Here is a 288,358-nt window from a genome sequence, read left to right as displayed (position 1 = left end):
GCCAGTTTAAGATAATGGGTTTTAGGGAAGTTGGAAGTTGAAGATTATTGCTGGGATTAGGGTGTTCCTGCTGCTTGTTCCCGTTGAGTTCTCGTGAGATTGAAATGGGATTTGGAGAGAGCCTCGTGGAGTAGGTGGTTTGTGCGGGAGACAGCAGAACGTGTTTGCCCCTGGACCTGTGTGGAGGCGGTGTGAGAGCTGGAATAAAGAATTGCTGTTTGAACCTACAAAGCTGTGAGTGCCTCGTGATTCTGGTGCCAAGCCGAGACATTGGCCTTGGCATTTTGGTGGCCCGTACGGGGAACGTCTGAATTTGGAGGTGAGTAAAATAGCTCGCCCCTGAGGGAAGGCGAGAGAATGGGTGACCATTTCAAAAAACAATGTGTTCTTGTTTTGATTTATTTCGTTTTTGTTTCAAGCTGCCTATCCCTAGAAATTTCTCAGGCAAACTGGGAAAAATGGTTGGCTCAAGGTTTGAAGTTTGTTAGCCCCGAGAAAGAGAAAATTGATACAGTGAATTTTTATTCAGTTTTTGTTTCATTCAGTTGTGGTTTTGTTTTGTGTTATCTTATTGGGTTGCGTTATCTTTATAGAAGATTAGAAATTATTAAAAAAGAAGCCGAAAAAGTGTTAAGTAAATTGTTAGAGATTCAGACCATGGAGGAAGACATTTTAGGTCAAGCAAAAGAGAAGGTCTCTCGAGCTAGTCAGAGAAAGGGAGAAAATTTAAAGGAAAAGGGGTTATTAGGAAAAAGGCCACAACCAGAGGCTGTCACTAACTCCGTTTTACCAGAGGGTGTAATTCAACCAACAGCCCCACCGATGGAGACAGCTGAGTGGCCCTCAAACCCCGTAGTTGATAGATGGGATCCTGAGACAGGACCTCAAAGATTAGCATGCCCTGTATTTGAACAGGCAGGAGGGCGGCGAATTCACCGTATTTTAGAATTTAACACAGTGAAGCAGTTAAAGGAGGCTGTAACAACCTATGGTCCTCAAGCCCCCTTCACGGTAAGCATGGTGGAGTCCATTACTAACTTGGACATGACGCCAGCAGATTGGGCTAGCATGTGTAAATCTGTGCTAAATGGAGGACAATATTTGTTATGGAAGGTTGCCAATGAGGAATTTTGCATGGAGACAGCTAGGCGAAATGCAGCAGCCGGTTACCCTCAAAGAAATCTTGAAATGTTATTAGGAAGGGGACCTTATGAGGGTCAGCGGCAACAAATGGAATATGATCCTGCTGTATATGTACAGATTGCTGCAGACGCAGTTAGGGCATGGAAGACTTTACAAGGACATGGAGATTTACAAGGTCAGCTATCTAAGGTAATACAGAGACCTAATGAACCTTACGCTGACTTTGTAGATAGGCTTATTCAAACGGCTGCCAAAATTTTTGGTGACACAGAACAAGCAATGCCATTAATAAAACAACTGGCTTATGACCAAGCAAATCGTTGCTGCAGAGAGGTTATTAGACCATGGAGACATGAAGATTTAAACACATATATTAAATTATGTAGAGATGTTAATGAACAAGGGCAAGTCTTGGCAGCTGCAGTACAACAGGCTTTAGATGCCAGGCTAGAAACATGCTATAATTGTGAACAAACAGGACATTTTAAAAGGAGTTGCCCCATAAGAGGAGGGTTTAACAAAACTAGAAATCAAAGGAATAGAATACCGGGTATTTGCCCACGATGCCGTAGAGGGAGACACTGGGCTAATGAATGCCGTTCTCAAACCACCATAGAAGGTACTCCCTTATCAAAAAACGGACAAGGATCAGGTATTTACCCACGATATCGTGGAGAAAGGCACCAGGCTTCATTGCCAAAAAACGGACTGGGGGGCCCAATGCTCCGGGGCCCACAACCACAAATATACGGGGCAGTGGAGGAACCCAGAAACCCCATCAGGGTGGTGCCCAGGACACATTGTCCATTAAATCCCTCATCAGACAAACCCGAGGGAGCGCAGGGTTGGACATCTGCGCCTCTGCCAGAGCAGTATTAACTCCAGAGATGGGAGTTCAAATCATTCCCACAGGAGTAAAAGGACCTCTTCCCCAAGGAACAGTAGGCTTATTGTTGGGACGTAGTTCATCTACATTAAAAGGACTTATGATAAGTCCTGGGGTAATTGATCCCGATTATGTAGGTGAAATAAAAATTATAGCTAGTTCTCCAGGAGGTATATCAGTAATTTCACCTGGAGATAGAATAGCACAGTTGTTAATACTACCCAGCCTACATAATAAGTTCTCTAGTCTTAATGTAGAAAGAGGTTCCAAGGGATTAGGCTCCACAGGTGTAGATTGGGCTATGTTGTCTTTAAATTTAGATTCTCGCCCAATGTTAAAACTAAATATTCAGGGTCGTGACTTTAATGGACTGCTGGACACAGGTGCTGACCTTAGCATCATATCTCTTCAAGAATGGCCAAAACATTGGCCATTACAACAAGCCACTCAAACGCTTCGAGGCCTAGGAGTGGCGACTAATCCCCATAGAAGTGCTATGGTATTAGATTGGAAGGATCCTGAAGGATGTGAAGGAACTATACAGCCATATGTTTTGGATCACCTTCCTATTAATTTATGGGGACGAGATGTCCTAGATCAACTAGGTTTGATGTTAACAAATAACATCAATCCTAATGTGCCCACTACTAGGGCTAGACAAGGTATCAGGAAAGAAAAAAGATTAGGAAAACAAGAACAAGGTATAGCAGCGCCAATTCAAATAGATCAAGGAACAGACAGACATGGGTTGGATTTTCAGAAAGGGCCACTGAGACAATCAAAATTACTTGGAAATCAGAAAGACCAGTGTGGGTTCCTCAGTGGCCCCTGACTAAAGAAAAGATACAAGTAGCCCATGATCTGGTCAAACAACAATTAGCGGAAGGACATTTACAACCTTCCGTATCTCCCCATAATACTCCCATTTTTGTTATCAAAAAGAAATCGGGTAAATGGAGATTATTACAAGATTTAAGAGCAATTAATAATGAAATGGTCATTATGGGACCTGCTCAATCAGGGATTCCTCAGTTGTCTGCTTTACCAAAAACGTGGCATGTTTTAGCTATAGACATTAAAGATTGCTTTTTTTCGATTCCAATTCATCCGGAGGATAGTCCACGTTTTGCATTTACTATCCCTGCATTAAATCATGAAGGTCCTGATGAAAGATATGAATGGAAAGTACTCCCTCAAGGAATGGCTAACAGTCCAACTATGTGTCAAATATATGTTAATAAAGCAATCCAGCCACTTAGAAATCAAAATCCTGAACTAAAAATATTTCACTATATGGATGATGTATTATTGGCACATAAAGATAAAAACACATTGCTGGAATGTTATGCCACACTTACAAACTTATTAAAAAATTATAATCTAGAGATAGGAATAGACAAAGTACAATTAAATTTTCCAATTAATTATTTAGGAGTTCTATTATCCTCAACCATGGTCCGTCCACCTAAAATTCAAATACGAGTAGATCAACTCAAATCACTTAATGACTTTCAAAAGTTGTTGGGAGATATAAATTGGATAAGGCCTTATCTAGGCATACCAACAGGAGAGTTGGGACCTTTATTTGATATTCTAAAAGGTCCATCAGATCCAAATTCACCCCGAATGTTAACTCCTAAAGCTAGAAAGGCATTAAAAATTATTGAGACATATATGGAAAATATGCATTTAGATAGAATTGATATAAGTTTGCCTTTATTATTTATTGTACTACCAACAAGAAATATTCCTACAGGAGTATTTTGGCAGGAAGGTCCATTATTGTGGATACATTTATCTTATTCTCCTAACACTATTCTTACTAGGTATCCTGAGGCTGTAGGACAATTAATACTCAAAGGTATAAGAGCAGCAAAGACAGTGTTTGGAATTTCTCCCAATAAAATTATTACTCCATATACTATGGAGCAAATTGATGAGTTAGCTAATGAATTAAATACTTGGGCAATAATCATGTGTAAATCGAATGTTTCATTTGATAATCATTTACCATCTAATCCTTTGTTGTCTTTTTGGTCTAAGCATCCTGTAGTTTTTCCTAAAATGACAAGAAAAACACCTATCATGAATGCTCCAAATATATTCACTGATGGGTCTAATAATGGTACAGCTGCAGTAGTTACCCCTGATCAAACTTTTACATTTTTAGTTCCCAAACAGTCAGCTCAAAAGGTAGAGCTTAATGCAGTTCTACAAGCTTTTGTGATGTTCAAAGATTCTGTATTTAATTTATTCTCTGATAGCCAGTATGTAGTTAATGCTATAACATCCCTTGAAGATGCTGGTAGGATTTCCCCTTCCTCTACTGTTTTCTCTTTGTTTTCCACTATACAAAGTCTAATCTGGGATAGAAAAGATCCATTCTTCATAGGACATATCAGGGCACATACAGGATTGCCTGGAGCCCTTAGTTTGGGCAATGATTTAGCAGATAAAACTACACATGATATACATATTTTTTCTACTGTAGAAGAAGCTACAAATTTTCATAAAAGGTTTCATGTTAACGCTAATACTTTACAAAAGCGTTTTAAAATAACTAAGGAACAAGCCAGGCATATAATAAAACAATGTCAAAATTGTGTGACCTTTTTACCACAAGTTAATCTTGGAGTCAATCCTAGAGGACTGATACCTAACCATATTTGGCAGATGGACGTCACACACTTGCCAGAATTTGGAAAATTAAAATATTTACATGTTACAGTTGATACTTCTTCCGGATTTTTGATGGGCTCCCTTCATGCCGGAGAAAAAACTAAAGATGTTATAGCTCATTGCTTACAAAATTTTGCCACTGTGGGTGTTCCTAAACAGTTAAAAACTGATAACGGTCCTGGTTATACGTCTAAATCTTTTAAACAATTTTGCTCATCATTTGGTATTACTCATATAACAGGAATCCCATACAATCCACAGGGACAAGGCATAGTTGAAAGAGCTCATCAAACTATTAAAACGTACCTATTAAAGCAAAAAGAGGGAATTGGAAAGGGGTATATATCCCCCAAAGATAAACTTAAAATAACTCTTTTTACTCTAAACTTTCTAAATTTGGATTCATCAGGACTTAGTGCTGCAGAAAGACATATGTATCCGAAAAATGTACATAAGCCTAAGGTACTTTGGAAAGATATTCTAACAGGACAATGGAAAGGTCCCGACCCAGTTATTGTCTGGAGTCGGGGTTCCGTTTGTGTGTTCCCACAGGGAGAACAGCAGCCGATTTGGATTCCAGAGAGGTTAACCAAAACAATTTCTACAGAAAAAGAAGATGATTTGACTGAAATCCATAACAGCTGAAATCCAGAGCTCCAGCTTGGCTATTCTTACATCTGCGACAGTGATTAACCATGGTGCTTTTTTTCAATATCTATTTTATTATTGTATTTTTCCCACATCGTAAAGTTCTATTTTATTTTTTGAGCTCATACAAACCTAGGTTAATGTTTTTCTGATCAGTTTTGTTTTTTGACTGTGTTTTATTTTTTGACTGTGGAGTTTTTAAACATTGCAATGGAGATTTTACCTAGGTAAAGCTACAAGGCCGTTATTATTGTCTTGTATGTTGTATGTTATGTGTGCCCTGTTTTGTGTTGCATGTCAGTATGTGTGTATGTCCATATTTTTATATGAGGAGCGCTCATGAAAAAATGGATCCGAATTTTTTTTTTTTATTCACGTGATTTAAGTGGTTTAATTTAAATTAGTTAAACAGCTGTTAATGATTGCTTTCAAAGGTGATTAACAGATCTGTTTGCTTACTATTGTTTTTAAAGGTGATTAACAGATCTGTTTGTTTACTTTCACTTTTCCTTTTCATCATATTTAATAATTCTGTTCAGGATAATGTCTCTTTAACATCATTGCCAGAATTCCCATCTCCATCCCAGTGCCGGTGAAGACAAAGAAAACCAAACTACAGCTTCTATGATAGCTACCACAGTAAACTGTATAAACTGATGCATCAATGAATATAACTCAACAAGTAATGCTCAATCAAGGACTTGATTTACTTTGGGAGGAAATGGACATATTGATAGACTCCTCCGATTTGAACTGCCTGCAGAACTTGCCTGAACTATATATCAGTTGCATGCATTGTGAACTATCGTCTGGTGCAGCGAATTGTGGTACTGCTGGCATATTTTTGCTGATGGTGTCACCAGTGATGCAATTTCCTTGCCAGCGCACCCCATGTTAATTGTGGTAATGCTGACATCTTTGCTGATGGTGTCACCAGTGATGCAATTTTTCCAAAGGAGCCGTCAATTGGCTTGGTGTCGTGGCATTTCTGTATCTTCCTCCCTTCTACTAGTGATGGTCTAAAATTTGGGGGCCAACAGAGGTGAGGCAAGAACCTCACCCCCCCACTAGCACCAAGGTTAAATTTGGGGGCCAACAGAGGTGAGGCAAGAACCTCACCCCCCCACTGGTGTTTAGGCCTATCCACAAGCATGGCTGAATGCTGGACCGGTAGTCAGCGACGGGTTGATCTGATTGCAGTGGATTCAACCTAAGACAGGGGACTGACGCCTAGAGGTCAGTTCATCCGATGACGGGTAAGAACCATATGTTGAATTGGACAACCTACCAGGCACGGTCCTAAGCCGCATTGCTTGTTGTTTAATTAATCAGAAGGGGGGAGATGCTGAGGGCCATTACCAAGTAGGAATGACGCATCGAAATTTCCTTGCCAAGCGTACCCCATGCTGCTTAGAGGACATTTATGGGACATTGCATGCATGCTTTAATGAGGTGACCTTGCTCAAGGACCTAGGCAGATCCGGGTTTAGAGCTGATCAGGTTTGAGGAAGTAACCGGCTCCTTGAGTTTAAGGCGTTGCCAGTTTAAGATAATGGGTTTTAGGGAAGTTGGAAGTTGAAGATTATTGCTGGGATTAGGGTGTTCCTGCTGCTTGTTCCCGTTGAGTTCTCGTGAGATTGAAATGGGATTTGGAGAGAGCCTCGTGGAGTAGGTGGTTTGTGCGGGAGACAGCAGAACGTGTTTGCCCCTGGACCTGTGTGGAGGCGGTGTGAGAGCTGGAATAAAGAATTGCTGTTTGAACCTACAAAGCTGTGAGTGCCTCGTGATTCTGGTGCCAAGCCGAGACATTGGCCTTGGCAATCCCCAAAGGCCCATGTGTTGAAGTCTTGTCCCTAGTCCAAGGGGCTCCTGGAAGGCTGCAGAGTCATTAGGAGATGGGGCCCAGTTGAAAGAAGTTAGGTCATTGGGGACATGTTCCTGAAGGGGATGTTAGGACCCTGGCCCGTTTCTGTCTGTCTTTTTGCTTCCTGGCCACCATGAGGTGGACAGGCCTCTTCTACCATGCGTTCCTGCCACGATGTGCTGTGGCTCCACAGGTCGAGGGACAGAGGACTGAAACCTCTGAAACCACGAGCCCAGATAAACCTCGCTCCACAGGGAGGAAAGTGACTAACAGAGAAGCCACCCGGAGACGGAGACTGCACCCTGGTAGGAGATGAGAGCTGAGGAAGAGTAGCATGAGAAGGTCCCCAGGAGACAACTGTGAGGGGCAGAGTAAGAAAAGGACAGGAGAGGGGAACCTGAAGGTGAACAGAGGAAGGGGGACAGTCACAAGACCACTGTGTCACAGAAGCCAAGGAAAGGAAGAAAGAGGTGGTGGTGAGAAGTGTCAAATGCTGAAGAGAGGCCGGTCGGTAGGACGGAAACCAAAACTTTCTTTTGAATTTAGCAACGAGTTGGGTTTCAGTGAAAATCTAGATTTCAGTAAGCAGATTAGTGACCCAAATATAAGACAGCGGAAAGAATTCCTTTAAGACAGGGGTCTGCGGCATAGCAGGAGGGAAATGTAGCATTCAATGGAGTTTTCTTAAAATAAAACAACAAGAAAAGGTAGGAGATAGTTAACTAAGTTTTAATGATAAAGGGAAGTCAACCAGTTAAGAGGAAGAAGCGGAAGACCAAGGAGAGGGTTTTAGTTGAGAGATCAAGACACTGTAGAAGGCAGAAGGCATTTACCTTAGGCAGGAAGAGAACAAGAGAGGAAGGAGAGGAGGTGCTTGGGATGCATTGAAGTCTGGGCTTCTGCAGTGGGTGCTTGAGCCAGCTCCTACTAAGCCCCTTGTTACATTTTAGGGACTTTAGGAACTGGTTCATATCACCTTAATAGCTGGAATTTGGCCACAGTGGGAATTTTTACACCACAGCTATCAACAAACACATGTCAGGACTTCCCTACATTCTGACCCCAGAGAGTCAATTATTAGGCACTTACACCGACGGTCAGCGTAGGAAAGTGAAGGTGTTCCTATCTGAATAGCATTATTTTTTCTGTCAGGCAGGTTGGTGATACGCTGGTGTCAAAAGTCTGAGGTAGCGAAGAGGTTGAATTCTGTAAAACACTATGGACAAAGAGAGAGAAGCCACCAGGGGAAATGCCAAATGACTGCCATGCTATTTTGAGGGACCCGTCAAAGCTGGGGAACCTTCATGAGGCTACAGTGGAACCAGTGAATGCAGCTGTAGAATTTCTCCTGCAAGCTCAGCAGCCTGGGGATCTCAGCAGAGAGGAACCAGCGCCAGTCTTTTGCCTGGTAGAATGAAGCAAGGGCAACAAGGCTATTGGCAAGGGTAGCTGCAGCAATGAAGCTAAACTGCAGATGAAGAGAGGCAACAGGGGAAGATGGAGGGCCCACTGTTTCTTGGCATCACGTGCTGGGAGTCTCTTTGCTCTCCAGGTTTTATTTTTGCATTTTCGTCTTCCCATTCAGCAACAAATCCTTTTAGAATGTGGCATCCAGATCCAAGCCTCTGTCTCACACAATGTTCCAGCTTGATCTCACCATCAAAGGCCTTAGCCTTGACCTTCCTTAGTTTAGAAGACAGGCTTTAAAGATTGGAATGGCCAGTGTTGTCAGAAGAACTTAGAATCATTACTAACCACACAAGATAAGTGAGCTGTGGCAAAGACAGGCAGATTTTTAAATTAGTAGAATCGATCTGAAATTTGAAAATCAGTTCTGCGCTAGCCAACGGATCCATGTCACCAGTGAAGAATCATGGGTGTCCTGGAATATACACATCACTCTCCATCATCAATAGCAAATATAATTGCCACAAGAATATGATTTTGCAAATTATTAGAAATATGTAAAAACTGACACGGGGGAACTTCAGAGAGCTGATATAGAGACTCAAAGTAACCCTTAAATTAGTTCATTTTCTCAGACAAGTTAAACCACTGAGAGGAAATCATTCCTAGATTATACAGAATTCATTTATGAGGTTTGATGAGAAGCTGACCTAGTGTTGGGACGGTTGATGGGGGCAGACTTACGAAGACCAATATCTCTGCTATTAAAAGATGGGGCTCCGGGGCATAGGAACTATTACTTTAATTTCAAATGACAATGAGCTGTTGCAGCTGGTACTTATTTGTATTTCCCAAAACATCCTAGTGAGTATACCTGTCAGAAGTTTGTGTAGGCGGTGTTCCACATTCCCCATGTCACTCTCCCATCAGATTGTGTGAATTGAGTACAAGGCCAGTTTTTAAATTTCTTAATACATATCCATAACGGGAGTTTACTTTCTAAATGGAAAAAGTCATTCCACCGAGATAACCGGATTGATGGCACTCTTGCACTTGCAGTTCATCTGATTGTCCAACAAATATGAGTCACATTCACCTACTGCCCTGTGACTAGCTAATGTTGTGAGATTGACTGTCTAGACTCCGTGATACTGTGGATTTAAATCTTGCCCTCTTATGACGCACTTGAAAGTAAATGATGTGCAATTTGCACACCAGGGAGGGTGTGTTTCCTCATCCTAATAGTGATCTCATTGCATTTCCCACCGAAGAGCTGACCCTGCCCTCAAAATAGAAAACAAAGCTATTTCTTTAGTTTTAATTTTTTTCAGGGCTGGGGATCAAATCCAGGGCCAGAAGCATGCTGGCTACATCACCTACCCCACTCTCCTTTTTTTTTTTTTTTTTTTTTGTTAACCTTGAAGTATTTGGACATGAGGAAAGAGAAAAGGAAGTGTGCAGATAATTTTTTCTCTGTGTCACTTTTCACATTGACCAGCAAGGGGAGTCAGAGGAACAAGTACAGCTCTTGGCACGGAGACTCCTGAGCGCACCTCTTGTGACTGATGATTAATCATGATGTGTACTGCGCTGAACTTCCTGTGTAACATGGCTTGTATTTTACTGTGGTGCTCCATTCTAGCTTTCTTTTCCTTTAATACTTTGCTGATCAAATATTAGTTGTGAACTTCAAAGTAAAATGCCAGTTGGAATGGTGAGACATGGGAGTGAAGTGAGATTTCTATGGCCAGGTGGCTTGAAGACCTAATTGTGGCCACAAGTAGCCCCATCCCCCTTAATGCAGATAAGACAGCATTCAACTGACTTCAATAAAAAGGGATTTAAATGGAAGGGAGGTGGCCTTGAGGAGAGCTGGCCAGGAGAGCCAGGACTGAAGAGGCCATTGTTCTGAGTTCTGTCTCAGCTTAGGGAGATTGACAAGGCACCTGCCGCTTTCCAGAGCTGAAGGGTCAGATTAGCCCGGAAAACATCCAGGGCTGGGACACTCCTGAGCCTCTGGCTCCCAGCCATTCAGATGCTGGAGATTCAAAGGTTTAGAGAGAAGTTGTGGGGAGAGCCCTTTGGAGGGATCTGAGGAGACCTTCCCACCCAGTAAGCAACCCAGGACAGCCCTCTCCTCTTTAAATCACCCTTCATGCCTCTCAGCTCCAACCAGGTCTTTCTGTGCTCTGCTGTGGGCTCCTCTTCTGTGGCTGTGCCACAGTAACAGTTAATCACTAACCACCTTCACAGATAATGGTTCACTTCGTTTGCTTAGTTTGGGACCAGGATCAATGATTATGTCCCTGTTTAATGCCTTAATCCTGTTCTCACAATCCCCATCCTGACTACTGAACATGAATCAGTAACCACCTGTTTTCTCTCTGTGGGGGTCGAATTTTAATTTCAATATTTTAAAAAATATCTTGGGCTGGAGATGTAGCTCCGTGTGGGGTCCTTGTTTGACTCCCAGCACTACACACACAAAAATCAATCAATAGATTAAAAAAAAAATCTTTAATCAACCATGTGTCCTGTGCTTTGTCTTTGCATGTTGTGGAGAGGAGAGAATCTGAAGTGTTGATTATATTTCTGGCTCTGTTACTTACTAGTTGAATGATCTTAAATAGCTCATCTAATTTTTTAGTTTTTCTATATTCTTGTCTACAGAAATGGGAAAGGTAGACTAACTGAATGGACAAGATTCCAGACTTGAGAGTCAAGCAAACCAGGGTTTTAATGCTGGTTATTTCTTGTATAGTTGGATGGCTTTAAGCAAATGACAATTGGTATTGTTTAAATGTGATAAAGTACGTGAAACATTTAGCATAATATTTAGAAAAAAAGAAGCAATCAACAATTGATAGTTTCATGCGATACATGATAATGATCATAATTATTAAAGTTCTTGGGAGCCTTTTTTAAAAAAACTCTAAAACCCAAAGACTTAAAGCTGAAGTGTTGAGATCAATTGCTATGAATAAGCCTACTCATTTAATTCCACTTCTTAAGGAAATTTGTTAAGAAATAGACTGAAATTACAGAGAATTTTGCAAAGTGTTTAGATTTTAGTATCATATTCAGCAAACAATGTGATTATAGGCATTTAATAAACACAGACATGGACTAATTTCCTTTGTTTATTCATGGTGTAACATCTACTAGGAAATCTGTTTGGTTTTTTTTTTTTTTTTTTTTTTTGGTACCAGGAATTGAACCCAGGGGTGATCCTCCAGCCTCAGGCTCCTGAGCTGCTGAAATCTTTAAAGGTTAAAATTCATAAAGATTTAGGGTTGGTTCTTTTCAATTTAAAACTCATTTAGAATTTTCTTTAAATTCACAGATTTTGAAAATGTTCTCTATAAGTTTAGGCTTAATGTAAATTATTCTTAGGCAATACAAACGATTAGAAATGAGTTGTGTTCACTAGCTCTTCAACTAGGATACAAACAGATTTTTAAGAATCACTGAATACATATAGGGTTGAGTGCCCATTACAACCCAGGCCTTGCTGTGGGTGCTGGGATGTAGGAGTGAATGAAGCAGACCCGTGTATTAGTCTGCTTTCCGTTACCTAAACAAAATACCCAAGATAAACTCAAAGAGAGGAAAGGTTTGTTTTGACACACAGTTTTAGAGCTTTCAGTTTGTGATTGGTTGGCCCCATTGTCTCTGGGCCAGTGGTTGGACAGGACACGGTGGCAGCCATATATGGCAAAACCATTCACCTCGTGGCTGCCACAAGAAAGAGAGAAAAGAGGAAAGGAGAGGGTCCCTCTGTTCTCTTCAATGGCACACCAGAAGACCTCCCGCTAGGCCCCTCCTCTAAGTTCTCACCACATCCCAGTAGCGCTAAGCTCCAACTGAGCCTTTGACACACGGGCCTTCAGGGGACATTCGGGATCCAGACTTCAGCAGACCAAACCTCTGCTCTCCGATCGGGGAAAGAGGGTTACTTTCTCCCCAGATGTGAACTCTCTGTTTGAGAGTCTGTTCTCTATTGTGAGAATACACCAGGACTAATGAAGAAAGGATGCTACGAGTTAGTAGTGGTAGAGTACACCCGTGATCTCAGCCACTCAGGAGACTAAGACAGGACGATTTCAAGTTTGAGATCAGCCTGGGCATCTTAGGGTAACCCAGTCTCAAAATAAAATTGAAAAGGGGTGGGATTAGGGACATAGTTCAATGGTAGAGCATTGCCCAGCATGTATGAGGCCCTGGGTTCAGTCCCTACTAGCACCACCACCATCACAACAACAGAAAAGAAGAGGAAGAAAGAAGAGAAGAAAGAAAGAAGAAAGAAAAAAGAAATAAAGAAAGGAAAGATGCTGTGGCTATCTGGTAATTTCCACCAGAGATGAGAAATGGGAGAGCTTGGCACTGTAGTATATTTACCATCCTCACTACAGAGCAGTGCTATCCCTCAGACAACCAGTAGCCACAGTATTGAACACTTGAACTGCGGCTAGTCTAAATTGAGCTGTGCTTGCCAGATTTCAAGACTTAGGAAGAAAACAAGGCTGTAAATTATCTCTGTAATAATTTTTATATTGATGACAGTTTAAAAAGAATAAAATTGGAATAATATAATGAATATACATACAGGGCACTCAATATATACTTGTTCAGTATTTTATTTCTGGCTCTGGTACTTACTAGTTGTATGATCTTAAATAACTCTTTTAATTGTTGAATTTTACTGTGTTCTCATCTATGAAAAAGATATATATGTTCTCATCTATGAAAAAAAAAATATATATATATATTATGCTTATTCAGTTATACATATTGTCCAGTTACTTTCTTTTTACATGGGCTACTAGAAATTTTAATATTTTACATGTGGCTCCCATTGCATTGCTACCAGTCAGCACTGGTGAAGTGTCTTTGTCCTGGAGTGTTTCCAAACTGCTCAACCACCTAGGCCAGAGCCCACATCCATGAAAAAGCCCAAATCTGCAATTCTTCTCTGACCATTTCTTTTTAGGAACCACCTGCTCTCCCAGTCTCCCTGCTGGAAGTGTTCATTCAGACACCTTTCTTGGAGACATTCCCAAGTACTGTTCCATCTAAAACTTTCCCTTCCCAGAACTTTCCTCTTCAGCAGGATGCTTAGTTCCTAAGATGTTGATAGATTCCGAAAGTTTAGGATATCATCTACTATAAATGCATTTACCTTTAATTAAAAAAAAACTGAGGATCAAACCCAGGGCTTCGCCCATGCCAGGCAGGTGCTCTACCACTGAGCCACATCCCCAGCCCCTGCATTTAACCTTGAATAAACCACTCTAGCTGAGAGAAATCAAGCTCAAGCAGTGGCCATTTTGTGCCTGATCACACAGCTGAAATCCTTTTGTTAGTGGCACAGAATCAAATAGACTTGTCTCCATACCTTAGTAACTGTCCCCTGAGATCCTTGTAGGTCCTCTCTCTCTGACATTGACATTCCACGGTTCACACAGGTGTCCTCGGTTTACCTTCCAGCCATCTCATTGGCACAGTTGGCCTTTCTGTGGGAGATTTTTTAAACGATGCTGGGAGACAATTGAAGTCTGTGGAGGATGGTAGAAGAAGAGTCCCAGATGTTCCGTGGGGAAGAGGAGAATAGTGAGAAAGGAGAGTGAGTAGAAATGCCCTAAGGGTCTGTGCTGTGGGGTAAAAGAGCATGAGGGACAGCAGAGCTGGGCTAGAACACAAGGTGGGGAAAACACTGCATCTCAGGGGTGACGTTTATAGGAAATACCAAAGATATGCATTCCAATAAGGAATGTCAAGAAGGGCCAGGCCTGGTGGCTCCCACCTCTGATTCCAGAGCCTTGGAGTCTGAGGCAGGAAGATCATGAGTTTAAAACCAGCCTCAGCAACTTAGTGAGGCCCTGAGCAACTGAGAGAGACCCTATCTCTAAAATATGAAGAGGGCTGGCCTGTAGCTCAGTGGTTAAGTGCCCCTGGGTTCATTCCCCAGTATCCCCCCACCCAGAAAATACGCCAAGAACAAGTAAACTATTTGAAAACACAGGAGATACTACAAACCAAGAAAACCAAAAGGGAGGGCTGGGGATATAGCTCCGTTGGTAGAATTGTTTGCCTCACATGCACAAGGCCCTGGGTTCAATCCCCAGCACCACCAAAAGAAAAAAGAAAGAAAGAAAGAAAAGAAAAACCCAAAGTGAAAAGTATATGAACTTGTTGAAATGAGCGAATGTAGGAAGGAAAAGAGGGAGCCAAAGTCTAAGTTAAACTGATCAACGTACACTAGATGTGAAGAGCTAAATGCACCCATTAAAAAATAAAAATGACCAGATTTGGTTTAAAAGTAAGATTCAGTAGTGTGAATCCAACTGTATGGTAACTGACGTGCTTCAAGTACCACAGAAAATCCATGCAAAGAAAAGGAAAGCAGGGATGGTACTAGAAACACCAGACTGAAGAAATGAAGACTGAAAGCACCCAGCTAGATAAAGAACATTATGCAAGGGTATAAAGTTATGTAAATAAGTTTGCAAAATGTACATTTACTTACAAAATAAAAAGAACAGCCAGGCGCAATGACACGTGCGTGTAATCCCAGTGGCTCAAGAGGCTAAAGCAGGAGAATTGTGAGTTCAAAGCCAACCTCAGCAAAAAGCGAGGTGCTAAGCAACTCAGTGAACCTTGTCTCTAAATAAAATACAAAATAGGGCTGGGGATGTGGCTCAGTGGTCTAGTGCCTCTAAGTTCAGTCCCAGGTACAAATAAATAAATAAGTAGAATAAAGTTTCAAACTGATTTTCCCCACACACCTACTTCTTTTCCTGTTTCTTATCCTATACCTATTCACGAATGAATGAATGAATGAATGAGTGAGTTTTGGTTCTTTTCATAGGAACATATTTGTCTGTCTGATTTCAAGGTAAGAAGTCATTTGAATCATGTTTTATTTTTATGTAACAATTTTGAGGTAAAATTTACCTACTGTACAATCCAGATTGTACTTATTTGAAGTGTACAATTCATGCACAGAGTTGTGCAACATTCACTTTAGCATATTTTAATCATTGCCCCTCAAAATCTCCTGTAAATTTTATCTTTCACCCTCACAATCTCCCTAAGACATAAGCAATCACTGATCTACTTTCTGTCTCGATAAATTTGCCCACTCTGTCCATTTCATATATAGAATCATACAACATGCCATCTTTTCTTTCTTCTTTGACATAGCAAAATATTTTAACATTCATCTCTATTATAGTAAATCTCAGTACTTTATTACTTTTTCTGGCCAGTTAACATTGCATTGTATTAAGATTCCAGTTTGTTATCCATTCCTCAGTTGATGGACACATGGATTTCCTCTACTTTTTTTGCTATTATGAATAATGCTGCTATGAACATTCATGCACCAGGTCTTTTGTGGACATGTTTTCATTTCTCTGGGATGTGCACATAAAAAATGAAGCAATCGCTGGATCAAGTGATAACTTGTATGTTCAACTCTTTTAGGAACTTCCAGTTGTTTCCCACAGTAGCTGACCATCTTACATTCCCACTAACGGTGTATGTGGGTTGATTTTTGTTTCTACATCTTATAAACAGTTGCTATTTTTCTTATTTATTTTTAGTCTATCTACTGTGGTGGGTGTAGAGTAGTATCTCACTTTTTTCTCTTTTTTTAACTTTATTTCATTTATTTATTTTTTATATGATTCTGAGAATTGAACCCAGTGCCTCACACATACAAGGCAAGTGCTTTACCACTGAACCACAACTCCAGCCCCTATCTCACGGTTTTGATTTGCATTTCTCATGACCAAGTGAAGTTGATCCCGGATCTGTAACCAGAATTCAGTTTGCCCTCGTGCAAATATCAAGGTTTATATCAACCACAACTTCTTAGAGTTTCTTCAGCTTTTCAAATTTAGCAAGATATTATTTTCAAAGAACAAGGCCCCAGTTGAGATCAGTATCTTTTTTAAAAAAATGTTTTATTTACATGGGTGGTAATTATCAAGAAAGCATTATTTTTATAGGCACTACCCTTCTGAATTAGCACATTGCTTTAAAATAAAACACAGAACTCACTTTGTCCACCTAAGCACTTGTGTCCTTGAAAACTATTAAAATCACTTACACATTCTTTGCAGCATTATACACACACCCTCATGTGTGAAGGTCACTCAGCTAGCAGCATTAACTCCACTGATCCTTTATTAAAGTGGATACACATTTTAAACAGGAAACTCTCATTTCTTTTGACTAGTATATTATGTCTCTTAATAAAAATATGAATGAATGTATTTCCCCCATCCATTAATTGAGATTTTTTAAACTTTTTTTGACAGAAGAATCACTGCCCAGGGTTTAGGCTTCAAAGTCTCTCTTGCTAAGCTTTGTGGTAATATTTTCATTGTGTGAGGATGGTGACTTGATTGATATTAGGCTTGTGGTTAATGTGCCTTTTAGTTTTGTGGACAGCAACAGTTGTCTTTGCCACTCAGTTTCATTTCTGCTAATAGGATAGATTTTTAAAAACCAATATTGAAGATGACTCCAAGGTTGTAATTCTTGGGAGTCTGAGCTTGTCCAATCTGAAACACCCACATTAGGCTAGAAGATCGTCTTCCAGAACATCATCTGTTGACCTCTAATTACAGGTTCATAAAAGAGTATTTGGCTGGGGGACAATGGGCTTTTAACTGAGGCAATCTTCACAATGAAGGACGCTGACGGCAAAATCATTGATGGGGATAAATCATTTAGAAAAGGATCCTATTTTTTCTCAATTTTCTGGGAGATTTGGCAGTAGAGTATCTGAATAATTGTCCTTCAGTGGCTGCCTGCCCTTTCCCTTCCCCCTCCTTCTTCCTCCTCCTTTTCTTCTTCTTCTCCTCCTCCCGCCCTTTTCTTTCCCTCCCCACCCCTCTCTCTTTTTTTTTCTTTTTCTTGGGGGGGCAGTTCTAGTGATTGGACCCAGGGGTGCTCTGCCCCTGAGCTACATCTCAGCTCTTTTTTAGTTTTTATTTTGAGACAGTGTCTCACTAAGTTGCCTTGTACTTGGAATCCTCCTGCCTCAGCCTCTGGAGTTCCTGGGATTACATGCATGTATCACCACGCCTATGATATATCTCTTTGAGAAAAAGAGATTATTTCTCTGAGGTAGTGCTGGGGTTCGGAAACACCACTACTCAGTGCACACCCACACCGGCAGGTAACAGGAGATGAAGGGCAGACGGCATCCTCCACTAGGTAACTAGGACTGAGATTTGGCCAACAAAATGGAAGGAAAAGAAGGAGCCTCCCCAGCCTAGAAGTTGTTTTTCATTCAGGTAGCACTTGGTTCTTGAACCCTGTTTATTAGTTGGGTTTTTGTTTGTTTTCAAATCTCTCAGGTATTGTTTGTAAGCCTTGGTCCACGGGTAGAATCTAAGGCGATTTTAGATGAAAACATTAAATTTTAATTTTCACCCACCTCTAAATAAAATTTAGCATTTCCTTCAATAATGAATGTAGGCAAGGAACCAGAGTAGTATTAGATGTACCTGCAGGTTTTCACCAAAAAAAAAAAATAATAATAATAGGTCTTTTCATATCCCATTACTGTTTTGTAGATATCTTAGAAATATCACTTAAGCAATTTTAAATGTATGGTAGTCATTAGGACCCAGATCATATCATTTAATATGTTAACAAGGAAGTGCATATATTACTATATATCAAAAATTATTATACACTTATTATATATAATATTGTATACATATTATGTATGTACATATATATGCTTATTTTATTCACTAAAAATATTACTCTTGGGGGCTGTGGGTGTAGCTCAGTGGTAGAACACTTGCCTAGCATGTGCGAAGTCCTGAGTTCAATCCTCAGTATTGACAAAACAAAAATAAGCAAAAAATATTAAGCTTACTGGTAGAGCCCATACTTCACCTACTTTAGAACCTCGGTTCCATCCCCCAGCATCAGAGAAACCTAAAAATTAAAACACAAAAAATATTATTCTTAGAATAAATAATGAGATCTATGGTGCAAAAAAAAAAAAAAAAAAATGAAGATCCAGGCAACTATAGGCTTAGGAGGACTAGAATTTGAAATGTTTTGGACAGGGAGCTCCTGGTTGAGGTCACAAGTGCCCTGCTCCCTTTACTTCCTGTACTTGAAGGGGACTGTGCCACTTTCAGTATCCACAGGGTGGCAGATCCTGGTTAGCTCCGGTCCAAAGCTGATCTTGACAGGTGAATTCCTCCCCCCAACCTGTAGCTAGCTTGAAGGCTTTAAAGAAAACGCAGCTTCTCCGAATCTGCCCAAACTAGGTGAGAACTAAAAGAGTGGCCCTTTGCCAGCCTGGTTCATCTGGAAGTCAGATTTTCCATCTTCAATCCAGACACTGGGTGTGGGACTAGCTCCAGAATATACTGAATGCCTCCCCAGCTTCCCTCTACCACTGTTACCACCTGTGTTCCTTAATTTGCCCCTAAGTGCTCTGGGAAAAATTATAAAAATAGTAGCCACCTCAAAATATAAATCAGAAGTGTAAAAAATAAACTAATGCTGAAGGCAAGAGTTTTACAGGCAACTTCATTTCTGTGGTTAGACCACAGCAATGGAAAGACAAAACTGATCACTTACTCAAGGAAAAGTCAACCGTGGAACCCAGCGTTCAGCTAAATCACCTTTCAATTATAGTTGTCTATGGCACACACAAAGTGATCTGGCAGGTAAAAGGTTCAACTTGCTGTGCATTAATTACTGCCAGGTCCATCTGGTATTTCTAGTTTTTTTTATGTTTGTAGAACAAAAGTTGAAAAGGAAAAAAGATTTCCTTGTTTTTGCTCACTTTAAACAGAAATGCTGTGTGTGACAAAGAGTTTGCTTACAAGCAGGAACTGCCTTTCTGATTAATGACTTATCTGAATTTTTACCCAGGAGATAATGGGTAAAGGAGGATTTTCAAAAGAGGAGCACTGGGTTCCAGCCCTGATATTTCTCTGGCTTAATCCAATTATGGTCTGTCTCTCACTGTGCTCTGATTTCTTCAACCTATTTGACAGATATTGTGGGAAGAAATGAAAAGAGGTGGGTGATAGAAAATAAAAGTGTGAAGTTATTTCAGTTTACCAGAAAGTTCCATTGACGTATTATTGCAAAAATATATTTTTTAGGGGCTGGGGTTGTGGCTCAGTGGTAGAGTGCTTGCCTAGCATGTGCGAGGCCCTGGGTTCAATCCTCAGCACGACATAAAGATAAACAAATAAAAAGCCTGGCTGTCCTTTAACACAAAATATATATATATATATATATTAATTTATACTACTAATAGTTTGCCTTGCAAATAGTAAGTCAATATTTGTTGATTTGCATTTGCTTGGCAGTATTGCTGCTTACGTTGAAAGCATTTTATTAGGAAATATTAACTAATCAATGAACTGCTATTAATTAATTTTTTAAATGTTCTTTGGTAGATTGTCATATAAAGAGATCGTAGTAGGCTGTTGCCAATGAGGAGAACATTAGACTGTGCATTCCTCTGAAGGGGGATGTAGTTGTCCCTCCACGTCTGTGAGTTTCACATCCCTAGATTTAACCAACAGTCAATTGAAAATATTTTGAAAAAAAATTGCATCGGTACTAAACATGTACAGACTTTTTTGTCCCTTATCATTCTTCCCTAAATAAACAGCAATAACAACTATTTACATAGAATTTGTCTTCTATTAAGCATTATAAGTAATCAAAAGGTGATTTAAAGTATTGTCTGTGGATGGGTGCACCTAAGTTATATGCAAATACTATGCCATTTTATATAAGAGGCTTGAGTGTTATTGGATTTTGGTACAAATTCCGCATAGGTACTGAGGGACAACTGTGTAAGAGAATCTGTTTACTTCAATATATCCGAAAGCTAGAATAATATCTGGCACATGGAAAACCCTAAATAAACATGGAATTATATAAGAGATAAGCCCAATTAGTAAATCTTCAAAGTAATGGTGTATTAATTATGTAAGATTGTACACAAATTGTCCATTTGTGGAGAAGATTAAAGCAAATCTTTGTTTTAAGTCCTTTAATTCCAGGTTGGGTCAACAAATATGGTAATTATTGTAAAATGTAAGCTACTGTTCTCTTGTCCTCTTCCCCTTTAATTTAATATTTGCAGAATTTACATTATTAATGGCATAAAGTGATGTGGCAGAGGAAAGGAAACATTACTAATAGAAGGAGGACTGTATTGTACTTTGGTGTCAGAGTGAAGGCCTCTGGAGAGGTGATCTGTACTAAACATGCACAGATTTCTGTGCCCCTTATCCTTCTTCCCTGAATAAACAGCATAACAACTATTTACATAGAATTTGTCTTCTATTAAGCATTACAAGTAATTTAAAAAATGATTTAAAGTACTATCTGTGGATGGTAAAGCAGCCCCTGCCCATGATCTTAAATGCCCCTTCCCCACAGATTATTAAATTATCTTCTTGTGGCTTTCATTATTTTCATTTCTTTCAAATTGGACAAAACTCATTTTTTTTTTGCACTACTAAGATTCGAACCCAAGTCCTTGTGCCTGCTAAGCAAGCAGCTCGACCACTGAGCTTCATTCCAGTCCTTTTTATTTTTTATTTTGAGACAAGATCTCACTAAGTTGCCCAATCTGGCCTCAAAATTTTGATCCTCCTGCCTCAGCCTCAAATAGTAGCTGGGACAAAGGTCAATGCCACCATGCACAGCTTGATTCTTCCATATTCTTAAAGGAAGTATCTTCATTCCTCTAGGCCCTGCTTTCATCCTTTAGGATTGGTGTTGCATACTAACACTGAGACTCAGTTCTACCTTACCACCTATTTTTATCTGGCCCATGTGTTAAGGATATTTTTTATATTTATAATAGTGGAAAAAAGTCAAAAAGCAGAATAATATTTCATGGACAGAAAAGGTTATACAAAATTCAAATATAAGAATCCATAAATAAGGTTTTTTTGGATCACAGCCAGGCTCACTTATTTGTTTTCCATAGCTGCTTTCCTAGCACAATGGTAGCATTGAGTGCTGTGACAGAGACCATGTGGCCCTTGGTGTCTTAAAAATGAACTAACCGGCCCTTCACAGAAAAAGTACGCTGAGTCCTCCTTCAGGTTGTTTAATGGATGGAAGAACGTTCTTAACTACATGAAATTGAAATATATGTAAGTGTTTAAATAAATGGAAACAATTTCAGATTATTTCCCATAGACTATTACATTTAAAGACTATCAGGCATAGTCATTAAAGTGAATTTGGGGGCTGGGGATGTGGCTCAAGCGGTAGCGCGCTAGCCTGGCATGTGTGCGGCCCGGTTTCGATCCTCAGCACCACATACCAACAAAGATGTTGTGTCTGCCAAGAACTAAAAAATAAATATTAAAAAAAAATTCTCTCTCTCTCATTCTCTCTTTAAAAAAATAAAATAAAATAAAATAAAGTGAATTTGGTATAACAAAAGAATATTCTGAATCAAAAGTTAAAGTCTTACATCAAAAATGTCCTGGCTTCTTCCTTCAAGCACTATTTCATGTTTTAAAATTGATATTCTAATATTCTGGTCTCAATGAGAATTTCAACCACAAAAAAAAAAAAAAAGAAAGAAAGAAAAAAGAAAGATGGGTCAAAATCAGTTCTGCCTGATAGGGAGTCAGAATGGAATTCTTGAGTTGATTAGACCTAGGTTTCAATTTTGGTTCTACCACTTATTACCCAGGAAATGCAGAACTTGACTTCTTTGACCCTCAGTTTTTCTCCTCTGTGAAATGGCAGAAAACATAATTAAGTCTAAGGCCAAGTCAGTATATCAGGGCACCCCAGGCATTAATTTGATGTCTTTATTTATTTATTTTTATAAAAGACAAGTTCTTGTTGACCTTGAACTCATGATCCTCTGGCTTCAGTTCCAAGTGGCTGGATGTTTAAATGAATGTTTGAAATATTTCTTGCAAAAACTTTTTTGAATTGTCTTTCTCTTTATGGTTTTTCCCATCATTTAAACTGTCAGTCTCCATCATGCCAAGGATTAAGTTAACTTATATGGGTTTATTTATTTTTATTTATTTAGATAGTTAGTTATAGATGGACACAATATCTTTATTTTATTTTTATTATTATTATATTTTTTTAATGCAGTGCTGAGGATCGAACCCAGTGCCTCACACATGCTAAGCAAGTGCTCTACCACTGAGCTACAGCCCCAGCCCTGGGCATATTTATTAAGCCCAATTCAAAATATATTTTAAATATCTTTTTCTTTTTTCTGCTTTACATGTCTGCAAAACATCTCCCATCTTGTTCTTGTCACTGTGTGCTTACCAATATGGGTGTGTATGCATGATTTTCTGAAATGCACTATTTAATAGTGGACATATTAGGCTTTTATAATTTAGTTGGTAGAGGACAAATTGGTCTTCCTCAGTAAAGAACACCATGGCCAGGCTTTGTTTGACTCCAGATTTGAATGTCCTCTGGCTGTCTTAGGCCTCAGGAATGGTATCCTGTGGTACTTGAATTTACAAGTGTTCCAGATTCCTGAAAAAAAAACATTGCATTCGTCAGTTTTCGATTATTACAATTAAATAATTGAAGCAGAGTAACTTTATAAAGGAAAGAGGCTTATTTAGCTCACAATTCTGGGGGTTCAAGGGCAGGGTGAAGGCCTCCTGGCAGACGGCATCCCAATGGCAGGAAGGCAACAAGACATCCAGACAGTGACAAGAGCAAAGGGAGGGATGAGGCTGGATCTTTCATAACAACCTCTCGCAAGAACTAACTACACCACTTCCTTCTTGGCTATGCCCTTGATGGACGAGCCAACTCCCACCAGGCCCACCTCTACCCACCCCCAGTACTGAGATTGAACCCAGGGGTACTCTACCACCGAGCTCCAACCCCAGCCCCTTTTTGTAGTTTTTAAGACAGGGTTTGTGTAAGTTGCCCAGGATGGCCCACAAGGCCCCACCAGATCTCCACCAGATCTCCACGTTGCTACGCCAGGAACCAAGCTTCCCACACATGAGCTCTTGGGGGACAAACCATATCTTCAAGGTGGGCACAGATGCCTCACTGGCAAGAATTGCCTTTGATTTGCATCCGAGGTCTTTGTACGGTCTGATAGGATTTGGGGCCAACTTACATTTTTTTCCTGTTGATTAAGGAGTTGAGTGTGGAAACCGGAGTTAATCAAACTTGAGTTAATCGTTTATTACAACGATCTTGTAGAATGGCCTCCTTGAGCTGAATCATGGTTTAATCCTGTGAGGATTAAATAAGATAATATGTACTCACAGAAGGTACTCTCGAACCACACGTGGCATAAAGTGGGCACTGAAAGAAAGGTGACTGATAGAGTCATTGTCATCCTGTTACAGATATCTCCTTAGATATAGAAGATATTTCAAAATACTAGGGAGATGTGAAAGGTAATCTGTAGAACAATCTGTCCAGCAGAACCTTCTGCAATGATAGACATGCTTTACACCTGTGGTAGCCACTAGTCACATGATATGGGGTATGAATTTGTGTGTGTGTGTGTGTGTGTGTGTGTGTGTGTGTGTGTGTGTGTGTGTGTTGAACCCAGTGCTTCACACATGTGAGGCAGGCACTTTACCACTGAGTTACAGGCCGCAGCCCAGGTATTAAACTCAAATTATTTAAACTCAAATTTTAACTAATTAAAATTTACATGTGTGGCTGAGTTAACGTACTCTATATACATACATATATACATATATACACACACACATTTTAAAATAATTTTTAGAGCAGTTTAGGTTCACAGCCACAGTGAGGGAAAGATACAGAGCTCCCAGTTCCACTCCCTCCCCTGTAGTACTCGCTGACTACCACAGTTACCAATGTCCACACAAGCGTGGCACATTTGTTAGTAATGATGGACCTACAATGACAAGTTGTTATCACCCAGCACCCATAGTTTATGTTAGGGTTCACTCATGGTGTTGTTCACTGTTGGCTGGGCAAATGTGCCTGATATACTCACTGTCCTGCAGAGTATTCCTACTGCCCTGGGCTCCACCTGCTCATCTCCCCACCCCCTCCAGCTCTGGCCACTCTTGACGTTTCATGTCTCCACACCTTGGCCTTCTCCAGCAGCCCACACAGCTGGAATCCTACACAGGTGGGTGTTTCATGGCCCCGTTCACTTCCCACTGTACCCTTCAGACTCCTCCGTGCCCTTCCCTGGAGCAGGCCTGTGTTTCACAAGACGTTTCATGTGCTGGGTCACCATGGTGTGGGGAAATGAATCAGAATCATAACACTTAGGGAAGATGTTACAAAACGTCACTTCATAACTCATTAATATCACATTAATACTCATCCCCAAATATATTGATATCGTTTAAAATAAGACGGAGTGAAATTTCAGTCTTAGTGAAATACGAGCTTCCTTCCAGAATAGAAATAAGTCCCCACGGTGGGTTCAGTGGTGAGTTGATTTTTATGGGCCACATTTGATGGACAAATTAACTAATTCAACAGACTTGTGGAGCCTCTAGGTAGGAGGTATACAAGAATGAACTGGACCGACCCAGGGAAGGACAGATGGGAAGTGGGAAGGCCTTGGACTAGAGAGAACTGAAAGAGGCCCATTATGGCTGGAAGAGAGAGAGAGAGAGAAAGGAAGAGAGAGAAGCACAAAGGGAAAGAAGGTGGGCCAGGACTCAGCCCAGCAGGACCTTTCAGGCCAAGAGCAAGCAGAAGCCATCCAAGTGTTTCAGCTTGAAGATCGGGAATGGATGATGACAAGACCAAACCCAGCATTTAAAAAAAAAATCCAATGACTAGAAACAAATAGACAGAAACCTGTCCAGGGAGATTCATTAAAATCAACCTGGAAAATACGAGGGCAACTGAGTCAGACACCACGTCTGCCGAGAACAGATTTCACACTCCGAAGCAGAGCCCCAGGAAGCGTTCCAACACAACAGCCACAAGAAATCTATTCCCAGAGCCAGATCCTACCATTTTCCTGCTCAAAGCCCTCCAGTGGTCTCCCCCCCCCCAAGCCTGGCTTGGGTGCACAAGTCTGGGTCCTACGATCTCTCCTGCCCCGTCTCCCACAGTTTCACCCCACATGCTACTTCAACCCCACTAGCCTCCTCGCTAGTCCTTAAACGTGCCCAGCTCTCCTTGGGGTGAAGTCTTTTCGCTTGCTCTTCCCTCTGCTTGGAATCCTCTTCCTACCAGATATTCCCATGGCTCCTTCTCTCATCTCCTTCAAATCTCGGTTAAATGCCATTATCAGTGCTCAGCATCTTATCGACCTCAGCAACCTGCGGAAGACCCTACCACCAGCCCTGCTATGGTTTGGGTATGGTTTCAGTTTGCCCCTCACAATTTTGGGCGTTGAAAACTGGCCTTCAGTGTGGCAATGCTGGACAGTGGTAGGATCTTTAAAAGGTGGGGCCTAGTGGAAGTTGGTTTGGTCACTGGGGGTGCTGCCCCGGGAGGGAGTTAGTGTAGTTCTTTTGAGACCCCCCGAGCCAGTTCTCATATGAGTGAGCTAATATAAAAGGGAGAGGCTGATCCTTCAGTCCCTCTCTGGTTTCCCGTCTTGCCATGTTACTTCTCACTTGTGTACATCCCCCACTACTGTGATGCCATCTACCATGAGATCGTCCCGGAGAGTGGAGTCTATACACCAGTACCATGCCTTTGAACCTTCAGAGCTGTGAACAAAATGAACCTCTTTTCTTTATTAAGTACCCAGCTTTGGGTATTTCATTATGGTAGTGGAAGCAGACTAGCAGTGGAAGCTGGTTACTCCCTTTCCCTCTTGCCCTGCTTTCCTGTTCTACACAGCACTTATCACCGGCAGGCACACCATCTATTTATTTGCTTGCTAGATGTTTGTCTCTCCCTCCTAGATTGTAAGCTCCCTGAGAGCAGGGACTTTGACTTGTTCCCTGCTATATCCTCAGCACCTGTAGGTGTTCAATAATTATTTGTTGAATTACTGAATGAATCTCAAACTTCTTCTCCAGTTCGCCTCCTGTAGTTTGGCAAACCAAGACTAGCACTTCATGTTCTGCTACTTGGGGCAAACGCTTCCTGGCTCCTTGCCTTGGGGCAAGTTCCAAGAATTGTAGCCAATCTCTCCCATCTTCTACTTCTCTCCCCACCTCAAGTATCTGCAAGGAGTTGTGCCAACTCTTCACCCAGGACTCACTCTCCAGTGCCAGCTCCCCTCTCCTCGATCCTGTGCTTTACCAGAGAATGAGAAATCAGGCCAGGACAGCTGGGAGCCACGGGGGTGAGATGGAGAGGAACATTTGGTGGCTGCCGCCCAACTGCAGAGCTTGGGAACCTCTCCAAGGTTGCGTACACGGCAGCTGCTGCCAGACTGTAAAATTGTCCCCCTGTACACCACATGAAGTTCACTGCCACCATCCACTGCATTGGCCACCCATCCTGCCGATAAGAACCCACTGCATTGGTTGAAGCACCACCTGTCAAACTCCCCTAGCCTACTATTTATTGTTTTGTTAATTTTAGAGGAAGGAACTGAAAGTTGGGATACTTAGTCTTTCTCCATAGTTCTAGTATTTTCCTTTCCTTTCTTTAGTACTATTTATTTTCTTTTTGTAAGCATAGCATACAGAAAATAAGAATGGATTAGGATACAGAGGCTGGCTGAACCCCAGCTTTGTCAGTTTGTATGTGCCCCAGCCACTGGAAAGTTACTAACCTCTGCTGGCTTCAGTTTCCCACGAGTGCATAGGAACTACAAGTCTGCTCACCTAGCAGGGACCACGAGACAACCACAGGTGCATACTTTGTGAACTCCACTGTACTGTTCCTATGTAGAGATTGCTATGAATAGAACCATAATGGTTGGTTCTCTCAAATGCCCTATGAAATGAAAATGTGATTTCCCTTTACCTAGTAATAAAAGGAAAATTCAACAGGAGTGAGGAAAGAAACTTCTATGCATTTGGAACTTGGCATTCCTATGGAAACCTCCAGCCCACTTTGTGTAGCCTGTAGAAGAGAGATTCAGTTATTGGGTGTGTTTTTATGGCATGGAAAATTGACTACCTTTGGTAATTTAAATTAACAACAACAACAACAACAAAAATGGGTTCACCCAGTTGTGGTGACTAGTTTACATACTTAAAAAAAAACATGGTTGCTTTATGTGTGTGAATGCTCATATTTATAGGAGCTCATTTGAAGTAGGTGTGCATCCAGAAATATGTTTTAAAAATATACTCTGAGGGCTGGGGATGTAGGTCAGTGTCACAGCACTTGCCTAGTGTGCATGAGGCCCTGAGTTTGATCCCCAGCACTGGAAAAAAATACACACACACACACACACACACACACACACACGGGAGGCAGAGGCAGGTGGATTGCAAATTTGTGGACAGCCTCAGCAATTTAGTGAAACCTTGTCTCAAAAAATACAGAAAAGGGTAGGGAGAAACGTGGCTGGGGATGTAGCTAGGTAATAAAGTGCCTGTGGCTCTGGTCCCTAATACAATAATAATAATAATAATAATTTTTAAAGGGGTAGGGCCCAATGATGGAGCACTGCCTAGCATATGTGAAGTCCTGGGTTCCATCCCCAGTACCACCAAAAATAATAAGAATTATTATATATGTACTCCACATGATTTTACCTAAGCAAATAGTTTAATTTAGATTGACATGCTAAGTACAATGTTATGAAAGAAGATGTCATCATCTCTGCTGAAGACTATGAGCAAGACTGGACCTAGCATTCACTTGTCATTTGCAAGCATGACATTACCATGTCTACCCAGACAAAGTGTAAGAATGGTCTTCTGTTTCCAAGGAAAAGAATAGGTGGGCAGGGGTGAAATTTGGAATCAAAAAACCCTACAGCAAGTCAAATGAAACGATCTATGTGTATCCTCCACCCATTAAAAGGACTTGAGACTTATCAAAGAAAAAAATCTACACTTGCCTTGGGTGGTTGATTCCAAGAATCAGTCCGACCAGCCTGCTGTGCTGGGTGGCACCATTATGAGGTCCTCCATATGCACTGCGATGTTCAATTTCCAAATGGTTATCATCCGGTTTGGAATGGAGCCATGATCATGGCACCTTCATTCACAAACTTCATGACTCAGTGGTTCCTTCTGAAGCCACGGGGAAGAGGGTGGAATACTGCCTCCATGGCTTGAGGCCTCGGTGACAGGGTGCCTTGATCAAAAGAACTGGTGAAGCTAATTGAGCTGAAACTAGATTGCTAAAACGGGAACTTGAGTTTCTCTCTGGGTCTTGGGTGCCTGTGCTGCCTGTGACCACAGAGCGAGAAACTAACATGGCACTTCCCGCTGAGAGCAGCACATTTGCAAGTATTCCTGAAACACTAACAAGGTATGGATTTCTCCGGTTTTGCCGGATAATGTTTGCTCTGGTCGGGAGGGGACAGTGTGTATCTGGTGGTTCTACCTGGGTCACCAGAGGTCATCATTCCATCCTCACAGTCCCTGAAAACACCCCCTTTCAAACCTGCACCCTGATTCCCCTGGTCCCTCTTGTATTTGGCAGCCTGAGACCCTGTTGTCTTTCACAGATGTTTTAATCATGCAGCACACGAAACCTATGAAATGGAATAGCCACATTATATGAATTGCAATAATCAGCTCTTGACAGATTTCTGAAAAATATTTGTCAATAACTTCCTTCAATGTCCTGAGACGTTTTACAAAGAATCGTTGTCAGTGTTTCAGAGGGAAAGAAAAATGAGATCGTTATCTATACTATTTCTTTATTCTAGTGTTGCATGTGCTTGGAAGCCAAACAGATTTCTAACACGGTTGGAAATGTTAGCCACAATGTACTGAATATATAGTAAAGGCTAAGATTAAATTTCCCTTGGTTTACTTAGATAAGCTGGGCTTGGGGGTTTGTTTGGTTCTAAGAATCCAATACATTGCCCTTTAATAAATCTTTTCTTTTTCCTTCAATTTGTGCCCTTTCTCTCTCTCTCTCTCTCTCTCTCTCTCTCTCTCTCTCTCTCTCTCTCTCTCTGTGTGTGTGTGTGTGTGTGTGTGTGTATGTGTGTGTGTGTATTTTCATATCCAGAGAGTTGGGCAGTATTCCAATTTGTTTAATAGATCGTTTAATAGATTGTCTTGTCTGGAAAAGTTCTTTAAAAAAATTACCAGAAAAAGAAATCAACCATCAAATTATATAGCTTTCTCTATACCTTGGGAAAATACAAATGAAATAATCCAAACAATCCCTCTCATACCTACATTCAAAATTCAAGAATTTGTTCTCAAATTGAACCAACAGGTGGGGTTACCCAATGAAGATGAATTTGCTTAAATCAGCCCTGAACAGCAGCATTACTTTGTTTGAAATTCAAATGGACAAGGATGTTTTCTGTTTGATGAAAATAATTTCTGCTCTTACGTTGCATACAAAGGTGGGAAGTTCACAGGTCCTTCCCAAGGCCACCTGTGTATAGCTGGAAATGCTCGGATTCAGCCCAACGTGTTGAGAAGCACAGGTTTAGCTGTGTGTGGTGGCGCACACCTACAACTCCAGGGACTCAGGAGACTGAGGCAGGAGGATTGCAAGTTCAAGGTCACTCTCAGCAATTTAGCAAGGCCCTAAGCAAATTAGATAAACTCTGTCTCAAAATAAAAAATTTAAAAAGGGCTGGGGATGTAGTTCAGTGGCAGAATGCCTCTTGGTTCAAACCCCAACACACACACCCCAAAATAAAAGAGGGGCTGGGGATGTGGCTCAGTGGTAGAGCGCTTGCCTAGCACCTGTGAGGCATTGGGTTCGATCCTCAGCAGCACATAAAAACAAATAAATAAAATAAAGGTCTATTGACAACTAAAAAAATATTTTTAAAAATAATAATAAAAAATAAAAGAAGAAGCAACATAGATTTGGGGACATCTCTTGGACCCAGACTGTAGTTGGAAGAGAACTCTATACACCTGTCTCCCTCCTGATATCAGCAGAGTAGTTGAAGCTCTAGATTTTTTTCCTCTCTTTTTGGGAGGGTGGGTACTGGGGATTGAACTCAGGGGCACTCAACCACTGAGCCACATCCCCAGCCCTATTTCGTATTTTATTTAGAGACAGGGGCTTGCTTATGGCCTCTCTTTTGCTGAGGCTGGCGTTGAACACTCCATCCTCCCACCTCAGCCTCCTGAGCCGCTGGGATTAGAGGTGAATTTCAACACCATGGCGGGGTTGAAATTCTGCCTACAACAAGAAATTCATGTTTCCTCAGCTCAGCATAAAGAATCACTGCAACTGTGTGTCCGGAGGAATTCCAAGTCCCTTTTTACATACATGGCAATTATAGGGGGAGAATTTTATGTGTGGTCAAGGTGCTGTGGCTACACTGTCACACACAGATCACTACAGTTCATTATTTAAGTGATGAGAATAAGATGATGTAAGACTCATGATGATAGACATACAGATCTGGGAGGGGTCCTGTAGGTGAGTCTCCATCTCAATCCTGACACATACATTAGATGTCTTTCAAAGACGGTACTTGTCTATCCCTACCAACTTTGAGAAAAGTATAAACCAAAAACAGGACACCATTTTTCAAAGAAAGGTAGGCTTTTCCCCTCCAGGCCCCACCCCAGGGCCCTCTTTGGGAAAACAAGGAGTCAGGGACTTCATTCAACCTTTCTAGCATCCTTCTCATGGTGGAAAATTACCCAAAGAAAATTTAGTCTCGTCTCAGTTCTATAGACCAAGGGACAGAGACCCAGAAAGTTTCAAGGAAGTACGCGTAGGTGTCTGATACTTCTGTCTCCCTGGCATAACACTGTGTCCCCATGCCTGTCCCCAGGAAATCACCCTGGGTACAAAGGCACGATTTTACATGCAGCATTGTAGCCATTCCAGGCTCGCCTCTGCAATGCTATCTATCCCTGGGCTAATGTGGTGTTCGTCTCTTTCTCCTGTGTTTGCGCAAAGAGCATACAGACCTGGTGGATGTCCCCAGGGACTGCGGGATGTCTCTGCACTGTGAGGGAGTTGGAGCCAGGAGAGGAGTAGGCCCGGGCAGTGGTTGTCAAGGGCTTTCACCAGCATCCCCAGTAAGAAACGTGCTTCACCTCAACTCCCGAAACATGGCGTGGAGGCATATGTATGTATGTACAGTGGAAAAAAAATCCAAAGAAAAACACTGGCCATGAGCGATTCTGCTGTTTCTTAAAAAAAAAAAAAAAAAAAAAAAATGTCTTTTAAAGTTACTCCTTTCCTCCCATGCCCCCCTTCCATTGCCAAAGGGGAGGGAGAGGTAGGGAGGGGGTAAGGGGGTAGGAATGATGGTGGAAGGAGTTAGACATCATTACCCTAAGCACATGTATAAGACACGAATGGTGTGAAAATACTTTGTGTACAACCAGTGACTTGAAAAATTGTGCTCTATATGTATAATATGAAATGAATCGCATTCTGCCATTATGTATAACAAATTAGAATAAAATTTTTAAAAATAAATAGAATAAGAAATTAAGGAAATCATTAAAAATGATTTTTAGTGACCCATTGAATTGATTTAATGGCTTTTTTTTTTTTAATAGAACATGATTCTGTGGCTTTCTTCATAGGGTGAGGGGTGTGGTGCCTGCTTGCTCCTCTTGCTCTTCCTGCCCTAAATATAGCCGACCCCAACATGGTGTGCACGCCTGTGGTCCCAGCTACTCGGGAGGTTGAGACAAGAAGATGGCAAGGCGGAGGCCAGCCCGGGCAACAAAATAAAAATAAAAAGGGTGGAGATGTAGCTCCGCGGCAGAGCACCACAATCCCCAAATGCCGCAAAAAGAAGACCCTGTTTCCAAAATTTTAAAAAGGGCTAAGAATGCAGCTCTGTAGTTCAGTGGTAGAAGGCCCCTGGGTTCATTTCCAATAGTGAAAAGAAAAAAAAAAAAAAAAGAAGAAGAACAGAGAGAGAAAAGCTTTAAAAGGCTTAACCCAAATACAGCCAAACATATTTGCTTCTTAAAACCCTATAAAACAGAGCCGTCTTGGTTGGTAGGGAGCAGTGGGCAGGACGGGGTGTTTCCCAGGAAAGCAGAGGCTCTTTAAAGAACAGTCTTGCGTCTTCTCTTTCAAACCACTGAAGTGTCCTGTGGGTTCCTTGCCATTTACCTTCCCAAACAGGAACGATCAATAAATAGTTGCTGACCAACCTGTTCTATGGTATGACCCAGGGCAAGTCGCTTCAACTCTTTGATCCTCAGTCCCTTGATCAAAAAAAAAAAAAAGATTCTACCTCATCAGGATGTTGTGAAAGATAAAAATGATATATACCCTCTCTACTTTAAAGTAAATGTTAAGTGGGATCATATTTTTACCTATTACATGGTGAACCATGACACAGTAGGATTAAATGTGCGAATGACAAAGTGAACCAAAGCTCTGGGCCGCGTCCCAGTGCTTCTGCGACTCTCTGATGTTTATTAAATCAACAAGCACATCAACACATTCCAAAAACGGATTGTTAAATCTGTTAGTATCTACATAAAGTTGTATGTTGCAACCGAGCAAACCACCTTAAAAATGTATTGACTTAAATTCATCCAGATATCCCCGCCATACTGGAGGCTGAGGCAGGAGGATTGCATGTTCAAGGCCAGCCCAAACAACTTAGCCAGACCCTGTCTCAAAATAAGATTTAAAAAGGGCTGGGGATGTGGCTCAGTGATGGAGCTGCCTGGGTTCAATCCCCAGTACTCAAAAAAAAAAAAAAAAACATGCAAACAGAAATTAGATCAGTTGTCACTGGAGGCTAGGAGGGAGGGTACGAGGAGTCACCCATTAATCACTCTAATGGGTAGAGTTTCAGTGTGGGGTGATGGAAAGTTCTGAGAGGAATGGTGGCGAGGGCTGACACAGGGTGAAGGTGCTGACCACCACTATACGGTACACTCAGAAATGGTTACAAAAAGGGCTGGGAGGGTAGCTCAGTGGTAGAGCACCTAGTTAGCGTGGGTGGGGCCCTGGGTTCAGCCCCCATCATGGAAAAGAAAAGGTTAAAATGGTAAGTTCATGTGATGTGGATTGCACCGCAATAAAAAAAAAAGGAAGATTTCATGACCTAAAACTACGACCCTTTTTGAGTCAGGATGTGAGGGGGGATCAGCTCCTCTGCCCTGGGCTGTCTCCTGGGACCGACTGTTCAACAGGGAATGGAGCATCCAAGATGGCCTCCTTTACCCCAGTTCCTGACTCTGAGCTGAAGCGCTTCTGTTCTCCTCCGGGGGGCCTCCCGGCTTCCAGGATTCTCTCCAGTGCTTCTCCCTGTGGGTGGGCAGCCTAGACTTCTTCACAAGGCAGCTGGTTCTCAGAAAGCAAAAACCCCAGACCTTCCACAGCCTGGGCTTGAAGTCCCCGGCCGGAAGTTGCTTCCCCACTTACTGGTTCAAGCAAGTCATTGTGCCAAGATTCAGAGGAGGAGGGAATGACTCAAAGGAGAGAACTCTGAGGAGTAGAGTTCCTTTAGGACCATTTCGTAGCTCTCTACGTGATGTATCTCCTTGTCTTGAATTCTGTTCTAATAAACCATCTACAGATTAGCAGTGTGCCTATGAAGATGGACTTTTAAGACTTCAAATGTTGGTTTTGCCACTTGATGGCTGTGTGACCTTTGGCGAGGTTATTCACCCTCTCTGTTTCAGTTTTCTCAGCTATAGGAGAAGCTGGTGATGGTATTTAAGTCATTGTGTTGCTGGATTGAATGAGGGACTGTGGAATTTTAAAACCTTAGGAACAGTGCTTGGCACCAAGTGAGAACTACACAAGCATTTGCTGTTATTGTTGTTGTTATAATAAACATGGAAATCAGTGTGGTAGGGAAGGGGATATTTAGATATAAATAAGAGAAGAAAGCCTGGAGGCACTTGCTTGGGTCCACGGGACCTCCCTGCTTCACAGACTTCTCACTTACATCTAAATCCTTGGCTGACATTTAAGCTTCTTTCCTTTTGTTCTGCCCACAGGAGACTCTGAGAACAGCTGATCAACATCTCTCCCTAATAATCCCCTGGACACCTGAAGACAGCGGCAAGCCTTTAGGGATCTGCTGGGGCTAATCTGCTCAAGGTAATCGAGTCGATGCGTTTAAACGCAGGGCAATCTGTGCCTGGGCAGAGTGGCCAGGTAGAAATAGGCGCCTCCCACCTCCCTCCACCTCCTGAGGAAGCTGGATCTCCTTTTCCCTGGATGCCTTTAGAGAGCCAGCCTCCCTTTTCCTGGACGTAAACCTGGCCCCACCTTAGACCTACTGAGTCAGAAACTCACTAGAGAAGTCCAAAAATACGTGTTGTAACAAGCTTTTCAGATGAATCTGATCCAAACTTCTGAGGAAGAACCCCGTGCAAGCCAGGGCTGGGAGATGCTGTGGTCCCTGGCACTCTGCTGGCTCAAAGAAGGGTTAGTTCCAGGAGCCAGCCGTGAGCTCATCAGTGGCCTGATTGCATAACCCACTCCTCGGCTTCCTGGACAGCCTGCCATGGCTGCCCTTCTCCCGTATTTTGGAGTGAAATGTGCCCTGTGGGGTTTAGGGTACCGGAGGCAGATCCCTGGATTCAGGTCGTGGCTTGCTCCTCTCCAGTTACATGACCTCTCAGTTTCTTCATTTTCACCTTAATTATAAAAATGGTTTGATAATAGTACCAGGTCATAGGGTTTATTCTTTTTTTTTTTTTTTTTTTTTTAGGTGCTGGGATCAAACCCAGGGCCTTGCACATATTAGATAAGCTCTCTACCACTGAGCTACATGCCCAGCAAGGGTTTATTGAAACATTTTAAAAGTTTTATATGAATACCCATGCGACTTTTTTATGAATGCACACCTTTTCTGTCTCAAATCTTCATCCTCAGGGGACTCAGGGACACAACAACTTTTATAAGAGGAGGTGGGGAGTAGTGGGACAAAAGGCAGGGAATGGACACAGGTAAGTGTACTTAGGCTGTGCTCTCCAAAAATGTGTTCCAACTCACTTCCTTGGCTCAGGGGGCAGCTTCTCAGTTTCCATTTAAATTTGGGGGAAACTTTGGGGCAGAAAAGCAGTTGCCAAGAAGTTGATTTTAATTTTAAAGGGGCTCTGTTTCGGTAGGGACCCCCGTGAGAACTTGGCTAAGAGCTGGGTTGCCCTGTGAGATGAGACTGCCCAAGGATTACCAGACACCAGCTTCTATGGGTTTGGAAGCTAAGCAGAGGTTAGAGTTAAAGAAGCATCAAGGGATGTCCGAGTTGTAGCTCCACCTATGCGGACAGCCACATCAGCACTAATAACCCCCCCTGCTCCAGCTGGGACACCAGAAAGACCACATTGTAAAAGTAAGGAACACACATTCTAGAGCAATATTTCTTGTGCTGCTGTCCCTGGACCAGCATCAGCAATGTCACCTGTACATTTGTTAGACATGTTGTTGGAAACAAAAATTCAAATTCAGAAACTCACAGAAATATGCATTTTAATAAGCTTTTCAGATGATTCAGATACAAACTAAAGTATAACCACTGCCTTAGAGAGAAAGGCCTGCACCAAACCTGTGGCAAACAAAACCTAAACATCTTGACCAGATCCACAGAAGAAACAGGAGTTTGAAGGTTGAGCACACAAAGTGAGAGGGACTCAGAAAAATATTTTGGGTTTTGCAAAGATCCATCCTAGCAAAGTAAATAAATAAAATTAGCTTACACATACACCAACTCAAAATGATCACATAGTAAGTGAAATGCCTACTAGAACAGAAGTGAAAACTCTTCAGAGGATGATAACAGGATCCAGAATTTCTAGTATATGTAAAGTTACTAGACAGGCAGGAAAACAAGAAGTCTATAGAGATCAGATGTTGAATTTAGTAGACAAAGACATTAGAGCATCATTTATAGAGATACTCAAAGAACAAAAGGAAAATATGTAAATATATTTAAAGTAAAGGGAAAAATTATCTAACTGAGTAAATAGACAGGGAATTTCAGCAGGGAAATGGCAATTATGGAAAAGAAGTGGCCTGGTGTAGTGGTACATTCATGTGACTCCAGCTTCTTGGAAGGCTGAGGCAGAAGGATCACAAGTTCAAGGCCAACCTAGGCAACTTAGCAAAATGTGTCTCAAAATAAAATTGTAAAAAGGGGTGGGGATGTAGCTCAGTGGTAGAGTGTTGGCCCAACCTGCATGAGGCTGCCCTGGGCTCAGTTTCCAATGCTGTAAAAAAAAAAAAAAAAAAAAAAAAAAAATTAAGAAGAAGAAGAAGAGGAGAAGGAGGAGCAGATTGGAAGAAGGAAGAAGCGAATATCAGTGAACCTAAAGATCATCCGATAGAAATTATTCAATTTGAAGAACAGAGAAAAAAATATTTAAAAAAGAAATTTAAAAAAAAAGGAGGAGAGCCTCAGAGGCCTGTACAGAATCTCAGACACCTATGCAGCAACTGAAGTCCCAGAAGGAGATGACAGTGAGAAAGGAGCAGAAAAAATAATGGCCTCAAATTTTCCCAAAGTTGATGAAAAACGTCAACTTTACAAATCCAAGAAGCTTGGCAAACTCCAAGCAATATAAATACAAGGGAATATCTCAACCTCTCCTGGTCAATTTGACCAAAAAAAAAAAAAAAAAAAATATATATATATATATATATATAAAGAAAAGGAAAACTTGAAAACAAGAGCAAAAAGCCCCAAAATGATGAATGAAGCAACAAGAAGACGTCTAAATTGTCAGAAACAAGAGAGAAAGAAGGCAATGGAATGACAGCTTCAAAGTGCCCCAGGAGAGGGTTCCAACCAAACCATCCACCTCTCCACTCCTCAGCTCGCTCACATCCCCTGTTCTCTGGTTGCCAAACCAGAAAACGGAGAATTCCCTAAATTCCCGTTTGTCCTCTATTCTTGTGCCACCATTCCGCAGATCCTTTCAATTCTCCTTTCAAATGTCACAAAAACAGCTGAGCACAGTGGCGCACGCCTGCCATCCCAGCGCTCAGGAAGCTGAGGCAGGAGGATCACAAGTTCCAGGCCAGCCTCAGCAACTTAGCCAGACCCAGTCTCAAAATAAAAAGAACAGGGCCTCTAGCCCAGTGTAACGCAGCCCTGGCTCAGTCCCCAGTAACAACAACAACAACAACAAATCACTGAAATCGTCCCCCTGGTGCGTCCCCAGTTCCATTGCATTAAGCTGGGCTCTTGCTAACTGTAGTTGGAGGCTCCATTCTAGAAGTCAGATTAGCTGGGTTTGAATTTGGACTTTACTGCTTATTAGATAAAACTGTGGGCACATTCTTTAACTTCTCTGGGTCTTATTTTCCCAGTTTCTCAAATGGAAATAATGATAACCTGTGGAGATTTTTTTTTTTCTCTCCACATTTTTTGTTGCTGCATTGCAGTTTCTGTGGAGAATTTAAAAATCTCACAGAAATATTGTCTTCACCTATAACAGTCCCAGGTAGGCAGGGTTATGCTACAGTGACAGGCATCCTTCCAATCTCAGTGACAAAACAGCAACTCACACCCCATGCACTTTGGAAGATGGTGGGACCTCTGCTATCTATGATTCTCACTCCGGGATCCAGGCTACACAAGCAGCCTCTACCTGGAATATTTCTGGTTGCCATGGCAGAGGGGAAACAGGAATCAGATGCATTGCATTCTAGCTTTTAGTTCTTAAAAAGACTCTTAGCTCTTAAAGCTTCTACCATTCTATTAACCAAATCCGCTGACAAGCCTTCTTCGTCCGACTTCAAAATGAAGTCAGAAGTGGACATTTGTATCCCAGGCTCAGAACCAGGATGGTCAGAAATTCTAGCTGGTATCTATCTATGTCTGGCTCTTTTTTGGGCACATGGAAGGATTGCATTTCCTTGCTCCTTGGAGTTGGTGACGACTGTGTGTGACACTTGGGCAGTAGCTTTGAGAGCCCATATACAACACAATGACTCAAATCCCTTTCCAGTGTTAAAAGGATGCCGATTCTCACTGCGGCAAGGCCTGCATTGAGACGAACCCACATTATGTTGGGTTCTATGTGATCATGAGGAGGAGTCCTCCTGGGAAGCCCAGGTGGGCTTAGAACATTTGGCCTGAACCAGGAATTATTTTGGCTATTCCATCACTGACTTTGGGGGGTTGTTCCTTCTCACAGTATAACTGACTCTGTACTAATACATTATAATGCATAGGATTATTGGAAAGATTAAATGAGACAATATATTCCAAGTGCTTGACACATGGTGAAATATTTTTTTAGTGATTATCATTGTCAATCAAGCCATAGAGTAGCGTTCCAATACCTCTCACTCCACCTTACCCGATTTCGCTGCCACCAAAGTGAGCTTCCTAAAATGCTCACGGGATCATTATATTTCTGCCTACTTTCTGTTGCTACAACCAAGTACCTTTTCAGCTCACAGTTTTAGAGGCTAAGTTCATGACTGGGTGGCCCCATCTGTTTGGCCTCTGATGAGGGCCAAATCACAATGGCAGGAGTGTGCCAAAGAGATTTCCTGGTGAGACAGGAAACCAGAGGGATTCAGGAACCAGGCTCACTCTTTTTACAAAAGGGAACTAACTGGGCTCCTGCAGAGAATTACCTTAATCCCCCCTGAGGGCAGGGCCTCGGGACCTCATTCCCTCTCACTGGGCTCCACCTCTTAAAGGCTCTGTCATTTCCTGACACTGCTATACTGGGGGCCGTGCTTCTAGCCCAGGAGCCTTCGGGGGACACACTCCAACCATCTCTAAGCCGTAGCAGTTTCCCTATTTAAAATCCTTCAGTTTCACCTGGCTCTGATGAAGCTTAACTCTTGCACCACCTGGACCCCACCTGCCTTCCCAGCCTCAACTCCTAGTACCACCCCAAAGGTCCTCAGGGTCCAGTCACGTCCAGCCACTGTCATTGCCTGCTCTTTCTCACATCCATACCAAGGCTGTCCCTTCTGCCCGCAGTGCCCTTCCTTCTCTTGCCCACCAGGCAAACTGCTTATCATCCTGCAGCCCGGCTCAAAGATGCCCTGCTCCAGCCAGGTGCAGGGGCCCATGCCTGCAGTCCCGGAAACTCAGGAGGCTGAGGCAGGAGCATCTCAAGTTTGAGGTCAGCCTCAGCAACTCAGTGAGACCCTATCTCAAAATAACAAATAAGAAGGGTGGGGGGCTGGGCCAGCTGGCGCACACCTGTCATCCCAGCAGCTCGCGAGGCTGAGGCAGGAATATCTTGAGTTCAAAGCTAGCTTCAGGGCTGGGGATGTGGCTCAAGCGGTAGCGCGCTCGCCTGACATACGTGAGGCCCGGGTTCGATCCTCAGCACCACATACAAACAAAGATGTTGTGTCCACCGAGAACTAAAAAATAAATAAATAAATAAATAAAAAGCTAGCTTCAGCCATTTAGTGAAGCTCTAAGCTACTCAGACAGACTGTGTCTCTAAATAAAATATTAAAAAGGGCTGGGGATGTTGCTCAGTGGTTAAGTACCTTTGGGTTCAATCCCTGGTACAATCAATCAATCAATCAATAGAAGGATGGGGACTTAGCTCCATGGTAGAGTTCTACAAGCCCCAGTACAGCAAAAAGAAGAAAAGAAAAAAAAATTATCTTCTCTATGAACCTACACACCAAAACATTCAGTAGGAGTCAATACTGTCCCCTAGTTTGTGCTAATTATTTATTTCCCTGCCTATTTTCATTAGACTAAAGCCCTCATTGACAAAGACTGTCTACTTCTTTGTATCCTCAGTGCTTAGCATAAGCCAAATATTAGCATGAGCCAAATATATACTTAATGCATTTAGTGAAAGAATGGATAAACTAATATTTATTGAAACATCAATATAGTCAAAGTTTCTAATTTTTCTTCCTAGATACATAGAACCTAAAAATAGAAAAAAAATTTTTTTCATAATAAAAGCAGTGTACACTAAGGTAATTTTTATAGTTCAATAGTTTTTAATCTGAAAATTCTGGTACTAATCTCAGTTGTCATATAATAATAGCATTATACACTAAATAGAATAATTGCTTCTTTATAGCCTCAACCCCAGCCCTTATAATTACTTCTTAATATGCTATTTCTTTACATTTGACTACCTGAGATACTTTATATGACCATATATTTAATGTAACAAAAAGACAAAAACCACTGGGGGTGGGGCATGCCTATAATCCCAGAGGCTTGGGAAGCTGAGGCAAGAGCATCACAAGTTCAAAGCCAGTGTCAACCACTTAATGAAGCCCTAAGCAATTTAGTGAGACCCTGTCGTCTCAAAATGATAAACAAAAAGGGCTGGGATGGGCTGGGGCTGTAGCTCAGTGGTAGAGCGCTTGCCTTGCATGCAGTGAGACACTGGGTTCGATCCTCAGCACCACATAAAAATAAAATAAATAAGTAAACATGGGCTGGGGTGTGGCTCAGTGGTAAAGCACCCCTGGATTCAATCCCCACCACTCAAAAAAAGAAAAACAAACAAATTCCTCCATAGTTTTTCTACAATCGTGATTTTAATAGCCTTGAACTTCTTAAGCCACCTTGGTTTTTCTGGAGGGTGGCTGCCCTTTCTGTGGCCTATCTTATGATCCCTTTCATCGACTGCTCTCTTGGGTGTCATCTTCTGTCTTGCTAGGAGTGAGCTCTGCTTCCCCCAACAGACCCACAACCATGATAGGTGCCGCCTGAGATTTTCCAACAGAAGACTCCTTTCTTGTGTCCGTGACTGGACTGCTGCGGACCACAGGAATGTCGAAGGCCCTTATGTTGCCCACTGCTACCCAGTCAGTGTGACTCTGCAAGGCTGAGGCAGTCCAATAGCATGATTCTAAATAAGAGAATTCCAAAACCCTAATACACATTCCCTAAGATCTGTAAGGGGCACATGGGCCAGGGTGCAGGTGAGGAGGCCCATGCAATGATTAATGAGAAAAGGAATCTTGAAACCAGGTATCAATGGCCCTGCAAACACCAGGTACAGTCACATCCAGGGAACCAAAGTGACTTGGAGAAAGTCCACCAAGGACACTGTCCAGGTTGTCTTCACAGATGAGAGAGAGAGAGAGAGAGAGAGAGAGAGAGAGAGAGAGAGAGAGAGAGAGAGAGAGAGAGAGAACACAATGGCTCATTAAGAGGTAAATAAAGTTCATTACTGTGATATACGCTGTAATCCCAGTGACTTGGGAGGCTGAGGCTGGAGGATCACAAGTTTGAGGCCAGAAATTTAATGAAACCTCGTCTCAAACTAAATAAAAGAAACTGGGGATGTAGCTCAATGGTAGAGCACCCCTATATCAATATCAGTATGGATACACACACACACACACACACAAAACACACACACACACACACACTACCTGTGACACCATCCATATGGGCTAGTCCTTGGGTCTGGGAGTAGTGAGTGATTACAGTTAGCAGAAGAGAGAAAAGGGAAGGGTAGAAACTCTGTGCGGAAGGTAAAGCCACCTCCAAAAATGCTTCTCTCTTCCCAGACATCTAGGACAGAGGGCTTTGGGGTTTTTTTGTTTTTGTTTTTTTTTTTTCTTCCTTCCAAAGACAAAAATGGTCTCAGCAAACAGTGATTTCAAAAAGAATGCTTTAAATTCCAGATAAGAAAGAGTTTGAGCAACAGCACAACCATGTCCACATTGGTTAGAAAACATGTGATATGACAGTTGCTCTACATTTTAAGTTTCAATAGTTTGTGGAATTACTAAGGAGACTTGCCCAGCGCTTAGCATATTGTGTCTGTGAGAAGACACAGCGACAGCTGAAAATTAGCTTGGAGGACAGGCTGTTTTTCACTCACGGGGGTCAGCTTGCATCCATGTAGCCACCTCCTTTAGACACCTAGTATCTTCAGCAGAATCGGACTCCCTAGAGCCCGAGAGAACTGCAATTGAAAACTTGAATGGACACTGAACGGATTTCTATTTTTTCTTTTATGAAGAAACTAACTGGCTAAATAGGAAAGAGAGACAACCGAAATGCAGTGTCCATGATTGTTTCTTAGACTGGACCTGAAACAGTGACCACATAGGCTGTTTACTGTTAGCAATGAAATGTACTCTAAAAGAAAAAAAAAAAGAAAGAAAGAAAAAGAAATATACTTAAATGGGAGTCACATCTTATCACTCAACAAATTTAAATTTAACAAGGTATCCCCCATGATCAGTCAAGACTGATACTTGGCAGTTGTTGGTCTTCCATTTTCTAAACCTGCTCAGGTATTACAGCAAGTTGCTGATTAATCTTTGCTCTTTCAGATAAAAATGAATGAAAAAAAAAAAAAAACGATGACTGTGTGGAATTATCTCCTGGTATTAATTTGGGGTTTCGGATATTAGGATGTGTCCTCCTTCTGTGTTGGTCACTGTTTCATCTGTTAGTTCTGTGGTAGCTTGAAAAGAGAGACAATCTTACTCTAGTCAATTTACATATTGAGGGTGGGAGTGTAGCTCAGTGACAGAGCACGAGCTTAGCATGTGTGTGGCCCTGGGCTCCATCTGCACCACCAAGATTTTTCAAAAAGCACATTTTGCCCCAACTGTGTGTCTTTGCATTTTTAAAGTTAAAACTTAAATAACTTTTTCCAATTTTAGAAAGAGACGAAAAGCCATCTTTGTATTGAGTAACATTGCCTGAGAGCAGAGGTCTTTTTCCAATGGCAAAGAATTCCCCAGTTGTTTTAGAGAATGTTTGCAACACCCAAAACTGAACCAAGGGACTAGCTTGGTAATTCAGGAGCTCTCTGTCACAGAAAACTAGGCCACATTGATATATTATTTTTACAAAGCCGGGCGTGGTGGTGCATACCTATAATTTCAACCACTCAGGAGGCTAAGGCAGGAGGACTCCAAGTTTGAGGCCACCCATGGCAACTTAACAAGACCCTGATTTTCAAAAAAAAACTAAAAGGGATGGGGCTGTAACTCAGAGATACATTGAATGCTGGGTTCAATTCCCAATACCCATCCTCCAAAAAAAAAAAAAAAAAAAAAGCTTAGAAATTAAGGAAGTCCATCTTCAAACTATATTTGAATAGCATTGTGTCTTAGGAGGAGGCCAAGGTTAGGTGTGTCAGCAAATTGGTGAGACCAAGGATTAACAGCCATGCAGGGTGGTTCCTATGATTGGTTAGTAATGCTCCTGAGCTCAGAATGCTTGTTTCTCTGACTCATTTGGGTCAAGCAGAGAGCAGCATATGGGGTGAGGTGAGGGTGGAAGTAATGACATATAACTATTAATACCATATCCTAAATTACTATACTATTGATTTTATATACTTTTTCCTTTTTTTTTTTTTTTTGAGGTGCTGAGGATTGAACACATTTGCTAGATAAGTGCTGTCTCACAGAGCTACGTCACCAACCCTTTCATTTTTTATTTTGAGACTGGATCTCACTAATTTGCTGAAGCTAGCCTCCAACTTTTGATCCTCCCATCTTAGCCTCCCAACTTGCTATGATTACAAATGTGTACCACTTTTTTTTTTTGGGGGGGTGGTGGGGAGGACCAGGGATTGAGCTCAGGGAAACTCGACCACTGAGCCACATCCCCAACCCTATTTTGTATTTTATTTAGAGACAGGGTCTCATTGAGTTGCTTAGTGCCTAGCTTTTGCTGAAGCTGGCTTTGAACTCATGATCCTCCTACCTCACCCTCCCGAGCTTCTGGGATTACAGGTGTGTGCCACCAGGCCCAGCTTACATACTTTTAATCATGATAGTTTATCTTAAAATTTTACATAGTCCTATAGCACGAACTGAGGGTTTTTAAAAAATATTTATTTCTTTTAGTTGTACACAATGCCTTTATTTTTATTTATTTATTTTGATGTGGTGCTGAGGATCAAACTCAGGGCCTCGCATGCGCCAGGCAAGCGCTCTACCGCTGAGCCACAACCCCAGCCCAGGATCTGAGGTTTTTATATTGGTTAAACAGATGCACTGGTTAAAATGGACCTCGTGTTTTATGAAGGTCCTTCTATGGATAGACCAATGTTTACAAGGAGCACAGGGCAGGCCTGTAAATAGGTTGGTGATGATTCTCGGTACTTACAATCATTTGAAACTACAAACTCAAGTGAGATGATAGCATCGACGTCTGCTTATCCAACGAACGATGACTTGCAGTTTTTACCCTGTCAGAGCTGCCACTCTTTCCTCAAAGTATCCACCTTGTGGGCTGGGGTTGCAGCTCAGTGGCAGAGCGTCTGCCTATCACGGGTGGGGCCCTGGGTTTGATCCTCAGCACCACATCAAAATAAATAAATAAAATGAAGGTATTAAAAAAATGAATATTAAAAAAAAAAGTATCCACTTTGTTAACAGCCAGAGAAGGAGTTGGTCCAATAACAAACAGCAGCTAATTTGAGCAGTACACCCTGTGTTCACAAGGAAGCCCGAGGACACAGTAAGCTTCCAGAACATGCCGGCTCTCAAGATGGCACTGAGCTGGAGTAGAGTCTCTTTCAAGTTCGTCGCACAGCCCCAGGATGGCTAACCCAGCTGTCTCCTCGAAGCTCACTCAGGACGGTGGGGTCAAATTCAGTCTGTAAAATAGTCACCAGTGTGCCTGGGAGCATCTGCCCTTGCCAAGGCCTCCACTGAGCCACGCAGTTGGTCTGGGCAGATTGCCAGGTGCCAGGGACTTCCTACCTTAAATGAATATTGATGTATCTTTTAGGTTTTATGTCCATTAACTCGAAAAGAGGCCCCCTCCCATTGTCAGAAAGTTTTCAATCTACGGGTCCCATCTTTTCCTTTTCCTTATTGTCATCAACACACTTTTCCTTCATTTGGGCTCTTAGTATTTATTAAGAAAAAATACGTAGTGGGGAAAAAAGTTTTGAACAGGCTAATAACTGAGAATGAGTTTGTAAATTGTTGGTTAACATGATCTATAGACATTTAAAAACTAATAGTTCTACATGAGACTCTTCAATCTTTAGGCAAGGCTGTAGACTATGTTATTTAATGTTGTTTTGGTTGCAAACAACAGAAACAAAATCTGGTCAGGATGGATTTAAAAATCTTGGGCTAGGGACATAACTCGGTGGCAGAGTGTGTCCTTAGCATCTATCTACAAGGCCTTTGGTTCCCTACCACCAAAAGAGAGAGTGGGAGAGAGAGAACAAAGAAAAGTTTCCAAACAAATCTGAACACCACATCTTGAGAAATCAGGGTCACGGTCTCTGTTAGTTCACGGCTCTGCTCAAGGGCATGGCCATCGTCGTGTTCCTGGACTCTCAGTTCAACCAGCCAGATGATTGCTTGAACTAAGAAACTGATGACTAAGCTTGGGTAAATTATCCCTCCCACATCAGCTCAGGCCCGGGAGGCAGGACAGGGTACAGATGTGACTGCCAAGAATCACCCCTAAGTATGCCGTTGGGATCAACAGCCAACATTTCACTTTCTTAGAATTTTCCTTAGGTCTTGAACAAGTCCCTTTGGTAGTCTCTGGGTAAAGACTCAACACTTTGTATTTCTGAAGGAAGGGCTCTCTGAAATTGGCATTCCCAAAGTTTAGGATTCTCTCTATCGTCTCTGTCATGACACTTGTCTCTCATTACCTACTCTGATAGGCAGTGAAAATTTAAGACAGAATAGTTATTTTCCTTTATTGTTTTCTCCTCCTTCTGAGAGATGAAAATACCAGGGAGACAGGGTAATTTATCAAATGCTCTTCTTTGAGCAAAAGTAGATAGATATCCAGCACACATCGGATATGTGAACATGCCTGTCCAGCCCGTGTTCAAGCTTGAATTTCTATTTAGGAGGGACTTCATGGGGACAATTTGATTGAAAGGAAACAGTAAGAGGTTCATTTTGAACCAGCGTGTTTATAGAAAGCCTACCCCCTAATTCAGCAGTGCCATGGCTACTGAAGGTGCCCTGCCTGGATGCTCTTGACCCGTTCCAGTGCCCACTGCCTTCTGCTGAGAGTGTTGTCTGCTAATGACTGCTGTCTGCTACTCCTTTTATCGGGAACTGCCCTTGATTAAATAGGAGGCACCTCACTCCAACAGCATCACCCCACAAGGGGATGATTTTCATGCTAATAAACTGGCTCAAATCCTCTACTCTTCCTGACATTCACACTTAGTTGGCTAGGGCTGTCATAACAAGGTATCACAGTCTGGGTAAACAGAAATTTATCTTCTCACTCTTCTATAGGCTGGAAGTATAAGATGAAAGTGTTGGTAGGATTGGTTTCTGGCAGCCTCTCTCCTTGGCAGATGGTCATCTTCTTGTCATATCATCACATGTTCTTTTCTGTATGTTGGAACCTCCCTGATGTTTCTTCCTTTTCTTATAAGGACACCAGTCCTATTGGATTAGGGCCCCACCCTTATGACTTCATTTAACCTCCATTACCTCTTTAAAGACTCTATGTCTGAATATGGTCACGAAGGGTATTGGGGCTTCAACATATGAATTTGGGGGGTGGTGACAAAAAATGCAACCTGTAAAACATGCTACATCTATTTTTCCTATTAGCATTTATGAACCACTATTAGCCAAATGTTCAAGAATCTTTCCTGGTGGCTTCCCTTGAAAACTATAGCTAGGATTAAACAATGTTGATAATTCAGAGTTGAATCTTAGCTTAAACACTGATTCAGGAATGTCACAATTCCCAGGAACATTCAATTAGTATTAAAGTTCTAACTGGCCGAAGTCTATGGTTAGCCTATCGAGGCTGCTGTATGGAAACTTTTATATCTGTGGAGTCATCTTAGAGAGTATGTTGAAGACCAAATGGAGATAGTTCTTTTTTTTTTTTTTGCCATCCAAATTAGGGGAAAGCAAGCAAATACTACGTGCATGACTGGCTTCAGCCAAAATGTGACATGATGTCTTTCCTTACGAGTCAGACACTATCACATGGAAAGAAATGAAAGATGTAGGGAAAGTTACATGCTATTGAATGAAGACTGGAATCTGAATCAAATCTTATCTGAAAAAGAGAAGAAAGGAAAAAAATTCAGACTTAAGAGTTTTATCAAACTGCAAACCAAGTTAGATTAAGATTTAAAATAAATATACAAACTCTCATCTCAAAAGCAGATTTTCTAAAAAACTGATAAGCCTTTACCATCCAAAGGCTGAACAACAAACAGACCTAACAGCTATATTACATATACATCTGTACATAATTCCAATATGTAAGATCTATAATTGAAACCTTGATACTTTTTAAAAAGTGGATTTTTATCTGGTTTTTAGCAGTTTCTCTCCCTTCTAATTATGTATCAGAATAAGGAGAATTGATCCTATTTTGACGCATAAAATCACTTTTATAGAAATGAATGCTGTTAATTATCACACAAATAATAAATATGAATAAGATATGAAATACTGTAAAGTATACTACCAGGAATGACTAGTATTAAAATTAGCCCAGAGAATAAAACCTCTTTTATTAGCTAAATGTACTGGCAGCCACCAGTGCCTCCTTGGCAGGGTACATGGTGCTTCTTAGCAAGGAACAATGAGTACCAGGGGTGCCATACTATTGAACGCAGATAGGTGTTCACTGACTCTAGCGTTCGCCTGGTTGATTCTGCTGACTGGCGATGCTTACGCAATTTGGTATTTTAGCCACTTTGGCTTCTGAATACAAAGAACTCTGTTGTACCTGTGGAGAGCTACCTTCAGAATAAAAGGACCAAAATCCTTGTTTTAAAAAAAAAAAAAAAAGACAGCAAATTGGGGCTGGGGCTTTTGCTCAGTGGTAGAGCACTTGCCTAGCATATGTGAGGCATTAGGTTCAATTCCCAGTGCCACATATAAATAAATGAATAAAATAAAGGTCCATCGATGTCTTAAAAAAGTATTTAAAAAAAACCCAGCAAGTTGTGTCAGACTCAGTAATCCCAATGAATCAGGAGGCTGAGGAAGAAGAATTGCAAAATTGAGACGAGCGTAGGCAACTTGGTGAGAAACCCTGTCTCAAAATAAAAATTTAAAAAGGCAGCTGGGGATGTGGCTCCGTGGTAGAGCCCCTGGGTTCAACCTCCAGCACCACAACAAAACAACAGCAAAACCCCAGCCAGTGCTCCACGTATAATGTCCTAATACCATAGGTGTCTTAGGGGACGTGTGCTAGGCAAGCTGGAGCAGAAGGTCCATTGTCCGCATGTGAAGATCATTACAGTCTTAGCTGGACCTCGTCCTTGTCTTGGCATTCTTGCATTGACAATTAGCCTAATTGACACAGACTGGAACCAAAGCCAGATTTAATTAGCCTTTGCTCTAAAGGATCCTGATTTCCAGAGATCCATTTATTTGCACTTCCATTACTGTCAATGACCATATTGATACCAGAAGGTCAAAGACAGACTTACAGTTCATGGCAAAAAAATTTTAAATAACAATAAAACTTTCAACAACTATTTTGGTGAAGGGGTGAGAAAAAAGATACTCATATATTATTAAAGGGAATGTAAGTTAGAACAACCTCCACGAAAGGCAATTTAGTATTAGATGTCAACACTGTGTATACAATTTGACCCAGCAATTCCACTTCTAGAAACGTATCCTGCAGATAACCTCCCAGATGTGTAAAGTAGTATGTCTACAAGGATATTAATTAGAGTATACTAAATCAATAAATGTTATTCACCACATCAATAGACTTAAAGATAAGAACCATATGATCATCTCGATAGATACAGAAAAAACGTTCGACAAAGTACAGCATCCCTTTATGTTCAAAACACTAGAAAAACTAGGGATAATAGGAACTTACCTCAACATGGTAAAAGCTATCTATGCTAAGTGGCAGGCTAGCATCATTCTAAATGGAGAAAAACTGAAGGCATTACCTCTAAAATCTGGAACAAGACAGGGATGCCCTCTATCACCACTTCTATTCAATGTAGTTCTCGAAACACTGGCCAGAGAAATTAGACAGACAAAAGAAATTAAAGGCATAAAAATAGGAAAAGAAGAACTTAAATTATCACTATTTGGGGATGATATGATAATATATCTAATAGACCCAAAAGGGTCTACAAAGAAACTGCTAGAGTTAATAAATGAATTCAGCAAAGTGACAGGATATAAAATCAACACACATAAATCAAAGGCATTCCTGTATACCAGCAACAAAACTTTTGAAATGGAAATGAGGAAAAACACTCCATTCACAATATCCTCAAAAAAAATAAAATACTTGGGAATCAACCTAACAAAAGAGGTGAAAGACTTATACAATGAAAACTACAGAACCCTAAAGAGAGAGATAGAAGAAGATCTTAGAAGATGGAAAAATGTACCCTGTTCATGGATAGGCAGAACTAACATTATCAAAATGGCGATATTACCGAAAGTTCTCTACAGGTTCAATGCAATGCCAATCAAAATCCCAATGGCATTTCTTATAGAAATAGATAAAGCAATCATGAAATTCATATGGAAAAACAAAAGACCCAGAATAGCAAAAGCAATTCTAAGCAGGAAGTGTGAATCTGGAGGTATAGCGATACCAGAGTTCAAACTATATTACAGAGCAATAGTGACAAAAACAGCATGGTACTGGTACCAAAACAGGCGGGTGGACCAATGGTACAGAATAGAGGACACAGAGACCAATCCACAAAATTACAACTATCTTATATTCGATAAAGGGGCTAAAAGCATGCAATGGAGGAAGGATAGCATCTTCAACAAATGGTGCTGGGAAAACTGGAAATCCATATGCAACAGAATGAAGCTGAACCCCTTTCTCTCGCCATGCACAAAAGTTAACTCAAAATGGATCAAAGAGCTTGATATCAAATCAGAGACTCTGTGCCTGATGGAAGAAAAAGTTGGCTCCAATCTACATATTGTGGGGTCAGGCTCCAAATTCCTTAATAGGACGCCCATAGCCCAAGAGTTAATAACAAGAATAAACAAATGGGACTTACTTAAACTAAAAAGTTTTTTCTCAGCAAGAGAAACAATAAGAGAGGTAAATAGGGAGCCTACATCCTGGGGACAAATCTTTACTCCTCACACTTCAGATAGAGCCCTAATTTCCAGAATATACAAAGAACTCACAAAATTTAAACAATTAGAAAACAAATAACCCAATCAACAAATGGGCCAAGGACCTGAACAGACACTTCTCAGAGGAGGATATACAATCAATCAATAAATGCATGAAAAAATGCTCACCATCTCTAGCAGTCAGAGAAATGCAGATCAAAACCACCCTAAGATACCATCTCACTCCAGTGAGATTGGCAGCCATTATGAAGTCAAACAACAATAAGTGCTGGCGAGGATGTGGGGAAAAGGGTACACTTGTACATTGCTGGTGGGACTGCAAATTGGTGCGGCCAATATGGAAAGCAGTATGGAGATTCCTGGGAAAGCTAGGAATGGAACCACCATTTGACCCAGCTATTGCCCTTCTCGGACTATTCCCTGAAGACCTTAAAAGAGCGTACTATAGGGATACTGCCACATCAATGATCATAGCAGCACAATTCACAATAGCTAGACTGTGGAACCAACCTAGATGCCCTTCAATAGATGAATGGATAAAAAAAAAAATGTGGCCTTTATACACAATGGAGTATTACGCAGCACTAAAAAATGACAAAATCATGGAATTTGCAGGGAAATGGGTGGCATTAGAGCAGATTATGCTAAGTGAAGCTAGCCAATCCTTAAAAAGCAAATGCCAAGGGGCTGGAGATGTGGCTCAAGCGGTAGCTCGCTTGCCTGCCATGCGTGCGGCCCGGGTTCAATCCTCAGCACCACATACCAACAAAGATGTTGTGTTTGCTGAGAACTAAAAAATAAATATTAAAAATTCTCTCTCTCTCTCTCTCTCTCTCTCTCTCTCTCTCCTCTCTCACTCTCTCTTTTAAAAAAAACAAAAACAAATGCCAAATGTCTTCTTTGATTTAAGGAGAGCAACTAAGAACTGAGTAGGGAGGAAGAGCATGAGGAAAAGATTAACATTAAAGAGAGACGAGTGGTGGGAGGGAAAGGGAGAGAGAAGGGAAATTGCATGGAAACAGAAGGAAACCCTCAACGTTATACGAAATCAATATAAGAGGTTGTGAGAGGAATGGGATAATAAACAAGGAGGGAAATGAATTACAGTAGATGAGGTAGAGAGGGAAGATGGGAGGGGAGGGGAGGGGGGATAGTAGGGGATAGGAAAGGCAGCAGAATACAACAGTTACTAATATGGCATTATGTAAAAATGTGAATGTGTAACTGACGTGATTCTGCAATTTGTATTTGGGGTAAAAATGGGAGTTCATAACTCACTTGAATCAAAAGTATGAAAGATGATATGTCATGAGCTTTGTAATGTTTTGAACAACCAATAAAAAAAAAATTGTAGTACACTAGTACCCCTCAGCAATGGATGATACAGTTTAAGACTCCATAGGATGACTAAAGAAACAAACAAACAAAAATACACTTATTCTTTTTTCCCATAAATATATAGAAAAATTTAATATTTTTTTTAAATCTTCACTAAGCACTTACCATGCACTGTGGCTTGCAGTTAGAGGTACAACAGCAAAACTAGCTGTATTTTTCCTTCTTTATGATTTCACACATAGAAGATTCAGTCCTGCCATAGATCTTAGCAACTCAATGTATGATTTATTTTCTTTCCATAAGTCAAAAACTTTCCTTATTAAAGGAAGCATTTTATAACTTCTTTTTTGTATATCCCAATTGTGAGCATCACTACTCTTGTACTTTTGGAACATTATTAAACAGTACATTACTAAGTAGAATAAGGGTTCTTTGAACACAAGCAGTACAATACTGAAGCCATCTGATAACTGAGACAACTACTAAGTGACTAATGGGTGGGTAGCATACGCAGCATGGATGCGCTGGATAAAGAGATGATTGGCATCCTAAATGGAATGTAGCAGAGAAGTGTAAGATTTCATTGTGCTACTCAGAATGGGATGCAATTCAAAACTTAGGAGGGCTAGAGATGTAACTCAGTGTTAAAGCACTTGCATAGCACATGCAAGTCCTGAGTTTCATCCCCAGCATGACAAAAACAAACAAGCAAAACTTATGATTTATTTCTGAAATGTTTCATTTATAATTCTGGATCATAGTGGCTACAGATATCTGAAGCCATGGAAAATGAAACTGCCGGTAAGGGAAGGCTTTTGTATCATTTATATTAGAAAAGCCTGAAAATTAATTATCTATCAACAGAGAACTGGTTAAATAAATATGGTACACACATATCATGAAGTGCTCTGTAGCCATTAAACAGAATAAGATAGCTCTCTAGATACTAACATGAAAAGATCTATAAGACACATTGCTAAGTGAAGAAAAACAGGGTGCAGAATTGAATAGGATGTTACTATTTGTGATACTATATCTTTGAAAATGGTCTATACAAGCTGGGCATGGTGATACATGCTGGGAATCTCAGCAACTTGTGAGGCTGAGACAGGAGGATCCCAAGTTCAAAGCCAGCCTGGGCAACTTAACAACCTATTTTAAAATAAAAAATGAAAAGGGCTTGGAATATAGCTCGGTATTAGAGCACCCCTGGTTTTGATTTCCAGTATCACAGGTTTATATGCATAATAACAAATAAATTTTCATGCTGTATTATATGTGTAGACTATTTAAGAAAGAGTATAAGAGACTAATATCAATGATACCTTCTGGACCCTCAGTGAATGGAGAAACAAACACTTAACTTTCGTTGTTTATCCTTTCCTATCCTTTTGAATTTTGTGGGATATATGAGTTTTACTAATTCAAATAAATAAAATTTAATCTTTAAAAATTCATGCTCCAGGCCTGGTGGTCCACGCCTGTAATCTCAGTGGCTCAGGAGGTTGAGGCAGGAGGACCACCAGTTTAAAGCCAGCCTCAGCAATTTTAGCAAGGCCCTCGGTAACTTAGTGAGACCCTGTCTCAAAATAGAAAATAAAAAGGTCTGAGGATGTGGCCCAGTACTAAAGTGCCTCTGGGTTCAATCTCCAGTTAAAAAAAAAAAAAAAAATTAAGAATCCATGCCCCTGTCCTTCAAGAGAGTAGATGAGGCCAGGAAAGAGAAGCCTTCAATGACTCACTTCGGCTACTCCTCTGTTCCTGAAGAAGACGGTGATGGGAGAATTTTTTTGCTCAACACTTATATGGTACTTTTCTTCACGAGGCCCCATTGTGAGCACTACATAAATATTTATGCAATCCTAAAAGCAAACCTATGAAGTAGGTTCTTACAGATGAGGAAACTGGGGTACAGAGAGATTAAATAACTTACCCAAGGTCACAGATAGAAAATGGCAGAGACAGGACTTGAACCCTAGTAGTACAGCTCCAAGGCTCATGCCCTTCATGGAAGCTATGTTGCTCTTCATGAATATGCAAACTACAACCTCATTTTTTTCCTTTTTTTTTTTTTTAATATCAGGGATTGAACCCAGAGGTATTTAACCAATGAGCCACATTCCCAACCCTTTTTATTTTTTTATTTTGAGTCAGTTTTGCTAAGCTGCTTAGGGTCTCAATAAATTGCTGAGGCTGGCCTTGAACTTGCAATCCTCCTGCCTCAGCCTCCTAAGTCTCTGGGATTATAGGTGTGTGCCATCATGCCTGGCCTCAATCATTTTTAATTTGGTCGACAAAAATAAATTAATTCAGAGTCCCTCCCTTTTATTCTTCCTGGGCCTTCAATAATATGCAGTGGCCGTCCATTCCCATTTTAAGCTGATAGGATCTAGGTAGATTCCGGGGTTCAGGTGGCACCCACACTGTAAAAGCTTGGGCTCTGAAGTTCTGTGTAGAACTCTACCAGTGGACACAGGAAGAAGAGAAGGCAGTTTTGCCAAAACAACTGGTGAAGGAGACACAAGTAATGTACTCAGGAAACGGAAGAACCCAATAGAACCTCCAAATCAAGTCATCAGATTAATGTTCCAATAAAAACAGTGCTTATATAAATGAAATGCTATTTTAACATCCATACCATACGAAAAATATGTAATAGGTATTTACTATTAGATAATTCCAACTCTGGTCTTGTGCTTGATGCTCAGATAAACACATTGGGGGTCCTCTGTTTAGTAGTCGTTGGATTAATTGTCAACTATTTTACATGTATACATTATCTATCTCTGATTTTCTAGAAACTTCTGTGAGGAAGATATTTGTGGTAGGCAAAAGTTCTAAAATGATCCCCAAAGATGCCCCACTCTAATCCCTGAAATTTGTGTGTTAAGATTTCACTCTGGTCGGGTGTGGTAACGCAGGCCTGTAATCCTAGCAGTTTGGGAGGCTGAGACAGGAGGGTTGTGATTTCAAAACCGGCCTCAGCAACAGTGAGGTGCTAAGCAACTCAGTGAGACCCTGTCTCTAAATAAAATGCAAATCTGGGGATGTGGCTTGGTGGTCAAGGGCTCTTGGGTTCAATCCTGAGAGGATGACCTTAGGCCTTAGCCTGAGCAACTCCATTTTAAAACTCCACGTGGAAACTTGCAGTCTCACCTGGCGTGCCCGTGGAGCCCTCCAGTATGATCTCAGGCAGAGCCCTGACATAAACATGTCACTTCTCCCCACCCTGACAAACTCAGAGTGAAGTCTCTTGCCTTCCCATAAGGGGGGAAGGCAAGAAAATCAGGGTGGGGACCTCCAGACCAGATACTCTACCCTCAGGGCAAATGACATCACTGAGAAATCAGGTGGCAGCTGACAGGATTGACAGGGTGGTCAGAGGCCCCCCAAAATCTAGTATGAATGATGGAGCCAATGAACAGACATCCAGCCAGCTGACAATGGTGACCTCATGCTGGAGAGCCTGATGAGGACCTGGACTGACAGCCCAACTCTTCTCATCCTTTGCCTGATTCTCTGCATCTTCCTCATGGCTCTCAAATCTACAGCCACATCTTGACCCTGGTGAGAGCTGCAACTTCTCCCTAGGACCCTCTCCTCAACCGGCCGTCAGCTCCACCTCAGGAGAAGCTGAGTCCTTGACCTGGTCACCGCACTCTGAGTGAGTGTGCATCGGCTGGACTGAGAGCCTAAGGCTTGAGGCTTTAGATCTGGCACTTGAGCTTAGCAGGCAGAGAGAATGTCTGTCAGGAGCCTGTCCTGATTAAGAGTGTTCGCAGTGCTTTGAATTAATCTAGAATTGTTTGCTGTGGATTGATTTTGTCTATTGCAGTGCCTAGCATTAAGGATTGCCATTTTCTTAATTAAGAACCTATAGAGTGAAATTGTATTGAGTCATTTGAGTGAATAAAGCATTGAAAGGGCAGAAGCGCATGGACATTTTTTATTTCTCCCCCTCGACTGCATAAGTCGAACCTTTGCCCATCGCAACAAATCCCCAGTACCAAAAAAAAAAAAAAAAAAAGAAAAGAAAAAAAAATAGATTTCACTCCGATGCTGATATTATGTTACGTGGCACATTTGGCCTTAAGAAAGGGAGATTTTTCTGGGTACACTGGATCTAATTACATGAACCCTTAAATGCAGAGTGTTGGCTGAGACATTTAAAGGGTGAGGAGGACTGAACTGTAGTTGCTGGGTTTGAAGATGGAGGGGGCCCCTGGACAGAAATGTGAGCACCCTTAAACAGCTGAGAGGCCAGCAAAGGTGACAGGGACCGAAGTCCTACAAGGACCATAATTCTGCCACGAGCAAGAATAAGCTTAGGCCGGCACAGAGACGCATGCATGTAATGCCAGGCATTCAGGAGACTGAGGTAGGAGGATGGAAAGTTCAAGGTCAGTCTGGGCAACTTAGTGAGACCCTGTCTCAAAAGAGAGAAGGAAACAGGGCTGGGGATGTAGCTCCGTGGAACAGCCCTTGCTGAGCGTGGGGCCCTGGATTCAATCCTCATCACCACAAACAAAAGAAAAACAAACTTAGAAGAAGAGCTCTTGCTGCAGCTTATGAGAGCTTTGAGAACATAGCTGGCCAACCTCGACTTCAGTCCTGTGAGACTGAGCAGGTCCCATTAATCCCCCTGGGACGCATTAATCCCACCTGCTGAAGAGTGAGGCCATCTGTAGGTGTGGTCCCCATCCTCTAGACGTGTGCTCAACTGTCACACACAGCATTGGAAAACTAATACTGCATCAAGACTTCCCTTCTGCAGAGGAGGAGACTGAGGCCCCAGGAGCTTAGGACAACTGGTTGAATCGATCTCAAGAACCAGGCCAGGGTGGGATTTGATGTCACAGACAGGCCGCCCACATTGCTATTAAGTAATGTGATAACTAATGAAGAGCCCCGGGATGGAAAAAAAAAAATTAAAGCTCTCTCTGATTGAGGAAAGGATGACTCAGGTTCCTCCTTATTTTTAGAAAGCAACATGAAACTATTGGCTGAACAATAGCCTGGTATCTGCAGGATCCTGATCTGCGGGGCGCGGCCTGAGTCTGCTCGGTAGAGCTGAATTAGTGAATTAGCCGCCTCCTTTCTTCCCTGCCAGCACCAAGGGACTGATTCCCAGCAAGTGAAGCCGAATGGATTTAGACAGATTAACATTCTAGCAGCAAGAAGCAAATCCTATGGCGCTTGTAACAGACTGAAGTGCACACAAACCCACCCAGTAAAACCCCTCTCTCTGAGACCTGGCTTTGTAAATATTAGGCTTGATATTTACAGTTTAAGAGGAGTTGTGGAGAGCAGTTACCACCAGGATCTGGGCCCTGCTCCTTAAGAGACCTTCACTTCCTCTTTCCGGCTAGTCCCCTCCCCCCCTCCCCTTCCCAATCCCCGCCCCCACTTCACTGCAGGGCCTCTGAGCTCGCCCTTGGACAGGCCAGGCCTTATCCTGCCTCAGGGCCATTTGGTCCCAGTTGCCCCTGGCATCTAACATCTTTTCACTAGTCCCTGCCCTTAATTCACTCAGATTTCTGCTCCAGAGGTTTCTGACGAGAGTATCTTTGTGATGATCTTATTTTGCTCCTGGGGATTGAACCCAGAGTCTGGCGCATGCTGGGCCACCTCCAACCCCCCACCAGGACATCTCATGGCAAGCAGCAGGGTTCTCGCCTGTCACTATCACCTTGGCCTGCCTTATTTTTCTTCCTAGCACTTTGACAACCTGATATACCTTACACATTAAAATATATATATATATAGGGTTATAGCTCAATGATAGAGCATGTGTGTGTTTAGCATGTACAATGCCCCGAGTCAATCCTCCACACTAAAAAAAGGAAAAGGAAAAATGTGTAATTATGGATGTCATTATTGTTGTAAAGTTGTTGCCCCTCTCCTATATTGTATTATAAGCTCTAGGAAGACAGAAAGGCTTTGTCTGTCTGTGTGTGTGTGTATCACCATGTTGCATGCTGACCTGGACTAGGCTTGAGCCATCCTCCTGCCTCAGCCTCCTGAGTAGCTGGGCTCCAGGCACAGACCCTCATGCCTGCTTCCATCTGTCTTATTTATCACTGCGATCTCCAGTTTCCAGAACAATTCACGGCACTTAGTAGGATCTCAAACTTTCACTGAATGAATGATTGAGTCAGGAACAAAAAATGTTCCATCTGTTGAAGTAATTTGTCCCTCCTGAGCTATCCCAGTACCTCATATTTCCCCCCTCTCTTTTTTCTGGTAGCATTTGCTAACCCGTCTAGAATGGAAAAGAAACTTGCTTGTCTGGGTGTACAAAATGCAGATTGAAAAGATTAACCCCTGGAGACAGAGCGGGATAGGAATGAAGTCCCGCCTTGTCTTTCAACAGCTGTGCGACCTTGGAGAAGTCATTTATTTCTCCTGGCTCCAGAATGTTTATCTCTTAAAGAGGGATAATGATAAAGTGGAAGGTCTGGAGCAGATGGATAGGATCTGGAGATTTCTTGCTGCACTGAGATTCTTTAAAATTAGAATCCAGTTGGTAGGGAAGCAGGGAGTTGGTTTTAGTCTTATGTTTAAAGTAAACTGAGTGTGTAACTTTTGGGCAAGACCTTTAACCCCTCTAGGCCTCTAGATAAACCAGAATTTATTTGAGATCAGGTCTCAGTGCTCTGCAGGAGTCAGGTGGGAGCCAGGTTGTCCAGATGTCCTGATGTTTGTGAGCCCTTAACCTCTGCCTCTATAGGGCCTAGGTTGACTTGCTTTTTGGTAGGGGGGAGCTCAAGACTAAAAATTTGGTTCCATAAATATTTTCTGAGCACTAGGTATATGCTAGTGCTGGGGATGCCACAGTGAATGACGCAGACAAGGTCCCTGCCCTTCTGCATTCTAGTGACAGGAAAGAGACAATGAACAGGTAAATGGAAAATAAATCAAGGCTGGTGTGATATTTTGAATAATGAGAAATAGGTATTTGTCCTTCTTGCTCAGTTCCTTCCAAGAGCTCCTAAAATGCTTGTAAGTTCTTAGGTGGGTGTTTTTTGTTGTTGTTGTTGTTGTTTTTTTCCCTAACAATTCCCTTGTCGGCCGTGGTGGTGTACACCTGTAGTTCCAGAGAGGTTGAGACAGGAGGATTGCAATTCAAGGCCAGCCTCAGGAACTGAGCAAGGCCCCAAGCAACACAGCAAGACCCTGACTCGAGGTTAAAAAATAAAAAGGGCTAGGATGTAGCTCAGTGGTAGAGCGCCCCTTAATTAAAAAAAAAAAAAAAAATCCCCTTTCAACAACACCTAAGTTAGGTAATGAGGTGACTTTTGGATAGGCTAAGTGGTTTCCAGGCAAACTAACCATGTGATTAGAGACTAGGAACTTGAAGCCCTACTGCCCAACCTCTGGGGAAGAGACAGGACTAGAGACTGAACTTACTAATGGTCAGTGATTGATCAATTGTGCCTACATAATGGAACCTCCATAAAAGATCTAGATAATGGAATTCACAGACCTTCCGGTAGGTGATGGAGCACGGAGATGCTAGAGAGCATAGAAGTGCTATGCCCGTGATCCACCCCTCCCCCCATGCATTTCTTCCACTTGGCTATTCAGGAGTTACATCCTTGATGACAAACTGGTCATCGTAAGTAAGGAGCTTTCCTGAGTTTTATGAGTCATTCTAGTAAATTATGAAACTTCAGGAGGGGTCGTGAGAACTCCTGATTTGTAGCCCACTGGTCAGAAGTCTGGGAGGCCTGGATTGCCATTGTCATCTGAAGTTGGGCCAGTCTTAAGAGACTGGGCCTTTGACCTATCAGATCTGTGCTAACTCTAGACAATTAGTGCCAGAATTGAGCGAGATTGTAGGCCACCTGGCTGGTGTCTGCAGAGAGTTGGAGAATTGTTGGGTGGGGAAAGCCTCAGCATTTGGTGTTGGAAGTGTTCTTCCAAGTGGGATCACAGGAAAACATTCTTTTTTTTCCTCTTAACTAGTGATAACGGCTAGAAAGGAAACAGAAGAATGCTCTAGCAGGGAACAGCAGATGGGAACCATCAAGTTGACTTGCATTGGAAAAGATCTTCCTGGAGGATTTAAGCTGATTCTTGAAGGATGAGAAAAATCCAGCCACAAGAAGCATATTCCAGGCCAAGACAAGGGCGAGCACAGCCATGAAGACCTCAGGGTGGGAAGGGTCAAGATGTTCCAGCACTGAACCAAGGCCACTGTGCAAGGGTGTGGTGGCTGAGGAGAGGCATGAGAGGAAGGCCTCTGAGGCCACAGTCAGGGCGAATGATCATCCCAGCGGGCCCGGAAATGAGGGTTTCCTGGGATAGGAGACTTTACCTACTAAAGTCAAGAAGGTTCTGGGCAAAACAGGATGAGTTGGTCACCATAGCCATGGAAAGGGGCAGTGCTTTACTCAGGGTTAAAAGCAGGGACCGATATGTGGTGATTTCTGTTTCTGGAGGACACGACTGGCCTCTGTGCATTGAATGCATGAGAGAGGAGCAAGATGGAAGAGGGGAGGCCAGCTGGCCAGTTGCTAGAGTCCTCCATGCCAGAGTCGGTGGTAGATTAAAACAAACTAAGACAGAGGGATGTGAATGCACACGAAACGCATTTTGAAGATAGAGTGGTCTAGACCTTGGAATATAGGTAGGGAGGGTAAAGGAGTTAAAGATGACATCTGGCCTTCTGGTTTTATTAACAAGGTGTGGTCAGCTCTCAGTATCTGCAGGTCCCCCATCTATAGACAACCAATCATGGATTGAAAATACTAAAAAAAAAAAAAGAAAAAAAAATTGTGTCCTTAATGAACATGAACAGACTTTTTTCCTTGTCATTATTCCCTAAACAATATAGCATAACAGCCATTTATATGCCATTTATATTTTACTAGGTTTTACAAATAATCTAGAGATGATATAAAGAATTTGGGGGATATGCTAAGGTTAAATGCAAGACACTACCATTTTTTATCTACCAGGGACTTAAGCATCCTCAGACTGGTATCCCCAGGGACCTGAAACCAAGCTCCTATAGATATTGAGGCACAACTGGGATTGGTTTTGCCAGCAGAGAGAAAGCAGAGGTGGACCCAGGGTGCAAGTGTAGGTGGGCAAGGATGGAGGTACCCAGGGTTCCCTGGGGTGCGGGGGGGGGGGGGGGGGAGGGGCGCAGTGATGATAAGACAGAGTGAGAGCACTCTGATTCTTAATGTTTGGAGTATTTTGTAAGCAGTAGCTCATTAGTTCTCATAATAGTTCTTCTGAGCTGATAATTACCCAAATCCCATTTTGCATGTTCTGGAGAAGAACAAGTGTCAGTTAGTTGCCTAAAGCTATAATAAATTATAGAACCAACAGCAGCACCAATTAATTACTGGTAGTCGGGCTGGGGATGTGGCTCAAGCGGTAGCGCGCTTGCCTGCCATGCGTGTGGCCCAGGTTCGATCCTCAGCACCACATACCAACAAAGATGTTGTGTCCGCCGAGAACTAAAAAATAAAAAAATTTCTCTCTCTCTCTCTCTCTTTAAAAAAAAAAAAAAAATTACTGGTAGTCCTAAATTTTGCCAGTCTTTAAAGCTAGTCATGTTTTGGTTAGGATGAGTAAATTGAGTGACATTTGGGAGAATAAGACGTAGACCTTGAGGTCAATATACATGGGGTTGTGTTTTGACCTTGCTTCTTATTTCACACATATCAGGATATCCCTGAGGGGCTGGGTTTGTGGCTCAGTGGTAGAGCACCTACCTAGCATGCGTGAGGCACTGGGTTTGATTCTTAGTACCACATATAAATAAATAAGAGGTCTATCAACAAGTAAAAATATATTAAAAAAAGAAAGAACCAAAAATTTTTAAAAAAGAATATCCGTGAGCCTCAGTTTCTTTATCTATAAAATAATTCTGTGTTAGTAAAATATTAAACATGTTTTTACTTTCTGCTGTAGTCTTTTTCTAGAAAAAAATTTTACCTAGAAAACTATCATCCTATTAGAGGGAACTTCCCTGATCACCTTATAAAAAACCAACAGCAACCACCTCCCCAAAGCCACTTGCTACCCCATTTCAGCCTCCTTTGATTTCTCTATACTACTCTTTATCATCTGACCTATTATATATCTATTTCCATAAGACCCAATATTGTATCTGCTTTATTCCCAGCTGTACTTCCATGTCCAGACCAGTGCCTGGCACAAGTGAGAGTTTAACGGTTGTTGAATAAAGGAACAAATTAAATGCAATCAGGCATGTAAAAGACTTTTCACAGTATATGAACTTGGTAGCAACTCAATAATAGTTACAGTTTCTTTATCAGAATAGGAATTGGGAGACTGGGATGTAGCTCAATTGGTAGAGTGCTTGCCTCGCATGTACATAGGACTTAGGTTCAATCCCCAGCACCAAGAAAAAAAAAAAAAAAAGAAGAAGAAGAGGAATTGGGAAACATACTCAATTTTTAAGCCTTGCCTACGAAACTGTTTTAGCAATGCTTCTTCACATATATATATTAAAAACAAATCTTTGGGGATGTGGTAACACAGGCCTGTAATCACAATGACTAAGGAGGATTGTGAGTTTAAGGTCAGCCTCAGCAATTTATACTTAGTGGGACCCTTTCTCAAGATTAGAAAGGGTGGTAGAGTTCAATCCCCAGTATGACAAAAAAATTAAAAATTCTGACATGTCAAAAGGTTGTTCCTTCATTCTCAGGTTACTAGCAATGTTTTCTGTGGTTATTCTGGAAAAAAAATAGATTTATATAACTTTGAGTCTACAGTTACTAAAAATAAAAGGTTAGGGCTGGGGTTGTGGCTTAGCAGTAGAACGCTTGCCTAGCACGTGCGAGGCCCTGGGTTCCATCCTCAGTACCACATAAAAATAAATAAAATAAAGGTATTGTGTTCAACTACAATTTAAAAAATAAATATTAAAAAAAAAAGGTTATGAACAAACAAAAAGAACTCTCTGGCTGGGCGCAGTGGCACGCACCTTTAATCCCAGCAATTCAGGAGGCTGAGGCAGGAGGATCCTGAGTTCAAAGCCAGCCTCAGCAACAGTGAGGTGCTAAGCAACTCAGTGAGACCCTGATTGATTAACAAACTACCTTTTAAAGATAAAAACCTATCAGGTGAAGTTTTATATGATCTAACTAAAGGGTCCCACTAAGTATAAATTACTGAGGCTGACCTTAAACTCACAATTCTAACCCTATCACTAGTTGGAAGGTTTGCTCTCAAAAAAAAAAGCAAGTGATTTTTAAAAAGTAAATAAAAAGATTTCAAAATAAAATAGCAAAATAATAATGGCAAGAAAATAAGTACATGAAACTATGTGTGGCAAAGGTTTTTATAACACTTTGAGTCAAGTTTTTTATTAAACCCATTGGGAATGTCCTAGGAGAAGAGAATTCAAGACAATGGGAACTAACCACATTTTTAAGAGAAAATAATCAGATAAAATTATCAAGTCAAAACTAATTCATTTGAGCTGGGCAATGTGGTACACGCCTGTAATCCCAGTGCTCGGGAGTCTGAGGCAAGAGGAGTTCAAAGCCAGCCTCCTCAACAGCAAGGCGCTAAGCAACTCAGTGAGACCCTGTCTCTAAATAAAATACAAAATAGGGCTGGAGATGTGGCTCAGTGGTTGAGTGCCCCTGAGTTCAATCCCCAGTCCCCCCGACCCAAGAAAGAATTCTGAGTACCTGTATGTATGTATGTACGTATGTATGTATGTATGTATATATATAGGGTTACTAGGGGTTGAACCCAGGGGCACTACATTCCTAGTTTTTTAGATTTTTCTTTTTGAAACAGGGCCTTGCTAAATTGCTGAGGCAAAATTTAGATTGCTAAATTGAGATCCTCCTGCCTTAGCCTCCCAAGTTGATGAAAATACAGGCATGCACCACCGCACCCAGCTCTGTGTCTGAGTTTAAAGTTTTGGTTCTTCACTACCTACAAGAATGTACTTTGAATTCTGGGTCCAAGCTGCACAGGGATTGTCTGATGATTGGCTATTGGCCTGTGTTACAAGACACCTGCTTCATGTCCTAGAGCTGGGTCATATATTTACAGTACAAGGAAAAAATAAACAGAAAAAAAAATAATAGTTCCACTCTTATGAATTAGGTATGGTTTAGGGAGCACCAGACTCTGTCAATGTATAGTCTTTAGGCACGAACTCTTTAGGCCCTAAATATCTATGTCCACTGGTGGCCAGTGAGCAGTTCAAATCCACCCTTTGGTGCCTTGCATCTGTAGACAGGGCACTGAGACTTTAGCTGGGTTGGCTTACTGGCTTTGCCCCAGAAACCTGGAGAGAAAAGATTCCTTTTCCAACCCAGTTCTCTATGTTAGGAGTGGGTTTCCTCCTTTTCTAAACAAAAGCAGAGGTAAGCGGATGCTATATAATCAGCAAATTTGCAAAGCAAGGATTCCAGCTCCCTCTGACATTGTCAGAACTGACCATGCAAACCATCAGGCTCCTGAAACCACTGGTGAATCAATTCAACAAGAAAAACTGAAAATATGCTAACTGCCATGGCTAGGCCAGAGCCGGTGGAGGAAAGCTCCACTTCTATTCATAAAGTCTGATTCATTTAGAAAAAGAAAGTCACATGCTATCAGATTGGGATTTGTGCTCACTGCACTGGGGAGAGGTACAGAGCCTCCGTACTCTCAGGGGTGACTAAGCCATTATTTCACTCTGAACACAAAGAACTCTTGCTTAGCACACCCCTCACTGTAATTAGCTCTTGCAAACAGGGGATGAAGAATCGAACTCGAGAGGTCCTTGGCTATGGGCCAAGCATTCAGAATTATTCATTTTATTTTGGTTAAGGAAACAGGAGAAGAGAGCTGTGGCCATGAGTCTTATTCATGGGCCCCTCATTTAAGGGCAATGGGATGATAATCATGCATTCTTCAGCTGGAGAGCAATAGATTTCTTCCAAGAGACCCACCGGGATAGCACATGCCACTTTTGTTTGTTTGTTTGGTACTGGAGATTGAACCCAGGGGCCCTCAACCACTGAGCCACATCTCAAGCTCTTTTTTTTTTTTTTTTTTTTTTGTATTTTATTTGGAGACAGGGTCTTGCTGAGTTGCCTAGGGCCTCACTAAATTGCTGAGGCTGGCTTTGAACTTGTGATGCTCCTGCCTCAGCCCACCGAAACATGCAGCCACCATGCTGGTTGATTTCAAGCTTTGCACCTGACATCGCTGAATGAGGAACTGGGAAGAGATGTGAAGGGCACACCATCTACTCCATTCCCACCATTCAAATGCAATCAACACATCTCAAAAACACAGACGACTGTAACAAAATAAATAGGAGACCATAACTTTTTAAGTATGTATGACCCTATTTATGACTGTAAGTATGTATGACTGAGCCACATCACTAGCCCTATTCTGTATTTAATTTAGTGACAGGGTCTCACAGAGTTGCCAAGCACATCGTCATTGCTGAGGCTGGCTTTGAACTCTCAAAGTTATTTAAGTTTATTTTTAATTTACTTAATTGGAAATTGATGTTACTTAATTCTAATAAAGGTTATATTTCTTAACTGGCCTACCGGCTGACAACAATCAGCTCCCGGGAGCCTATGAGAGTCAGTGCAGGGAGCTCCGGCACACAGCTGGCTTGAACCCTGTGGCAGGGGCCACTGTGTGGTTTGGGTCACAGAAGAACGTGGCAGGTCTCTTCTCCTCCAGGATTCTCTTCTCTCATTCTGTGAAAGTAGTCATTCTAGCAGGCCTTGCCTTTCTTGTCTTTTTGTTTCTTTAGAACTCTAATTACACATAACAATTTATTGGTACCTGTTGGGGATGGGGAGAAGAAGGGTCAAGTTAGTATTACATTTATGCTTAAAAGAATGATAATAATTGAAACAATAATTGCCATGCGGATAACTATAATCTATAATCATTTTGAAGTATATCCACAATTGCCTCCTACAAATCTCTTGTGTATGTTTTTTTTTTTGGCGGGGAGGTACTGGGGATTGAACTCAGGAGCACTCAACCACTGAGCCACATCACTAGTCCTATTTTGTACTTAATTTAGTGTCAGGGTATCACTGGGTTGCTAAGCACCTCGTCATTGCAGAGGCTGGCTTTGAACTCACAATTTTCCCCGTCTCAGCCTCCGAGCTGCTATGATTACAAGCCTGCGCCCCTGTGCCGGACCTCTCTTATGTTTTGTAATTCTTTGGCAATTGTTTGGGGGATCATCTGTTCCATTGAGGAATGAATATACTCAATCTTTCTTCTCTTTTCAAAATTACATATTTTGCATTATAACTTTTTAAAAATTTTTCAGTTATAGGCAGACACATATCATCATTTTATTTTTATGTGGCACTGAGGATCAAACCCAGTGCCTCACGCATGCTAGCGAGCGCTCTACCTCTGAGCCACAAGCCCAGCCCGCATCACAACCTTTTTATATCAGTCACTTGCCTCTTGATTGTGGAAATCCTGCTGTCATCTTGATTTTTATTGTTTATCATTTTCTTAAAGAATGCAGGTGGTGCCACCTTATCCAAGGCATCTTCTGTAGCACATGAGTAATTCCATTGATAAAAAGAAGAGTGTGGTAGATAGAGCTTCCCATTTGAATTAGTGTCTTTCTATCAGTTCTAAGGACATAAGTCGGGGCTGGGGATGTGGCTCAAGCGGTAGCGCGCCCGCCTGGCATGCGTGTGACCTGGGTTCTATCCTCAGCACCACATACAAAAAAAGATGTTGTGTCCGCTGAAAACTAAAAAATAAATATTAAAAAAATTCTCTCTCTCAAAAAAAAACAAAACAAAACAACAAACCCACAAATCTAAGGACTTTTGCTGCTGCTTCCTGGTAGGAGCCTCCAGTCAAGGCCAGCTCTGTTAGGACCGATGGGCCATTAGCAATGCAGCTATCGGTGATCCTCACAATGAGAGGCCAGTGGAGAAAAAGATCCCTCTGGATGCTGGTTGTAACCTTAGACCATGGCCTGGCCTCAGGTGGCCTTGACTTTCTTTATCCATTAGCAAACTAGAGAATATTACTCCATTCCTGGTTATAGAGTATATAGGTTCTCTCATCCAACTCTCTGATTTTACAAAAAAAAAAAAAAAAAAGAATCTCTGATTTTATTTAAAAAAAAAGAAAGTAAATCTGAGAGGAGTCAGTAATAGTAATAAATGACATTATTCAAACTCTTACTATATGCCATCTCCTGTACCGGGTGCCTTATACAGTATATCTCATTTGAACCTCACAAAAGTAAAGCCAAGCATGGTGGCACACACCTGTAATCCCAGCCCCTCAGGAGACTGAGGTAGGAGGATCACAAGTTCAAGGCCAGCCTGGGAAAATTAGCAAGACCCTCTCTTAAAATAAAAATTTAAAAAGGACTGGGGATGCATCTCAGTAGCAGAGCACCCAGGGTTCACTTCCCAGTAACACACACACACACACAATCATAAGAGTAGGTGCTATTATTAATATTCTCATTTGCAGGGGCTGGGAATGTGGCTCAAGCGGTAGCGTGCTCGCCTGGCATACGTGCGGCCCGGGTTCGATCCTCAGCACCACATACAGACAAAGATGTTGTGTCCGCCAAATACTAAAAAAAAAAAATAAAATATTAAAAATTCTCTCTCCTTCTCTCTAAAAAAAAAATATTCTCATTTGCAGATGAGGAAAGTGAGACAGTGAGTAAGCAGTATTTTCTGACTCTACTTCTGGAAAGAGGTAACAGCAAATGGAAATGCAGGCTGTTTGCTTACATGGCTCATGCTCACAACTACTACCATCAGGTAAAGAGCGTGTAAGTAAGGTGAGGGGTATCAAATCTACATCTTAGAGGTCCTCTGATGGTATGAAGATTGAGAGAAATGAATGCATTTGGGGACTGATCCATTGTTCTTATTTTATATGTGGAAATATAAAATTTCTGAGGAGGTGAGCCACTTGGTCAAATGCATGAAATAATCAAGAATGAACATGGAGTCAGGCATGGTGGGGCACACATGTAATCGTAGCAACTCAGCTGAAGCAGGAGGATCCCAAGTTCAAGGCCAGCCTGGGCAACTTAGCGAGACCCTGTCTCAAAATGAAAAATAAAAGGACTGGGATGTGGCTCAGTGGTAAAGCACCTCTGGTTTCAATCCCCAGTACCAAAATAATAATAATAATAATAATAATAATAATAATAATAATAATAATAATAGACAAATAAGTAAATTCTAAAAGCACATAATCAGAAACAACAAAAAAGACCATTAAAAAGGATGCTTATTAAATAAACTTTGGCAAATCCATAAATGAGATACAAACATGTTCGGAAGAGTGAGACAGATTCATAAGCTCATACAGAAACAAATTATATCTTTAGGTTATGTTGTAATTTAAAAAGGCAGGGGTAGAAAAGCATGATGGTATTCTCCACTTATGTCAAAAGAGAAAAGGGCACACACCTGCTCACACACGGTTGCCTCTAGGAGCCTAGGAAACTGGAGAGGAAGCAAGAAGGTATTTTTACAGTATAGCATTTTATACTGTTTGGACTTTCACCAGTTGCATGTACTAACCATTCTAATTTTTTTTTTTTTTTGGTACTAGAGATTGAACCCAGAGGTACTTAACCAGTGAGCTACATCCCCAACCCTTTTTATTTTTCATTTTGAGACAGGGTTTCGCCAAGTTGCTTAGGGTCTTGCTTATTTGCTGAGGCTGGCCTTGAATTTATAATCCTCCTGTCTTAGCCTCTCAAGCCACTGGAATTATACGCATGTGCCACCGCAATATAGCTTTTTTAAAAAGTCACCTTTGTTTACATTATTTCTTTCATATTCACTATAAAGTAACCACGTACTGTAGGTAGGGCAGATTATTCTTCCCAATTAAGCATGAAGAAGTAAGAGCCTCTAGAAAAGTGAGTGGCTCAGGGTTACTCAGCAAGTGGCCAAGGTCAGGTAGAAACAGCCTGTGGCTAAGGGTGGGTGAGGCTGGCCTCCAGATTATCTCACTCTCAGTCCTGACTGTGACAGACCCTCTGATGATTAACCATTGATTAATAAACAAGGCGAGAGTAATCTAAATCAGTCCCAGAAGGGTTGTAAGGACAAATTCCGGAACCGGGTGGCCTGGGTGTGAATCTGGTTAAATTACTTAACCTCTCTTTGTCTCAGATTGCACAGATATAAAACGAGCAGGAATAGCAATAATATAAGAATAGAATCTCATGTTATAATTTTGAGGATTAAATGTGTTTCTACTGGTAAAGAGCACTGAGTGTCCCTGGCACAGAATATGTTATAGAAGCTTTTTGTTAAATCAGTAAAAATCCCCGAGTGCTGTAGCCTGGGCCACAAAGCGTGAACCTGACTCAACGCAACAATAAGATTTTTTTGTTTGTTTGTTTTTTTAATTTAGAAAAAAGAATATTCCAGTGCCTTTGGGCACCTGGGCATCATCTTTACCAAAAAGCAGCTCTTCTTCTTGACTTTGTGATTCCATCATTCAAGGTGCAGCAAAGAGGACAGCTTTGTCATTTTTATATACCCCATACCCTGCGCAAGGCCTTGTATACTGTAGGTGCATAATAAATAAAAGTTTGCTAATTTGACTTGAGATATTTGGACTCCAGGCCCAAACATGCTGGTTGAAGTCTTGGAAAGTACGGTCCCAGTGTCCCTTCCATGAGCAGCAAGGCTTTGAAAACTTTTTTTTTTTTTTTTTTAACAAGGTACTGAACCCACAGCCTCAATCATGCTAGGTAAGGATCCTACCATTGAGTCACAACCCCAGCCCTTTTAATTTAATTTTAATTTTTAGTTAAACATGACAATAGAATGTATTTTGGCAGAATATACATACATAAAGTATAACTTATTCTATTAAGTTTCCACTCTGTGGTCCTACATGATGTGGAGTTATGCTGGTCCTGGATACAAACACAAGGCTAGGAAAGTTAAGACCAATTATTTCTACTGTCTTTCTATTTCCCTCCTCCCTCCCTTCCCTTCATTCCCCTTTATCTAGTCCAATCTATTTCTATTGTTCTCCTCCTCAATCTCCCTTGTTTAGTTTAGCATCCACAAATCAGAGCATTCAGTCTTTGGGATTGGCTTATTTCACTTAGCATGATGTCCTCTAGTTCCATCCATTTACTGGAAAATGCCATAATTTCATTCTTCTTTATGGCTGAGTAATATTCTCTTGTGTACATATACTACATTTTCTTTATCCATTCATCCTTTGAAACACACCTAGGTTGTTTCCATAGCGTGGCTATTGTGAGTTGAGCTGCTATAAACATTGATGTGGCTGTGTCACTGTATGCTGATTTTAAGTCCTTTGGGTATAAATTGAGGAGCGGGATAACTGGGTCCAATGGTGGTTCCATGTCAAGTTTTCTGAGGAATCTCCAAACTGTTTTCCATAGTGTTGCACCAATTTGTAGTCCCTTTTTATTTTTTGAGTCAGGTGCTTGTTAAGTTGCCGAGGCTAGCTTCGAGCCTGTGATCCTCCTGCCTCTCAAGTAGCTAGATTTACAGGTGTGTACCATCATGCCTGGCTTTTTTTTTTTTTTTTGGTAGTAAAATATACATAAGAAAATCTATAATCCTAGTTACTTTTAAGTATTAAGTTGAATGACATAAAAGTATATTCACAGAGTTGTACAACCGTCATCACTATCCATTTTATTATTTTAATAAATCGATATTTACTAAATTCTTGAACACTTAATGGTCATAAATATTAAATGTATCAAATTTTTATACTGGAAATGTTCTTTGCATTTTTTAGCTGTTTATATAAGATAGCCAGAATTGAGCTGGGTGTAGTGGTGAACACCTGTAATCCCAGAGGCTCAGGAAGCAGAGACAGGAGGATTGGAAGTTCAAGGCCAGACTCAGCAATATAGCAAGGCCCTAAGCTTGCTTAGTGAGACTGTGTCTCAACATTAAAAAAAAAAAAAAAAAAAAAAGTAAAAAGGGCTGAAGATGTGGCTTGGTAGTTAAACATCCCTGGGTTAAATCCTCAGTAACAAAAAAAAAGATACCCACAATTGTTACATTTATTGTTTAGGTAATACAAACAGATGGCAAACCTATTAACAGTCTGTGAGGATTACAGAGAAAAGGAAATCTTGCCATCCTAAGTACTTGGTCTTGCTATTTCTCTTCTGCAGAGACAACTTGTAATCATTTCTATACATTGTTCTATGGGGTAAGAACATGAACACTAGTGTTAGCTGGCCTGTGTTCAGATCACTGATGATCTGCATGACGTGGAACAACTTAGCCTCTCTGTATTTCTGGAAGATAGAAGTTCTGAAGAGTTGAGCCACTTGGTCATATAAGTGGAGAGATCAAGAATGAGTAAGACAGGGATAATAATAATACTGACCTCCTAGGGTTGTCTTAAGGATCCATGAGTCGGTAGGTATGAAGTGGTTACCTTGTGCACCTAGTAAGTACTACCTACAGCCTACGAGTACTCGTACTCTGGGGTTGTTATTCTCTCAGATATCTTGGTGTTTGCAAATGTGATATGCAAGTTCACATATTAAAGTAAAAATGAGTTTGGGGGCACTGAGGGAGGAGGGATGGGTTGAGGCAGCATCCTCTGCTACAAGTTCGACTAGATGAGCTCTAAGTTCTCTTTCATTTTTTTTTCCTGCGGTGCTGGAGATCAACCCAGGCAAGTGCCTCATTGAGCCACGCCCCCAGTCTTCCCTTTCACTTTTTTTTTTTTTTTCCAAACAGGTTTGAAATTTATCAGGATTTCTAACCCTCCCCACCCCCCAGTCCCCCTCCCCGGCCCCACTTCCGTGCTGGAGATGGAACCCAGGGCCTTATCCATGCTGGGCAAACCCTCTTCCACTGAGCTATGTCCCCAGCCCAGTGCCAGAGGTTTTAAAAAAAATTTTAAGGGAACTTGAGAAATTGGAGTAATTGGCCTGGGGGTTTAGGTCAGAGGATAGATCATGGGCTTAGCTTGTCCTGGGTTCCTTCCCCAGCGCACCTTTATAAAAGATAGGCAGACACACACACACACACACACACACACACACACACACACACACACACACAGAGATAGAGAGGGGGAGAACTCCTCACAGAGGCATTGATACCTCAGTGGGACAAAAAGAGTTCTGGGTTGACTTTGCACCTGCTCGAATCTGGTTCTCACTTCCTCTTTTTAAAAAACTGTGCCTGGTCCCTTTGTACTAAGATTCAATTTCAAGTTAGCATGGTTCCATTGGAAAAGGCCAAAAGGATTCTTTGTTGACTTTGATGGTTCATAGGGACACTTTGTCACCTATTGTTTTCTGACCATATAACCCCAAATCACTGCACTGATAGATGATGGAGTCTTTTGCTTGGTTTTTTTTTTTTTTTTTTTTGTGTGTGTGTGTGTGTGAAGGAAAATTTGCCAGCTGACAATCCCTGGTTATTTTCTGATAGGCTTGGCCAGATGGTACTTTCAGTAATAAAATTGCTCAAAGATGTTTCTGTGGGTCTTTTATGTTCTCCGCACTGTTTCGCAGCTATCCACATTTCTGCTCTTACAAACTTTTTTCTAAGCCCAGAAACTTAGACATTCAGTGATAAAAATTGTAAGGGAAGTTCCCAGCACCTCAAAAGCCTACAATCATCAACTAGAATCTGTTTGACATTCAAATAGAATTCTATTTTATATTTATATAAATTTAAATTTATATATTTAAATTACGTATTTCCTGTTTGGATACTCACTTTGCTTATGAGCTTTTAAAAATCACAATTGTTGTTGTTATTCCCTCATCATTATTGTTTTGTTGTTGTTGTTCTTTTTAGATATATATGACAGTAGAGCGTATTTTGATATATTATACATACACGGAGTATAACTTATTCTAATTAGGATCCCATTTTTGCAGTTTCATTATTGTTTTATTCGTAATGAATACCATACAGGACACTTGTATATTGCCACCTCTCTCTCTCTGCCCTCTCTCCCTCCCTCCTCCCCACTCCTTTGTAAGCCAAGCACACTGCTAAACCCCAGTTTTAAAATATTACCTTATTTAAAACTACAAAACAATATAAAATATATATCTGATCTATACTGTTATCCTTGGAGGAAGTATGGGAGGGTTAAATGTCAAAGAAGGTTGCCAAATAGGATTTCAGTTGAAGCTCTGCCTGTCCTAGCTGTTCCTTAGACTTGGAGAACTCCATGTTCTTATCTGTAAAATAGGGATAGTAATACCTAACTCACACAGTTGTGAGTGAATCTTGAGCTATGATACAAAGAGCCTAGCTCAGTGGCCAGCAGGTAAGGCACCCAATAAATAGTGGGTATTACTATCACAGTTACAATTATTCTCCTTCTCCATGGGAGGCTAAAAGAGATGAAGAGCTGACTGTGATGGTGCACACCTGTAATCCCAGCTGCTCGGGAGGTTGAGGCAGGAGGATTACGAGTTCAAAGCCAGCTTCAGCAAAAGCGAGTGCTAAGCAACTCAGTGAGATTTTTGTCTCTAAATAAAATACAAAAAAGGGCTGGGGATGTGGCTCAGAGGTTGAGTGCCCCTAAATTCAATCCCCAGTACCTCCTCCCCACCAAAAAAAAAAAAAAAAAGAAGAGTTTTTGCTGGGGCTTATTTATGTCCTAGTGATAAAGCGCTGATTCAAATGTAGGAGCTCTGGATCAGATGTAGGTCTTCTGGATTTAAAACCTGCCTGTGTTCTTTCCATTGCCACCCAAAAGAACTCTTGTAAGATACTAAAAGCACCTAGTTTTGTGGCTGGCCTGGAACTTGGAATCCTCTTGCCTCAGCCTCCCAAGTCACTGGGATTACAGGCGTGCACTACCATGCCCAGCTAGATATATATTTTTAAAATTAATTAGCACTCAAATTAGGGGATTTTAAATGCAGAACAATATACGTAATGCTTAAATTGTCTTCTGAGTCATCCTCTTGGAGCTAAAGAGCTTAAAATGTCATTTGGTTGCCTCTCTCTTTGACAACCCGGAAGACTCCCTGACACTTAGGAACTGGGAATTCTTGTCTAGCACAGTTCCCTCATGAGACTCAGCACAGAGGGCAGAAGGTGACGTGAAGTCAAGAGGGCCTTTCACACTAGCCCAGGGAGTCCAGCAGAGGAGTCAGACCCAGAAGCGGCACCTGCATCTTCTAGTTCATGGTTCTTCTTGTTGTCCCCCCCCCCCAACCAGATCCCTCCTCTACCTTTTCCCTAAATCTAAGGTACATGATCTTCATGTCTGTGGAATGGATGTGAGGATCATTTTCAATACCCATGGGTGACACTTGAGACACCACAGTCATAACACTATCAAGGCTTCTTTGGGGATCACAGCTTTCAACATGGGAGTCTCCTCCCCATTGCTTTGTTCTGGTCTTAAGAGTACTAACAAGAGCCTTTCTCGTGACATACCTAAGCCTTCCTGCTTTGGGCCAATTGAAAGTAGGGCAGTACTTCCCAATCCTGAGGCCTTTCAGTGTGTCTCTGGTCCTAAGCAAGATTAAGAAGTGGGAAGTGGGAACATTTAAATCCCTTGCTAGCAGGTTTCCTCCTTTCCACCCCCTTACCGCTCCCCTCTCTCTCGCTCCCTCCTCCCCACTCCTTTGTAAGCCAAGCATGCTGCTAAACCCCAATTTGGAGATTTCCCAAAAGTTAGGTCTCTGGATATCCCACAAGATCTTTTTTCACTTCTTTCTCCCACAATCCTAGTGATTATGTCCCGAAGCACCCAAGGGTGGTGAATTTACAAATGCAGAGAAGGAAAATGTATGCAACCCCAGTCAACCCCAGTCAACCCCAGTTTTGAGTCTTGAGTTTTGGCTCTGAGAGCTCTACCTAAATCAGTGATGGCTATCTTGGGTTTTGAACTGTGCTTGAAATATTTCCCAAGTCTTCCTGTCATTTAGAGCTCGATTTCTTTGTTCACTAGCTGGGAGACCTGGGGCTAGTCATTTAACCTCTTTGAGCTATTTTCACGTTTGTGGAATACCTGTAATAGCTTGAAGGGCTGCTATGAGAAATAAGTGCTACCAATCTGCAACCTGGAAGCCCTCACAAAATGCTAATGCCCCTCCCTTCCCTACCTAATTAGTGCCTCTATTTGCCCCTTCTTTTCTTCCTCTTCAGACCCTCCTTGGCTCTTTCCTCACTTCTGCTACCAGTATCCCTCAACGCAGGGCCAGTTTTCCTTTGCCAACTCCCTATTCTTAATTCTCCAGGCTGTTTGTTTCATTTCCATTTCCACCCAGCAGGGAAGACCAGCTTTCCACCTCGTGGCTCTGGACGCTGTGTTTCTGTTTGTTTGTCTGAAGTCTAACATTGCAAGGGATCAGCCTGTGCCATTGATTCCTGCTTGTCCCGGATCTTCAAAGGGCACCAGGTCTTCCTTGGCACTGAATTTTTTTTTTTTTTTTTTTAAACACTGCAGGCAAAGTGCAGAAAGTCAGCTGAAACCAGTTCTTCCCGAAGACCAGCTGCCTGCTCAACCCACAGCTCTGGATTCCTCTTGACTTTCTATCTCCTTTGGGGTGATTCATTTAGCCCTCGGTTTACTACCAGAGCTGGTTTTCCGTGTCACCCTGGGATAAAAACTAGGAAGATAGCAGCTCTCTTAAGGTATTTGTGGGATGCCTGGAGCTTATCTGCAGTCATTTTCAGGGGCCATTTAGCTGGATCTGCACCAGCCCTTGGGGCTCACTCCTTTCACACACTCAGAATTAACTCCACCATCCCTAAAGGCCTGGACAAGTTGACAAGGAGCCTCTGCTTGCACTAAGATCACAGTCCCTGATCCCTATGGGTGGGGCCAGGAGAGCTTTCCCAACCACTTCTCAAAGCTCAAGAAGAAATTCCCCTGGCCCAGAGCTGTGGGTCAGGAACATGGCTTCCGGCTTCTTGCTGTGTGTGTGCTAGGATGTTAGCCAGGAAGCACAGCAGAGAGGTCATTTATTCATTCACCAAATATTTACCGGGCACCTACTCTGTATCAGATACACGGTTATGACTTTGGCTTACCTAGTCACAGTGGGCAAAGTCAAACACTCTCACACATGACCACAGTGCCACGTGACTGGCATCCCGAGTGAGGTCTGGGTTAAGATTGGAGGCTCTCAGAGGATGGAGGTCCTCACGCTGTGGATGGTGGAACATGATGATGGGACCTGGCATCACAAATGGGGTAATGTCTGCAGTGCTCTCAAGATGAGGGACTCAGTCACTGGAGACAAAGGGCATAGGGGTCATGTTGGGGACACAGAAGAGACTTGTTTGGCTTGGATCCCTCCAGAAGTAGGCCCAGAGACAGGACTTGAATGCAGCAGTTTAGTTTGGGCTATGATCTTAGGAAACAGCAGTCAGAGAATGGGGAATACAACTGGGAATGGAAGGGGCGCATGTTAACCAGGTGATTGCCACTGCTGGTGGTTGGAGGTCCAACCCACCAGTCGGGTCTGGGAGTCAGTGTAGACCATGTTTCTGAGTCATCCCAGCAGGAGGCAAAGAAATGTTGGGGTGTTGCCTTCAGGGACACCCTTGTCTAGGCTGCCCCCTTAGCCAAAAAAGCAAGAGCCATAGGAAGGGAGTGGTAGATAATGCTAGAAGCTTTTAGCCTGGAAGGGTAAACACAGTCAGAAGTCAGCGGAGCCCTGCAGCAACTGCTACAGAGGACCAGAGGCACAGAGATGCAAAGAGTACCATAAATTATGAACTATTCATTGAAATGGCAAGAGGTAAACTTAAAAGGAAAGTGGGAGTCAAATTGTTTACTTTGCTAAGGAGTTGGATCTTTATTTGATAGGGGATGGAAGTCACTGAGAGGTTTGGGCAGCAGAGTGCCATGATCAAATGAGCCAAGTATCACCTACACACATAGATTATGACCTGAGAAGGCAAAGTGACACATCAACATCAGCTCTGCCGGCACACAGATGGGCCAATCAGCAGCACTTACAAGAAGGAACAAGAATTAGAACTTCTGTACTACCAGGAAGAGAAGTGTCCATATACCATTATAATAATTCTCTGTGCATGCGTGTGTTTACCTAACCAGACCATCGGTTGACAGATTGTAACTTCATTCACCATCCTGAGCCCAGCATCTAGTGAAGATCTAGCACGGGCAGGGACTCAGTATCCAAGTGATGGGTGACTTGGCTGGGTATACTCAGCTGTCCCCAGAGCTACTGACTGTGCTTATAGCAGGAGTACGTGGATGCAAATGGGCATCTGGTGCTCTTATGTGGTGCAGGCATTTTGGAAGTAGATTGAAAAGGGTAGGGCTAACAGAATGCTCTGAAGCCCTTTGGAACTCCTTCCTAGTAAGCCCGGAGCTGGTCACAGAAGGTTCTTCCTTCCCCTTGTGCAGCTCCAGCAAGACCTCAGTGGAACTTTGCCTAACCCTCGGTTCCATGGAAGATATTTTGCCGAAGTCCTGATGTCATCAGAGGAGCCTGGACTTTCCCTCTGGCCTTGGCCAACTACGTGGCCTTGCCCCCTCTTTTCTGCCTAGCCAGTTGCTCCTGGTTGCCAACCAGAGAAAGAGTCCATCATTGTCATTCAACAAAAGGATGATTTTCTGAAGTGGACGTGTGACCTTTTCAGAAAATCCCCATGGAAAGGGGAAATATCCTGATGGTAAACAAGAGGAAAATAGAAGCAACCCAGTCACCAGAATCATTTCTGGAATGGGGCTCCACACCCACCCAGTGGATCTGACACAGATCTCAAGGTGAGGAGGGTTAGTTAACAGGATTCCCCTATCACAGAGCCCATAAAGGCCTCCCAGAGGTCATTCGATCCATCCCCCTGTAGGAACCACCAGCCTGAATTCACTAAAGAGATACACATCAACAATTTTAGGAAAGTAAATTCTTTATCTTTTCCCATTAGGGATCAAAAAATGTTTACAGGTAAGATGTTCTTTCTAGAAATAATAGAATACTTGCCCTAAAAACTCATTTCAAAGCTGAGGAAACTGAGGCAGAGTCAGTACTAAAACATGCCCCTCGACATGTGTTTCTCCGTCATTCATCCAGCATTCCTCAGCTGCCCACCCCATGGGCCTCCGCTTGGTGCTGGGGAAACAACGGACACTTTCTGTACCCTCAGGAGGCGCTCATAATCCAGCTAAGCAAAAATATTGGCATTTAATTGACAATAAACAAGTGTCCCCAATGCCTCAATAAAGGCACATTCAAATGCATCTTGAAGCCTGACCCATCATCCCCCAAAGATGCTAATACTTAGATTGCGAATGCGTCTACATTCTACCCAATCCTACGTCCACCAAGAAATATATTCGTGTGAGCAGACACTTCATGACAATTGTATAAACCCCTGAATTTTATTGTAAAAACAGAAAACACATGCTACCATCTCTAGTTTGCAGTGTCAGGCTATTATTTGTCCAAAGCATTCAGAAGAACCAGACTGAGGTCCATTTCCCTTTATGCTGCTACAACCTTGGAAATGTGGTCATAGTTCTGGCAATACATAGAATCAGTGGCTTTTTTTTTTTTTTTTTAGTAAGAATGAGGAAAAAGAAAATCTTACCATTTGTGCAGGTTGTTTGTTAAAAATCACAATGCATATTTAATACTTCTCAGCGGAGAGGTCATATGCGTCATTGGCACATGGATGGTTGTCTTTGCCAAAGTAATTGGTTGAGGTTTTTTTGAGCAATACTTTGTCAGTCATGCCCTGAAAGAAAGATGCTGGTATGCTATACTGGTTCTTACCATTCCAAAAAGAAGAAGTGCAATACACACACACACACACACACACACACACACACACACACACACACCAGGAAAGAAAATAAGAAGGAAAAAGAAAAATTAAGAAAGAGATCCTACTAGAAAGAGAGCTATCTGAATAGTAAGATCCAAGGGGGGAAGTGCTCCAGGGACAGACAGTAAGTGTGTATGAATTTCACTGATGCCTCTTTGCTGACTCTTGTTCAAGAATAGGACTTCTCCTTCTCCTCTTCCTCCCCCTCCTCCTCCTCCTCCTCCTCCTCCTCTCCTCTCCTCCTCCTCCTCCTCCTCCTCCTCCTCCTCCTTCTTCTCCTTTTTTTATTTTTGGTACTAGGGACTGAACCCAGGGGTGCTTTACCACTGAGCCACATCCCCAATCCTTTTTTTATATTTTATTCAGAGACTGGGTCTTGCTGAGTTGCTTAGGGCCTCTCTGAGTTGCTGAGGCTGGCTTTGAACTTATGATCCTTCTGCCTTAGCCTCTTGAGCCACTGGGAATACAGGCATGTGCCACCACACCTGGCAAGAATGGGACTTCTATAGCCGGATGCAGTGGCACATGCCTATGATTCTAGCAACTAGGAAGGCTGAGGCAAGAGGATTGCAAGTTCCACACAACTTAGCAAGACTCTGTCTCAAAATAAACAGGACAGGGAATGTAGCATAGTGGTTGAACACCCCTGGGTTCAACCCCCAGTACCAAAAGAAGGAGAAGGAGAAGGAGGAAGAGAAGAAGAAGAAAGAAGAAGAAGGAGGGGTGGAGAGAGAAAAAGAAGAGGAGGAGGAGAGAATTGAACTCCTGTGGCAAAATAAACCTTTCCTCTTTAAAAAAAAAAAAAAAGAATGAGACTTGAAGGTGTGATTCACTGATGCATTGCCATAAAAGTGCCACTTAGATTGTGAAGCTGAGTCTCCTCTGCTCCCTCCCAGTCAGTAATGACCTAGTGTCAAATGCCTGTGCAGTAGCTGGATGCTGTGGAGAACCTGTTTTGAACAACACACGAGATGTTCCACTCTCCCACCTGCAAATCTCCACTTCTCTAAGAATCCCTAATTGATTGATGGCCACATGAATCAGCGTGCAGTGAATTGCCCTTTCTTTTTCTCTTACTGCCACCCACCCCATTCTTTTTTAAATTCAATGGTGACCAAATTATTTCAGTTCTCTTTCTTCAATACAAAAGGCAGGGTTCACCTGCAACCAGGAGAAACTACTATAGCTGTTTGAAGGAGCCAGGGATTCACATATGCAATTATGTGCCTACACAACTGGACCATGAGGTATGACATGCACAGTGACACTGAAGAATTGACCTACCAGGGGTGCTGGTAGATCTGTCTCAATCTGGAAAGCACAGAATCACAAAGCCACCACTAGAAGTATTTCATTCAAGGACATGCCATTTTCATTGCAATGGAAGAATCAGGAAGTCACCATTGTCATCTATGTAACAGAACTTTGCTCTGGCAGAGAGGTCCACACTAGCAAAAAAAAAAAAAAAAAAAAAAAAAAAAGAGATGTTCTGGGATCTGTCTCTTGATATCCAAAATGTAGAGCTAGCACATTGGGATTTTTCCCACAGGAGCAGTCTGTTCATGACTGTGCTTGCTAGAAGAAAGAGCAGAAGCAGTCAGAAAACTGGCCTCTTCCTTTATCTTCCAAATCTTGCACAAATGGATCTGTTTGTCAGAACTCATATGTTTAGAACTTTAACTGCAAGGGAGTCTGGGAAATGTAGTTTTTAGCTTTCCAGCCTCTCAGTTCAGGAAAGCACATTGGAAGGAGAGTGGAATGAGATCAGCTTCGGCAGCTACCACATGCAACATCTCTTGAACAATTGCTGTCCCATGTCATCTCCTACCTGTACCATTGCAATTTCCTCCCTGCTCCCAAGTTCTCCCCTCTTCAATGTATTCTTTGTGTTGTGCTTGAGTTTTCATTCTAAAATACACCCTTGATCATGTCACTTCATGCTCAAAATCTTGTCATCAATCAGGACCATTCTCCTTTCAAAGCTCTTAGTCATCTGGTCCTCACCCACATTACCAGCTGCAAATCCTGCCACTCCATCACATCCCAAGCTTCACTCCAGCAGATGCTAAGTACTTTCTAACTCCCCCTTCACCCCTATCTTCTTGTTCATTTGGTTCCCCTGGCTAGAATGCCCTGCTCCTCTGCCCCCCCCCCGCCCTCTACTCCCCACTCTCTTTGGTGGTACTGGGGATTGAACTCAGGGGCACTTTACCCACTAAGATATATCCCCCAATCCTTTTTATTGTTTTTATTTTGAGAGAAGATGTTGCTAAATTGTCCAGGTTGGCATTAACCTTATGATCCTCCTGCCTCAGCCTCTTGAGTGACTGGGATTAGAGGTGTGAGCCAATGTGCCCAGCTTCTTTTCTCATTTTTAATTCCCTGTCCAAACGTTACCACCTCTAGAAAGTTTGCCTCTTTCTCCCCCAGTCAGAATGAATGGATTCTTCCTGGCGTTTTGTATCCATCTTTATTTCCCCTCTCACTTTGTATAACATACAGTTATAGATGTGTCTGTCTTTCCACTGTAAAGGAGGAGATCTTGTTTCTTTTTGTGTGTCCCTAGGGCTTGATTCCAGGTAGATAAGAAATATATTTGAAAAAATGGATGAATGAATGAATGTCCGGGGTAGCAGGGCAAATTAGTAGTGCTTGAAGCCATGAGACCCGCCAGGTTTTAGGGGGAACCAGCAGGGAAGTAGGGACAGGAATTCTGTCCTGGCAAAGGGAGAAGAGCCATGAAGAAGGTTAAAAACAAAGACCTACCAGACTGGCTTTTTCCCTCAGCTGCTTGACCTGTGAACGTCCTTCTCATCTCAAAAAGCAAACTCTCCTTTGATCCTCCAGCTATTGCCCTATCACTGCTCACTTCACACGTCCTGTTGTTGAAGAAGGATGTCTACACTTGCCACCTCACTCCCTCACCACCTGCTCACTACTCAGCCATATCAGCCCACAGAAATCACCTTGGTCCAGGGCACAGTTATCTCCTACCTGTGGATCAAAACGGCAGTCTTCCATCCTTCTCATTCCTCACCTTTCCCCTCATCAGACTGTGTGAACATGCCTTCCTTCTTCAATCTGATTCTTTCCTGGACTAACATTTCATTTTCTTTTCTGAGACACGGTCTTACTACCTTGCTTGGGCTGGCCTCCAACTCCTGGGCTCAAGCCATCCTCCTGCCTCAGCCTCCTGAGGAGCTGGGACTACAGATGTGGGCCCCTGCGCCCAGCATTAACACTTCGTTTTTAGCCTCCTTCGTGGGCTCCTCTCCCTTTGCCAGGATGGAATTCCTGTTCCCATTTCACTTCTGGTTCCCCTAAAACCTGGAGGATCTCAAGGCTTCAAGCCCTACTCATTTGCTGCTAAGACCTGAAACCTGCACAAATAGGTGGGCTGTTCTGGACACCAGGTGTTCCTGATGAGCTGACTCCTGGGCCTGTCTGTGGGGGTGTCCCACAGGGACCTCAGGCACCATTCTGTGGCCTCCTACCTAGCCTCTCTGCTGCAGCTCTGACCCCTTGCAATGCGTACTAACACCACTCCTGCCTACAGGGACTTTGTAAAACCAGCACCAGACTCCTGCTTCAGCCTCCCAAACAGCTGAGGGTAGGCATGTACCATCATAGCCAGCTTCCCTGCCGTCTTTATTTTTTGTACTTACCTTCAAACATGCTTTATATTTTACTTATTTGTTTTTTTTTTTTTTTTTTGTCCGTCTCCCCTGACCAGAAGTAAGCTCACAAGGACAGGATTTGTACCTGTTTGGTTCACTGCTATTTTCCCAAGGTCCTGAACAGTGATTGGCACCTAGTAGGTGTTCATTAAGTACTTCTGGAATGAATGATCATCTTGGCTTCCAATCTTCTGTCTCCTCACTCATCCCATAATCTGATTGGTCACTAAGTCCCCAGACACTTCCTCCCTAAATGCGTCTTGAATGTTCTCCATCTACTTTTCCAAGACCTGGACTCTCACAAATAAACAGACATGCCAATTTGATTTCCACACTTCTCATTTAAAACTCCTCTAGATGCCCAGCTATGAGAGAATGTCATGAACTGGCCCTGTCAATCTCTCATTTGCATCTCACCCCATTGCCCTAACACCCAGTTAACTATCTCTGTTGCTTCTTGGTGATTTTTGCCCACCTGAGATGTACATTTCCTCTTCTTTACCTGGCTAACTCTAGGCAACCTTCAGATCCTTCAGCTCTGACATCATCTCCCCAGATGGGCCTTTATATCTCCCCCAGCATACTAGGATCACACATTGTGTGGCCACTGGATGGCACTTACCTGTCTCCATAAAATATTGAGTTCCTTGAGGATAGAAACCTTACATCTTTTATTTTCTGTCTTTATCATGATGCACTGAATCTGACCCATAGTAGATCCCTGATAAATATTTTTTTAATAAAATCAAGGAGCCAGGCACAGTAGCTCACACCTGTAATCACAGAGTCTCAGGAGACTGAGGCAGGAAGATTGCAAGTTTGAGACCAGTCTCAACAATTTAGGGAGACCCTGTCTCAAAATAAAAAAATCAAAAGAACTGAGGATGTAGCTCAGCGGTAAAGCAACCCTGGTTTCAATCCCCAGTACCAAAAAAAAAAAAAAAAAAAAAGATGAAAGACTGGCAGTAAATAAATAGATAAAAAGTAGGCCTGCTCTGTTCCCAGCACCGTGCTTAGAATAAGACATGAACTCTTCCTAATGCAGTGAGTAATGAGGAGGAGTCTAAAAACACTAGTGGCCAAGTTATCCGCTCATAGTCCCATATCTTCTAAGTGGCAGAGACAGGGTTCAGTCAGGCATCTGGTTTCAAACTGTGTTCTCCACCGCTGTGCTGACACTGCTAATGGATGGATGGACAGAGAGACAGATGGATGGCAAGTAAATGGTGGATACATGGATATTAAGCAGAGAAACTATAAAAGCAAAGGTAAGAAGGTTCACATTATAATTCATGTGGCTTTTATGTCAGTAAGTTCGACCACACCTGTAATTAATGTCTTCCTGCAAAATACTCATCTCCCACAGTACATTTCAAATGGAAACCTTTAACTATGTTTTTGAAAGCACACTTTTATTCATTTACAAATGTGACCTTAATCCTCAGACTTTAACTGAACTGGACCCTACTTCCCTTGATACACGCCTCTAAATATTGAGATCATAACACTGAAATCCACATCCACTGAATCATTCAAAAGATACGTGCCAGACACTGTTCTTGACACCGGTGATGTCACTAGTAGAAGAAATACATATGTGTATATAATAGAATTATAGATCTTTTGTGAGGCCCTGGAATGTCATGGTTAGGATCACAGGCTCTGGAACCAGATGGTCTGCATTAAACCCCAGTTCTGCCACTTGGAGGTTATGGGACTTCAGCATTGTCACTTGCCTGCTCTGGGCATTGGTCTCTTCCTCTATAAAACAAGCCTGACAGTCTGCATCTTATGGTGGTGTTGTAAGGATTACACAGTTAATCCATGTAAAGTGTGTGACACAGCGTCTGGCAAATACTCTAATAAGCACTTAATAAATATTAGCAATTTTATGTTTGTACTCTTTTCTGATAAATTATTGCTAAATGATTGAACTTCTTATGTGAGGCTGTTTTCCATTATAAAATAAAAAGAAATCTGGAGATCAGGTGGGGAGTGAGTCTTAAAGGGATACAAAGGAATTAATAGCATTTTGTTGCCATAACAAAACCATTTCTTGGTCCTGACTGAGCCTTTAAAGGCCTATAATTTACATGCATGCTCCCTCCCTCTCAGCAGGGCAGGCTTTGGGAGAACTATTTGTGCAAGCAGAACGAAGGTCAAGGGACTCCTTGTATTGAAGGCCTTTCTCAAAATGAAGGATTTGGCTTCTGAGATTAATGTCCGGAGGGAACCCCTGCTATACTTAATTCCCTTTTCTGTGAACTCAGTACATTTTTAAAATTCAGTTAGGGGCCCTCCTATGGTGTGTCATGGAAACTGCCAACCCAGACTCTCTTCTAATAGACTTCTGAATGGCCTTCCTGGTCCTATGGGTGGATGACTGCATTCGAGGGTTAGCGGTGGGTTTAATCCTTTGGATTAGCGTGTCCTGGAATAACGTTTCTTGAATTTGCACAGATTGGATCCAGTGGAGATTTAATATAAAAATTGAAAATGAAAAGATTTCTTAGGAAAGCTGTCTGTGGGTGTGGTCACCCTATGGGAACCGGGAGGCTGTAGAAACCGAGGGGCTGAGAGGGCTCTCTGGTCAATTTGCATGTTCTGGATAAAATAGGACTTTGGTTTTTTTTGAATAATTTCTGTTGGGAAAAATATCACCAGCCTCAACAGGAAGCTTGGGCTCAGGTAGGTGATTTTTATCCCATCCAGTAATAATTGCTTTGTTTCAGGTCAAATTAGGAGAATTGAGAGAAATAGGTAGAAAGTAAAATCATTGAGAAGATACTGTGATTATCTTACCCTGTAAGACGATAACTGAAAGGTCAGCTCTCATTAGAAATAAATAATAAACCAGGACCTTGGGGCACGCCTTTAATCCCAGCAACCCAGGAGCCTGAGGCAGGAGGGTCCCAAGTCCAAGGACAGCCTGGGCAACTTAGCCAGACTCTGTCTCAAAAAAAAAAAAAAAAAAAGGCCTGGGGATGAGGCTCAGTGGCCAGGTACTGTTCTGAGCGATTTGCATATAACTGCTGCACTGTATATTTAAGCCTCATATAGACCCTAGTCTATAATCTTTAAGAAAAATAACTAATATGTATTGAAAACTTAGTGGGGATAAAGAGCATGCACCAGCCCCTGGGTTTAATTTCCAGCAACTTGAAAGAAAAGAAAAAAGAAAGAAAATTCGTAGATAAAAAATTAGCGTGTTGCCAGGCACCTTTGCGCACATCTGTAATCCCAGCCATTCTGGGGGCTGAAGCAAAAGGATGGCAAATTCAAGGCCAGCCTGGGCAATTTAGTGAGACCCTTTCATATGTGCTATCTCATTTAATCCTCCTGATAGTTAGGATAGTCAGCAGCAGCAGCCTGAGGTCTAGAGTTAGGCAACTTGCCCATGACCCCACATCCGCCAGGGTGCCAACTTTGATCTCACTGACTTACAGCCCCCCACCCCCCCTCTTTATTTTGCTGCGCTTCTGTTTGTCACAGAGCTGGAAGCCTACTTCACAGGGTCAGCACGCCTCACTTCTCACAGGGCACACATCTTTGATGGGGTTTGCATGCCTCCAAAATGAGAAGTGTCCAAAACCTCCAGCCAGAATCTCTTGGCCCTTCCCCAACAACACAACTAGAAGCTAAATAAATCTTTTGAAGTTCCCTTGATCCTGCTCCCTCACTGAGTATAGGAAGAGTAGCCATAATTCCAATAGCATGCAATCGTCAGAAACAAACAAACAAAAAATCTGTTTCTGCTACTTACTAGAAACTTCAAGCAACTGCTGCCAACCTCAGTTTCCTAATCTGAGCAGTGGGGTGATTTAAAATGAATTGTGCCTTCCCCATTTTTAACATAGTTGTGATGATTGGAGGTGGTAATTAATGTATCATTCTAAATGTTATATACTTGAGTAGCTATTATTATCCTGTGGCTCTTGACAAAGGTCTGAGCCTTGCCTCCTTTGATAAGGGTATCTTGGCATGGTGTTATTTGAATTAAGAGAAAGACAATTCCTTGTAAGCCTTAGAGTAGGTTTTTTAATTTTTTTTTCCAGGTGCAAAAGGAAATGCCATTTCCCAAGTATTTTCTCCTTGCCAGGAATTGCAGTGAGAATTTGCCTCTTGTTTAACTCCCTGAAATCCAGAGAGGTAGATGTTATTACTTAACAAATGAAGGAACTGAAGCTCAGACCGGTTCAGCAGTCTGTCCAGTATCTCACCACTAAGAGATTCAGACTCTAAGGGAAACCAGGCTCCATGTTCTTTGCGCTCACTCCAGAACATTGCTTCATAAGCAGAAGGGAAAGAAGGAAGCAGAAAGCAAAGGGCAGGGGGTTGGAACACTAAAGGGATGCAGGAGAAGAGAGTCTGCCTAAGAATGAACAACAGCATTGCAGGGCTGGGTGTGTGGGTCAGTGGGGGAGCACTTACCTAGCTAGCCATCCCCAGCACCCCCACATGCTAGTAATAATGAAAAATAGGCAATTAGGTCACTCACAAAAACAAAATAATGAAAGCTTACAGTTCTTTTGCCATAGCCTGTCACTTAAAAAACCTATTTTAGCCAGGCGTAGTTCCAGCCATTTGCAAGGCTGAAGCAGGAAGATAACTTGGTTTCACAAGTTCTAGACCAGCTTGGGTGACAAAGGGAAAAAACAAACAAAAACAAACAAACAAACAAAAAAACACAACAGACTCAGAACCATTAGGAGGACTTGCTTCCTGGAACCTGGACCTTGTCCAGGGCCATCTTCCTTGACCGCAGCCCCAGTTCACCTGGTCACACTGACCTCTGCACTTTCACCCTCACTCTAGGCAAGTGCTGTGCCACTGAGCTACACGACTCCTGCTTTTCAACACTCATTCTATTTTTCCCAATCATTGTTCTCTAGGCTCTCTGACCCAGTGCTTCCTATTGAAAATCCTGTTCAGATGTGGAAACATCTGTGCTCCCAAGAATGTTTCCCCTTGAATCCTCTATCTCAGAGGGTCCCTGACATTGAGAATCTTTGAAGATTCTCTGGGAAAGAAAAGAAAAATTTAGGCTAATGTGGAGTTGGTTTTCCAAGTTATTTATTTATTTATTTATTTTTTTGATGGCAATACTGGGGATTAAATTGGGGGCACCCTACCACTGAGCTGCATCCCCAGCCGTTTTTATTTTTGAGACAGGGTCTCACTAACTTGGTGAGACTGGCCTCAAGCTTTGTGTTCTTCCTTCCTCAGGATCCTGCATTGCTGGGGTTACAGGTGTGCATCACCATGCCTGGCTTCCAAGTTGTCTTAAGGTTGTGGAGCCCTTGTTCATGCTTGGCAGAGTCAACACTTAGGTATGGTGCAAGAACTTAGGAGTGTTCCCACTGCCTGCTATTCTCGGTGCACACTGGTTTGTATTGACAAGAGATGAATCTAAAACTCAGAAAATATTGAATTGTTCTGGGTTAAATTTTGCAGGAAGATAAAAAAAAGGTTAAAGGATGTCAAATGTTGCAGAATTCTTTTCCTAGAAGGAATCACTTTTCCCAGAGGTGGAAAAGGCTGCTTTTAGATTTAACCAGACATAGGAACTAAGCCTGGCTTCATTACTCAGGGAAAACTTGAGCTAATTACTAAATCTCTGTGATCTCAGTGTCTTCATCTGCAAAATGAGAATAACAGAATCCCTCTGTAAGGAGTTGATGAGGTATGATAGGATGGGTCAAAGTGGTACAAAGGGCCTCGTTAATGTACAGGGATTATGATTTCTTTGTTTAAACGTCAAGTGGAGGTTAAAGATGGAGACATGACCACATTTTAGTTTTAAATAATCACATTTTTAATATATATGAAAAGTTCTAAAATTACTTACCTCTAATTCACACTGGTTTAAGAACCCCCCCCTAGTTAAACAGCAGGTCTAAGCAAGTGCCTAAATCCAAATTAGAATTAAGCACACCCAGAGACCAATTGCTTGATCTTGAATTCCCTTTCTATTACTGAACTTCATGGAATTTGTAACATACATGTCGCTTGTCACTCTTATAACTTTAAAGTGAGATGAAAATCAGTTGTACACCCCTTTACAAATACTTTATTTTCCATTGTATTCGAGACTGTTGGTAATGAATCTAAACTGCAAAAAATCCCGTCGTTAGAATCTTCTAGAAACCGAGGGGGAGGGGCTTTTGAATAACTTGCTCTTGGCCTCCCACCTAACTAGTGGCAGTGCTGAGTCTGGGGTCCATTCTAACTTGGACTGCACTCTCCTTTGCTGGGGGGAAAAAAACCAAACATATAATAATGATAATAATGGCAACTATCACCACGTGCCAGGTACCCTTACCCTTCCAAGCTCTATATATGTTTACCCATTTAGCCAGCAAAAAGTATTTTTGGAGCATTTCTCCACTAAAGTAGCCCAAGGAGAGACAACATCCCTCCCGCCCCACTCCGTTGAATGACTTTGCAACCCGAAATCACAACTCGGGTTTTAGGTTCCTGGTGGTGCCCGCTTCCTCTTCTAGTTTGTTTAGTCACAGAATTCGATTCCTGTTGGCGGACTCAGCGCCTCCAAACAGGCTTAGCGCTCTTTTGAAATGCGGGAGGCTCCTTCACTCTTGTATAAACAGGTAACGTGGGGGGTGGGGCGCGGGTTGCAGGCGCTGGGTGGGTGCGTTTGGTGGGAGTGGGGAAGGGGTTGCCCTTGGAGCCAACTCGGCCAAGATCAGGCAAGGTTCAGGCAGGCCCTGGGCTGCAGTTTCTAAATGCACTGTTTTTGTTCCCTTTCTAGAAACCAGCTGTAACACCAGGTCAGAGCGCATTAAAATGAGCCACTTTGAACGAGCGGCGCCCAGGCCCCAGGCCCTGCTGTGAAGGCCCCGGCCGAGGTCAGGACTCGGTCCGCGTGACGTGCCTTCCTACGCGGGTCCGAGCCAGGCTGTGCCGCAGGTGAGGACGCGGGCGGAGGGCCCCGGTGCCTCAGGCCCGCCTCGGGGCTCGCCGCGAGCCTACCTGCTCCTACGACCTCTTTCCCAGTGAGAGGCCGGGGGAGGGTGGGACTGCCCGGCCTGCGATCAGCAGCGGGATTCTGCGCCCTGTCCTCCAACTTAGTTCTTGGCTGGGTTTCTCTGAGCCACCCAGAGGGGGCCGGACGCCTGAGCCGCACTCCTGTCCCCAGGTGGAGCAGGTGCTACTTTCTGGGGCCCTTTCTGCCGGTTTGCGATGCATGGGGCTGTTTGAGCGAGGGGAGGAGGAGTCCATCGGGCGAAGTCCCCAAATCTCTCCATCAAGGCCGATTTTTTTTCTTTTCTTTTCTTTCTTTTTTTTTTTTTTTTTTTTAACCTTCAGCTAAGGTATCTGCGCTCCTAAAACAACAGGAATGTTGCACTGGCCTTCAGCCAGCGGAGGCTCAGCGAGCAGGATAAAATTTCAGTGCAGATTTACGGGAAGTTGCCGGTGTTGGGAGTAAAAATCTGGTTTGGTGAGTTTAAGGGAAGGGAGTAGACAGAGACAACCTTGCTACTGTGAGGCGAATGGCCTCGGCTGGGGGAGGGCAGCGGGAGGCGGGAGGGAGGGAACCGGGAAGAGCCCGGAGACCAGACCCCGAGCGCTCCCCGCGCGCCGCGCCGGACGCACGCAACCGGGCAGCCGGGCCGCTGGTCTCCGCGGGGTGCGGGCGCGGCGCCGCTGGGCTGGGACCCTCGCCGCGCTCTGCCGGTGTCGCTGCCGCGGGGAATCGAACCCCACAGCTGCCTTCGGGTTATTGGAACGCGCAGCCCGGGACAGTAGGAAGCCAGGGTTTTGGGGGAGTTGTCCTCGTGAGGAGTTCCTTCTCTGCGCCCGTCTCCAAAGTTGAGAGATTCTGACCCACTGCAATTCCCCGAGCCCCGGAGTTGAGCCTAAAACGATCTGTTGCTTTAAGCGGCGAGGTGGGAGTAGCTGGACACTCCTTATTTTGGTTTTACATTAAAAAGAGGGCGGCGGCGAAGATGTTGTAGGTTACTTCCTAGCTGTGTCCATTGCTACCCGAGCGGGGACTGGTGGTAATTTCTCAAGTGGGCGACTCCAGATGCTTACCAAAGGTAAGGCGGCTTTTGGTGATCCTTGTCACTACTGTCCCTGAATCTTCCATCTGGATCCCAGTTTTGAAGTAGTAACTTTTCCCCCTCCTTTTTCTTCGCTCGTTTTGCCCTATCTCGCTCCTTCCACCGTCTTGCTTCTGGTTCTGGGTTGTTTAGTGGGAAGTAAAGGGTTTATAAAAAGATTTGTAAAGCGTCAGCTTTTGGAAAAGCAGATCATCGTACCGACAGCCCCTTCATGTTTCCTGTAGCAAAGAGTCTTTTTCCCTAAAAGAAACAGATTTTTTTTTTCCCACCCTTGAAAACACATGATTGGGCTGCCCAGAGGCACAGGTGACTTTAGAGTCGGATTGTTACAGTGAGATTGCAGAAGCATTCATGACTTGAGGCATCCCATTTAGGTGTTAACCAAGGCAGGAAGGGGGTCTTCCTGGATTCCTTCGCCTCTGCTGGGAACCCACAGGGGAGGCTGGGTTGTTTTTTCAAAGTTAAATATTCAAGCTGTAGAAACGGGTAGGGCCTGAGGATGATGACAGCTAACAGTCACCGGATAATTAAGAAATGAGTTAAAATAAGTGGAAGTGGAATTTTCCAAATAAATGACTCATTTTAAAATTAGATAAAAGTTTAGTGACTCTGGGGGGTACTGTCCCAAGGCCTTTAGGGACGTGGCTTCTATTTTGAGGCTTATCAAAGTCATAGAAAAATAACCATCCTCTCAAGGTACCCAGTCAGGCCATTCCTGATTTGCACTAAAAGTAATTTTTTCCCTCCCTGGTAGTGTCTTCAGTTTTCTTCAGCAGGAATACAGTTGAAGATTTTATTTAAGCTTTAAGGTGAAGTCACACAGATTTTTAAGGGGAGGGAAAGCAGAGCCTTGGCAATACAACAGAAGGGGTTGTCGCAGTTCTGAGCACAGAAAGTTGTCCATTAGAAAAAGAACTGCAGATGCTGATTCTAAAAGGTGAAAGGTTGTCAGTGGTGTGGTGAACAACCATTAGACAAACCAAAGTACCCAACCAAGGGACTGAGCACCTTGTGGAAGTTTATGCTGCTCTCAATTTAAAGAATAATGTTAAGTTGATAATCAGAGGGAAGAAAACCAACTCAATGTGAAAAGGAAGTGGGAGGAGGAAGGGAAAGGAGAAGGTAATTTGAGTTTTTGTGTATTTTTGTGTCCACCTGACCCTTCACCTTGTTCTGATTATATACGCCATAGGCCTCTTTGACTTCATTTGAGGCCATACCTGGGGAGAACAGGGAATCAGAAACTTCACAAGTTTCTAGCTGCATGATTGACAGTATTTACCAAATGAAGAAGATAGGTGACAGTAGCAAAGTCTCTAGCCTAACTCTGCAGTCCTTCACTTTTCTTACGAAATAATTGTTTTTGTTTTCCAAATTCTACCTCCCAGGCCCATCCCAGGTGGTACTGGAGGGTTGCTGGGGAATGGAACCCAAGGTCTTATGCGTGCCTGGCACTTGCTCGGTCACTGAGCCACACCCCTCCCCCCACTTAAATGAATCAGATCAAGAGTATTTTTGAACATATTTGAATATGAATCAAAATCTGATGTTTTATTATCTTCTTGATTGTTGCCTTTTAGGAAGTTTATAGGATTGAGAATTCAGTATCAACATTTTCAGCAGTATCTGTAGTTTCAGCAGTTCTATCTATTTACTGATTTTTGAGTGGTGAGTCTCACTATGTTGCCCAGGCTGGCCTCAAATTGATGATGGCTTATCAATTCTATTGCCTTCTGAATATATTTATTTTTGATTCCTCACTGAAATGCTCTAGATTAAATTTTGAAGGGGTTACACCTAAAACAGTGATCCTGAAGATAAAGTAAGGCGGAAAACAAGGAAGCTGCATGTTTCTGGACACATGTTCTGAGCACCTAGTGTTTAATACATTCAGTGTTTTTCCTCACATGATAAGAACATTCATATTAAACTCTAATCTTTGGGTTACTAGTAATCAATGATTAAAAAATGGGGTTTTGGCTCAGTGGTAGAGTGCTTGCCTAGCACCTGTGAGGCATTGGGTTCGATTCTCAGCATTACATAAAAATAAATAAAGGTATTGTGTCCATCTACAACTAAAAAATAATTTAAAATGTTAAAAAAAAAGATTAATGTAGATGAAATAGTTTTCTTACAAGACGATTGAATATGCTTTATAAATTCTACTTTTTGTTTTTTCTTTTTTATAGTGCTGGGGATGGAACTCGGGACATTATGCATGCATGTTAGATAAGGGTTCTATCCTTGAGCCACACCCTCAGTTCTCAAATTCTATTCCTGAGCCCCAAATTAAAATAAGTCCTATTCCATTTTGCAGTTATGAAACCTGTGTGCATAGGACTTCACACCTCTGCCACAGTAGACCTATCCACAGTAAATAGATAGAACTGCTGAAACTACAGACCTATCCACTTGTCTTGTAAAGGGTCTGTTTTGTTATGCAACACACAGAATGCTGTTTTCAGCCTTGATTTTCCAGAATTGTGTTTTTTACAGTCATTTCTTCAAGGAAAGCTAAAGGATTTAGTTGGAGGGGAAAAAATAAGTAAATCATGTCCCAAATAATTGAGACCCCCCTGTCCTTCTGAAGATTGAACCTAGGGCCTGCATATGCTAGGCAAGCACACTACCACTGAGCTATACCCCCAGCTTTTTATAAAATTTCTTACTTTGAGACAGGGTCTTTGACCAGATTGGCCTTGAATTTGACATCGGCCTGCTATAACCTCTTATGTAGCTGGGATTACAGGTGTGCCCACCCTGGGCCCAAATGTTTGAGCTTTGACTTCTATAGAAATAGTTTTGTGTGTTTCCACTTGCATATCTTAAGTCCTCTCCCTGGTTTTTTTCTTTCTTTTTTTTTTTTTTAGGAAAGGCTAAGGAAGTGAGTACAGGGTGCTGGTGTGGGAGAGAGATTTCCTTAAAACTGGATCTGGATTCAGGCTCAGGGATTTTGGTATCCCAAAGAATACATAGTCTTGGAAAAAACAAAAAGCAAACCAAAACAAAAAAATTTCCTACTGTGAAGAGGGCTTAAATTTGGGAATTGTAAGATTTAGGAAAAGGAGATGTTTTGCTAGAATGCAGAATTTGCATAACCAATTTACATAAAGTTACAATGAAGACATTTAATGTACCTTAAAATGCTTGTCAGAATGAGTCCAAGTTAAAAGTTATGTTGGAACCTTCCAACTCCTGGCCTGATGAAGAGATGTATTTTTCCTCTTGGGAGCAATCTCGGTCTTAGGATGACGTTGATTTTTCTGGTTTAATACCATCAGTGTTAATCAGAACAGCCACCTGCTCAGTCATTGCTTCAGGGAACCACCTGGTGAAGATTTTCCATAAATGGCAATGCAGGGATGACTTGGGGTACAAGAGAGGTGCGGCCTCAGGACCCTCCAGGTAACTGGTGTAAAAATGATAATAAGTAATCATCTTGTTGCCACCTCTAGTTTTTGGAAACATCTCATGCTGGAGACTGGGGGTGGTGGCGGCATGCTGCCACTTTGTGTGTGCCATCCAGAATCACCTGTTGGAGCACTCCTGAGATGGTCTCAGTTGGTCACAGCTTGATTCTGATTTGATACTTCTCACGTCTATATGGGGAGAGGAGATTAGGTGCGGGTAGGAGATATCTTCCCCCTGGAGTCATTTAACACCCCCCCACACCCTGCTTTTAAGAATCTCTTTTTGCTTTGAAAATAGTGTAGGGGAGAAATTTTCCAGTTAAAGTAGAAAGGAAGAGAGGTGTAGAGGAACAGATGGCCAAGAAACAGGTGAGTTCAGCATGTGCTGCTAGTGTGGAATTCAATAGAAAGTTCACAGGGAAATTATCCAAGTCCTTAAACTCTTGCAGGTGAACTGGCGAATGTGGGAACTTGAGGCTCCTTCCCACCTCTGTACCTGGAAGTTTTCTAGTGGGCCACAGGAGATGCTGATTTGATTGAATTCAAGATACCATCTCTTGGTACAGCCAAAACTAAGCTGATTGCAAAAGGCACATGCCTTTCGCCTTACTCCCACCGCCTGCCTTCCCTCCACTTTCTGCTGGTTTCAGGATAGCACCCCAAATACAACTTTTATATAGAATATGAATTTTTAATTGTTGGTGTGACTCTTTAGTGTCATATCATAGGAACTCAGTTTATGAAAAAATGATTTGTTGGTGTGTTCAGAGGTATATAAGTTTATGTTTATAAAATACCAAAAACCTCAAAGTAACCTGATGGTATGGTAGAAGCACTGGATTCCAGAAGGTATTTTTTTTGGGGGGGAGTGAACTCTGGGGATTGAACTCAGGGGTTCTCGATAACTCAGCCACATCCCCAGCCCTATTTTATATTTTATTAGAGACACGGTCTCACTGAATTGCTTAGCCCCGCACCATTGCTGAAGCTGGCTTTGAACGCGTGATCCTCCTGTCTCAGCCTCCTGAGCCACTGGGGTTACAGGCCACCGTGCCCAGCTCCAGCAGGTCTTTTAGTACCCCACTGGAGGTTTTAGGGTCATTTTAGAAACCAAAAGTACAATCTCTACCTTTCTGGAGGCTACCTGGGAGATTTGGCATCAGAAGACAAAGTGGTAGCCTACCCCTGAAAACCTGTTGTGTTTTGGGAAAATATCAACCCTCTTGTTTCCGTGGATTTCTGGTTCTGAAAACGTGTATTTTACTTAGAAATTATAGTCAGTCACATTAATGAAGAAAACAATATCCAGTTTCCCCCAATCAAGACATTTTTCTTTGGAGATACTGAATGTTTGTGGTTTTTATGAATGTGATATCCCCATAGGTGTGTCTTGAATGAAAGGGGGTCCCTGAAAAAACTGTAGCTTCCTAACCAGGGCTCTTGGTCATTTTTTTTTTTTGGGGGGGGGAGGGAGTACTGGGGTTTGAACTCAGGGGCACTCGACCACTGAGCCACATCCCCAGCCCTATTTTGGATTTTACTCAAAGACAAGGTCTCACTGAGTTGCTTAGCACTTCACCATTGCTGAGGCTGGCTTTGAATTCACCATCCTCCTGTCTCAGCCTCCCAAGCTGGTGGGATTACAGGCATGAATCACTGAGCTTGGCTTCTTGGTCTTTTTTTTTTTTTTTTTTTAAGTTGTAGATGAACACAATACCTTTATTTTATTTATTTTTATGTGGTGCTGAGGATCGAACCCAGTGCCTCACACATGCTAGGCAAGCACTTTACCACTGAGCCACAAGTCTAGCCCTCTTGGTCAAGTTTTTAAAAAAATATAAATTTTTTTTTTTTTTTTTTTAGTTGTAGGTGGACACAATAATTTTATTTTTTTTGTGGTGCTGTAGACCAAACCCAGTGCCTCACACATGCTAGGTGAGAGCTCCACCACTGAGCCACAACCCCAGCCCCTCTTGGTCAATTTTGCTCATGTTCCTTGAGGCTGGATGGAAAGGAACCTGTTTCTAGGAGAGATGGATAACCCTCACATGGGTGAGCAAGAGTCGGCTATATATCCCAATGGGCAGTGCATGGTGTACAGGGAATGCTGGGCATTGTGCAGCTGACAGGGACAGGATGCTGGTACCTGACCCAGGAAATGTCCACCTTAAAAATTATAATGAAAAAGTTTCTACCTTGGGGCTGGGAATGAGTAGTTCAGAGTTCGTGTTTAGCTTGTATGATGCCCTGGGTTCCACTCACACAGACAGAAGTCAAAAAGATATCAGGGCACTATGATCTGTCGCGCTCTCTCTCTCTCTCTCTCTCTCTCTCTCTCTCTCTCTCTTTTAAATTAATCCCCACTCCCACCCCTGAAGGGCCAGGGGACTGAACCCAGGGGTGCTCTACCACGAAGCTACCTCAGCCCTTTCCATATTTTGTTTCCTGCCTGGGTCTCCCTATATTGCTGAGGCTGGCCTGAAACTTGTGACTCAATCATTTTTACAAAGCATTTTATGTGCCAAAAGAAAAAATAACATAGTACTAAAGTATTTAATGAAATGGAGAAGTTCTTTTTTTCAGGTGGTTCTTATTCTGGGAAACGTCTATTTGGACTTTTCAAGCTCAGGTAAAACATTCATTTTTCTAAAAGTGGGGATCTGATGTCTGTGATAATAGCGCTGTGATTTTTTTGAGAGGATAGCTTAAATAATATTTCTTTTTGTTGATTGTCATTTATTTTAAAAAATAATGACACGGTTCCTGGTATACCAAGCCCTTGCCAAGATTAGGCCCATCCTCAGTCGCCTTCTCAAGACAAAGTTGCCTTTGTGTAACTACAATGGAGAGGGTTTGGTGACACAGAAAACTCCACGGGGCGCTGCAGGTTGTTATTAACAGAAGATTCAATACCTGATGTTTTTGTTTCATATTCTATCAGCTAATATCCATGATATATTTCTTCATGCAGAGGATCTTTCTATTGGGGAGAATGTGCTGGTGGTGGATTTACCCTGGAGTTTAGTCAGATTATAAAAGCCCAAAGCTGCAGTGTGCTAATGCAGAGAGCTCAGCCCTCTGGGCTGGTTTGTTCTCAGGGTAATCAGTAGAGTTTGGTCACATGTGGAGAGAAAGAAAAGGGATTTAGCCAGAATAAAAATGACAATTTGGGGGACAGGATGACTATTCACACTGAATTCAGACTCCATAGCCAAGTAGTAAAGGGCATAAATCACCTTGATTTTGATCTTGGCTCTATCCCTTGTTTCATGTGACTTTAAATTGGTAACCTTAAAAAAAAAAAAAAAATCACCCGGTGACTCAGTTTCCCCAGTTGTAAAATGCCTACCTCACAAGGTTGTTATGAAGATTAACCTCTTGTATGTAAAGAGTTTTGAATGGAGATCTGGGCAGGGTGGCACATGCCTGTAATCCCAGCCTCTTGGGAGCCTGAGGTAGGAGGATTGCAAGTTTGAGGCCAGTGTGGGCAATTTAGCAAGACCCTGTCTCAAAATAAAAAAATAAATAAAAAGGGCTTGGGATGTAGCTCAGTGGTAAAGCATCCCTGGGTTCAATTCGCAGTACTGAAAAAGAAAAATTTAGAGCAGAGCTGGGGATGTAGCTCTGTGGTAGAGGGCATGCTTAGTATGGATTAGGCTCTGGGGTCCATTCTTAGCACTGCCAAAAAAAGAAAAAAGAAAAAAATAATTTTAAGCAGACAGTGGCTGATGAATAATCTGAATGATATGGTAAATAATCAATATGATATGCATCACATTTGAAAGCATTTTGGTGTTTGAATCTTATCTCACTCCCCTACTCCATGAAATAATTTTCTTTTTTTTTTATATATATTTTTTTAGTTGTACACAATACCTTTATTCTGTTTATTTTTATGTGATGCTGAGGATTGAACCCATGGCCTCGCATGTGCTAGGCTAGCGCTCTACCACTGAGCCACAATCCCAGTCCCTTTCTTTTTTTTTTTTTAATATTATTTTAATTGTCAATGGACCTTTATTTTATTTATATGTGGTGCTGAGAATCGAACCCAGTGCCTCACACATGCTAGGCAAGTGCTGTACCACTGAGCCCCAACCCCAGCCTGAAATAATTTCCTTGTGTGGCCTTTACTGCTGGTTGGAATCCAGGATTCTCTTCCTAATGTCATTCCTTGGCTTTAACCAAATGGTGATTGCCACTGTTGGCAGACCCTATTTTGCAGTTTTTTTTTTTTTTTTTTTGGTTCTTATAGCATACTAAGTTATTTAGAATCATCAAGGTAGAGACTGTCAGTGTTCTGCTGAAAATGGAGTGTGGATTCTGGGATGGCTAATGGAAAGGTGAAATTTTCAGTGAATAAAAATGGAATTCATCAGTCAGGTGTCGTGGCGCATGCCTATAATCCCAGCGGCTCTGGAAGCTGAAGCGGAGGATCGCTAGTTCAAAGCCAGCCTCAGCAAAGCGAGGTGCTAAGCAACTTAGTGAGACCCTGTGTCTCTAAATAAAGTACAAAATAGGGCTGGGATGTGGCTCAAGTGCCCCTGAGTCAATCCCTGGTACCCCTCACCCCCTAAAAAGTAATACATCAAACTTAAGTAGTTCCTATAGGACTTTCATTGATTGGTATTTCCTAGTCATAATCATTACATACAGTAATATGCAGTATGGAGCTTTGTCGGAACTGCCATATGCCTAATGTGACTGTTCCCCATAGCATTTTATGTCACCACTTACTTTTATACATATACTGTTTTTCCTAGAGAATAGATATAAAGTGCCTTGGAGGTGGGATTTGTGCATGAATAATATTTGCATCCTTTAATGCGGTTGGTCTAGCATGAGTGTTCAATAACTAAAAACAAGATGTTCTTCATCCAAATATATTAACATTTAAAATAATGCTCTTTTTGTTTTGCATTCTGTGGATATGTATTGTACATCATATTTATTTAGATGGTGTCCTATTTCTTGCACAAGGGTTTTACCAAAACTTGTTGGATGGAAGAAGTACTATAGTACTGTCGTAAACTGGCAGGAATGAGTCAGAGCAGAAGCCCTGTTCTCAGCTAAGCCTCTGGAAACTCGGCTTGGCAGGGTGGGGTGGGGACAGAGGTGGGTGGGTGGCAGGTGGAACTGCCAAGTACTCAGGTGCCTATCACCTATTGTTAAAAGTTTATACCTCTGTTGGGCACAGTGACCCACAGCCGGCCTGTAATCCCAATGGTTTGGGAGCCTGAGGCAGGAGGATCAAAAGTTCAAAACCAGCCTTAGCAACTTAGTGAGGTCTTAGTGAGACCCTGTCTCAAAAAAAAAAAAAAAAAAAGAAAGAAAAAAAAAAGGCTGGGCCTGTAGCTAGGCAGTAGAGCGCTTGCCTAGCTTGTTTAAAGCACTGGGTTTGATCCTCGGCACCACATAAAATAAATAAATAAAATAAAGGTATTGTGTCCATTTACAGTTAAAATATTAGAAAGAAAAGAAAAAAAAGGGGGGGGGTCTGGCAAAGTGGTTCAGTGGTTAAGCACCCTGGGGTTCAATCCCTGATACCAAAAAGCAGTTTATACCTCTTTTTCTGCCCTTTCATATATCGTTTGAAAAGGTCGTGCTGCTTGCTGAGTGGTTTTTTTTTTTCCCCTTCCTTTTTGGTGGTGCTGGGGATTAAACCAAGGGCCTCGTGCATGCTAGGCAGGTCCCCTACCCATGAGCCACATTCCCTGCTCCAAAAGAGTCCCCTTTGCCAATGGATAGTGAAGGAAAGGAGAAAACAGTGCGTGTTCTCATGATTAGAAGGCACTTACTAGACGATTCTTAGAAGAAAGAAGCACCTTTCCTCAAAATTAAGGAGAGTGAACCAAGAAATCCCTAGAGGAAGGACTCTCCGCCGGGTATCCAGGCCGGGAGCCCCGGCAGTGTGGTTTTTTTTGTAGACTGTGGTGTAGCTCTTCCTTGGGGGAAAAGAGGTGAGAAGGAGGACAGGTGAGTGGAGAAGTGGAGAATCACCTCCAGTGAAATCCTGTTGCAGAGCAAAGGGAATCCAATCCCCGGGCAGCTCTTCCCACTCAGTACGCACCACGGTTTGGCCCAGGGACCTGTCTTGCTTTCTGCCCCACACTGTGGGCTTCAGGATCCACCCCAAGGCATGTGGAGATTTGCCAGTGAATAAAAGAAATCGCCAGCTCCAGTGGCACTCGTGAGCCCAGAATGGAAGCTGAGAGTCACTTCCTCAGTGGGAACTGTCACAGGATACAGATCCTGAAACTAAATGGTGACAACTGTGTTTCCCACATCCTGGTAATGGTGAAGGGTCTTTCTCTTTGCCCATTGGCTAAAGAGAGTCATTGGGACTACTGCAGAGTCTGCTTCTCTGTCCCATGCTTTGGCCTCACCCATCACCCTGTATACTCTCTTCTTGACCTAGTATTTATAGTGACTCTGAGAACAGAGGTCAGATCCAGTCAGCCTGCTGCTGAAAGGCATCCAGTGCCTCCCAATCTCATTCAGGGGCCAGAGGCACTATATTTCTAGTACTGTTCCGTGTGTGTGTGTGTGTGTGTGTGTGTGTGTGTGTGTGTGTGTGTATGTGTGAGAGAGAGATATAGGGAGAATCCAGGACCTTGCTCATGACAGGAGAACACTCATACTACTCAACTATATCCCCAGACCCTGCCCTGTTTTCTGATCATCTCCTACCACTCACCCTGCTTTCATCACACTTGCTTTCTCTGTGTGATGTGCATGACACGTTCATGCCACAGGGCCTTTGCACTCGCTGTACCTTGTCCCTGTACCACTGTCCCCAAATATCCCCGTGATATACTAATTTACCTCCTTTAAGTCTTTGCTCTCCTTCCCCCTGTCTACTTACATATTTACTTTTGAGATGGGATCACACTACAGCTGCCAGGCTGGCCTTGAATTTCTAGGTTCAAGTAATTTTTCACCCCTTAGCTTCCTGAATGGCTGGAACCACAGAGAGGCTCCACCATAATTGGCTGCCTCCCCCTATTAAAAACAGCCATCCCTCCATCCTCTTGGGGTACTGACTCCCTCTGGTATTTACCACTTCTTAACATGCTCCGTACCCTTATGACTTATGATCCGTCTCCCTCCCACTAGAATGCTTGCTTCGTTATTGATGTCACCCAAGCACCTTAGAGGTAGCATCCACCACAGAGTAGGCACCTCATAAATATTTGTTGAATGAATAAGACACCCGGGCTTTCACCTAGCACACGGAGGACTGAAACTCTCCTATAAATTGTGTTTTACTCAAAGCACAACCATGCAGACATCCTTCTGAGTGGGCGTGGGTTTCCTCCCAGGCCTCTTCTCCTAAGCTGCCATCTCTCCTGCCGTTTCATTATTTTCTGTGCCACCACAAGCCCTTGATGGAGGCGATGACTAAGGAGTGAGTGGGGCAGGGCCAAGTGTGGGGTGTCGCAATCTCTCAGCACTTCCCCATTTCCAAATCAAAGCCCGGCTTTGGCAACCTTCGCGTGATTTCCATCGAAATCTCTCAGCCCTGCTTGGAGCCAGTCTTGTGAATTGCGTTGCCTCGGATGATCACGCTGGACTCACGCATGGTACCTTATTGTTTATCGCTTTTTCTCTTGTCATCTAATGATAATGAATGATGCTTCTGAAAGTAACTGTCGTCACTGTTTCTTCCACCATCTCTTTTGACCTCCGAGGCTTTTTTTTGCCAGGTGCCAACTGCTGCTACAGGAGTCCATCTAGATTGTTCTTGGTGGTAAAGCTCAGTTAGGTATTTTGCCTTGACCTGGCATGAAACAGAATTTCTAGTGTCAATGTCTGAGTCTTTAGTATTTCCCTACAGCGTTTGTACTAGACCTTGGCCTTGCCTTTTACTGATTAGCAAACCGACTTTCTCATCTATCATGCTTGCTTGCTAGCTTGGCCTATTTCCTTGGACAGTTACCTGGGTTCAGTAAAATCACTTCTGGCCTTTAGAGGTACAGCACCCTCTGTGCTTTCTCCCACCTTATAACCTAATGCACTGCAGAGGGCCTCCCCGGGGCTGGTAGGATCCTGAGGCTCTTAGGCTTGGGGTTTCTAGGCCCATCTCTGGAAGGTGAGTGTAGACTCCAGGATGGTTCTTTGCAATTGGAAAAAAAAAAAAAAAAAAAGAGGCAATAGTATGTGGGTTCTTCTGCGAGTAGGTGAAAACCCTGGCTTTAGTTTTTCTGATTGTTGTGATTGTTGTTATTTTTCTGCCCTATGCAGGGCTGAGGATTGAACCCAGAGCCTATATAGTAGGCAAGCACTCTACAACGGAGTTACTTCCTTGGCCCTGTTTCTGATGATTGTTTTCATGGTTTGTGGCTGATTTAGAATTATTTGGATTTTTAAAAGTTGATTTGGGGGGTGTATGTAGCTCAATGTTAGATTGCTTGCCTCACGTGTGTAAGGCCTTAGGGTCAGTCCCTAGCGCTCAAACTAACTAAATAACTCAATAAAAGTTGATTTGAAGCCATTCTCATAATCAATAGTAATAGGACAATTTGTGGAGGAGTTAAAAAACAAACACTAGGCTATTGTGGCTCAGTGGTGTCATTTGCACACTTAGCAGGTGTGAAGCCCTGAGTTCAGTCCCCAGCACTAAAACAAAACTCACAAACTATCTTAATAAACACAGTTAATATCCGTTGTTCTTTCTGCCAGTAATTTTGTTATTTGCCGTATATACTGAATGGGACATCAGAAACGAATAGCATATAAATGTTAAATTAGACCTGTCTTTAATAATATACTATGTAAGCTGGGTTCCTGTAATTCTACCCACTTGGGAGGCTGAGACAGAAGGACTGCAAATTCAAGGCCAACCTGGGCACCTTAGTGAGTCTGTCATAAAATCAAATAATAAAATAATAAGGTTAGGGACAAACTGTGTGGTGGCACATGCCTGCAATCCCAGTGACTTGGGAGGCTGAGGCAGGAGGATCACAAGTTTGATGCCAGTCTTAGAAACTTTGTGAGGCTCTGGGCAACTTAGTGAGATCCTTTCTCAAAGCTAATAATAATAATAATAATAAAAAAGGTTGAGGATATACCTCAGTGGTATAGCACTTGCCTAGCATTTGTGAGGCCCTGAGTTTAACCACCCTCAAAATATATGCACATTTAATCATATATATGTATATACACATATTACACCCACAAACACACAGGTTATGTAGAGGGAGCTGGTGGTGATTATTTATCAAACAAAATCAGTAAATGCGTCTTAAACGAGTTTAAACTAGATCCATTGAAAAGACTTGTTGTTCTTGTGCAGACACAACCTTGATTTACTTTTTGAGCTTCGTGCCAGACACTGGCTACCAGGTAAGCTGTGGTAAAGAAAAGTCCTCTGCTCTCGAGGAGCTGTCTTTGGGTGTTTGGGGGTGGAGACAGGGAGTTTCTGGAAGAGTCCACAGGGCTAGACAGTAGGCCAGGTAGCAGGATTCAGGGGGCCCCTCCAGGAGTGTGATGGACAGGAAGATGGGATGATCCAGGGAAAGCCTGGTGTGGCGAGTCACTTAAGAAGGCCCACGTGGCTGCCCTGCCAGGCAGGGAGGGGAGCGGGGAGGAGGTAGGGTCATGGGGGTTACCGAGGCCCAAAGTTTTCATTTTCTTCCTCCAAGCCTAGGAAGGGGCCATGAGAGAGGGTTTCCTTGTTGGCAGAGAGAGCTCCGATTCTGAGTGAAGGCTGGAGGGGAGGGAGGGAGGCCGACAACAGAACCAGGCCGTGGAGCCCTCTGAAGGTGGTGGTGCAGACGAGAGAATCCCACCCTGGGATGGGGCTTTCTGTGCGTCTCTTTGCCTCTTCTATAGCCTGAGTGCAGGCCTGGCAGGGCCTCGCCAATGGTTGGCAGAAACCACAAGCTTTGAAGGCCTGACTCTGTGGGATAGAGAGAGGATGGGGCTTCTTGCTTGGTTCCTGGGGGCACTGCCAGAGATGGGGGAGAACAAATTTGAGCCGGATTTTGGAGGTCCAGAGTTTGTTCTGGGGCATGTCTTTTGAAATGTCGTACATTACCTTTTTGTAAGCTGTGACTTCTGCAAGAGCAAGAGACACTCTAGTGTCTAGTGTCCTCCTTGGCAACTGTCTTCTGTTTCAACGTTTCTCTTTTTATCACTGTGTCCAGATATGCAATTATAAAGTGCATGGTTTTTATTTATGTATCACAAATGAGAGGATGATACTAATTGACACCTCCTAGTATCTTAGTCTGTTTTCTGTTTCTACCACAAAAATACCCAAGTCCAGATATTGATAAAGAATAGAAGAGTATTTGGCTCACAGTTCTGGAGACTGGGAAGTCCACGTCTGGTGCGGGTATCTGCTTGGTGCCTGGTGAGGGTCTTCTTGACAGAGACAGAGCAACTGTGCCAGCTCAGGTCTCTCTTTCGTCTTCTTGTAAAGCTACTAATGCCATCATGGGGTGTCCTTCCTCATGACCGCATCTGATTCTAAATTACTTTCCAAAGGTGCCACCTCCAAATAACATTCACTGTGAACTTTTGGGGGACACATTAAAACAGACATAGTGTATAATAGCGTATAGGAAACTCATGGGAAGTGGGTTAGAGGAGCAAATGTTAAACACAGGTAAACCCCAAACCCAAACCCAAACAGAATAAAAACATCTTAAAAGGGTCTGGGATGGAGCTCAGAGGTAGTGCCCTTGGAGGTCCTGGGTTCCGACCTCGTCATCCCAAACAAAACAACAAAGCTTAAGTATCATTTCAGTCATCAAGAATCTTCAGGGGCTGGGGTGTAGCTCAGTGGTAGAGTGTTTCCCTAGAATGTTCAAGGCCCTAGGTTAGACCCCAAAAAAACAAAAACTGAAAGAACCCAAAAGAGGGGCTAGGGACTGTGGCTCAATAGCAAAGCACTTGCCTAGCACATGTGAGGCACTGGGTTCGATCCTCAGTACCCCATTAAAATGCTCAAAAAATATTAAAAAAAAATTCACAAAGAGAATCTTCTGGGGCTGGGGATGTGGCTCAAGTGGTAGCGCACTCGCCTCCCTGCGTGTGGCCCCGGTTCGATCCTCAGCACCACATAAGATGTTGGGTCCGCTGAAAACTAAAAAATAAATATAAAAAAAAGAGAACCTTTTTTTTTATATATATAAAATATATATATATATATATTTTATATATATTCAGTGTATAGCTACTCAGTTTATAACATTAGATAACATAATCACTAGTGGAAACTAAATAGAAATCATTTCATGAACAAAGAAGTTCATTCAGCATTACAAAAGAGAAAAGAAAATATTTCGAATTGAAATGGTGAATGTCCTTATGAGCTACAATCACTTGGAGGCATGCAAATCCAACCTATAAGTATGGACACTGTAACACTGGATCCATTTAGAACATGCAAATCTATTTCTTGTCTCTTCCTTGTCTAGCTTTAAGGTCTGTTGTACTGCTGCATACTCTGTGGGAGAAAATTGAGGTCAGTACAGACACTGCAAAAAAAAAAAAAAAAAAAACAACTATTTATTTATTTATTAGGTGGGGTTTTGCTATGTTTCCCAGGCTGGTCTTGAACTCTGGGGCTAAAGTGATCTTCCTGCCTCAGCCTCCTGAGGAGCTGGTCCTGTAAGTGTGTGCCACCAAACCCTGCCGGGTTCACTTTAAACTACATGATGAAAGTCTAACGTGTGTCATTAGCAAACCCAGATTGTGAGCTTCTAGAGCCCAGAGCAAGTGCTGGGGATGTGACAGAAAGCCCCCCATTCACAGTATCATGAGCATTAGCAGCAATAATGGATTTAAAGCATACAGCACAGCAGTTAGTACATAATACATAAAGGCATGAACAATACGTTGTTTTGAGGAACATATAACAGAGTGGTTAGGACAGAAACTACAAGACAGGCACATATATCTTCCAGTCCATTTCAGCTGCATACCATTTACATAAACTTCAGCAATTAGCCTCCCTAAAGCTAGTCTTTCATTTATAAAATGTGCATAACAATATTTACTCTATTATGGATATTGTGAGGAATGAATGAGACATCACATGTAGGGCTGATTTCTCACTCCTTGTAAATTAATACACAGATTTTAAAATAATATATTCCTTTAAATGAAAAATCAAATTGTAATATTCAGTAAAAAAAAAAAAAAAAGAAAGCAAGGCAAAGGTCTTTAAGAGCCATGGACGTTTTAGATGTTGATTTAGATGTTGTACCACAGCTATAAGGCTCCATCTCCCTCCCACAATTATTCTTTTTTAAAAAAGCATATATTTTCAAAATCTTAGGAGTAAAATGGCATGATTTGGGATTGAAACAATAAGAAACTAATGTCTCAAAATGTGACGTTTTAAGACGCCTTAAACCATTAGGGTTGGGTGGAGGAGGGAGAGAGGTTGTGATGGATGTTTCGCATTAGAGTTATAGAAACTGTCAGTGGCTGCAGCTCTTTATTTTGCTGTGTCAACGCCAGTGGAACCCATCAAGTGTGATCAAATTTATTATTGTTTTATCAGTCCAAATGGTGTGGTTGTTGGTTTTGCCCAAGATGGGTCACTTTCCAAAAGGATAGGTGGCTCCTGAAGTTTTCACATTTATTTAAATTCTGTTTTTAACATTTGTGATAAGAAGTATTTTGGGTGAGGAGCTGTGTCGATGTGTACCTATAACAATCACATAGAGGAAGGAGGGGGCTGTGTTTGAGTAACTGCGCATCGGCTAGCTGTCATAAAATACTTGAGTTGAAAGTTGATGCAAGAAAATAGTAATGGCTAACATTTATTGAGCACGTTCTGTGTGCCAGAAATTACCTTATTTAATCAATGAAACTATTCCTCATGAGTAGGTCCCACTTTTTAATCCATTTGACAGGTGTGGAAATGAGATACTGCTCTGCCAAGTAACTTGCCCTCCGTAAATGGCGGTTAGAGTTCAGACTCCTGTAGGACTTCCCATGAGGTCAGGTTTGGAAAAACCTGGTTCCTGGACCAGGACTCAGTCTTACTAGGATCTGCCATTGACTTTTATCACCTCAAACAGTTGAGCTTGAACATGGCACTTCATCTTGTTAGCTTTAAAACTGGATAGAAGGGAGGAGAGGTTTTGAACTAGACCTTGACTCTCACACAGCTCTAAATCCCCCCACCTGCTTTTCACGGTTCAAGTCTGTGGTGTTCTTAGGATGTTTAAGGGAAAGATCAGAAAAGGGATGGATGGGGGCAGTCACCTTGGCGTTAAATCATAGGAAGGAAACTGCTAGGTGAGGTGGTTTGTTGCAGATCCTACAAAGTTCTTGCAGACTTGGTTCTTCACTCCTGGATGCCATCTGAGAGAGTCACAATGGCTGCTGTATAGTATGGGGCTACCCCAGTCAGTGGTTCTCCATTGAGAAAAATTTTGTCTTCCAGAAAACATTTGAGCACGTCTGGTAAATGGCCTTCAGTGCACCAGAGAGCTGCTCACAGCAAGGAATTATCCAGTGCAGAATGTCAGTAGTGCCAAGGCTGAGAAATTGCTTTCTAGATGAGGCTTTGCTTTCCATAGCCACTGCTGTCCTACACACCCAGGACAGTGTTCCTTCCTTTAATTATGTGTGTGGGAGAGTGGGTCGGAGGGAGGGCTTGCATATGCTAGACAAGTGCTGTACCGCTGAGCTACACCCCTGCCTTTTCCTTTAGATTTTAACACTGGTCTCTCTTGTGATGACTCAGGGGTCAGGGAGAAATGGGGAGATGGTCATTGGCAAAACCACTGTTTTCTGTTCTTAGGACATAAGTGGTGACCAGCAGCTTGCTAGAAGAGCCTCCACATTAATAGTTTGTTTTCCCCTTTGCAGCAGATTCTGTTCCCAATGGCAGGGTCTCCACCGTCTCCTTCTCAGATTCTGAGCATGTTTCCTTACAAATTTTTGGTATCACTAAAATACTTCTGGATTGTTATCCTGGTTGTTTATAAATTTCTAACAGAACTGGGCTTTGAGAAAGTTTGTTAGCAGGGTCCTTCAGACCTAAAGATGCCTGAAGTTCAAGTTTTAGGTTAGATAGAATGAAATTGTCCTATGCTTTATCAAATCTCTATCTTGAGTTCATTTAAGATGACAAGTGCTTACATGGCACTCTCAACTCCTTGGAAGGACAAGATCTATGCTAATTGAATATGTGCAGTGACTCAGCTGCACTGTCAACAACTTTGGAAAACAGCAAACATGCAAGGATGGCTAGAAATGATCTCTATGTACTGCGCTCAACATTTTCCTTTGAAGAAATGTTTTGGTCAATATTTAATGTCCTGCAGATTTGGAGCAGAGAGATAAATGTGTTTGTAGTTGTTCTTGGCTGAAGGAAGCTATTTACCTAGTTTCCATAAGAAATTAATTACAAACCGGGTGCTGTGACACATGCCTGTAATCCCAGTGACATGGGAGGCTGAGTCAAGAGGATCCCAAGTTTGAGGCCAACCTAGGCAGCTTAGACCTTGTCTCAAAATAAAATTTAAAAAAGGATCTAGAGATGCAGCTCAGTGGTATGGCACCACTGGGTTCCATCCCTAGCCCTGCAAAAACAAAAACACAGGATTACAACCAAAGAAGGGAAGGAAACCCCAGAAGCCTAAGAGATGGAGATCATAGGGGAATAAAAATTGCCATGCATTCAGCTTTGACCTCCCTGAAGTAGAAATAAAATATAGCTACCATGAGCTTTCATTTTTTTTTCTATGTATAAAATACCTTCCGATTTGATAAATGGGAAAATGATGTGCATTGAGATACTAGGAAATTCTCTCAGGACCTTTTGTGGCGTGCCACATCATTTGAGGTCACAGCAGCTCTAAATACACCTTGTTGGTTCAGATGAAAGAACTGCCCATTCTAGTTTCTGCTTCCAGTGGGCTTCCGAGGGAGTCCTGGGTACTGGCCTTCATGGAGGTTTCTAGCTATTCTTTTCTTTTTGTTGCTGGGACTTGAACCCAGGGGTACTTTACCACTGAGCTACACCCCTAACCCTTTTTATTTTTTATTTTGAGACAGTCTCACTAGGTTGCCCAGGTTGGCCTCAAACTTGCAATCCTCCTCCCTTGGCCTTCTGCATGGCTGGGATTTCAGGTGTGTGCGCCTCTGCACCCAGCATCTAGCTAGCCTCCCTGCGTAGCACTCTCTCTCCACGCTGCACATGGTGGATTTATGATCCCTTGATTCATTCAGAGTTCCTGGGAACTTCTTGTTAACATAGTCTTCACTTTTCTTCCTTCTAAAGCTGACTGTAGAGGCTCATAGAGGTAGCTAATTTAACTTCACTCTGACTCTTGATTGCTCATGATTCTGACAGTTGAATCCTATTTTAACTTGGTCTTCATCATTCTGTTCTGAAGAGGTGTGAGTCTTTACAGGGAAGGCAGTACCCAGTGCTTGCTTATTTTAGTTGATATTTTCATGTATTTTATTGGAGATATATAGGATATATATATCTTTGACTAGATATGATTGAAAAATTGTCTCAATTAATCTAAGATGCCCTGCAGTTTTGCCCATGTCTTAATAACAATTTTTAGTTTGCTTCCAAAATTCCTCTTGAAGGGTTTTTTTTTTTTTTTTGTACAAGAGATTGAACCCAGGGGTACTTAACCACTGAACCACATCCCCAGCCCTTTTAAGTTTTTATGTAAAGACAGAGTCTCACTGAGTTGCTTAGGGCCTCACTAAGTTGCTGAGGCTGGCTTTGAACTTGCAATCTTCCTGCCTCAGTCTCCTGAGCTGCTGGAACCCTGCCTGGAATCTGTGGGGACCCCCTTACGGTAGTGGGGGCTCCAGCATTTATTCATTGAGTAGATACAGGTTCTGTATCAGGCATTGGAGATAAAAAAAGAAGTGTGAAACACTGGATCATAAAGAGCTCACAGACTAGGAGATACAGGTCAATAAAAAAGTTTTCTCATGCTTTCTGTAACAGAGGTACTTGTTTGTTCATCTACTGATTCACTAAAAGCCATTTATTTTGTGACTACATTTACCTTTTGGGAATAAGAAAGATTTCTTTTTTAATCTTTTTAAAATTTTTTTAAAAAAGATGCTGTGGTCTACTACAGAGAGACCAAAGCATTAAGCATGAATGCCATGGAACATTCTAGATGCTATGATAGGAGTCAGTAGCATCAGTTTCACCTGACATGACAGAGAAAGAGAGAGATGTTGAAGAAACACCTCAAAGTTGAGACTTTTAATATGCTTATGTGGTGTGTGCCGGGTCCTGGTCTAAGCCCTTTATGAACACTGCCTCATTTAATTCACGTAAGAACACTATGAAGTCCACAAAATTATCATCCCTATTTGCAGATGAGAAGTTGTAACTTGCCTACTGTTCCATCGCTAGTAAGGGCAGATCCAGGATTTGAACCCATGTGACTTTTCTTCAGAATGAAAGATCATTCTTTTTGTTTTTGGTGCTAGGGATGGGACCCACAGGGCTTAACATCAAATGTAATGTAGTCATTTTGAATTGACATCTGTCACACCTGCCTCTCCAGCAGAGTGGCTATAGACAGCACAGGTGTAGAGATGTAGCCACACTCCACACGTTTCCTGTCCTCTTGTTTCTCCAAGTTGGCAATGACAGCAGGGTTAGCGGCTGACTCAGGAAGGTACGTGGAAGACTTTGAGCTTCATCAGCATCGCCCTCTTTGAGGGGTGTCTGCTCCTTCTGTTGACTTCATATCTTGCTTCGCTCACCCAGAATGTGGTTTACTAACAGTAGCTCTGAAAGCACAGTGTTCTTGGAGTTGAGGTTGTTGTTGCTCCAACAACCTCTAAATTCGGGATTTATGTGTTTGCCTGCCATGGACAAGCCTAGTTGATTGGACAGGGGGCCAAAAATTCAAGCCTACGCTTGCTTCAGTCTCAATGGCAACAAGGAAGGGTTTCTTACACGGTTGTTCATGGCCCAGAGCAGAGGAGTCAGTCATTCTTTGCACTAGTCATGCCCCTCCTAGTGACATTTTGGTCAATGACTGCGTAATAAGCTGGTGATCCTGTGGATGCCTTTTTCGTTTGTATCAGTGTACTCTCTGGTGTTCACATGACAGTGATACACTCCTCATGCCCTTGTTATTAAGTGACGTGTCTCTCTGATATCCATGGATATTTACCGGAGCATCTGCTGGGTACCCACGGGTCACTCTGCTAGGTTCTAGAGAGATGGAGGTGAGCAGGACACTGTTCCTGCCCCACAAGCTGCTTGCTTTTCAATGGGGACAAGTGACTGCACCATTATAGGCATGTGATAGAAACAGAGAGACCAGGGGAGGGGACGGTCAGAGAAGAGAGATAGTCTTTCTTTATTTTTTATTATTTTTTTAATCAAATCAAATTTTATTTCTGTACTTGATTATATCAATATAATTTATATTACAAATTCTTCATTTATTCAATTTTTCATAAAATAAGTGTTTGAGTTATTGATAGTAGAGAGAGTCTTTTAGATGTTTTTTTTTGAGATATAATTCACGTTATAAAATTCATTATTTTAAAGTATAAAACTCAGTAATTTTTAGTATGTTTACAAAGTTGTGTAACCATCACCATTGTCTAATTCCAGAATATTTTCATTACCCCATAAAGAAACCTTGTAGCGGTTGGTTAAGCAATTAACTCCTCATTTCCCTCTTCCTGGCTCTTGACAACCACTAATCTACTTCCTATCTCTGCTATTTGCCGGTTCTGAACTTTTCATATAAACAGAATCTCATTTCACTTAATATACATGTTTTCAGGTTTTACCGATTATGTAGCATATCTTAGTACTCAATTCCTTTTTATGGCTGAATAATATTCCATTGTATGGAGATACTACTTTTTTTGGGGAGGGGGGAGTATTGGGGATATAACCCAGAGGCACTTCACCACTGAGCTACAGCCTCTGCCCTTTTTATTCTGTGACATGGTCTGGCCTAGAACCTGGCTAAATTGCTGAGGCTGGCTTCAAATTTATGATCTTCTGCCCCAGCCTCCCTAGTCACTGGGTTTACAGGCACTGGTGCACCGCCTCCAGCGAGATACCATTTTTTTGTTCATCCATTTATCAGTTGATGATCATTTTGGTTTCAGTGGAATTTGGAATAAACAGAAAGGTTTTTGCAAGGCCTGGGAGGAAGGGTGCGATTTGTGGTAGAGAGCAACCATTTTAAGTAACACAGGCATGTTGCCAGGTGAGGTGGCGTACACCTGTGATCCGGCAACTCTGGAGGCTGAGGCAGAAGGATCACTTGAGCCCAAGAGTTCAAGACCAACCTGGCCAGCAGAGCAAGACCCCATCCAAAACAAACAACAGCAAAGAAACACCACGTTTAAATAAAACGGAACTTATTGCCTTCCACGGAAAACCAGTACTTTCCTAATGTACACTTAAATAAACCATTAAAATGGAATGTGCATACTCATGTACCACCTAAAAATAACACGGGCATCAGTATTGTGTATTATCCAGAGTGAAAGATCGGGTCTTAAAGAGTCACCTTTGAACACTGGGCACTAGGCCCAGCAAAATCCAACTTGGGTGTGTACCCCAGCCCCGGAGCGGCTCCTATACTTTGGTACTCGATGTGGCAGGCTCATCAAATGTGTCTCCCTCCTCCTTGGATTCTTTATGCCTTTTCATTACAGCATATTGTTCCTTGGACTCTCCTTCTCCCTTCCATCTGTCATTTCTTAGGACTATCTTAAATTATCCCCCAGCCCACGCTCTGCTGGTGCTGGGGGTCAAACTCAGGGCCAAGCACATGCCAAGCAATCAGTCTACCACCCAATGATACCCCCAGCCCATTCCTCCTCTCTAAGTCTTCTCAGACCTTCTGGGTTCCTCCAGAACTTGGCTCTGACATGCCCTATGTGCCCATGTGGGATTGTGAGGTATTTCAAGGCTGGAGATAGTATTTGTGGAATAAATGAATGATTGGTTAGGGCCAAAGGGTGAAGACCTTAAATGTGATGGTAAGTGTTATAAACTGCAGCATTCCCCAAACACAGAATGTTTAAAAGCATACAACATGCCGAACGCGGTGGCGCATGCCTCCAGTGGCTCTGGAGGCTGGGGCAGGAGGATCATGAGTTCAAAGTCAGCCTCAGCAAAAGTGAGGCTCTAAGCAACTCAGTGAGACCCTGTCTCTAAATAAATACAAAATAGGGCTGGGGATGTGGCTCAGTGGTTGAGTGCCCCTGAGTTCAATCCCCAGTACCAACAAAACAAAACATACAGCACAATCAATGTCATTTAAAAAAAATTAAGTATGGTTAGGTGTGGTGCATGCCTGTAATCTTAGCTACTTAGGCGGGGTTGGGAGGATTGCAAGTTCAAGGCCAGCCTCTAAACTTAATAAGATCCTGTTTCAAAAACAACAACAACAACAAACTAGCTAGGGTGGAAGAGCATTTCTGGGTTTAATCCCCAGTCCTGGAGGAGGGGCAAGCTAAGTACGGTTTGTATGGAGACTGAATAGAGGAGGAAGACCCTGGAGGCAGGTGATGAACATAAACTAAGCACTGTTTAAATGTTTGGTGCCAAAGAGAGGACCCACTAAATCTGAAAATATTTGACTTAACTCTTCCACTCTCAGGAATGTAAACAACAGAAGTTTGTACATACGTTCACCAAAAGACGAGGCTAGCAAAGTTCTTAGGATCACTATTAAAAATATTCCCAAACCAGAAGCAACTCGGATATCCATCTATAGTAGAAAAAATGAAAAAAAACTGTGGTATATTCATTCAACAGGATTCTAATATAATGAGAGCAAGCAACTATGACTACGTGCAAAAATCCACTTGGAATTCATGAACATAATAAGTGAAGGAAGCCAGACTAACAGGATATATTGCAAGAACCTGTTCATGTAAAGTTCAAAAACAGACAAGATGAATCTCTGGTATTAGAAGGCAGGATAGTGGTCAACCTTGGGTTGGTGGTGACTATAAAGGGACACGAAGTACCTTTGGTTTGTGGAAATTAGTGGTGAGGTAGTCTGTTGACGTGTGCATTGTCTATTTATATGTTATACATCCATGGAAATTTATAGGTAAAACAATGGGAAGAAAGTTGTGATTTGGAAAATATAAAAAAAGATAAAAAGCCTTGTTCTAGAAAGAAGGAAAGTACCGACTCAGTGAAAAACAGAAACTGTCTCTGGGTACAAGATCCTGAGCTGCCTCTTGTCAGTCGTCTCGGGATTTCTTATCTGCCACATGTTAGCTGTAAATGTAATAACTACGCAATTGCATTTCATTTTACAACATTCAAACGCTGTGGAGACGTCATCCCTTTCATCGTTAGAACTTCTCTATGAGGGCTCACTCTTATAAGGCCCAGAGAGATTTAATTTGCACTGTCACAAGACTTGTAGGTGACTTGACCTGAAATGATTTCCTCTGAGTCCTGTCCTGTTCTTTTCCATCCCAACTTGGGAACACATGGGCTTGGCAGTTAGACTTGGACTTTTCATCTCCAGGAACAGAGAGCAGCAAAAGAGGGAAGAGTGGCCCAGGTCTACCCGATGGATCCACGGTCGAAGGCTTGTGGTTCCTTGTGTCAAGACAGTGCACAAGCAAGCAGAGTGTTGTTTGGCATGCAAGGTCCATCCATTGTCATTTTTGCTACTTTTCTTCTTAAAGGGTCTTAAGTACGAATGAAATGACCTCAAGTTAACAGAATGAGAATGCCATTGGCTTGATCAAGTTGTCATTGAAAATCTTTTAGGGTTGCTTTCAGTCAGCTTTCTGCAGATGCAGGTTTTCCAGGAGTGGTCATGGAATCATCTGCTTGTTTTCTGTTGGACAGGACCTCAGGGGCTTTCTGGTCTGACATTCCATCCAGTGCAGGCGACCTCTGGGCACTGGTGATAATGGTGATCTGATAAGGGCGTGCACCTAGAGCTTCCCATGGGCGAGGTTCATTGCAGTTCTCTTGGGTTTCTCTTATTAGAATATCTGTTCTCCAGATAAGCAAACAGACTCAGAAAAGTTAAGCAGTTTGCCCTAAACTATGCAGCTAATTATAGCAAGGCAGTTCCAGACTCGGGTCTTTATGACTCCACGTTCGAGGGTTGGCTGCTCTGCCATTAGCAGGTTCCATCCTGTCCTGGAGTAATGGGTGCATCCTCATTTCCACGAAGCACTGAAGGTGTGGGTGGAAAACCCTACTTGGAAGATCTTTTTTTTTCCCTTTTTTTCTTTTGGACTGGGGATTGAGCCCAGAGGTTAAATAACCACTGGCCTTATCCCCAGCTTTTTTATTTTGAGACAGGGTCTTGCTAAGTTGCTGAGGCTGGCTTTGGTCTTACAATCCTCCTGTCTCAACCTCCTGAGTCTCTGGGATCACAGGGGTACACCACCATGTCTGGCATGGGAAGGTCTTTCTTACATTTAGTTGGAATCTTATTTCTTGGAACTTTTATCCAAGGCCTAGTCTAGAAAGAGCAATACTATTTGGCTGGGTATGGTGGCACATGCCTATAATCCCAGCAGCTCCAGAGGCTGAGGCCCGAGGATCCAAGTCACCTTCAGTAACCTAGCAAGGCCCTAAGCAATTCAGCAAGACCCTGTGTCTAAATAAAACTTAAAAAAGGACTGGGGATGTGGTTCAGCATCCCTAGGTTCAACACCTAGTACCAAAAAAAAAAAAAAAAAAAAAGAAAAAGAACAAAAAAGTAATATAATTTAAGATCCCACTGTTGGGGTGAAAGCCATCCCTCTAGAAAAGTGAAGGGTTACATTAGTGGTGATTTCCAGAATGATGTCAAGGACTCCAGTGGTCCCTGGGTGTCTAACACACTGCCCCATCTCTTAGGAGACCAAACAGTCACCAATGAGTGATGTGGACAGGGCTCAGCTGGGGGATTCTCCTGCCACTGGTGCATCACTGGGGTCTGCTGATGGTACTCAGCTTGTGGCTAGACGGTCCTGGTCATCCAAGATGGTTTATCCACATGCTTGGCACCTTGGGCAGCCATAGGGCCTCTTCATATGGTCTCTCCTACAGGTAGTAAGATTTCTTACATTTTAGCCAAGATCTCCAAGGGGAAGTGTTAAGCTAGAGAAGCTCCTAGTCCCTTTGAGCCTGGGCGGAGAAGCTGGAACAGTATCACTTTTAGGTCAAAGCAGTTGCAGAGCCCACCCAGGGCCCAGTGGAGGGGCCTGGACCCCACCTCTCAATGGGAAGAGTGTCAAAAAATTTTGCAGCTGCTTTTAATCTGCCCCACTGAGGATTGTCCTAAATGTGTACTCATTTTGCTGGGTTGGGAGTATTAAATACCTAGTTGGTTTTGGAAGTTCTTTTGTTGAACTTAACTGTTTTCATGATTTGGGTGCATTTAACTTATTTCCTAATGTTATTTTAGTTATATAGCATAATTTTTACCAGCATTAATTATTTGCAAAGTTAAAGGATGATGCATCCATACTCCTAGAAGGACTGAGTCCACCTCCCTTGTCCTTTAAGTATAGAAGTTTTTGATAATTCATTTTTAGCTTAAACACATGTAAATGAGAGGAGAAATGGATGCTGTCGAATATAGAATCAGATCTCCTGTCAAGAGGTTTTTCAAAATAGCTTAACTTATACTCTTAATTATATCATTTTCAGTTTTTCACGCCTGCAAAGCATTTGTGTTTTGATTCCCTAAAGCAACATTCTGAAGTCTGTGGTTTTGTTGAATAATGAACCCTTTACGTCCATGCTTTATTTTCCATTAGAACTTGAGGCCGATGGTCATTCCTCTACCGATATTAGCAGAAGGAGTTAATTGAAATTGTTTCTAATCTTTTGATCCTTGTCACACTGCTCTGCTATGCAATAATACACTGAAGAATTTTCTGAAAGTAAATGTTGGGGACTTACTGTAGCTGCCTGCCTTAGAAATTCCATTTTGTGGAGTTACACTAGCAGTTGGTATGTTACATTGACCAAAAGGTGCTGTTTTAGAAAACAGGTAGTAATACATGCAGATGTAAAACAGAGATGCCAAGGGATGTGAATTCATTCTTGCCAAGTGCCCTGCTCCTTATTGCATGGGTTACTGAGCAAAATCTTTCTAGGTGATTCAGAAGCTAGAGGAAGAGCTTTTTCATGGGCAGGTGAGGTTGTTTTTGTTTGCTTATTTATTTGATTTTTTACCAACAGTCATTTCTGCCGAAACAGAAATTAACTCGGGTACACTCATTTTATATACCTTTATTAATTTTTTTAAACTAGAAGTCAAAATTTTACAAATTCATTTTGCTATTTTATTGAAATATTTTGGGCCTACTGAAAACTACAGGGATTACCACATCAAATGCCTCCTTCTCCATGGCCCAAATAAGACATTAGAGAGTCAGCTGAAGCTCTATAACCTTCACCTTCATAACCTCTTTCTCTCTCTTCAGGCCATCTCCCTGAATATGGCTAATGTGATTCCCATGCATGTCTTTTTGCCTTTACTACATATGATATGTACTCTATACAATACACGTACACACACACGCATGGATTTAGGAAAGCAGATACACATTCAGGGAAACATGGGTCATCGCTCCAGGGAGGAAAACAGCTTATTTATGTGTGTGTGTGTGTGTGTGTGTGTGTGTGTGTGTATTTTTGGTGGTGATATTGGGGGAATTGAACCCATTTTATTTTTTATTTTGAGACAGGGTCTTGCTCAGTTGCCCAACCTCCTGCCTCAACCTCTCCAGTCACTGGGATTATAGGCGTGCACCACTGAGCCTAGCCCCTTTATATTTTTCAAGGTTAAAAAAGCAGATCAAAGGCTGGGGTTGTGGCTCAGTGGTAGAGTGCTTGCCTAGCACATGTGAGGCACTGGGTTCAATTCTCCATACCATATAAAAAATAAAGATATGATGTCCATTTACAATGAAAAATATTTTTTTAAAAAAATTAGATCGAGAGAACACTTGAAAATCATATGGGGGTACATGCCTGTAATCCCAGCCACATGGGAGGGAGGCTGCGGCAGGAGGATCACAAGTTCTAGGCCAGCCTGGGTTATTTAGCAAGACCCTGCCTCAAAAGTAAATGAAAAGTGCTCAGGATGTAACTCAGTGGTAAAGCATAAAAACCATGGCTGCTTTTGCATAGTACGGCAGATTTGAGTAGTTATGATGGAAACTGACTCAGAAAGCCCGAGATATCTGACCCTTTAGGAAAAAATGTTTTCGACCCTTGTCTAGCATATGGACATGCACTTACACAGTAAATAATCTGACTAGAGGAAGAGTGCTGTGTAGCCTTTGCCAGAAGGAGGCTGAAGTGGTCAAAAGAGTTTATTTTTAAATCTAGGAATCTACCTGTCCTTCTCTCTTGTCTCAGGAGATGAGTAATAATTGCCCCTCTCAACCTCCATCCCCTGCCTGATTATATCTGATTCCTCTGCTCCAAGCTTCTTTTCCTCTTGCTCTCACTTTTCCCACCCTCATGTCTACAAAGCCAGCAAATTCTGGCTCCAAGGACAGTCACCTCCCCGCTCCTGCAAGTTCTCCGCTTCTCGGTTTAGCAGTAGATTTTGCCTGTGCCTCTGATTGGGCATCTGGAGTCGCCTTGCTTCTTTTCTTTCTTTCTCTTAGATTTCTGGCTAATTGCACACAACGAGACTGTGTCCATTCTAGCTTCAGATAGATGAAGATCACTAAAGAGTCATTGGGCAAATGATCCTTTAAACATAAACTGTAGAAAGAGCTGAGGAGACTATTTCAATCCCCCACCCCACACACAAACACACCGTGCACCTCTGTGTGTCTCTCTTTCAATATTGGGGACTGGACCCAGGACCTCACTTTAGCTAGGCTCTACCACTGAACTATACCCATACTCCCTTTTAAAAAATGTTTATTTTTGAGACAGGGTCTTAATAAGTTGCCCAGACTTCCCTTGAACTTGTGATCTTTCCAACTTAGCTCCTAAGTAGCTGGGATTACAGGTGAGCAGGTGTGTGCCACTCTGCCTGGCTGGATACTTCAATTTCTTTTGCAAATAATAATAATACCTCTTCCTTGTCTTTTTTAAGGGTGAATTTTTCCCTTTGTTAAACCAGAATCACGCAGATAATTATCCCAACTGATTATTTCATCTTCCCAAAATAGCTGAAGGATGCACAGCGATAAGCACGGACGCCCATCTGTTAGCCATCAGACCTTGGAGTCCTGTTGGCACTGGAAAGGGGAATGGCCGTTGCATGGGTCATCATGGTGCCTGCCAAAAAAGATATAATTCAAAGACGAATAGTCTAATAGTGCTCAGTCTTCAACCTCAAAGTGCTTTTAAATAAGTGAAATAAAATAAAGCACAGAAAAAATAAATGATAAATGCTACAAGGATGAAAAATCAAGGTAGTGATCAAAGTGATAAAAGAGGAAAGAGAAGATATCGGAGAGGAAAGGAAGGGGAGGAAACATGCAGGACTTGTTGAAGGAGGTGGCAGGGAAACCCAGCAAGGAACTGGAGCACTGGAATTTAGTGGGAATGTTCTAGGCCAGGGAGAGCATAAGCACAAGAGCTAAGACAGATACATCAGGTTACACATAGGCACAGAGAGCAGAGGGTGGTCTGTTGGGCAGTAGAGGGAGGGAAGAGGATGCAGATAGGATTAAGGTCCCTGTAGGCAGAGTCTTTAATGTTAGCAGAGCTCTGAGAGTTTATGTACTCCTCCCAGGGGAGAAGGGTAGCCACATACGGAAAGTTCCAGTCTGAAGTTCAGTCCTCAATCTGGAAGACTGCCCCACTCCAAGGCCTTGACTTTTACTATCTTGTTCCAGTGTCACTCCATGCAGATTTGCTATCAGTACAGAAGATGCAAAAGACACTGGAACATGCTGTTTTACAAAACATCTCAGAAAGAACCACATTGTGCAATGGCCCTCATCTCTTTTATCACTTTCAAATCAAGAGAAATATCCCTGACTACAATGGAATAGACTGTCTTTTGTGCTCTTTACTCTGACACAGTCCTGGCAGGAAAAAAAGAGGCCCAAATGGAAACTTTCCGTATTTGAAATGAGTTGAAGAGGGAGGAGAGAAAACATGATTTTCCAAACTATCCCCTTGGGTTGGTAGGAATATACATTGATCAGTATTTCAGATATTCGTGAAGTGGTTTCTATGGATCCTTCCCTTACAATGCTTTCATTTGTAAAGTTGGCTCATTGATGACACATTTAATTTTTTTTTTTTAAATAAAATATGCCCCGAGTTGTTTTCATTGATGCTAAATTGGATAAGGAGGTTAGTAAACCTCAGGATGTCATTTCAGTGTCAACATGAAGGAACAGGGGATCTCCGTGTGTATCCTGAGCCTCAGCATCAGAATTACTCAAGGGCTCATCTAAACATTCAGATTCCTCACCCTAGACCTGCAGAATAGGAATCTCTTGGGCACAAAGCCTGGGAATTTGCATTTTGACTTATATGAATTTAAGGTGATTCTTTATTTTTTTTCTATTATAGTAAAATATACATAAAATCCACCATTTTAAACTTGTTTTGGGGAGGGGGGGTTGCTTGGGAATAGAATCTAGGACCTCTTGCAAGCGAGGAAAGTGCTTTACCACTGAGCTGCATTCCCAGTCACCCAAACCATTTTTAAGCATGTAGTTCAGGGGTGTTAAATACATTTACATTATTATGCAGCCATCGCCATTATCTGTTTCTGGAATGTTCGTCTTCCCACACTGAAGATCAGTAAACATTTCCCACTCCATCATTCACCTGGCGACCACATTCTATTCTCCATCTTTATGAATTTGACAACTCTCCTACCTCATGTCAGTGGAATCAGACAGTATTTGTATTTTTTGTGACTGACTGATTTCACTTAGTTTGATGTCCTCCAAGTTCACTCATGTTTTAGCAAGTTTCAGAACTTTATTCCTTTTAAGATCAAATAATATTGCAGTATATACACACACACACACCCTGTATTATATTTATCTATTCATCTCTCCACGAACAAATGTTACTCCTATGAATTGTAAAGCACAGACATCTCTTTGAGTCTCTGCGTTTCACTTGGGAGACACTGGATCCTTAGTAATTTTGAGAAGCTGCCAAATTGTTTTCCCAAGCAACTACACCATTTTACATTCCCATCAGCAGTGCACAAGGAAGGGCTCCTGATTTCTCTCCCTCTTTGCCACCATTTATTACTCTTTTTTTAAAAAAAGAAAATTATTTACTTATTTTTTTTAAAGATAGAGGAGAGAGAGAGAGAGAGAGAGAGAGAGAGAGAGAGAGAGAGAGAGAGAGAAAGAAAATTTTTAATATTTTTTAGTTCTCGGCGGACACAACATCTTTGTTTGTATGTGGTGCTGAGGATCGAACCCGGGCCGCACGCATGCCAGGCGAGCGTGCTACCGCTTGAGCCACATCCCCAGCCCTATTTACTTATTTTTAAAGTTTTCTTAATTAATTTATTCTAATCAGTTATACATAACAGCAGAAGGCGCTTTGATTCATTGTACACAAATGGAGCACAGTTTTTCACTTCTGGTTGTACACAAAACAGGGTCACACCATTTGTGCAATCATACATGTACTAAGGGTAATGATGTCTATCTGTCTTATTTATTTTTCTGAAACAAAACAAAAAACAGCCATCCTGGTGTCTTTGATGAAATGATGTCTCATTGTGGTTTTATTGATGTAGCTCTTTTTTTTAAATATAAAATTTGATAAGAGAAAGTTAATTTATGGAAGTTGTAAAAATGATTTCATAAAATGCCAAAGAAAGTTTAGAAAAACATTTTCAGGCGATACAACCCAGGTATATTGCCAAGTAATTAAATGTAAGTGTGATAGGGAACAGTATGCTGTGAACAAGAGGCAAACCAGTTAGTGGGTATGAAAGGGTGCCTCCCCTCTACCTCACCTCAATACTATTTTTTTTTTTTTTTGGTAGTTGTTAGAACTGAAATCTACTCAATCGAGGGAAGAGCCAAGAAAAAAAAAAAAAGATTTACATTTTTTTGCGGGGGAAAAATTGGGCCTGTAACCAAAGGTGAAAGCTTCTGAATTGCTGTCTGGATGGGAAATGGTGGACTGACTCGGAAGAGGAGGAGACACCTATTACAAAGGAGTGCACCACACTTTGAACGGGCCCTTCCCTGAGTTGTAAAACATATTTTGGGATGTGACTCACTCTGGGATTACCACAGGGAGTCTTTCCTAGGCATTCCAGATAGATATTATAACTTCAGGAAATTCCATTTCCACAGACTTACCTCACACCACGCTCTTCCCAGCCTCTGAACCTTACGTGCTCTCTGTGCCACGCCTTCAAACAGACTGTGTCCTGTGCCCTCTTGTCTAGCTGGAGAACTCCACTCCATAGTCTACCCTTTGGGAGCCTTTTCTGGTGCTTCAGGAAGAATCCATCGCTCACCCAGATAACTGCAGTTGTCCCCACGTACCTGCCACTCCTTGATTTTTCTTACCCCCAATTTCTGTTGCTTTTTTGAAAATTGAAGTGAAATCCATACAACACAAAATGAACTATTTGGAAGTGTCCAATCCAGTGTGTTTAACATAGTCACAGTGTTGTGTGCAACTGTCACTTCTGTCTAGTTCCAACACATTTTCATCACTCTTGAAGACCCCACTATCCACTTAAAAAGTCACACCTCACCCCACCTTCCTGTAGCTTCTGGCAACCACTGATATGCTTTCTGCCTCCCTAGACTGACTTCATCTGGAAATTTCATGTAAGTGAAATCACATAATGTATGACCTTTGTATGTATCTGGTTTCTTCGATTTAGCATGATGTATTCAAGGTCCAACCATATGGCATGACCAGTTCTTCATTGATTTTTAACACGGAATAATAAATATTCTCTTGCAGGACAATACCACATTTTCTATACTATTCCTCCATTGATGGACATTTAGGTGGTTTCTGCTCTTTGGTCTGTTGCTTCTTAAGATAACTACAACCAAGCTACATGCTGATCTCTTGTATGCATGTCATTCACCACGTGAGACAGTGTGTCTACAGCTCAGAGACTGGACCCTTGCCCAGGGAAGAAGGACTTCTACCAGGACTGCTTAGTGACCTTAGATTAGAGGCGGCAAGTGTGACGTTTACAGGTAATATGAAGTCCTTAAGATGTGTTTGGTTTGCTTTCCCATGCTCTGTTGTCTTGCACAGTCTTTAAGAATTGAACTGTTTGCTCACTTAAAACATAAGATATTTTACATACACACAAGCCTAGAGTTGTCCTATTAGAAAAAATAAATGAAGAAGAAGAAGAAGAAAAAACTATGCCTGTGCCTGGCCTGTATCCACCTAGCATCTCTCAGCTGGAGATGGCATGGGCTGTCCAGTTCACCACCATCCCTGCAGCCAAAGCCAGGAACCATTCAAGCTGCTCTTTGTTCTAACACTTGGGTTAAGAGGCAATTGAAAGATTTCTTGGGCCCAGGACTTGTGTCAAAGGTAGAGAAAAATACTGTAAGTGCCTGCCTCCCTCATGGCCCGCCTTGTTCACGCAGACACTTCAGGATCAGTGTTCTGTCTTACATGTTCATCATGTTCCTAAATATCAGCATTTTTTTTAAAAAAAAAAGCTTTATTAAGATATTATTCAGGGGTTGGGGATGTGGCTCAAGTGGTGGTGTGCTCACCTAGCGTGCGTGGGACACTGGGTTCGATTCTCAGCACCACATAAAAGTAAAATAAAGATATTGTGTCCACCTAAAACTAAAAAATAAAAAATATTTTAAAAAAAGATATCATTCATATTCCATGTAATTCACTCATTTAAATTGCTGGGGCTATAGGTCCGTGGTGGAGCGCCGTAGACTCTCGGAGGCAATGAACGACCCCGTCATGCTTCAACAGCCGTTGCATTGGAATTTTGGCTGGCTCATTTGGTGTTGTGCCCTTTCAATATCTTCTGTGGTGCCACCAAAATATTCTGGCACAGATAGTCCCAACTTGCCACAGTTTTGACTTATGTTTTTTAAAACTTTACAGTGATATGAAAATATACCCATGCAGTCAGGCATGGTGGCACACACCTCCCAGTGATTCGGGAGACAGAGGCAGGAGGATCATAAACAGGTTTGAGGCCAGCCACAGGCCTAGTTTAACAAGGCAATTTAACAAGGCTCTAAGCAACTTAGCAAGACTCTGTCTCAAAGAAAATAAAAAGAGCTGGGGATGTGGCTCAGTGGTTAAACACCCCTGGCTTCAATCCTCATTGCTCCCTCCCCACCTCCCCAAAAAAGGGCCTCTCCATGCAACAGTTCTGATTTTCACTCTCAGAGAGGTATTCAATAAATTACGTGGAATATTCAGCATTTGATTATACAATTGGCTTTGTCTTAGATGATTTTGCTCAACTGAAGGATAATGTAAGTATTCTAAGCACATTTAAGGTAGGCTAGGTTAAGCGGTGCTGTTTGGCAGGATGGATGTATTAGAAACATTTTTGACTTAGGATATTTTATTTTTATTTTTATAGACAGCAGAATTTGTTTCTTATAGTTTGGGAGGCTGAGAAGTCTAAGATCAAGGCGTTGGCAGAATTGGTGTCTGGTGAAGGGGCAGCGAGGCTGTCCAGTTCATCTCCATGGTGATTTTTTTTTTTTTTTTTTTTTTTTTTTTTGCTGTCCTTACATGGTGAGAAAGGCGAGGGGGTTCTATGGTTTATTTTATTTATTTATTTTTATTTTTAATTTTTTTGGTATTGGGGATTGAACTCATTGGCACTCGGCCACTGAGCCAACTCCCCAGTCCTATTTTGTATTTTATTTAGAGACAGGGTCTCACTGAGTTGCTTAGCACCTTGCTTTTACTAAGGCTGGCTTTGAACTCAAAGTCCTCTTGCCTCAGCCTCCTGAGCCACTGGGATTAACAGGTGTGGGCCACCACACCCGGTTTATTTTTAAATTTTTTATTGGTACATTATAACAACATGTGATTGAGGCATTTGTTGTTACATATTTCTACGTGCATACTATATAGCAATATAATTTGGTTCATTTCCTTCCCCAGTACTTTCTCTTTCCCTTCCCCATCCTCTTTCTCCACTCTACTGATCTCCCTTCTATTTTCTTGCGATTACCCACTCCCTCAACACCTTTTTACCCCACTTCTTTCTTTTTAACCTCCACATATGAGAGAAAACATGACCCTTGACTTTTTGCATTTGGCTTATTTTGCTTAACATTGATGGTTTCAAGTCCCATCCATTTTCCTGCAAGTGACTTTATTTCATTCTTCTTTATGGCTAAAGAAAACTCCATTGTGCATATGAACTACATTTTTGTCCATTTGTCCATTAATTGGCATAGGCTGGCTCTATAATTTGGCTATTATGAATTGTGCTGCCCCAAACATGGGTATGCATGTATCGCTATAGTATACTGACTTTAATTCTTTAGGATAAATACTAGGGAATGGTATAGCGGGGTCAGATGGTGGTTCCATACTGATTTCCTTAGCAGTTGTGACTTGTGATTTTTTAAACCTGTGATGCTTTATCTGAGGTATAACTCCGTTGTTAAGTTGAAAAGCATCTGTATTTGACCAACGATTGCTTAGATCTGAAGATTGCTTAGAACTGAGACTTAATGGCCACAGGGTTTCTTTTCTTTTTCTTTTTTGTTTTGGTACTGGGGATTGAACTCAGGGGCGTTCAACTGCTGAGCCACATCCCCAGCCCTATTTTGTATTTTATTTAGAGACAGAGTCTTACTGAATTGCTTAGTGCTTTGCTTTTGCTGAAGCTGGCTTTGAACTCATGATCCTCCTGAGTCACTGGGATCACAGGTGTGTGCTTCTGTGCCTGGCTACATAGGGTTTCTTTTTAAGGTGATGAAGATGTTCCAAATTGACTGAGGCAAAATGATTGTTTATTCCTAACCTGACGAGGGTGATGATTGCACAGATCTATGAATATACTAAAATCCACTGAACCGTGTAGCATACAGCCAGGCCCCATGAACTGGGCAGGCAAAGGATAGATTCTGACAAGTTACTGACAGAAGAGAATCCTGTAGACAGACTGCAGTGCCACTCTGTAGGCTAATTTACTTGTCTATTTAATTAGTAATCTTAACTAGGAGGCATTCCCCGCCAGACATCTCATTTAATCTTGACGGGGTGTCAGGCCCATTATACAGACAAAGAAATAAAGGCTCACAAGGGTTAAGGGAAGTGCCAGACTTTTTTTCAGTATTAAGAAAAGCAGAGGGGCTGGGATTGTGGCTCAGTGGTAGTACGCTTGTCTAGCTTGTGTGAGGCACTGCGTTCAATCCCCGCCACCACATTAAAAAAAAAAAAGAAAACGAATAAAATAAAGGTATTGTGTCCATCTATGACTAAAAAAGAAAAAGCAGAGACTGCTTCATCCCATCTCCACACCCATATTGGATGTTTTTTTGTTGAAATCCAGTTAAAATAAGCTCTAAAACATGCCTAGAGGGCAAATTATTCATAGAAGTAAAGGGCAGTTCTTCCTCTTCATGTTTACAGGGTCTTCTTTCTCCCCTCCTGCGTGTTCTCCTACCCAGTACCTCTCCAGCACCTAGTGCCTGCGCGTAGTATTAATAATGTACATTGAATAGGTAACTGGGAACACAGGGAAGGTGGAGGAGACCCAGGCCTTCTGGTCACTTTCTTGATGTCAATACCCTATCTCTGTTCCATAGTTTCTCCTTGAGTACTGTCTGTGGTCTCTGGATCTCCACCCAGATTTTTGGTCTCCACTACCCCAGCTCCACCCTCGCAACTCAGCAGGGAGGATTTCCCCAGACCTACCACCTGTGTTCCTAAATCCTGGCCACTGAGTCTTCTAATGCTTCTTGTCTCAGCTCTTCTTGTCCTCTGTCCCAGTTCAAGTCCTTACTCCTTCACAAAGCCCTTGACAGCCACCCTGCGGGTGGAATCCTCCCTTCTTAACTCCTTGAGCAAGTTATCAGTAGTGCACAGTAGTGTATTTAGATTGGTAGTTCGTGGCAGAGCACGAAATCCCCTTTGGTAATATCCAATTCAGATCATTCATTTTATAGATGAACACACGAAGTTCTAAGGAAGTCATGTGATGTGCACAAGGCCACAGTGTTATCTAAAATTTTTGTGCCCTGCTTGCACACAGTTGTTCTGAACTTCATCTCTTCATCTCATCATGCTGCCATCTTGGATTTACCAGCTGTCTGTGTGTGCACTGTCTTCTGGAAAGAAATCCAGAGAACACACTTAATAAAATTTGGTAGTGGAGAGAGGGACACCCGTGGGGTGCCTGGCCTGCTTAGCAGTGACTTCTGTTTCCAAGGGCTACCTTCTCCTTGGACCAATTGCCATTGTCTCCACTTGCCTGTCTCAGGAGTGCTGCTCTAGGGTGCTTGAGGGAACAAAATGAACACTGAGAAAAAATATGTAACTAGTCACTCTATTGACAGAATAAGGCTCTTCTGTCTTTGCATGTAGTTTGTTATTAGGACTACCCTCCAGCGTGACTGCTTTCCACAATGTCTGACTCCACATCCAGGGAAAACTCAGGTAAAAGGAGGTTCTGTTCCTGCTGCTCACCTTCTAGATATTTTTTCTGATTGGAGGATCTGCCTCTTTTCAGGGTATTTAACATTAGGAATCATCATATTCTTTTGAGATGACACCTAGCACTGTCACAGCTCAATGGGGTCTTTACCTCAAACCTCAATAGGGGGAACCTGTGTGTGTGTGTGTGTGTGTGTGTGTGTGTTTGTGTTACTGTGAATTGAACCCAGGGTCATACTACCACTGCGCCACATCCCCAGCCATTATTATTTTGAAATAATGTTTTGCAGAATTGTCTAGGCTGGCCTTGAACTTGGTGATCCTCTTGCCTCAGCCTCCTGAGTTGCTGGGATTACAGGTGTGACCACTGTGACTGGAACAGGGAAAACCTTTTAAATCACAATGCAGCCACCCCCACATTCAACACATACTTCGGTGGCGGGGGGGGGGGACATTTATGACATCTCCCTAATGCATTAATTCTCCAAGAAGTGTACCCTCTCTTATGCACTTAGCACCGGTCAGGGCACTTATTGAAAATTTGCTAAACTGAGTGACTTTGGCGCATCTAATATACTTTTGGGAAGGAGCTGTGGGTGGAGAGAAGAGGCCAGGGGACAAGATTGTGGGTGGAGTGGGCAGAGAGATGCCAGCCTACCTCCCACCACCCACCCTACCGGGGAATGCCCACTCAGTGTCTTTTCCTTAGGATGCATTCATTCATTCAGCATTCAACAAGTGTTTCTCGAGTGCGTGCCTACTATTTGCCAGGCATTTTATTTATTTATTTTTGTTCTTTTTAGATATACACAACAGTAGAGTGTATTTTGACATATTGTACAGACATGCAGTATAGCGTCTTCTAATTAGGATCCCGTTCTTGTGGTTGTACATGAGGTGGAGTTTCACAGGTCGTGTTTTCATATGTGAGCATAGGAAAGTTCTGTCCAGTTCATTCCACTGTCGTTCCTATTCCCATTCTCCCTCCTTTCCCTTCATTCTCCTTTGTCTAATCCAGTCAACTTCTGTCTCTCTCTCTCTCTCTCTCTCCCCTTATTGTATGTTAACCTTCACATATCAGAGACACATTTGGCCTTTAGATTTTTTGCCAGGCATTTTATTTGGTCATCAGCAATGAATAATATCCTGTATCTGCCCCAAAGATGTAGCTCACTATATTATGCTTGATGGATGGCCTGATGGTGATCTCAGGGCTCATAGGAGCACGCTAATGACCTTGCTTGGTTATGTGCTGAACCATCTCTGTCTTACGGAGCTGCCTGAGTTCGCGTTGATTTTGTTTTGAAGTGTGGGTGATAAGACAGGTTTTGTCCTGAGAAGAACCACATTGTGGTTACTCTGGTTAAGCATGACGGCCAGTATGAGGCAAGATAATAATAGGCAGTTGTAATGTGTGTACTTTTTCTTTACATAAGACCTTTAAAAATGTTTATTAGAGGCTCATCAAAAATATATACAGGGTAATTTAGTAGCTTTCTTCTATGATAGAAGTCAGAATTGGTGATGATTACAAACCTATACTGATGTTCTGAAATGGAAAGGATGCATAAGATACAGCCTTAAAGGAACTTGATATTATTTTCCTCCTTTTCATGTGGCACATGAATTCTACTCCATACCATTTTTTTCTCCCTGTGCACAGCTAAATTTTAAAATAAACAGCAAAACCCCTATTTTTCTGGCTTAGCTAACATGGAAACACCTAATCCTCTTAGTTTTCTTGATTTTGCAAACAAGGATTTGTGGGCATAAAATTTTTAAATACTGTAGTCACGTGGACTAGGTATTCATTTAATGGCCCCAAGTAAAACCTGTTAGAAAAGGAATGAATAATATCCCTTAGAGTCATTTTCTTTGCTGATTTTCAGCCATAAGTTGAGCAACTTTTAATAGAAGCAGTAAATGCAGTCAGTTCACCTCTATAAGGAGGGAACAGTCACTTCACATTACTAGCTAATGCTCCAGTTAACTTTCTGACCTTTCCATTTTTAGCATGCATGGGGGCAGAGAGGGGGAGAGAGAGAGAGAGAGAGAGAGAGAGAGAGAGAGAGAGAGAGAGAGAGAGTGTGTGTGTGTGTGTGTGTGTGTGTGTGTGTGTCATGGTCTATTGCTGTGCTGCTCAGTACCATAGCCACAGTAGTCATTGGTGACTACTGAAATATGGCTAATGTGACTGAGCTTATTTTAAATTATAATGAATTTAAATTTAAAAACAAGTACTGTAAAATCTTTTTTGTTAAACAATTTTATTGGGATTCTTGTAAGTACATTTGGAGCAATGTGTGTATACCTTTTTCAACTATAAATTGCAAGTAATTAAGTATTTCTGAGGAAAATTTAGAATCCAAATTGGATGTGCTGTATATAGGTTTAAAACACACCCCAGGTTTTGAAGATTTAGTAACAAAAGAAGACTGAACTATCTTGTTAGTAATTTAATATTTTTCATATTGGTTACATGTTGAACTGATGTTTTGGATATGTTGGGTTAAATAAAATACTTCATTAAACTTGTTAACCCGTGGTTTAAACTTTTTAAATGTAGCTACTAGGAAACTTAAAAATCTTACGTCTCCCAATACATCTCTGATGGGTAGCACTGGTCTGTCCAGTTGGAACAGAAGGTTCTAGTCATGGTTCACGGGTTTTTCACCGGCTTACCTTGTAATAATAACATCATGGTGAGCTCAGTTTAAAGCATGAACAAAATAGAGGGGTTGATAGTAGATTTATATTTTAAACAAGCTCTGTTTCATAGCAAATTAGAAATGTATTTAATAATTCTGTTTAATTTTTTTTTTTTTTAAACTTGGCAACCCAGGTGGTGTTTGATACATTCTGAAAGCAAAACGGCTTCACACATTTACTTCTACTTACCAGGGGAAACCTCACCATCTGCATTTTGAAATTTTAAAGAAATCAAGCGATTAAGAGAGTCACTCACAGTGTGGTTTAGTTATAAAGAATTCTAATGTATTTAAATAATACTTTATGCAGTAAGCCCCCATGGTAATTGTGGTTAAAAGCTCAGATTTTGGAGTTAGAGGGCTTGAATTCCAGGTCTTCTATTTTCTACTTGTATGACCTTGCATTAATATTTTAGGTTTGGTAAGCTTCTGTTTCTTTGACTATGAACTGTACAAAGACAGTTCCTACCTTATAGTATTGGTGTGAGGATTAAAAGAAGCAACCCATTTAAAATGCCTGACCCCCAAGAAGCACTTCCTTGTGGACATTGTTGTTATTGATTATGTAGTTTTTCTTATAATGTATCCAACATTGTCCTCCAAAGCACTCTCGGCCATCTCTCTGTTGTCTCTGAAGGGCCCTCTCAGAACCGCCATTCATTCTCAAGTTGTGTTTGTGTTGAAGTGACTCAGACTTGCTCTCCTTGCTGTTAATCCTGAGGATCTGACTTGACCTTGCTTTTTCCTCCTCTTTCTCCTTCTGCAAGTACCTTTTAACCCTGAACTTTTTCTTTTCTTCATCTTTTCTATGCTTGGCCTGGTCTGTATAGGAGGTCTTATTTGAGAGCATGTATTGAGCACTATGTGGCAGGCTCTCTGCTAGCTGCTGGGGATACAAAGATGAATAATGGAATCTTCGACTTCAAGGAACTTATTAACTCGTAGATGGCGAGAGTTTATAAATAAAGGCACTAACTTATCACAGGTGCCCTGACTAAAGTTGAGAGGAGTACCTTACGGTGTGGGCAGGATGAGAAGAGACAATAGATTCTACCAGAATGGTGACCAGAAGACTTCACAGAGGAAGGACAGATGCATGTTTTTGGTGAATGAGTAGGTATTGAGAATAAGGAGTAATGTGAAGGAAAAACAGGTAGAGGGCCCACTGTATACACTAGAAACAGCCGGGAGCCAGAGAAATGTGTTCAGGAAATGACCATAGTCTGTTAGGGATAGTTGGGTCACAGTATGGAAGGTTGGAGTGGAAAACCAGGCACCAGATGGGGGTGGGATGGGGATGGGATGGGGTAGGGTGGTCCTGAAGGGTCAGATCAGTAAGCTTTGTTAATTAGTTGGTAGAATGACACATTGGATCCCAGTTTGGGGAAGATTACTTTGACAACCAGTACTTGCATTAGAGTTGGAACCTGTCAGGAAGCTATTGAGGCTGAACTACGGTGTGGGCTGCGGTGAGAGAAAGAGGGGGATGAGAGGATCAGACTCAAGATAGGGTCTGGAGGTGTCGGTGAGTGAGTGAAGGGAGCCAGGGAGCAGGAGTGAGGCACCATCTGGGATTTGGTGTAGTGACTTGGGGATGGTGATCCACCTGCGGAGAAGGGCCAAGAGGAAGAGCAGCAGATTTAGGGAAGAATGAGGTTAGCGATGGATACGGGGAGTTGGAGGCGCTGCTGTTCCTCTTCGGGGCCGGAGTTCAGGAGAGTGAATGGGGCCCACAAGCTGCAGCTGTCCTAGCCACTGTGCTTCGTTTGTTTGGTTTCTTTTCCCTCTTATGAGGCTGTGGTGCCACACACTCTCTGAGTTCTCTTGAGGCGCTTTCTGCCAGTGGTTTATGAGATGTCTTCTGTAGGATGAATTGAAGCTCCCCTCACCCCTCTGTCTTACCCTCTGCAGCCGACTATACCAGCTCAAAAAGAAGTCTACCTCCAAAAAAACCAAACAGGCCATCTCTGTGATGCTGGCTAATTCTTCTTCTTCTTCCCAAATGTCCTCCTGCAAAGCTGACTAGTCTCCTTTGCATCTTCTTTTATTTAGAATAAAACCCAAATTCCTTTTCATGGCTCATTATAAGGCTCTTCATCTCATGGCCTCGTTCACTTCCCCAGCCTCAGCCCTCCCACCTCCACCCTCATCACCACACACACTGGAGCCACAAATTCTGTTTTCTGGAATTAAAATCAAAACAAGCAACTTGTTCCTGCTTGGGGCATTTGCTCCTGTTGCTGCTTAGATTGCGCCCCTCCCCTTCTTATATGTCAGGGCTGACTCCTCTGACCCTTCCCTGCTTTATTTACCCCACAGCATGTACCAGTGTCTGAAGTCATCTTGTTTATCTGTTTCCTTCTGTATCCTTCTCCCCCCACCCCCAGGGTGTAAATGCTGGCATCCCCAGCATCTAAACATAGTGCCGACAGAGGGTGGGATCTAAGAGCCCTGGAGAGACCATCCTTAGTTTAGATGCCCCCCAGCCATAACTGCTAAATTGTTTTGAAAGAAACTTCAGATTCTTTGGGGTGGGGGAATGGGTGTGTGGGAGAAGCAGGTACCTCCATCAGAGTCTCTAAAAAAATTTTTTGCAGTGTTCAGGGTTGAACCCCGGGGTCTCAGGCATGCCAGGCAAGCACCCTATCTCTGAACTTCATCCCAAGCTGAGATTTTTAATAGGAAGCAGATTTCTCCCCCAACAGAATAATTGAACTGAGCTTAATAAAGGGATTATCAGGCCTAGGGATACCAAAAAGGAAATGTAAAGTCTTGCCAAGAACTCAGAAGAATTAGTTCTATGGAGAAAGCTCTGGTGGGAACCTCTGGTAGAGAGCTGCAGCCTGCTGGGCGCACTAGTGCATGCCTGTAAACCCAGTGACTCCGGAGGCTGAGGCAGAAGGATTGCAAGTTTGAAGCCAGCCTCAGCAATTTAGTAAAACTTTAAGCAACTTAGTGAGACTGTGCCTTAAAAATGTAAAAAATAAAAAGGACTGGGGGTGGAGCTCAGTGGTGAAGCACCTCTGGGTTCAATCCTTAGTATCAAAAAAAACAACAAAACAAAAAACTCCGCAGCCCCTCTGCTGTCACATAGAAGGGAGGGAACCTGCAGAATTTATACTCGGACCTTTCCCTGCTCCTCACCTGTCATCTTCTGCCAGTGCCTTCAGTGCCGATTTTGATAGGGTGCCAGAGGGCAAGGGCACAGCCAGTGGAGAGATAAGGATAGGCAAGAAGTGGCAAGTCCTATAAAGCCTGGACCATGTATTTTGTCCCTTAATCAAACACTATTTTGCACTGATATTTACTTATTTCATATGCTCACGGGATAACAGTGAGAGGAAAGGTATCTGAGAACCAAGACTGCTTTCCAATTCTTTTGTATCCACTTAAGCCCTAGGATGGTCTGACAGCAGATCGGCTCCCAGGGTGTGTGAACGCTGAGCCTAATTCAATGATATGTGAAACCCTCTTAAGTAATACATTCTGAAACAAGAGTATTGGGGTAAATCTTAGGGATGACAAGTAACCCCCATAACATAGCAGCATTTCCATAGTGCTCCAGTGTGCAGGAACAGCATGAGGTCTTTTTCTGTTGTTGGTTTGCATGTCATAATGCGTCATTTATGGCCACAGTCAGAAAACTTCATTTTCTTTTCAGACCAGACAGAATTCTCTGTAGGCAATGGACGATCGAGGTCCAGGGCCCTTCTCCACCTCCAAACTTAGTCTCCCTTGAAGATAAGTATTACTAAAGAGTTAGCAATGCACCGTCCTGTCACGTAAAATATTTTTAGAAGAAGAAAAAAGTAAATTAGATGTTAAAAAAGGTATAGTTATGCTCTAACATAATCTGTTCTTTACATTTGTTGTGAGCTCATGATGAAGACCCCCAAGTCCTAAAATGTAACGACAATAACAAGAAAAAAAATCCCCTTTTAAGTGCCTTCTGTGTAAATGTGCTAGACTACTTGGCATCCAACAACCTCATGCAGTTGGTATTATTGTCCCAATTTTATAACTGAGATGGACTCAGAAAGACCCTAAAGTTATCAGCTTGAAAGGGGTGGATTCAGCATTTATACCTATGTTAGTCTGAAGCCAAGGGCCAAGTTCTTGGTTGAGGTGTAGATGCCATCAGAGGAAGATGGCTGGAACCCTCATTAGAAGCCTGTTGTGGGTTGACTGTGGAGCTGGCCAACCAGGAATGCAGGACCAGGAAGGATCATGGGTCGCTCTTTTGCTCCGCAAAACTGTGGGAGATATGGAAAAGTTTGCCCTTGCTGGAGAGAGCTCGTGAACACAGATCGTAGTGAACACAGCACGCAGCTCACAGTTGATGGGCAGGTTAGATGCTGGCCACCAAACTTTTGAGTCTCTTCTTCCCCGAACTTGTAGACCTGCTGTCACTGTGCTTATGGTCACTGGGCTTCCTCTTCAGCATCCTCCTAATTATGTAACTTCACTTTGTGCCTGAGATTCCTGATCTGGTCTCCACGAGGTTATCCCTGTAGTGTTCTGAGGAGTCCTTCGAGGCCCCACACAGGAAGAATCAAGAGTTTGAAGCATTTCTTCCAAATGAGGAACCTAAACTCATTTGTTGTTCAATTTGATTACCTTTCACAACAAAGAGAATGTAACAGAAGCTTGGAGGGAGAAATGAAGAAATGGAAAGGATTGTAAGAACTCAGGCAAGTCATTGGATTCTAAGATTGTTTTAAAAAGTATAAGGAAACAAATTTAGAAAATATCCATGAAGTGACTGGGCGTGATGGCACACAGCTGTAATCCCAGGAGGATCTCAAGTTTGGGACCAGCTTCTGCAATTTAGCAAGACCGAGTCTTAAAATAAAAGCCTAGACTGGAGAGTGAACCTGAGCAGAGAGTCACTTGAGGTGCCAAGAGATGTGCAGAAAACCTAAAGGACAAGTGTACGTACACCAAGAAAATAAGAAGCAGAAGTACCCGGGACAGTGAAGATATTTAGCAAAGAAATTTAAGAGGGAAAAATATTAAAAAAATAATAAAGTTTGCTTAGTGATGAATTTTTAGTATAATATTTGATACCAGTATAAAAGTGAATTCTGTAAATAATGACATAGTATGTTTAAGGGAAGAAAGAATTTTCAGGCTCTGGTTTGTCTTTAGAACCCTGCAAGGGGTCCACAAAGGGCATTGCTGGCCAGTTCCTGAGTGGTAACGATTTAGTCTGGGGCAGGTGGGAAAAGCATGTTTCCTCCATATTGCAGAATAGAGCCCTGCTTCCTGATGTCAAAAAAAAAAAAAAAATCTAAAAGGGACTGAGGATCTGGTCGGAGGTAGAGTGCTCCTGGGTTCAATCCCGATTACCCACTTCTACAAACAAACAGAGAAAATATCCATTAGGTGAAATCATTTGACTTTGCTAACTAAAGAGAAAGATTTCTTATTGGAGACAGTCCGTGATATTTGGTATATTGGAGTTTAGATTGAATTAGGACTTGGGATTTCTCTAAAAGCATTTCTGGGTTCAATAAAAGATGTAATTGACTTTTCCCTAAGATTTTCTGTATAGTAATGGTCAGAGTGGGAGAAAATGACGTTTACCCTAAAGCCTACTTTCCCAACTGAGTAACTCCAGAGAGCAGAGAAGAGGGCAACAAAGAAAGACCCGCAGGGGAAAAGGCTTCACAAGTTTTCCCCAGGGCTCCGTGGGAACATGGATCTACCCATGCTCAGGGCAGTGCTCTGATTTGAACAACCCTCCCATGAACAGGGGCCAGTGTTCCTGTGGTCATCTCCCTAAGTTAGATAACCTAGTTCCCCTCTAAGTTGGATCATAAGTTATATGCAGAATTTAACCTGCATAGAGGACCTGAACTAGCAGGTCCTGTCCAAGTTAGGTTTTCGGCATGACCATTTTAGCTATTCCATTTTGGGTACCTACTATGTGCAGGATATTGTGGGAAGGGCTCATCGTGCACTGTACCTGTCTGTCTTCAGCAAATCCTGCTCACAGCACCATTTCCAGATGGAGGCACCGAGACGTGGAGAATGCAGGTCACTTGTCTTCTTGGTACCCTTAGTAACATAGTAGTACCTCCAGAAGTTAAGGTAAAAGAGAAAATGACAGAAAAGGCCCCAAACAAGATAAGTTTTCAGCTGTGAGAATTTAACTAGGCTGTGGCAGCAGGTGAGTGAGTAGAAAGAAAACCAAAGAACACTGGAAATGAATGAAAGTGGAAAACAGAGGTAGAGAGAGGTTATTGGTTCAAGAACCACCTATGAAGTGCCCAGGGAGTAACACCATGGGGCCTCGAAGGAGGGAAGACAACAGCAGCAACACACAGGCACAGACTCAGAGTCTGCAACTGTCTCTGATAAGGCCGAGATCTGATTTGGGATCTTGTTTGGCTCCATTCCTGTTTTCTGGTAACCATCCTGTTGTTCCAGGTGGTTTTTTTTTTTTGTTTTTTGTTTTTAATATGCAGTACCAGAAAGGAAAGGATTAGGAAAGGGAAAACAGGATTTCAAAAATTGGGACATGGGAGAAGGAGTAGTGGCAGAGGGAAATGTCCTTGTTTTTTTGATGGACTCCAAGTCAGGTGCGCATCTTGGTGCGTTCTGCGTTTGTCTGGACTGTCACTCAGGCTGTTTTCCGGTGCCGTCTTCATGTCACTGTGAACTCCTTGATATTTCTGAGGCTGCCGTGAGGTGTCTTGCCTGCACACGGGCTGTCGTGGAGGCCCCTCATGAGCAGGCTGTTCGAGGAAGTCCTCCTGGCAGGGTTTGACTCAGCAGCACACAGAGAGCTGGAGTGTGGGCACAGGCCCCGGCTAGGTGGGGTGTAGCCTTTCCCAGAACTGAAACTGGTGCCAGTCCTTCCGTTGGCTCAGCCCTCGAGGAAGCAAACCCAGGAGGAACTAAGCACAGTCAGGCTTTCAGGAGCAACTCGGGCTGAGTTCCTCATGGGGTGGGCTGAAAGGGGATGATTCATGCTCTCCAGGGACATTTCCATTGAGCAACTCCATTTATCTCCCAGTGAGAGTCCCAGGTGGCTCTCAGTGTGGACCTTGGAAGCCAGACTATCAGTCTCATCTCCTGAGAGCTCCTGGCAGTCTACCTCAGTTTCTTCATCTGTAATATGGGCACCATCATGATCATACTTCATAGGGTTTTTTTTTTTTTTTTTTTTTTTTGTGTGTGTGGTGCTGGGGATTGAACCCAGGGCCTTGTGCATGTGAGGCAAGCACTCTACCAACTGAGCTCTCTCCCCAGCCCCAGTTTTTGTCAATATTATGTGACATAACACATGGTAATCATACATGTTTAGAAGAAGAAAGGTAATTGCTAACTTCAAAGGCAGAAATGATTTCTCATTATGATGTTGATATGTTAACATTTGTTTGGTATTACAGTTTGTGAGATGTTATGTATGCATTTTGAGAGCTGATTGGAGGATGGAGAGTAGTCAGAAGGCATCTCATTTAGAAGAAATAGGCTGAGGGAAGATGGGGTAGCGCACACCTGTCATCCCAGTCACTTGGGAGCTGCAGCAAGAGAATTGCAGGTTCTAGGCCAGTCTCAGCAATTTAGAGAGACCCTGTCTCAAATTAAAAAATAAAAAGAACTGGGATGTCAGTGGTAGAGCATCTCTGGTTCCAACGCCAGTACTAAAAAGACAGAGAAGGAGAGGCAAGAAGAGAAGAATAAAAGAAAAGAAATAGAGGCTGAGAGTATAATCTGGGACAGACAATTAAGAACCAGAAAGGTCTCCTGTCTGAAGGAATGCATTCCTTTGCCTGGGGTCCCGCCCCAGGAGTTTAAGAAAGCTGACCCCACAGTGCTGATTGCACACCCTGCCTCTCAGCCAGCCATGTGGGCCTCTGGGCTGGAGTGGTTTTCGCAGTGCTCTCTCCAAAGGCGCTCCTCCACCACTGTCCTGGGTGGGGTAGGAAAGATGAACTGTCCACAACTGGGACTGGCTGCAGGAGAAGGCCACCAGTTCCCCCGTCGTCCCCCCCCACGCCCCCCAGCACAGAGCACCTGAGGTCCCAGGCATTCCTCTCTCCCCTGGGACCAGACCTCAGGAGCATGGTAGCCTAGGAGGAATGCTTAGAGAAAACTGTGAAGGAACCAGATGTTTCTCTTCAAGTAAGAAAAAATTCCCAATGACCAAATGCCTGTGTGCTCTAGGCCAACAGAGCAGCAGCTTCATTTGTCCTTTCAGTGCTAAAAGCAGGACAGGCCCAGGCAAACGGGCACGGGTTACTCAACCTGGCGCCCAGTGGTCCTGAGCAAAGTGGTCTGAGTGGGGTTAAGAACAAAGCCATGAAAGATTTCCAATTCCAAGGCTGGGTGACTTGGTGAGACTTCTTTGTGCATGGCTACTCATGGTATTTTCTTAGAAGTAGCTGTGGTCAAATTACAGCGTGTGTTGAGTGTTTCTGTGGCTGGTATCCTTCAAGGTCAGGGCTTCTCAACCTCAGTATGACTGCTGTGGTGGACAGTCGTTGGTGGTGGTGCATCATTGGATGCTTGGCAGCAGATGCTGGTGGCACCTACCACCAAGAATGTCTTTAAGGATTGCCAAGTAGCAGCTCCCTGTTGAAATCCATCCCTGTGGGGTCCATAGGCACTCCATGTTTTAGGAGAACGACCAACTGATGATCTTTGTAACCTGAGTTAACTTTTTGTTCTTTCCTTTGAATTTTATCCCTTCTAATATTTTGATAGATGCCTTCCCTTATTCCCTCTGGTCTTCTATGAGCTTGTGATTATGAAGTGATGGAATTCTAAAACATGCCTACAAAGCACAGTTTGTCTAATAGTCTGGGAAAAGTCTTTCCATTGAGGTTTTTTTTTTAAGAATCTGGAAATTCTTCCTGTAGCATCTCACTTTGTCTCATTCAGGTGTCCCCTGAGATTCACTAGAGTCAAACTAATAAATCCATACTTCTTAGAAAAACCATAATTGAACTTGATCTTACTAGGAAGTTCATTTCCTCTCAGGTACTAGCTATGCCCAGGCTATTTCTCAAATAATGAATGTGGCTTCTATGTAAAAACATTGGAGGGAGTCTCCTTCACTCTTGGAGAATATTTTAGATCTTCTAATAAGCATAACAACCTGCAGAGAGGCTGCGGAGCTATCTGGATTCTTTCACTTTGAGGGTCACATTGTTTCCCATTATTTAAATGAAAATTGTTCAGTTGCTATGACAGCACTGTGGCAGGAGGTCATCTGATCTACCATTTAGACTTTAATAAATTAAAATTTAACCAAGATGTCTAATACTATTTTAATAAAATTTTGCAGAAACAGAAAGTCTAATTATCTTTCTTGGTTTACTTTCAATTTTACTTTCAAGTTACCCTCAAAGTAAAAATTTATTTCCTTTTCTTAACCACTGAAGACAATTCTCTTTATCATATTTACTTTATTAGAAATAAATTTTAAATTTAATTATAAAAATGCCCTTGGCTGCAAGAGAAACAAAGGACACAAAGGAGAACATAAAAATCACCTGTAATTATGCTACCCAGAAATGACTACTTTGGAAATTATTTGTCTTTTAAAAATGTATGTAATATAAGTTTATTAGATTAACTTTAATCTTGTTCATTTCTTACTAGGGATAGAAAACACTTTCATGATTTTGTGCCATGGGCATAGCTAGTTCACATGGAGTGAACACCCCTAATCCAAAAACTCTAAATCCTAAATATGCCAAAATTAAAATTTTTTTTTTTCCCCAGTACTGGGGATTGACCTCAGGGGAGCTTTACCATGGAACTACGTCCCTAGCCCTTTGTATTTTTTTCTTTTGAGGTGGGGTCTTGCCCAGGCTAGCCTCAAATTTGTAGTCCTCCTGACTCAGTCTCCAGAATAGCTGAGAAGGAGCCACTGTACCAAGCTTGTATTGTACTTTTAAATGAATACACAAAGAATCTATTTGGAAAATTAAAGAATGCATTATAATACAGATCAGCACATTTTCTCAATGTGAGGTTGTTGTTTTATTCAAATAAACTAGGTATGGATACAACTGCTTTTAGTTTCTAATCTCTCCTTTGAGAATTTCTTTATGCTCTGTAAGCAAATATGCTTATAGCCTCTGTTCTTTATTCTCTTTTCCACAGAGGTAGAATATTAGCTGAATTGCTTTGTAACTTGTTTTTTTTTTTTTTTTTTTTTTTTTACTTAATAAGAGATCTTGAGAGTTCTCAATAGTAATAGATGGAACAAAAACCAAACTCACACTTTGGTTTTTCTTGTTTGTTTGTTTGTTTTAAGTGACAACATAGTTTTCACTATATATTAAACTAGTTTTATTTAACATTTATTTAACTAGTTCACTCTTGATGGACTTTTGGGTTGCTTCCAAGTTTTTGCTGTTACAAGCGATATCATAATAAATTCTTGTATACATCATTTCATAAGCATAAATGTGTTTGCAGGATGAATTCCCCAAATTAGAATTGCTAGATTAGGGTATACATGTTAGCCAGGTGTGATACTACATGCCTGTAATTCCAGCAACTCAGGAGGCTGAGGCAGTAGGATCACAAGTTCAAGGAAAGCCTTGGCAACTTAGTGAGACCCTATCTCAAAATAAAAAATACAAAGGACTGGGGATGTAGCTCAGTGGTAGAGCTCCCCTGGGTTCAATCTTCAGTACCTTAAAAAAAAAAAAAAGGTATACTTGTCAGCAGTTTGTAATAGATATGCTGGAGTGTCCTCCATAAAGGTTGTACCATTATATACTTTAGCTAAAAATGTCTGAGAGTATCATTTTCCCTATAGCCTTGCCAACACAATCTGTTATCAAATTTTAGATATTTGCCAATTTGAAAAATTATATATCATTATAGTTTCAATTTGCATATTTCTATAAAATTAAGGATCAGCTATACTGTTTTTAGTCAACTGTCCATATTTATTCCTGTTTTTTCTGTTGATTTATTCATTATTTTATCATTGATTTTATAAACTTTTTATATATTACAGAAATCGATTCTGTCATGTGAATTGTGGATATTTCCCTCTATTAATCATTTGTCTTTTGATTTTGAAGGTGGCTTAAAATTATTTTTGTATGAATTCAATTTATCCGTCTTTCATTATGGCTTTTGGATTTCAACCATAGTAGAAAGGTCTCGTTTCAAGATTGTAACAGAATTCTCCCATGTTTTCTTGTAGTACTTTTGTGGTTTAATTTTATATATTTAAATATTTGATCTCTTCAGGACTCACCCTAGTATGACATGTGGGGTGAAGATCCAACTCGTCTTTTCCAGCATGGAGATCCAGGTATCCCAAGCCATTTGTCTAGTAGTTCCTGTTTCTGCCAGCACGACACACCTCCCTCAGTCCCTGTGGAATTCCCAGATGTACTTGGCTACGTGTCTGGACTTTTCTTAGTCTGTGGCTCTGACTGCTCAGGTCCCACTCATGTGAGGGTGGATATCTGTGTTTCATGATTCCACTTTTTCTTCTATTAGTTTTTGAAAATCTTTTAAAAAATCTTATTAGCATTTGCCTTAGAAGTTGCATTCTTTACTTACTAAAGTCCAGTATCATTACTTTTACCCTCCAGTTGGACAATTCAAGAACCTGAGACTACTTTAAGTCCATTTACCTATTTTCTGACTTACGTGTCAGTCTTGTTAAATGTTTTAATTCCCTTTATATATATTTATTACATATCCATTTATATTAAAACCCCATAATACATTTTTATGACTGTTTTATATAGTCAGTGTTTAAATTTAATATTTTTATTGCTCTCATCCTATCCTATATTTTTGACTTTTTATTTTGGATCATTTTCCCTCTGCTTACAGAGCATCCTTTACAAACTTGACAAACCCTTTCACTTTTTATTTGATGGAAGACCTTCATTTAAAAATATATATTTTTAGTGAGAATAGAATTCTATGTTCATAGTTTTGGCTTGTTTCCCAGCATATTGTCAATAGTTATCCTACTGTTTTCTGTCTCTATTATTGGCATAAGAAGGCAGGTCTCAGGTTATTAGTTCTTTGAAGATAGCTCCGTTGTGCAAAATAAGCATTGTTGTTTATGTAGGAATTTCGACATCTGGCGTCCCTGAGAGCATAGTTGTTTTTTTTTTAAATATCTATTTTTTGGTTGTAGTTGGACACAATACCCTCAATTAATTAATTAATTAATTAATTAATATGTGGTACTGAGGATGGAACCCAGGACCTCACACATCTTGGCGAGCGCTCTACTGCTGAGCCACAACCCCAGCCTGAGAGCATAGTTTTGTTTGCTGCAATGCCTGCATGTCCCACCACAAGTGGCCTGGCCTTCTAGCACCTTCCCTAGTACCCCTGAACCTACCATAAACCAGTAACTGAAACATTAGTGTGTAGCCCAATGGGGCATCGATCAGGAACCCTGCTCCAGGACCCAGGAGGGTGGGCAGATGTATGTTGGTGCCCTTGAGGAGTCCTGTAACTACGGCCTTGTATCAAAAATCACAATCAGCACTGCTTAACATCACTTAGGGGGTTCAGGATGAATGAGAAACTAACTTCACAGTTCATTAATGAAAATGCCATTTGGCTTCCAATAAGAAACTAGCATTTCCTTTGATAAAGTACCGAAGAAGACTCTTGCATCTGTGGAGAAATAGATTTTGTGACTTCATCAAGACCAGAGTTGCTGCAGGGTTTCCTCAACCTTTGTTCAGTCCCTGCTCTTATTCCACAGCTTGTCAAGCCACCTAGGCCAGAGCCCTCCTTGTAGATCTTCAGGCCTCAGAGGCCCATAAGACTGGTGTTCTATTGTACTTGGACAAACAAAATAGGGAAGGGGTCGATAGGGCCTGAGGTCCTAAACATTATTTCTAACATTCTTTCAAAAAGGCATTCTGTGTTTCAAAGAGGAAATGAATTTTTCTGGAAGCAAGACAGAGATTTCTTGTATTCTAGAAGAAAACTACAATAGTCTAGTGTACTAGTTTCCCTCCTCCCCAAATCCTGTGGATTCCCTCTGTTGCTTTGTGTTGATACAACAACAAATATGTACTTGTGCTATTTATTTCTCCTACTATAAAGCTATGATTTCCCCAATCTTCAGAGATTCCTTTTATATTCATTTGGACAGACTAGGTGATGGATATGTAGATCCCCGAATACCATAGACCCATTAACAATATCAGCCTTCGATTCTGGGTACGTGTGAGGTTGGCAGGGTGGCTGCCTCCATGGACTCATTTGGAGACCCAAATTGACAGTGATCACCTTTTTCAACATGTGTGGTTCCAGGATTGCCATCCCAGTCAGCCAGAGGAGGAAAGAGCCCAGAGGATAATGGAGGTAGATTGTTAGGGGCAGGCCTCCACCCCATCATGACAGCACACATTCCTTTGTCTCCATACACTGGCCAGAGCTAAGTCAAATGGTCCCACCTCACCGAAATGTGGGAACTGTGGCCTCTCTATTCCTTGTATTTTTCTCTACCTTGTATTTTTCACAACTTCCGAATATACTTTTGGCAGTGACCCTTGTAAATGTGCCCCCCAAAGGGTATACTTGAGGGGATGGACCACTGCGGTTCTGTCACTCTTTTGTTTTGATTTCAAGGGGTGGCCTGGGTAAACGTGGTCACACTGGGAGGGTGTTCATGAACTTCCTGGATGAAGCAAGTCCAGAGTGGGGGTCTGGTGGGCGCTCGGCAAGAGGGAAGTGAACCTGGGTCATAGCAGACCACCCACTCTGAGCACCACCGTTCCCGTGCACAGTGGGAAAGGCCTCCTGTGGGCCCAGCAGAGCTGACCTGCCCTGGAAGCCTGGGCAAGCCACCGGCTCCTCTGACTCTCAGGTTTCTTATCTAGATCAACCGGCAGGTATCTATGGTATTTCACTTTCTTAGAAGGAATGATTCTTCTAATAATTTGCCCTGCGGGTGATCCTCTAGTATAATTACAACATAATCCATAATTTTTGGAGAGCATTTTTGTGGATTTGGTGGCCATTCATGATATTTTAAAGAAAGGAGATAAAGAAAAGAAAGCACCATAGATCATTAAAGAGTTTATTAGTTAAATGATTGGATTTATGTGCAGTTGGCTTAGTTGAGTAGTGAGCAGCTCTGAGGTCACCAGTTATGTACTTCTGATTTTAGTGAGGGTTAAAAAAGGTGCCAGTCTGACATAACATATGGATCCACTCATTTTGAATAATCTAATTAATAATTAATGTTTGCAGTGCTAGGGATTTGAACCTGGGCCACACACCATACTTAGGCAAGGACCCTGCCCCTGAGCCACACTTCCAGCCCTTTGGATAATTTTAAGTAGCCCGTTCATCTTGTCTTACTGTCATTCCTGACTCCCGGGGAGATGATGTTGGGAGCATCACGCTCACCAAGTCCAACTTTCACCCCTAGAGAGGGGTTCTTCACTGCTGTTGTCTCTCCCAAGAATAATGTTTCTGAACAGTCCTGTATATTTTATTGTCAGTGAAACAAGTTGTAGATTCTAGAATGTAGTAGTCACAGATAGAAAGGAAACATTTTGTGGGGGAGTTACGTGTATCTGTGTACAGCAACTGTTCTAAGGGACAATGTATTGTGCACATAAAAATGTCTATAGGCTTTTCCTGGGAAAGAAGCAGGCCAGGATGCTGGTGAAGGTACTGAGTGTACGTACATTTGCCTAAGGCACTGGGCCAAGGGTTGTGTTAGCCTTTCAAAATATAAACATGAGCTTGAGCTCCCTGACATTCACTGGTCTCTCAATGTCATGTCAAGGGGAATTTCAGTAAGGCAGGATTTAAATTTCTGTGACGTTATTTGGTAGATTTGGGGGCAAAGGAGTGAGGAAAAAGGACCACTGGTTTGATAATAAAAACTGTTTGTTGTATCATTATTTCTTAAAAGGATCTTTTAAAAACCCTAAATGTCTAATGCATCCCGTTGCATTGAATAGATAGCCTCTTCCTGGTCTTCACCCACAATGAGCTAAGCGAATTCTCAGAGAAACGTGGTTGACAAGCTTCCTGGTGACTCAAATGACTGAGGTATTGTTGAAACTGAGAGTTTCTAGAGCTCTCCTTTGGAGGTGCTGACACAGAAGAGCTGGATTAAGGTTCAGGAGCCTGATTTTCAAACACTGCAGCAGTGCATTGTTCCTCAACCTTTCAGGGAGGGGTGCCGTGAGGGGCAGTGTAAGGATGAGAAGTGCCCCCCACCAAAGGGCCCAGGGCGCAGAGGGTCTAGGTGAACCTCTACCACAGCAATGGCTTGGAGCAGTCCTCTCTGATATTTGAGGAGTCTTTTTTTTTTTTTTTTGGAACTGGGGATTGAAACTAGAGGTGCTTAACCAATGCACCACAACCCTAGCCCTTTTAAAAAAATATCTTATTTAGAGACAGGGACTGGCTGAGTGGCTTAGGGCCTTGCTAAGTTGCTGAGGCTGGCTTTGAACTTGAGATCATCTTGCCTCAGCCTCCCGAATAGCTGTGATTACAGGCATGAATCCCCATCCCTGGATTTTTTATATTTTATTTATTTTATTTGTTCTTTTTGGTTATACATGACAGTGGACTGTATCTTGACATATTATACATACGTGGAGTGTCACTTCCCATTCTTGTGGTTGTCCGTGATGTGGAGTCACGCTGGTCGTGTATTCATATACGAACACAGGAAAGTTGTATCTGGTTCATTCTACAGTCTTTCCCATGCCTATCCCCGCTCCCTTCCTTTCATTCCCCTTTGTCTAACCCAGTGTTAGCAGATCAGAGTGAACATTGGTGTGTCTGGACTTTTGGGGAAACCAGCACATACTTCCCCTGTACGTAGCCTTGGGGGGTGGGAGGTCATGCTCAGAGTTCTGCTGGTGAACCTGGAATCAGAACTGGGGAGGAGAGGGATCTACAATTTAATGGCATCTGCCCCTGTAGCCTGGTGCAGCGCCGTCTGTCCCGCAGGATGACCTTGTCTTTGAGTGGGAGCCTGCCTCCTGGTTTGTGCTCTAGTAGGCTCTGTCAGCTCTTTCCAAGGCTTCCAAAGGAGGACCCTTCCTCCTCCTCCTGGTAGTCCCTTTGTTTTCTTTGTTCCTGTTTCTCTTACAGTGTGACTGCTCACCTCTGTGGCTGGTCTTGGAGCCAGGCAGACCAGGTGGCCTCTTTCTATATTGATTTAGCGTATCTTAAATCTTGTGGATCTTGCAGATTATCTCTCAAGAGACTTGTTCCCAGAATTGTAATCTTATGGTACAGATCGTAATACATTGAACTGACTAGCTTTACATGGGTAAATAAGCACACGGGCTGCTTGAGAACTGTTAAAATGTGATATTTGGTGTATTACAGAGTAGAAGAAACAGACTTTAAGTCATTGAGAGGAGCAGACATTGAGGACTTCTAAAACTGTCAACTGAAAGTCTGATGGAATAAAGGGATGAAGGAAGAAGAGATTTCAGATCTTTCAGTGCTCTTTCTTTCTTTCTTTCTCTCTCTCTCTCTCTCTCTCTCTCTCTCTCTCTCTCTCTCTCTCTCTTTCTTTCTTTCTTTCTTTCTCTCTTTCTTTCCTGGGGATTGAACTCGGGGCACTCAACCACTGAGCCACATCCTCAGCCCTATTTTGTATTTTATTTATTTAGAAGTAGGGTCTCACTGAATTGCTTAGCACCTTGCTTTTGCTGAGGCTGCCTTTGAACTCATGATCCTCCTGCCTCAGCCTCACTAGCAGCTTGGATTACAGGTGTGCGCCGCCAAGCCCAGCTAAGCATCTTTTATTTTAAGACAACAGTAGTGGCAGAAAGACCGCAGTTAAGTCCTGGCCTGCCTTGTAGATTCCTTTTAACAAGATAGTCTCTCTGGGCCTCCATTTCCTTTACTGAAAATAAATTCAACAGTGCCTACATTGCTTGGTGGCTTGGAGGATTAAAACCAGGAACATAGTTCTTGGCATGTAGCCAGTGTCCAAAATATGAAATAATGAAAAAAAAAAAAAAAAAAAAAGGGACTGGCAGCAATTTTGATTTGGTGTGGTAGCCAGAAGTCAACGACGAGGTTGGTAGAACTGACAAACAGAATATATGAAAACTTCAGATGGAGACCGGACAGGGGAAGGGCAGGTGGCATCGCCTCTTGGCTGCTCTGGCTTGCAAGTGACCAAAGGCTGGCAGGGACAGGAGCAGGGAGAGCCAGGAGACCAGTCACCCAGCATCCAGGGAATTGGTTCTATTATGAGCTCCAACTGGATTAGATTTTGCATGGAACTTGGCGAGGGTACTTTGAGCTCTGTTAGTCATCTGAGTGGGATGAAGGGGCTGGTCTGTGCACTATCCTCTGAGACATCTGTGCCTGGGACATTGAAGATTACCTTAACTCCAGGCCCCTGTATTTCAAAGTCTGACTTTAGTAAGTGCTAAAAGCACTTCAACGGGTTTTCGTGGGGTGGATTCAGATTCTGCCTGTGATGCTGCTGAAACCTCTAAACTCTCAGTGGCCCTGGCTGGGTAGGAAATTCCTGACACTCCTATGAGTGGTTTCCGGTGTTTTGACAGCAGTGTTTTGGCTGACTGGTCTGGTTTGTGCATCTATAAAGAATCTGGATAGAAAAATGAGAAAGAGGATAATGTTCCAGAAGGTGAGTGCATGATTATGAGTGAAAGATTCACAGGCCTGTTTGCTAACGTGTCCAACTGTCACTGGGTATTGTTAGTGAGGTGCATCCCGTGCCCTGCCCCCCAGTAAATACTAAAAATTGCTCAAAACATATAGATTTAAAGTAACATTGACTGATCTTCTTAATTTGTAATTTGTTGTGCATAAGAATCAGATTGTGCTGCCAGGAGAATCAGGAATTGAGAAATCAGAAACAAGCCCTTTCTCTGTCATAAAGGGCCTGACTAAGCAAAAACAAGAAAAAATCCTATTTTTGTGCCACCAAGTCTTCCGATTTGGGTGGGGCCTTGGAAGATGGTGGGGGAGATAGTTCACAAAACTCTGGAGAACTTTGCTGAGTCAAGCTTTTGCCTGTCCTGGTGCTAGTCACCCATAGCAGCAAAGATAGAATCTCTATTTTACATTTAAACAACTACCCAGTTTTTTCTTCCTCGGCCACTCTCATTTTTTAGAAAATTGACATAAGATCTCCAACGCTTCAGGTTTTCTCACTCGACACTCTTGTACTTTGGGGCTTGGGGGAGAAAATAGAGCTAGCTCACGTGCATAGTTTGTGAAGCCACACATTATGCCCACGTAACTGGACTCCTTATTATAAAATTAACACCCATATTATGGGCTACATGTCTTATATTCTCTACTTTGCTGCCTGTGATTGTTTTAGAAGACACAGCCTGATTTCATGTTAGATGCACTTGAAAAATATTTACTAAGTCCCCTGTTTCCACGTGCCAGATGCGTGAACAAAGCAGGCAAAGACCCTGTCTTCTCTCAGCTGCTGTTAGAACAGCGTGGTTAAGCAGCCTCTAAAGAAACAATCAGTCCTGAGAGAAAGATGGGATCTATGTAATAGTAATATGTTAAAATAGTATGGATAAAATAAAGGCTGCATGTTCCCTGTGAACTATAAGGACCAGCCCAGTACTTGGCACATATAGCGGCTCAGTAGATGTTAAAATCCATAAACTTTAATAGAGTGTAAAGTAAAACTAAAGACCAAAAGTGCACAAGAGGAAGACTGATTTCTGACATGTTCACTATAAGAGAAGATCATGAACATCTCTATTCACAATCCATCTCTGACAGACTGAACTGAATTTCTCTGAGCCTTAGTTTCCTCATTTGCCGAAAAAAGGGGGTGAGGGCAGGGAGAGAATGATAATACTTGGTTTGGGGTAGTAAATGAAGCAACACTATAAAAAGGGTAGATGTAACACACCACTGTGGGAGCGTTGAGGAATTCAACATGGGTCTAATCTACCCTCAGCATGCTTATAAATCTTGTTGGAAAGACAAGATCTGAACAGGGTGAAAGTTAAATAGGCACAATGAAGTTAAGCAAGACTTTAAATCTATAGAGATAACGGGTCACTGGGCAGCCTATGGTGAATTGCCAAATTGAATTGCCCAGGCAAGAACGCTTGCTCAATTCAGAGGTGGGAGAAGGCCTGTGGATGTCCCCTGGGGATGTGCCATCCCTCCCCCAGCTTTCTGTAGTGAAATTCAAGCCTCCTTCCTTCCTTCTTTCGTTTTCTTTCTTCATTGATTCATTCAATAAATGTTTAGTGAACTATTAGAACGTGTCAGGTGCTTGATGCAGCTGGGATTATAGAGGTAGAAAAGAAACAAGAAACCTGTCTTCACGGAGTTGCTGTCTGATGGGGACAACCAGACAGTTAACAAACTGACAAATATTTAATGACAATCCCTAACAAGTGCTATAAGAGAAAGCTTATACCAATATGTGAACAGGAACAGAAAAGGGGGGTGGCAACTCTCTTGTTTGGGGAGTGGGCTTGTCACTGAGATCTGAAGAATGGAGTTACCTCCGAGCACTTGGTAAAGTAAGAATTCTGCTGGCCCCAATGAAGCAACATCTTTTGTTTCTGCAAATGAGTAGTTTAGGGGAGAGAAACAAAAGCTAAAACCCATCTTATCGTTGTTGTGCATTCTAGATATTAGTGACAAAAGCCTCTTTTAAATAACCTATATTTCCACACTTGCTCAACTCCCCCATCTCATGCTCACACCCCACCCACAGCATTCCCCTCTCACTTCACTCTATAATTTAAAAAAGAATGTGGAAGTAAAAAGAAAAATGAAAGTTAAAAAAAATTAAAAAGAAGTAGAAAATAAAGTGGAGGGGCCAGGGGATATGGCTCACTGGTAGAGCTTGTGCTTAGTGTGTGTGAAGCCCCGAGTCCAATCTCACACATGTGTGCACACATGCACACACACACACACACACACAGAGACACACAGAGGAGAAAAATAATGTGGGAGGATCATTCCAGATCACTAGCAGGTCTGTCTGGATCCTGAGGAATGTTTAAGGAAGGGGCTGAAAGTTTGATCACCAAAACTTTGTGTGCCATCTTCCCTGATGTAGGCCATGGCTTCTAAGAAATCCACTGTGCTGCAGCTACTGTCCCTCAGTGCTGTCAGGCAGGGCGGTCACTAGTCTAGATCGGTCTTCACAGCAGTAACACAGGCTGCCCTGACCGTCACTGCTGCATCCTTCCTCATTCTCTCTCTTGCCCTCTCTCCCTGCCTTTCTTTCTTTTCATATTGGGGAATTGAACCTCATCCTATTTCTTAGAGCAGCATCAGAAAAACAGTTGAGGTAATCATTGTTTTTCAGCTCGCATGCCCATCATTGACTGGAAAGATAGCATGTGGTGGCCACAAGCATGGCCTGCAGAATTAGACTGGACTGCAGTCCTGACTGTGCTACCTAAGATGTGGTGTGACTGGAGAGATTACTTCTCCATTAGTGTAATCCAGAGACATCCTTCTCTGAAACCTGCTGAGCCAGATGTATTCTGGAATCTGGAGTATTTTAGATTAAAAAAAATAATAATAATATGTTGCACAGACCCTAGATTGCTTCATACCAGCTGAGTATTTCTTATCTGAAATGCTTGGGACTAGAAAAGTTTCAGATTTTGTAATATTTGTATGTGCAAACTGTTAGATCTTGTGGATGGGACCCAGTTCTAAACCTGAAACTCATTCACGGCTTAGCTACGTGCACCTTGTGCACATAGCCTGAGGCACATTTTTAGTCCTCCTGTGTTTTGATTTTGACCTGTCCTCTGAGGACAGATATGGAATTTTCTACTTATGGCATCACCATGGCTGTCACTTTCAGATTTTGGAGATTTAGGACTTCAGATTTTTGGATTAGGGAAGCTCTGTCTCAACCACTATTCTGGGGCAACACCCCATGGTCGGGCATGTCATTCATTCTTTGGATTCTCAGACCTTGTAAAAGAAATGAAGTTGGGGAGTCTTACTGGAAAAAAGCCAGAGATGTGCATGGTGGCACATGCTGATAATTCCAGCAGGCTGAAGCAGGAGGATCGCAAGTTCAAGGCCAGCTTCAACAACTTAGCAAGACCCCCTTGCCTCAAAATAAAAAAATAACAGGGGTTGAGGAGGTAATTCAATGGTAAAAATGCCCCTGGGTTCAATCCGGAAGGAAGGAAGGAAGGTTGGTTGGTTGGTTGGTTTATGGTACATCTTGTGACCTAAAGCAAGCTAATGTATTTATAGGGCTGATAACAGAAGCCATCATGCAGGTATAAGCTTTATAAAGTAAACTTCTTTGTTATAAAGCTTCTGCAGGCTTTATAATGAATCTGTAGTGTCATTTTCTACTCTTCTCTCCTGACAGATAGGCCTTGGCTGTGTGCCAGGCACCCTGCTAGGTGCAGCAAGAATACAGACAGGGACCAGATGGGCCTCCTGTGTGGCATTACACCCAGGGCACTCACGTCCAGTCTGCCAGTGTTCTGTCTTTTTTTTTTTTTCCCCTTAAGTATGCTTTGCATAGCCCATTTTTCCTAGGTATTTTCTAGGCTGGGCTATTTGTTAAAATCAAAAGCACCTCCCCATGTGGCTGGTATGTTGTTAAAATATACTGTAAAGAAAGAGGACAGGAAGTAAGGACACATGACTCAAATGACTGGAAATGGTTCTCAGATAGGAAGTGAGTGTGGGGACAGTAACAAGAGGAAGTGCGTTCAGTTGCAGGAGGACTCTGAGCTCCATCGAGGACATTGATTCCATGGGCGCATTTCTGCTGAGCTCATTGTGCCAGGCACCAGGCTGGGTCCCGGGGTTACAGAAATGAATGAGGTACCGTGCACTTTAAGTGACGCTGTTCCTGGTTGCTGAGTGAGCCTGGATACAGCAGTACCCTCTCTGTACCTGTGTCCGCAGCTTCACAACAGATGGGCCAGAGTAGGTGTCTAAGGAAGGCCCATTTCACCAGCCTCCCAGTCTGTGGTCTTGAAGCATTACTTACAGAGGTTGTTGGCCAACTGCTCTCCGCAGGTCTGGGATTCAAGTAAGGAAGTGTGCTTTTATTGCAGTAAGGCCTTGAGGTAGACCTCAGGAAGGACTTGTCAATGTTGATAGCTGTTGGAACTGGAATGGTGAAGGGCTCATTATCTCCTCAAGCAGGATGATTTCATTCCCAAACGTTGAATATTGATGAGTGACAGACCTGCTTTAGGAGCGGTGAGCACCTTAGAGAAGAGACAAGGCCTTCTTGGAGCTCACATTTCAGTGGGGCAGATAGGTACTAAAAAGGGATAAAAATGAACGCACAGCCAGGCGCGGTGGTGCACGCCTTTAATCCCAGGTACTCAGGAAGCCGAGGCAGGAAGAGCACAAGTTCAGGCCAGCCTGAGCAACTTAGTAAGACCTTGTCTAAAGATAAAAAGAGGTGGGGATGTGGCTCAGTGGTGGAGTGCCCTGGGTTCAATTCTAGTAAACCTCCCCCCTCAAAAAAAAGGAAGAAGAATAAGAAAGAAACTTAGGGAAGAGAAGAAAGAATGATGATAATACAGGGTTCATGACTGGTGGGTGTTTAACAAGAGCATTCAGGGAAGACTTACTGGAGGTGGTGGCATTTCAGCAGAGGTCTGAATCCACTTGGGAGAGGACTGGGGGGCAGTAGAGGTGACAGACAGGGGAGTGGGAATGACCTGACATGTTGAAGGAAGTGCCAGAGGCCAGCGGTTGGTCAGAACAGGGGGCTTTTGGAGAGAAGCAGGGAATGGAGCTAAAAGGAAGGCCCAGTGAGGGAAGCCTGGAGAAGGACTTGGGATTTTATTCCAAGTCCACACTAGACTTTGGGTCCAGCAGCTGCTTATCAAGAGTGAGTCTCACCTCTAGCCCAATGCTGCGTGACTTGGACATCTCAATATCCTGTGGTGTATCTTTATCTTTTGAAAAGTCTTAGGGACTTATGTTTTCCTTTTAAAAAAGATCTTTCAAGGCCTGGTGCCGTGGTGCACGCCTGTTATCCCAGTGGCTCGGGAGGCTGAGACAGGAGGTTCACAGAGTTCAAAGCCAGCCTCAGCAATGGCAAGGCCCTATGCAACTCACTGAGACCCTGTCTCTAAACAAAATACAAAGATGGGCTGGGGATGTGGCTCAGTAGCCGAGTACTCCTGAGTTCAATCCCTGGTACCCTGCTTCCCCCCAATAAAAGATCTTTCAAGTAATTGGATTATTTTCTCAAGAGAAAATGTTGCTTATGTCCCCCTTCCCCACTAGGTTTGAACCCAGGGGTGCTCTACTACTGAGCCCCTTTTATTTTTAACTTGGAGATAAGTGGTATTGAACTTGTGACCCTCCTGCCTCAGCCTCCCGAGTAGTTGGGATTACTGGTGTGCACCACTGCACCTGGCTCCTGCATCTGTATCTTTTTTTTTAAGATATGCTATTTCACTGCCCGCTTCCTTTGTCTTACTGACTTCCATCATCCCTCCACCCATCCTTTTTTTTAAATTTTAAACAAATTCTAAATATTTTTATCCAACTCTTGGATTCCAACGTCAATAAACAACAGTGGTGGGCACTGTTCATTGGTTTCTGTTGTTTTCTTCCTTTGGACAACAGCACCTTGGGAATATTGAGCAATACTCGCAGATGGTAGAATTGGAACTTGCAGTTCCGCTTTCTTGGCCTTGACCTTGGGTTAGATCTATGCTGGCTCCTGATAGGCTGATTCCACATTGCAAAAGTGAAAGTACTACTAAAGCACATTCAAATGAAGCAGCAATTTACGTGGAGATTAAATCGGATTTTGAATTTGTCAGCCTCAAACCATATTATCTGGTGGTGACCCTATTTTCTTAGTGACTCAAAACTGTGACCCAGACCCATGCCTCTTGAATCGAAGCGGGTCCGCACCATCAGTTCCGTTGGTGAATATTTGTGAGCAGGCTGGGCTTGCTATCTACAAAGCTTAAAAACTGCCCACTTCTGTGCTCAGGAAATATATGTCAAAACCACAAGAGGGCAGCTTGTCTGGTGAAACCAGGCATAGAAAAATGCTGCTCTGTGGACACAGGATCCCACAGACGAAGACTTTGGAAATTCCAAAATATTTCTTGCATAAGGAAGCTCTGTTTGCGTCGTCCCCTGCCTGTTTCATCCAAAGAGAGGATGCCTTTGGAGGTTGGGAGTTTTAAGGCAAGTTCTTTCATGCAAATATCCTCCTTTCCTCTATGGAATATAAATATCCATTTCCCTGTGGGTTCCCTTTTCCTTTCTCTTTCCCTCCCTCCTCTCCTTATTGAGGTATGATCTACATATAATAAATTTCACATGTTTTTAAGGGATGACTTTAATAACTCTATACTGTTTGGAACCACCCCACCCCCCAGTGAAGATACAGAAATTTCCTTCTCTCTAGAAACTCCTGTCACGTTTCTCTGCTGTCAGTGTCCCCTCAGATCCCCGTGAATCTCTCATGAAGTGTTCATACACAAATATTGTGGCACTCTCTAGGAGGCTGTGTGAGAGCTCTCGAGAGATCCAAGGAAACTAAAACCCAGCTCCATCCCCAGGGAACTGTGTAGGATTTTATCCTCTGTGGCTGTGTTGCTTGTGGTAATCTGGCTCTTATTCACTGAGAGGAAGACGATCATTAATTGCCCCGTCATTAATTTCTCACTTGTTCTTTAATTCACCTTGGCTTTAATGAACATTTATTGCATTTAAGTACTCAGACGAATTCACTAGGAGGGAAGTGCTCTTATTACCTATATTTACAGTCTGAAGACACTGAGGGACAGTCACCTGTGGCTTTGGTAGGCGAACAAAAGGAGTGAGGTTCATTTCCTGATGTGAAACATGGAATTAAATTTCGTAAGAAATTCCATCTTTTCATTGATCAAAGTAGTTCTCTTTCTGTACACAATATCCAGGGGCAGTGCCACCCACGGCCATGGCCGAATGCCACGACCATTCCAGTCTGCGTCCCTGACCTTGACCACCAAGCATCCCTGTGTCTGTTACCCTGGTTCCCACCTTCGTCTTCCCCTGACAGGTCGCCCTGCCTCTGGCCCTCCTCCGCATTGTGGTCACAGTGCTCTTTCCAGTGTGTACTTCTGGTCATGTCGCCTTCCTAATTAAAATTCTCCACTGGTTTCCTGTGTGATAAAATGTGAGCTCCTGGTTCCTGGCCTTGGTCAGCTGCAGGCCCTGCTGCTCCCCACTGCCCACCCTCAGTCTTAGCTGTGCCCAACCAGTTGTCATCTTTTCAAGGTGCTATGCTGAGTCCCTGCACCCAGGAACTGACTGTTCCTTCTCTCTGGAAAATGTCCTCATCCTTCATTCCTGTCTGCTGGGCAGACTTACTCATCCTTCAGGACTTGGCTCACATCTTCCTTGAGTAGCCCAAACAGCAGGGATCATCTTCCCAGTTTCCATTGTTTCTTGCAAATTATAGCCGGTGCCACAATGTTCTATAAGGATCTCGGTCCAGCTGTGCACCCTCCTGGAGGGCAGAGACTTGGTCTTTTCAACTGTGTATTTCTAGCCCAACTCAGTACCTGGACTCACTCTCCAGACCTTAAATATCATAAAAGCAGGGCTGGGATTGTGGCTCAGTGGTAGAGTGCTCGCCTACCATGCTTGAGGTACTGGGTTCTATCCTTAGCACCACATAAACTGTAAAATAAAGATATGGGGTCCAACTAAAACTAAAAAATAAATATTTAAAAAACTATATTATAAAAGCAAAAAACTCACCCATTATCTTCATCATGGTTATTCCCAGCCTGGCTTAGGGCCTGCCCTATAGTAGGTATTCAATTCATATTTGTTGAAAACACGAATAGTGGCTATTTCTAAATGTCCAACTGTGATGGTTTTGCCCAGGGATTGCAAACTGAAGGGCCACCAGCATAATCAAGACATGGCCATGTTTTGTACAACCTTACAATATTATAAGGTTTCTGAATTTGATACTTGTAGACAGATATTATGCCTTTACATTTACCACTGTTCATCCCCTCCTTTTTTTGAAGTATTGGGGATTGAATCCCGGGGCTCTCTGCCATTTAGCTACATCAAACCCAGCAACCCTCCGTCTTTCAAAAAAAATTTTTTTTTAAATTTTGAGACAAGGCCTTGCTAAGTTGCTGAGGCTGTCCTCAAACTTGCCATCCTTCTGCTTCAGCTTCCCAGTCTCTCTGGGATTACAGGTGGGTACCGCTGTGCCAGCTTCTACTTCACTCATCTGTGACTGCCAGCCTGTTCCTGGGACTAAGGTTGTGGGCTGTGCAGGGTGAGGCATCATCCTGGTTTTCTGGAGCTGCCATAACAAACTACCACAGATTGGGTGGCTTTAGCAACAGAAGTTTATTTTCCCACAGTCCAAGATCAAGGTGTCAGCAGGTTTGGTTTCTCTGGAGGCCTCTCTCCTTGTCCGTCAGATGGCTGTCTCTCCTTTTTTGTTTTTTTGGCACCAGGGATGAAACCCGGAGGCTCTTTACCACTGAGCCACATACCTAGCTCTTTTTTATATTTTATTTAGAGACAGAGTCTTGCTAACTTGCTTAGGGCCTTGCTAAATTGCCAAGGCTGGCTTTGAACTTGCAATCCTCCTGCCACAGCCTCCTGATCCACTAGTATTACAGGCGTGCACCACCATGCCTGGCAACCTCAACTTCTTTTCTAATAAGCACACCAGCATATTACAATAGGGTCTACCCAGTAATCTCACTTAAATGTAATCACCTCATTAAAGACTCTGTTTCCTTAGTGCAGCATACTCCTGTAATTCCAGTGACTCAGGAGGCTGAGGCAATAGGTATTGCAAGTTAAGGCCAGCCTCAGCAACTTAGACCCTGCATCAAAATAAAAAAATAGAGTGCTGGGAATACATGTAACTCAGTGATAGAGCACCCTTGGGTTCAGTTTCCAGTATCAAAACCAAAACAAAACCCTGTCTCCAATTACAGTCACATTGTGAGATACTGAGGTTTAGGACTAGCCTATGAATTTGGGGCAGGGGCACTAATCATTCCATACAGGTCGGGTCATGACTCTCAAGTTCCATGGTTTTCTCCTTTGGGTCCGATTCCTGTTTTTATCACATGTCAATAAAGGGGAGCCCATCTGAGAGAGCAGTTTGCTCTCTGAGGCCAAATCTGGATGGCTATACTATGCACCTGCTCAAACCTCTGGTCACTTTGATCTTGGGACCATATTCATGGTTCTTAAGAAACTAACATTCAGTCAGCACGCCAGGTAGACCTTCGGTGCCTTTCAGTCAAAAAATTGACATGTGGGCTGCAAACTTTCTCTGCCAGGAGTTCAGTGGACAGGAGAGGTAAAAACCATGTAATGACATGGCACCGCCTCCATTTGCTGCAAGCAAACAGTCAGGTCCTTTATTACCCTTGAAATGGGCACCCGTGACCCAGGCTGGGCTCAGAGAAGCGAGTCAGATGCCAAGTTTCTGTGGGTCAAAGTTCCTTCAAGCACTTATGTTAATCAAAAGCTCAGCCTTAGTTAATTTGGCCATTGCTTTCAGGAGAACTTTGGAACAAATGATTACCGAGTGGTATTGCAGGGGTTAGCCTCACTGAGTATTTTCTTACCCAGGAGGTGGGTTGCCGTCTTTCTTGGTGGAGGCGGGATTGAGATTCGTCACTTTTATTCTTGGTTGAGTCGTGGTCCAATAAATCTGCTGTTCAGAACCTAGTTAGTCAGACTTGTTCACTTAAGGGAATATTATTTGTGTATGGGAAGAAAGGCCAGCTCTAAAGTGCTCCCAGCGGTGAAGGAAAAATTAAAATACTAACAACTCACCTGGCGTGGTGGAGTACACCTGAAATCCTAGCGACTCGGGAGGCTGAGGCAGGGGATCACAAGTCAGCCTCAGCAATTTTGCAAGGCCCTAAGCGACTTATTTTGAGGCCCTGTCTCAAAATAAAAAGGGCCGGGGATGTGGTTCAGTGATTACATGTCCTTGGGTTCAATCCCAGGTACAAAACAAAACAAAAATCAGAAACCAAAAAACAAAACCCCATGAACAATGCTTAACATAATTTTGTGTGTTTGGCAATTCACCCCTAAAAGATCACAATTTCATAGGCTTCTGCAGAAAATGTTTTAAAAGAGTATAATAGTCACAGCTGGCCTTCACCGAGCCAGCTCAAGGCCTTGGTATTGATTGTCACAGTGCCTCAATAGGTGGGGAATATTAGGCCCAAGTTAGGTGAGAAAAACAAGGCTCAGGGAGGCCCAGTCAGATGGCAAGCAGCGGGGCTGACTTTTGGTAACTGGTCAAAACTGTGAGCTTCCCTCCCTTTCTTATTCTCTTGTCCCAGTAAGATTCCTCCCGCCCTTCCTTCCCCCCTTCCCTTTCTCCCTACTCTCCTCCCTGTCCCCTCCCCTTGAATGTCTTTTAGTTAATATGAATCTGAGTATCTGCAAAACTGGTAAAAGGCTGTGCCATCTTCTGTCCACGTGTATTTGGGCCAGTGGAATTTTCAGTAGTGTCCAGTTATATCTAGCTTTCCTCGTAATTCCACACACACACACACACACACACACACACACACACACACACACACACACACGGCTGGGTAATGCTGGCAAAACACTGGATTTCTTCTTCTTACTACCCCGTCACCCTCCTCCATTCAGACCCCTCATTCCCATCTTTGGCTCAGTGGTGTTATCTTTTCCATTTCACAGGCCAGGTAACAGCGGAATCAGAAGGACACCTGGCACCAGGTCACCCAGCAGAGCTCAGCAATCCCTTGGCTTTCTGAGGACGTTTGGTAAGTCACGTGGTTTCATCTTCACCTTGGCTCACATAACCATAACCCAGGGTTGGAGAACACTAGGCGGACACTGGAAATCACATAGTAACATCAAATCCTAAACCCCTCCCACCTTTTACAACCTCATAGCATTTTTGTGTTTCCTTAATTTACGAGGCCAGAGTGCCCTGTGTGTAGGCACTAATGTACCCAGGGACTCCCACAGTCAAAAAGAATGCAAGTGTTCTGTTGGCAATGCTTTTGCCTAAACTCGTCTAATACCAGTTCTCATGGAAATGTCTGATGGCGAGTTCTTCTGCCATGTGGCTGTTTATATAAACTCTAGAACGCCCTCTTCCTTATAGCCCCCCACTGCCACCATAATTTAGCGTGCCTGACATTGGGGTGTATTTTATGGACACTTGGATTCAGTGAAATACAGCATTTCCCTGATAATCCCCAAATGACCAGCATTGAACATTCCTTACTTTTTATTTTGCTTTCTTTTCTGTTTTGAAGGGGGAGGGTTGAATTTTTAAGAGTAGTAAGTGAATAATATAATAAATAGCAGATTAATAGGAACTGCAGGCTTACTAAAGAAAAGAGTCAGCTTTCCAATTCAGAAAGAAAAGCTAACTTTATTCTTTTGGTGGCTTCATACGATGGTTTTGAGATGAGCAGCCCTTCCCCAGACCCCATGAGCACTAGGTCCTGGCTCTGAGAATTGTCCACCGAGGACGGCAGAGCAGCCCCCAAGCCTAGGGCTCGCAGAATCAGACATTCTTATCCAAATCCAAGTTCCTCTCCAGCAGGCAGGTTAGTTTTCTGGACTCAAACAGATGTGTGAGAAAAACTGGGCTCCATAGGATATAAAAGCAGGGCGTTTTAGACTAATACCAAACTGGGTGATTTCTCCTTTTAAGATTATTTCAGGGGCTAGGGATGTGGCTCAGCAGTAGAGCGCTCGCCTAGCACATGCGAGGCACTGGGTTCCATCCTCAGCACCACATAAAAATAAATAAATAAAATAAAGGTATTGTGTCCAACTACAACTAAAACAATATTAAAAAAAAAAAATATTTCATTCACGTACGCAAAAGTTTCATGAATCCGACAGTTCTTTGGTCTCTTGCTCTTTGATGACTCCCTTTTTGCCAAACAAGAAAACTCATTTTCAAAACTAAAAAGGCAGAAAGGTGGACACGAGCCATAACTCCACCAATAGCATGACAGACAAGCGGATGTCTGTCTACAAAGCACGTCTGTCTTCCTACGATCTGTTCCCACCCTGCATGAGGAAAAACAAAATTGTGGGTATCAACAAAATGTCTGTGTCCCTTGGCAGAACAGCAGGTCCGTGGTGGCTTTATACCTTGCAGAAGGATATGAAGTGCTGTGGACAATAAGGAGCATGCACCAGGGTTATGAGGCTGGGGTCTGTGGCTAAAGTCAGCATCAAACTTTTGGTAGATTTCATGGTGACACTCAGATGTCAGCACTGAAGTTCCCAAGAACAAGGTCTGGAAGCCAGTCATGAGCCATGCATCTGAGCCATGCTCCCAGATGTGTCCTCAGCTGGGCACCAAGGGCAGAGAAAAATACGCTTTCCATGCCCCGCAGCTGTACTCACTGGTATCCACTGGAGGCTGAGAAATAACAGAAACAGAACAGCTGCATTGATTTCATCAAGAATAACAAAAATTCTGTGTCTGCAAAATAAACGAGGTTCTTTTGAAACTAAGATCAAGGTCAGCAAAATATAAAGGGACACCTTAAGCAAAGAATGAAGTGGTTATTAGGATGCCAGGCTAGAGTGAAAGTCACTAAACACAAACAGGGCCTTTAGATCTAAGATGCCAATACCTACTGATTTTTGTTCACCTCCACCTGTGTAATCTGTCATCACGGGATTCTTAGAGTCACAAAATATTGGAGTTAAAAAGAACCATAGAACTGATGATGCTCATTAAAATGAACCTTCATTGAGTGCTTACTATGTGCCAAGCATATGAGAATTAGTTTACTTGTATGATCTCTTACTTGATTAGCCTCTTTTTATATCATCTACAATAATTCCATAGAGAAGGTGTTAGCTTTCCTATTTGGCAAATAAGGAAATAGTTTTAAATATAACTTGTACAAGGCTCGGTGAGTACCTGATGGAACTGGCACACATAATGTCTTAGCTTATTTTATGTTGCTATAACTGAATACCTGGCACTGGGTAACTTACAAAGGAAAGAAGTTCATGTCTCACAGTTTTAGAGACTGGGAAGTCCAAGAGCATGGTGCCAGCATTTTGGCATCTGGTGAGGGCCTTTTTGCTGCATTAAAACCTAGCAGGGCATTACATAGAGAGTGCAAGTGTGCTAGCTTGGGTCTCTCCTCTTCTTGTAGAGTAACTGATGCTATCATGGAGACCCTACCCTCTGACATCATATAATTCTAATTACCTCCCAGAGGTCTGCCTACAAGTACCACTAATATTTGACTTTGGAGATTAAATTTTTAATATATGAATTCCAGGAACATATCAAAACCATAGTATATGCCCAGGTCAGTCTAAGGCCAGAGTCAATCTCCCTCCCCCCATCCCCAACACCAGTACTGGGATTGAACCCAGGGGACTGAATTACTGAACCATATCCCCAACTCTTTTCATTTGGAAACCGGACCTCACTAAGTTGCCAAGGCTGGTCTGGAACCTGTGATCCTCCTGCCTTGGCCTCCCTAGCTGCTGGGATCACAGGCATGCACTGCTGTAGCTGGCCCAGAGTTTGTTTTTAAACTGCTAGTCTTTACGAAGGCTGAGAGAACCTTGGAAAAGAAGCTTTCTGGTCATTCTGGCCAGAGTTCTCAGGAGTTCTCCAAATCGGTTCAGTGGAAGTGACAAAAGGTCATATTGAAAATGGTAAAACTTACACTCTGAAATAGAAGTCATGTATAATTTAATTGAAAATTATAAAGCATGTTGGGGGGTTCTCCGATAGCCTCCACTTCTCCCGGCATTAGGGAATTGACCAGAACACTTAGCAGGGTGGTTGAGGGTGCAGTCTGATCAGATCTGGACCCTTACTGCCCTCTGCCCCTGGAACTGGGGCTTCTTGTGCTTCAGGTTTCAATCATTTTGAGAATTTTTAAAAAACACCAATACACAAGCACCAGTCCTTCAGTTCAGATTTAATTGGGTCGGGGGAACCCAGACATCAGAATTTTTGAAAATTCTGCACATGTGGACAACTACTGGCTTACACTTTTGCTTATTATTAGCCTGGCAAATAGCTGTGTATCGCTCTTTCCTGCCTAAGAGCATCATTTATATTCTCAAGCAGCTGTTTCTGGTTTGGTTTTTCCTATGGTCTGTGTGGATGTATTGGGCTTTGGAAACCTTTTGACTCCTAGGAAGGAGTTATTTACTTAGCTCAGTGGAGGCCTGTCTGAAATGGATCACCTATTTACACTTCCCCAATTACATGTCTCATGAACCACAACGAAAGTTTCTCCTCATGACATTGCTCAGAATGTACCGTTTAATTACTTTATACCTAAAATCTACAGATTGCAAGGGATGATATGCTCCTGATACATCCTAAAAACCCAGGGACTGTTTTTTTGGGGGGGAGGGTGGTAATGGGGATTGAACCCAGGGGTGCTTAACCACTGAGCAACATTCCCAGTGATTTTATATTTTTTATTTAGAGACAGGGTCTCACTTAGTTGCTGAGGCTGGCTTTAAACTTGCCATCCTCCTGCCTCAGCCTCCTGAGGATTATCGGCACGTGCCACTGCATCCAGGGAAGCGACTATCTTTGTCTTCTGATAAGCACTGGTGTCTCTATGTGATGTTCAATTAAAATAGACACCAGTAAGAAGAGGGCAAGAGGTTGACGTTGACCAGCACCTTGATTCGAAAAATGAGGGAGCCGAGGCTGAGAATCAACGGAGGCCAAGCCTGAGATTCAGCTCTCTTCCTGCGAAGTCTTTGCTCCTCCCTGTACTGCTGCACTTAAAATTTCTTTTGTGTCCCCTCTTGGTCATTCACACTGTGCCTTCCTAGTCCAAGTCAGAATTTTATTCCCAAATTATTGCAGTGTTCACGGAAAAGAAAAACAAAACTGGAAGAAGGTACCTAGCAGCTGGGTTTGAATGGTAGATGTCTGGATTTAATTTTTTTTTTTATTTTTAAATATCTGCTTTTACGTGACTTAGACTTTTTCTTTAGTAAACAAATGTTACTTTCCTCCAAGAAAAAATTCAAACCTCTGCTGGATCTGAATGTATATGCCCATTTTTACAGTCCGTTCTGTGACTAGCCACCAGATCTCCTTCCTTAAATACGTTTTTCTGCAGTCATCCTGCTTAACCTTTTGTGGGCTCCTGGGGCTCATGAGAAAAGTCCAAGCTCCTGAAATTCCAGTCTCGTCGTAGCCCCTGGCTGCTGCCTGTCCCCTTACCCCCACCACACGCCCTGCTCTGCTGGATTCTTGGCCCAGCCAGCCTCCTTCCATCCTAGGAAGAGGGAGCCCCGCTACTCAGTTCCCTTGCTCATCCTGTCTCTCCCTGGAGTGCCCCGTACTCTTGTCTCTTCCTCTTTACCTGTCCAAATGTTTCCTTTTGAAGCTCAGTTCAAGTACTTCCTCTGCCAGCACACCTTTGTCACCTTTATCAGGGATGGCAAATAAGGTTTCATTTTATATATGTAGGCAAGACAGTTGAAATTGGCGCCTGGGGAATCTTGAGGTCCTGTCCATAGGCATTCTACAGTCAGTAATGGCTTCTCCCAAAGTAACAAGAAGGAGAAGTGACAGAAGGCATGTCACCTGTTTTCCAGCCAGATCTGTAACTATTCTTTCAAACCTAAGATGTCCAATATGGTATTCAGTGGCCACCTGTGGCTCTTTAAATATAGATTAATGTTAGCCAGGTGCAATAGTGGCCCATACCTGTAGTCCCGGCAAGTTGGGTGAACCAGTAGGATCACATATTTGAGGCCAGCCTGGGCAACTTAGCAAGTTTCAAAATTAAAAAAAAAAAAAAAAATTACAAGGCTGAGGTTATAGCTCAGTGGTAGAGCACTTACCTAGTGAACACAAGGCCCTGGGTTCCATCCCTATTGCCACCAAAATAAATAGATAGATATATAGATAAAATAAAAAATAAAATTAAAATTAAAAACATTCTCAATGTTCAGTTTCTTAATAGCTTGACCCCCATTTTAAGTGCTCAGTAGCCACATGTGTTATGCTACTAGTTACCATATTGAACAACATAGAGTCTTTCTACTTTTACAGAAGATTCCATTTTATAGCCCTTTCTTAGACATAGAATTACATAATAGTATAAAACAAAATATATTTGTTTCACATACATTTTTTTTCCCCCAGTGAGACCAAAAGGTATTTATGAGCAAGAGTTCCTTATACTTATTTTGTATCTCTAGGGCACCTAGCTTATGCTGGGCACATGGGAGGAAAAATTTGTTGAATTGATGTTTTAGTATTAAAGTGCTATAAAATAGAGTAATAGAATATAAATTTGGAAATGAGGAAATCAAGTTTCTGGACCCAGCTCTTCAGCCAATTCGTATATGACATGGAATATCTCATTTAACCAAAAATTAGTCATAGTTTCCTCAAGTGTAAACAGGTATGGACTAGGCTAGGCTGGAGAATTTTTCTAGGTTTTATGATTATTATGGAGTATTCACTTTTAACTAAAAATGCAAACATATATACATACTCAGTGAAAACTAGCAGGTTTAGAAAATATTCTAGCTTATTTTATTTACTTAGATTTTTTTTTTTTTTTTGTGTGTGTGTGTGTGTGTGTGTGTGTTGCTGGGAACTGAACCTTGAGCCTCACACATGCTGGTCAAGTACTCTATATCTGATCTATACCCCGAGCCCTTCTGGCTTATTTTAAACTGTGTTTACCTAGTTTTCTAAATTAGACTGCTATTTCAGACTGAAATAGCTGATTTCTTTGAAGAGGATCATAGCAAACACAAGATGACTCTCCAAGTAGAGAATGAGAGACTTGGCAAGTCAGCCTTTGTTAGCAAGATGGTTCTGGAACACCTACCTAAGTTTTAATACAATAGTCAACCAAACACTGGTTTTTATATGTTTTGCCTAAGAGTGGTTTTTACATTTTTAAGGAATTGGGGGATAAAAAGGGAAGCAAAAATCTGTAACAGAAACTGTATGGCCTGCAATGCCTAAAATACTTACCACGTGGCTGTTGACAGGAAAAGTTTGCCAGTCATATTCTAGGTGACCTTCACCAATAGACCTCAGCACTTCTCAAGGCAAATCTCTTTCAGAAATGTTAAAAAGGCCCGCGGCTCACATACCGTAAGTTTAAATTCTGTATTCCTTGTGCTTTGGAGAAATGCTGAAAATGGAGAGAGGCAGCCAGGCTGGTGGGAAGCAGAAGGGGTCTCCTCACCTCTGTATCCAAATACCACAAAGCAGGCAGGGCCCCGTGACTTTGCTCTGAAGGTGAAAGCGAGGCCTCAGGTCCAGAGTCTGTGCATTCTGCACTTGGCTTTGGGAACTTAATGTGAGTCACAGTTCTGGCTGTGTCCTCCTTGACATTCATGCAGAGGTCATAAGAATAAATTCTAAAGGCCCCTTGAAGGGGACAGCTCTGGAAATCCCTGGTCATCTAAGGCCATGTAAGGAGGGAGCCCACGCTCAGCTTGTCCTTCTCTTTCCTCTTGTGCCACTGAAGGGCTCTAGATTGAGCAGATAAGGGGGCTGACCTGGGAGAGGGGGCAGGAAGGCCCGAGGGCAAGGCTGGGCCAGTGTCTGCTCCCTACAGAACTGCCAGGTGGGCCTGGGTCACCGCGAAGTTGGTAGTTTCTCTTCATGACTCTTCTTTTCCTTTCTGATGTACATTGGCCAGCATCCAGAGGCCTTGGCCTTCCCCAGACCTTTCTCCCTGAGCCTACTCTCTAGGCTAACATCAGTCTTGGCTTCTAAAGGGTACTTCTCAATTACCACTGGGCATCTTCCCCCCTACCCCCATCTTTCTCTCCTTGCTCCGTCCTCCAGGCTAATTTTCTTTTCTTTTTTTTTTGGTTATGGGAATTGAGCCCAGGGGCACTTTACTATTGAGCTATACTGGTCCTTTTTATTTTGAGACCCGGTCCTGCTAAATTGCTGAAAGTCCCACTAGTTACCTAGGCTGGTCTCTAACCCATAATCCTCCTGCCTCAGCCTCCCAACCCCTCTGGGCCATCCAGATTGATTTTCAAAGCACTTGGTTTCTGTATAAACAGCTGTTAGCATAATCCAGTGTACCTCACTTTCAATACAGATTCACATTTATAATAGACAAAAGATTTGAAAGGTAATTTTGCCTTTTGTTAAAGTAATCTTTCCATGTCAGATTAGACTCTCTCCCTATGTTTATCACTTTCTACATTAAATCGGTTATTGTAGGAAGTCCCTTGGTTTTGGAGGAAGTCTCTTGGGGTAGTTGGGTGCGAGCAAATTCATTTCTGTATTTGCAGACCTTTCGGCATAGTGAAGTGCATGTCTTTGCCTCCATGCTGGATCATAAAACAGTTAACTTTCCCTAGTTTGTTTGCTATCCAGCTCAAGCTCACTAAATGTACCCATGGCCTGGCTCATGATCAGACAAAAGATAGTAACTTGGTTTATGGCAATGGTTGTATTTGCTCCAGTTGGTACACATGAATTTAGACAAATACCCAATTCATTCTAGAAGATGATTCTAGCCCAGTCCTAGGTTCCTAGTGGCTTCCAATTAATGGTAAGGAACAGTGTCAGTGCACCATTGCTCTATGCTAGGATTCCCAGCTTGAGACAGGAAGCATCTGTTAGCTCCAAGTCCAAAGCCGCTGGCAGTTCTGGATAGATTTCCCTGACACACATGGTTCTTACAGCCTTGAGTGTCACTGTGGCTCTTGTAGCAGAACACACAGCTGTGAGACACAGAAAGAAGATGAGCAACTGAAGTTGATTTACTAAAATTTGAGATGCAAATATGCAGAAAAGCCAGCCGTCTTTGGGAAATCTCCATTATTCAGAATGCAGTATAAACCTGAGTTATGAGCTGAGATTTTTGGAGTCTGAGCAGGTGGGTTCCAATCTTGCCTTCTACCAATAACTGGCTTCACTTGACATTGTTGGGTTTTGTTTCCTCGTTGGTATGAGGAAATGGGGATTATAAAAAAGTATTTGCCATGTAGATTTTGGGGAGGAAATTCTATATGTCAGGAATTTAGCACTGTGTCTGATATACAATGAGTGCTTAATAAACGCTGGTCTTAGTGTTTCCTCACATGTGAGGGACATGGTCTAGTACATTGTTTCTCAAATTTTTAGGGCCTTGGACATCTTAACAAGCAGATAAAATGTCAACTTCACATAAACAATAAATTATCTTTAATTTAAATATGTCCCAAATATTGAATGAGACATGGTATCCTAAAATATCACCTTTACTTATTAAATCTGGCAACCCTATCTTTATGTTCTTAAAAGTTATTGAGGAACGAAACATGCTTTTGTTTATATAAGTTGTATCTGTTGATATTTATAGCTTTAGAGATTAAAAAAATTAAAATATCTATTAATTTCTTTAAAATAACAAGTTAACTTTTATGATAATATAAATGACATTTTTAATGAAAAATAACTATTTCTGAGAATAGTGAGAAGAGTGTATTGTTTATTTTGCATATCTCTTTAATGATGAATTTGCTAGAATTCCATTGTGTTCTCATATTTGTTCCTGCGTCAGTCTGTTGAGGTATGTTGTTTGCACTGAAGTATACGAAGAAAAATTCAGCCTCACAAAACGAGTGGTTGGAAAAGGGAGGGATGTTTTAGTAATCTTTTCTGATAATTGTGAACATTCTTTTTTGATGCTAAATCCAGACTCTACAAGGGATGGCTTCTTAAAGAGCGGTTGCAGTGTGCAGTCTCTATGCATATCAATGAAATTTTCATGTTCTGTTACATTAAAACCCTTGGCTTATCTTGTTTTTTGAAGATAAGTCATATGCTTCTATAACATCATGCATTGGTCATTTGAAAAATACGGGTTCACTGAGTTGTGAAAGATCTTCCAAATATTGACACATTCCATTATACAGTCCAGTGTTAATATCTGCTAGTATCAGAACTGGTCTCATCAGAGAAGTCTTTATTTATTGGCAAGTTGTCAAGCTCATGGTGGTAATGCAAGTGTTCCCCCTCTCCCAATTTTAACTTTATTTGAAAGCTGGAATTGCTTCTTGAAAACAAATACCATCTATCACATTCTTAAGTGACAGGCACACTTCTTACATTTTCAAGAAAATGACAGATATCCAAGGCTGAATAACCATGGTTGATTCTTCCAAGTACAGAGGATGTTCCAGGTCATGAAAGTGGTCAGTTCTACCACAGGTCATTCAAGTGATTCTCCTGAGTCAGCTGTCCTAATTTGGTCCACAGTAGAAGCACTGTATTGTACTTTCTTTATACTTAAAAGTTGGGATTGCATAAAGTTAATATTATACTTCTTTATTAAATAAATTATTTGTGGGGGAGGGTTGCTAAGGATCAAACCCACTCTACCCCAGGCTACATCATCAGCCCTCAAATACATTTTTTTTAAGTTGTAAATGAACACAATACCTTTATTTTATTTATTTATTTTTATGTGGTGCTGAGGATCGAACCCAGTGCCTCTCACACATGCTAGGCAAGCGCTCAGCCACTGTGCCACAACCTCAGCCCTCAAATACATTCTTAAGGGAATTATCTTAAAAACAAAACCCAAAACAAAGAAAACAACTCCGCTGTAATCCTAGAGACTACAGGAGGCTAAGGCAGGAGGGTATAAAGTCCAAGGCTAGCCTTGGAAACTTAGGGAGACCCTATATTAAAAAAAAAAAAAAGTATAAAAGGACTTGGGAAGGTAACTGAGTGGTAGGGCACCCCTGGGCTCTGTCCCCAGTGTCTGGTAATGAAAAATGCCATGACCACTAGTACTCTGGGTGACACTGCCTTTTACAGTGCTGGCAGTTTTACCCACCACTGCCTTTGCATCACTAGTGCAAACGCCAATGTAGTGAAAAGGCAAATGTGTTAGAATTAAGAGTCGTGGTGACAGTGAGGGTCTCCTACCATCTTCCGTGTCACCATGACTCTTAATACTAACATAAAATTACATATGAGATGGTGTGAGGGGGAAGAAAAAAGAGAGAGAGAGAGAAATGTGTCACAGTAGATTGGGTAGAAAGAGGGGAGGGGAGGGGAGGGGAGGGGAGGGGGGATAGGAAGGGCAGCACAATACAATAGACACTAGTATGGCCCTATGTATAAACGTGGCTGTATGACCAATGTGATCCTGCAATCTGTACACGTGGAAAAATAAGATTAAGATTATGTACCCCATTTGAATCAAATGTATGATATGTCAAGATCATTGTAATGTTTTGAGCAACTAATAAAAAAAAAAAAAGAGTCGTGGTGATCTCCCAGGGTTCCGGGTACCTCACTTTGAGAACTGCTGGTCTAGAGGATGGTGTGCCAGCCCCAACAAAAGACAGCACTGGACAGTGTAGATCTATCATGTGCTCCGCTCCCCTGTGCAGGGGCTGCTGGAACTGCCTCTCTGGTCTGGGTTGAGCTTGGCTGGGCAGTGAGCAGTTTCTGAGGGTCACCCTCATGACAGTCTTTGAAACCGTCTCCAGAGCACTGAAGGGACTTGAGGGATTCACGGGCGTTCCAGGCCTTTGGAGCTCCTGGGAGACCTAGATGCTCCAGATGCATTGTCCACCTCTCCTTTCTCCTGTTCTCTGGTGTGCAAGGGAGCTCAACCCACTTCAGAATCTGAAATCATTCTGTAGGCTAAATATATATCAGCCTTACCGATGACCAGGTGGGACTGGGCCCCTCGAGCTGACAGATGTTTTAGAATAAGCCTGGGGTGATAGAGCAGTGATTTCCAGAGGTCAACTATTCTGCCCTATCAGAACTCTGTAGTTGAAAATTCCAGTGTTAGAGCTGCACATTAGCATCACAGAGACAATGGGACAAAAAAAGAGGACTTAGAATTGGTGACCAGAGGTGGGAAATGTTAATTTAGGGAACATTTTTTTTTTCCTTTTTGTGATGCTAGCAATCAAAGTCCAGGGCCTTGCACATCTGAGGCAAGGACTCTATCACTGACTCACATCCCCAACCACCACCACTACCACCACCCCTGCCCCCACATTGGGGATTGCTTTATTTGTTTTCGTTTTTTTTTGCAGTTCTGGGGATTGAACCCAGGGCTTCATGCATGTTGGGCAAGTGCTCTACCACTGAGCTACACCCCTAGCCCCGGGGGAAATGTTATTCTGAAGCATTCATATTATGCAGTAGTCACAGTTCTTTTTTCAGGGACAGCATGATATCATCTTTGAGTACAGTAGCCGACCCAGCGCCAGGTGGAACACAGAAACAGCCTACGAGGTCGAAAGCCAAATATCAAATTTGGGACCACAGAGAAACTGATCAAAAACAGTTGACCTGAAGTGGGGCAACCCCGTGCTATTTGGTTGGACTTTGTGGTTACACGAGAGCCTTAATAATAGAGTTTGTCAGTAGCTTTGAACAGTTCTAGATGGTTGTAGGAATAAGAAGAAAAGGTGGAGGGCAGGGAGTGGGGAGGGTGAAGAGGCCAAGGAGCGAGTGAGGAAGAACAGGGCCAAATGGGTTTTAAACCCATGGACGCAGGTGCACCTTGACAGGCGGTAGACACATTCCTAGGGTGAGGAGGCCAGAGGGCGCAGGGGAGGTGTGACTCAGGCAGGGACCAGGGACTGTACCATGGCATCGGCTGGGTGTGCTTGGGCAGCCTTTCTCTGCCTCTGTCTCCTCATCTGTCTGATTGAACTAAATGAGATCTTTCATATCCAGCACATGGTAATGTTGGACATCTAATAGATGATGCTTGTTTTTTCGCATGATAGGATGGCTCACTCTTTTGTTGTCTTGTCCTTGTAATTCACTTTTCTTGTTTTAAAAAAAAAAATCTACTAAAGCCCCCAAGTCTGGCCTTTGTTTATACAGAAATTTACTCCACGGCGTCTCTGCTTTGGATTTTGATGTTGTGTCTTTGAATTTTACTCATCAAAATTTGATTATATTCCTCCGTGGTGACGCACTGAACTCCAAGCTGAGGTGGGGATTGGCTTCTGTTGGGTTTTCCCTGGAGTAAGGCACACAAGGACAGGAGCAGCCCAAAAGAGGGTTCTAGAGGAAGAGCTAGACCCCAAAATTAGAATGAAAGGTTGGCCAGCCCAGAGGGAGGAGGGAAGGAAACGGGGGAAGGATCTTCAAGGAAAATGTGCCACAGTTGTCAAGGAGAGCAGATCATCCGAGGTGAGGACTTGGGTGGCACTGAGAAAAGGTGCATGGGGTGCGAGGAGCTGGTCCAGCCCTTGGCTGGCAGCAGGGAAATCCTGGCCTGTCAGGAACACCCAGGTCCCGTGCCCGTCCTGCGGGCAGTGGCCCCGCGATGTTGCACCTATTGTCGAATCTGTCTCAGTTCTCTCCCCTGTAGAACCTGGCTCCTGCACTGGGCAGATTGATGTGTCACTCAAACACTAGAAGAAATGGAATGAGGAGAATCATCAGCCTCTGCCACATTCCCATCGTGTCTCTGGGCGAAACAAAGCAGGAAAGGAAAGGGAAAAAGACAGAAGGAAAGAGAGAGCAAGGTGGGGAGGGGTGTAAAAGGCAGGTTAGCTAACTGTGTGAGAGGGCAAGATGGGGAGAATTGTGTAAGCCCCAAGAGATGACAGCCTGGGGCTGGCTGCCCTGACACCACACCCCTGAGCAGGCCGATAAATGGTCATTTGTGATACCCACCCAAACAGATTAGTCAGTCAGACCAGGAGGAGGGAAGTCAATTGCCCTTAGTCACAGAGCTAACCTGAAACTTCTGTAACTTGAGGAAATGGAAGAGAAGAGGGGACCCATGCACGTAAGGTAGGAGGTGCTTCACAGTTGCCACAGCCCTTCAAACCCTGTTTTGGAGATGAAAGAGGTGCTGTGTGCTCAGAGTTGGAGGGTTGTCAGTTCTTCGTGATAAATCTTCAATGGCTCTGGATACATTTTTTTAAATCATATCTTGTAGATGAGGAAACAGGCTCAGAGAGGTGAAGGTACTTGCTCAAGGTCACAAAGCTGGGAGTGTAGGAAAACCATGATCTCAGTTTTCTTTCCACCCCAGCAGACATCTTCAAGGTATGAAATGCAGACTTTTGAGTGCTCTTGGGGACTGAGGTACGGGTGGGGACAAGAGCATGGGTTTTCTTATTTACCTAACCTGTCTCTGGGTGATGCCAAAGCCAAAGCAAACTCGTGCTTCTTCTCTTGGTCTTCCCTTGGTCTCCCTGTAGTGAGCAGGCTTGTCAGAAACAAAATAATTCTATTTTCTCACTTTTCAGACTGGCCCACTAACTAGTATCTCCAAGAGCAGGTAGGTGCATGTCACCCACACGGACTCTGGACTTGGGCCACCTGCTAAGTCCTTTCTCTAAAACCAGGCAGACAGACAAGCTCTGGGCTCCCCTCTTGATCTGCTTAACCCTGGTGGTATAGAGAAGCACCTGACATTTTGGTTATGCCGATAGCTTGGTGCCAGCAAGTTTCTGTTATCCTCCAGTTGTAATTGTTAACTTGAATGGAATGCAAAACTTCTGGTTTGCAGCAGTTGGCTTTTAACTGTGAATAACTTGAGGGATACGGAAAAAGGGAAGTGAGCACATTTTGTTATTGTAGAAGATGGTTTCTGAGAAACTTTCCGAGCTGCGCTTGCCTCTGATAACTGGAAATACTGTATGTGGTCGCCATCTAGTTGCTACTGTCTCTGGACTCACCGCTGAATTCCACCCTTTATTAACTTTGCCTTTGACACCTTTTTCAGTTTGGCAAGCCAAGACTTGCTTGGGGATTAGAACAACGAGCTTATCATAATGCTACCTTCAAAACAAAACAAAAAAGAGCCCTCATGCTCCCAGGGTTAAGTTTTATTTCTAGAAGCCCTTAGCTTAGCTTGTGGCTTAGCTTCCTCCCCACCCTCTGCAAATTTGGGATCTTTTTCCCCCCTTAAAAGGAAGTTGTGGAAATAGAGCCCGCTTGTTCATTGACATTATTGTACATCGCATGATATCTTTGGGACCATTATATTGTGTTCTCTCAATGGTGTTTGCTCTGAGGGTGGGACACAGGCTGTTTAGTGTCTCGTAAAACATTTACCAAAAGCACTGAGCCATGGTTTTGAAGGGCATTCCGTTGCCAGCGCGTGGGAGGAGAGAGCGAGCAGGGGAAAGAGAGCGCCAGGTGTTTGGCAGGTACTCGTTTCGTACTTTAATATTTATTAATATTTAAAATTGCAGACTCCATAAGATTCGCGCTCCCTTCTCTTGAAGGGACAAGGGTGGTGAGGGGGGTGCAATTGGGGTGGGAGGCAGAAGGAATTTCTTTGCAAATTCTGTTTTCCCGTGGCTCCGAGTCCCTGGAGAATTGTAATCTTCAGTTTCCCTCAAACATTTTCGGTTTTACTAGAGGGACGTGTGTGTCATGGAGAGTGAGCTCAACTCTACCTGCGCTTCGGTTTTACCTGGGACGGGATCAGAGGCTAGTATTTGCTTCAGCAAGGAATCAGGAGCCAGGTGCCAGTATCACCTTGGGTTCTGCACCTGCGTATGTCGGTGACTCATTCCTTTTAAAGATTTTGCTAAATGGTGGCTCTGGTTTCACGAAAATACTTTTAAACTTTCTATCCCTGCTCCTTGTTAAACTTAGACAAGATAGCAACAAGTTAAAGGTCAGCTGGAAAGACGGCTTCTTATCAAATCTGTGTTTCTACGACAGAGCAGCTTGAGAGTGGTTTCCATACCCTGGTGATGGCTTGGGGAAAACTAATGAATAAATATTCTTGTGAATGTTAAGTCTTTATATTCTTTTTTTTTTGGTAAAAAATTTTAGCATACATGATAAAGCTAGAACCTTAATCAGCTGTTTACATTTAGTTGACTCTAATCGCAATATATGCTGAAACACGGGTACCTGTGACTATGTATTAGTAGCTAAAGCCCAAACAGTAAATAGGAAAATCTAGAAACAGAATTGCTCCATCAGGTTTCTGTAACCAACAGTTCTTGGGGAAAGGTGTCGCAGTATAATGTATGAAATAGCAGGAGCATATGGAACATTTGGTCTGCTTACTGTGGCAGACATGGGCACGGATTTGAAGAGCCTCTGAGTATGAAGGAACCGGATGTGAATCCATTTTTGCCTGGTGACACTGGCAAGGGTCTTTTGACAAGTTTCCAGTTTTAAAAATGGCCAGGAGAAATGATCTGTTTCAGAATTACAGGAAATGTCCCCCATGGGAAAACCATCTGGTTTGGTTTTGTGTATTTAGGCAAATAGGACTGGATCTAACAACTGTGGAGGAGTTCACGGGAGGAAGGGTGGGTGGGTTTGATATCTTTTTATGTGCAAAGCTGAAACGAGTTTAGCAGTAAGCCATTTTGCTCCCTTGACCACTGAGAGTTTACGTAACTTTCAACAGGTGGATTAACCTTTTCTTACCTCTCTTAAGATTTCAAAACAAGGATATGCAAACTTCCCTGTCACATAGATGCATTTAGATTGCTCAAGCCGTTGTGAAGCTCTTGACCTTCTGCGATAGCACATTAATTCAAAATATAGACCCCATCACTGGAAGAGCTTATGCATTCCTACCACACTCTGAACATTGTATTAGGGGGGAAATGTGGAAACAAATCGTTTCTAGATAATCATCGCTTCCTGCTTTGCCTTTATGTCATTAGAAAAACTTTATTCTGTGCAGTTTCTTCATTTGGTTTTTACAGATTTTAAATTCGACGGATCTGTGTAGAATTGTAATCAAGATCACTGAAGGTTACCTGCACAACTCTTGTCAGGGGTCAGTAAAGTTTCCCAGTAGTTTGTTGATGGATCAAATTGTGCATTAAATTAAGCCCTGAATAACTTGGCCCACATCCCTGGCATTTTAAACTTTACTGCTGTTAAATAAGAGATGATAATAATGCTTTTATGTCAGGTCCTCTTTACAAGGTATATATTGAGTAACTTCTCTCTTCAAGGGTTGTTGTTACATGTCCATCTGTCCTTTAGACTACTAGTTATTATTGGTAAAATAGCATGAAGGTGAAATCTCTGGGGACAATAGTGGGTCCCAAATAAAGTGACATTTTGCAACAAGTAGTAATGCCCAAAGAGGCTAGCCTACTTTGACTTTTCCGGACAGAACTGCCACAGCTCTATTAAGGCATGGGTGGGTGACAGCCTTTCAAGGTGAATGTGGTGACTGCTTAGAAAGGTCACATTCAGGGAATGTAGGATGAGAACCACACCAGCAACCTGGAGGAATCCTCCCACAGAGTTGGGCCATTGGAGGCTGGTGGTGGTTTTGTAGGGTGAAATAAAAACTGAATATGTACAGGTTAACTGTGTGATCACTAACAATCCTTCACTTGTCTGGCAACTCAAAGGCTTAGGTAAGGCAAAAATACTTCTCTCAACAGCCAAAATTGAAGCTATGAATCTTATCAGCACCTTATAGAGTGCTTCTTGATTCTTAGTGTAGACATCTGTTTTAAATTTAATTTTAAACATGAGTTGAAAAATCATTCCCTGTACACATGCCAGCTCTTTAAAGTTAAATGACCACTGAGCTAGCTACATCCCCAGCCCTTTTTATTTTTTATTTTGAGACAGGACCTCAAAATAAATTGCTAAATTGCTGAGTCTGGGCTCAAACTTACAACCTGGCCTCTCCGAGCACTGAGACAATAGGTGTGCATCATACCTGCCGTTGTTTAGACATTCTGGGTAACATTTCTGCATTCCCAGTGCATAATAAATCAGAACTTTTGCTTCTCTTTTTTTTTGCCGGGCTAATGACCATTCATTCATTTATTTTTCAGCAAATACTTATTCTAGTCTAGGTTCTCATTACTCAGTTCTTTAATACCAGTTTCTCAAATTGACCTTCTCACCCCTAAATTATGTCCTATACTTTGAGATACAAATCACACTGCTTTTGTACTTGATTCCTAAAATAAAATGTAAGTTCCCTTAGCTGCTTGTGGATCCCGTTGTCTGTTCACCACTATGTCTCCAATGCTTAGCAAGATGTACATTCGCTAACATACATAGATGGATAAATGAAGGAAAACAAATGGGAAGGACTGGGATGGCTAACGGCAGGCATGTACCAGTGAGAAATAGCAATAAAGGGGTTCAACAGCCACGATCATCCAAACTTGAATCAATCATCCGGAAGTTGTTGTTCCACCTCAACTGAGCTTGACTGAGTCAGTTTCTAAGGATAACCTTGTTTCACCAAGAAGAATGTGCCCCATAGCTTCTGTTTAAAATGATAGTGAGGCACACGAACACATGAATCATTTAAAAATATTTTCATCCTAGAAAGTAATAGTTTTTTTTTTGTGTGTGTGTGTGTGTGTGTGTGTGTTTTGCTTAAATGGGTCAATTCAATTATTTGGAAAATTTCATATAAATTCCTACAATTGAGTCACTGGTGAAACAATGTATCACTCATGTAATTTTCAAAGACACTGGAAGAAAGTGTCAGAGAAGACTTAAGTCAAACAAATGCTTTAAAAATATTTTTTAAACATTTATTGAAGTATAACAGACATAATTCTGAAATATACAATTTGGTGAGCTTGTGCATATAGATGCACCAACACCCAGCTCAAGGAACAGAACACTGTCACCAGAACAGAAAGCTCCGTGTCCCTCTCCTCCCTCCCAAGGTAGCCAATATTCTAACTTCTATCACCGTAGATGAGCTTTGATTGCTCTAGAACTTCATAAAATGGAATCCTACAATATGTGCTCTCTCGGATCTGACTTCTTTCCTGTGACCATTGGGTCTCTGGTGGTTAGCCGTGTAGTTTCATGTAGCTATAATTATTTCTTTGGTGGCTGCATGGTATTTGTTTGTAAGAACAGACCACAATTTAAGAAATTTTCAGGAATGAAAAACATGAGTTGAAAATCATTCCCTGTACATGTGCCAGCTCTTTAAAGTTAAATGACCTCATAAAGGGTGGGATGGAAATGTTATCATCTGAGAGGGCAGAAGGAGGAGGGTCTTGTTTCTGGGAGTGTGTTTGCCAAGTGCTCTACATCGCCATTTATTTAACTGAAATACAGTCATCCTGGGAGGTGACTGCCACTATGTTGCACTTGAGGAAACAGCCCCGAGGAAAGCTTCATGACTTCACGATTGTTAGTTACACCAGAAATTGTTAGTTACACCAGAGAGCAGTCCTCTCCTGGCAAAGATGGTACCAAGGTTGTTGGGCTACGCCACCTCCAATTCCTTCCATTTCCTAAGACTTAAGCCTTTTTTTTTTTTTGGTGGGTTGGGCTGAATTGGGGATCAAACCCACTCTACTAGGGAGCTACCTCTCAGCCTAACTCAGCTTTTATATTATGGTACAGATCCTTATATCTTCTGTAAAAAAACTGACTATTCACCTGACTTTTTCCTATCAAAATTTGTATAGAAAATAATACTCTTTCTTTTTTTTTCTTATGAAATTTTATTTTTCAGATTCACATAGTATATTCTAAAATCTGGCAATATTTAGCATTTTTTTTTTTTTTTTTTTTAAGATCAGGTTTTAATGTGTATGTATAGGGCTGGGGATGTGGCTCAGTGGTAGAGTGCTTGGCTAGTATGTGTGAGGCCCTGGGCTTAATTCTCAGCACTGCAAAAAATAAATAAGTAGAAGGTATGCATAAAGAAATATTTAACCACCATAAGGAAGTTAGGTAAATTTCAAGTCTGAATTGCTAAGAAGTTTCCTGGAAGTCAAAGGTCATGTGTTTTAAAGTGGAATTTGAGAAAATACTTAAAATGAGAATTCACAGAAGACTCTACATGCTGACCCAGTGACTGTCAGATTCTCTGCCTCAACCAAATATCATGGAAGCAAACAGAGTTCAGGGTGGGCCCGGGGGCCTAAGGTTTCTGAATTTCTTCTCCAGTCCTACCCTCCCTGATTTTGCATCTTGCAAAGACATACATTCTCTAATGCATACTATAAAAAAGTTACCAGACACTTGCTCAGAGTGTCCTTCATCTAGTAAAACAAAAACAAGTACACCCTCTCAATATTTTTTTCTAATTGCCAATTAAAGAGGTCATGTTTTTAACTTTGTATTCGTATGATAAAGCATGTGTGACCAAACCTTCATTTCAGTGAAAGTCAGATAGGCTAGTTTGGCCACCCTCTCTCCCGTGGAATACCCGGAACCAGCCCGACAGCGCTTTAAGCATTCCAAGTCACTTCTAGAAAGAGCAAGAGGTGCCCACATCCTCTGCGACAGAGCCTTTATTATTTTCACAGTTGGTAGAAAGCCTCTTTTGTAGGTCATGGCTTGGAAGCAGTCATCAAAGGCTGTCTTGAATGGATTCTTTTTAACTTTATGAACAACCATAGGAACAATATCTTGTGTACTTTTTTAAAAATTTTTTTCTCAATTTTCACGTTTACTCTCCCCCCCCCCCCCCGTTGTTACATATGTCCATTTTGTACGTGAGAAAGTTGAAGTAGAGAGGCTCAGCTCTCACATCCGCTTAGCAAAAGAACTAGGTTTTCCACCTCCACGGGGCCCAGCTCTTCCAGCAGGTTGTCACTGCCACCCACACAGTGTTTGGGGATCTGTGTCAGCCATTAAATGCAGCTCCTTCAACAACACTGGTCTGTGATGGCTTCCCAGATCACACGGTCTTATTGTGCACTTACTGGGTGTCAAGAATTGCACCCAGATCTTTATCATTCCCAATTCTCATACAGCTCTGTTGGTGAGGAATCATTGACCCTTTCTTTCAAGTGGACAGACCGGGGCACTGAGAGGTCAGGTGCCTTGCACAAAGCCACACGGCTTAGTAAATGCCAGCACCTGCCTTCACACCTAAGCTAATTTGACCCCAAAGTGCATACAGTTTGCCATGCCATCCTGCCACCACCAGAAAACCATGTCTTTCAGTGATCTCAAATGATGATCGGGGTCAAGGCAAAGAGGCCTTAAACAAATTGCTGACCGTCTTGACCTTCCTCAACACACCCTCTTAACAACTGGGAGCTTTCTTCACAACAGGGCAAAGACATGTACTGGGTGGGATTTGGATTTTAAATTGCTTTTTAACTTTCAGAGCTAAATGGAAATCAGGTTAAGTTGCTGTGGAGTCAAATTGTGGCTGCAGAGGGGCCCCTGCCTGCATTAGCGAGATTCGTCGTGACTTCTTGTTTGGGGTGCAGAAAAAGTGCAACTCCTTGGGCAGGATACTGGTCAGGCAACTCTCTGGATTTTTTTTGTGGAGGAAAATTGAAAAGGGACATTTAAGACCCTGTTTATTTGACTCTGAGTCTCCCCCCCCCCCACAAAGAGCCATCTTGACGCAGCAGTAGCAGCGGAATCAAGTGGTTTCCATATACAGATGTGGCACATCACATTTGAAACCAGTGTGGGCAACTCAGTGGAACCTTGTATCAAATAAAATTTAAAACATGGGCTGGTCATGTAGCTCACTGGTAGAGTCTTTGCCTAGTGTGCATGAGGCCCTGGGTTTGATCACCAGCACCACATGCACATAATCCTTGTTTCCATCTCATCTTCTCTTCTGCTTTTCTACAATTTTTTCAATACATGTTTTTTTTTGGTTGTCAGTGGTCCTTTATTCTATTTTTATGTGGTGCTGAGGATCGAACCCAGTACCTCACACAAGAAACTCTGTGTGTGTGTATGTGTGTGTGAGAGAGAGAGAGAAAGAGAGAGAGAGAGAGAATATTATCTCCCTTTCTTTTTTTAATATTTATTTTTTAGTTGTAGTTGGACACAATACCTTTATTTTATTTATTTATTTTTATGTGGTGCTGAGGATTGAACTCAGGGCCTTGCACATGCTAGGTGAGCACTCTACCGCTGGGCCACAATCCCAGCCCTCCCTCTCTTCTTTAGGCTTTCGTGTTTTTCATGACAGATGTCTAGTATAATCAGAAGAAGAGTATAATGCATGTTATTTCTAAAAGTCACTGACATCATTGAAAGTCTCCTGCTTGCAAATCTACTAGATAATAACAGTAAACACCAAGGTGAAGGACAGCTAAGAACGGTGTCCATGGGAGATTTCTGGCCTTCCAGTTGTTGATTACTTTTCAAAATCTTGAGTCCTCTGGGTGGCATTACTTGTCCCCCCTGGTGGCTCTTCTATGCTCCCCTTCCCTCAGAGGCAAACCTGCAAGCTACCTTTCCTGAATAAGCGTCTCCATGCCTTGGAGAGCACCTTCTCTTCCCAATGCCCGTCGCCTGCTGCTGACAACCTGCGCTGCCAAAACCTCTCCCTCACTGTTTTCTGTCTGAGACCACGCTCCAGGCAGGCTCATTTCTCATGTCTATTGCATTTGTTCTTCCCTCTTAGCTTTAGGTTCCGATTTCAAGTCTTTGTCGTGTTTGTTTCAAAGTCAGCGAGTGAAAGGAGGGGGAAAGTGGAAATGTCAGATTTTAGCCATTGGCTCGAGTCTAGGATGAACACCCCTCTCTGTCCAGACTTATCAGATTCTACTGTTTCAAGTTCTCTGTCATCGAAGGGTTTCTGATTCACAAGCTGTCCTTGGTTTCTCTCCCTGGCCCCTCTCCACATTCTCCAGCCTCCCCACCAGAGAGATGGGAAAACCTTGTCTTAGGTGGGTACAAACGTTCGTCAGCCACGCAGGGAGTTGGGCTCACTTCCTCCTTCACGCTTGACTTCCCCTCCGTTCAGACCAGGCTCGATTCATCGAATGAAGTTCTGTCCTCCTTTTTCAGGACAAGGTAACGAGGACATACCAGATTTGTCACGGGAAGTGTGTCGATATGATTACAGTGCAGCAGGTGATTTACCCAGTGTGGCATACCCACCCTGCCAACCCAAAAAGCCAGGGAGTCGAACCTGCTTCAAATTTTATATCAGAAACTAAAAATATGCCCAAACTTGACCTTTGTGTACGTTCATTCCTATGAGCGGACTGACCAGCATTGAGGGTTTTGCTGTAGACCATATTAGTGCTCAAGACCACATGGAGGGTCTTGAGACTCCTCCATCCCCATCCCCACCCCGTACTGAGGATTGGACACAAGGGTGCTCTACTACTGAGCTACACCTCAGAACCCCTCCCCCCTCTTTTTTAGGGGGACAGAGAGGTTGAACTCAGGGACACTTGACCACTGAGACACATCCCCAGCCCTATTTTTTATTTTATTTAGAGACAGGGTCTCACTGAGTTGCTTAGCACCTCACTTTTGCTGAGGCTGGCTTTGAACTCAACATCCTCCTGTCTCAGCCTCCTGAGCCCCTGGGATTACAGGCATTAGCCAGACAGCCCCAGCCTTTTTTATTTTTCATTTTGAAACAATGTTTCACTAAGTTACCTGGGCTTGCCTCAAATTTGCACTCCTCTTGCCTTAACCTCCCCAGTTCCTGGGATTACATTGCCACAGTGCCCAGCATGGATGGCGACTTCTGAGCGAGGAGGAAGCAGGAGGTGGTGGCGGAATTTGTGTACATGCCAGGAGCTCACTGTGGGGCTTGTGGAGCTGGTGTGCATGTATGTAGTGGGTGAGGGTAATTCTATGCCTAATTAGTGTTAGGGCTAAGAAGGTCTAAAAGATCGAGAAAAGAGCACTGGAGTTACTGAGGTTTATTTGATTCTTGTCTGAACATCTGTTGAAGCTTGAGAAAAGTCAACTGAACATTTTAACAGCCTATTAAATGATATCAGAGTCTCCTCACCCTTGGAATGAAAAAAAAAGCATTGATTAGATTAGCTCCTCTACCAGAGTGGGGGCAGCAATTCAAGAGTACATGGTCTAACTCTGCCCAGAATCTCTTATTTTTCTGTCCAGGGCTAGCATCCCATGTGGCTCTTTAATTAAGTAAAATTAAGTGAAGTAAATAATTCTGGTCCTCATTTGCACTGAGCACATGCCAGAGTCCTCAGCAGCACTCGCTTGGTGGCTACTGTATTGGGCAGTGCAGATTCAGAATGTTTGTGTGATCACAGAAATTTCCATCAGGCAGGACTGACCTCTGTACAGGTTTTCACTATCTGACTCTATGAAGTATGTATCCCTCTACCTGTGGTCACAGCTATAAGCAGCAGAGCCTCGATTGGTTTTCTATACCACCCCTCTTGACGTTTTCCACAGCTTCTTTGCCATCCTACCTTCATTGAACTTTTATCCTTATAATTTACGTAAGCTACAGCCCCAGATTTTAGTGGTGAAGCTTAAGTCTTGATCATGCTCAAATTAAAACCAGAAGGGTTTCCCTGTGTTATTTCACTCTTCACGATAAATGAAACCATCAGCTGATCTGTGCAGCATTTGGACCCTGAGTTAAAACTTCAGTCACATGACATCATTTATTTTATATTGCAGTTATTTTTTGACATCGTGGAATTTAATTAACATAATCATTGCCAGAGGCCAGTTTAAACGTTGACTTGCAGACACTGCTTTAAAACTTGAGTTTAAGATTCAGATATGAGTGAAACCTGAGTACAAGACATGCTGTAAAACCAAAGAATGCCTTGGATCCCAGTGCTTTTCGTGATGATCTGTCATTGAACAGTTGTGGTTAGAGGGAAATCTGTTAAACCAAGTCTTACATGAATTGACAAAGCACAAGAGAATGTGGTTGTAAGTCATTTTGTAAAGTAAAGAATCATTTTGTTGGATGATGTAAACTACTTTCAAATTCATCTGTTTGGTAAATCAGAGGTTGATGTGCTGTGTGGTTACCTAGTAAGGTGATCCTTAATCAGTTCATTTGGACCACAGATCAGTTCATTAAATACAAAATTAAGTCAAATTGTTAGGGTCAAGCAAATGAAAATTTTATTAGTTATATTAATGTCGTGAGCACATGTGCTAGAATTATTTAGGCATAGCTAGTAGCTTTGGGGTTCCTCTTAGTAGGTGTTTTAAATGTTTATGTCATCATAATATTAAAATATGTTTATTGAAGGTAATAATGATGTTACTATGAAGTGTTCGAAAGACAGGCATGAGATATACATTTATGAATAACCAATGGTTCTAAGACCTGCAGTTGTGACCTAAGAATTTCTGATTCATTCCAGGGAGTTATGGAATTTAATTTTTAAACTTATAGTAATAAATGAAATTAGGTTCACTTTAATTTTAAAATGCTAATCTGCATCCTAGCAGTACTTTCAATGAAAGATGGGTACTATTACCTCTATTATAGAAGGTTACATTTTAAAAATTTAGAACTTCAGCTGGTTCTCTGATATTTATTGCCTTAATATATTAACTAATTTCAGTTTTTAATTTCACTTTATTTTTTTATTCCCTAAGCAATTCAGTATAACAACTATTTACATAGCCTCTACATTGATTTGGTGCTATAAATAATCTAGAGGTGAGTTAACATATATGGGAACATGTTCATAAATTAAATGCCATTTTGTATAAGGGGCTTGAGCATCTGTTTAGTTTAGTATCCATGGGGGTTGAGGAACCAATCCCCCATGTAAACCTGGGGACAACTGTAACCCAGGAGCAAATATGAGACTTTCTGTCTTCAAATCCACACTCACCTCCTCTAGACTGAGAAGTCCCCAGGAGCTGTCTGTAGTGAACACAATTCCAAGATGGCCTGTGATCTCCACCCCTGGTGCGATTCCCTGTACACTCTCCTCTCAGGAGACCCAGCACTTGCTACTTACCCTGTAGTTTACCGCAAAGGTTAATGGATGCAACTCCCATCATTGCCTCCTGTTCTTAAGACCCCAGTTTAGCAAATTGTGAGAAGCAGTTATGAAATGAAGTGCCAGTGGAAAGAGACACATGGCAGGCAATTGCTGTGTCTTCTAGAACCCAAGGGCCTCTATCCTATAACTACTAAGCAGCTGGGTCACTCCATCACACAGCTACAAGGAAATGAATTCAGCCATCATACTAATTAAACCTGAAAGTAGATTCTCTTCCCTGGCTAAGCCTCCAGATGGGCACAGAGCCTTGACCAGTGCCTTGTGAGACTCACAGCAGAAGCACCTTCATTTTTTTAAAAACTCCAAACATACTTTGAAGTTTAAAATGGAATAAAATGCAAATTCCAATATACCATTCACGTGGGTTCAATAGCTATTTAAGATATTGCTACACAGCATCACATGTAATTCTTGTGCCAATTCATTTAAGTCTTTTTCTTTTTTTAGTACTGGGGGTTGACCACTGAGCTTCATCCCTAGTCTTTTTTATTTTTTATTTTGAGACAGGATCTCACTCAGACTTGCTATTCCCTTAACCTTCCAAGTCTGGGAATGTAGGCATGTGCTACCGCACCTAACTCATTTAAGTCTTTTAAACAAATCTCAGATATCATATTATTTTCACCCCTAGTATTTTAATGAACATCCTTAAGAATTTAAAGCTTTTATATGTAATCACAATGTTGTGATCATACCTAGTAAACAACAATGCCTTGGTATATCTACTGCCAAATTGTCATAATTTTTTCTTTTTACAGTTCATTTCTTCATTAAGAACCCAAAGAAAGCCTACTGAGTGTGCTTGTTTTTAAGTACTTTTTCATCAATATTATTTCAATCATATAGCAAATTTGAATTTTATAATGAACACCACGTACCCCATACCCAGATTCTGCCGTATTCGTTTTGTCATATATCTACCCATCAATCCATTCCTCTAGCCATGAAAACACCATATTTTCTACATTGAGTTACTTTAGTGAAACATTTCATTAAAGCTCATTTTTTAAATTTGCTTTTTTTTTTTTTTTGTGGTGCTGAGCAAATTTCCTACTGCTAAGCGACATCTCCAACCCTTAAAGTTTAACATTTACCTATGATTTTTAAAAGAAAAATTTGTGTTCAATAAAATGCACAGATGTTACTCATACATTTACTGAGATTTAACAAAGACATAATCTCATGTAATGCAAACTATTACCAAGAGAACTTGAACATCATCCTGGAAAGTTCTCTCATAACCCTTTGTAATGAATCCCTATTCCCACCTTAACCCTCAAAGTCAATCATTAATTTGAAGTCCTTTCCCCCATCGTATCTTCGTTTTGCTTATTTTAGAATTTCATAAAAATGGAATTCATTCAGGATGCATTTATCTATGTAAGATTTCTTAAAAGTTTGTGACTACATTATTATTATTATTCATCTTTGTTATTATGTTATTGAAAGGCCTTACCTAACTGGAAGAACACACATGCTTAATGAAGAAGAGCATTTTCTTAAAAATGCAGTGCTTAGCCAATAAATTGGAGCTTTGAAGAAACACGGTTCTGAAGATATTAGTGGGCTTTTGAGCTAAAGAATATCTGTCCCAGTACCCACTTGATTTTGAATTGATGTAGGTCATCATAAAATGAATTTTGCATGCCTTTTGATTGGAAGAAAAGAAATCTGATGCTTAGTCTTAGCTCTACCACTTGCTAGTAACTGTCACCTTGAGAGCTATCTAGATACATCACCACCAAGAAACGAGGGTTGAGCTAACTGGTCTCTAATGTGCAGTTCATTGCATATTTCTCAAATTTATTCTAAGCCCTGGGGCCACAGGCAGGAATAAAGCATCTTTTTCTTAGGGGAGAGGTACTAGGGATTGAATTCAGAGGCACTCGCCTACTGAGCCACATTCCCGGCCCTATTTTTGTATTTGAGACAGGCTCTCACTGAGTTGCTTAGCACCTTGCTTTTGCTGAGGCTAGCTTTGAACTCATGATCCTCCTGCCTCAGCCTCCCAAGCCACTGGGATTACAAGTGTGCACCCCTGCACCTGGCAAAGCACATCTTTTGATTTGCAAGTTATTCATAGCATCTGAGTGCTAGTGCCGTTGGTCAGCTGTGTCATATCACTGACTCCTGGACATCTGTGAGTGAAGAAACTGAATTAATAAGTGAAAGTGCAGTCTTCAGCCTCCAGAACAGTGTAATGTGGCTCCAGTTACTGACGTGTCCACAAAACAACTGTGACGTATGGACAGTATGTTCTTTGCTTTAATAAAGGTTCACTGTAATGGAGGGAAATGATTAAACAAAATGTGATTCTGAAGTGTTAGCCTCATAGACTCTTCAGGGAGAAAAGAGTATAAAACAGTGAAGTGCATACACCTAAAAATTTGAATAAATTTAAATAAAAAGCCTTGAGTAAGAGCTATATGCTATGGGTTTTAAATTTCACTTGATTGATCTATTTATTTATTTTGTAGTACTGGGGTCAAACCCAGGGCTTCCATGCGTACTAGTCAAGTGTTCTATCACTGAACCACTGAGCCATGTCCCCAGCTAATTTTTTAAAAAAAGAAAAATTGATTGTCTGTTTCTTTTTTTGTCTTTTTAAAAGTAGCTTTTCTCCCTAATATTGGCATGAAAGCCTCTGCCTTTATTTATATATTCATTCAACAACTATTGGATACCTCTTGTTAATATAAAGTGTAAAACGTTAATGCCATAGAGAGGTATGAGCCAAGTTGAATAGACTTATCAGAAATAAGTGATTTTTATCTAGTTTGTAAAGGTATCAAATCATAGTCATTTTATACGCTGTGTTAGAAATTAAAAATTAGAAAAAATTAAAAATTAGAAGTCATGTATAAATGCCTGATGTTTTCTAGTAATTAGAAACTATTATATCAACCATCAAACTTAATTTTTAATAGAATGCCATACTATAGGGTGCTTAACAGGGATCCCTAAGGAATTTACAGGTATTTCTTTTGAGTTTTCACTAGTCATATATATTTGCACACATGGTGGGCTATCAGAAGGATACAGACTAAAAGCACTTTGAGTTGCATTAAAAGCAAAACCTAAGTAAAACAAGAGCAAGAATGCAGAGTTGAGGGGCCATCTTAGTGGAGAGGGTAAGCTTTGGAGTCAAGGCCCCTTTGGGTTTGGATTCTGCAGTGCCATGTCTTGGGTAAATTCTTTAACCTCCATTTCTGCATTTTGTGTTGAAAATGGGAGTGGTTCTGTCTTCTAGGGTTGTTGTAAATGTTAGAGGCATTGTTAGAGGTAAGAGCACATGAATTAAAGTGTTTAGAAAAGTCTTGTGCAGTAAATACTTACTCACAACTATAATCATCTGCTTATATGGGGAAAACTGTAAGATTTTCCCAGTGAGATTACTGCCATTCTGGTTACAGCCAAAATTGGCTAAATAACTACAGTGGCTGGACAAAGAAAGAGTTTTTATGTCTACACAGACAAGTGATTGTTTGTTTTCCTTGACTACATATTTAGAATCACTGCCATGGGTTGGGAAGAACTTTTAAAAACTATCAAAAGTTAGGACGCTGCAAAGACGCCAGGCTTTAGGGGTTTCCCCTGAGTTCTGCAATCCAGGTTATTCAAACAGGCTTGGTACACATTCATGTAGACCAAGTGGAGGCAGCCACTCTTGCTGGTAGCCTTGCTTTGGTTTTGAGTGAGCCACTGCTTCACCCACAAAGGTCTCTTGTCTGCTTCAACCCTGATCAGAAATTCTCCTTTCAGGGGCCGAGGTTCAATGGTAGAGTACTTGCCTAGCACATGTGAGTGTGAGGCACTGGGTTCTATCCTTCATACCACCTAATAAAATAAAGGCATTGTGTCCATTTACAACATATACACACGTGTGTGTGTGTGTGTGTGTGTGTGTGTGTGTTTAAGGTTGGACCTTAAAAAAAAATTCTCCTTTCAGAGTTCCCCTAGTTTCCTATAGAAGCTTCCTCCCAGTAAGTTTTATTCTCCCCCCGGTATGCTGTCTTTGTCTTTTTTTCTTTTTCTTTTTTTCCCTACGAGGGAAGCAGGAGAAGACAGATGAAATAAAAGGAAATAGACAAGTGGGGTGATCAGTTGTTTAGTCTTTGGAGCAATCCCAGTTAGCCCTGCTGGGGATGTCAGATACAGCAAGGGGCTGGCAGGTGAGAGAGCTTTTAGAGACAACACTTAAGCAGCAATCAGCTGTAATCATTGAAAAAAGATCTCTCCATGAACTTGAGGGTTTTCTGTTAGCTTCTACTGCAAAGGACATAGAGCTGACGATTTGTAGAAATGAAGACCTTCTAGAGGGATTCGAGCTTTGCCAGCTCTTTGTTTGAATGCTAGCTGTCTTCTTAAAGGAATGTTAGATTAGCACAACTCTGCCGTAGAAATGATGAAATGCCATTTTTAATGTTGTCATAGAATAAAATTTTAGGAAAGAAATTGAGGAGGGAGAATGACAGCTTTTCATGAGACCTGGAAAAAATGGATAGGAAGAGTAGATGAGGTGAGATTTCTATGTTACCTTATTGGTTATGCCATCCCTGTGATAATTTATACCAAGGAAGAAGGCCCCAGTGAGCTTCTAATTTCCTCTAATTTACGGTTGCATGTCAGAAAAAAAAAAGACAAAAAACAAAAACAAAAAATTAATGCCAAATAGAATAAGGAATAAATGAACAGATATAGTACATCAAATCACATATCTACTTACAATTACATATATATATATACATTTACCAAACTGGAAATTCTAAAGGGTGAATGAAACATTGCAGTATTCAAAAGAGATCACCAGAACTGTTTTTCTCTCTGTATCTCAGTCTGTTATCTTCTATATTGGTTTTATTGCCTAACTTTCCTAAGGAAAAACCCTACAGCTATACCATTCTTAGTTCCATATAAGTCCCTCAAAAGGACTCTGATTCTGGTGCTGCACCTGTTGTCTCTGTCCATAGAGGGCTGCATTACCAGGAGATTTGGTGCTGGGTGAGTGGGCAGGAGAAGGCTGCTATAATCCTTACCTAAGGTCCCTCTCCTCAGTGCAGGTTCTTGTTGACCTCTGGTTTAGAGGTTTCCACATCTGGGGCCACAGACCCTACTGTGCCCAAAGTTGCATTCCATCTTGTTCCTTGTCCTACCGTGGATTTACTGACTTGGATTCTTTTTTTTTTTTTTTGGTGCTGGGGATTGAACCCAGGGCCTTGCCCCTGCAAGGCAGGCCCTCTACCAACTGAGCTATATCTCCAGCCCCCTCAGATTCTTTTTCTATACAGCTAAATCCCTGGATAAGTGATGGCAGAGTCATCATTTCAGCAAGATTTTGCTCAGAGGACAGAGCACTTGACTTGTCTGTATTGAGAAACTCTATCGTTTCTTATTTTCACCTAAGGAAAGCCAATTTACAAATGTCTAGTAGAAATTAGCATAAGAGTACAGGAAAGGTTTGATCAGAAAGGGACCCGAATGATCACACTGCTTTGTTCCAAAGACAAGAAAAACCTCTTGAGCAATGACTGTTGGCATGCTGTTCTGCCCTGTGTTATAATTACTGAGGAGTCATTTTGTATTTTCTAGTCATTTGTAAGCTTGTTCTAAGTGCAATTTTGTATGTTTCTTAGTGTCACTCATAGAAGGGGTTAATAAATACGTGCCACCAAGAGAAGAGTCAAGGACTTGTTAACTTCTATATTAGATGTCTTTATTGGCCAACTTAGAACAATTGACTGAGATTTGCAGCATTAATCCTGGGACATCCACATTTATTTGTAACAATATGCATTCATTATATTAATATCTTTCTAGTTATGTTTTAAAGAGAAGAAGTCAAGAAATACAGATGCCCAGCTGAATTCCTGTAGCTGAAATGGCCCTTGTAACCCTCTGACCAGAGCAGCCAATGGCCTTTTCAATTTCAATTGTCTCTCATCAAAACATATGATTTTTTCCCTTTTAAATTTCTAGGGTTCCCCGTGGGGAAAGAACTTCACACTCTCTGAGCAGTTGCCATGTGTCAAATGTCCTCTGGGCACATTGTCTTATCAAAGTTCCACATCCACTCAGAAAGCCAGTTCTTCCTTCTCAGCCATTGTGAAAATGAGTCATCCCCTCCTCTGCGTACCACCCGACAGGGTCCCCATCCCACCGTTCTGAAATGATTTGGTGACACTTCTCCGCATCCTACCAGGCCACGAGTTTCTCAACGGCAGCCCCTTGGCACCTGGCTCATCCTGGGGACTCGGTGCCTCTTAGCCATCTGTGTGATCTTGGTTGGACACTCTTGGTATCTGAGGCTTGCCCGAGGTTGAAAGTGGAAAAGGGAAGGGCTGGTTTTGGAGTTCAGGTCTCCCAGACTCCAGAGCCTGTTTTCTTTCAGCCCCTTTGCTGTGTGTGGGGTTGACTGCTTGGGAATGCTGGAAAGGGCACTGGTGGCAGGTGAGGGTGATGAGGAAATGCGGTGGAAGGGGAGGAGGAGGGGAGCGTGTTACTCGCCGAGGCTGAGAGGGGAGGCGAATTGTGCCTTGCTTTAGGAGTTTGGAGCCCCCGACTCCATGCTCAGTGTGCACCTCCACACGGCCACACTTCAGCAGGGACAGCCCCACGGGGAGTGCTGGGTGAAAACAGCCAGCAATAGCAACAGCTGGAACACTCAGCCATCTGCTGGACATAAAAATAGTGTCACGACAGAACCCTCTGTCCAGTGTCATTCTGCATGGTGAAGTTTTACCTGTAGGTTTGAGTCTGAAATGAAATTGGGGGCAGAACATGGAACACGAACGTGCTAGCACTCACCGCTGCATGCCTGAGTCTTATTCCCTGAAAGCAAGGTGGGGACAGGAGGGATGTAGGAGAAGCCTTTCCAATGCGTCTTTCTGAAGGATGGCAAGCGGCAGCATCTGCCATACTTCTGCTCTCATGGCTGTTCATATATATATAAAATTTTTTCCTTTATATATATAATTTTTTCTTTTTATATATATATAAATTTATATATATATATAATTTTTATTTTTTCTACTGGGGATTGAGTTTAGTGTTATTCTACCACTGAGCTATATGTCTAGCCCCCCCCCCTTTTTTGAGACATTGTCTTACTAAATTGCTGAGGCTGGCCTTGAACTTGCAGTCCTCTTGCTGCACTTGGGATTACGTGTACCACCATGCCTGTATTTATTTTACATTTCTATTCTTTCTTTATTTCTTGATTTTTTTTTTAAATTGGGGATCAAACCCAGAGGCACTTTACCACCGAGCCACATCCCCAGCCCTTTTTATTTTTTAAAACATTTTTTTATAGTTGTAAATGTACAGCATGCCTTTATTTTGTTTATTTTTACTTGGTGCTAAGGATCAAACCCAGTGCCTCACACGTGTGAGGCAAGTGATCTGCCACTGAGCTACAGCCCCAGCCCCTTGTTATTTTTTTGAGACAGAATTTTGCTAAATTCCTTAGGGCCTCACTAAATTGCTGAGGCTGGCTTCAAACTCCTCCTGCCTCAGCCTCCTGAGTCTCTGGGGTTATAGGTGCACATCACCATGCTCAGCTTGTCTTTTCTTTTAAAAAACAGCTTTATTGGGATATAAGTCACATACCAACGAGTTCACCTGTTTGAGTGTACGAGTCAGTGGGTTTTAGTATATTCCCAAAATTTTTGTAAACATTTTTTTTTTTTTTAGTTGTAGATGGACACGATACCTTTATTTAGTATTTTTTATATGATGCTGGAAATCGAACCCCAGTGCCTCACGCATGCTAGGCAAGCACCCTATCACTGAGCCCCAGCCCCAGCCCTATTCCCACAATTTTGAAACCATATTACAATCACTTTTAAGAACCTTTTTATCACCCCCTTGAAAATCCTGAGTGTTGTTACCGGTCACTTCCCTTGTCTCCTTCCTCACCCCTGGACAAACACCGGTTTGCTACAGAGTTGCCTATTCTGATACTTATAGATATGAATTGTACTATAAGTGGTCTTTTGCAACTGGCTTCTTGGACTTACTATAATATTTTGAAGGCTCATCTGTGTTGTAGCATGTGCCAGTGCTCTGTTCCTTTTTATTGCCAAATAGTATTCCATCGTATGAATAAAAGGTGTTTTATTTGCCTTGGTGTTTACTCATTAATTGATGAACATTTGTTTTTTTTTATACTTTTTGGCTATTTCAATAATATTATAATTGACTGTGACCATTTATGTGATTTATGTGCATGCTTTTGTGAGGTCCTGTCTATTTCTCTTAGGTACATACTTGAGAATGCAGTTTTTGGGTCTTAGGGTAATTTGGGGGTTCAGATTTTTAATGAACTACTCACAGTTTTCAAAGTGATTGCACCATTTTCATTTCTAGTAGTAGTGTGTGAAGGTTTAATTTTCTTGCATCCTTGCTGACACTTGTTGTTGACTTTTTGATTATAGCCTTCCCAGGAGTGTGGAGTGGTATCTCACTGTGTCCGTAATTCACATTTCCACAATCGCTCATGATGTTGGACGTGTTCGGGTACAGTTTCTCATGTGCTGTTGGCCATTTGTGTATCGTCTTTGGAAAATGTTTCTTCAGATTCTTATTTTTAAATTGGTTTACTTGCATATTTTATTGCTGAGTTGTAGGAGTTCTTTATATATATGTATTATAAAATATGATTTGCAAATATTTTCTCCCAGTTTATGAATTGTCTTTATTTCCTTTTGAGGCACAAAACTTAATTTTTTTTCTTTTTTTTGGGGGGGGGATCTGGGGATCAAACTCAGGGCTTCACACATGCGAGGCAAACCCCTGAGCCACATCCCCAGCTCTATTTTGTATTTTATTTAGAGACAGGCCTCACTGAGTTGCTTAGTGCCTTGCTTTTTGCTGAGGCTCGTTTTGAATTCGCAGTCCTCCTGTCTCAGCCTCCTGAGCCGCTGTAATCCCTCCCTGGGATTACAGGCATGTGCCACTGCACCCCGCTTCAGCCCAAAACTTTTAATTTTGACCACGTCCAAGTATTCTTTTTTCTTTTGTTGTTTGTGCTTTTGGAATCGTACCTAAAAGACCATCATCTGCCTGATCTAAGATCCTACTTCACATTTTCTTCTAAGAGTTTTGGTTTTGGCTCTTGTATTTAGATGGTCACTCACTGTGATTTTGTGTGTAGTGTGAATTAGTAGAACACCTTCATGTCTTGCAAGTAGAGAGCCAGTGTTGTAGCATTATTTCTAGAAAAGATTGTCCTTTCACACCACTGAATGGTTCCTGGCACCCATGTCAAAAAATCTGTGGATCTTGAGGGGCTTTATTCCCCTGAACTTTCAATTATTTCCACTGATCTATGTATATTCTTCCCCCCCCCCCCCTTCAGTACTGGGGATTTAACTTAGGGCTACCCTACCACTGAGCTACACCTCCATTCCTCTATTTATTGTATTTTAAGATAGGGTCTTGCTAAGTTGCTGAGGCTGGCCTCAAACCTAGAATCCTCCTGCCTCAGCCTCTTGAGTTGCTGGGATTTTAGGCATGCACCCCAGCCTCCAGCAACCTGTGTCTGATGCTAGCACCCATACTTGTCTTCTATACTGTATCTTTGTAGTAAGTTTTTAAAATCAGGAAGTGTCAATCCCCCTAAGTTTTGTTCTTCCTTAGAATCAACTTGTCAGTTTCTTCACAGAAGCAGTGGAAATTTTCATGGGACTTTGCTGACTCTGCTTGCTGATCAGTTTGAGTGGTTCTCGGGGACTAGTTTTACTTCTTCCTCTCTTATGTGGCCACTTTTTTTATTTTATTTTTTTCCTAAATGCCCTTAACTAGAATCTCCAGTATGATGTCAAACAGAAGTGGAAAGAGGACACATTCTCATTTTGTTCCTGATTTGGAGGTGGGGACCACTCACTCTTTTACCATTAAATGTGTTAGTTGTGTGTGGGTTGTTTGTTTGTTTGTTTGTTTTTTAATGGATTTTTAAGTTCTCTCTGCTTTGGCACATTGAATATTTTAATCATGAAAGGTTACTGTTTGTGTCAGATGGTTTTTGCTGTCTATTGAAATGATGGTGTCACTTTTGTCCTTTATTAACATGGATTGATTGACTTTAATCTGGTAAGCCGACCTTGCATTTCTGGCGTAAATCATGCTTGGTTGTTGTGTATGATCTTTTTTTAATATGTTGCTGAATTTAGTTTGCTAGTATTTGGTTGTAGATTTTTGCATCCATATGCATAAGAGGGATTGATTTGTGTGTGTGTGTGTGTGTGTGTGTGTGTGTGTGTGTGTGTGTGTGATGTCTTTGGATTTTTGTATCAGAATAGTACTGGACTCATTGGGAGGTGTTCCATCTTCTCTTTGGGGGAAGGGTTTGTGAAGGACTTGTATTCATTACACTTTAAACACTTTGTAGAATCCATGTGTACCAGGGCTTGTCTTGTGGATTTTTTTTTTTAATTATTACTAATTCAATCTCTTTACTTACAGATCTAGTTGGATTTTCCATTAATTCCTGAGTCTGTTTTTGTTGTTTCTTTATTTTCTTTAAAGAATTTAGAAGTGGAAAGATTTACTTAACTTCTGTGGTACTGGGTTTTGAACCCAGGGCCTTGGGCCTGCTAGACAGGTGCTCTACCACTGAGCTACAGCTCCAGACCTGTAGTTTCTTTTCTTTCTAGAAATTGTCCATTACCTCTAGGTTATTTAATTTGCACAATTTGTTCCTAATATTTCTTTGTAATCTTTATTTCTTTGAGGTCAATAATAATGTCCTCTCTTTTTTCCTGAGTTTAGAGTCTTTCATTTTGTAGTGCCAGGGATTGAATCCAGAGCCTTGTGCCTCTAGGCAAGCACAGTATCAATGAGCTATGTCCCCAGTTCACAAGTTGACTTTTCTCTCTTGGTCATGCTAGCTACAGGTTTGTGAATGTTGTTGATCTTAAAGAACTACCTGCCTGCTGGTTTCATTAATTTTCTTTATGTTTTTTCTAGCCTCTATTTCTTTTTCTACTTATATCTATGTTACTGCTTTCCTTATGCTGTTTAAGGTTTAGTTTGCTTTTCTTTTTTTATTTCTTGAAGTGGAAGCTTTGATGGCTACTATATTTTAAAAATATATTTATTTTTTTAGTTGTAGTTGGACACAGTACCTTTATTTATTAATTTTTATGTGGTGCTGAGGATCGAACCCAGGGCCTTGCACATGGTAGGCGAGCGCTCTCCCCCGGAGGCACAACCCCAGCCAAGATTGTGACTGCATTTTAACTGTTGTCTCCATTCCACAAATTCTACCGCATAGAACCGTGTAAGTCACCAACACTAAAGCTGAGCAAGGGCATGCAGAATTTTTCTTTGGGGACAGGGTTTCAGAGCAACTGAATACAGAGGGGTGTCTACAGAGAATAACTGGTCTCTCTGGGGTGGAATCCACATAGCACAGTGGTTCTGGAGTCAAAACATGGGCTCTGGGGTCTAACTGCCTGGCTGTTTTCTACCTCGGCCACCTACTCGCTGTAATATTTTGGGTAGCTTATTTAAGCTCTCTTAGTGTTAGTTTCTTCGCCTGTAAAATAAGAAGAAAGACAGTTGTTACCTCCTAGGGTCGTTGTAAAGATGAAACGAGATAACATGTGACACAATTAGCCCAAGGTTGGTACAGGGTAAGTGCCCCATAAGGATTAGGTGTTCTTATCTTGATGTTGTGAAATCAGGTGGGCCTCAGCTGAGTCAACTGCTTGTTAGGTAACTAGAGACCAGAGCAGTGACTGTTAGTTTCTGCTTCTCTGCCCCCACCTATGACTTCCCTTCATCTGCTGGCAGCAGGGCCTCCCCTGCATTTGCCACCAGGGCTGAGTGAGGTGTTTCCAGCTGCGGCTGCGCAGCCCTGGCGGTTATTCCAAACAGGAGATCTTTTCCAGATAGATGCACACCTTACTTATTTGACCATCAGCCTGTACTTTAATCATGACAGAACAGAGGCAGGAAATGTATTTTCCTAAACAAATCTGAACCGAGCTCATGGTGGGAGCACCATAAATTATGAAAATGGTGCTCACTAAAGTATTCTAATTTAAGTTGCATAGAACAAGTTCTCCATTTAAAAGAGAAGGACAGAAATGGCCTTCTCTGAACTCACCCAAGGAGCTGATATCAAACGTTCTGTTTCCGGAGGATAGATGGTTCCAGCCTGTTCCTCCATTGCACTTTTTGGGAGCTTGGTTGCTGTTTTTGTGGCTAACTGGCATTTCTCAGGGATTTAAAGAAAACACACATACAGTTTTGTTCTCATCCTTCAGCTAAAGAATAGCCATAACTTTTACAAGAATTAAAAAGGTACGGATCTTTCTTCCTTATGAAACAGACTTTCAGGTAGACTCCTTTAAAATGAAAATATAGCCCACCTCAAGTTATTTATGAATGGTATTAGTTGGGTATAACTACTGTAAGATCTTCAGTAACTAAAAATATTTTAACTGTGGCTAGATCATAGTTTGATATTATTACATTGAATACAATATCAATGTTTAAAGTTAAGTAGGCCAACATGATGTTAGTAATGAACTCTGGCTAATGATACTGCTTCTCTTCCTGAACCTTCCAGACATTTTCAATCTATTATTTTTCTTTCGTAACATTTCTGAGGTTGTTATGGAGAAATCTTTATTTCCACTTCACCTATATGAAGAAGAAATAATATATTCTAAAAGATTTTCCCCAAGACCTTCTAATTATTGGAATTAGTATATTCAGTTCTTTTTTCTCCTCTTTCCCTCCTTTTATTCCTTCCTTCTGTCCCTCCTTATTTTTTCTTTCCTTTTCTTTTCCTGCTTTCCTGCCTTTCTATGTCTCTCTCCCTCTCCCTCCATCTGTTGCTCTTTTCCCACTAAATACCCTTTGAACAAAAGCACCAATAAGTAGCAGAAAGGATGTGGATTCCCCTTTCCCTGGCCCTGTAGATGTAGAGAAGCTAGAAAATATTACGCTATCCATAAGGGAAAAGTGAAGAACTCATCAGTTTATAAGTTGAGAGTTTCCTTGGGGAGATACACACACACACACACACACACACACACACACACACACACGCACACACGCACACACGCACACACGCACACGCATATATGAGAATGTCTAACCAAGGATTGAATCCAGGGCACTCTAATCACTGAGCCACATCCCCTCCTGGTTTTATTCATTTATTTATTGGGGGTGTGGGATGCACCAGGGATTGAACTTAGGGGCACTTGATCACTGAGCCACATCCCCAGCCCTATTTTCTATTTTATTTAGAGACAGGGTCTCGCCGAGTTGCTTGGCACCTCGATGTTGCTGAGGCTGGCTTCAAACTCACTGTCCTCCTGTCTCAGCCTCCGGAGCCACTGGGATTACAGGCGTGCACCACTGTGCTCGGCCCAGTTTTATTTTTTATTTTGAGATAGGTCCTCGCTAGGTTGCTGAGGTTGGCTTTGAACTTGCAATCTTCCTGCCTCCAGAGCTGCTAGGATTACAGGCACATACCACCATGCCCAACCAGATTTTTTTTAAAGACTTAATTTATTTATTTAGCAGTCCTGGGTTGAGCCCAGAAGTGCTCTACTACTTTATTTTGAGTCAGGGTCTCAGTAAGTTGCCTGGCTGACCTTGAATTTTCGGTTTTCCCGTTTCCTGTTGCTGGGTGCGCCTGGATCCCCCAGCCATTTTTTTTTAAGAGAAAGAGAGATTTTTTTTTTAATATTTATTTTTTTTTTAGTTTTTGGTGGACACAACATCTTTGTTTTGTTTTGTATGTGGTGCTGAGGATCGAACCCGGGCCACACACATGCCAGGCGAGCGCGATACTGCTTGAGCCACATCCCCAGCCCTCCCCCCAGCCATTTTTATATATTGTTTTGAAACAGGGTCTCATTAAGTTGCCTAGACTCGGCTGGTGATATAGTTCAGTTGGACAAGACCCTGGGTTCTAATCCCCAGCACCACATTAAAAAAAAAAAAAAAAGCGTTGCCTAGGCTAGCCTCTTGACTCAGCCTTCGGAATATCTGTGATTTTAGCTGTGTACCACCATATCCAGTTTCTTCAACATTTAACTGCCTACAGAAATTTCTATAATCTGCTGAAAATCACTTTTGAGAGCTGTTAACTGCATTTTGTAGCTCTGTATTATCAACCACTGAGTTTATTAACTAGTTACTATTTGCCAAAACTTTTAGTCCTGCATGAATAAGAGACTTCTAACACTTTAAATTGTAATTTTTAGAGTACCCAAACATATTCATCCACTTAACCACATATACTGACAAAGGTATACATGGGTGTATGTGCCTGTGTGTGTTATTAAATATCGTATCTATATACTTTTAATAGGAAAAAAAAAAGGATGATGTAGAGAAGAAGCCCCTAACATCATCAGATGGTAAAGACACGAGGACCATCTCAGTTCCCAGGACCGTGTCTCATTCTGGCTTCTGTTTTGTCTTGTTCTGTTTCACCTCCCAATCTCTAATGAAGGTCCCATAGAGGTTGAATGGATGAGTTCTGCCCATCCTAAGACTTCTCCTGGTAATTGTCCCTTCTAGGAGAGCACAGAGAATAATTTCTGGAAGCCGCCAAAATCATATGACCCTCTGCGAAGCGAGTGCCAAAAGAAGAGCTGGCATTGACTTTGGGGATCCAAAATAAACCCAAGTCCCTGTGAGTGGATCAAGGGTGCCTAGTCAATAATTATACAAAACAGGAGTGATCAGGGATCATCAGATAACTAAAGATTGGCTAAAAACTAATGTGGATTATCAAAGTCAAACAGCATCAAAATTATGAAGACTCAAGTAAATAAAAATAAATCTGCACAAATACCTTGGTAGTGAAACAGGACACATGTGTGCTCTGTTGAATCAGTCACACGGGGAATTCCTTCTACTGGAACTTAGAAATTTACGGGAATCATAAGCCAATGTTTCTCAGCCAACCCTCACCCCATTTCCTGGAGTATTTTATACTGGGGAAGAGATTTTACAACTTCCACTTAAATCTGTGACTCATCTTAATGCATAACATCTTCAAAAAAAAGCATTCCTTATGTGAAGTCCATTTCTAAATGTCAATGAATATTTTAATTATATCCTGAGATAATGTATGGGTAAGAGTGAATTTTGTGTTATGAAATGCTACTCAAGTATTAATAATTACCCTTTCTACTGGAAATATAAGTGTGTTTTCTCTCATGTTTTGATGAAACTGAAGCTAGATTGTTCTCATGAATATGAGAAAATTATCATATTTTTGTTTATTTAGCAATTTTTTATGGAGTATCTACTATCTATATATAAACCAGTGGGCAATGAAACAAGGGTATGGACATAAAATATTTTACTGTGTGTCCTCAGGCATCTTACAACTTTTTCACATCCTTAAATCAATTTATATTCCCACTATGGTATATGTGAGTGCGCGTTTCTCCAATGCACACTCCAAGTATTATCAGATCTTGGAAAATTTTCTTAGTTGATAGGATTATTTATAGTTACACATACTTTATCTGCTTTTCATTTTTTTTCATTGTTATTGTTATTTGTCTTTTCATGGTGCCAGAAATGGATAGAACCCAGGGCTTCTTGCACATTAGGCAACTCCTCTATCCTTGAACTACATCTCCAGCCCAGATTTCTACCTATTTCAATCAAAGATCAGTTTGAATAAAGTTGGACATCTTTTCATGTTTATTGACCATAGAATTTTCTTTTTCTCCAAACTGTGTAATTTATATTTTTGCTCATATTTATTGGGTTATATTTTTCTTATTTGTTAGATTTCTTACATAGTAAAGAAATGGACTCTTTAACAATCCAATGCTTACTCGTAGTTTGTCCTCTATTTCATTTTATATAATGAATATTTTAAAAATTTCACTTAATGCTCTGTTCTTAGAAAAAAGTAATGATCGGGGCCAATTTTTAGTTCAATTTGAAATTAAATAAATTTTCAGTTTCTATTTTAATTACTGTGTTTACTTGTTCAATTCTCCAAGCTATTAATTGTTATTCAGAAGAATACCAAATTATCAGTAAAATATTTTTTACTTTCAACCTAAAGCCCTAACCACAGTGGGAAAATTTAGTTTCTTAAAAATCGTTGTGAGCCAGGTACAGTGGTCCCACCTATAATCCCAGCAGCTCAGGAAGCTGAGGCAGGAGGACTATGAATTCAAGGCCAGCCTCAGTAACTTAGTGAGACTCCAAGCAACTTAGCAAGACCATGTCACAAAAATAAAAAATAAAAAAGGCTAGGGATGTGGCTCAGTGGTTAAGCACCCCTGGGTTCAATCCCCAGTACCAGGGGGGAAAAATAGTGAGACAAAGATCTGAAAGCTCTGTCTCTTTACCTATTTGATGAATAACTCTAAAAATGGTCAGAAGAAGGAAAGCCAAAATGGCTGTTGCTCCATCTGAGAGGAATGTGCATCCGGGGGCTCTTCAGCTCTTGTACCATATTTGTGTTTCAGGCCTCCTACTGGAAACCCACATACACCCCCTGACACCTTGGTGCTTTAGCGAGTCCCTCATTTCTCTGGCTTTATCTTACAGAAAAAGAAATGGTGGTGCAGCAGTTTAATACAGAATGTTTTTAGAAAATCCACCCCTAAAATTACCAGTCCCTAAGTTCCAAGCAAAACTATTATATGGATTATAGGATAATTATCTCGATTTGAGATATCAACGAAAATAGTGTCAATCATGACTCCTGATAATTACTCATGACCAAATTTTTAAATTGGCAAAATGCACTACTGTGATAATACATTTTTATAAAGAGAAAATTGCTACACTCCCCCAATACATGATCATGTGATTAACGGTCAGCGCCTGTTACATTTCTTTTGAGTGGCTGTCAGGTATGCACTTATTGGCCATAAAATTACAGAAAATAGTAATGATTAATTTAAGGAATAGAAAACCATTAGCAATACTTAGTTATCCTTCAGAAATGAAGAAGAAAAAAATTATGATAGAAGATATATATGAGAAAGAGAAACTAATAATTGAAGAGAATACTTCCAGTGATAATGAGAGTATGAAAGAGAAAAGATAAGACAGGTAAAAGAAATACTTTGATTTTATTATACTTAGTAGTCATGCTTCGTATTGTGACTAACAGAGCCCTAAACAGATTGTGTAAAATACTTTTTAAATGGCAGAGTAGAAATTTATGTATCTGTGAGGAGTAGAAGTAGAGAAAACAGAGAAGACCTTAGACCATAGTTGGTGTTGAGGGACAGAAAGAGGGCAGGTTGGCAGAAAGTCCACAAAAGCAGGTCATAGTCAAGAGGGGAACCAAGCAAAAGGGGCTTGTGAGGGACAAGATGGGAAGAGTATGGGTTAGACAAAGTATAGAACTTAGGGGTGCCAGGATGCAGTTGGAGGCCAGACAGCATGTGTGGAAGGGCCAGGAGGAGAATGCAGGAGCTGTCCACCATTGCAAATCCAGCATCACCTTCCACAGGATTTGGGAATGTCCCAAGAGTTCTTCAGACATGTTCTTGATCATACAAGTCTTTGGTTTGCTCAAATTTGGCAAAGTTTTCCAGAGTATGGACCTTCTAAGCTTCTATCCCCAGTCACCCTGTGTCTTTGAAGTTTGTAGTTTATATTGCTTGTAATAATACAGCTTGCTGTTACTGTATATTTTTTAAACATTTTTTAAATTGTAGATGGATGCAATATCTTTATTTTTATTTATTTATTTTTTGTGTGGTGCTGAGGATCAAACCCAGGGCCTCACGCCTGTGAGACAAGGGCTTTACTATGAGTCACAACCCCAATCCTGTTACTATGTTTTTTGTATCTGTTTTGTTTTGTTTGTCCCTGAAGTCACCTTCATTCTTTTGAGTTAAAGAATTATACAAGTTCCAGACAAAAACTAGAGATGGGCAGGATTACAGTGTGCATGTACAGTATTCTGTATTTAGCAGTAAAGCTAAGGTCTAAAAGCATTGGATGGCTGAAGCCCAGAGGTTTAGGAACGCGTAACAATATGCTGTGTGGTGACTGGCAGCACTTCCCTGGATCCTCATGGTTAATGGCTGTGGCTGAACACCACGCCATAACAGGAAACAAGTTTCCCTCATTTTCCTAACATGAACCTAAGGCAGCACCCTTTCTTCTCCCACTTGCTCAGGTTGAAAACATTGGCGTCATCCTGGATGCTGCCACCCTATAGCTGTCCACTAGCCAGTTCTGCCAACTCTGCCTTCAGAGTGCAACTTAGAGCCACCGTCACCTCTTACCACCCCATACTTCCAACTCGAGAGGAATCCACCATCATCCTGTCCCTGGATGACCTGAGCAGCCTCCTTGCCGGTCCCTCTGCTTCCTGTTTGGCACACCTGTGATGCCTGCTCCACACCAGAGTGACCTTAGAAAAGAGAAAATCAGTTGCATCTCTTCTATGCACAGAATCCTCCAATAAACCAAGTGGCAGCTGAGGCCCGTGCCTGGATCCATCAGGCCCTTACCTGAGCCCTGCCTGCCTTGCTCCTCCGCCTGAGTGGTGCCTCCTCTTTCTTGCCCTTCTTCAGATATGCTGTCCTGTGGCCCTGCCTCCTTTGATCTGGAATGCTTGTTCTCAGGGTCTCCATACTTCTTGCTCTTTACTTCATGGGGAAGGGGGGTGGTTCTCCCAGTGCCTCTTTCTAAGCCTCCTTTATTCATCTCATAGTATTTGTTTCTATCTCCCTCCCCCAACACATGTACGCTCATTACCCTATCTTCAAAACTAGAACAAAGACACACCTGATAGATGATCAATAACCATTCACAGAATGATTATACGGCTTACAGCCAATTCAAAATCAAGTGTGTGGTAGTTTCCCTTGGCTCATGCAAAATTAGGTCCATTCAGTCTGCACTGTTTGCTTCAGTAGTATTTTATATTGTTCTTTTGCCTGAACATAGGCTCCTTGCTAATTTTAGCATCCTGTCTAAGCTGCTCAGCCTTGGCCTTTTTAAGATGCTCTCATAGTTCTAATATCACCATAATCATTCATGACAGGACCGGTTTTTACAGACCTACAGCAGCTAAAGTTTTGATATTTTTTGCATGATTTCTATTATTTCCATATTCTTTTAAAATTTCTTTAGAATATCTACTTTTTCCTCAAAAACTAACAGCCCCTTTTTAAAAAATGAAAAAAAAGAATATGTTGAATGAGTAATTAAGTTCAAATAAAAATTGAGCTCAAAAGTCTTACAAAAAATTTATTACAATCTTTTAGACTCAATTTATTTAGTAATTTGCCAGTTTATCTAGCCCCCAATAAGACTCAATTTCCTGGTTAATGAACATATTTATAAAATATTATTATATTTGGGGTTATTTCTTATTAATAGTTCTTAAAATAGGAACATTCTTTAGGAAAGACCATTGTTAGCTTTTTGAAAAAAAAAACACAGAGAAATACAGAGAAGTGTGTATTTTGAAGTTGTGGGGGCTTTGGTCCAGCTTGACAGTGGTCCCCCCCAACTCCAGTAGCTAATACGGCCTGGACCGCACCTGGTGCTGCTTCTCTTGGGCTCTTACACGTTGCAATTGATTGACCTCAAAGGGATGATTAGCTCTCACTTAAGAGACAACAGGGTGGTCCCATCTTTAGTTGCCTCTCCTGGTTCTTGAGTACATCTTAGAGTATTGTTGAAAGTGTTCAGTCAACACCAGTTGGTCTAGAAAAACGCAGTAAAAGATTGATGGGGCATCTTTGTGGCAATTTTGATGAAATTGTGAAAAGTTATATAATTACTAAAGAATAAAACTTAATAGCACACTTGGCAAAACCAACACTCTCTGGGCTCCTGTTAAACTGGCTGCCATTCTAAAGGGGGAGAGGAGATCTACTTTTCACATTATGATTTGATGTGGTAGCATTTCTCTAGCAGAAGTGGAGCACAGGGCTTGGATTATATACATTATTTATGACTTTGTAATAGGTACCTTCTCTCTACTTGCATTCACTATTCTGAACTTCCTCTTTATAAAATAAACTGTTGCTGGGTGCGATGGCACACACACGCCTGTAATCTCAGCAACTGGGAGACTAATGCAGAGGATCACAAGTTCGAGGCCAGCCCCAGCAACTTAGTAAGGCCCTAAGCAACTTTGCTAGGCTCTATCTCAAAAATCAAAAATAAAAAGGGCTGAGATGTAGCTCAGTGGTAAAGTGCCCCAGTACCAAAAAAAAAAAAAAAAAAAAAAGAAAGAAAGAAAGAAAAAGTTAAACTGTTACAGCTATAACAGGATAAATAGGTAAAAGCTTGGTAATTGCTAAACTTATGGTCTGCTACTGTTTGCTATGTTGATGGCAGAAAGGGATTAACTAAAAATTTGAAGAGGTTTCGAGAAATGATGCAGAATGCTGCCTAAAATGGAGAGTTTAGGGAGACAATGCAAATGGATTTTTCTTTAGATTAAAAAATGATGGTGCAGTTTTCAAAAGTTATGGTTTCGGGCTGGGGCTGGGGCTCAGCAGTAGCACACTTGCCTAGCATGTGTGAGGCACTGGGTTCGATTCTCAGCACCACGTAAAATAAATAAAGGGTTTATCAACAACTAAAAAAAAATTTAAAAATTTTTTTAAAAGTTATGGTTTCACTCACCAAACATTAAAATTTTTTCCTTCCAAGCTCCAAAGATACCAACTGTAAAGTTCCAAGTTTTTCTGTCAATTGTGGCAGTGCTTATCACTAGCAGGCTGTGATAAGCACTTCCTCAAGGTGAGATGTGAATAGGTAGATAGACAGGTGGTAAGTAGGAGGCTAGAGAGAAGGGAGGAAGGAAGGAAGGGAAATTATTGACTCCAACTCTAAGAGCCAGATGTGTGTGTTCAAAGCCTCACTCCACTGTTTGCTAGTGGTTTGGCTTGGGCAAGTTGCTTTATTTTTTATGCCTTTGTTTTCTCATCTATAAAATGGCAATGATTCTGGTACATATTCTAGCATATTTATGAGGTTTGCATGTAATAGTAGACATGAGGCACTTAGAATAGTGCCCCTGTAGGACATGGGCTGTGGATAGGCATTGGCTGAGGTTATGTTTTTCTAGGTGGAGGTGAAGCTAAGGGAAAGTTAGACAGGAAACTTGAGTACAAATTGTACCTGTGGAGCTTCTCCATCGCCTCCTCCCCCAGCATCTCCTTGCCAGCATCACTTGTAACACAGCTGTGTGTTTTGAGCCCTTGGGCTCTTTAGGACTGCCTAATCCCCAGGAAGGTAAGGAACATTTAGAATGAGGGCACCATTGTGACATATTTAAATGTGAATAAAAACAGAAATGTCCCATGCTTTAGGGAAAGCTTGGGAGGGAGGAGTTGGTTGTGGGGTGGAGTTTCTTGGTCTAATTATTTGGCTCATTCTCTCATTTGCTCTGAGAAGTTGCAGAGGGGCTGTACCACAGGCACAGTGACACATACTATTCCAAAGCTTTTGGACTGATGCACCTGAGGCCAGTCCTGATCCACTCCCACCCCTCTCGTTTTCCTCTCTCTGAGACAGGATGTTCATGAGCAACCAAGGTGGGCCTAAATATTATGATTAAAGGGATTATAGGGGAGGGGTGAGTGGAGGTAGCAGAGCAGCCCAGCCCAGCCAGTGGAAGCCTCTGAGGTCCTGCTCACCTGAGGTTAGAGTGGGAAGTTAGCTTTACTTCAGGAAATCACCCAAAAGCATCACATTCTCTCTTGGATTTTTTCCTATAGTGCCATGTATTGGGCTTCTGCTACTATATTTTAGATAAGCGTTGTCTTGCCTATATCCACATTAATTAGCTACTACCGTGTAAACCAGAAGTCTTGGACATATGATTTAGATTAATCCCAGTATATACTTAGGTTAATGCATATTCCATGAGAAACACAATGTATTCACATGCTTAATTTTTGTAATAATAAGTAATAAGTATACTTTTTCTTATAGGTCCGGGAACATGTTGACACACTCTGTGCCCTGTTCCTATTCTCCTTTCCTGCTGTCTCCTTGGCTCTTTTGCAATCTAACATAACTATATATCCTACTGATTTATTCACCCAGTGTCTATCTCTCCCATGAGACTGTAGAGTTCATAGGGTGAGATTTTGGTTTGTTTTACTTACTGCTATCGCCTAGTACCTTTAAATGCACCTGGCACTAAAACAAATGAAGTATACAAATGCCAATTATTCCTATAATTTTGCTCTTTAAAGCATTTTTATCAATTGAGAGAATATCATTTTCAATTTTTAAAATGCAAGCCTCCAGATCCTTTCTCATGCCTGGATAAAATAAATTCTTTATCCCAGCTAATGCAGTGTCTATTATTGAACTCTTCCTTTTCTGTATCTGTTGAAATTATGAAAGGATATTTGCAAATTAAGGGGAAAATGTACTATGGTGCTTTGAGTCACATAGTTTTGTGGATATTGTTCTGTACCTGGATACTTTTTCAGTGTTGGCTTATTGGCTTCATAGTCAACCATTATCACTGACACAACCAATACAGTTACATGGCTTTGTTGTCAATGTTTCATACCTTTTCAGATGGAGGCCTGCACCTTATTTTGTGTGTGTGTGTGTGTGTGTGTGTGTGTGCGCACATGTGTTCTTACACACACACAAGTGAGCAATTTCTTCCTTTTATACTTTAATCATGCACTGATACAATAAACAATAATTTCACCTTAGCTTCTGAAATTCTAAATAGTATCAAATATGCTTCTAGAAAATGAAATATTATTGTTATATATGAAAGCAAATACATACACACATGATTTTACACTGGTTGTCTTAGTCTTTAGATAAACCAAAATAGAAAATAATGCTCTATTGGTAGGATGTCAAGGTAGCTGAGTAGATATTACCTATAATCACTAGCCCACATAATTTCAAATTGTCCTCTCCTGTGTTTCATTTCCTTGTCTCGGACTTGTCTTGAGTCTTGTCTCTGTCCTTTATCCTTATCCTGTTAGGATAAAGGGCTTATCCTGTTGGAAGCTTCTGTTTTGTATCTGCGTTTTTTTCCCTTTTCTCTACAGCCTCAGACCTCGGATGGGCAGGCTGTCACTCCACTCTGAAACAAAGGTGCTCTGTGAAGACAGTGGGTTGCTCCTTCAGGGATGACTGACTTCCAAGCTGATTACATGCTAGCTCATGGCCCATGAAGTGCCACATGTCCACTTAGAAACCACTGATGCAGTTTTATACATCTGCCTTCAGAGAGGGCTGTGGAGTAGGAGCCACTGTCAATATAGTAAGAGGGGTGACTTTTTCTGTGTGCTTTTCTATACTGTTGAAGTTTACTAGAAACTACTGTGCATATGTTTTTTAAACCAATTTCATTCAAAGCCAATGCAGGAAAAATTTGCTTGTTTTTGTTAAGGGTGAGCTATAATCATAATTATTATTTTCGGATCTTCAGTGAAAAGCTGCCCTGTTCTTACCGCTTTACCCCTCCTCCCAGCCCCACCCAGGTGCTGAGGGTTGAATCCAGGGCCTGGTGTGTGATAGGCAAGCACTCTACCACTGAGCTTACCTCCCACTTGTGATGATTTTTGTTTGTTTGCTTTCCTAAGTTTTTGCATTTTGGGGGTAATGTTTGATATAAGGAGTGTGTGCACACATGCACACACACACACACACATATTCTCACCAACTTTCAAACCAAAAATACTCTTTCTAATGCCTAAAACATGCGATATACCCCAAGTTTTTTTTATATAATGTACCCAATTTCTCCTATATAAAAACAGATTTTCTGGGTCTCATTTGTAGTCAAGAGGAAAAAAAAATTGTCTAAAATCAGTAGTTTTTTTTTTTAAAAAAAATGATGCCTTAGTAACTAAGGGCTGCTTTGGTTTTCCTTCGGTTAGAACCCAGTGATTTTGTCTTATGTAATATTTAACATGATTACAATTAAACTTGCTTTGGATTTTGACCCTTTATTAACTCACTAATATTTTATAGTCACTGTTGATAGCTTTAGATTATTTTATCTATGAGCAATAAAGCTATCTTTTATAAAATATGGAAAGATGAACAGCTCAAAAACATTCTGATCACACTGCTCTTCTAACCCTGGCTACTTGCCATTGCTAAGGCTTCTGGAATTGAATAAGGTCAAGGAAAACTGAGGGGGGGGTTTCCACAATTCTGGTTTGTTGTTGTTGTTTTGTTTTTTCTTTTTATGGTGCTGGGAATGGGACCCAGGGCCTCACCTGTGCTAAGCACATGCTCTAGTACTGAACTACACCCCCAGCTGAGTCCGGAATTGGATTTCAGGAAGAGGTATAGATTTTAGTTTCTCTTTATGAGCTATGGAGCTCATTTTCATCTGGTTCAGAAGATTCCAGAAGCTTTTCTTAGAGTTCCTCTTCTTCTCCCTTCTCCTCTGATTTCCCTGCTGCCTGAACTGACAAACTCCACTTCCCGAGGGACTTTCGGTGAGGTTCCGTGTCTTGGCTGCTTAAACAGGAGTGTGTTTACTCTGCTTAAGTGCTCCGGGTTCTCCTGGTCGTTGTTATGTACAGACTGTTTTTATTACCATAAAGCACGTTTTACCAGCCCCTTCTGTTTTCCTTCTGTGCCCCTTCTACTACTCTTCACTTCTTCTTACTGATAAATCCATTTCTAGCTCCAAACTGATCCACAAAGAAAAATAAATGAGGGTTTAATTCACGTGTAATTTTTATCTACACATATTTTCCTACCAGACTCAGAAACATGATTATTCATAATGATAAGGAGAAGAGACAAAGGGTACCCAAGCTAAGTTATCTGCCCCAAATATAATGAAAAGAAGAAGAAAAGCAACATTTGCTAAAACTATAGCATTTCTTAAAAAAAAAAATCATACTAATATTTTTTAATACTTTCTCTGTGCCAAGGATTTTTCTTAGTGCTTTATGCATATTCTTTGATTTAATTCCCACGACATCCAGACAGGGTAGGGATGGTTGGTTTTCCTATCTTCATCCAGCAGTTTCAGGTAATGGGCACCCACATGGTTCTAGAAAGTGAGTTTAACAAATGATTGGTTTCCTTGTAGTCCTTATTGAGTTTGAATAAAATATTTCAGCTAAATTTCCTTCTTTATGAAATGCCAGAGCTTTTATCTTCTCTGGCCCCAATTTGTTGTAGTAGGTTTTCCACTAAATTTCAGACGGCTATTGACCATTTTCCCTGTGACAGTTTTGACACCTCCCTTCTTTCTGGACCACCCACTCAAGCTCATCCCCGGTGTTCTTAGCAAATGAGTCCCAAGGCATTTAAGTGGTCAAAGCTCGTTGACCAATGAGGAGACAAACCAGGTTATGAGCGAGTTCCGTGGTTCCTGATCCCGGAGCAAAGGTTGCTACCGCAAGGCTTTTGTTACCATTAGCCGTCGCATCCAGAGTTCAAGGCTGGAAAGGTAGGGGGCCTTTATTTGTTTTAATAGATGAGCGGCAGAGATGGTTGTGTTTGGTTAAAGCAGTCTAGATCGGGTTGAATAAACAAATGCTCCATTTCAATAGTTTTTTAATTGGAGGCAAAAGAAAATTGGAAGTTTGTAAAACTTCTGATGGCGCACAGTTTGCCTTACCAGCAGTAAAACCAAAACTACTTCAGTCATGGACTTCTTTTTTTAAAAAAAAAATAGTTTCCTCTTGTAGTTTTTCATTTTACTCTCTTGAAAACTCTAGATCTCGGCAAAGATTTTTTTAAAAACTAGTTTGTTGCTATTTAAACTATGGGATTAAATGTAGAATTTATCATCCATATTTGTTTGCCAAAGTCATTTCAGAGTAAGTCTTTGGAGAAGAAAATGTGATCATTAAAAATAAGAAAGAAATTTGACATTTTGATAATTAATATATAAACATTTCTTCTTGAAAAGTAGTTAGTTAATTTCATGAAATGAACTTATGTGTTAGTTATATGTTTTAAAGACTATACAAAATTCATTTCACTCTCATTGTGTATAATAGTTTAATTATATTTTATATGTTATATTCTAGTAGTAACTGAAATGACCAGAGGGTTGGAATATCTTATTCACTTATTTTTAACTAAAAATGAAACAATTTGAATGACATTCAAAGAAGGTAATTACAAAAAGGAAAATTTGCTTCCTCAAAATGAGCCCTTTTCTTTCATAATGAAAAAGTCTTCATTTTGATAAATCAATGCTGTGACAGAATATATACATGAAAAACATGTATTATTTTTATTTATTAACTCACAGAACTAGCCTGTTTATTAGTATACGTATTTATTAGTGTACAATATTGTTAGCATCAAAAGATAAGTTTGGGTTCAAAGAAAAAGTATAATTGGTTTCCTATGATTACTTTTTCCCAAAGATACCTTATTAAGGATTTGCATTTTAGAACAGAGATTAGAGTACATTTACTGAAACATATTGAATGAAAAATTTTTAAAAATAGTTTTTAGCTCATTTTTGTCCTCATTTTTAATGAAAATTTTTAGTGCACACATGTAACTCAGTATATTCAATTACAGCATCTCAGATTTCCTATTCTCATTTTGATACATTCATTTAAAAAAAATTTGCATCTTGAAGTTTTCTGTTTTTATTAGACTTGTTCAGAATGCCTTCTTTGAGAGGTCGCCCTCAAGATCACCATCTACCATCATTGATGTTCGTTGCTCCCATTGACTCTTGTGGGGAAGTGGCTGGTGGGGGGAAAACCAGCAGTCACAGTGTTAACTATTCCCCTGGCCTCAGAGAACACTGGCTAACCATCTTCTCCAGTATAAGTAAATGCTGTTTCCCAATTCCAAGCTGAGGTTCAAAGGTTTAGACTTAACTTCACAGATCAGAGGTCAGGCACGAATTGCTGCAATTTGTAGTTCAATTCTGCCGATATGACAGAATTTCACAGCTATGATGATTGCTCTTTTCCACTTCTGCACATAGGCCAGGCTGGGCAGTTACCAGTGTAATTTGTACAAGTCAGCCCTTGGCACCCAAGTTTAATGAATAACTAGCTAGTGCCTTAGGTTTCACTGGTACAAGGTACATATTATAAAAAGGGTCAAATGTCACACAAAGACTAAGAGGGGTGGGGAGTGATAATCTCATAACCACCAATTATGAATCATACCTAAAAATTTAGTAGTTTGAATTATACATAAAAATACTTGATTTTTTAAAAAATCATATGGCCATGGTATGAATTTAGTATGTTCGTTTTCTTGGTTACTGAAAGAAATGGGTAATTCTGTTAAATGTAACAAGAAAGAACTGTCTGATTAGAGATCGTAGACCAAGCAGTAGTAGAAAGTAAAATTACAGGCTTCGTTTACTTACTTCATGGGGTCTCTGATTTCTCACAAACTTTCCCTGATGTCTTGGCTTTTTAAGAATCTCAGGAACAATTGGAATATCAAGTATTTCTGGTTCCATGGTACTTGTGAGCAACTGACATTCTCTACTCTTCACCCCAGGAGTTGAATTCCTATGTTTAGTTTTTACTGTTTAAGTTTGAATATTTGGGGCTTTTGAAATAATTCTTAGATGGTGGGTCTTTTTTTTTTTTTTAATACTATTTTATTTATTTATTTTTATGTGGTGCTGAGGATCGAACCCAGGGCTAGGCGAGCACTCTACCCCTGAGCCACAACCCCAGCCCCAAGATGGTGGGTCTTAATCCATGGATTTGCCATTTAGTTCTAACTTATCTGTACATATAGAGTCGCTTATGCATTAGCTTTCTGTTACTGTACCAACTGCCTGAGTTAATCAACTGACAAAGAAAAAAGGTTTATTTTGGCTCACCTGGTTGGAGGTTCCAGTCCATGATTGATTGACCCTGTTACCTTGGGCCTGTGGTAGGGCAGCACATGAAGGTGGAGAGCCTTTGGTGGAGCAAAGCTGCTCACCTCATAGCCAGAAAGCAAAAGGAAAGGATGAGGAAGGGTCTGGGACCCCACTGTCCCATTCAAAGGCATGCCCCATTGGCCTTTACCAAGACCCAGGACAAAGTCCCACCTCTTACAGGTTCCGCCACCTCCCAGGAGAACTATAGGCTGGGGACTAAGCCTTTGATATATAAGCCTTTGGGGAACATTTATGATCCAAATTTTAGCCATTGGTAACTTTTTTATAGCACAAATTATAATTTTCTACTCTTCCAAATGGGTGCAGAAGCAATTGGATTCTCCCACAGAACATAGTAATTAAGAACACTGATTCTGTTCTCATACCTTGGGTTTGAATCCCAGCTTCATGACACTCAGCTAAGAGATCCTAGCAGTTGGGTGGCCTCCCTGTGCTGCTGTGACTCAGTTCCCCTTTTCTCCAGAGTGAGTGAAATCCTAGAGGTTATAGCAACAATTAAATAAGATGGTGGTATCTATGGATAGTTCATGGAATAGAATAAACATGCAAAAAACATTACCTGATATTACCACTATTAATATTATTAAGACTTAGTGTAACCAAGTCTAGCCTGGCCACATAACGTCCCAATTTGGTGTAGACTTGATCTTTTATCTGTTCATGTCAAGAGAGACTCGGATGTGGCACAGTTGGATGAGGTGGTTTGGGAACCTTTCAGGATGCATTCCTTTTGAATGTCTCGGGGCAATATACTTTAAAATTCCTCAGTGTCAAGTCTAGCACTCTTTTAAGAAGGTTTCTTTTTCCATAACTGATTTGGTATCACATGGCAACAGCTGTAAAAGGAGATAAATCCAGAACATCTATTTTCCTTGAAGATTTTTTTTTCTTTTTTCTTCTTTTTAATGTTGCCAAGTGGATAAAAGCATTTGCGCTTTGGAAAAAATCCATTAATGATACCTTACAAGTAGGCTAAATTCTACCCTTAATTATATATATTCTAGACACTAGAATATATACTTCTAGAAATACCAGAAATTTAAAAAAAAATTTTTTTTGTTCCAGTACTTGAACCCAGAGCCTCACACATGCTAGGCAAGTGATCATCCCTAGTCCCAGAAATGAAAATATTGGTGAAATTTCACTTTTTTATTCTTATGAAACAGAGAAGTAACTTTTGAATAAAAACATGATATGAACTATAAATGACAATTTTAAAGTTATGTGCTTACCATTATAAATGTAGTCCATCTCATATTAATTAAACAATTAATTAAGCACCTACTGTGGGCTTGAGACATTGAGGTTATAACTGTAAGACAGATCTCCATTCTCCCCTAATAGAATATTAAACTGACTACAGATGACCTTAGCAGTCTCTGTAGGGATAAACCAGCCATGTCATAAGATCTACCCAGTGTTGTGAGGAGTGCTGGGAGGGATTATGTGACAGTGTGGGGATCTCTTCAGGGATGGCTTTCTAGGAGTGAAATTTACAGCTGAGTACAAGCTGGCTAAGCCAAAGGATTCGGGGGACAGGAAGCATTGGGAACAACAGGTGTAGAGAGGAAAATGGCACCAGGTCAGACTGGAGGAGGAGCCAGCAACTTTAGGCCTTATTAAGGAAGTTTGGTGGCATGTCCTAGGTCAGATGATCCAAGGGCAGAGTGGAAACTAGGAATCTGTCGTCTGACCCTCATCCCTCTTCCTGGTAGCTTTAAGCCTATATACTTTAGTTAGCATCCCTGGGAGTGGGCCATTAGTTTATCTTTAATAATCTGTTTTCAAGAAGTGGAAATTTTATTCCTCAGTGGAAGGCAGGGACGAGAAATATACTTTTAGTCCAGCTTGTGACTGAGAGCAGAGAACAGAGCACAGAACGTGACTTGACCTTAGTCTGAAGGGACCTTTGGTAAAAAATGCATTTATTAATCTCATGGATTTGAAACAGCTTTCAATCTATGTATGGGTATGAGAAGACACAGAAAGAAGAGGGACCCCTCCCAAAACAACCAAAACAGGTCAGGTCAGTGGAGATGGTGCCATGAGCATCCAACAAATGTTGGCCCTCAGATCCGGCCACATGATGCAGAGGGAGCCCTGAGCAGCTCTGAGATTCACATGCGGGAAGAATGAAGACAGACACCAGTTTCTCTGCCCACTGTAGCTTTTCCCTTTACTGAAATCTACAAAATTTTCCCCATTTGGTCTTTTGAAGACTCGGTGATACAGTGAGCAATGTCCATAGCAGCTTCACAGTACAGGGTGTAAAGTCGGGCTGGACTGAATAATGAAACCAGTTAATCTCTGGAAACCACAGTTCCCTAGGAATTTACCGCTCAGGTCTTAGTGACCTATTTCCTACCCACTGGGTGACTTTTGTAAGACATAAAAGTTTTTTTTTTCCCTCCACAGTAAAATCTCAAACTGGGTTTCTCTAGGGTACCCAATATTGTGTCAGGAGGGATGTGACATGTGGGTTTCATTGGAAGGTTCTTGACAAAACAGTAGCTTAAAAACAGTAGCATTAAAATTTTTATGAAATAGATTGTGTTAGGAGTCATTCTGGAAAATCAGATTTTTCTGGAAATACGCAATTGAGCCTAAGCAAATAATTGCTACTTACATAGCTAATCAGTGATCTTTCTTTCTCTTATTATGATATAGCACCAAACTATATGAATCCTGTGTTTCATTACACAGTAATAATTTGCTTTCGATTCATTGAATCTATGTCCATTACCATGCCATTACATTTTTAAAGGGGAACTTTACCACTATATCAAGAGAAAAATCCAGAACTCTGCACACATAGTATGAGCCAGGAATGGTGCTGAATTGTCTCCATTTTATGGAGGGTCAAAAAAGCTTGAATAAACTTGTCGAGATTCACCTACCTAGTAAATGAGTGATGTAGGAGCCTAATTTTGTCCCTCTGTCTTGACATTACACAGCTAATTTTAAGATGCACCTTGTAATTTGCGTTTTCATTTTCATACTTTTGGTCACACTGTGATGCTGGCTATTAGGTACTATGTGAGCTGCTGCATTTCAGGAATCATCCGTCTCAGTGCTGGGTCAGGATCATACACTTGAAAAGTAAATTAACAGTTACCGCTCTGTAATTTGAGGTTGTGACTCTCCCCACCCCTTTGAGGAGATCATCGATGATAAGGATTAAGACTAGGTCCTGGTTCAGATTATTGTTTATGTTTCCATGAGGTTATGGATCCTACTAAGAAATGATCATTCTAGTAAAGATCATTATGGCTGAATAATTTTGACTTGTAACTGACTCTAGAGGGCATTTAACCCAGGGGTTCTGAGCTGTGCTCTGTTGAGGCCTAAAGGCCCTGTGCTGCCCTGTGGTGGCCCTATGATGGGTGACCCCATGGACCACAGTGGGGTGATGGAGGCGTCCCATCATCACCCACCTCCACTTCAACCAGGCTTCTGTTTGGTTGGTTTATACACCTAGGTAAATTTCCAGTGGAAAAATAGGTGCTACAACTAAAAATCAAAGCGAAATAAAATCACACAAAAACAAAAGCTGTCTAAAAACTATGATTAATCCAATTCCTTTATTCTTTCGAGGAGGGAGGGAACTATGGTTTGGCAAATGACATTTGCCAAGGTCACGGAGCAAGGGCACGGCTGACTTAGAATTAAAACTATTCTTCTAGCTCCCAGGCTGGCGCTGCTCTCACAGGGCCGTGTTGAGCCCTGGGCATTTGGACACACACTGTCAATTGGCTTTCATGGTGGGAGGGTCAGGTAGATGGTATTTCCAGATAGGAAATTAAAGTTGAATTTTGAGCTGAAGGTATATTCTAATGCTTTATCTAAAATACTTTTAACCTTTAGGTCCCCTTGATTGGACCATTTTCTGCAAATTGACTTTTAAGATTATCCTAGAACCTCAAGTAATATTTTCATAGCCCTCTCTCTGCAAAAAGCATCCTCAGAAGAGTCTTAACTGTGCATTTTAGACCAGAATAGTAAGTCACTTTCATAACAGCTCTGAGTAATTGGAGGTCAATACCTGAAGTCCTTGTCTCAGTGGTTTGGGGGGCCTTCTCTGGATTCTGGAGGATGAGTATGATGATCTATTAGTGATGTAGAACATAAGCCCCCAGGTGGAGTGGGGAGGCCCAGGAACTAGATATTTTTATCTCTATAAAGGATATGAGCTCTTCTTTTTGTGAGTCTTTGAGCATAAAATAGAGGCTACGTCTGTATTCCTTCGTCAACACTATGTCTATCTTGAAGTCATGGGTGTCTAAAGAGAAATATACATCAAGTGGAAGAAACTGGTCACTTTCTGATCACTACTTCCCATTTCTTCAAGGCCATCCTTGAAGAGGGTTATAGTTCTTGGTTTGTAGAGAACATGCTCATTGGAGTAATGCTAGTTCATTTCTAAAGAACATGGTCCCCCAATTTCACCTACGAAACTTGGTGGCATACAAAACATTTCTAACATTTGTTTTTCTCTCTTAACCCTTTAGGATTGGCCTCAAAGGGCACTCCAAAAATTGAACGGACAACTCTCAAGCAAGCAAGCTGCCTGAATTTACCTGCCCATCATCTTCTAAAGGAACAGACCTATTGAATTGGTGGCTTTTGGTGAGTACACATCCCAGCATCCTTTCCACTTAAGTAAAAACATAAAACCTCCTCCTGTTCCACCAGCTATCTGCTGCCTAGGCAGCGTGTCCCGGCATGTGTTTATGTGACGGCATTAGTGGTGCATTGCACATCATGCTCAGACACTTTGAACCCACAATGTAAGTCCTTAGTTTTTGGTACACTTTACTTCTTGTGGCCTCTGAGGAAACAACTGCTGCTATCTGTGTGAACATCTTAGGAGCGAAGAGACAAGGAATAACTTGTGAGGCTTATAAATATGGCTCTTAACTCCAATCCCAAAGAAAGAGATGTGCTCAGACAGGAAGGGGAGAACAAGAGAGTAGCTCTGCCAATGTCACCTCCCCAGCCGCGGCCTCAGCCCTCACCCAGCTCCAGGAAGTGGAGGCCACAGGTCCCTGTGTGTCAGGGAAGGGCTCTTGCGACACTGCCCTGCTCAGCAGCCCCGCCAAACAATGCAGGTCCCTTTTTCTTGTATCTTCTAGTCTGGGTTTTAGATTTGGTTCTTTGAATTCAGGGACTCAGAGCTAACTCTTTTTTCTCCCCTTTGAAATGTTTTTTTCTTTCTTTTATAAGAAGAAAAAAAATAAAGAATATGGAAATTATAGAAAAATATAAAACATCTCATAATTTAAAGATAACTACAATCAACATTACAGCATATTTATTCCTATTTTGTTTGTTGATTTGTTTAATTTTCTTATGTGTCTTTTAAGTATTATTTAGCAAGTTAACGTGATAGAAAACATTAGATATCCTAAGTTTATGGCAGTGCTGTATTTTTATAAGCCATCCATATTGAATATTTATATTTATTATATTACGCATAAATACATATTATGTATTCATTGCACTATATAGTAAATACCATCATAGTGAATGTACTTGGGTCTAAATCTTAGCTCGCGTCTCTGATTATAAGTTTCTGCAGATGGAATCACTGGGCTAACAAGAACGAACTATCACTGTAAAATTCTTTATGTGGTCAAACTGTCTTCTAGAAACATCAAATTATACTCACTGTTCCACCTGTCCCCACCCATCATATGTGACAATGTTAATTTTTATGAACATATGTAAAAAAACAAGTATTACCAATTTAAGGTTTAAAACCATAAATATTTCTATGGAAACCTTGAAAAGAAAAGCCTACTCCTTCTCCTTTATATGCCCTACCCCTGGCCAAACTCAGGTGGACTAAATAGAAGACAGCAGCACCCCATCCACCCCACATGTCAACTGCAGTCTCTTGGATCTATCCATAGGAAAAAACAGGGGTGAAGCTTACGTTCGTTCTCGTGGTATTATTACCACCACTGTGGGTTGTGTGTCAAGACAACAAAAGAAGGTCTTTTTATTGTCTTTGAGAAGCTTCATATCCAGTTGGTAGATCCAGACAAACTAAATCAAAAATACATGCCCTTGGATAGGTCATTGACTTCTCTAGCCCTGTGCTCTTCTTTGAAGTGAGAGGCCCAACTTGAACCTCAGGTCCTCTGTGGATATTTTTCAGTTAAAGAAAAAAAGCTACACACACACACACACACACACACACACACACACACACACACACACACGTGTGCATGAGGTGTTGAAGATACCAATAAAGATTTTATCGATGGCTGCACTGAATTGTGAACTGCATGATGTGCACTGAACACCATCTGTTTAGGAGAGAAACATTTCTTAACACTAAATATTAGGAAATTTTGTTTTAAGCTAATCATTTTTTTAAAAAATATAAAAGTAAAACAATGGGGGAAATCCTTCAAGATGACCTAGAAGTCTTCTTTCAGCTCCAATATTCTGTAATTCAAAAGTAGTAGATAAAGTACCAAATGATGAGGACCCCCAAAGCAAGGGAAAGCTTGGTCTCTGGCTTCAAAGACAGAATCATGACTAGATTTTTTTTTTTTAACTGGGAATTGAACCCAGGGGCACTTTACCACTGAACTACACCACCAGTCCTTTAAAAAAAAAAAAAAATTGAAGACAGGGTCTTGCTAAATTGCTGATGGTCTTGCTAAGTTGCTGAGGCTGACCTCCAAACTTGCAATCTTCCTGCCTCAGCCTCCTGAGTCACTGAGATTTCACTCAAGCACCACTGTGCCTAGCATGAATGGATTCTTAAAATGATAGATTCCAAGATTATTACTGCCTAATCCTCTCCCTTACCTGGCACCTTTGTTCCCAAAACTATGCACATGTGTGTATGCATGCGTGTGCACATACACACACAAACACACTAAAAATTCACACCTGCACTGAACACAAATTTTTATCAAGTTTTCAAACTTCAGGACACAACAAGCACATTTAGAAAGTAAATATTTAAATTCATGAATGTTCATTGATCCTATTACCACTGCCCAACCAGGAATGTTAAAATTGTATAACTGCATAAACTGAAAGATCATTTTCCTGTGATCATGTTTCCATTTTCTCTTGGAAAGCTGTACTCCTTGTTCCCTTTAATTCTATATATTAATCTTCCTGACTCTCCTGGATTTGTGTGTGAAGAGGCAAAATATCTACAGAATTTATCTTTTAACTATCTTTAGTTATACATTTCAGTGGCATTAAGTTGCATTACTGTGCAAACATCTCTAATCATCTCTAGAATTTTTCATCTTCCCAAACTGCAACTGTGCACCCATTAATTGGTAACTCCCTGTTTCTCCCTCCCTTCCTCCACCATGTTGATTTGTATCTCTGTCAATTTAAACACTCTAGATACCTCATATAAGTGGGATCATTTGTCCTTTTGTGTGTAACTAGCCTATTTCACTTGGCACAGTGTCTCCAAGATTTATAGAATCTAAAAATATATAAGGTTCCACTTTATGTATGTACCACATTTTGTTAATCCATTCATTCATCAATGAACATTTGGGTTGTTTCCATTTTTTCACTTTTGTGAATAACATTACCATGAACATTGGTGTACAAATATCTACTTGAGTCCTGCTTTAAATTATTTTGGGTCCATTCCCAGTAATGGAGTTGCTGTGATATTTCCATTGTTGGAAATCATTTGTTTTTAAGGCACCACCATTAGTATTTTCCACTGTGGCTGCACCATTTTATATTCCCAACTGAAAGTACAAGGGTCCAGTTTCTGCACATACCTGTCACAATGGTTTTTTTTAGTTTTGTTTTGAGATAGATTATTTCAAACTCATTACAATGATAACTATCACTGTGGCTTTGATTGACATTTCCCTAATGATCACTAACATTGAACAACTTTTCAGGCACTTATTGTTCATGTAAAGATCTCCTTTGGAGAAATGTCTATTCAAGCCCTTTGCCTATTTTTCAGTTTGGTTGTTGCTGTTTTTGTTTTGACTTGTAGGAGTTCTTCATATATTCTGGATAGTAATTATTCATCAGACAGGATTTGCAATATTTTCTCCCACACCATGGGGTACATCTTTCCTCTCTTTATGAGTCCTTTGATGCAGAAAAGCTTAATTTTGATGAAATCCAATCTGTTTTTCGTACATGGCTTATGTTTTCATGTCATCCAAGAAGTCACAGATAAGTCCAATGTCATGAAACTTTCCCTTCTAATTTTTTTTTTAAAGAACTTTCTAGTTTTAGCACCTACATTTAGGTCTTTGATCGATTTTGTGTTAATTTTGTATCTGGTGCACAATTAGAGCCAGTTCTCCCTGCCCTCTGATATTGGGGTTGAACCCAGGGTCATTTTACCACTGAGCTACATCCCCAGACCTTTTTATTCTGAGATAGGCTCTCGATAAGTTGCCAAGACTGGCCTCAAACTTGCATTCTTCTACTCAGGCTCCCAAATCACAGGGATTACAGGTGAGCCCCAGGCTTGGCCACCAGGATTCTTTTTAAATATGTCTTTTTCAATCCCATAGAGTTTTGTTGAAAGCATGTGTCAGCCAAGAAAGCAAAGGATGTAACTATTCATACTCCACATTCACCTGAGTTATTTTTCTCTTGGTGTAGGCTGGGGTGTTTCCCAGCAGAGAGGAAAGAGAAAGCTGAAACGTTTGGGAGCTGATGGCCCACGTAGCTAGGATACCGCAGTGAGGCCAGGTTGGGATCAGTGAGCATTCGGATGTAAACATGCCTGATGAAATCTCCAACCAAAGAATGCCAAAAGTAGACAGTGTTTTAGGTTTAGACAAAAGAGTGTGTGTGTGTGTGTGTGTGTGTGTGTGTGAGAGAGAGAGAGAGAGAGAGAGAGAGAGAGAGGGAGGTACGTTCATATATTTGTCAGTGGAGGGAAGAAAAGAGGACATACTAAATGTGTTTGTGAGTCGAGAGCTACAATAGATAAAAACACCTTTTGAACAAAAATAAATTACTCTTCATGCTATTTCAGAGAAACCGAACTCGCTTAGCCACAATTTTATATGGGCAAACTGTGCTTCCAAAGCAGTGTCCCAGTTCTCTTTTACTGTGGACAGAAGCGAGGTGTGTTTCCAATATAAAATGCAAAGGTCTGCCCAGCCTCCCGTTGCAGAATCTTGAGAAGGAAGAAGCAAGCCCAGGTTGTGAGAGCTGCCCCACCTCGTACCAAAGGTCTGTGTGGAGCTGGCTGCGCTCCGATGGACTTGGAGATAACTGACCGACAGTTGCAGGATTCTCCACAGGAGCAAGATTCACAATTAGAGTTTCGACATTAGAACACTTAGCATTGGCATGTAGGTGTCCAAATTCCAAGAAACTAATGTCGAATTTATTAAGACACTGTCTTCAGGACCTCTGAGGAACACACTCTGACTGGCCTCACCCCTCTTTTGGTGTTCATGAGGACTGGTTTATAAGCCACTGTACGTTCCCATTTTCTCTTTGCCATAAAAGGTGATTGGGAAAAAGAGGAAATAACAGCCAATTAAATTTTCTGATGAAGGATGGGATAAGATAGCCCACGCTTTCTAAAAATAATTCGCAGGATTGGTATACTGTGTTTCCCTTGAAGCATTAAATTCATTTCTCACCTTATCAATTCAAAGAATATCCAGTATTTCCCTAAGAGACTGGAAATAAATGATTAACTCAAATCAGGGGCATTTTTATTGGCATCTTAGTTTTTCAATTGAAATATTAACTCCAAGTGCATACACTGGAAGTATAGAGTATGTAAGATGTGAATGGCAAATAAACTCCAATAAAATAGTTCCAGGAGTTTAATGTATCTTCCTGACATTTGAACATTTCATTCTAAATACTCTAGGTTCAGTAAAACCCTCAATATGTCTTTTCTATTTGTTTCCATTCTTAGGTGCATATTTCATGAATTTCTTTAATTACTCTAATTCTGCTTTCTAGAACTATAAAGCTGGAAATCCGACTACCTTGAACTGCCTAGTTAAATTATGGAGACTTGGCAAACTGGTTTTCCTTCCCTTCTTCCCTTTCTTTTTTCTTCTCCTTTTCATATCTTTCCTCAGAAATAAATAGAGCTCTTTGTGTTTTCCAAATATCTACAATTTCCACCTCCAAAATTTATTTACATATAAATTTAGCCCTTCAGTGGTTTTTCGTTGACGAACTCTCTTCCTTTCCGAGTTTTAAAACCCTGTATGACTACCTTTGTTTAAGTGGTGAATACTCATTAGAAAGTGTTTGGGGGGGGGGTTCTTCGGAATTTATTTAAACAGGGACTAATGCAAACAGCTAATCAGACACGAGCATCACTGTATTCCCACACGTTTCTCTGGGTACTTATTAACCAAGGTAATTACATTTGAAAAACAGGGATATTAAACGAGAATTTAAGATGAGAGAGGAAAAAACATTAACAGGAAAAAGAATAGGAAAGGAAGAGTGTATGGGGAGGTGGTCTCCCACGTGAAGTCCAGACCTCCTTAGGCAGTTTCTCCAGCTTTTACTCTTAGCAGCACAGGACGTTGTTCCCCTGTGTGGCACACTTGAGTGGGTGTGGAAAGAGAGATATGTGACTGACATTATTGTACTGAGAACCTTGGATTTCAGGGGGGGTGTGTGTGTGTGTAAATTTCTATATCATAGGGTCCTCATCAGATTAACTTGAGATGTGCTTCTAATAGGACCCATCATGGGTACAGAACTGCTCAGGAGTAAGACCTTCCAGGGAGAAGGGGACTCTAACTCAATGCCACACCTTCCCACATCTTTTCATATTGCCTTTTAGTTGTCTCCCACTAGAAAGTTCACTTTCTTTTTAATTTTTCTCATGAAGTTCCAATTACAGTTATATTGTCATAAAATATGGTAGTAGTTGAAAATGTTTTTTTATAATTTTTTTTAAATTGGTTGCAATATTTTTACTTTATTTTATTTATTTTTATGTGATGCTAAAGATCAAACCCAGTGCCTCACATGTGTGAGGCAAGCACTCCCTCACTGAGCTATAATCCCAGCCCCTATAATGGAAAGTATTTTTAACTTCAAAAATACCCTGCTTTCAACTCAAACATTTATAGAAGAAAGTACCCCGTGGCTTGTTCAATCTTGGGAATATTCCCGAGGAAATGCTACTTGACTGTAGCTATTGCCTCGAGACACTGACCAGTGAAATATAAGGACCTTTACATTAGACAGGATGTGGTGGCTTAAAAAAAAAAAAATTCCTGCAGTAGCAGATATTGTTTCAGAGTTACAACTGAAATGACTAATGTTAACTAAATAAAATCATAAGGTCACACCTAAGACTGAAGCTAATGTTTGACTATGTCACTCTGTCAGAGCCTTTATTACAAGTCAGGCAATTTGTCATTTTTCTTACAAAGAGACCTGTAATATTCTTGTGTACTATTAGCTGACATACCATAAAAAGGTAATACTGGAACATATTCTAGGGAACGTGGAACCGTGGATAATAGGACAGAGTAACCATAGGCCTCGTTATTCCTGTATAACTACTACTTCCAAATTGCTAATATAGTTTGCAGCTAGAAGGAAAAGAATAGCATTCACACACCATCATAATTAATGACTACATCAGCTTACATTTGGGGAAGTTCTCTTTCTGAATTTGTTTTGGTATAAATTCCAGAAACCTCACAAATGAAAAATACCATCTATGCATCAATTTTAGTTGTTTTTTTTTTTTTTTTTAAAGCCGTATATCTGAAACTCCACTCTTGTTTTAACTCTCTGGGTTTGATTTTATCTTAAATATGATTCTTTTGCCAAGTTAAAGTTAAACTAGAGACTATCATCCCAAAGCTTAGGGCTTCTTTATTAAATTATAATCCCAAGTTACCTATCATCTAGTTGTGGTTTGCTCATAATCACCCTTGTTCTCAAATTCTCCATCAGGAAAATGAAAGCACTCAAGAGGATCACTTGAGCTCAGGAATTTGAGACCTGCCTGAGCAACATAGTGAGACCTCATCTCAAAAAACAAACCAACAGGGCTGAGGTTGTGGCTCAGTGGTAGAGCGCCTGTCTAGCATGGGTGAGGCCCTGGTGTTCGATCCTCAGCACCACATAAAGATAAATAAATAAAGGTACTGTGTCCATCTGCAACTAAATATTTTTTTTAAAAAAAGCTGAATGCTGTGGCACATGCTTGTAATCCCAGTGGCTCCGGAGGCTGAGACAGGAGGATCATGAGTTCAAGGACAGCCTCAGCAACTTTGTGATGCCTTAACAACTTAGCACCTCTAGGTTCAATCCTTAGTACCAAAAAAAAAAAGGAAGAAAGAAAACGGGACTGATACTTTTGCACAGTACTATAGGTATAAAGGTAGATATGGGGAAAGGTATATACAGGGAAAATATAGTTGGATGGATAGAGTAGATAGAGATTAATGTTTCAGTCACTTGAATTATTCTAAATGACATGTGGAATTTCTTTTCTATAGAATTTTATTATGAATTAAAGATTATTTTATCATAAAGCCAACAATTCATATATTCAAATATTGGTACATAAAATTATTCCAGAAATTCTATACCCAGATTTCTTTGTTAAACTTGCTTTAGTAAATTTGACATACTTCAAATAGCAATATTCAGAATCTACTACTACTTTCACTGAGTAGACACCTCTAGTGCACTCACACCAAGTAGTGATGAAAAGAACACAATATTTACAGGATTGGACAAATATAAAAAAAGAACATGGAATTTGCTTTTTGCATAATCATTAGTTTTTTTAAAAAATATATATATAGCATACAATCACATGTCTAGCAGCTTACAGCACTTTGTCATATAAATTTAGAAGGTAATATTTACATTATTTACAAGTTCTTTTCTACTTTGTCTATGTACATTTGGGAATAAATAGTCTCAGATTTTTCTTTTTTAAATTTTTTTAGTTGTAGATGGACACAATACCTTTATTTTATTTGTTTTTATTTTTATGTGGTGCCGAGGATCGAACCCAGCGCCTCACCCATGCTAGGCAAGTGTTCTACCACTGAGCCACAACACCTGGCCCCAACTCTCGGCTTCTTTAAAATTTATTTATTTATTTGTTTGTTTGTTTATATGTGGTGCTGAGGATCAAACCCAGGACTTCACATTTGCCAGGCAAGCATTCTACCACTGAGCCACACCTCCAGCCATTTTAAAACTTTTTAAAAAATCATATTGTTAGGTTAGGGGTGTAGCTCAGTGGTCTAGCCTAGCAAGTACAAGGCTCCCAGTTCCATCCCAGCACTACATACAACACACACACACACACACACACACACACACACACACACACACACACCACAAAACTATATGGTCAAGCAAGTAACTGGTACTTCTATGGCTACATAATTCTCTACAAAAAGAAGATGCCTAAAAGTATTTACTTTTTTTGATCAACTGAAATAATAGGAATAAAAGACTCTGGGAATTTACTGTTGCCAGGTATTTTTTCCCTCAATTTTCTCTGCATCATCTCCTTTACTCCTTTGCATTGTTCTTAATATTATTATCACTACCATTTTATAGATGGTGAGAGTGAGGCTCAGGAGGGTTCAGTGACTTAGGTGAGGGCCTTGTTCCTCCAGGGGCAGGGCTCGGATATGAAGCCCAGCAGCCTGGCCATCCACACTGCTTCTTCATGGTCCCACGTTCCCACTTAAGACTTTTGGATCATGGACTTCTAGTCCTTAAATACTTCCCCTTAAGAATTTAATTCCATAGGTTATTAATTCTAGAAATATAGTTTGAAATGTTAACTGTTTTACAAGGGGCCAGAAATAGCTATGGAACATTCTACAGAACTCCTTGGACACTTTGAAGGTCGGTGACGGGGGGCGGGGAGGTGAAGTGGGGTGTGATGGTAAGGAATAACTTCCCAACAACTTGAAATTAAATCTGTATATTAATTTCCTTTGACTGTGTCAGGTAATGACCATTTCTCACTAATAATGGTTTTATTCTGTTAACACTGACTATAGCTAAACCTGCTATGGAAGAAAGAAGTAAAGAATGTCATGGTAGAAAGAGTTTGGGTTTTGTCATCAGATCCACCTGTGCCTCAGTTCTGTGACCTTGACCTTGTTCAAGTTATTTAACTCATTGAGCCTCAATCTCTTGAACTTCCTCCTCCTCCTCTTCCTCCTCCTTCTTTTTCTTCTTCTTTTTAGTCTCCTCTCCTTTTATTTTTTTTTATTTTGAGACAGGGCCTCACTAAGTTGCTTAGGGCTCTTTAAGTTGCTGAGCCTGGCTTTGAAATTGTGATTCTCCTGCCTCAGCCTCCTGAACCTCTGGGATTACAGACCTATACCGCTGCACCTAGCATCAATCCCCTGATCTTTAAAAGGGACAATAATAACTAACATTTATCAACTCTTGATAGGTCCTTGGTTTTGGCCTAAGCACTTGGCAGATAGTTACTGTGAGTAATAAATAAAATACTATTTTGAGATCCTAATTATCATTGTCACTATAGTCATTCTGCAGATGAGGATAATAAGGTACCGAGACTTTAAATAATTTACCAGTATCGTATATAGCTGTTGAAAAGCCGGGCCTCCCGCTCAAGGAATTGAACTCTGGAATTGGGCAATTGTTTGCAGTAAAAGGCCAGACAGTAAATATTTTAGACTTTGCGAGCCATACAGATTCTGCTGAAACTACTCCACTATGCCACTGTCACATGGAAGCAGCCACAGACAGTATATAAACAGATGGTGTGGCTGCGCTCCAGTAAAACTGTATGAAAAATAGCTGTGGAGGCAAATTCAGCCCCTGGCTATAGTTTACTAATCCTTTCTCTAGAGCCTGCCTTTTAAACCTCTCCTAGAAATGTCATAAAAAAATGAAAACTTCCATAAGATGTCTTGTTCTCATAATAAGGGTTCAAAACACAGGCGCTCTCACCCACTTGAGAGTTTTAAATCACACATTAAGGAAACGCTTCCAGAGGTGATTTCTGGACAATCTTCTTTCAGGGAGGATTGCCTTTAAGCCATCAGTTTCTTTTAGTGGACTCTGTATCTCTGCGTGTAAGTGAAATACACTCTACAGTCACTTTTACAGAAATACAAGACATGCAGTAGCATTGAGCCCTCTTTTGAAATTATTTGACTGTGTTAAATGTTGGCAGTTGGCAAAAGTCTTACTGATAGAAGTACTCAATAAGTAGATTTTGATGTTACAGTTAATCCTGTAACATCCTTGTGTATGCATTGCATTTGCAATAATGTAAGAGATGACAACATAACTAGTTGTGCTCTTATACCATTTCTGTCTCTAAATATAATGGAACCAGAAGTGTGTAGATTTTCTATTCTTATCTACAGTTTATGGCTGGTTCATTCCTTGGGTTTTGTTTGATTCATAGTCCATTGTTGCTTAGATACTTCACTAAGCCACTGTCTTAGCTTTGACACTCCAGCCAATGTTTGTTGAGTGGATGTATGAGACCTCCTAGTGCTGAATAGTTATGTGGCTTTGAGAGCTCCTTCCCACCCTGCGGCACTTTCCCCAGTGTAGTGCTTTCTAAATATCTATGGACACTGACTAACTTAAGAAGAAGGAAATCACAATCCGTTGATTGATAAATATATATTGTTGTCTAACTTCCGAATTTTGAGGATCCTATAGTGACAGAACAGACATGTACTCTGCTCTTAGAATTGACATTTGATTTATTTATTTTATTTGTATTATTATTATTGGGCTACCAGGGATTGAACCCAGGAGCACTTGACCACTGAGCCACATCCTGAGCCCTATTTTGTATTTTATTTACAGACAGGGTTTCACTGAGTTGCTTAGCACCTCACTGTTGGTGAGGCTGGTTTTGACCTTGAGATCCTCCTGTCTCAGCCTCCCAAGCTGCTGGGATTACAGATGTGTGCCACTGCACCCAGCTACATTTTAATTATAGAAGAAGGACTTAGGGAAATGATGGTAGTAACAGTATGTATTCTGAAAGGATCATGTTTACAATGAATAGTAGATTTGGCCTGGCTGCCCTGCATGAAGGTGGTCAAGTTGAGAACTTAAGGTTTACCTTGTGCCTTATCTTGGGTTGTGAGTCTCTTGTCTCCTATAAATGCTACTCAGACCTCCTGAGTGCTTAACAGAATAGGGCTGAACTTGTTGAAGAAATCCTTTCTATTCCTCTGAATAGCAGAGCCACTACACAGGAGCCGTTTTGCTCACTTGAAGGCTCAGCCTGTACTTTCATCCAGGCTGAAACTTCATGGCCTTTGGTTCCCCATTGTCTGCCACAGAAGATTTGGATCCTGCATGGCTGGCCAGCCTGGCTCTGTTTTTGTTAAGCCTCACCTTGTGTGCTTATCTGCTTTCCATATTCCAGCCATTCTCAAGAATCCCAGCGGTTTTGCAAAATCTCATCTTTGCTTATGGTGATCTCTCCACTCTTTCTCCTTTCCTTTCTTTTTTAATTTCTTTCTTTCTTTTTTCCATGGTCGGGTGGGTACTGGGGATAGAAGTCCGGACTCCAGGAGTGCTTTACCCTGGAGCAGCTGAGATTGCAGGCATACACCACTGCACATGGCTGCTCCTTGCTATTCCACTCCTTTTTATCCCACCCTTGCTGGACCATGAACTCCGAGGACTGGGCAGGGGTCAGCTACTTCCCCTATGAACACCCTCCACAGCCCAGATACAGCAAGTGCTCAATCAGTGTCGAGGAGGGATTGTGTGCGTGCATGTGCACATGTTGATGTCATCTATTCCCCCAGATGATGGCCTTTTATTTAGGGGCACAGAGCTGGACTTTAGTAAAAGCGAATTAACAGTCCCAAGACCATACTTAAAAGTGTGACTCTTAGTGAAGCTTATTACATTATTGAAGAAATCAGTAGTGACGTTGGAGAATGGCTCCAGTCTTAAAAACCAGATTGTCAGCAGTTCTCATGTGGCAGTGAAACAGAGGGGTCTGGATTTAAATGAGACACTCTGGCAGCTCCTTAGCCTGATTTCTCAAGTGGTGCTTGTGGCCTGTCAGCCTGCCTGGGACGGCAAGTCAAATTAGACTACAGAATCAGTCCAACGGAGCTTTATGATGTAGATGTTTCATTTGAAAAATTAAGTTGAGAGTGTTCAAACACATTAAGTGAGTAGTGTGGTACCACCGACGCTTACCTTGGACCCTTGACCGGGTGTTGTGCATGTCTGCGGCTCCTCAGCCTTCACTGGAAGAGCTCCATCTAGATACCACGCCCACACTGGGAGGGGGGGTAGCATAAAATAATGACTTCTCCTACTATTTATGCGTATGATCTCAGTTTATAGCTCCAAGGTAGACTCCAACTAGACTCCATCAATGATTCTAGAAAGTGCAAATCATGACAGTTCCAGCTAGTGTTATAGGGTGTAACCATTGCTGCTTCTGGGACTCCTGTTACCTTTCCATTTCTTGCCAGATCCCTCCAAAGGCTTAGGTCAAAGGAGCCCAGATAAGAACTGACACTTGACGTCCTCCTACTCTTCTGTTTGTTCCCAGCTTTGGAGCACCTTAGCCCAGGACGTCTGGGTGGGCTGAATTGACGGGTTTCATTTTTTTCAGCATTACCCCATCAACCTTTTTTTTTTTTTTTCCTTTTTTTGTGGTGCTGGGGATTGAACCCAGGGCCTTGTGTATGTGAGACAAGCACCCTACCAACCAAGCTATATCCTCAGCCCACATCAACCTTTTGAGAAAAAGTTTAAGAATGCAATGCTCATTTAAAGGGAAGAAAATAACAGGCTCCTAGTAGTTATTTGTGTGGTGCCAAACACACAGAAAATTCCCCCACTTCATTTGCCTCCTTGGCTTCACCCCTCTTGTGATAAAGAGCCAGTATCCCTGGGAACTCACAGCAAAATGCCTCATTTTCAGGGATGTGTTGATAGAAATGCCTGGGAACATTGAGCCTCTTGGCTTTGCGTCTGTTTATCAAACACAATCCTTCATTGAATGATGTGCTTTGCTCTAACAAAACCCGCACAAGCAGCAACACAGTGAAGAGTGCATGAGCTCCTCCCAGCGCAGCCAGGAGCGCACAAGGTACAGCCAGGAGGTCAGGAGTCTCTGGCTCTTGATCCTTCCAGGATTTTTGCCTAAATAAAGGAGAGTTACAGAAAGAAAGATTTTTATGTGTCAGAAGGGCCATGCCTTTCAAAAGGGGGGGGGAGGAAGAGCCTGTGCTCCAGCCTTTGGCTTATGGTGTGGGCCTGCAGGTGAATCCCCAGAGCCCTGCCTCCATTTTGAGTGGGGCTCCTTTCACACGCTCAAACTCTGATCTGACCGAGATGTCCTGGTGCCAGAGGCCTGCCCGTTGGAGGGAGTGTTCCCTCCCGTGTTTACTCAGGTGGGTGGCGGTAACTTGGCACTGGGCAAAAAGATAAATGCTCAGGGCAGGGCCATGTCTTGGAAACTTTTTGTAGAAGTTCATCTTTTTTTCCTTGCAGTACTCCCCGAAACCACCCCCGCCCTTCCCAAACCCAATTTGTGGCAACATCTCCCTTCACATAATAATATCTGTGTAAACCATGAGGTGATTCTCAACTCCCGTGACAAGCACGTCTCTAACACCTGAATTCTCACCTTCCTGTGACATTCTTTAAAATTAATAGTGATAGTATTTGCTAACCTTTTTAACACACTGCGTGCCAGATATTGCCAAATGTCATTTAATCCTGGAGCCGGTCCTCTGAAATAAATGCTGGTACTAGAACCACCTTAGACATGTGGAAATGGAACTGAGGTAATTTGCCTCATGGCACAGCCATGATTCTATCTATCTATCTATCTATCTATCTATCTATCTATCTATCTATCTATCTATTATTTATTTTTGGTGTGGAGGATTGAACATGGGGGCACTTAACTACCGAGCCACATCCGCAGCCTGTTTTATTTTTTATTTAGAGACAGGGTCTCAGTAAGTTGCTTATGATCTTGCTAAGTTGCAGAGGCTGTCCTTGAACTTGCAATCCCCCTGCCTTGGCCTCCCAAGCTACAGGGATTACACCACAGTCATGATTTGAACTTGTATTTCTTCAACTCTCAAGTCTTTGCTCTTAGCAAGTATGGCATGTCTTTTGTTATATCTGTACATTTTATGTGTTAGGTCATGCTTAAGAAGTGATTATTTGTAAAGATAAATTTTTATGATATGCACAGGAAGCATCAAAACAGAAATCTAACCACAAACAGAGATGGTATTACCTCTTGGATAAACACATTCTAAAGCCTTTCACTGAATTAAATTCCAGTTAGTGGTAAAAAACACTGTGTACCCCACTGAATGTATCTTCAAATTGCAACTTGTCAGTTGGTCAGCAAATAAAACTCTCCCTAGAATTCCAAATTGCATATTCATCCCAAACACACACACACATACAGGTTTTGATCATAGATAAAGATTGATTTGTAAACTTTAGAAATATTTCTGAGTACAGTGATATCCGTTGCCCTCTAAAATGTCTCTTCATAGTTAAAGATTCTCTAAACCATACTGAAAAGGGAATTCAATTCCTTGATGATTTTGCTATTTAACTCTTGAGCTTACCCTGAAATTCTATTTTAACCCAACAAGTTCAAACTCAGCCAAAAACCAAGAAAAAGAAATTCTACTTAGTGGTTCAGAATAGTTAAGTTTGATTTGAAATTATATTTTTCCATGTTGTTTTTATATGCCAAACAGTACATAATTTGTTTCAGATATGTGGCCATGTGTAAGGCTAGCAGCTTCAGCAAAGAGGAATGTGTTTTTAGTGTGTGCAAAGGTAGCTTGAGTGTCATGAGGGTCCTGCCTTCAAGAGATTTGGCATCCACATGGATGACTGGACTTTTACATCCAATGTGGCAAGTCTCTTCAGGTTCTTTCTGGAGCAGCCTTTCAAAGCACTATGGCCAAGGTTAGGGGAGCAACAGGCTTCCATCTGGATGCCTGAGCCACATCACCAGTGGAGAAGGGCACTGCTTACTGGTGTGAATGGAATCTGGGAGGCTCTGAGACTCTATCCAGTCTGCACCAGAACCCACTGGCCTGGCTTCTTCACTGACTGGTTAAAAGTTGGCTGGGGTAAACTTTTGCCTGTTTTCCTATAAACACAAGGATCCTGCACACAGGGTCGAGTTGCCTCAAGTTCAATGTCTTTGTTAGCTTTTTTTTTTAAAGCTCAGATTTTCTTGGTCACAGCAGGAGGTTATGCATCAGGGGCACTGCATGTGTCAACTACAATGAGAATCCTTTGGGACAACTATGGAATGCACTGTGGCCAGAATGTCAACTAGTATCATGACACCTCTGATGCTCATTAACCAACCATCTGCTCAATGTCTCTGTGTCTCAGTTCCCTTCTCTGTAAGGCAGAGATCCTCTGACCCTTTTAAAGCAATCTGGTTAATGAGCACATACACAAAGGGCCTTAATTTTCAACTATATAGTATTTGGAGCATAATTCAGTTTCCTGGGAGGTCAGCTGCACTGGAATGAGGTCTAGCAGTATTCCACACAGTGCCTGCTACATAGTAGCTGCTCAAAAAATATTTGCTGAATCAATGAAAATGAATACTGATGTCTTTTTGGAAATCTTAAAAAGTTATTCACATATAAGTGTCAGGAGCTGAGCCAGCTTCATTCATTAGGATAAAGCTTTCATAAATTTGCCAATGGGAGTTAAATGTAAACCATTTAGGATAAGGGGGAGGGAAAGAAGCTCAAGAAGGCTGCCTTTAAAATATATTGGAATTTAAAAATTGCCTGTATAGTTGCCCTTTTCAAGGAATTAAATAATACATGTAAGCTTTTGGCCTCAAGTTACATAACTTTTTTAACTGATCTGATGTGAGACTTTTTCACAAATGTGTGAAAACGTACTCAGCCTACCATTCTCCAAGGCCTCTAATGAAATCCCAATCTTATTGACTATTTTTCTACCTTTTGCATCTTTTTACCCTCTCATTTTTTTAGGGTGTGTGTGTGTGTAAGTACACATAACATATGCACCATTTGAGCCATGTTCAAGTGCATAATCCAATGGCATTAAGTACATTACTATTGGCGTGAACCCTCACCCATCTCCAGAGCTTTTTATTGAGTCTAAGGAAAACTGTGTCCATGAACGTTCATTCTGTGCCCCACCCTCCCCCTCCTCCAGGCCTGGCCACTACTCTTCTACTTCCTGTCTATTCATTTGACTACTCTCAATACCTCATCTAAGTGGAGCAGTTGCCCTTTCGCATTTGGCTTGTTTCACTCGGTGTGTCTTCACGGTTCTCCCAGGTTGTAGCATGGGTCAAACTTTCATCTGAGGGTATCTGATAACCCATTCTGTGCATGAGCCACATTCTGCTTATCCAGTCATCCACTGGACATTGGTACAGTATCCACCTTGTAGCTTTGGTGAGTGATGTTGCTGAAACATTGGTGGGCATGTGTGTCGTTAAGTCCCTGCTTTTAATTCTCTTGAGTGTCCACCCAGAAATGGAATTGCTGGATGGTGTGATATTCTGTTCGATTTTTTTGAGGACCCATCCTACTATTTTTCACAGCAGATGCCCTATCTTACATTCCCATCAGCATTGCACAGGGGTTCCAATATCGCCACCTCCTCACCCGCACTTGTTATTTTCTATGTGTTTGTTTCTGTTAGTGTAGGCATCCTAAAGGTGTGATGTGGTGTCTCATTATTCTCACTCATTTTTAACACCATATTTGTAGTTAGTGTACAAGACATGGTTACTTTGTTATTTTTTTAAAATAGTTTTAGTTGTAGATGGGCACAATACCTTTATCTAATTTATTATATGTGGTGCTGAGAATCGAACCCAGTGCCTCACCCATTCTAGGCTAGTGCTCTACTACTGAGCCACAACTCCAGCCCTCACAGTTACTTTGAATATTATGTTAATCAATGTCTGGCAGGAAATTGAATTTATACATTCATGTGTATCTACATATATGTATGCATTCATTCCTCTTCTAGTTCCAAAATTTGTGCAATACCTTCTAAGCATCAACATGACTAAAATAAATAGTTCAATTCATGGCACTGGGAATATATTAGAAAAATGTTTAAAAAGAGAAAGAAACTATAGTCCAAAATAGATGAACATGAAAGTATGTTTGAATGTCCCACACAATTACTAAAACTGGTGTGAAAAGTCATTCCTGAACTTCCTAGTAGCAAAGAGAAAAAGGGAACAGGGTAGAAACATGGTTTGTTCCAAATGATGAAAGCACAGGGAAAAGGCTTTCCTTGGCTTGCAAATGTAAGAATTAAGCAATAACTATTTTGAAAGTTTCAATAATAAGTTTGAAAGTTTCAAAACAGTTTTACTGGCACCAGCAGATTTCAGACTAAAACAAAATTTTCATTTTTGCTTTTTGGGGTTGGAATTGGAAATGACTCCACAGCCTGACCATTATAAGACTGTTTCTGGCTAAAACAGTAGTTTCAAAGTACAGTTAGTGAAACGAAAAGTAAATTTCATGTATCTCAACTGAGCAATGAGATCTAACCCTTTGGACATCAGGCAGTTAATATTTTCTGTAGTATAACAGGTAAAATCTTGAATTGCCTTATACATGTTTATACATGTACCTAGCATTTCCTTCCCAGGTCACATATTATAAATATGTGTGTTTATATAAATAGTCTTTTTAAAAATGTGTGCTTATCTTCCTTTGGGAAAAGATCTTCATCTTCAAATCTGATGATGAAATTCCTGTTTCAACTTGAAACTACGGGAACTAATGTATCATTTCAAATATATGTTAGGAAAAAAGTTTCATAACTGGAACTGTGTCAAGTCCACTTTTAAGCATTTAAGAGCAAAGGAAAAAAAGAATAAAAGCCACATCCAACAGATTTTTAAAAGAACTTAGAAAGTTTGTTTTAAAAATTACTCTAAAATTGAAATAATTGGTCTGGAGTTTTCCAGAAGTTTGGATAAAATATAATAATGGTCCCCCAACCACTCACATACCCACACCCCTCGAGTTCTGAGGATCAAACTCAGGAGCCTGGTAGGTGAGTACTCTACCACTGAGCTACATCACTAGGCATTTTTATTTTGAGATAGGGTCTTGCTAAGACCTTGATTTCTGTCCTTGAACTTGTAATCCTCTTTCCTCAGCCTTCTAAGTAGCTGGGGTTACAGGCGGATGCCACCATGCCCAGCAAATAATGCATTTCTTGATCATTTATAATGTTTTAGACACAGTTCAGAGTGCTTTGTACATATTTACTCATTCCACTGAATTTAATGAGGTTAATCAATAGTATTAGGTAGGGAAACTGAGGCAGGAAGCAGCTAAGTGTCCTTGCTCCAGGTCATACAACCAGGAGTTGGGAGTTATACAACTTGTACATCACATAGTCTGGCTCCAGAGGCCACACACTTACTCACAAACTATACTGCCTCTTGACATCATAGCAGATGAACCAGAGGACAGTTGTGGCCAACTGATAAATATTTTACTTTTTTTTTTTTTTTGTCATTAAGGTTTTGGGGTATTTTCTTAATAATTAAACTCATCTAAATTTTTTATTTGTTTTTTTCCATGCAATATGGGAACTACAGTTTAATAAAGCAGATTCAAGTGATTTTTTTATACATATATCTTTCGTCTTTAATATATATTTATATATAGATAGATCTAACAATTATAAACTATGGTTTATTTTGCAGGAAGCGGGTAAATGAGATTATTTAGTTTTTTGGACTGGGAATTGAACCTAGAGGCACTGAGCCACATCCTCAGCCCTTTTTATTTTTTGAGACCAAGTCTCTCTAAATTGTCCAGGCTGGCCTCAGACTTATGACCCTCTTGCCTCAATCTTCTGAGTCACTGAGATGACAGGTGTGCACTCTTGCACCAGATTACCTCAATTACTCTTGAAAACTTGAAATTTTGTCTCATAAATAATTCATGGTGCTATTTTTTTTTTCAAAAAATGAGTGACACTCCTGATTCTGGGTAAATGATAAACTCTGTGCCACCATTAAAAATGATATTTTTATGAAGAGTAAAACCATGAAAGAATGATTCTAAAGTGGAAAGCAGGAAAAAGTAAATTTATGAGAAGCCAATCTGTATATCACATCATTCCCAAAATTAGAAAAAAGATGAGAAAGTCTATGGCTATCACCTGGTAGACTAGCAATGATTTCTTGTTTGTGGTTAATTTTCAATAAAATTTAAACAATTGGAGACTTTCATTACAAAAGCATTGTGTATAGCTCTGAATATCTTTGGTATAATTTAGAGTCATCCTTGAACATCTTTGGTATAATTTTGAGTCATCCTTGAAAGCTCTATACCATAGGGGTAAAGGTGGACAGAATTCAGACCAGCACTATCAGCTGTGGCTAACTTAATTAAAAATGATAAAATTTAAAATTCAGGGACACAGCCACATCAATATTTATAGCAGCACAATTCACAATAGCTAAACTGTGGAACCAACCTAGATGCCCTTCAATAGAAGAATGGATTTTTTAAAATGTGGCATTTATACACGATGGAAAATTACTCAACAATAAAAGAGAGTAAAATCATGGCATTTGCAGGTAAATGGATGGAGTTAGAGAAGATAATGCTAAGTGAAGTTAGCCAATCCCAAAAAAACAAATGTCAAATGTTTTCTTTGATGTAAGGAGGCTGATTCATAGTGGAATAGGGAGAAGGGAGCATGGGAGGAATAGATGAACTCTAGATAGAGCAGAGGGGTTGGAGGGGAAAGGAAGGGGCATGGGGTAATTAATGATAGTGGAATGTGATGATCATTATTATCCAAAGTACAGGTATAAAGACACGAATTGGTGTGAATATGGTTTGTATACAACCAGAGATATGAAAAAATTGTGCTCTATATGTGTAATAAGAATTGTAATGCATTCCGCTATCATATATAAATGAAAAATAAATAAAATTTAAAATTCATTCTATTAGCCTCACTAGCCCCATGTCAAGTGTTCAGTAGTCACATGTGATATTGACAGCTTTACCATTATCACAGAAAATTATTGCACAGCACAGTTCTGAAGAAAGAACACAGAATCTGGAGCCAGAATCTTAGAATCAAGTCTTCCTCCAGGCTGGCACTTTCTGTGTGAAATGGGGCAGTTTACTTAACCTCTCTGAGTGTCTTTCTCCAGGGGCAAATTGATACTGGTATCATTTACCATGTACAGAGGTTAAGAAAAGACAAAAGTAAGAGAATGCAGGTGACAGTTCTTGTGTTCTACCAGGAAGATATTGCTTCATAAGTCCCCCAACTTGAAGTTAGCCAGCTCTTTTGTGGATTGATTCCAAATCCATAAACAGTTCATACCAAGAATTTTGTGTGAAGGACAGCATAAACTGACTTAATACCGTTCCTAAGCCAGGTCCATGGCAATGTGGGCATTCCATTCCTTCCTATTCTAAAGCTTCAGCACACAACTATGTATCTTACTTATTACACCTGTTCAAAGTTTTCTTTAATAATTGCATTGCCTTGCCAGACATGGTGTAGTGCAAACCTGAAATCCCTGCAACTTGGGAGGCTGCAACTTAGGAGGATTGAAAGTTCCAGGTCAGCCTCAGAAACTTAGCAAGACCTTGTCTCAAAATAAATAAATAAATACATAAAAACAGATTGGCATGTAATTAGGTGGTAAAGCATTCCCTGACCAGTACCCACCCCTGGAGCCAAACAAAAAAATGAAGAAGATGGTGGATAGGCAGGGAATGTAGCTCAGTGGTGGAGCATTGACCTAGCATGTGTGAGGCCCTGGGTTTGATCCCCCAAATAAATAAACTAAAATATATACATACCTACATACATAAATTTACTGCATTTCTCTATTCCACACCTACAATATCTTAAAAAAAAAAACTGCCTAAGAAAGAAAATAAAAGGACTGCATTTGCAAAATAAAGAAATAGAATGTGTGCTTTAGTTGAATCATCTGAGTTGACAGTGCAGGAATTAATCCAAAGATGTTGCCATTTACTGCAAAAGCTAAGGTTTTCACCAACAGTGGCAGTAGGTTCTCTAAGTTTCAAAGCTGTTGGAGGACTGATAAAACGGAAGTACTTGCTCATTCTGGTCCCCCCCCCCTTCTGAGTCACTTTGGGTTTTTCCTGCTCAACTTGACTATTTCAGACTATTTTAAGGCTGCTGCATTTCTACAACAGCCTCCATCTTATTTCTCATTTAACCACCCCATGGCCTAAAAATTCCTAAGCATGCATCTTGTGAGCCTGGAAAGAGGCCAAGGAGCCAAATTGGGGCTGAAGTCGGTGCAGGTTTCCCACTCACGCCACCTTTTGCTTCTCCAGGTTTCCAGCTGTGGATGCCTTTGACATTATGACCGCAGAGGATTCCACCGCAGCCATGAGCAGCGACCCAGCTGCAGCATCCTCGGCGAAGGTACCCGAGGGCGTGGCGGGCGCGCCCAACGAGGCCTCGCTGCTGGCGCTTATGGAACGCACCGGCTACAGCATGGTGCAGGAGAACGGGCAGCGCAAGTACGGCGGCCCGCCCCCCGGCTGGGAGGGCCCGCACCCGCAGCGAGGCTGCGAAGTCTTCGTGGGCAAGATCCCTCGCGACGTGTATGAGGACGAGCTGGTGCCCGTGTTCGAGACAGTGGGCCGCATCTACGAGCTGCGCCTCATGATGGACTTCGACGGCAAGAACCGTGGCTACGCCTTCGTCATGTACTGCCACAAGCACGAGGCCAAGCGCGCGGTGCGCGAGCTCAACAACTACGAGATCCGCCCGGGCCGCCTGCTGGGCGTGTGCTGCAGCGTGGACAACTGCCGCCTCTTCATCGGTGGCATCCCCAAGATGAAGAAGCGCGAGGAGATCCTGGAGGAGATCGCCAAGGTCACCGAGGGCGTGCTCGATGTGATCGTCTACGCCAGCGCGGCGGACAAGATGAAGAACCGCGGCTTCGCCTTCGTGGAGTACGAGAGCCACCGCGCCGCGGCCATGGCGCGCCGCAAGCTCATGCCCGGCCGCATCCAGCTGTGGGGCCACCAGATCGCCGTGGACTGGGCGGAGCCTGAGATCGACGTGGACGAGGACGTGATGGAAACCGTGAAGATCCTCTACGTGCGCAACCTCATGATCGAGACCACCGAGGACACCATCAAGAAGAGCTTTGGCCAGTTCAACCCCGGCTGCGTGGAGCGCGTCAAGAAGATCCGCGACTACGCCTTCGTGCACTTCACCAGCCGCGAGGACGCAGTGCACGCCATGAACAACCTCAACGGCACCGAGCTGGAGGGCTCGTGCCTGGAGGTCACGCTGGCCAAGCCGGTGGACAAGGAGCAGTACTCCCGCTACCAGAAGGCAGCCAAGGGCGGAGGCGCGGCGGAGGCGGCAGCTCAACAGCCCAGCTACGTGTATCCCTGCGACCCCTACACACTGGCCTACTACGGCTACCCCTACAATGCTCTCATCGGGCCCAACCGGGACTACTTCGTGAAAGGTTAGTGGGACTCTTCTCCGCGGCGGGTCCCCCTGGCGCCCCGCTACTAGGCAGCCTATACTTTACTGAGCTGATTGACCATGAGCCCCGCTCTTTTGGCTTTGGGTTTGGGTTCTGAGTTCTGTTTGCTGATTCTACAGACTGATTTCTGAGCACTGAATGAAATACAGACCCTTCTCTGGGGAGCAGTCCAATCAAGGGACTACAGTCTCTCTTGTAAGGGCCTGCACAATTTGGTAGGCCTGCCTATCTCTTGGAACCTAGGTCAAAACCTGCTTCTGAAATTAAATGTTTAAGTTGGGGCAGTGTTTTGTTGTTGCTGTTTGTAATCATTGGTTAGGACATAATGAAACCCGGCATGACACTGGAAAACAGATAACCCCAGTTCTAGGTCCTGTTCTCCAATTATCTGGATCTGTAACTAGTCGGTCACCTTAATGTCCCTGGCCTGTTTTCTCAGTCATAAAATGAGGCAGGTGGACTAGCAGATCCCTTTTCAGGACTGAACTTTTTTACACTCTATAAATGTTTCTTTACTGAAGTTGTAGTTACAATTCTAGGACTCACTTTGCTGGTTAATCTCCTGCATTGAGTGGGCAGACTTAGGATGCACATCTAAGTGGAAACAGAATGTTTGGAGCCTCTTGACCAGCCCATCCAAGTCCAAAAGTGCAGCCACCTGCCATGTAGACCTAGGACAAATTAAATGCCAAGAATCGTGGGCCAAGGTCTTCCTCCTGTGCTGTCACGGTTGCTTGCTCATCATTTTTTGTGTTGTTATTATAAGCAGGCAGCATAAGAGGCCGAGGGCGAGGTGCAGCTGGCAACAGAGCCCCCGGACCCAGGGGTTCCTACCTCGGGGGATATTCTGCTGGCCGCGGTATATATAGCCGATATCATGAAGGGAAAGGAAAGCAGCAAGAAAAAGCATATGAACTTGTGCCGAATTTGGAAATCTCTGCTGTCAATCCAGTTGCCATTAAACCTGGTACAGGTCAGTATAAAGCAGAGCAAGAATGCATCCATTCTACCTAAACCCCAACCTTGTCTTTGAAGTGAATCCAAGCCCTCTGGGCTCTTCTGGTTACCCCTAGGTGGATTCATCTTACCATGGTCAGCCAGAGACTAGGCAAAAAGAAGGTGGCCTCCTAGACCTTCTTATCTGGAACTTATGGGATGATCTAGCTCCAGGTCTAGCTCCAACCATGTTCAAATCAAACTGTCAAGTAGGAACTTTTTCTAGTGGGTATCACCAATTGTTGGGCTTTTTCTCAACCTGCGGCCAAGAAGGCAGAGTTAAGCCAGATAGTAGTGCATGCCTGTGATCCCAGCTGAGGCAGCTGAGGCAGGAGGATCACGAGTTCAAAGCCAGCTTCAGCAACTTAGCAAGACCCTGTCTCTAAATGAAGCCTGGGGATGAGGCTCAGTGTTGAGTGCCTCTGTTAATCCCCAATAACACTACACACACACAAACACACACACAAAAGGCAGAGTTAAGGTTAAAGAGAGGGAAGATATAAGAGAGGAAGAATATGAGACTCTCTGTATCTTCCAATAGCCAAAATATGTCTTTTTCTTTCTCGGGTCTATTTCTGCTCTGACCATCAGGCGGTTTTTTATTTGTTTATTTTTGCTTTTTTTTTTCCCCCCAGTGCTGGGATGGAACCCAGAGTGTCATCCATATAGGCAAGGGCCCTACCACTGAGCTATATCCCCTGTCCTACCCTAACTGTCTGAAGCCTGGAGGTGTAGCTTATTATCAGTTCTGGGTGTTAAAGGGTAGAAATCTCCCTTCAAGAGGAAGTAGCACCATTTGTCCCTCTTAATGGTCTGAGCAAACATGAAGACTTGGGGACAAGGCAGTCGTCAGAGTTTTTGTGATTGCTGATTCCCTGTATTATAATTCCCAGCACTCGCGTCCTCTTCCTGCTGGATCAGTAGATTTAGAGTAGGGATGCTCAAGTCAGTCCAGCTAGGGATCTTGAACTGTGCTCCAATCCCCAAGAACCTGTTTGCCAACATTGTTGCTACCCTTGGTCACCTAACCTGAGGCAGGGTTTCTGATGCTAACCTGCAAGAAATTTTAACTCCATTCAGTGAGCCCTGCATAAACTTGCTCTCAGCACGTACCTCATAAGCATCTAAAAACATGGAAACTTGAGTTGTTGAATAACTGGAGCAATATTCCTACGACCTCTTCCTGGCCTGAAGAGCATTTGAAGTTCAGCTACTCTGATTTTCCTGGACAAAATTGGGTCTAGGAATCTGTGTTTGAGACATAGAGTGGCATTGGCTTCACAGGGCTAAAAAGCATGTTTATAACGGAGCCTCCATTTGAAGGAAAGTGTTGATTTTTTTTTTTTTTTTTTTTTTTTTTTTTTTTGCCTGTGAAATAGTTCCTCCATCTCTGCAGTTAAGTGACTGGCACTAGATTTCCTTATAAATATCATTGGTCCTATGAGCAATGTAAAACGGATTCCCTAGCTTTCTGTAACTCCAAAACATCTGGATAAAGGAGTTCTACTTATTGGGAAAGGGTCTTTTCCTCTTGGCAAGTTACAGTAGCTTAAGGTTTAACTAGAGAAAATAACCGTTGAACAGTCTTTAGCCATGTATCACCCCAGGTAGATTCCTGCAGGCTGGTAGCCAGAACCATGTAGAGTTTACTTGGTACAATCCCAACAGGCTTAAAATTGATAACCCTCTGGGTCCCATCCCCTTGGCCTCGATTTCTGATCACCCAGAAAATTTGAACTAGGAGAGACACCAGGGCAGTGGTGTCTGGGCACAAGACCAGTGGAAGATATGGTTGGAAAGGCAGGTAAAATATTTGGTTAAGGTTTTAGATATTTTTTATTGAATGACTGTACCATTGTTCCACTTACGGTCATTTGCCTCTTTACTTTTGATCAAGTCAATCTTCATTAGAATAAATGGACCTACCTATAGTTGAAGAAGAAACATAAATGAAAGGGTTCTTTGTGTATCCATTTCATATTTTTCCATATCCTTTCAACACACACAGCATACACACGCACACATTTCCCCCAAATCAATGCTGAAATCATTTCCTTGGGAACTTTTCTTATTGTGTGCTGACATTCAATCACTACTATCTGTTTGATTCTCTGCTTAAAATCACTCCTTTGGATGCTGTTCAGAAAGTATTTGAATTGGCAGGTCCCTGAAAGACGAGTCACTCTTCCTGCTTTACTGCTAGAAAAATTAGAGAATTTTACATCTTTTATTAGTCTCCCCCATCCTTGCTCTGTAACACTGACATCCGAAATACAGGGCAGGGAGAATGTGCGCAGATCTCTGAAGTGTCAAAATGAAACCTCACCAGCACTTGCTTTTTAAAAAGCGGTGAAAGTGAAGAAGGCCCTGGGTCTGGTGACGGAAGAGGTGAGTGAGAACTGACAGGCAGGCGCAGTGCTCACGCTTGCTGGGCCTCCCACCTTTGATTTCACTTTTTGTCCTGAGCCCATTCTTCAGGGTCTCAGGCCCTTTCCTGCTTGATGGGACATCAAGAGAAAGATTCAGAGGGCACTTTCCGTAGACAAGGGGAAAATGTTGGTGCACACCCCTAACTCTAGCCTCCCCTTCCACGTCGGGAGACACCATCCCGTGTGGTTCCAAGACAAGCAGAAGTTCTCTGCTGCCTCCCGTCCCTTCTTGCTGGGCAGCACCTTGTTTTTTTCAAAAATACCATTGAGCACATGGTAGATCCTCCTCAGTGACTGAAAGTGACGGACCTGTTTTGCCTTCTTGCTTCTCTTGCAGTGGCCATCCCTGCCATCGGGGCCCAATATTCCATGTTTCAGGCAGCCCCAGCCCCTAAAATGATTGAAGATGGCAAGATCCACACAATGGAGCACATGATCAGCCCCATCGCTGTGCAGCCAGACCCAGCCAGTGCCGCCGCTGCTGCTGCTGCTGCTGCTGCTGCTGCAGCCGCTGCTGTCATTCCTGCAGTATCAACGCCGCCACCTTTCCAGGTAGAGCTCCCCTTGGGTCATTGTCATTTGTATGTGGATCCTCTCCTTGCTGTGGCATCATCTTAGCATTCGGCACTTGAATTTACTTGGAGCCTAGCTCTCTGTTAGAGCTATGGCATTGGGTGATTTTTTTTTTTTTATTAAGAATTGCACACTCTCTGAGTGTGTCCTTGTTATTAAAGATAGGGAGTAGTAATACGAAGTATGAGGTGTGGTTTTTCAGGGTCATACTTTTGTACAGCACCAAAGCATGTTCAGTTCATGCTGTGAAGGAGGTGATGCCGGGAGTCCAGGGAGATGGAGCCTGTGTTCTTATTCTGATTTGAAGCTCATGAAAGATTTTTTGTAAATGTTTACCCTGTATACATAAAATATGTTTTATGTATTTGTGTGTGCACACATATGCGTAAAAAGCACAAGAATTTCTGTGTAGATAAAAGTCTATAAAACTTTACAAAAATTTGCCCTCACTCCTCTTCTCTGGCCACAGTTCACACTATTCCCCTGTCTTCCCAAACTCATGTTACCATTTGGGCCTCCTTCCCCTCCTTTGCTCACCATGTTCTCCATTTCTTGGTTGCGCCTCTTCTGCAGAGCCTCCCTCTCATCTCTCCTGGAGAAGTCCTCCCTCCCATACTTGTCATTACCACAGTATTACTTGACACCTAGCTGCCACTGTGCTCTGTCTTTGAAAGAGACTCCCCCAGGCCAAAAGCTACGTTTTAGGCTTCTTTATATCTTCAATGCACAGCACAGAGAGACATCAACCCTACCAAAAAGTCTTGTTAGAGCTCTTCTCTGTGAAGCATTCAATCATGAGCACCTTACTACGAATGAGAAATGCCCGCGCCCAGTGTCTAATTGAACAAGAACTACCCAAGGCACGTATTGAGAAACTGATCACCAGACTCAAAGCCATTTCCATTGGGCTGGACTGGGGTTCTAGAATGGGTCATTTTGTACAAGTACCTCAGTGGTTCTGAAATAGCCATCCCAGGAGGATGCTCTTTCCCTGCTTTTGCCTACTGGGAACCCATTCTTGGCTGCATTACTCAGAAAAGGTTGAACCAATTGGAGTTTGTCATTGTGTCATTAAGAATTCTTGGACTGGGGTTGTGGCTCCGTGGTAGAGCGCTTGCCTAGCATGCCTGAGGCACTGGGTTCAATTTTCAGCACCACATCTAAATAAGTAAATAAAATAAAGGTCCATCAACAACTAATAAAAATACAAAAACAAACCAAAAAAAAAAAAGAATTCTTTAAGTCAGGATCCCTTGGGGGCTGAGGTGATGGGGAGAAGGAAGGAAGAGACTCACACTGTACCATGACAGTTTAGTTATCACTTGAGGAATGATTGCAAATATCCATAACTTGAAAGTAATACTGCAATTAAGGTAATTTATTTTAATACCTATTTTTACTTCTAATTGGTACATAATAATTGTACATATTTAGGGGTACAGTGTATTAAGATCTGATCAGGGTAACTGGCATATCCATCACCTCAAATATTTGTCATTTCTTTGTGTTGGGAGCATTCAGAATCCTCTCTACAAGCTCATTAGAGATATACAATTAACTGATGTTAACATAGTTACCCTACTGTGCAATAAAACATCAGAAGTTATTCTTTCTAGCCAACTGCATTGAGTAATAATTATTAATTCTTCTCTACTACAAAACTCATGCAGTCAGAGTACAACTGTTGTCAGTTGATTGCTGTGGACATTTGTTCCTCCTCAGTACTTTGTGCAGAACGCCCAGAGCTACTGACTTTTTAACCTGCAGTGCCTTTGTACTCTTTAAGTCTGAACACCCTGTCCTTGTCCTTTAACCTGGATTCTCTAATAGGTTCAGCCCTCTGCTTCTTTTGAATTTCCTGCTGAATCATGGCAGAGAAAGGAGTTTCGGTGGTGATGGTGGTGGTGGTGGTGGTGAGGATTGAAGCCCAAGGTGCTTTACACTGAGCCACATCCCCAGCCCTTTTTATTTTTTTTTTTTTTTTTTTTTTTGAGACAAGGTCTTGCTAGGCCACTGAATTACTCAGGGTCTTGTTAAGTTGCTGAGGCTGCCCTTGAACTTGCAATCCTCCTGCCTCAGCCTCCAGAGTCACTGGGATTACAGGTATGCACCACCATACCTGGCAGAAGGAACATTTTTAAGTACCACTGATGGTTGAAAAGAATCCTCTCTAAGCCACACTGGAAACTGATCTCCCAGCGTGGCTTCCAGAACCTACCTGAGGTACACCTTCCATCCTCCTCCCCTGCCTTGCAGGTGCTCAGGGATCCAATTCAGCCTTTTTATATCTAAAAGTTCATGTGGCCTTTGCAAGCAGTGAAGAAATATTTGCCAGCATAGATTGGCTTTTTCAAATTGCCTCCTCACAGTGTTTCAATTCTCAACAAGAAATCTGAAATATAGGTGGAGCAGAGGTAACCATTCCTCCTGGAGGGAAACCCAGTCTTTTCCCTGCCCACCTGCCACCTTCCCACCTACCTCTTCTCTCCTCGACACCTGTCACTTTTTGAAGGTCTCAGACCTAGTACATATAACCAGGCCGGGAACACGTGCCCCCTCGTTTGCTAGAGGATGTAAGTCCCACCTGCACATGTTACTTGTGACAAAGGCATATTACCAACACTGATGTCAAAGGATTCTTAGCCAAGCACAGGGAATGGGGTGAGAACAAAGCAAATTGCATGCAATAAAGGGGGGGATGACCTTGGTGATTTAGGTATAAAGCTGTTAATAATATATTTATAAGCCTCAGTGCTCACAAAAAATCTGGGATAGCAGGAGGAAGTGAAATTCACAGGCCAGTCCCGGTCTCATTTAATCCACGGTTTCAGTTTCCTCAGTTGAATCAGAAGTAGTTTTTAAAGGTGTTCAATGGTATCTTTCTCCCGCTGCCACTCCCACATTTTTCTCTCTTCCTTCTGTTCCATTAAGCTGTATTAGTCAACGCAGTTGTCCTTCACTGGCTCTCTGCAAGACGCTTCTCATCTGTTCTTCCTTTGCAGGGAAGAAAAATCAAGGCTGGGGAGGTGACTGAATCACCTAAGCCATATGACTGGCAAGGCGCCAAATTTGGGCAAGCAGATCAGATTTATCTTTGTCCTTGCATTACAGAAAAATACTGTCCATGAAAGGGACGTCACCGGGAGTGAGAAAAGAGGCCAGGGGTTTAGCAACCTGCTCTTGATTTCAGGTTGGCCGAGGAGAGTTTGAGCCTTGATATTTCTCACGGTCTTAAGGAGGATTTGTCGACTCCACTCTCTGGGCACAGAGATGATTTTATCAGAAAGGACAGACAGACAGCATGAGCCTTCCAGCGCTCTGGTCACTACTGTCAAGTGCTGCAGACCCTTCCCTCCCCCTGCCGGTCATCCCATTGGTGCTGCCCTCTATAGAGATATCCCCTGCTGGGGCGCCCACCTAGGCCACTTCCCGTAGATGGCAAGGTTTTCAAAAACTACCAGGTCACAGTACATTTTGTTTCAGGCCTGAAATAGAACTACAACCCAAGGACCTGAAGGAAAACATCTTTTGGCAAAACAAACCAAAAAAAGCCCATTCTACCCGTGGTTCTGCCAGCCCATGTCTTCTCCCAGAAATCATATGGATATAGGTTCATACACAGAGGTGATTAAAGATGTCCTAGCCCCATACTTGGATTTTACTGACTCTCAACTTCAGTCATTTGGTGGGCAGAAAGAATGACCTTTAAACTGGTTTGCACCACTAAAGCAGGAAGCCGGGAGCTCTGACAGGACACAATTCTGTTGAGATCCAAGTGGGCAGGATCGTGTCTTGAGTTTGACTGCATGACCACTAACTGGGTCCCCAGACCATAGTAGGTGTTCAGTAAAGTTCAGGGAATGTTCATATATGGAAATTTAGATATCCAAGCATGACCTGCCACCAGGAAGCCAAGTCATTTGCAGATATGTGCATAACTTGGTGTTGGGGGGACAGAGCATATCTGAGAGATGTCCTTCCTTCCCTGCCGTCTCCTTCCTTAGCGCATTTGTTATTAAAGCCTATATCCACACATTTTGGAAAGCGTTGCTGTGACCTAATCTTCCAGTTTCAACACTCTCCTGGTTGTAAGGGGTAGCTAATGGGACTCTCGCCGTACACTGCATAGTGTCATAGGAGGCCAGATTATATTGGGTCCGACATTTCATTGCTTAAAAGCCGTGTCGCTATATGCAAGTCACTCAACACATCTGGACCTCTCTGCGTCATCAAGTACCCACCTTGACTGGCCATTGTGATGATTCAATAATGTCAGTCAAACAAGGAACGCAGAGTGGTGCCTGGCAGTGGTAATCACTGTTGTCGTTCATTATTATGATTATATGTTATTTGACAGAGTTGAAAAAAGCATTCCTAAGTTAGAAGTTCCCTTGAATATAATTATTGGTCTGATTCGTAGACGTGTTAGAGAAATAACTAATTTTTTTTATAAGAATTCAGTAAGAACTAACTTTTAAAGTCTAATTTTCCATTTAGATGTAGTGAGGCGTAAGGAGACCAGACAAGCCTTGAGTTCAGGATTTTCTGTGGAACATAAGATGCCCCAATCCCTTTTTCCACAAAGCCGCTTTTAGAACTAGCTCCACAGCAAAGTTTTTGGAAAACACCTCACAGGACCTGAATCTTCCCCTCCTAATCCTGTTTGTTCTGAAAACACGGTGTCTTACACTCTGAGCAGGGGCTTGTACAGAGCTATCCACGCTGAGGCAGCTTGAGCTTCCTCACTTCTCATTTGGAAACTGCTCTTTGTCCTTCAAAACACAGTTTAAGCGTCCCCAAATTCTGAGATGCTTTCTCCAACTCTTTTAATTAGCAGAAAATCCTCTACGTGGAGGGGTACGCATAGTGGTGTCCTATCTCAGGTGGGACATGATAGGAGCCATCAATCACATTGGCTGGAAAGTACATAGTCACAAAATTTTAAGGTCATAGCTTAAAAATCTGTCCCTTTGAAGACCATTTCCATTAAGTTGGGAAAGTCTCCTCTCTGTGTCCCCACAAATAAGTGTGAGTGAAGGCAGCTGGCAGGTATTTTTAGGGGCCACATTTCAAGGAAAATACTTATTTTTTAATCATTATGTGGAAGGAAGATTTTCCAACTCTCTTTCCAGCTCACTCTGGGGCATGGACAGGGTGGATTGATGGATAGAAGATTCCAGAGTATTCCAACTTCCCCTCAGCCTTCCTGGTCTCACTTTTACCAGGGGTGGCATCCTGGAATTTGGATGAATGAAGGTGCTTAAGGAAGTCACTTCCCCTAGCTCTTTAATGGCTTTTACCCCAGTCCCTGTTGCTTGTTTACCCGCCTGGCTCCCCGTCCTGAGGTCCTGAGAGTGGAATCCCTTGCCTTCATCCATCTTGGCAGATTCTTCCATCCCTGGGAGGAGATGCTCATGGAATGAACAGGTGGTGGTAACTGTTGTGAGTGTGAACTGTGGTGATTTGGAGTGAGCAGGCTCAGGAAGGCTTCTTCTTGTCTCCCCTCAGGGCCGCCCCATCACCCCCGTGTACACGGTGGCTCCCAACGTTCCGAGAATCCCCACTGCCGGCATCTACGGGGCCAGTTACGTTCCATTTGCTGCACCGGCCACGGCCACCATCGCCACACTACAGAAGAACGCTGCCGCCGCCGCCGCCATGTACGGAGGGTACGCTGCTGGCTACATACCTCAGGCCTTCCCGGCTGCTGCTATTCAGGTCCCCATTCACGACGTCTACCAGACCTACTGAGGCCAGTGACAGGCGCAATGGCCAGCCACAGAGATCGCTGCAGGGACACTGCACAATTTATGAAGAAAGGACCATGTTGGATTCGCACACGTGTGAACCGTGACCGTGAAGAATGTTATCGAATATCAAATGTCACCTGAAATATTTTATACACATGAAGTTTTCACTAGTTTTTTTTAAGACTGTCCTCAACGGAGCAGGCCTGTGTTCATACATTTCTCAGAGACTCGCAGGGGCCCGTGCCTTAATACATACCATCTTTTAAAAAAAAAAACTTGTCCGCCGAATGACATTTGTATAGAGGTTTTGTGTCGTTCTGTTTTTTAAGGATCTATTTTCAGTATGAAGGTTATTTTCTTAACTTCTGCACTCCGGAGAGTTCTATTTTGTGGTACCTTCCATAGTAAACCAGCTGGCTGTTTAAAAAGCACCCTCGAGCAGCTGGAGGACTGTTTTGAAAAAAAAAATATATTCACTATTTAAAGATGCAAACAATCGTGCTTTAAAATACTACACCAAGCATTATTTTAAAGGGGATACTGGAAAGTGCAATTTTAATATGAGTCAAACCTCTGCTGTATTTCCGCTGGCATTAAGGGTTGACGGTGTTACCGTGTGTTACCATGATGCTTCTGTTTTTGAAAAGAAATGGGAACACTCAATCTCTCCTCAGGCCAACATGGAAATGACTCGTCACACTCTTGAGTCCAAACACTGGAAAGCTGTACCTGTCACCATTACCTTGGGTTGGTTCTCCATGTGCCTTGATTGTTAAACGTGCCCCTCCCATCCCGCCTCACCCCAGTCCCCATCCCTAGTCCAGCTTCAAAGTTTGGCAATTCTAGGAAGCATGAAGAACTCTATAGAGAAAACAACTGTGGCTTTTGTACTTCTCCCTGGGTTTTTAATGGGCTTCTTTGTTTTGTTGTACTGTTTTGTTTTGTTTTGTTGTTTGGTTGGGGAGGTATTATCTTCTACATGTGCTCTTTTCAGTAGCAGAGTACGTGTAAGCACCGGGTTTTAATATTATGTTTGCATAAGACATCTTCGCATAGCTATTTAATTGTCCAGGATAAAACTTTAATTCCCTTTCTGATGTTTTAATTTTATTCCTTTTTGAAGTATGGGTTTTTAGAGACAAAGAATGTATGTTGTTGTGGACAAGATCCCAAAGATTCTTGTCAGCAGAAAGTTAAGCCTCTGGCTGCCTTATCATGTTTCATGCAAAATGCTGTAGTCACCGACGGTGTTGGGAACGTTATGCTTGTAGAAAAGGGCTTTTCCTCCTTAGCTGTGCACTCAGTGGCTGAGCTGAAGTGCGGCCTGCACATCCAGGAGGAGAGACCTGAAGGAGTTTTATAAAAGTTTGTAAATATCTTCTCATGCTGACTTTTTAGTCTTTTTATGTTGCTGAAGTTCACGGTATAGAGTTTAATGCCAAGTGAAACCATTTTATTTCAATGTTATTAAAAAGATTTGCTTTATTAGGAAGTAAATATATTGTTGCAGTGTTTTGTGCCTGTTTAAGGGCTTTTGTTTAGCAAAGTGAATGTAAAATACAGTAAAATGTTAAGATTGTCATCTCTTCTATGAACTACATCAACTTGGAATTTTGAAAAGGCTCTATCCAGGAAGTTCGGTGTGCAATAAGGTAGCAGATCCACAGTGGTGTTTTATGTCATGTTAGAGATTCATCAAATCATTCCATTCACTGTATTTCTGTTGATGGCTGAATTCTTATTTGTGGATTAATAATAGGATCATGCCCTTAGCAAATACTTTTAGTTGTTTTTTTTTTTTTAATAAAGAGACTCCCAAATGCCTTCCCCCACCCATCTTGATGGGATGAGTTTTTATATATATAAGGAATATTTATTTAACTATTCTATAAAATTATTGAGTGCCTGCTAAGGCCTTTAAACATTCCTGACATTCCTTTCCATCATTCTTAAATGACATAAAGTGATAGTGCAATGTTCCTGATGAGGTACCCAGCAAGCTTCATCCAAACTCAGAATCTGTTGGAATGACTAATCCAACAAAATGCAATTTGGATCAGATCTTCATCCCTTGACTGTGTGAAAGAAGTACTCTCCTTCTGGTGAAGGATTGTCACAGAGGGTCACTGGATGAAACTCTGACCCAGTGCTCTTACTGTATTTTACATGTGCCTGTAAATTATTTGCAAAAAAGAAAAAGTTTTTTAACGGTATCTTAACATGGCAACTACCAAACTACCTTAAAAACAAACGTTGGTGACAGCCAGTTAAGTATCAGTGAGCCTCCTCTCTGTGGTCTTACCTGTTTCTATTGTTTGAAAACCATTTCATGTACACTACTGAGGTAAGTTTATAACTTGAAATGTGAACTTTTTATTTTTTAGGGGTTAAGAACAAACTACATAAATGTTTAAAAAAAAGTTTTAGAGTTCTGCTTCACGTGCTAGTAGTTTAGTTGTTACTTTTAGCTGCATTGTATTTGAAAAACTTTTTAGATCTTGCTCCATTTGCAGTACATTCTTAGGATGTATGTAGTAAATAAAGCTTTCTTTAAAGCAATTTCAAGACTTTATTTTAAATTGTGGGGTTTTGTTTAACACTGTTTTTTTTTTTTTTCCTCTAACAAAATTAAGAAAGCCCTGATCTAGCATAGAAGTGATTTCACTAATTCAGCATTTTCATTTGGAGAAACAGACAAGCTATTGTCATGTCTTTAGCTTGAAATTTCTATGGAAGATGAGTTACCGGGTTCAATTGTGAAGTGTCAGTATCCTCAAACTTTGGCTCAGAAGGTGGAGCATTCAAATCCTACTAAGCTTTTGGATTGGAACAGAATGTGGCAAATGGTCCCAGTCTCTCTGCGGAAGTCTGGTTAGGTGCCCAAGTGCTTTACATCCAGAACTCTCTGTGGAGGCGGCTGATGTGACATTGAGCTGTTCGGTGATCTCACGAAAGTGCTGAGGTGACCTTGATGGTCACTGCCTGTGAAACCCAGGCTTTCTTGTTTCTCCTTTTTATAGTGCACGGCAAGGTTATAGAACGCTTCCTTCCCTTTTCTGTAGAGACCATCAGTAACTTCACACAGTGTCTTGTAGCAAAGTCAGGCAAGGGATTGGACAGAAAGGGACAAGTTGTCCAGGGAATTACTGCACTTTTCAAACTTGCTCCACTTGGCTTTGCAGGTGATTAAGATCAAGAATTTTACCTTCTTAGGGGCTGGGAGTATAGCTCAGTAGTAGAGCGTTTGGCTAGCATGTAGAAGAGGCTCAGAACCCAGCAGAGCTGAGGCTGCTGCCTTTGAACCTGGGTCATGGCCTCCCCACCCACATTCCCTGGAATCCTAATTTCCTGCTTCCTCTTAGAAGTATAAAGGCCTATTGAGAGGTAGAACAGGCCTGGTAATCTCTCAAGAAGACAGATCATTAGCAATTTTTTTTTTTTTTTTTTTTTTTTTGTACCAGAGATTGAACCCAGCGGTGCTTCACGGCTTAGCCACCTCTCCAGCCCTTTTTACAAGACAGGGTCTCACTGAGTTGCTTAGGGCATCACTAAGAAGCTGAGGCTGAGCTTCGAACTTGCCATCCTCCCGCCTCAGCCTCCCAAACTGCTGGGATTACAGGCAGGTGCCACCACGCCTAGCTAGCAGTGTTTTTAAGGGCAACATGATCTACTGATTCCTTCTTGTTCCCAGAGGTGGAGTACAGATGCCCTTGAAGAGTCACAGACTTAGATTGATCATGTTAGGACGGGAGTTAACAATCATACAAAATAGGTAGCACACCTCTCAGGGAGGGTGGGCTCTGTCCTTAGAGCTCAGCTTTGATCCTCTTGCGCTCCCGGGACTGGCATCCTAGAACACAGAGCTCAGTAGTGTGTCAGGTGAGGATAAATGTCATGACTCCAGGGTTCACTGGGCTCCGGCTTCCGTCACTTCAGGTGTACCACGCAGTAAGTAGCAGAGTAGGTGAGGCAGAAGGCGACTGATCGAGGTCACACAGCTGGTAACAACCAGGACTCAAATCTGCACTCAGTGTCCACATTCTGGATTCTCAAACAGCACGCTGACCCTAGAAATGGATAAACCTATTCTTCCAGGAAAAGAAAAGAAAAGGCCTTTTTACAAGAGCAGTTTCTTTCCTGATGGTTCTTAGTGTGTTCTTATCTGCAATTTGGTGGGTGGGAACTGAGGGTCGATGGCTAGAAATGCCTACTCTCCACCTGGAAGGGACAGCAGCATGCTGGGCTGGTGAAAGGGTACACCTTGGTAGATTTAAGGAATTCTATTAGCTGAGATTATGGGGGAAGTTTACCAACCCCATAGGAAATTAGCTGTATATACTATTGAGATTGGTTGGTTTGGGGCTGGAGCTGGAATGCAGAGCCTCGCACATGCCAAGCACATGCTCAGCCACAGGCCACACACCCAGCCCTCTGATTCTTTCCTAGAATAGGTGCTTTTTTTTTTTAACCCAAAAAAATGTCTATCATGAGCACTTATTTAGTTGAAAGAATAATTAACATAGTGTGATTTTCCTTGTGTATTACTTCAATTATTGTACCATATTACCTTTTACAAAATATTCAGGTCACTCAGTGTATATATCAGATTTGGGATTTTTGTTGTTTTTTTAAAAATATTTGTTAATACTTTTTGGTTGTAATTGGATACAATATCTTTATTTATTTTTATGTGGTGCTAAGGATCAAACCCAAGGCCTCCCACGTGCTAGGTGAGCGCTCTACCACTGAGCCACAATCCCAGCCCTTGTAGTTTTTAATCACAGGAAGTGTGACATTTTGGCCTGGTTGTTTCCATGAAATGACACTTTGACACACCATGACCCTAAAAAAAAAAAAATGACATCTTCAGCTTTTTAAAGAATTAACCAACGTGAGTCACAATGGTACATAACCTGTAATCCCAGCAATCAGGGAAGCTGAGGCAGGAGGATTGCAAGTTTGAAGCCAGCCTCAGTTACTTAGCAAGTCTCAGCCTCCAAATAAAAAGTAAAAATAAAGGGCTAAGGGTGTAGCTCAGTAGTAGCCCCTGAGTTTAGAACTAAAAACCACAAAATAAATAATTACTGAGTAGGATGACGCAGATGTTCTCCCTCTTCCTTGTGTATGACACATCCCATTTCTGATCCTCAAGGTCAAAGATAGAATTAGGTTAAAAGATAGAATAAGACCCAAGCCTAACTACAGAAAGCTTAGCTCATTCCAAGTTCTAAGTTGCAGAGTATTGCAGTCCTTTCTCCTCTTTCCCTCTTTAATCTCCCCTTTCTAGGTGCCCTGTGTAGCTCTGTTTTCTAATTCCCCATGCCAGTAACCTGGGACATGTGACTACCCAGGTACTCTGTGATCAAGCACCAGAACTTGCTGGAGCAGGCTGGGCTCCCCTCAGCATACCTGGGGGGATACCTGGGGGTATCCAGCTGCTTACCAGTCATGCCACCAGTCATACCTCTGATTTCTTAATTGCTTACAGATAATAATCCTGACCTCAAAAGTTTATTGTGGAAATCAAATAAATTCATGAATCTTAAGAGGCCTGTTACGTGCCTATAATCCCAGCTAATTGGGAAAGAGGCTGAGGCAGGAGGATCACAAGTTCAAGGCTGGGAATATAGTGATAGGGTGCTTGTCTAGCATGTGTGTTCAATCCCCAGGACTTGGAGTGGTGTTTTTAAAAAGGCTGACATGTTATAGGCACTTTGAGTGTGTGTGTGTGTGTGTGAGAGAGTGAGTTGGGGATCAGACTCAGGACTACATCTTGAGAGAGAGAGAGAAAGTGAGTTGGGGATCAGACTCAGGACTGTATCTTGCTAGGCAAAAATCTCTGCCACTGACCTGCATCCCCAGCCTCTGTAACTTTTCTCAAAGTCCACTTCCTATTGCTTTCCCTTTTGATCTGTACTATAAATGCATTCTTCCATACTGATCCATCAGCCTTTTCTTTTAAGCCCCCTCCCCCACCCCCAGTGCTGGGGATTCAACCCAGGACCTCTTGCACATGATAGGCAAGCGCTCTACCACAGAACCACACTCCCGACCTAAACCTTTTTACGTTTTTATTCAGCCAGTTTCTCAATACACATTTGTTGAATGCCAACGATACGCTAGCTCAGTGGAAAACCAACAGTCAACAAAATCATCTCTCTCTGTCTTCCAGAAACTCCTAGCCCTCCAGAAACTTTCAGATGGTATTCTATGGGAGGGGGCACTCACCCAGGCTTGGGTAGGAGGTCAAGAAAGCTTGGGGAAGAAATGGCATCTGTGCTGTGGTCTCCAGGATGAGTAGGAGCTGGGGCAGATTGGACAGGGAGAAGAGGAGACAGAAACCCCCAGGGCCCAGGGCAGAGCGACCAATCCAGGCCCTGAAAGCAAGTAGTTCAGTGTGGCTACTTCAGAGGAGGAGAAAGGGAGCAAAGAGGCTCCATCTCTGCTCGCTCGGCAGTCAGCATGGTTCATGGCTGTGTATTCACCAGGTAAGAAGGAGATCTGCTCTCTGTGAGAAGGAAGCTGGGAATGATAATCAAATGAGAAGAACCCTGAGGCATTCACCCATCCTTAGAATTTAGGGGTTAACTCGAGCATGCGCATCTGAGCCAAGGCCCTTAGGGCTGCCCAACATCTCCTTCTGCAGACCTAGTTTCCAGCATCTGGGGCCCTCCACCCTTTCCTCTGCAGGCTCTACAGCAGCTACATTGTCATCATCCCTGGGTTCCACCCACCATGGTACAGGAGTGCAGGTTTCTTGTGAAGGTACTGGAGGCCTGTGGTTGTCCAGATAACTGAGGGTGCAGAAAGATCCAAACTAGCTCTCCAGAGACACACTGGCCTCCCTAACAGGATGAAGCTCCCATGCCACCCCATTATACACAAATGCCCACAGGCAGTCCTACTTTCCTGAGCTAATTTTTAGCCACCCTTAGTTCTTGGCTTGCTCGACTTTGTTTGTCAAAAATCTTCATTAATGATTAGCCAACCACGAGGTTTAAATAGGCCTTAGTCATCCCCAGGCAGGTGAGACGTGTCACTGAAGGCTAATAGTTCCTGAGCTGACCTTGCTGGGGGGTCGGGTCAAGACATTTTGAGCCAAGGCATTAGGATAACCTGGGTCATGCCAGTTCAGGGTGGCTGGGATCTTTCATCTCCTTTTTCAGGATCGTATTCCATACTGTGGCAAGACCATGGGGCGCTATCATTTCCATCAGCCTCACCACCCCCATCTTCACCCCACTTGGAATAAGGCCACACTTTCTCAATTTTATGTAAAGTGCTGTGTTAATCCAACTCGCCAACAAGCCCCTGGTCTCCCCTTTCCAAATGAAATGTTCCCATAAGAAGAGAAATTCTTGGGGCTGGGGATGTGGCTCAAGCGGTAGCGCGCTCGCCTGGCATGCGTGCGGCCCGGGTTCGATCCTCAGCACCACATACCAACAAAGATGTTGTGTCCGCCGAGAACTAAAAAATAAATATTAAAAAAAAATTCTCTCTCTCTCTCTCTCTCTCTCTCTCTCTCTCTCTCTCTCTCCCTCCCTCCCTCCCTCCCTCTCTCCTCTCTCACTCTCTCTTTAAAAAAAAAAAAAAGGAGAAATTCTGGGGCCTGGGGCTGTTGCTCAGTGGTAGAGCACTTGCCTAGCACATGTGAAGCACTGGGTTCGATCCTCAGCACCGCATAAAAATAAACAAACAAAATAAAGGTATTGAGTCTATCTACAATTAAAAATAATTTAAAAAAAAAAGAAGAAGAAAAAGAAGAGAAATTCTGGAAATGAAACCGATTCTAAACATGCTTTAGACTTTACACAGGGAAACTCCCAAGGCACAGGCAACAGCAAACACAATCTATTCAGCATAATTCAGCATGATTCCCCAGCCCTTCCCTACAAATATGCAAATTATTGAGTGCTCCGTCAAGGCTGCCGTCAAGACTGCCCTCGGTGAGCATTTCTTTTCCTTGTTCTTCATTCCCCTTCCATTTGGGAGTAAGTTAAAGTCTTAGAGGGTGACCACTCAGTGGCAGGTCAAGTAAGTCTGCCAACTGTATAATTGCCATGTCAAGCAGTATTTTATACATTTTTTTTAACTTTTTGTTAAAAAATAATATAGATACAGAATGGTGCATGGGACACATTACAACTTGATGAAATTTAACTAACAGCACATCCATGGAGAACATGACCAAAATTCCAGAAGCTTCCCTCTTTCCAGTGTGTTCTTCCTCATTAAGGGAAACCACCACCCTGACTTCTAACCGGGTAGATTAGTTTTGTGTGAATCATTCTTTCATACCCAAGGCAGCTAAGGCTGTTACTCCATTTTATAGTTAAAAAGCAGAGTTTACTAACTCTCCCCAGACCGCAGAGCTGGTAAGTGAAAGAGCCTCGGTTTGAACCTGGATTAGCTAAAGCCAGAGCTGGGGAGGGAAGGCAGGTGAGGGTAATTCTAATTCACCCATTTTGTAAGGATTCAACTATTTGTTCTAGAAGTTACACTAAACTTCTTTTTTTTTTTTTAAGCACATAGTATATCTGCAACTTCTTTCAGTATTTGTAGTCCATTTTTTTTTTAAGAGAGAGAGAATTTTAATATTTACTTTTTAGTTCTCGGCAGACACAACATCTTTGTTTGTACGTGGTGCTGAGGGTCGAACCCGGGCCGCACGCATGCCAGGCGAGCGCGCTACCGCTTGAGCCACACCCCCAGCCCTACACTGAACTTCTAACAGTAAAAGTCATGAGAGCAGGTGGAAAGAAAAGGTCACACACATGGCAGGATATAGGACACAAACCCTTTGGAGTTCCCAGGTCCTGGAGGGTCACTTTTCTGAGTTCCTTTTCTCCTGGCCTTTTGCATGCTAGTGAAATTTTTCTCAAACTTTGCTCTAGGAAGGGAAGGGAGAAATGAATTCATACTGAGTAGAGTTATATTTTTTTTAATATTTATTTTTTAGTTTCAGGTGGACACAATATCTTTATTTTATTTTTATGTGGTGCTGGGGATCGAACCCAATGCCTCACACATGCCAGGCGGACATGCTACCACTTGAGCCACACGTCCCCAGCCAAGTTATGTTTTATTGTTTTGTTTTTTCATAATGATAAATCCCTTGTCTAATAAGCTGAGGAATAAAGCTCTGATTTTGGAATTTAAAGCCATAGCCAGTCAAATAAAAAGAACGACATCAAGGGCTGGTAGCTCCTTCACCCATCCTGGTACATTGTACACAAAGACAGCCCAATCTGGGGAGCCCAGGCTAAGGATTCTGGGTTGCCAGGGTGCAAATACTTAGACTCTCTGGAGAGGTCACTGAACAATGTTCATGACCAGCGTCACAAATATGAGTTGTACTACATAAAACGCTGAGAAGACGTGCCTATCAAGGTGTGTTCCAAGACACCGATCACACGATCAGTTGGCCTTTGAAGAACAAGCATGTCGCTGTCCACAGCATTCTTTCTCAAGCTCCATCTCCTTACATCCAGCTGGATGGTTACAGAACACCTTCCTCTTCTCCTCCCCATTCGTTCATTCAATTAACAAATGTTTCCCAAGCATCTATTATGTGCCAGGTCTTGTGGAGGAGCACAAAGATAGGAGGGGGAGCATTACCTCCATCTTACCAGGGAAGGCACGGAGGCCCCAGAGGATGATGGTCCAAGTTAAACAAGGTCATGTGACTGTTTATCCCACACCAAGGACTTTAAATGCAGTATCTGACTAAACCCTTGCAATAACTCTATGAGGTGGTTGCTATGATTTTACCTCCTTCCTCTTTGACATATAAAGAAATTGAAGGCCAGAGAGAAGTTAGATGACTACCCAAGTTCTCACTGATGTGAATGGAACAGGCAGCTGCCGCAGTCTGTCTGGGCACAATTCAGGAGCCACTTGTCAAAAGAAACTAACTTTATTTTTAGAACTACAAACGCCAAACAAAACAGCTCCTCAGGAAAAAACCCTCAGAGCCCAACTGCCACCACCGGCTTCCACAAGCCTCTCCCCACACAAGCCTCACCACCTCCCACAATCCTCCTGCTCTTGAGGCCGATTGGCTGGGTCGCATGGGCGGAGCCAAAGAAGTCCCCCAATGAGCAGCTCCGTGGTCTGAAAGGGCAGGGAAACAGCCCAATGAGCAGCTCTGTGGAGGAGCCAATCAGCTAGATGTTGCTGAGGCCACTGTGAGCCAATCATCAGCTGGCAGTCTGAAGGGCGGGGAAACAGCCCAATGAACATCACCGCAGAGGAGCCAATCAGCTAGATGTTGCTGGGGCCTCTGTGAGCCAATCATCAGCCGGCAGCTGGAAGTTTGCTGGCAGCTGGAAGTTTGCTGGGGCCCCTTTGGCTGTGGCTCTCAACAGGCAGCATTCCAACCCTCCTGAATCTGACTCCAGAAGCTTCAGCATGACTTTACCAATTCCATAATCAGTGGTGTTACACCCCACCTCTATAGTGGTCTGGGGCGGGGGCTCAGTGGTAGAGGCATGCCTGGCATGGGTGAGGCAGTGGGTTCCATCCTCAGCACTGCATAAAACAAATAAGTAAAGGATAAATTATTTAAAATATATATATAGTTTTGTGAAATAACTTGCAGACTCAAGCTAAGCCTGGCTTCTTGAGTTCAACAGACATGTATCTTTTGCCCAAATGTTAAATATCTCCTTTCAAACGGAAGTAAGGTCCTAGGAGTTTGGAAGGATAACTTGAGGTTTTAATTTAAACACTCCCTTCTAAATACCCTAGAGCTGGAATACCCTAGAGATTGAAGAGAGATTGTTCTGCTTTCACTTTTAGAATGTTCCCCCTCATAAACAAAGCATCACTGTACTTCCCCTTGGCCAAGTTAGTCCGACCATGGGCAATCATACAGGGGAGTAACTGGATTCTTTAAGGATCCAGGAACAGAGACAGCACCACATTCCTCTGTGGAGCACCACCAGTACCTAGTATTAGCGCTGGCGGCCTCCTCATAGGTCCCCCTGCCTCCATTCTGGCTTCTCTCCCACTCATTTTTCGTAATGGGGTTAGAGTGATCTTCTAAATTCCAATCTGAACGTCATTCACATCAAAATTCTTCGGGCACAGCCCACAACTGACTCTAGGAAGATGAGACATTTTGTCTTAAAATACTCAGACTCTTTCTAATCTGGCCTCCGTGCATCTCTCTAGAATTATATCCTGCCCACAGCACACAAGCAGAGCTGGTATTCAGCCACAATGCAACAGTATGGCCATGGTGGTTATTTATTGCTGGTGTCACTCTGACCGACTGGAGCCAATTTTGACCAAACGATTTTCAATTCCTTTATAAAGCTCCCTTTCACCTAGTAGTGTCCACCTAACTCCAACTTGTTCCTCAAGCATTTTTAAGTACCTACTCTAGACTAGCATTGTGCTGCATATTCAAATAGAAAGCAGAGCTAGGCATGGTGGCTCATGCCTGTAATCCTAGCAACTTGGGAGGCTGAGACAGGAGGATCACAAGTTTGAGGAAGCCTCAGCAATTTAGCAAGACTCTCAGCAACTTAATGGGATCGTGTCTCAGAACTTCAAAAAAGGGTGGCTGGGGATGTAACTCAGTGATAAAGTGCCCCTCGGTTCAATCCCTAATACCATCAAACAACCACAAAAACAAAAATAGAAATCCTTCCCCGGGGACCATGCCAGTCTATTGGGAGCATAGATAAGTTAAGAAAGTCACAGTTATAAAATAGTGGGACAAGGACAGAGATAAACCCCAGGTGCAGGGAGAGCACAGAAAAGGGGCCCTTAACCCAGGCTCAAGGTCCAGGAAGCTGTTCCTGGAGAGGAGATAAGCTGGGTTCCTTCGGAGAAGGGGCAGAGGAATCTTAATAAAGAGAAGGTGGATCTGTGAAGAGCATGGATAAGAAAGCCTGGAACTGGAGATGAAGCTGGTGACGGAGATGCAGGAGTGGGGGCGGGGACGTGGAACTGGCTGCCCTGGTCTCAGATCCATCCTGACCTCAGGAAGAGGTCAGTCTTGATTTTCAACAGGACAGTGGCTTGATGGGCCACTGGTTTGAATCTGTCCCTCTAGAGTTCATGTGGTAGAAACTTAATCTCCACTGCAAAAATGGATGGAGAGAGAGAGAGAGAGACAGACAGACAGACAGACAGACAGACAAACTCACTGCATCAGAAACCAGCCATGACTCCTAGACCAGCATGGAGACCAGAGCGCCTCACCTCCCGCCATGATGGTATGGAAGCTCCCTGCGGCCAGGCACCATCCTGGGGAAAGAGAAGGAACCCCCCTGCAGGAAGGCGAACTTTAAATCCATTGGACATTCATTTACCTAAAAGAGACTTTCTAATCTTAAAGAGATGATCGTGGGCTAAATGAGCACGAGACGCCTTCCACTACAAAACTAAGGTTGGTACTACCCGGCCAGGCAGGGAGACAAAATTGGAAAGTTGCATAAGTCAAAGGATCCCATAGCCCCTGTTGACACTGAGTGCTTGTCCTCGCTTCCATTGTCAGCGAGGACACTGCCACCTTGCTCACAAGGTCTCCTTTCCTGGGTGGGGCCAGGTGCTCCATGACTTTATCTCAGCCTCTCTCTGCTCTCTCACTGCTGGAGAGAGAGCGTTTCGTATCTGGTAAACCTGGGAACAACTGGGCATTCTGAGCTAACCAAGCCCTCCTCCTTTTAGCCAAGCATTGGTTGATTTTCCCTCTGTTCTCTCCTCACTTAACCCTGCCCAGGGCCAGCATTGCCTGTGGCTGCGTGTGGTGATCTGTCTAATCTAGGGGCCCAGCTGGCTCTCGTGCCAACCTAAGTCCTCCAACCTCTTCCAGCTGCTTCAACAGTAATAAACATGATTCTTTAACCTCCAATTTTTTAAACTTTATTTATTTATTTATTCATTTGGTACCAGGGATTGAACCCAGGGACACAGAACCACAGAGCCACATCCCCAGCCTTTTCTATTTTTTATTTTGAGGCAGGGTCTTACCATGGTTGTTTACAGCCTCCATAAGTTGCTGAGGCTGGCTTTGAACTTGTAATCCTCCTGCCCCAGTCTCTAGCCTCCATTTTTTAAATGAGGTAAAATTAACATAAAATTCACCATCTTAACCATTTAAAAGGTGCAATGCAGTGATTTTATTATATCCACATGTTGTATACTGGTCACCACCATGTAATTCCAGGACATTTTGGTCACCCTACTCCCAAAAAACCCACACCCAGAAGTCACTCCCCATATCCTCTGCCCCTAGCCCCTGGCATCACTAATTTATTTTCTGTTTCTATAGGCTGGTCTAATCTGGACATTTCATATAAGTAGAATTATATAATATGTGATGACCCATGACTCGTGTCTTTCGTTTAGTGTCAAGTTTTCAAAGTTCATCAATGGTGTTGTGTTGACTGTGTCACTATTTCATCTCTCTTTATGGCTATATAATATACCATTGGATGGAATTGTCACATCACGTTTATCTACTCAATAATTGATGGATATTTGTATTGCTTCTATGTATTAGCTCTCATGAATTATATTGCTATCAATATTAACATACATGTTTTTGTTTGAACACTCATTTTTGTTTCTGTTGGATGTGCGATTTTCTGGCCCATCTGGTCATTCAACATGTAACTTCTGAGAAACCACCACACTGTCTTGCAGAGCAGCTGTTCCCTTTTACATTCCCACCAGCGAGGCTTCCATTTTCTCCGTAGCCTTGCCAACCCTGGCTATTTTCCTTTGTACGCTTTCCTTAATTTTAGCCTTCTTAGTGGGCACGGGGTGGTATCTCGTTGTGGTTGTGACTTGCACTTCTCTCATGACGACCAATGTCAGGAATGTGTTTATGAGCTTAATGGCTATTTCTATACTTCGTTGGAGAGATATCTATTCACATCCTCTGCCTATTTTTAATTGAGTTGTTTGCCTTTTTGTTGCTGAGTTGTAAAAGTTCTTCTCATACTCCAGTTACCAAACCCATGTCAGAGACGGATACACGTTTTGCAAATATTTTCCCCATTCTGAGTTGCTTTTTCTTTTTTCTTTCTTATTTCTTTTTTTTCTTTTATTTTTTGTGGGGGGTGGGGTGGAGGGGGGGTTTGGGGATAGAACTCAGGGGTTTACACCTGTGAAACAGGTGTTCCACTACTGAGCTATAATACATATAACGTATATATATTTGGGGGTAGATGGGGCACTCAACCACTGAGCCACATCCCCAGCCCTATTTTGTATTTTATTTAGAGACAAGGTCTCACTGAGTTGCTTAGTGCCTCACTATTGCTGAGGCTGGCTTTGAACTTGTGATCCCCCTGTCTCAGCCTCCAGAGCTGCTGGGATTACAGGGTGCACCACCGCCCCCGGCTCCATTTCTTAAGTATTACATTGAATCTGTAGATCACTTTGGGGAGTATTGCCATCTTAACAAGATTAAGCCTAATACTTCATAAACACAGAATATCTTTCTTGAATATCTTTCTTTTTAAGTGTTCAATTTATTTCAGCAATGTTATTGTTGTTTGAGATGCTGGGTATCAAACCCAGGGCTTCCTACATGCTAGACAAGCACTGTTCCACTGAGCTACACCACCAACCCAGTTTGTTTTATTTTGCACAGGGTCCCTCTAAGTTGCTGAGGTTGGCCTCAAATATGGGATCCTCCTGCTTCAGCCTCCTGAGTAGCTGGGATTGCACAGGCGTGTGCCACTGCACCTGGCTTCAGCAATGTTTTGTTGTTGTTGTTCTCAATGTTTAACCCTTACATGGCTTGGTTAAACTTATCTGATAAAACACTTTTCTGATGCTATTGTAAATGGAATTATTTAATTGCAGCTTTTGACTGTTCATTGCTAGTGCATAGAAATACATGTGGATTTGGATGTCTTTAGTATCCATTTTCCCTCCTTATTTCATTTCTCAGTTTATTAAGAATATGGAATGGGAAAGGAGATGATTCATTAGCACCCTTTCAGAAACCAGCACTTGATACACATGCATCTGGTGGCTGAGGACATGGGGAGAAGTGTGCACAGTGACAAAGGAGCAGGTCAAGAATGGAACCCTGGGGCACACCGAAGCCCAGTGGGCAGGTAGAAGAGGTGACTATGCGGGTGTATGAAAAGCCATGGTCAGAGAAGGAGCCGGGAAACCATGTGTTTCAATGACTTACTGCTACAATCCCTGCTGGGGGTGGGGCCTGGCATGTGTGGGGTTTCCTGGTTCCACACCCAGCACCAGGAAAAAGAAAGACCTACCACAAAGCCGTGGCCACCTCTGCTCGCTCCTGCTCCTCGTACTAGGCTGACATTGGATTTCCTCTCCAGGTGTGCAGGGGCGCACACCTCTAATCCCAGAAACAGGAGAGGCTGAGGCAGGAGGATTGCAAGTGGGAGGTCAGGCTGGACGACTTATGAGACCTGTCTCAAAATAAAATACAAAGGGCTGGGATGAGGCTCAGTGTGGGTGAGTGGTTGCCTAGCGTGTGAGAGACCCCCAGTGTGAGGGACGTGGGATCCAGAATAAATGCAGAGCCTGGTGGAGAGGTCAGGCAGACTAGACTCTCTCAGGCTTAGTTTATGTGAGAATTTGGGTAAGTCACTGCATCTCAGTTTCTTCCTCAGTAAAACAGGATGCTAATATTCTCATCTCCAGGTTTTTATGAAGATTAGAAATCAGGACACCAAGTCAGCTACATAATGGATGGTCCAAGATGCTAGCTTATTATTATTCTGCCACAGCTTTGAGCATGGCTTCAGTTTTTCTTTGAACATGATGGTGTACGAGGCATTGGGAGTTACCAGGTCCCCACTAGCTATGGCATTTGTGTGACGAAACAGATGCAAATAAATCTCACTTATTATTCACTTTGCATGGGCAGAACCCTTGGGGGGAGGGGGGAAGCAGAGTCCCAGGCTCCCCACAACCCTAGAAATTGGGGGAAACAACCTGTTTGTTTGTAGGTGCTTTTCTAAGGCCTTCCTGGCTCCCCATATGTGTCCCCAACAGACTGACTGGAAATGACAATTCTCTTCTTTAAATTTCAAGTATGTTACCGAATGGAGCCAGGGCCTCCTCTGAGCGCAGGACGTGGATCCACTGGTCAGTCAACCTGGAGGGCAGAGAGCAGGGCCCAGGAGAAGTGCATGTTTGTGGGACAATGGGACAGAGGGTGGGGCAAAGGTTCTGGTGTGCAGCTGGGCCTTGTGGGGGCCCTTGGGAGGGGCAGGGAAGGACCGGGCACAAACCAGCTCTGCCCCAGCTCCCAGGGCCGCCTGCAGCCTGCTCCACACAGGCCGTGAGAAAGCCAACAGCCCCTTGACTCCTCTGTGTCCTCCACTCCAGTGCCAGGGCTGCAGCCAAGCAGGAAGTAGGTGCACCCTGGCTGGCACGGGATCAGCCTCAACTCGTTTGTCAACATTTCACAGTCTCCTTGGAGAGGCTGGTGGAAAGACGGAGGTATAATCCTTTCGCCCCAGGGAGGCCAGGTGGTCCCTCCACCACCCATGGTCCCGGTCACTTATGAAACAGTAGTTGCCACCTGTCAATCACATTTAGGATGTGGAAAACCCAGGACTCTACAAATCCTCCGCACAGTGACTTGCTGCCAGGAGTGTTCCCTAAGAGTTTTGGAAACCTGACTTCATACACTGCTTCAGGGTCCCTGGGCAAGTCCTCCAGGTTCTCCAGTCTTCTGTTTCCTGTCTATAAATCGGGGATGATGGTTCCTACCCTGTGAGGTTGTTGTGGGGAGACATGCTGCGGGCGGCACTTTGCTGGGTAGCAGGTAACGGCGTAGGCATTTAATAACCTGGAGCACCTGCACTGATTGACACTTGCCTGTGTGACCTTGGGCAGGTTCCTTCGCCTTTCTGGGTCTTAGCTTCCTCAGGTGTGTACCTTGGGCCAGATGATCTCAGAGGCATCTTGTGGTTCCAGCTTTCTGTTATTCTACGGCACACAAGGTCCTTTGCCTCCGCACGGGCCCAGCCTATCTACGTAAGAGACCAGGCCACACGCCTTTGCAAAGGTCAGGCAGGGAAGACCTTCGACAGTGAGAAGCTTGTTCACTCCTTCCCCTTGAACTCAGTTCAAGGTGGTGGGTCCAGGAGCTAACTGGGGTGTTTCTCTAAACACAGGATTAGGAAAAGGACAGGGTGCTGGGTGGCAAGAACTGTGTGAAAACTGCCTAGGTGGGGAAATAGAGGTGACCTGGAGTAAGGTCGAGGCAGATGTGCTAATAGTTGCTTAAGGACCCGGCACCATCTCCTGGGTTTTTTGTTTGTTTTTTTTTTTGTATCAGGGATTGAATCCAGTAGCACTGAGCCACATCCCCAGGGTGTAGCAACAGGGTCTCACTAATTCGCTTATGGCCTCACTAAGTTGCTGAGGCTTTGAACTTGCAATCCTCCTGCCTCAGCCTCCTGAGCTGCTGGCATGACAGGTGTGCACCACTGTGTCTGGCTATCTCCTGGGATTCTACTCCCAAAATGGCGTGGACAGGATGAGAGACCCTCCCTTTGAAAAGAAAATTTTCTTGCGGGTTCTGGTTGAATGAGGCCAAAGCTTTCTCCTCCAGCGGAGGCCCTGTGAGTGATATCATCAAGGGAGGGAAGGCAGGTGGCTGACGTCAGCTCCTGGTTGGAGGAGAGGAGGGCAGGTGGAGGGCAGGTGGGAACCCACTAATGCTCTTGGCCCTCCTGGTACGCCCATGTGTCCTGATGTCCTCAACTCAAGTACCGAATGGGATAAGGAGTAAGTACTCTGAACACAAAGCAGAGGGACAATCCTCTTTCCCTCAGACCTGGGTCTGAGGCAGATACTCTCAGCACTCCAAGTTGGTTAATTCCCAGAGTATCGTGGGTCAAACCCCATCTACATAAAAAAAAAAAAGTCTATTTTTTTAAAAATTTTTAATATTTATTTTTTAGTTCTCAGCGGACACAACATCTTTGTTGGTATGTGGTACTGAGGATCAAACCCGGGCCGCATGCATGCCAGGCGAGCGCACTACCACTTGAGCCACATCCCCAGCCCAAAAGTCTATTTTTTTAAAGAATAGAAAAATCTAGAATTATGTGCAAGGCAGATTTTCTCTGATGTGTGTATTCCTGGAGGCTGACTTCTTTGGGTGTGAGGGCCTCCCCTAATTTCTGTCAGTAATTTTCAGATCTCAGGGAGCTGGTACAAAGTGCAGCTCATTAAGAATATTCACAAGGCCCTCAGGCCTTTGGATGACAAGTCCCAGGGTTTCTGTCACCTTCCCAGCTGGAAGTTCTCTGCTCAATGACAAACGTCCTGAGGTCTTTCCCAGAACAGCTTGTACTGTGATCAACCGTCAAGACCACACTTCAGTTTTTACAGTATGTCTCAATTTGTGTCACTAATTCCGTGCCTCCCCCTGAGTGTGAAAGAAGCATCTGTGTCACAGAAAGGGTTTTGGGTGGACAAGGCCACCCCCCTGACCCAGCCCCAAGAATCTGCCATTTTTGTATGCCTTGGTCACTCTGCCTGTTGCCTGGGCTAGGAAGGGTGGGCACCGCCCACAGGGGGCCTTAGAGGTCACGTTCCCTCGTGTAATGCCACCGCTCACCAGCCCCTCATGCCACGGCCACACTTTAATATGAAATGATGACAAGATGGCCCACAGTCTTCAGGACAGGAGCACTGGCCTCACAGAGCACCGGCCACTATCAATAGCAGGCCCATGATGAGGTCCAGGTGTGACTCTCTAGCCACAGGGACACACACTCTCACCAAGTAAAAGCTAAGAAACCTGAGTGCATGGTTTGCTAAGGCTGCCACAACAAAATACCCCAAACAACAGGACTTTATTTTCTTACGATGCCAGAGCTGGAAGCCCAAGATCAAGGTTTTGGCAAGTTTGGATTCTCCTGAGGCCTCTCTTGTTGGCTTGCAGAGGACCGCCTATTTATTTATTAAGTTGGTACTCAGGGATTGAACCCAGGGGTGCTTCACCACTGAGCTATATTCCCACCCCTTTTTATTTCTTATTTTGAGACAGAGTCTCTTTAAGTTGCTTAGGCCCTCCCTTGCAGAGGCTGGCCTTGAATTTACAATCCTCCTGCCTCAGCCTCCCGAGTGGCTGAGATAACAGTTGTGCACCACGGCACCCAGCAGATGGCTGCTATTCTGATGTGTGTTCACGGGGACTTTCCTCAGTGCCCATGCATGCCTGGTGTCCCTGTCTCTGTTTATAAGGACGCCAATCAGATTGGATTAGTGCCCTCATTTTAATTGAATCACCTTTTCACAGGCCCTACCTCTACCGTCACTTTCTAAGACTCTGGGGGTAAAGGATTCAACAATATAAATTTGGGGGGACACAATTCAGCTCAATAACAGTGATCTTTCCTTCTTCTTTTATTATTGCTGATGTTGATGAGAAGAAAAAGAACATACTTTAGGATTTCAGACAGTCATAAAAATTCAGGAATATGAGAAATTGTGTTCTATATGTGTAATAAGAATTGTAATGCAGTCCGCTCTCATACATACATTTTTTTTAAAAAAATTTTTAAGTAAAAAATAAAATAAAATAAAAGATTAATCAGAAAAAAAATTCAGGAACTATCTAGAATCTAGCAGCTAGAACCAAGAATGTAAAAGATACTGAAAACACAGGCATGAAGTAAAAAATAGCTAATTTACTGAGATACCGGGCGGCAGACGTAAGTATCATCTCCATACATGGATGTGCAGGGAAAACACTTTCTTTGTGTTGACCGTGTTTTTGTTGTTATTTGCTGGATAAAGAGGAGAAATACAACTGCGCGCCCAATCCGGCTTAAGCCTTAGTCCTAATCACACAAACCGGTCCCCTTTGAATTCTGCTCAGGGTCTCTTACATCTGCTGGCTCCTCCCACTGCCCCCTAAGAAGATGCCTGAGTCTGAGGTCCATGGTACCCTTGCGGGAAGAAGATGTATTAGCTTTGTGCTGGTCCTTGGATGGGTGCTTGGCCCTGGGGACTCAGCTGGCACCCACTACTGCCATCTGCACTTGGCCTAGCTCCCAGAAGGAAGGAACCTGATATCTTAAAGATAACGCCTTAATCCCTTTTTTGAGAGGGTCTAAAAAGGAAAACTTGGGTTAAGTCAAAATGGAAAATGTTTTGAGCACTATGAGGGAATCTGAATATGCAGCCACACCGGGAAATTGGAGGGAGGGAGGAAGGAAAGGTAATTGTGCCAAAAATGAATGGACGAAGTCAGAGATCCCTGAAAATCTCTTCCGGAGTTTGTGTCTATTCTCCTGCCCCAGGAAGGCTAGAGTGAAGACACAGCCCTCTTTTCTAGAATCTATGGTCCTCTATGGTCCAAGAGGCTCATGAACCTGTGCACTCTATGGCCATACCCACCATCACGGCCTCCGTGAGAGCCAGAACATGATGGGGCCACGATGTCTTGGGTTCCTCCATGTCTGCTAAGTCCTTCTCAGCAAGGCTACTGAAACTTGATCAACTCTGAGAGACTTGGAGGCATCTGGGAAGGAGGAAATACAAAAGACAGCAGAGATTCCTCTACCTCTGGTGATGCAGAAGCTGTGGAAATGAGGGGGCATCTGAGGGTCAGCTTGCTACTAGACAAGCTCCTGAGGGGCAGGTCAGTCGATTCTCCTCCCCTGGGGAAAGAGGGCACCCCTCCTCCCTCCTCTATTCATTGAGAGAGCTACTGAGATAACTTATAACCCGCACCTGGCATAGAGCCTGCTACATAGCAAGTTGTGAGTGTTTCTGTCTTCAGGCCACCATTTAAAAAATAAAAACCCCAGTGAAACAGAACCATTCAGGGAAGGCAGGGTAGAAAACCTGCAAGAGGAAATTCTGGTATGGAAATTAAACAAAAGGTTGCTTTGTAGAGCTTTCTTCCTTCTTCTTGGAAAAACCAAGGAGCAGAGATACAGTTCTAGGGTTGCAGCCTATGATGTCAGGATCGCATAACCAGGATCATCTCTGTTTTTACCAAGAAAATGACCAGGATATTTGACTCCCAGTGCTGTCAATAAGGATCAAACATTGAGAAACCAGTCCCTCCACTGTTCTTTTGGGGGTTTGTTTGTTTGTTTGTTTGGAGGGTACCAGGGATTGAACTCAGGGGCACTGGACCACTGAGCCACAACCCCAGCCCTATTTTGTATTTTATTTGGAGACAGGGTCTCACTGAGTTGCTTAGCACCTTGCTTTTGCTGAGGCTGGCTTTGAACTCGAGATCCTCCTGTCTCAGCCTCCCTAGCAGCTGGGATTATCTACTGTTCTTTTGTGAGTCCAGAAAAGTCCTACTCTAGGAGTTCAGTGATCCAAGGCAATACTGAGTGGGAGGGCACAAGGTTGAGCAAATAGTGGAAATTTTCCATCTTTATGGCAGCTCCCTAACTCAGATTAAAATGAACAAAAAGAATAGAAATGATGCAGATCAAAGTTAGGGGGTTAAAGACCCAAGAAGCAGAGTCAGGAAAAAAGACAGTTGGATTAGAATCCTGGTCCCTGCCATTCAGCAGCTCAGAGTCTCTACTGACCCCACCCCCCTGTTTCCAGGAAAGGACACCAAGTCAAGGAAGGCAGATTACTGGCCTAAGGGCTGATCCCTGGGTCTCCAAGCTTCTGTTTCACATTTCTTTTCATACCCAGGGAATAGAGAGAAGACCCTCAGAGGAAAGAGCCAAGAAGGAGGGGAAACAAAAAGTCATTTCTACCTAAGTAGAAGATCTGATTGGCTCAGCTGGCAACGCGCAGCTTCAGGGAAGGAAATTTGACTCCAAGAACCAGGGCCAGGAGAAGCCCGGGAGATGGAGGCCAGCCGCTAAAACAACGAGAGGTTGGAGTTGAGCAATAACTGGCAGGACTCCAGGCACCGGAAGGGAGCAAATGCACCTGCTCAGTTACTGAAGCATGACGGGACCTGGGCAGGCCAGACACCCCCATAGGACAGAAGAGGGAGGAGGCCAAGCCCAGGGGCCTGGCGGAAACACTCACTGTGGTCATCACCCTGTCCAAGTCTGGCATGACAGCAGAGATTCCTTTTTGTCCCTCTCTGCTATTCAGATCTAAACCCTTCCTAATTTTGAAGAATCCCCCACCGTGAGGCAGAGCCTTCTTCCAGCCACAGGATCTCAGGAGCGACTGGTGGCTTGGGACCCCAGCACAAAAGCTAAAAGGCAGGAAGCCATGAAACCATAGGGGTTCCAGGACGTCACCCTCCAGGACTCTGAACCTGCAACAGCACACAAACAGTGATACTGGGTCCAGAGTAGTGGGGGTCTAACAGTGAGATCAATGGCCAAGGATGGAGACCAGGGTTGGCAGTGGTGGTGGCATCTTGGATACACTGTACCCATTACCTCCCTTCCCTTGTTTCTGAGCCTGCTTCTCATGGCTTCATACTGATTCTCTGAGCAGCTTTCCAATAAATTCTTTTCTTTCTTTCTTTTTTTTTTTTTTTGCCTTCAATGACCAGCATGTCCAACAACAGCTCCCTGCCAGATAGAGTCTCCGTTCTTCACCTGCAACAGGAGAAGCCAAGGACCTTTACAAGGCTGACGCTCACCTGGATTGTAAACCTTGGAAGTGCAAGGAAGGTACCAAGGTGGAACATGCGGGGGGTCACGCACTGGAAAAGCCACCTGTCACGCTTGCTAAAACTGCTATCTGTGACCCTGGGGGAGAGACTTGGCCAGACAGGTGATAACAGCAAGAGTCCTGGTGCTGCTCTTCTCCACTAAGGACAGAAACATGTTCAAGTCGGAGGATTAGACACTGGCCCAGGGAACCAGGATGCTGAAAAGCCCTTGGGTTCAACTGAAAGACAAGGAAAAGAAGGGCGTTAAATGCTAAAGGTCTGGTCTGGATTATCCAATCTGCACAAGGACTTCCTCAGCTAGACAATGCAGCATTGAGGGCTGGAGGGAGTTTGAGAGCTGTTTCCTGGTTGGAACAAGGAAGGCAGCCCTGAGATTTGCACAGAGCTCTGGGCTCCCCTTTCTTTCTTTGCAAGAAGCCCCAGGGACTCATGCGGCTTCCATTTTCTCTCTAACGCCTTCCTTCCTCCTTCATCCTACCCCTAAATAGCTACAGAGTAGGATCTTATTCCAGCTGCCTCCAAAGACAAGCATATGTCTTTACTCTCCTAAGGATTCTGAAAGATTCCAGAAAAAAACAAACAGGCAAACAAGAAAAATACAATGGGATGGTTGTAAAGCTTAAGGATCTTAGAAGGGAGTTTGGGGCTGTAGCTCAGTCAGTGGTGGAGTCCTTGTCTAGCAGGTGTGAGGCCCCAAGTTCAATCCCCAGCACCACAGGAAAAAAAAAAGGTTCACATAGTCATAGTTCTTGCAAGCTTAACCACAGCAATACTAACCACAGCTATCATTAACCTGGCATCATTACTTACCAGGCACCAGGGTAAATATTTTCAGCAGGTGTTATCTCTTTTAATAACCTACATCTGTCTCTCAGTCTGATGCTATTATTATTATTATTATCATCATCATTATTATTATTACCATGGATTGAACTCAGGGCACTCGACCACTGAGCCACATCCCCAGTCCTATTTTGAATTTTATTTAGAGACAGGGTCTCACTGAGTTGCTTAGGGCCTCATTGTTGCTGAGGCTGGCTTTGAACTTGCGATCCTTCTGCCTCAGCCTTCTGAGCTGCTAGTGTACACCACTGAACCTGGCTTAAATTTAATTTGTATAATACTCTCTTCATCCTTGTCCCTTGGTCCCTTCTTTTCATCCCTTCTCCCCCTTGTGTTTCTTTTGGAGAATATATAGTCTGATTTGATATCCATAGGGGATTGGTACCAGGACACTAAAATCTGAGGATGTTCAAGGCCCTTATAGAAAATGGCATAGTATTTGCATATAACCTACACTAATCTTCTCAGGTACCTTAAATCATTGCTACATTATATATAGTCCCTAATATAAGGAAAATGCATGTAATCGTTGTTAGGGAATAATGACAAGGAATAAAAAAAGTCTGCTCATGTTTAGGATAGATGCAATTTCTAAAAAATTTTGTTTTTCATCCACGGTTGGTTGAATCCACAGATGTGAAACCTACGGAGAAGGAACCTGCAGAGAAGGAGTGCCAACACACACACAAACACAAAGATGGAAGCCGGTGCTCTTTATACCAGGCCATGCTTGGCTGAATGCCTATGGTGTGCTTTTTTTTTTTTTTTTAATTAATTTAGTAAAAAGGAAAGAGTTTTCCAGAACCAAAGAAGAGGGTACTCGTTGGAAGTGGAGGCCTCTTTAAATCACTGAAAACAGATACATAAGGACTTTTCAACATTGTCTAGAACCTTCTAGATGGCTTTTCAAGTGACTGTAGTCCTAATAATATCTGTGCTTGGACATCAGAAAATAAAAGTGTGAACCAATGAGAAGGTTTTCTAAGATAAAAGAGAGATCAGGAAAAGCCTAGGAAAGAGCCAGGTGCCTATGTGGTCACGTCTCAGGCTCAGGTGAGTGGGCAAGACTCCAGCGACCCAAAACAATGAGAACCAAATGTCAGTCTTTTCTCAACTCTCTCCAAGAATATCAGCAGAAATACAATTCACAGGCCCCCCCAACAGGGTCTCAAATCCCATTCTCTCCGACACCAGCCCATGATGCTCTTTCTTTGGGCTCCATCTTTCTCCCACTCCCCTAGCTCCGTATTATGCAAGGCTGCCTAGCTTCCTATTTTTACCCATTCTCCTTATTCTTTTTGGTCACAGAAGTTTTGGGAAACTGAGCTGGCAATGGTCCTTAGGTGAGCAAGATGGGGCAGGGGGAGTTACTTGAAATACTTACAGTCACTGATCTTGGACCACAGTGTTCAGTGGAGAAACTGAAGATCTGTCTCCAGTAAGGAGAAAAGAAACCCAGCAGTTATTTGAAGAGGAGAGGCTTAATAGAAGGCTGTGTTCCCCAGGAGAAGGTGATTAACCACTAAAAGGAATAAGAGAGGCCTCGAAGGGCTTCAGAAGTAGCCGGTGCAATAAAAACAAGCTTCCTCCTCTGAGCAAAGAAGGAATGAGAGTGGACAAAGGAGGAATTAAAGTCTTAAGGGACCTCTTCAAAGAGGATTTGCCTCTAGAACACACAGCCTGCCACGGAGAGGGACTTGCCAGAGCACACAGGCAGGGCTGGTGGCAAGAAGCAGCCCTCGAGGGCCGGAGCAGGAGGGATTCCCAATGTCCTCGCTCATTTGTGGAAACTGAAAAAAACACTTCAGAAGAAGAGCATGGGACAGTGGTCACTAGACACTGGCAAGGGGGGACAGAGAGATTAAATAAGGAGCTCCCAAATATAGTTAGATAAGGGGAATTCGATCTATGTAATAGAGCACAATATGGTAACTATGAACCGCGACATATGTGATGTAGTTCAAATATCTAGAAGATTCTGAAGGTTCCCAACACATAGAAATGATGTTTGAGGAGATGGAAATTCTAGTTACCCTGATTTGATCATTACACATTGTATACATGTACTGAATTATCACACTGAGTCCCATAAATACGTACCAACATGACGTGTCTGAAACACACAGTGGTGTGAGGGTAGAGCAGCAACTTGACCTATGGGTTGTATTTGCTCTTTGCTGAAAGACTGGATTACTTGGGGCTGGGGTTGTGGCTCCGTGGGAGAGCGCTTGCCTAGCATGTGTGAGGCCCTGGGTTGAATCCTCAACACCTCTAAAAATAAGTAAAATAAACGCATTGTGCCCATCTACAACTAGTAAAAAAGGAATACTTAGCCACCTTTCTCTTCCCATTCTTGTGCCTTTGGTGTTACCAAAGCTACTGCTCTCATCTGCAAAAGGGAACAATGTCTGTCACTTTATTTCTAGAACAACTCATCACACACACACACACACACACATACACACACACACACACAGCTGACTCATGATGGTGCTTCAAGGGTTTTCTCCAATAAATAGCATCTCTTTTCTTCATCCAGGTTCTCAAAAAGAACTGGAAAGTCTGGCAACAGGACAGGGTCCGAGCCACTCATTCAGCTGCTTTATGATTTTCCTCTGATGGTCCCTTAGCTTATTCAGTGTCCAGGTTTGGAGTTCTGTTGACTCTCGTTTTGGTTCACAAGCTATGAAAAGGTCACCTTGTGTCCTTGGCCACTGGTTACAGTCCCCTCACAGAGCATCTTCCAGGCTGTGAAACACCTTCACCCAGTTGCCATTTAAGGTCTTCCGCTGCCCACCGCACTGCCGCTGTTCGGCTGGGGAAATGGGGGCTCAGCATGGCAGGGTGCCTGTTTAAGATCACCCAGCTAGTCGAGGCTGAACTGGGCCTGAAATCCAGGATCGAGGACTCCAAGCTCTATGCTCTTCATTTTCCAACGTTTCCTCCTCTCCCTCAATGATTTTGTCCTCTGTCCTCCCTTAACCACTGCCATGGTCACGCTTAGACCTTGACATTATTAATGACCTTTTACAGTCGTAGTTTTCGTTTTTGTTTTGCATTACTGGCAACTTATCCTGGGGCCTCATACATCTTAGGTAAGTACTCTATGACGGGGCAGCGCTTCACTAGGAATGAGGGTAAGGAAGCTGCACATGTATACTGGAGATTGTTGCTGCCCTGGATCTGAGGTCAGGAGGAAGGAAAGGATAAGGGATCAAATCAAAAACAAAAAAATCAAAGTAGGACTTTTTATTATTTTTATTTATTTTATTCTCCAATAAATAGCATCTCTTTTCTTCATCCAGATTCTCAAAAAACTGAGAAAGAGCAGCGTCACTAGAAAAGGTGCTGTGGTTTGAAGATGTCCCCCCAAGTTCATGTGTAGGAAACTTAATCCCCAGTACGACAGTGTTGGGAGTGAGGCCTAAGGAGAGGTGAGGTCTGCGCACTCTGCCCTCGTGACTGAGCTCGTGCTATTATCACAGGAGAGGTTACTTAGCTCAAGCGTGGGCTGGTTGTAAAGGTGAGGCCAGCAGGCTCGCTGCCCTCTCTTGCTTTTGCCCTCTGCCTTCTGCTCTGGGATGATGGGGCAAGAAGGCCCTCCCCAGGTGCTAGCACCTTGACATTGGTCTTCCCAGCTCCCAGCACTATAAGAAATCTCTGTTCTGTGTCAACTACTTGGTCTCAGGCATTCTGTTATAGTTACACAAAAGAGATGACGATAGAGACCAGACACCAGAAGGGACCAGATCAGAAGCTAGGCTTCAGTCCCCACCCAAACCCAGGAGCCCCAACAGTAGCAGCAGCACTGGAGCTGCTTAAAAGGGGAACCGAAGATTGATAAAGCTTCTCAGGAGATCCACTGTGCAGCCAAGGCTGAGAACCACTGCAGCCAGATGTCCTGTCTACTTCAAGTACTCTGGTGATCTTCCATTCATTCAGAGTTGGAGGCAAAGCTCTTTGAGATCCCATCTCTCCAACCCCATCTCCAGCCACACTGGCCTCCTCCCTATACCTCAGTCCCCCTCCCTGGGCTTGTCCTTGAGGTCTTCCTGCTTGCTGTTCCTCCTGCTTAGAAAGGTTTCTAGAGAGAGAAAGGAGAAATGCTAGGAAATGGTAATGACCGGATCACATTGTTGTACCATGTGTGCAGATAAACTCAACGACGAATCCCCCCATTATGTATGACCACAATGAACCAGTAACAAAGGTAGGGGCAAAAGAGAGAGAAAGTCTTTCCTTGCAAATGGCACGTGGCTTGCTCCCCGCCTTACTTCAGGTCTCAGTTCACATATTTCTCTATTAAGAGGCCTTTGGCAAATGTTCTACCTAAAGGAACACACACACACCCTCACCCCTCACTCTCTTACTCTGCTTTGTTCTTCTTCTGTGCATTGAATGAACATTGACTCTCACCCCCAGTAGCAGGCAACACACCCCGTAAAGGCAGAGGTTTGTTCCTAGACGTATTTCCAGTGCCCAAAACTGTTCTTGACACCCAGGAGGAGCCGTGACCACGGGGATGGATGAACGAATGGATGAACCTCTCCTGCGAAGAAGTCAACTCAGCCACGCGGTCTTCCTCCTGGTCTGTGAAACTCAACAAGTTCTCATCAGCTGCCAATGTCTTGCCTGGGCACAGAATCAAGAGCCACCACACACCTTGTAAATTCAAACAGCAATTCTTTATTCCCGAACTCACACCGGCCCTGTACAATCACGTTCTGGGGAAATCCAAGTTCTGCCGCCGCACAATTCACATCCCAAACACTTTCTCAATTCCAGGAGAACTCAACAGGAACTCAGGCAGCAGGAACGCCCTATTCCCAGCAGGAATAACCTTCAACCTGGAACTTCCCTAAACCCAGATTGTCTTAAACCCGGAACGCCTTAAAGCCAAATTATCCTAAACCGGGATACTTCCTAAAACCTGCAGGATACACCTTAAACCTGGATCCACCCTCGTCCTTGAGCAGGGTCACCTTTCCAAGGCAAGTCCATTTAACATGGGGTACGCTGGCAAGAAAATTTCCATGCGTCATTCCTACTTGGCAATGGCCCTCAGCAATCAGCCAAGATAAATCCAGCCGAAAACACCAGGCGTGACAGTGAACTTTCTAAAGGAAAAAAAACGACTGGTTAGGAAACCCTGTCTCCATTCTATTTCCTCCACTTTTGCAGGCCAAGTAGCTGAGCTAGCCTGGAGTGCTCCTGGGAGGAGGCGGCCTGCCCAAGGCTCTGACAGGCTCAGTGGGCAGTGAGCAGTGAGGGCAGCCCTGCAGAGCTCCATCTATGCTAAGGGGGACACCAGGAGTCCCAGCCCACAGTCCACAGCAAAATCAACAAAGGGAGAGAGGAGATCAAGGAGGGGATCCACAACCGGCCACCCTGTGTCTCTCGCACCATAAGAGAAGTTCTAAGTTTACAGTGAAGTTGAGAGAAAGGTACAGAGATTCTTTGATCCCCTGGCGCACCCCCTCCCATGCACACATATCTTCCCCTGTTATCCACATTCCTCCCTCAGAGTGGTACATCTGTCACAACTCATCTAATACTGCCATATCATTATCACCGAAAGTCAATAATCTAACCGAGTGTTCACTCTTGATAGTGTGTGTTCTGTGAGTCCGAACAAATGTATAATGAGATATTCCCACCATTACTCTTTCACTGCCCTAAAAATAATCCATTTATTTTTAAACAGATTTTCTTATAAGTAACATATTGGAGAAATTTAGGCAAGTTTTTAAAGTACAATGAAGTAATCATTGTACTTTAATAGTCACACTACCCATATATAAGAACTGGTCAAATTTTTATGAGTTCCTTCACAGTATTTTTATGGGCTTTTAAAATTTAATTTTTCCCATATTTTTACTGGTGTATTATAGTTGTGCATACTGATGGGATTTGTTGTTATATATTTGTACATGCATACAATATCACTATAATTCTTATGTGCTTTTTGACACTCACATAAACAATACTGATGGGCTCCCTTTAACTGGCCAAATTTCTGATCATTTCCATAGGACACCACTTCAAAGTCTGCACCCAAAGACATTGTGTAGCACAATGCCAAGTTGCTGTCCAAAGAGGTTACATTTATTTACATTCCCTCCCGCAGAGCATGACAGTACCTACCTGACCTGGCCTCACCTGATCTGGCCTCTCACCCCACCTCACCTCATCTTACCAGTGCTGACCAAAAATCACCAAGAAAACATTTTACTCTGACTACCTTAAATGTCCTAGAGGTGATTTAAAAAAAAAAAAGAAAAGAAAATCAGAAAATCAAGGGATAAAATTTGAGACTGAGAGGCCCTCTTAGCCTAAAATTGTGCTTCTCAAAACCTGCCTTGGTGTTTTATAACCACTGCTAACCTCCTTCCAAATCTCTTAACAGATGTGTGGACAATCAAACCTCACCCCAAGGGCTTCCCTTCTCTTCTTCCCTAAAGCCAAATGAAGCTAGCTCCCCTCTGTATTGTGACTTCCCTGTGTTGGCCCCTTGGGAATCTTTGGAACTAACAGCCCATTATCCTGCCCTGGCATTTTTCTCCCAGCCCTCGATCTGGCCTCGCCCATTCATGAGTTGCAGCACTGCTGTCTGTCTCTTAGAGATTAGGAGGGAATGTGAGAGCAGCCTTAACTGGAGTTTTTGCGTGGTGTTGGTGGTGAGGACCGCAGGGATTCTGCAGTGACAGCCAGTACTGACTGTTCCATTCACTGTGCCCAGCAAATGGACACAAGGGTTACTCCTTTTAACCCTCATGGCTACCCTAGGGGAGTGGATGCTACTACTATACTCACTTTAAAGATAAAGGAGATTTCGGGAAAAGGGCATGATTTAGGTCACTTATCCTGTGTCTGAACCACACCTAGTGTTCACCTGACTCTGAAGATGGTGTTCTTAAACCTTCCCCTGGGTTTTCAATATGTCCATGCTAAAGCAGGCCAAATGGTTTTACTCTTCCAGACATACCCTTTCCTTTAATTAAATGATGATGATGATGATATCTTGAAACCACATCCTATTTTCAGGAAATCTACACCCCTCCCAAAGATTCCTCAAGATCTTGGAGATTCTGGATGCTGGCAGTATGACATTGATAGCCACGACTTTGCAACCCGTAAGCAAACACCCCAAACACCTCTAACACTACTTATCTTCCACTTACAAACAGCTTCGCTCTTCCCTCTCCTCTGATGACTCTGCTACTTGGTAAAGGTGGCTTTGCTGAAGGCTTCAAAGGATCAGGAGGAGGTTACTTTGGGGGGTGGGGTGGGAGGGCTCCCAACAGGCTCTCAGACATCATTTGCTGTGAAGTCTCCAGATAAGACAACAGTGCCTTGTATCCCAGAGCAGATGCTCAACACTCCTGGTCTCACTATGCAAGAGCGCGTCTCAGCATGGAGGGCAATGCTGGTTATTTACAGCTGGCTTCTGTTCTGATTGGTTAGACGGCCTGCCGGTGTCTTTTCTAATGGGTCAGTTTTTGCTGGTATCTGTTCTATTTACTAGCAACTTCTGCAGTCATTTAATATTTATTCCTGTGTAAAATTTAGCACAAGTTTCCCTAGGACATAAAACCATCAGCAGCTGGTATCAAATGGACAGGAAAGTTTCCAAAAGTAAACACTATCTAATTTTTTGCAAAGTCATGAATTAACAGTCTTTCCCTTTGTCCCTTATTTCCAAGACAAATGCAGAAATGATCATATATTGATGATAATAATAAAGCTAAATTCTCTTTAAGAGACTGGACAAAAGCAAAAGCTCATGTGTAAAGCTTAGTCATCCTGTGAGTCTCATGAACTTGAAGACAACCCTATGAACTCACTGGAATGCAGAACTGGGTCTCATCATTTCTTGGATACATTTCCTCTCAAACCTTTTCCTCAACAATGAAATTCTAAAATAACCATGTGATTAGAAGAAGGTTTGCCCACCAATGAGCTTTCTGTTGTTTCCTCCTTATTGTGAGTTGAATGACAGAGCAGAGGCAGAGGCATACAGTCAATTCTCAAGTCAAAAAGGTCAAAGCTTCCACAGCATGGCAACAGCTTTGCAGATGCCCACGTCACGATAGTTGAAATGACAAAGCCCAGCAAAGGTTAAAGCTCAGAGTGCCAAAAGGCCTGCCTTGGCAGCTTTCTGCGATGCATCCCCATGAACATAGTCAGTGACAACTTGTCCAAGGCCCCAGGGACTATGAAGAGTGAGGACTGCAGCCAAGGAGTAGTCCATTGCAGCGCAAGGATCCAAATATGCCGCTGGAAGCAGGCCCAGGAGCAAAACACTGACAACCCTCTCACTAGTCCAGTGAAGAGATGCAGCCTTGGAACCAGAATGGCGGTTTGGTGACAGGTGAATGTGCTGTGTGCCAGTCCATCCTGGGGTAGGTCGGTCCTGGAGAAATGCTGAGATGTGAGCAGGTCTGACCAATGGGGTTCGGAGGAACAGAGCTCAGCCTCCTTGAGCACCACAGAGGAGACCCAGCCTCAAGAGAACCACCATCTTGCTTTTGAGGGCTCAAAGTCTCAACCCTTCTCGTCAATGTGTATAGCAGCTCAATTCACGACAGCCAAGCTATGGCACCAACCTCGGTGCCCTTCAACAGAGGAACGGATAAAGGAAATACGCTACATGTACACAATGGAATATTACTCAGAGACAAAGAAGAATGAAATCATGGCATTTGCAGGTAAATGGATGGAACTGGAGAATAGCATGCTAAGTGAAATAAGCCAGTCCCCCAAAAATCAAGTCAAATGTTCTCTCTGATATGTGGATGCTGACTCATAACAGGGAGGGTGAGGAGGGAAAGAATAGAAGCCCAAGGGATTAGATAACGAGGAATGAAGGGAAAGAAGGAGGGCAGAGAATAGGAAAGACAGTACAATGAATCAGACAAAACTTTCCTATGTTCATATATCAATATAGGGACAATGAAATGCTACACCACGTACAACCACAAGAATGGGAAATTATACTCCATGTATGTATAAGAGGTCAAAATACACTCTGCTGTCATGTATATCTGAATATACAATAGCTGGGCGTGGTGGTGCACGCCTGTAATCCCAGCATTTCAGGAGGCTGAGGCAGGAGGATTTCGAGTTCAAAGCCAGCTAAGACAACTTAGCGAGGCCCTAAACAACTCAGTGAGACCCTGTCTCTAAATAAAATACAAAAAAGGGATAGGGATGTGGCTCGTTGCTTAAGTGCCCCTGGGTTCAATACCAGGATGGGAGGAAGAAAGGAAGGAAGGAGAGAACCAATAAATTTTTTTGTGTGTGTGTGTTTTGGTTTCCTTTCTTTTTTTTTTTTTTCCAGAATTTGCAAAATAGGACCTTGGACTAGGAAAGGCTAATTTGGTGATTGGCATCTAGAAGCAAGTCAGCTTAGAAAATGCACAATATCTTGCTGCTGAGACAGACCATCAGCCACAAAACTCAAATCTGGTAGAACTGGACCCTGGACAGCACCATAACAAATAAAAATAAGGGCTGGAATTGTGGCTCAGAGGTATAGCACTTGCCTAAGCATGTGGGAGGCACTGGGTTTGATCCTCAGCACCACATAAAATAAATAGATTGTGTTCACCTATGACTTAAAAAAAATTAAAAAATAAAAATAAGAATTAAAAAAATTCCTAAACCTGCATGACTGTTTGCTGACGATTTCACCAGGGCAAAATCCATTTGTCATTATTGCTATAAAAACTCTTAAAAACAGACACTCTTTACTGAAAAACATCTTATTTCTGCCTGCCCCAGTCATTGAGTTTCATATAAATGAACTTCAGAGGGGTCTCTGGAAATAAATTCAAAATTGCTGCTTTGAAACCAAGCTGAACTGGGAACAGTGGCAAACACCTGTCATCCCAGCAAACGGGGAATCAAGACAGGAGGATCACAAATTTAAGGCCAACCAAAATTCATGAGGCCCTAAGCAACTTAGTGAGACCCTGTTTCAAAATGAAAAATAAGAAAGGGCCAGAGATGGATCTCAGTGGTAGAAGCACCGCTGGGCTTAAGCCCAGCACCAAAAACTTTCAAAAAAATAAACAATAACCTCCTAAGTTTATCTCAGAGAAAGACCTCAGAGTAGATTTAACCACATAAAAATATATTTTTCTTGAAAAATAATTTAAAGGCTATTGACAAAATATATGTCACAATACATGGCATATAGATTTCCCCCCTGTCTAACTCATACTAGGTACTAATATTTGGAGGAGAGACACTATTGAAGCCAGATTTAAAATTTGGTAGTCAGTGTAGTTAGGTAAATCGGGTCTAATATCGAGTGAAATCTAAAATGGAGGCCATGCTGACAATGAATTCCGGAAACGCAGGACAACTCATGGAATGTTAATGAAGTCCCAGAAAAGCCCTAGGCCCAAAGTCCATCCCAAAGAAATGTTAATGAAGTCCAGGAAACAGCCCCCAACAGATTTGGAGATAGCCCATCCCAAAGAAATGTCAATGAACAGATTACTTCTTTGGCCCACCTATGTCCCAACCCTTCCCACCTACATTCCATCACCAAAACTATAAAAAAGGGAAACAACCGCACTTCCACGGATTCCACCTCTTGGGTCCCCTTCTTCCTTTTCTGCTGTCCTTTAATAAACTTCTAATTTCTACTCTGACCTTGCCTCGGTGTGCTTCTCTGGTGTTATTCTTCCACACTGGGAAAGCAAGGACTCGTCACAGGCCAACAGCGGTAACACTATCAACACAGAGACAGCATTCTATTTAGACTCTTAATTTTAAAACCTGACTATTAAGGTTTAGACATGAGGGGTCCCTGAAAACCTCACGTGTGAAGACAATGCAAGAAAGTTTAGAGGCGAAAGGATTGGGTTGTGGGAGCCTGATCAGTGCATTAATCCACTTGAATGGATTAATCGATTTAATTGGCAATTCAGGTGCAGCTGGAGGAGGTAAGTCACGAGGGGCGTCTTTGACTTATTTGGTCCCGGGTCAGCAGAGGTCTTTGTGCCTCCTGATTTTCAGGTCCTCCCTCTTCTGCCATGATGTTCTGCTGGATCTCGGCCCCAGAGCAATGGAACCGGCTGTCTATGGACGGAGACCTCAGAAACTGTGAGCACCAAATAAACTTTTCCTCCCCTCCATGGCTCTGGTCTGGTCTTTTGGTCCCAGCAGCAAAAAAAGTTGACTAAAGCAAATGTCCAAAGGACATGAATGGACAAAACAGAGGAGTAAATACAAGTGACTCAGCACTTTTGGTAAAAGTATCTGAACTGTTGATAATCAAATACATTTAAATTTAAAAAAAAATTCTCTGCTTCACATTTTGTTTTAATTCATGCAAGAAATAAATATGGAGCAGGGGCTTTGTGCAAGACACTCTTCAGACCCTGAAGCTTTATAGCAGTGGAAAAAAAGATACACATCCCCCATCTTGGAAATCTCATTTTGACAATAGAACACTAAATATGTAAAATATATAGTATGTTTTAGATGGGCCATGAGAGCTAAAAAGAGAAATAAAGCCAAAGCCAGCAAGCGCTGGGCGTTGTGTGTGGGCACTGCTTACCCAGGGGCCCTTTACCATTGAGCCACATCCCCACCCTTTTCTATTTTTTGAGAAAAGGTCTCAGTGAGTTGCTGAAGCTGGTCTTGAACTAGTTATCCTCCTGCCTCAGCCTCCTGCATCTCTGAGAATACAGACATTTGCCACACACGTGGCTGTGGGCAGTGGTCTTTTAGATGGATGGGCAGGGACGTGAGTAAGAAGGGAAGCTGGTAGAGGCCAGGGCCAGTGTCTGGGGAAGGAGCGTCTCAGCAGAACTGCCAGCAAGGGCAAAGGACCCAGATGTTGTGTTGGAGGGAAAGCAAAGCACTGAGCAACTGGAACAGAACTAATGAGGCCGAGAAGGGCAGGAGACAAGGTTGCAGAAAAGGGTAGGGCTGGACTGCAGAGGGCTCTGCAGGTCCACTTCAGCCCTAATAGGAACCGAATGGGAAGTCAGGTGGAGATGGGAGAGGATGGGTCTAATGTCTCCATTTGCTAGGGCTGCCACAACCAAATGCCATGAGCCGGAACAAGGCACAAACAACAGAAATTTACTCCTTAGCGTTCTAAAGACCAAGGTCAAGTTGTTGGATTGAGGCTTTCTTTGCCTCCTAGCTGCGTCTTCACATGGTCCTTCCTCTGTGCACATGAATCCCTGGTGTCTTTTCATTTCTTATTTTTTGTCCTTTCTTTTCTTTTCTTTTTTCACCTTTTATTTTCTCTTCTCTTCCAGTGCTGGGGAGCAAACCCAAGGCCTTGTGTGAGCTAGGAGAGTGCTCCACCATAGAGCTCCATCCCAGCCCTCTTCCTCTTTTTGTGAGGACACAAGTCCCATCAGAGCAAAACCCCCGCTGTTATTACCTCATTTGACTTTCAAGGCCCTATATGGTGACATTCTGAGATACTTTGAGTTAGGGCTTTACCATACATGGTTGGGGACTTCTGACTAACGATAGATTCTGGGTTGGCAAGGGTAGCTGTGGAGAAGCCAGCAACCCTGTGAAGGCATCCCTCAGCAAGAACTGCAGGAGGCCTCAGGCCAATAACTAGCCGGGAACTCAGGTCCCCAGGTCCAAGAGTCAGGACAGTGAGCCTGGAAGGGGATCCTCTCTAGGTTTTCTATGAGACAATGGCCTATTGTGACCACAGCCTCATGAGAGGTCTTAAATTCATCAAGGCGAACCATGTCCAGATTCCTAACCTACAGACATTCTAAGAAAATAAATACTAGATGAAACAAGATGCTAAGTTTTAGGGTAATTCACAACTCAGCAATAGATAACTAATACACCCCAGCACTTAAAATAGTGTCCTATAGATGCTGGTTGAATAAATGAGTGAATAACAAATACATACGCAGAGAAGAAAAGAAAGGAAATACTCAAAATCACTGATAGTGATCATCTCTGGCAAGATTTGTAAGTTCATGACTGATTATTTTCAAGCGTTCATCACTCCCATACACTGTCCCAACTTTTTATTATGAAACATAACATAGAGGCACAAAATTGCATGGAAGAATAGCTTGACAAAATATTATAAAATCAGAACCTATGAAACCACCATCCAGGGTAAGGAATAGAGATTTGCCTGCACCCTGGAATTCTGCCTTCTTAAAAACTATTTTACTGTATATTCCACCCCTCAGTTCCATGTAATACCTTTTTATTAATAGTTCTATTTTCACATTTTTGTTATTGTAAAATATACATAGCATTAATTTACCACTTGACCGTTTTCCAGTGAACAATTCTGTAGCATTAAGTATATTGTTGCACAACCGTCACTCACCACTGCCTGCTCCAGAACATTTTTTCTTTTTCCCAAACTGAAAGTCTGTGCTCATTAAACAATAATTTCTCATTTCCCCTTCCCCCCAGACTCTGGCAAAACCACTCCCTGTGTCTGTGAAATCTGACTCCTCTGGGTAGTCAAATAAATGAAATCATACAATATTCATGCTTTCTTATGAGTTACTTCTTAAATCAAAAGACTATTAACATTTAAAAAAATAAGACTGGAGGATCACGAGTTCAAAGCCAGCCTCAGCAAAAGTGAGGTGCTAAGCAACTCAGTGAGACCCTATCTCTAAATAATGTACAAAATAGGGCTGGGGATGTGGCTTAGTGCTCGAGTGTCCCCGGGTTCAGTCCCTGGTACAGCTCCTTGTAACCCCTAAAAATGAGATTGCTCTCATAAGGACCAGTTCCACCTGGTTTCAGCCCGGTGATGCACAGTGATAAACAATCCCAGCATGGTTTAAGCAGCTCGCTGAATATCTCAACATGACCAGACTTAGCAATTTCTTGGCCAAGATCTTTTTTTTTTTTTTTAAATATCCCTACCATTCCCAAATTTCCTCAGACCAGTTTGGGTAGGAGTGGAGCAGAAGCTACAGAACAGGAGGAAGGTGTTGGGGTGCCAAAACAACACCACACTGTGCCTGTCACCTCACCCCGCTAACCCTTGCCCTGGAAACCTTCACAGCAGAAGGAGAACCACAATAGGACTATTAATCATTAATTATACCAGCTGTCATCTATTAAACAGTTGCTGTGAGCTAGGCCCTATTTTAAGCACTTTCTGTGTATTAACTCATTCAAGCCTCAGAGCAGTCCTGAGACAGATGGAACTATTATCCTCATCGTGATGATGTGGAATTGGAGGCCCCTTGACCAACTTGTTCAGGGTCACAGATTGCAGGACATTGAGCTGGTTTTACACCTGGAAAATCTGGTTAATTGCCCTTGCTCTTCCCCGATGGTTCTCAGACTGGAGGACACGTCAGGATCCCAGGACAGCCTGCTAAAACCCTGATTGCTGAGTCTACCCCAGAATTTCTGATTCAGTAGGCCTGGGGTGGGGTCCTGGAATTTGCACAACTAAGAAGTTCCGAAGTATTCAAGGTTAGCTGCCACTGCTCTAGGATCTACAATTTAACCAAGACCGAAGCACTCTAGGATCAGTGGTTCCCATTTTACAACTGAGGATATGAAAATTGCCAAGAGTAAGAACATGGTCAGGTTCAGAGAGGCGGAAGTGCTGTGGCCTGTGGTGAAGGTCACCTTTCCGAAGGCCAGAGCCCCCGTCTTGTACACCCAGCTCTTCACTGACGGAACTAGAGTTAGATCTTGGCAGGAGAGTAACTGGGCACCTTTTCAAAGCAATGTTCGGTAAATATTTGTGGTTTATTTTAATAAAGGCAAGAGAAATGGATTTTCTATTAATAAAATTACACACAGCACACATGTATCTTTGTGTTCAAAAATAGATTTAGTTCTCCACATTGCACATAGCCTGACATTTCAACTTCTGCCTTCTGCAGTGTCTTTCATCTTATATTATTTCTGTCATTCATAACTAGGGACTGTTTGGTCATTCACAATCATTAAGCATGGTTTAATAGATGTAGCTTCAAAGTCTATTTCAACCTTTATTAAGTTTACTTTGTTCTTTTGTGATGTTCGTGTTTCCTTGATTTCTGAAGTTCTTTCTCTTTCTTCTGTGCTCTTTTTACAGTTTTATCAAACCTGACAAATTCTGTGGAAAATTAGTAAAGGATTTATGTTTCAGATTTTCAGCTGGCTCTAAGAACCGCCCTTATGTTGAAATCGATTGATCTCACAGTGGATGGTTGGGCCTATATGTGGGCTACTTACAACCAACACAGACCTAGAGAAGAACTTTTGCTCCCCTTTCAAGGTGGATGTCAAATTTGACAAGATAGAAAGTTATGTTTGCCCTGTTATATAAAGAGCGATGGATTGATACCTGAATTAATTGGTCTCCTATTTCCTATTCTTTTCCAATGCCATTGTGATTCATACTGTTCAGGTTATAGGAAGTGCAACAGTTAGGTTGTTAGAGTCTGTAAACAAGTCAGGATGGCGCCTGGTATTTTGCCAGGGGGAGTGGTTTTTGAGGTGGCGCCAGTGAGCGAGCCATTCAGTGTGGAGATTTCTTATTGGTTGACTGCTGTATCTAGTTTATGTTAATTAAGATAAGCTGTGTGGAATGTATAGATACCTCTGTTGTCCTACAATAAACGGCTCCCACTCCTGCTGTATCAATCTACACAGGTTGTTCATCACCCCCCCATTATTTTGCTGCAGTCCCGTAAAAAAAGTAAAAAAAGTGCAAGCCTCCCCAGCTTCAAGGAATAAATCTGATCATGTTACAGTGGGTCAGGGCAGTCCACACCTTCGTCAGTGATTGGTCTAGGCCTACTCACATGACCAACTTCTGGCTAATGAGATATAGAAGGTATATTTCTGGAGCCTCTGAGAAGGACTTGACTTCCTGGTAAAAGTACAGAAAGAGATTCCATTTCTTAATTCTTTCTCATTGCAAGTCTTTTTTTTTATAACACCCTTTCCATTTGCAGAACATTTTTTTTTTAGATTAGTAAAAATCACTGCTTAATTCTCTGAGGAAGGGTTGAACTAAATGTTAGAGCTGGTGCCTTCCAACAAATTAGAACGGCCAGGGTTCTGTAACTTGGATCCAACGG

The 288,358-nt window shown here is 42.3% G+C and overlaps 1 protein-coding gene, 2 long non-coding RNA genes and 1 pseudogene across 12 annotated transcripts; 1 reads left to right on the top strand and 3 right to left on the bottom strand.

Annotated features, from left to right (window-relative positions):
* Positions 1-44,378: 44,378 nt before the first annotated feature.
* Positions 44,379-49,513, bottom strand: LOC144366501 (uncharacterized). The gene is made up of 2 exons (XR_013425564.1): positions 49,445-49,513; positions 44,379-47,574 (listed from the first exon to the last, which is right to left on the bottom strand). It is a non-coding gene; the product is annotated as an uncharacterized LOC144366501 (long non-coding RNA).
* Positions 49,514-88,889: 39,376 nt separating this feature from the next.
* Positions 88,890-250,695, top strand: Rbm47 (RNA binding motif protein 47). Of its 10 annotated transcripts, XM_040292522.2 has the most exons (9): positions 88,890-89,030; positions 89,192-89,349; positions 89,749-89,881; positions 158,810-158,895; positions 216,095-216,212; positions 237,941-239,094; positions 239,882-240,088; positions 242,878-243,092; positions 248,622-250,695. In XM_040292522.2, exons 6-9 carry the CDS (start codon positions 237,969-237,971, stop codon positions 248,862-248,864), a joined length of 1,791 nt encoding a protein of 596 aa, XP_040148456.2. In that variant the 5' UTR covers positions 88,890-89,030; positions 89,192-89,349; positions 89,749-89,881; positions 158,810-158,895; positions 216,095-216,212; positions 237,941-237,968; the 3' UTR covers positions 248,865-250,695. The 10 variants fall into 10 exon arrangements, with proteins under 10 accessions (XP_040148456.2, XP_077877345.1, XP_021578420.2 ...); XM_078021219.1 differs by lacking the exons at positions 88,890-89,030; positions 89,192-89,349 and adding an exon at positions 89,427-89,578; XM_021722745.3 differs by lacking the exons at positions 88,890-89,030; positions 89,192-89,349 and adding an exon at positions 89,428-89,587.
* Positions 159,489-165,787, bottom strand: LOC144366660 (uncharacterized). The gene is made up of 2 exons (XR_013425768.1): positions 165,230-165,787; positions 159,489-160,523 (listed from the first exon to the last, which is right to left on the bottom strand). It is a non-coding gene; the product is annotated as an uncharacterized LOC144366660 (long non-coding RNA).
* Positions 250,696-280,306: 29,611 nt separating the features above from the next.
* On the bottom strand, positions 280,307-280,818 carry LOC101962362 (succinate dehydrogenase [ubiquinone] cytochrome b small subunit, mitochondrial pseudogene; annotated as a pseudogene).
* Between the last annotated feature and the right edge of the window lie 7,540 nt (positions 280,819-288,358).

Source organism: Ictidomys tridecemlineatus, chromosome 9, assembly GCF_052094955.1.
Source record: "Ictidomys tridecemlineatus isolate mIctTri1 chromosome 9, mIctTri1.hap1, whole genome shotgun sequence".
NCBI lineage: Eukaryota > Metazoa > Chordata > Mammalia > Rodentia > Sciuridae > Ictidomys > Ictidomys tridecemlineatus.
Note: the sequence above shows the minus strand (reverse complement) of the source record. Positions and strands in the feature narration are given on the sequence as shown.

Excerpts from the sequence above, each read along its gene's own strand:
- Rbm47 (XM_040292522.2), top strand. The coding sequence starts at position 237,969 with ATGACCGCAGAGGATTCCACCGCAGCCATGAGCAGCGACCCAGCTGCA. Across the intron at positions 239,095-239,881 it reads CCGGGACTACTTCGTGAAAG|CAGGCAGCATAAGAGGCCGA; the intron begins GTTAGTGGGACT and ends TGTTATTATAAG. Across the intron at positions 240,089-242,877 it reads TGCCATTAAACCTGGTACAG|TGGCCATCCCTGCCATCGGG; the intron begins GTCAGTATAAAG and ends CTTCTCTTGCAG.